At 42.4% G+C, this 263,880-nt stretch overlaps 3 protein-coding genes, 2 long non-coding RNA genes and 2 pseudogenes across 10 annotated transcripts; 4 read left to right on the top strand and 3 right to left on the bottom strand.

Annotated features, from left to right (window-relative positions):
* Positions 1–5,588: 5,588 nt before the first annotated feature.
* On the bottom strand, positions 5,589–9,605 carry LOC118977825 (uncharacterized). The gene is made up of 2 exons (XR_005064617.1): positions 9,478–9,605; positions 5,589–5,965 (listed from the first exon to the last, which is right to left on the bottom strand). It is a non-coding gene; the product is annotated as an uncharacterized LOC118977825 (long non-coding RNA).
* Positions 9,606–9,617: 12 nt separating this feature from the next.
* Positions 9,618–153,410, top strand: MAPRE2 (microtubule associated protein RP/EB family member 2). 6 transcript variants are annotated; one of them, XM_037032908.1, is made up of 8 exons: positions 9,618–9,690; positions 32,397–32,458; positions 92,131–92,258; positions 114,943–115,088; positions 118,312–118,525; positions 143,445–143,584; positions 148,048–148,206; positions 150,470–153,410. In XM_037032908.1, exons 3-8 carry the CDS (start codon positions 92,138–92,140, stop codon positions 150,542–150,544), a joined length of 855 nt encoding a protein of 284 aa, XP_036888803.1. In that variant the 5' UTR covers positions 9,618–9,690; positions 32,397–32,458; positions 92,131–92,137; the 3' UTR covers positions 150,545–153,410. The 6 variants fall into 6 exon arrangements, with proteins under 6 accessions (XP_036888803.1, XP_036888794.1, XP_036888786.1 ...); XM_037032899.1 differs by lacking the exon at positions 9,618–9,690 and adding an exon at positions 10,388–11,176; XM_037032914.1 differs by lacking the exons at positions 9,618–9,690; positions 32,397–32,458 and adding exons at positions 90,211–90,215; positions 91,735–91,737.
* On the bottom strand, positions 12,886–19,216 carry LOC118980014 (60S acidic ribosomal protein P1-like; annotated as a pseudogene).
* Positions 78,563–85,089, top strand: LOC118977831 (uncharacterized). Its single transcript, XR_005064618.1, has 3 exons — positions 78,563–78,615; positions 81,862–81,867; positions 85,072–85,089. It is a non-coding gene; the product is annotated as an uncharacterized LOC118977831 (long non-coding RNA).
* On the bottom strand, positions 104,628–105,309 carry LOC118980019 (60S ribosomal protein L15-like; annotated as a pseudogene).
* Positions 153,411–217,347: 63,937 nt separating the features above from the next.
* Positions 217,348–225,654, top strand: ZNF397 (zinc finger protein 397). Its single transcript, XM_037032970.1, has 4 exons — positions 217,348–217,435; positions 218,688–219,183; positions 219,454–219,592; positions 222,216–225,654. The coding sequence occupies exons 2-4, from the start codon at positions 218,770–218,772 to the stop codon at positions 223,259–223,261; spliced, it is 1,599 nt and encodes a 532-aa protein (XP_036888865.1). The 5' UTR covers positions 217,348–217,435; positions 218,688–218,769; the 3' UTR covers positions 223,262–225,654.
* Positions 225,655–240,396: 14,742 nt separating this feature from the next.
* On the top strand, positions 240,397–256,565 carry LOC118977836 (zinc finger protein 271-like). Its single transcript, XM_037032957.1, is given in 4 exon segments — positions 240,397–240,517; positions 241,181–241,400; positions 253,597–255,194; positions 255,196–256,565. Coding segments are annotated over 3 exon segments (2,052 nt in total). The 5' UTR covers positions 240,397–240,517; positions 241,181–241,300; the 3' UTR covers positions 255,550–256,565.
* Positions 256,566–263,880: the final 7,315 nt, after the last annotated feature.

Consider the following 263,880-nt stretch of genomic DNA (forward strand, 5'->3'; position numbering starts at 1 on the left):
AATTTTTTATATTTTGCACTTGGTTCCACTTGGTGCAGGACAGAGCTCATTATGAATAAACAGCATGCTGCCAATTCAGTCTTCAGCCTCAGTGAGTCTGACCTCGCACCAAAAAATACCACTATTCTGGAGCCAACCATGAAGACCTGTACCCACTGTAAAGGTCTTTGTGGCAGTTATGTGGACTGCTGGACTCTGCTTTTGTCACGATCAGCATTAAGAGCACACATTTGTTTTCAGGTAATATGAAATGTTTGCCACTTGTCCAACATTTGTTTAATCCTATAAGATCCTTACAAGAGTGGGGAAAAAAACAACAAACAAAATAAAATGAGGAAGAGTTAGGAAGGAGAGTATGTGGACCCTCAGTATTCTGCATTCCATATTCACTCATTGACACTCCTAATTATGAGATTAAATTAACTGTGCACTCATGAGCAGTGAACAGAATGGATGTTCTTGGAGAACAAAGAAACACATGGTAGCGTGGCAAACCATGTTAGCATTTCTTCTGAGCACAATTGACTGGGGAGTGTCAGGGCCAGACTTTCCCACCACTGCAGACTCCACTCTCCATCCATTATCTGCGTGCGAGGGAGTCTCATCCAAGTCCCCAGAGCCAATGGGCACTCCCAGCAGCTGGGTTTCTCTGAGATGGTTAAGTGGTCATTTTCCCAGTTACTCTTCTCAATTTTAGATGGGGGAAAAAAATATACCATGAAATGGTGATAATAATGGCAAGAGTTAATTTGGGGATTTGGTTAAGTTCTATTTTAGCAATGCCTTGAAATGTAGCATGTAATTAATGTTCCATTGGTACAGAGAGTCATGGTCTTCAAGAATTTGATTTTTATGTCTCCTGTTCTATTATTTTAATGTATCTTATATTTTTATTTATTCACTTATTTGCCATATTCTAGAGAGAACTTTTGCTTATAAATGCTGAGTTGTATTTTTAAGACTAAACTTAACGTTCCTGCCTACATATTTCTGGGAGACTTGTGTAAGATCTGTTTGTGGCCTTTAGTATATCTGTAAGCTAAAAGATTGAGGGGACTTTTTCTCCTAGTTGCTGAAAGATTGCAACTTTTTGTATGTACCAAAATAACTATCTCACAATGAACTTATATTAAACTGAGTTTTAAAAAATAGATGGAGTTGCTAAGTTACAGTGAAATAATATAATATGGTAAGATTTAAATTTTAAAAAATAGAAAGGAAGATGATTCAAATCCTGACATTTTAGGAGTCTCTTCTGTTCCTTTATTTTCTGTATTCATTCGATCATTTAGAGATACTTATTTATATCACCTATCAGGTTCAGATACAGTTCTACACACTGGAGATAGAACAGTACACAAAATAGACAAAAATGTTTGCCTTCATGGGTCTTCCATTCTAATGGAGAGAAATCCTGCACTAAAATTAATTCCATTTTAATAAAGAAGAAAGTGTATAAGTACTTGATATGACAAATAATACAATGTCATAAAACCATGATAGAAGAAATTACAAGTTTAAATGTCTACTTGGCATTATATAATTATAGTATCCTATTTATGAGATAAATGGTTAAAATTGTATGAAACTTGAAAATTAAACTGGTAAATTATCTACAAATTCTTGGTAGTATAAGGTAAGGAATTGGAGAAAGTGTCATGGTATGAAAGGCATCCTTGCAAGGGGGGAAAACTGGGGCAACTGTAACTGAACAACAATAAGAAATAAGAAAGCCATCCTTATAACTTAGCAAGAACATGCTTTGACAGGTTGTTCAGTGACCAACATGGGAGATTTCGCACCATGGTTTAACAGTGCTCCTGACTCCTGGAGAAGGGATGCACAGCAGAGTTGGAAAACGTTCACAATTTCTCCAGTGTAATAAAAGAAAATAAATGACTGGCTTCAACAAGAAGGTTTAAGGTGTGAAAAGACAGAACACAGCACAGAGAGAGCGTGTATCTTAAACCATAGTCTAGATAACACTTGAAAAATAACAAAATAGTAAATTAGCCTAAAATTAAAATTCAATTAAAATTAAAGTTCAATTAAAATTCTAAAATTGTCTGGTGATGCATGGTAAGCTGATTCTTAATATTTTTATTACATTATGAATAATTTAAATGTGAAACTATTGTGTTAATTTGTCTTTAAATGAAGGGATATTTTTTAAGACCAGCAGTTGTAGAAAGAGCTGCACATCAGGAAATTAAAGCTACTATAATAAAATCGGCATCTCCAAGCTCTCCTGAGCCTCATGTATTGAAAACACCCATTAGTCATCTCCCAGGAATCCCTTGGGCACCTCTGTCTTACATGCCCTAAACTGAACTCTGCTCCTGAGGCCTCATCTCAAGTAACAGTTCCACCATCCACTCAGACTGGCAAGGTACAAAGCTAGGAATCAATTAAAATCAATCCCCCTCTCTCTCTCTCTCTCACACACACACACACACACACCCCACACCCCCTCCCTCTACTGAAAACCAAAGCATGTGTTTTGGTGATCTTTCCTCTCCATCACCAGGTCCTTACTACCTTCCCTCTGAATCAGGTTAGTAGCCACCTGGCTGATCTTTTGCACTCTCATCTCCCATCTCCCACTCCACAGTGCTGTCCAAATCATCTTCTAAAGCACCAAGCTTGATTATAGACACCACTCTAATACCAAGTTTGGCTTCCTTATGCCTCCACACTCCTATAAGTAAAACGTTTCTTTTCTCACACATACTCATTCATGTATAAATTATATAGACTTAAAATGAGTGCATTTATATATATATATATATATATATAAAAGTATACATAAAAATTGAAATTTTAAAAGGTGAGATTGAAATTCACAATTTTATATTCTATTTCTTAATTGTTGACAAAATATTTGTTATCATTAAAGTTATTTAGTGAGAATGATGTTGAATATGCTTCATAATTTCTGAAAGCTTTTATTACCTTCTGATATAGCAGTTTAAAATCTGATTCTAAGTGCAGTTTATTTTGATGTTTTGTTTGATAGAGCTGCAAAATACATGTCACAGAGAACCACAAATACAAAGAGGAAGTCCATCATTGGATGAGTTTATGAAATTATGATACTTATTTTTCAAAATGATCCATGAATTTTGCATGGGGTTATGTGAAAACTCATAATATTTGTATTACTCATGTTAACTCCAACATTTAAAGTCATTTATCCATTTTTGTGAGACTTAGTCAAGTTAGATAATATATATAAGTCCATTTAACCAGTTACCCATAAATTGCTAACAAGCTGCAATTTGCTTTAAGAATAAATAAGGGGATTAGTGACAGGTCCTCAGTGTTGTGGCTCTCAACCCTCCCCTCAGAATTCCGTGTACCTGGTAAGTCCTTCTGTCTGTCTGACACACAGACCAAGAAAGGGCGCCAATGACAGTCCATATGTTACTTATTAGTCAAACCTAAGTACTTTCTCAAATTTTCAGAACTCCGAGTTTTCACACTTTCCCCCTATACTCCAGTGTATCATCTCATATAATGTGTTGAACTCTGAAGTGTTCTCACCCCATTTTGGAGACCACTGTCCAAAGTATTACAGCCAAACGTCTTAGCTGGACACACCCAGGCTTTCTTAGTCCACTCTCAGTGACCTCTCCATTCCACACACCCAGGCCTTCAGCCACATTGAACTTCTCATCATTCTTGAATCTTGAATGATATCTTTGTTTTCAAATTCCCTTTCTGGAATACTGTACCCGCACACTCTGCCTCACCCCAAACCATCCTTACCTGGTACATTCTTCTTCATCCTTTAAGACCCAACATAAACGAGAGCTCTTATGTCCTTCTAGACTGTCCAGTGTTCTCTTAGCATTTTGCTCACATCGTTTAACACCTCTCAAGCCACACTGCACACACCGGCCGTTCCTTGTTCTGTAAGACCCTTGAGACCAAAGAGCATTTGGGTAACTGCCGCACCTAACAAAGTACCCAGTTGAAAGCATCACAAAACCATTTGTTGAATAAATTACATCCTAGGAAGGCTGGTGCGATTGTAAATTTTGAAGAGCCAAACAATAGCAAATGTCTTGTGAAGAATCAAAGACCATTAGAAGATTCTGAAGAGAGACAGGGACTCAGTTACCTAGTATTCTCACACTGGTTGACCAATGACCAACTCATGGATGGGATATAGGGGAACTGCAAAGAAAATGCAATTGGCAAGTAATGTTTAGTAAATCAAGAATACCTTTCAATTAAAAAGTTGGCAGCATTGTCTCCCAGGAGATGCCAAGGTGAGACAGTGGTGATCCCATTGGTCCCTAGAAAGCTCTTTGGGCTTTGGTCTCCATGACATTGTGGTAGAAAACCTTAACGGATTTGATCTCCTGCCCTCAGACACTGACTAGGTAAGTGTGGAGATAGCTTCACTCTTAAAAAAAATAATCAAGAGTATAGTTAAATCTGCTGCCTTCAAAGTGTACTGTGATGAAAATAATGCTGAATACAGAAGTAGATTCTTCTAAAACTATATCTGTTCGATGCAGCATCTATAAATAGTATGTCTAATTTATTTCATGTGATTTATATGTGATTTTTTTCAGTGTGGTATAAAATCATAGACTTATTATCACACAGTGGCTTACCTTAAATGAGCCGAGGTAACATTTTGCTCCTTTCGCTGTACATGGAGTATCCACCAATATATATTATGCAATAAGCATATTCTCACTCTGCTATTCTGTTCCCTTATGGAGGCAGCAGTTGTTGCTCCTGGACATAGTTAGAACTTAGGACTTGGTTGATTCATTTAAGATCTCTTCTTAATTTGATAAAACGTGATATTTTAGGTAAATCACAAATATTTACTTGGAGGAGCTCAAACAATGCTTTGAAGGTGGTAATGTTTTTTTTTATTTCAACATTCACTCCATGATAAGACACTTATCACAAGGCCATGATTCCTGTGAAGTTGTCATCTTATACCACCTTTAATACTCATCTCGGTAAATCCTATTGTGTCTTGGAAATGAACATTTTCATCTCAGTCCTACATGGTATTGACACTACATTCAAAGCTGTCTATTGCAGCATATCTCTTGAGGTTATGATTTATACTTAAGTATAAATCACAGCTTAGGAAGGACTGAGCTAAAAATAAACCAGATAGAATGAAAAATATTTGAGCATACAGTTTAAAATATTAATTGATAAGCTCTGCCTCTTTTTTAATACCTCACATTAGGTATTTGTGGAAATGTATGATTGAAGCTCTCAGAGTATTATCTTTAGGCAGATGCTGATGTTAAGTAAAAATATTTATTTGGGAGCAGTTTTATAAGAGGTAATTGTTTTTAAAAGGAAGTCACTGATGGATGTGGGCAGAGACAACATAAAATTACTGAGATCAAAAGCATTATTCAGTGTCCAGCAACACATTATAATGTCCTATGTTTGTGTGGCATTTTAGAGCATGTATCAGTGCTTTATCTGTTTTAAATGCGTGAAGTGGTGGGAGACGTCAGACACAAGGTTAGTTGACAGAATCTCTACTATTTAAAGAAGAAGCCAAAAAAAACTTGTTGAAAAACATGATTTTATTTTTTCAGATTGACATGAGTACTTTCTTCCCCTTATCTATGGACTGGTTTTTACTCATTAGGCTACATTTCAACATTCCCTTGAAAACAAGAAAATTCTTTGTCAAAAGCATAATTCAAACAATGATGGGGGGAAACACAGGACTTGATCTCATTGAAATATTTCATTCTTCATAGACACACATTCACTCTTCAAGTGGAGAATGACCATCAATGTCAGCAAAATTAGCAAAGTTTCTTGTGTTGATGAAACCTTACTTGTTAGTGGTTGGTGTGTCCTCAGGGTATGATCAAGATGGAAGCTATTCCCCGGCTCCTGTGTCAGAGAAGAGTTAAGATGATCAATGCCTGAAGTCAGCTGACCTTGGCTAAATCATAAGGTGACGCTGACAAGCAGAGAGACAGGCAGAGAGACAGAATTTTTCCCTTTTAAGTGTCCTGCTACATAATATTGTACAATAACAACAAGGACAATGCTTCTCCCAAGACTCCACATACCACTGAGTACCTTCCTCCAACTGGTATTCTATGCTCACCTCCTACTATACCTAGACAGTTTCCAATTTTATTGTATCCCTCACCACCTGCTGTGTCAAATGAATCCCTGTGGTAGACATTACTTATCCTCCCCAAGATTTACACTTTCCCATTCCTTCTGAGTACATACCCCTGAAAGTTAGGTGATGACCATGTGACTTCCTTCGACCAGTGAAATGTGAGGAATGATCTGTGTCATATCTAAATGAAAGCATTTATAGTTTCAAGTGCAGTTTCCCATACCATCCCATTGCCATGGTGTTCATGGAGAGGTCACAGGAATGAAGCAGGCTAAAACAAGCCACCAGAAGAGCTGCCCAGGAGACTTTGCAGGAGCAGGAAATTAACTTTTGTTGTATTAAGTCATTGATGTGTGTTTGCTTTTTTATCCTCACCTGAGGACATTTTCTCATTGCTTTTTTTAGAGAGCGAGGAAGGGAGAGAGAGAAACATCGATGCAAGAGAGAAGCATCAATTGCTTGCCTCCCATGTGTGCTTGGGGGACACAGGATCATACACTCCCAGATCAGGAACCACACCAACAACCTAGGTATGTGCCTCAACTGTGAATTTAATCTGAGGCCCTTTGGTTTACAAGACAATGCTCCAACCTTCCGAGCCATACCAGCCAGGGCAGCCACTGAGATTTTGATGGTATTTGTTACAGCAGCATAATCTAGCCTACCCTGACAGATACAGCCTCACTAGCTCAATTCACACTGATCACCATTTATGCAGCAGCCCACTGCTGCATGTGTGGATGATATACCAGTAAGTTGTTTTTATATATGAGTGAGCTCCTGTCACCGTTGAAGGCAAAGTCTCATCAATATATCTGGTAGCAGCAAGAAGGTAGCAGGGACACTTATGTGTCCTTTCCAAGCCCCTGAAATAGCACTGAAGGTGGACCAATGCAGACAACCATCTTGATTTATTACCAAGAAAATAATGAGTGTTATGGGAGGAGGGTGGAGCTTAATTTAGAGCACACTGAAACTTGGGGACTAGTGGGAAATCCAGTGGAAATGCCTAGCGAATAATTGGTAACACAGAAATGGGGCTTGGAAACAGGTTAAGAATTTAGGTGGGTTCAGAAGGAATCACACACTCAAAAATTAAATATAAGACCTAAATTTCCAAGGAAAATGGTAGAAAATAAGAAAAATAAAAAGCTAAGAAATTATTCTTAAACATTCATACTTGCGGGGAGGGGGTGCAAAAAGAAAAGGGTTGAAGAAGGGAGATATGAGAACTAGGGTGACAATACCCATTCATTTGGAGAGCTAAGAATATCATATCTTCATTAATAAATTCATTGAAATTTAAATTTCAAGGTTTTTAATGAGGATAAAAAATGTACTACTCCTTAACAATTCATTTACTCTCTCAGATATCAAAATAGATTACCCATCTGACAGCCAGCTGGACATTATCTATAATAAAAAGCAAAATTATTTTTTAATTCAATGTCCCAGAACTAATTTATCAGGATTTAAAGTTTTTCAGATGAAACAGGAGAACTCTTTAAAAAAATACTTCAAAGTTCTTTAATAAACACATTTGGGGATTTACTTTCTTTGCAGTTTGTTTGGTGGGATTTCCCTGGTTAAACCTGAAAACCACCGTTAGTTGTTTTACAGATCCAGCACTATAAGCTGACAGGAGAACTTAATGGCAAAAAGAACTGAGAAAAACTCTTTCAGAATGTTCAGATGAAAATAGCTGTCACGTGGTGCTGAGAAAGAAAACCTAGGCTCTTCTGCTTCAAGAATTTTCACATTTTGATCGAAGATGGCTTTTCCAAGCCACTTCCCTCAGGGTAAAAACTATCTATCTAGTTCACTGGAAATCGTGTTCTCACAAACACCTTTCAGTGTTTTCATCTTTTTTCATAAAATTGTTTCCACTGACAAGGGGATCAAGTTCTCCCAGTGCTGAGAGCAGTCAGAGCAGCCCCTGCCTCTCCATCGCCATGACCAAGTGCAGGTCCCTGGTCTTCAAGCAAGCAAGGTCCCTGCTCCAAACAGAACTTTTAAACATATATGATTTGCTCTGCATTACAGTTGTTCAATTACTCAACAAACTTATTCTACACATCTGGTCCCCGCAAGGCCCTATGAGGGTGCAGTTGTCATTCTCGGGTTGGCTGCCTTAGCCCCTGTGCTCAGCACACACACCACTCCCCCTGCAGGTGTCTTGGGGTTTGTGCCGGCTGTCGTGTGAGGACCACCCCAACAACCTCTAAACCCCACGTGTGTGTGCCAGGCACTACCCTCGGTACTTCAGATGAATTTTCTCATTTAATTTTCGAGACTGAGGTGGGTATTAGTAACATCCCTATTTTACAACTTGGGAGGCTTACACATTAAGAAACTTGCCTAAAGTCACAGAGCTATTAAGTGACGCAGTCAGGACTCAGAACAGTTTGACCAATGACAAATTGGGTGCCCTAAGTATTGCCACTTATAGCGTGATCCTCAAGCCAGGAACAATGACGTTACCTGGGAGCATTATGCAGAATCTCAAGTCCAACCCCACACCCACTAAATCAGACTTTAGTTTTACCGAGGCCCCCAGGTGATCCCTCTGCACGTTAAAACACTGGACTAAGTCACCCCGCTATGCAGACTTCGCTTTCATGGACACTGGGGGAGTGAAGACGACCTTTTTCCTGAGTGGCAACTCGGAGGATGCAGGGAGGTATCATGGGCGATGTATTCTCCAAGGGCAAAAAGGAGGATTCGGACTACAGGTTCTTGTGGTTTCAAACGCTGGAGATCAGCAGTTTGGGAGCACTTCCAAAAGCAGCGGATATTGAGCTGCGTCTTGACATTTTTTCAATTCATTTCATTCAAAATAGGTGCTGTTCCCAGTGGAAGGCAACCACATCAATAATCTCTAGTTAACTTATACAGCCTGGATCCCGTTTTCCAAATAGAACCAAATATCCAGAGCACCAAAAAGCAGATATAAAAGCTCAATAAAACCATTTTTATTATCGCCTGGTTAATAATAATCGTATTGTTTAGCTTAGAATTGTCTTGTGTAATTTAAAATGTTCTTGACAAAACTAGTTTGCGCCTCATTATCAGTTGTTCCCCAGGTCTGAGTATAGACAATTGGTGTCAAAAGCCGATGCAAATCCCTTCGTGTGAAGTCCCCAGTTACAGGTACTTAATTCAGCGTGTAATGTCGGCTTTCAAGCCCCTTCTCCCAGCCAGGCCGGCTTCCTCCCTCTCGGGTGTGGCCCAAAAGCCCAGCACGCTTCCCCAGCCAGCACTTTTTATCACCGACTCACCCTACGGTTCTAACCTGCGTGCTACCTTCCAACTGCCCCACCGGTGGGTGACCTTGGACCTACCTGGACCTCTCCTCCGCTGGGGTCTCCACCCCGCACCCCCCCGAAAGGGGTGGCGGCGCTGGCCGCGCTCTCCCGGGGTGGACAAGCCGAGCGGCGGCCGTGGCAGACGGTGAGTCACGTGTGGCGGTGGGGGTGGAGCGGACACGCCGGGTGGGTGGAGAAAACAAAGCCCCCAGCTGTCAGTAGAGGAAGGAGGCCGCGGCGCCGGAGCAGGTGAGTCAAGTGCATTTAAAGCGGTACCGCCCTTCGCACCCCGACACCCCTGCCCTGACGAGGTCCCTCCCATCCCAGGCACTGGCCTGACTTCCTTCTGCTGCCCGGGGACTGCAGTCCGCCGGCGCCTGAGCCAGTGGGACCGGGGGTCTCCGAGCCGAGCAAAAAGTTGTGCAGGGGTCTGCGCCGGGGCCCGGGGGTGCTCCGCCGCACTCCTGCGGGCCACCTCTCCTTGGGGCCCCAACGCTGCACACCCCGGGAAAGGGGAGGGAGTCCAGACTGCCACGCTGGCAGAAGCAAAGTGGACTGTCTCTGGGGTTGAGGGCCGAGGGCAGGAACATTTGGCGCTGGTGAAGAAGCGAATCTAGCGTGTGTGCACCCCCAGCGCACCAACCTAGAGACGCCAGAGTTGGGGCGCAGGGCCTGAGAGCTCGGGGCGCCGGCAGGGGCTGCGCGCTTCGGGACAGACCAGGAAGTGCGGCAGGCTGGCGCCCTCCGCGGGGCAGCACACCCTGGACCCCTACCCCAGCTGCTGCCCCCGGCTCTTCCCCTTCGGCGGAGACCAGCCCCACCACTTCCCACTCAGCTCCGGCTCCCGCCCTCGCTCTGCCCTCGGTCCCCGGAACCCGTTGCCGGGTCGGTGGGAAAGAGTTACTATAAGCCCCAGTGGTTCTTCTGCAGGGAGCAACCGGCGCGCAGGGCGAGGGCTACTCAGCGACTCCCCACTCTGCTTCCGTGGGGAATTCTTCAGCCCACCCTTAGAAGGGCTGTACCGAGATCAGAAGCCCCACAAAGGGCCAGAGGAGGGATGGGCACAGAAAGACCGCCCCCTCTGAACCTGCAGCGCTCGGAAATGCACTTTCGAACCCCGTAAGAGCCAGTAGATTTGGTCACCCCTGAGTCACTCTGCCAGTCCTATGCCAAGGGCCTGCCATCGTAGAGGGCAACGCTGTAACCTCGGAGGAAGGGGCGCTGAAGCCATTTGAGCAGAAGGAGCCTTTGTCTTAACCCCCAGTCCCCTTCTGCTAGTCCTTGCAGGGTCACTAGCGCTTGGAGTAATTAATATTCCCTAACATTAGCCATCCCTTCATCCCGGCACCAGCCGACACTACTGCCTCCTCCCTGCGTGTCTTCTCCATCGCTGGCTCACGTTCTCTTCTCCCCCTCCCCTTTTTGGGACGTGGTCCAGACCCTCTAGGCCAGAGGAGGTCACTAAAACGCGCTATAGTGCAGTCACGAAAAACCAAGGGTTAAGCGTTCGAACCCACACCCGCCCGCCCACGGGGAGAAGATAGAACTTTCTTGATTAGCATAGTATCTGCCCTGGGGCCGCGCTGGGAGGCGGCGGTTCAGTCCCAGCCGAAGTGAAGTGATCCCTTCTTGACTGAGGTTCGGGCGCAGCACCTGCTCCTAATCTGAGAGGACCCAAGGTTTACAACTTTGCTGAACAAGACGTTGTGGAATGAAACAGAACAGAGATCGAAAGGTAATCAAAAGAATGGCACCTTTGCATTGCTTCTCTTGGACGCTAAATCTGTGTTTTTAGCAAGCAAAGGGGCACTGGTCGTTGTCTAAACAGTGTCCCCGCTGGAAATGCCCCCATTGCTTTCCTAACGTTCTATTCTGTTGAATACTGAGGATATCAGGGGCTATGTGTCAGTAGATCTCCAAGAGAGAAGGGTTGGGAGCCCACCAAGTGGTCATTAAGTACGCTAAACCGGTAGGTTTCTCTTGCGTGGGAAGAACACTGCTTCTCTAAAGCAAAGGTTCCCCAACGTTGCTGCCGATTAGAATCACCTGGGAGCTTTAACGAATCCTGATGTCCATCTGCCCTCCAAATCCAGTTAAATCAGACAGTTTGCAGCGGAGAGCCAGCCTTCAGTACTTCATTTTAGTCTCTGGGGATACCATTGTGCAGCAGAGTTTGAGTCACTGATGCAAAGGAAGAATTCAGTGGCCAGCCTTTACAGGCGTTGCAAGACAGGATGCCAGTTTAACTACTAGGGTGGGTGGGGGGTAAAGACGCTGAAACTGGGTGCTGCTGAAGAATGCCCTAGGGTGGGGACTGTCATCTGTCAGCTTTGCTAGCAGTTGACACCTGCCACATCGTTTCTCACCCTCTCTGTCTAGGGTCTGGTTCTTAGTAGAAAGATGCAAGTTCACTGCCAATGCCTGGTTGCTGCACGGTTATTAAGGTTGTTAAGGAGACGGGTAGAAACTTTCGTCCCCGTGCTGCCTCACGTGTAGCAGGCAGTGGGGAAACCCAGCAGAAACTAACTAGGAGTAGTCTGGTGAGTCAGCAGTCGGCTGCACTCCAAGGCGGAGCCGGGGAGTAGGAAGTAATTACATGGAGTAGCTTATTGACACGCACAAAGGCCACTCCTTTGAAAACACATTTGAATATCTGATGAGGATCTGTTGGCTTGTAGGAGCCTCTCCCTTTTCCAGCTCCCCTCCCACCTGCTTCAAATAATCTCTCCTGTTGGAAGGGGAAATACAAAGTCAACTAACTAGATATTTTGTCATCTTTTAGGTGTTGAGGCATATTTTAAAAATTGTTGGAAAAGTGCGAACTAGTTAGAGTAATTTCAATTGTGTGAAATGGGATGAATTTGCAATCCACAAATGTTGAATACAAAACATCAAATACGGTTTGATTACACATTCAAGGGTGGATTAAAGGGTCTATTTAAATAGGAATGGTTATACTAACATTTTACATAAAATTTTATTTTTGCTATTAATGGAAGATTTCTTGCTTTAAAAAAACGTATCCCCACAGGGTCAGCCTAAATAAGATGACCTGTTTAAAGATGTAAACAAAGTTTATTGGATACTTCTTTTTCTCATCTTTCTTACTATTACCTTTAGTTTTGTACCTCTCCTTTCCTCGTTATTTTTTCTATCACCACTACTCTCTCCAGCATTGCCTACAGGCTTTCTCCCCCACTTCATTCCTGAAGGAGGAACACCAGTGCCTGGCAAACTTTCAGTGCTGTTAACTATTGAACCTTGAGCCTCCCCCAGCACTTATTTACCTTGCTTAGTGTTCTGTTGCTTCTTCGGGACCTTATGTCTACAGCCCCATAGCTCAGAGCCTTTTATGTTATCCATGCTGCTTGTTTGTTCTGAACGTTATCAGAAGGTGGGGCGAACACTTGTGAGCAAAGCAGCCTAAGTACATTCAGCTTTATTTTCCAAGACAGACATTCTGAATATGAATGAGCCAAAGTTCTGTTACAATTCTTTCCCCCACACCCCAGAGTTCAGCTTTTGATTGAATGTGTTACAAAGAAGGTTTAGTCAAAATGACCAAAGCCTATATCATCCTCAGATTCCTCAAATTCTTCTTCCTTGGCTTCCAGTTTCTTCTCCTCCGCTGGGGCAGCCCTGGTGGAGGGGCAGGACCTCCTGTTGGTGCCGCAGTAGCTGCAGGGCCAGGTCTGCCAGCCCCTACATTGCAGATGAGGCTCCAGATGTTGACATTGACCAGAGCCTCTGCAAACAAGCCTGGCTGGAAAGGCACAGCTTTTACGCCAGCTGCTTCCCTGAGGTCATTGATCTTATCCTCCGGCACCTTCATCAGCCACCTTCACGGTCGAGCAGACTAAGGGCTGAGTAGATGCAGACTGAGGCCTTGGTGTGGAGGAATGCTGGGCAAGGGCTGCCGGAAGGGGTGCTCACCGCTGGATGAAGTGAGGGCCTCGCACCAACACGGCCTTACCACCCCACCCCCCACCCACCACCCCCCCTCACCCCCGCCAAGAACCAGGCACCTGAACAGCAGCTGGGGAAAGCCTATTATAGTTCTTAAGGGCTATAAAATGGCAGCTCACTTGTTCACTTACATTTTTACACACAACAACAGCATTCTGAGCAGAACCAACAGTTGTTATAATACTTACATCACCAAAGTTAACTCTGTACCCATTATTGTGGGAAAAACACCTATCCAACTATGTGGTTGCCTAAAGGAATTCACTAGCTGGGAGAATTTTTTCAGAGTAGGACAAATAGCAAGTTAATAGTTAAACAGCTTTTATTGTCATCTGCCTACTGCCTTCATTAAAATAGCACAAGTACATTTAAATAGCCAGCATATTTAAAAGTGGGGAGTTGGATGTATTTTCTTTTTTACATATACCACCAAAAATAAATGTTAAGAAGAATTTCTCAAGGCCAAAATGATGTAAATGCATTCATTTTCACTTCTGTGCAGCTTAGAGAAAGGACTGGATGTGCACTTCTGAAATTCCAAACACTTTTTTTCAGAGGTGTAAGATACTGAAAGGCTGAAATATGAACAAGAAAAATGGGACCTAACCCAGGTAGATCAGACAGGCTTCCTCAGAGGATGGTATATACCCAACTCTGGAATGTTTACAAGTAGGACAAAGGGGTCAGGTAGGAAGAAAGGGCATCAACCTCAACTTCAGAAGCTCTGAAGTTTTCAAAAACCCATGAGAACTGTCTTATTTAAGGTAGTCTTATCACCTTAAATCTGTGCAGCCCTTCGGTCTCCTCAGCATATTCAGGGCCTAAGCATAATTGGGTCCATTGTATTCCCACATGCCAAATAACACAAACATGTCCAAAAATTAGCTGATCTTCCAAAATGGCAATGCCAAGGTGAGAAACCTAGGGTACTGATTCCTTTTCCAGTGTCAATTACATCACACTGTTTTTGTCTTGAATAGGTTTTGGTATAATCTTGCCCAGAGGCTTTGATGAGACAAGTTTATTTCTAATTATCTCCTCCCTCCTCTAAGTAGGAGAAACTATTCACATTAAGTCATGCTCTCCCTGCTTTATTCTTAACTAACCTTTGGACTAGGCCAACCCCAAACATTCTGAGCCGTGAGTAGCTTGTTCTAGATAAGCAGAGTAAGTTTTAAAATTCTTGCCCAGGTCATGAGTAGCAAAGCTCTCTTTAGGGCCCTTAAAGGTTAGTTCCGCCAGCCAACAAAAGCTTAAGTGCCCTGTCCAGCATCTGTTCTAGATGGTTCTCTGATTTAACGTTTCCACGTCTCCTTCACAGCAAGTTCCATTCATGGGAAGCTCCCTGCAATATCCGCCAATTGGAGAGCACAAAAATTAAATCCAGCTCTCTTCTATATTCCGTCCTCACATTTAATGTGAATTGACTCTCCTCAGTCAGAGAAATCTGGCTATAGTATTTCAAATCTGTTCATTGCACAAAACTTCTGCTCCAAATCTGTACCCATAAATTTCTAGAAAAGTAAGCAAAATTGTGGTTTGTTACAACAGAGGTTTATAGAATAGAATCATTGGGAAATTTGCCTCCAACCAACATAATCTAATAATCTACATGCTTCAAAATTGACTGCTGATGAACTTTGTCCAGTGGCATTAAGCTCAGGTTGACCTGGAACCCGTGGCTCCAACTGTTTCAGCAATCAGTACACTGTGACATCCGGTCTATTCTTGTACAGCTCAGGAATCAGGGCAGGGTTGGGTTTTATATATCTTTTAATGGTCAAAAACATGTCAAGAGAAAAAAACTATTGGAGACCCTTGAAAATGGCGTGAAATCCAAATTTCAGTGTACAAGATAAAGTCAGGTAGATATAGCCATACCTGCTTACGTCTTGTCTAGGGCTGCCTTTGTGCTCCCTCAGTTGGGTGGACTGTTGACGGAAGATCGCATGGGCCACGGAGCTTTAAATATTGACTGAATATTTACAGACCAAATTTGCAGACCCTTGATTAATTCCATTTTAACATACTTCAGTTTCGAATGTGAATTTGCTCACTTAAAGCCTTAGTCTGTTTTCAGTGTTTTCCGCTGTAGAGAAGGAGGGAAAATTGGTTTCAAACTAATCACTAAAGACAGGTTAGTTTCATACCCCCCCCCTTACGTATATTTACTCTACAAAAGCAGTATCTTTATAAATAATACATAAGTGGATTTTAGTGACACAGTTCATCGTAAAATTCCTGTCCCTGAGTAAGGCCCAGCGGGCAATATTGAGTTACACTGAGTGCTGGCACTCTTTCCACAACTTCAGAAGATGGGGTAACCCACTCTTGCCAACAAAGCCCAGGGTGCCACTTGCCTTAATTCTTTAGCAGTAGCAATTTCCTTGAAGATGTGTGAGGGCGTTTTTGTGCTTATTTGTTTCAGTGTAGGAAGATATACTTTAGGGATTTATTCAGATTTAGAGAATGTCCACTCACTGCCACTTCATACGGCTGCCTTTGGAGATATCACTACTCTTCCAAAGCACATGCTTACGGACATTGCTTGCCCTGATAAAGGCAGTGCTCATTAAATAACAAGTAGATACACATGTAGTCACTTACATCACTAATGGCTGACATTATGCCTTGGACAATTTAGTTTGAAGTTTCCAAATTTAAAAATAGACCAGATTTTGGTCTTCAGATTATTTGCTTTCTGCCCAGGGCTGGACAGATTGCTATCAAGATTCTAAAACGAACATTTGAAAGAACAATAACTACTTCGATAGGAACTTGCCTTAATTTTTTTTGGTAAGGGTTGCCTTTCATAAAATTTCCTTCAGTTAAGAGAACTTCCTCTTTTTCACAACTTGTTAATGCCACAGACCTTTGCAAATGGGTTCCGCTTAGATTAATAGAGCAGTTTTAAGGGTTATATATAAAACTGGTGTCCTCTTCATCTTTCCTGGAATCAGTATACCTGCAATTTGAAGATCAATAAATAAACAGGAAAAAGAGAAGTTGCTTTTTCATTACATCGAATGATGCACTTACATAGTGTAACAAAGTTTGAGGTACTTGAGATCCACTAAATCATTTCTGAAGACAAAGGAAAAACAAGTGTCTTTAAACCCATTCTAGGACTGTAGGTAGTACAGACATGTGGACAACCAACTCCCAAGGTAACAGGACTCAGTCGTGCTCCTGAAAGGGGACAGGGACACAGCTGGAGACATGGTCTAAGTCCTGTGCTGACTGGGTGAGGAACAGTTAAAGTGAAGGTAACTTGCCTCCCTTATCATAACTTAGATTTCACAGTCTTACTAAATATATTTTAATACAGCATGCGGTACATTCAAATGCCACTTGTAGTTCTCTCCACAGTAGTTCCTAAATTAGGAACTAACTGAACTTACTACATTTTCACCAGAGTAGGGAATTCGTAATTGTCAGGTGCTTAAGCAAGGACAAATCTTGGTTCTAACTTAGAATTCATCATAAACACCCTGGCAGAAATGACTATTGGTGCTTGAAGTTGGTGGAAGAAGGGAAAAGAAGTAAGAAAAGGCAACTGCAAAAATGAGACGATTCCTTTTAGTTTTGATATAGTATATGGAACTTTTTACTGGGTGTACACCTACAAGTGAAGTCAGAGCACTGGATTCCACCCTCTCCAAAGGCTGGTCAAGGCTGCTTTCAACACACTGATAAGGAAGAGGTGAGAGCGCCTACAACCATCTTACTTACACTCTCTCCTTTGTTCTTTCCAATATAATCTTAAATCCAATCAACTTGCCCAAAACATATTTTTAAAGATTTTATTTATTTACTTTTAGAGAAAGGGGAAGGAGAAAGAGGGAGAGAAACATTTGTGGTTGCCTCTCATATGCTCCCAACCAGGGACCTGGCCCACAATCCAGGCGTGTGCCCTGACCGAGAATTAATCCGGTGACCCTTTGGTTCACAGGCTGCCACTCAGTCCACGGAGCCACACCAGCCAGAGCAATAACAACATTTAGTGAGTCCTACCGAGGAACTAGTCTCCATTTCCCTACTAAGCTTCTTCAGTTCTACAAAGTGGAAAAGAGAGGGGCATAGAGAAAAACCTTCCTGCCTTGCCTACTTGATCTTTCCGGGGGAAGGAAGCTGTTGATATACGACTCTTGTTAGCTTTACTTCCGGCTAGGCCTCAATCATGAATTTTTTTTTTAAAGTGTGGTCTTCTGGGCTCAAATCTCCCAAAAGGAGTTTCCACAACTCAGAGTGGTAATAATTGAGTGTTCTGCGTGGTACTGGCAAATCCAGAAAGTAATTCTTTGTGCAGCTGGAGTGGTTAAACAACACTTTCAGTGGCTCTGTTCGTGCCCCACCCCAGCATCTGCTCCTCCGGCACATCAAGGTCGGTTGGAATTTGGGGTCTAGGGTTGCCGGATAGAATAGACATCAGATAAATCTTAATTTCAAAACCCAGTGATTTTTTTAAAGTATAAGTATGTCCCATATATTGCATGGGATAGATTCAAACTAAAGAATTAAACTTTTAATCTTTAAATCTGAATTTCAGATGAACAGTAATTTTTAAAACCCATTCAATATATGGGACCTACTTATATTTTAAAAAAACTTAACCTTTTCTCACATTTAATAGGGCATTGCATTATTTTGGTTTGTTTTTAGTTTGAAGAGTTCATTTTTTCTCTCTCTCTCTTTTGCTAAATTTTGTAAACCTACTCTTATCCCATAATAAGTCTCAAAAAGACTATCTTTCCTCATCTGTAAAATATCTGAAACTACATTTCTGAAATAATAAATTAAAAATTCTGAGCTGCCTTTACCTACTAAAGAAAAAAATCAAGCTATTGTAGTTTTCTGCACAAGTTGCTTAATTAAGAGAGCAAATAAAAATTAAAACCAGAACTAGAAAATTAGCAATCTTTTTATTTCCTAGGGTGTTTTCAGGTACTTTCTATCCTTTCAAGATTTCTTAATAGATATGTCAATCTAAGAAACACCCAAACCTGGAAGATTTTTATGAGTTTATTTGACCCAAGCTGATAATTACCAGGAAGTAAAATCTCAAGGGATTGAGAAAATGCTTGGGGAAATGGAAGTTTTGCCACTTACTTTACATGTCAAAACCAAAGGGGAAGTCATAGGGGGTTTACATGAAATTCATGGATGGTAGATTGATTAGGGAGGCAGGAGAAAGCAGAGCAGGAAGATCTCTGGAAGTGGATAAAAAGGAACAAGAGTTGACACAGTTCTTTTAACATAAGCGGGTATAGGTAGGAGAGTTAAGAGTTAACAATTAACAAGATAATAACAATGAGGGGATTTGTGGTATCTTCTATGGTATGGTAATAGTGCTTTGAGCGGTCAGGAAAAAAGAAATTACTTTGATATTCTGAAGCAATGTTATCAGGTTAGTTATCTTAAATGAGAAAAGACGACAGACAGGCACAGTTAAGGTGAAGACTGACCTTTGTTAAAGAAACATACCTCCCCAGGATGGGACTGCCCAGCTTAAACTGCTTTTAGGTAGGGATTGTTTCTTTCAGACCACCGACGTCCTTACCTTAGGTCTCTGAGTTTCTGAGGCCCGCCAGGCAGGCCTCTCCTCAGTTTGTCCGGTGCAGCAGGTGGCCGATTTTTCTTCCAAAGATACCTCAATAGGTAAACAGCTGAAGTGCAGGAACTTGAGGAACCCATCAACTACGTGGATGTTGCTAATGCCTGCAGTTGGTGGGTAATGCTGTAGCAGTTCAATCCCACGGGACCTCAGTGATGCCCTGCTGGTCAAGTGTGGTCCCAGGACCTGCAGCATTAACGTCACCTCCAGGTGCCTCAGAATCAGAATTCCGTGCTGCGCCCCAGAACTTCTCCTCCCCCTTAACGAGGCCCAAAGGTGATTCATTTGTACATTAAATTTTGAGAAGCCCTGAACTAGAAGATTCAGTTTCTCACACAGAAATCAGGCTGTTTGTTTAATACCATGTTCAAATAATCTTTAATAAACTCTAACACCTAAGAAAAAAGTTTCTTTTGATCAAATATCTGCAAGGTATGAAATTCTTGTTTCTATTTTATTCATGAGAAAATCCTAAACAACCATTTCTAATATTGTTTTATATAACAAAATAAGAAAAATATAAATGACTCTCCTAAGCGCTAACTTGACAGCCTATTATAAATAAGAGTCAGTGTTGCTCTTAATAGCCTACAGCTCAGGTGGCACGTACTTCCTGGCCCTGAATTCACCTAGTCTCTTTCGTGTTTCTTCATTTCGTGTTGTAACTTACACAAGAATATTCATGTGCCAACCACACACATTCACATATTTGTATCCCTAGGTTCCTCTGAAACTGAACAAAGGGCATGTGTTTGAGCCTGTGGCAAATTCCAATCTATTCTTGTGAAATTCTAAGTTTTAAAACCTCATTTTTAAAAAGTTTCATAGGCTTGACTTCCTTTTGAGTTAAAAAAACTTCACTTTAAAAAAATTTTTTATTTTATTGTTGTTCAATTACAGTTGTCTGCATTTTCCCCCCACGACTCCCCCCAACCCCAGCCAAATGCACCTCTGTCCCTTGCTTCCACCCTCCCCCTTGGTTTTGTCTATGTGCCCTTTATAGTAGTTCCTGAAAACCCTTCCCCCCACAATTCTCTCCCCCCTCCCCTCTGGTTACTGTCAGATTGTTCTTAATTTCAATGTCTTTGGTTATATTTTGTTTGCTTTTTTCTTTTGTTGATTATGTTCTAGTTAAAGATGAGATCATATGGTATTTGTCTTTCACCACCTGGATTATTTCACTCAGCATAATTCTCTCCAGTTCCATCCATGCTGTCCCAAAGGGTAGGAGCTCCTTCTTTCTTTCTGCTGCATAGAATTCCACTGTGTAAATGTACCATAGTTTTTTGATCCACTCATTTGCTGATGGGTGCTTCTGTTGCTTCCAGCACTTGGTCATTGTAAATTGTGCTGCTATGAACATTGGGGTGCATAGGTTCTTTTGAATTGGTATTTCAGGGTTCTTAGGATATAATCCCAGCAGTGGAATTGCTGGGTCAAAAGGCAGTTTCATTTTTAGTTTTCTGAGGAGATTCCATACTGTTTTTCATGCAGCAACATCTTCACTGATATGTCCCCTAAAGCAAAGGGCATAAAGGAAAGAATAAACAAATGGGACCTCATCAAATTAAAAACCTTCTGCATAGCTAAAGGAAACAGCATTAAAATGAGAAGAGAACCAACTATATGGGAAAACATATTTGCCAATGATACCTCGGACAAAGGTTTGGTCTCCAAAATATATAAAGAACTTACATGACTTCACTCCAGGAAAACAAACAACCCAATTAAAAAATGGGCAAAAGACTTGAACAGACACTTCTCCAAGGAGGACATATAGAGAGCCCAGAGACATATGAAAAGATGCTCAGCATCATTAGCCATCAGAGAGATGCAAATTAAAACCACAGTGAGATGCCACTTCACATCAGTCAGAATGGCCATCATAAACAAATCAACAAACAACAAGTGCTGGAGAGGATGCAGAGAAAAGGGAACCCTAGTGCACTGTTGGTGGGATTGCAGACTGGTGCAGCCACTGTGGAAAACTTCACTTCTTAATGCCAACCTGTCTGTGTTTGTTTTTTGGTTTGTTTGGGGGCTTTTTTTTTGTCTTTGTGTTTTTTTAAAGAAATTACAGTGTTATATCACAGAAAGAATTCTGTGACTGGAGTGAGAACATCAGAAGGCCTGATATTTAAAATTAGTTCTGCTGCTGCTGACTAGCTGGGAGACTTTGGAGGTGTTACTCAACCATCCTTCATCAACATCCTTCCCATGGAGTTTGCTCATCTGTCAGATGGAGACAATAGAGTCTGGCATTGTCTCACCAGATTCTTGTAGGAATCAAATTAGGTAACATGTGTGGGTCTTCGTGATGACTATCACATGCAACAATGATTTGCTTAGTGATCAGCTTTCGACTGGCTGGCAGTTGACTAAATATTATATGATGTGGTTTCCTGCAATGTGCCTAATTTGGAAGAGAGGTGATGTTGATTTCGACAGTTCCATCTATGCACTGGGAACTGAACCAGAGAGTACATGTCATACCAACATCTAGCTGGTGCTGTAAGTCCGAGGCAACCACAGCTTTCCCTCTGCTCCTTAGAAATGTAATGTTGTGGCTGGAGCAGGGATTAGCTCCATGACACCTGGCGATGGATCATTTGCTCTGTGAAGTCAGAAGACACAACGGTTTGTTTGTTTGTTTGTTTGTTTGATTGTTTGTTTTGTCTGCCAGAATTCTACACTATTCCTCCTGCATTTTTCCCAAGGAAAAATTATTAATGGATTACATACTTCTAAATATGTTTAATTACTCAACTCTTTTTATAAAATTACTCCAGTGAAGCCTTGAATATAAAATATTACTCCATCAGCTACTCCTTTGAGAATATGTTTTTATGCAGCCGTCAGAACCGCACCATCACATAACAGTTGTAAGTAGCACTGTATCTTTTCCTATTACATAGTCATTGGAAGAAGCCGCATGGTCATTGTGGTAAAAGTCACCTCAGGGCGGAGAACTGCCCCCAACCAGAACATGGAGGAGAAACTTAATCATGTTTTTGTTGTTGTTTTAATAAATACAAAATAAATTCATTAGTCATAGTCTGAAAAAGATGAGGGCGGGGAATGAGGGGCCGCATTCCTAATCTTACCACCTACACACAATGATTGCAAAAACTGCTTTCAATCTTGTGTAAACCTCTTATTCACATTTAATAATTTCTGCATTCACATTTAAATTAAATGTGAATTACATTAAATGTCTGCATTCACATTTAATAATTTCTTACATAAAGATTTTTCTTAGCATGTTGAATGCTGTTTCCCGTACCCAACAGAATGTTTCTGTTGGGTTGACCAAAAGGTTTTAGTTTTTCCCGTACAGTGGCTCTAGTAGTGCTTTGTTCTTAACTTCATTCGAAACCAGTTTGTTAGATGGTGTGATGACAGCTGTCATATTAGTGTATATTTTAAAAACTTACCAAAATTGGTGATTTTTCGTGCAGTCATGTTAAATATTGAAGACGGAAGAAAATGTGCAATGCTTTTAGTGTATTATGCTTCAGCATTTCAAGAAAGGTAAAAACACAACTGAAATGCGAAAAAAGATTTGTGCAGTATATGGAAAAGGTGCTGTGACTGATCAAATGTATCAAAAGTTGTGTGCGAAGTTTCTTGGTGGTGTTGACATTTTGGCCAATTTTTTTTTTTTTTTTTTTGCTGTGGGGCTGTCTTATGCATTGGAAGATGTTTAGCTGCAGCCCTGGCCTCTAGCCACTAGAAGCCACTAGCAGGAGATAGCTACATACTCAAAATATCCAAATCAATAAAGTTATTAGTGAAAAAGAAAAGCATGTCTTTTATTTTATGGAAAAAACTAAATGAACTTTTTGGTCAGTCCAATACCTTTGGTGTTTTTGCACATTCTTCCACCTGGGATGTTTTTGCCTGGTGAATTTAAGCTTAGCCTTTCTCTTATCTCAGGCATTAATTCCTCTAGGTCCTTGCTGCTCAAACTGTTTTCACGGACCAGTAACATCAGCATCACTGGGAGCATCTTACAAAAGCTCCAGCCCCACCCCAGACATTCTCAATTGGAATATGTACTTTAATAAGATCCACAGGTGTCCATTGTTTTGGGTTAACATTTGAGAAACATTGTTCTGGAAAACCTTCATTGCCCTCCCATCCCCCCACCCCCCCACCCCCATCCCCCCACTCCCTGGCCTTCCCACTGGCCCACCCATTTAGAATAGGTTAGGAGGCTTGTGGTGGTTTGTTTGCCTTTAATGCCCCACACGTGGGCCTCCCCAGCACATAAATTGGTTGGAGGTGGGGTGGAGTTGGTCATTTCCACATCCCCGAGTCTAGCGCGTGTTGACCTGATCACTTTTTAGAACTGTTTCGTTGTTTTCCAACACCACCGCTTTGTAGGTGAAGAGACACAGATGACAGTTTACTTCGGTGCTGGGCAGTGGGGTCCTAAGGTAGGGCTCTCTTGGTCACTGGTCTGCAGTTTTCTTTTGTTGTAGATTTCACTCCTGCAAACAGGGTGGGTTGTGGAGGGATGCTTCTCTCTCTGTAAGTGATTTCTGAAAGCCCAGGCTGAAACTGTGTCCCTTTTGCTTAGACAGTTAATATCTGTTAAACATCAACACCCCTGGGAGGAATTGCATGTTTCACTCTATGTGGACATTGAGAAGCAGGCAGGCTTTGGCAAGCATTTGGGAGACATGCAGAGATAATAGCAGAATGCTGCAAAACAGCTTTTGACAGATGTTACCACGTTTTTTTTTTATATTGAATCATACCATAGGCCATTTTCGCACTAAAATCACATTTCTTATCTATACAATTTCAGGGTGAGACTCCCCCACCCCCATCCTGCCTTTCATCCAGCCCTGTGTTCAAAACAAACTACTGAAAGGGATCCACGTCCCGCCTTCCTTATTTGTTTTAAAATTGTAGACAAAGTGCACTGATGTTTATTCCTATACTGATGTTTCTAAGCCCACATGAAAACTAAACAAGAGCCCAGCTCCCAGGAGCTTTCGGTGAGTTCAGGAACCGCTTGGTCTTTTCCTTGTGGAAGGAATATTTTGGGGATGGAGAAGCAGAGCAGACGGACAAGCTGATGGAGGGGCCTTGGCCAGAGGCTGATGTTTTGAAGCAGCGGGAGATGGATGAGGGCTTTGCAATCAAAATGTGCCCGGAAACAAGCCACTTCTGTCCTGCAGGGCAGTTGTTTGTCTTATGCCAAAGGAGCAAGAGGTTCCTGGTACTGCTTACCAGCAGCCGTTCTCATAATTAGCCACACAGGAGAATGGGTGACTTTGCCCCCCTTTCTGATCTTACACTGTGCTGACTCCTCACCAAGAACACCAGCTCCAGTGGAACTGTGACTCTGGGTTCTTCAGGTTTATCTCCTGTGGAAGCACATATTAGGTTGTCTTTCTGTCCTGAACTGCTTATCCGAGTGTTCATGGTGATGCTATTCGTGGTGATTTGCCCAGACCTGGGGCCTTGGGTGCGGTTTGGTCTCTCGGTTGACACCTTTGGAGTGTGCCTCGTTGAGCAATCTGACGCAGCTGAGCTGTGCAGAGTGGGTAGAACAGCTGCAGTGTTCTACACCCTGGGGCGTCAAGCCTGAATCCCCTGAGTCACCTTTTCCTCTGGGGCTTGTGGCCCATCCCAGCGGAGATTTTTAACAACATCCTGTCAGGTTTAGTGGTGTTTTAAGAGTTGCTCTTGGAATCTGAAAACCACATGCATTTTTTGGTTTATTTTTTTCTTCCCACACTTGGGGCGTTTGTTTTAAATGTTAAATAATGACTAAGCTTGGGCTTTTTTTTTACTACTCTGCTAAATTTGGAGGACTTTGGTAGAGACTTTTACACCTTCCGATTTCTCTCTGAACAACTGCAAATATGTATTATTAATGATCATGAGTAGGAGCTCTAGAGAGTAAAAAATTAAAGGAGCAAGTTGACATTATTCCAGATGTAAAGAGTTAGAGAAATGATAGTCAAAGAGAAAGCAACATCTACCAAAATATTCAAAAGAAAAATTAGCGTGAGTTAAGACAAAGAAAGTTTGTCTTTAATTATGCCCCTTATTCAAACAAGGGTTTTCTCTTCAAATCTCTGCAAGTTAGGCGCACCATCATTCCGCTGTTGTTTTTTTTTAAAGATTTTATTTATTTATCTTTAGAGGGAAAGGGAAGGAGAGAGAAGGAGAGAAATATCAATGTATGGTTGCCTCTCATGAGTCCCCTGCTGGGAACTGGCCTGCAACCCAGGCATATGCCCTGACTGGGAATCAAACCACAATCATGTGGTTCACAGGCCCGCGCTCAATCCACTGAGCCACACCAGCCAGGGCATTCCTCTGGTTCTTATTACACCAACTTAAACTGATTGTCCAGGGGCCTGGTTCTTATCCCAGCTCTGTGGAAGTGCACTCGAGTGCACCTCAGTCCACCTGTGCCCCGGCCGCATTGGTGAGGAGGGTATCTGATCCTCACCTGCCCTTCCCCTGCAGGTTATGTGAGCATTTGGAAAGGTGACTGTTAATCCTTCTTTTTCAGAATAAAATACAGGGTCCAGCACAAGTAATGCCCCCTTTTATTACAAAATCATGAGCATGTAATTCTGTCACATAACAATATCACACTCAAGCACACCATATGACATTTTAGGTGAGTGTTCAAATTAGAACTATAAATCATTACACCCATACTATTACCTACCAACCACACTCAAGCAGGCGTTACTTCTGCCGGATCCTGTATAATAGAAAATGCCATGGAAACTATATTTTTCCTTTGGAGAATCCATAAATTTTTCAAAACATGAAGGAAATAGTTTTGACAGCCCATTGGAATGACTCAGTTAAACTGTAATAAAAAGAGCAATGATAAACTTCCACTTAACGGGTGGAGAATGCTGTGGGAGCTCCTCACAATGTGAATGCAATGTGATTTCTACCAGAGCAGGCACTTTTTTAAAAAGCATTTACTCAGAAACCCCCCTGAGCTCCGTTTTCCCAGTGAGGTTGTGAGTGCCGGATCGTCTCTCCGTCAATAGGCCTGGGCTGGAATGCAACGAGGCATCTCACCCTGTTGCATATGGGAAGATGTGGGGAAAGCAGAGCCATTCACCCCATCTGGTGTGAGCTGTATTGCGCTGCCCCAAATATAGGCAGAGACGAGAAAGGCTGCATCCGATGGTTTCACATAACTACACTGTTACTGACACCCACGTGAGTGGCACTCGCCTGCCTAAGGCACCAGAGCGTGCAAGGACCAGGAGAAAAAATAGGCTTAAAACACAAGAATTACACCCTGGTTACCCATCTGTTGAGGGAGGTCAGGGGAACCCTCTGGGCGCTGTCAGTCTTACTCAGATGTCACATGTTACCCCGTGCACATTTTAAATGTTACTCTGTCCACTTCTTTGGATGGTCAAAGAACTAACAGACCACAAAGACGGGACAAACAGAAAGCATGGCTTCCGCTGTGACCCAAACACTAAAGCTGAACCCTGGACTCTGAAAGTGAACCTGACATTCTCTCTGTGCGGCTTCCTGTTGCGCATGCCCGTTCGCCTGCAGTTCCTTACCCATCACATCGAGGAGGAAGGGAGCCATTCTTCATTCCACTTCTTCATAGTCAAGGACATCTGATTAAAACTAGGTGAAAGCGAAAGTGAAAATAATTAGCATGAACTTCTCGGAATGATAATGCACATGGGCTTTCTCATGTACGTAGTTTGTCTGGTGTTATTTTTCCCTTCAGAACGTTACTTTTGTATATTTAGCACTAGGAATGTTCCCCTCCAGAGTGGAAAGGGCAGTCTCTGACTATGGGAGGTAGCAGATGGATAGAGGAGGATTCTGAGAAGAGGGTGGTTAGCGCAGTTTGAATGAAAGTACTGGATTTCCATCTAATTACAGCCATCACGTTAGATAGTTTCCGAGGATCACTTTATTTTTGTAGATGCCAAATCACAGAACCCTAACTTGATAACGTCATCACTATTCTTAACATATACCACCAAAATCCCATGATCAGCCAGCTAAAATTTTTCAAAAGCCCTTGAATACACAATATGGGTCGTTTGAAAGAAATATTTTATTCCACTCACAGTACTCCAGATTTGGGGTTATTTGACCCTCTTTACTTGCCAGATACTCTCACTGGCTTTTGGTTTCCCTGGTGTGTGCTCAGCTCCGTGCTTCCTGACAGTCCCTGTGTCGTCGTCGTCCCCCCCACCCCCGCCCCCCACTTCCCAAGGGCAAACTCTTGCCCCCACCCCCTCTACTGCCCCTGGGAAGGCCCTGAGCCCAGCCCCCACCCTGAGACCACTAATTGAGGAGGTGCTGGTGGAGGCAGGGCTCTCTGGCAGGCTCTTACCCGGTAAGATCACCCTAAGGATTAATAACCTGTGACCTTCTGTTAATGCTTACAAGCTGCTTTATTCCTAGAAAGCTGTGGGCCCCCCACACTAAAGAATGTAATACACAACCAGGGTGATTCGATATCTCTAAGTAGTGGGGGGAGTTTGGAATTTAGGATACAGTTCATTCTGAAAATCCAAAGATAGCCTAGTCAACTCCAGAGAGGATAAACGGATTTCAGGTCCCAAGGGTGTTCTCTTAGAAAAGCTGGGAGCAGCTGGGGAGGCAGTAATTTCTGTCTCTGTGAGGAGAATGCTTTAACCTCGTGTTGATCAGAAGCTAATTAGCTAGATACATACATAGCTCTAAAGAAAGAGAACTCCCAAATTTTTCAATGGCGTGGCATGACTGCAAATATGTTTACAATCTTTTTTCTTCCTTCTGATATGTCTGTTATGTGCCTGCGGCTTGATGGTTATGCAAAAAGCAGTATTGGGAGGGGATTGGGGGGTGGCTAGAATTACTAGTTTGTTTAAAGAAAGAGGGTTTGCAGTTTCTAGAGGATGGAGGAAAATGAGCTTCTGTAGAAATAAAGAATGTGCTTTGTTAAAGGGTTTGACCGTGTCGTGACTCTTGTCCTAACAAAGATATTTGGTCTTTCCAATGAAAGCAAAGCCAACAAGCCCAGAGACAGCGTCTGGCTTCAGGCTGGTTGTTTCTGAGGAGCCGGCTGGTTAGTGCTCACAGTGAGAAGAGTAAAAGCCAACATGGTCTCTCCTAGCGTGAAGGGAGCTATGCGAACCCCTCAGTATGTGGGAAGTTAAGGTGTGGCCCGGGTTAGACCACAAAACACCTGCCTTCGCACCCATGAAAACCACCAAGGATAAAATTCTGTTCCTGTGCAAATAATAAGATGTAGGAATTTTGGAAATTCAGGGACAGCATACATGGGAAGGTATGAGAGGTCATTTCCAAAATGCAGAGTTATCATGCTGCTATTTAGAAGTCACTTCTGATTTGGGGTGTAGGTATTTATATCAAAATTTTCCATTTTAATGAAGAATTGGGAAGGTAAATATAGGAGAAGGAATATCGGAAGAGAAAATTTCCGGTAAGCAAACTTGGCCAACAGATTGTTGGCAGTGGTTTCTGAATGCTAAAATCAGAGACGAAACTTTTTTACTTTCTTGGATTTGTGCAAAGGGGAGCAAATTCCTGATCCTATCTTGCCCACTGCTTTTCTGGAAAAAAAGAAAAACTAAAAGAAAGGAATTATCTTGTTCAATTCTAATTGCTGTCCAATCTCCTGATTTTTTAAATTAAACTTTTCATTTTGAGACAATTATACATTAACATGAGTTGTAAGAAGCAATACAGAGGTATATCATCTACCCTTTATTCAGCTCCCCACCATAGTAATACCTTGAACATGGGAACTACAGGATTAACCAGGGTATGGACGCCCATGCATGTTCCCGATACAGAATGTTTTCATCTCCGTAAGGATCCCCTGTGTTGCCCTTTTACGACCATACATGCCCTCTTCCCTCCTTAGCCCCTGGCAACCACTAATCTACGTTCCATTTCTATCATTTTCTCATTTCAAGAATGTGAGATAAATGGAATCACACAGTTTATGACCTATGGGATGGGCTTTTTTCACTCAGCATAATTCTCTGGAAATTCACCCAGGTTTTTGTAAATATCAATAGTTGGTTTCTTTTTTATGCCTGAATAATATTCCCTGGTAAGGATGGATGGATGTATCACAGTTTGTTCAACCACTAACCTGTCAAAGGATATCCGAGCTGTCTCCAGTAGTTAACCACTATGGAAAAATCTGCTATAAACATACATTTTAACTTCTCTGGAAAAATTCTTAGGGTACAATTAGTGGGTTGTAAAGTAATTACATGTTTAAGTTTTTGTTTTTAAGTCAAATGTTTTTTGGAGTAGCTGAACCATTGTACATTCTCACCAGCAATATATGGGTGATCTAGGTTCTTCTCATACTTGTCTGTATGTCATGTTGTCACGGTTTATTTTAGCCATTCCGATGAAATGTATAGTGATAGCTCATTATGGTTTTTCATATTCTCTTAGCTATTGGCCAGTGCTGCTGACTGTCAATTCATGTGCTTATTTGTTATCTATACATTCTCCTCAGTTAAGTGTTTCTTCATGCATTTTGCCCATTTTCCAATTGTTTGGGGTTCTTTACGGTTCAGTTTTGGGAGTTTGTAATTCTAGATACTAGTCCTTTGTCAGATACGTAGTTCACAAATATTTTCTCCCAATTTATACCTTCTGTTTACACCTCTTTCTTATGGAGCATTTCTTTTTTTTTTTTTTAAGATTTTATTTATTTATTTATCTTTAGAGGGGAAGGAGAGAGGGAGAGAAACATCAATGTATGGTTGCCTTTTGTGCATCCCCTGCTGGTAGTTAGCCTGCAAGGAACCGGCCTGCAACCCAGGCATGTGCCCTGATTGGGAATCGAACCCCGATCGTCTGGTTCGCAGGCCCACGCTCAATCCACTGAGCTACGCCAACCAGGGCAAAGTTCTACATTTCGATGAAGTGTCCAGTTTATCACTTTGCCCTTTTATGGGTTGTGTTTTGGAGGTCAAGGCTAAGAACTCTTTGCCAAGCCCGAGATTCCAAAGACTTTTCTATTTTTTTCCTAAACATTTCATAGTCCTTACACTTTACATTTAGGTAATGATCCATTCTGAGTTAATCTTCATTTAAAGTGTGAAACTCTTGGGCAGTAACTGTTCTACATCTGCAAAACACCACAGAAAAAACTGTCACCTCCCCTCCCAGACTAGAGGGTACCCTAGATGTCCAGCCTCACCACACTGTCTTATTGAGCAGCTACTATATCCCGGGGCCATAGCTCTCCAGGTGTCTCAAATGAGTGGCAAGGGCCTGCCTTTTCAGGTAGCCTGGTGTGGATGAGAGAGCTGATACTGGAGCCTGTCAGGCTCAGTTAGAATCTGGCTGCGTGATACCGGCCAAACTGCTCCGCCACTCTGAGTTTCAGTTTCTTCCTTTGTACTAAGATGGCTTTGAGGTATTAAATTAGATAAAATATGTGAAATGACTTGTGCAGTGGTGTTCAATAAATGGATCTCATTCTTCTCCAAACAGATCCATTGCAGCTGTTGGAAAATTAGCAATGGGCTGTTGTCAAAGAACAGAAAAAAGCCAATTGTGCACAGCCAGCCCTGACTTTTCTAAGGGCTAATTATCTGGTTTATAGATAAACTAGGAACCATATGCTCTTGCTTCCCAGCTTGGTGGCCAATGTTTCCACTAGTACCCAGCAGCTATGTTACTAGGCAAAGAGCACAAATAAAATATTTATTCTTTTTTTCTCTGTAATCCTCACCTTTATAATATTTTTTTCATTGCTTTTAGAGAGAGGGGGCGGGGGAGAGAAAGAGAGACAGAGAGAGACATCAATGTGAGAGGGAAACATCAATTGGTTGCCTTCTCGTACATGCCCCGACCAGGGATCACACTCACAACCTGGGTATGTGCCCAGACCCAGAATCAAACCTGTGACCTTCATTCTATGGGTCAACACTCCAACCAACTGAGCCACACCACCAAGGCAACTTGATTCTGATTGGAAGATTTAGGGAAAGAAATTGAGAGGATGAGAACAGATTTTCTTTAAACTTGTTTTTTTTTTCATTTTATCGACTTCATTAGATTATGGGGGAAAATGTGAAATAGCCATAATATTAAATCTGCTATCAAACACATAAAGAAATTCTACCTGTTCTATCTAAAGGAAAAAAATGTCAGGTTACCAGAGTGCAGTTCTTGAAACCATTCATGTGGAATTCTCTGGTTTTTAAAGAAGGTAGATTTTACAAATTACTTTTGAGCTCCCTTATCGAATAGTGTAACATTGAAAATTCAGCTGTCACCTTTACTTTTACACTCTCAGCACTTACCATTTTATTTGCAATTTTTTTCTTTTACTATCTCCTCTTTCTCCTATTGAAAAAGTGTAAAATATCGCCTTCCTCACTTTCTTAAAATCTGTCTCCCAGTACATCTCCAGAACTATGTCTGGAATTAATCACATTGTGTTGGATTGGCCACAGATATTTTATTTTTATACAACTGATTTTAAACTAAGCACCAAGGGCACTTTTAAAATGGCCATTTACAGAAAACACAGAGGAGCAATGTGCAGGAGAAGGTGGGGTGGGGTCATTTCTAATTTGTTTCTCGGGGTCCTGGGAAGACTGTTAAGGATCCTGCATGTATGTGTCTTAGCTCCTCCTTAGCAGCATCTGCCTGAGTCTCCCCAGTTTCCATCCACCCGGCCCAACGCTGGACCCTCAGAACCTAGAGAGTACACACATTTCTCAGCCTCTAGAATTGGACCTGCCCTTCACCAGTTTATTGTCTTATCCTTTAGCTACAGCATGTCGTAAAGAGAAGTAGTTTATTTACATAAAGGAAGTGAAATTTTACTTGTGGGTGTACATATTTTGAAGTGTGATCCTGATGTTGTTGCTAATGCTTATCCTGTTAAAATTAAACACAAATCTTTTGACTAAAAGACTAAGTCTGTGTTGATACTATATACAAAACCTGCAAATTAACCTATGTTTGGGGAAGTCAGCATTTTAATTGGTTTTGGCATCTGATACTGCTCAAGAGGCACTGTGTCCTAGGTTATAACATGATTCTCATCACATCAGTCAGGGGGCAAGGGTGGGAAAGTGAAAAACAAATGTCTTCATAGGACTGATATTATACTAAATATTCACAAACCTCAATAAATTGACCTAAGAATAGATGGATAACCCATTTGTTCAGCTAACTTAATCTCTCATGCGATAAAATCAGCTGAATTTGGATATCTTGTGTGCATGTTTTCTTCAATTTGCTTTTGCACCGCTGGCCATGCCCAATGAACTACTTTATAATTCTTTGCTCCTATGTTTTCATCCTATTAAACGCTCACTCTTAATTCATTCTTTCATTTTTACTCTCCCAGCATCCCACCTCCCAGAGGAGCAGTTCATCGCGACAGCCGGGGAGAGAGCCTGCATGCTCAAGGTAAGGTTCGAACCTGAGTTATGCTGTGTGACTTACAGATGAAATTGGAGTACTGTTAATGCCTTTAGACCAAATTTGTTCTCCAATTTGCATTATACAACTAAAGCAAACATTGGAGCAAACACGCTTTGTTAAAACATTATTTTCTGAACTATATTCCATTTCCCACGTGTACTAAGGGCTAATTAACTGTTGTCAACAATTCCTCTAAAAATGGTCAATTAAAGTTTCATTTTAGAGATCTAATTAATGATAAGCAGAGGAAGGGAATATTAAGATATAGTCAGCTGACCTCATGGCATTTCTAACTGTAAGTGATCACTTGATCTTGTTAAAAGTCAAGGCAACTGCTTTGTTGCCTTTTCAGTAGAAATGGGTACCTTGGAAAGGTGATGAAGGCCTGCGATGATGCCTCACGTTTTCAGTTTGGGATTTGTGTTGGAGACCTTCGTTTGACCTTCTGTGACTTCCTGCTGGTACTCTGAGTCTCTGTCTAGTACTGTCTTTGAGGTTCAATTCAGGAGCTCCCTAGAACAAAGGAACAATTAACTAACGTGCCACCAGATGGCAATATTTGGAAAGCCATCCAGGGAGGTTTCAAAGCTATGAGCTATTATCGTTCAGAGAATAGTCTTACAAATCATAACGTCCTAGATTTCATTGAAGGTACTCCAAACATCTTTTGTTTTACTTCTTATTTCCCCACAGCATCAAACTTTTTTACTAGGGGAAGAAAAGGAGTGTGGGTGTGTGCATTGTTTTCTTTCAGTTTTCATTCTGGAATGATCAAATTAGAACTTCACTCTTAAATAATTCTTTAAACTAGTGGTGAATATTAAAAGCTCAGATCAATGGATAATATACCATATTTGCCTTGAGGTTTCTTTGTGATAAATGGTATGGTGGTTGCTCATTTTTAAATTACTTTAGAAAAGAAACCTAAAATTCTTCTCCTAAAGTGAAATATTCAGGTATGAAATTACATGTATTAAATTGAAATAATTTATTTAAGTAAGATGAGTAAACTTTTCCCCTTTTGCTCTATTGCAAAAAGAAATAGTGCCCCATGAGTGGTGTCTTAAGCAACTGGATCTTTCCCAGACCAGAGCTGGCTCTAGGGCAGGGTTGGGACGGAAGGAAGTGGGAAGGCATCTGAGGGCAAGTGAAATAAAAAGACCAAGAAGAGGAGTCACCTAGGCTTACTTTGTGCACAGAAAAGCAGTTCCTGAACAGGAATGTTGAGTGCCCTTTGAAATCCTCTCTGTGTACTAGCCCTTCTGGTGGGGAGCATGCACATCTAGCGTCTGGGGTAGTCCTGGTTTACTGCTGCTGTCCTTGTGTATGGTCCGTTTAGCACCTACTTTCACCCTCAAAATATCTTCGTTTGGATGATAAATTGTAAAATCTCCCTGTCTTCCAGGTTGGCATGTTTGAAAAAAAAGTAATGGAAAAAGGCGGCCCAATACTTAAATTGGTTGTCTGTTTATCATTGTCTCTGTACACCTGAGGCTACAGGACAAATATCTCCTTTTCTGTAAGGAAGCACAGTAAATATGTCCTGCTTTGGGAACTCTCCAGTCTCTGTCACAACATTCAGCTCCTTGGAGTGCGAAAATAGCCGTAAACCGTGCACAAGAGAATGGGCTTGGCTGTATTCCAATAAAACTTTATTTGCAAAAACAGGCCATCGTTTACAGACTCCTGTGAGATAATAGATGATAAGGGGGTAAGAAATGATAGAGGACAAAAGAGAACAAAGAAGGCAGGCATTCTTAATTCCTGTCCTCTTCACAGACCTGCTGGGTTGCAAACTCTTTACTTCACCCTCTCATGAACTAATATTTATCGTTTCTTTGAGGGAGTAATCTCTTCAGCAGTGGTATGGTTTCATGAGATTTCTTTGCTGGGTCTAGCTGCTTGCTTCTCATTCAAGTCCATTTCTGCACCGTGTACAACATGCCTCTGCTGTAGGCCTCATGATACAGAACAGCGTTCCTGTTCAGGTACCACCTGAACCCTCGAATAGCATACTGGAGCTAAAATGACTCAGTAGACAATTTAATGTCATTCTTTGGTCCTCCCTAAATAACTGTCTATAGAAAATACAGCCACATGAAAGAAAGGTTAATGTTGACTATACCAAAATTTCTATACAAAAACAATACACTTAAAGGAAACTTTAGGGGGGAAAAGGAAAATCACCTGTAACACCATCCAAAAGAACTATTTTTATTTTTGCATATTTGGTTTTTCCATAAGTATCCCTGTTTTTCTTCAGTGGGTGCCAGAGTGCACGCAGGCTTTGCATTTTCCTGAGCTGTGCTCACAAGCACCTTTTACACGTCCTCAGGCCTGTCGCTGGAACAGCAGAATAGCATTATGTTCCACCAACATGCCTAACACTTTCTGATTTTTCGCCTAAAAACGCTACACTGATTTTTTCTAGACATTGTTGATTTGGTTAGGTTGGTTTGGTTCGGTTCACCTTGGGGTTTTTGTTTTGTTTTTGTCCCTCTGTTTCCTTAAGATTATTATTAAAGATGTAATCATTGTAATCTAGTTTACTATATTTCCCCCAAAAAGGTTTGGAGTACAACATTTACAGACATTTCTGGTTTGAGGTACTGGTCTCATCACAATTTTATCAGAAACAGCATTTATTTCTGTAATATTTATTGAATGGCTATAAGTAAAGGACTGTGCTAATTGCTTTGATGTGTGTGTGTGTGTGTGTGTGTGTGTGTACACAGAGCAATGTGCTCATTCCACAAAGATTTCCTGAGAACCTGTTGTGAGCTAGGTATTGCAGGATTTCAGCAGCAGGGTTTCAGTGGTCAATAAGGGATAGCTCCTGTCTCATAATGTGACCTTTCGGGGAGCGAAGATCGATACACAAATACCTATAATCAGGTATAGAAAATTAACACTCCACAGGAGAAATACAGGTACAATGTCATGGGAGTTTGGGAAGGGTGGAGGAGGTGCAATGGCGTCCAAGCCAAGCCTTGAAAGTAAGTTGTATTGAAATATTCAGAAGTGGTGACCTTTTCCATTCATTTTATAAACGCTTATTAATTGCTGAATACTAAAAGCTAGAGATAGGAAGGTGCATAAGACAGAGTTCTTAGACTTACTAGCTGGTGAAGTAGAGAGCCTTTAAAAAAATCCTGAGTGTGACAAGTAGGAAGGTTCATCTGGCAGAGGACAGGTGGGGGTAGGGATGAAGTGGGGTTTCCTTTTTTTAAATGTATGAGGGTGACATTGCTTAACAGGGTCACTTAGATTCAATTGTACATTACTGTGACACATGATCTGTGCATTGCATTTTGTACCCGTCACCCGTGGTCAAATCACCTTCTGTCACCATATAATGACCCCTTTACCCTCTACCACCCTCCCCACCCCCTTTCCTCTGGTAACCACAGCACTGTTGTCTGTGTCTCTGAGTTCCAGCTTTATGTCCCACATCTGAGTGAAATCATACAGTTCTTAGCTTATTCTGACTGACTTACTTCACTTACCGTAATATCCTTCAAGGTTCATCCATACTGTTGTAAGTGGCAATATTTCATCTCTTCTTATGGCTGAGTAGCATCCCATAGTGTGTGTGTGTGTGCGCGCGCACTCACGCCACCTCTTCCTTATTCAGTCATCTATTGAAGGACACTTGGTTGTCTCGTGTCCTAGCCACCGTGAATAGTGCTGCAGTGAACGTAGGGGCATGTATATCTTTGCGAGTAAATGTTTGAGAGTTTTCAGGCGGATACCCAGAAGAGGGATTGCTGGGTCATAGGGTAACTCTACTTTTAGTTTTTTGAGGACCGAACCACTAAACTGTTTTCCAAACAGGCAGTAACAGGTGTTGGAGAGGTTGTGGGGGAAAAGGAGCCCTCACTCACTGCCGGTGGAATGTTCATTGGGGTTTCCTTTGATGACAGCTTTTTCATGGCTCTTCTTTTGGGGCAATCTTCACCATTAGTCATTGTCAGAATCTGTGGGAGGGCTGCCTCTGGAAGCCTGAAGGTTATTCTAGTTGAACTGACCGATGTTTCCATTAAAATTGGCCTCCATTTACAATGCGTACCCCCAATAAGTACATGTACTGAGAATGCATGGGACCAGCAAGACCCTCTCTCCTGGCCCTCACCAGCTGAAGACCGTTAGGAATTACAGGGTCTCATTTGTGTTTTGTAATTTAAGCAGCTGAAAAGAACCTGTATAATAATCTAATCCAACTCATTTTATAGATGAACATTCTTGGGTGACAAGAGTCGAGTGACTAGCCTGCCACCAGACATTTGGTGACAAGCCACAGCACCAGAACCCTGGCTTCTGACTTTCACATGCTTGTTCTGTACTTGCTGCTCTGACTTTTCGCTGCCTCATCTCTACTGTAGGGTAATAGGAACCAAAGAGAATCATAAGCATTTCTTGCACACATAAGAACAATGTGTATTTTACCCATCTCAGACCACAGCAAAATACTTAAATTCTTAATTAAAATCTTCTGTCCGTTACCTCATGTAGGATCTGGGCACATAATTTGATCTCACAGAGTTATTACATCTTGATTTTGTTGAGGGACTAATTTGAGGTAATGTAAGTGTTGGGTACATCATAGGCACTCGGGGAATGTTTGTTTCTCCTCCCCCCCTAGAACTACTTGTTTGTCACAGATTTCTGTCTATTGATGAGCTTACCTTCTAAGACTCGTGAGAACTGAGTGATGGAATGAGGGTACATTTTTTAAAGTATCTGGTGCAAAGCCTAATGATCTCATATCTGAATTTCATTTAACAAAAGTGGATATTTAGAGGTTTTCTTTGGCAGCTAATTTTACATGATTTGTGGACATTTTGGTGAGACTTAAAAATTCATTTTTTTTCTACGATTTGCATTTAAATGATTTTTTAAATATAGAAAGATGATAAAGAAAATATGGCTAAATATTAACAATTATTAAATATAGCTGGTGGGAATGAGTGTACATTATACTGTTATGCGATTTTTTCTACTTTTTTGGTTGTTTGAAGTATCCCAGGACAAACTTTTTGTGGAGAATTATGTATTGGATATTAAGCATCTACCATCGCCTCATCAGTGTGCAAAGTGCAGAGGATACATTTTGAGCAAAAAATCAAGGTCTCAGCCCGATGGAGCTATGAGCCACCGTAGGGACCTCAGTGAAGCAGGCACTTCTGATACAAGGGTGCTATGCACTATGGTGGGAGGGCAGGATGCTGTGAGGCCCCAGCAGCAACAGCAAAGCCAGAACTAGTGCAGAGAAATTAGACTATGTTTCCAAGGGATGGTGATGTCTATTCCAAGACCTGAAGGAAAAGGAGGAGCCAGAAGGCATTGGGGAGGGGGACTGCAGAGAAGGGGAATTGTTTAGACAGAAAGAATAACAACTTCAAAGACCTGGAGACAAAATAAAATAAGAGATGCATATGACATATTAGCAAAATTAAGAGAGTTTCGGTAATGAGCTGCCCCATCAAGGAAAGAGTAGGAGATAAGGCTGGATAGACAGGCTGACCCAGAAGGGCCTTGTGAAGCCAATGAAGAACTGCGGTTTGTATCCTGGGAGTGACGGTGGAAGTATTTAAGTGGAGAGGTAAAACCACCATTTTACACTGTCTGAGAAAGGCCACCCCGGGACCTGTGTGGAAAATGATCAGGAGGGGATCAGGTTAGAAATAGACAGAGTAAGTGACGATGAACATCTGGCTCAGGTGGTAACAGCTGGAGTAGAGAGGTGGGTGGATTTGAGGACAATTTAGAAGGCAAAGTAGGCATGATTGGGTAAGGGAGAGGTCAAGGATTCATTCATTTATTTGACACGTGAATTGAGTGCTTGCTTGCTATGTAGTAAAGCACTATTTCAATGCTGAGAAGAAGAGTAAAGTAATGAAAAGCACTATTGGGAATCCAGGGTGAGGTGTTGCTATTTTACCCTGTTTTTGCTGTGTATAATGCACACTTTTTTGCTCACATTGTTAAGGGAAAAAAATGAGGGTGTGCAGTGTATATATATGGGTATATGCTCATATCCCATGGGTATAATAATGCCATCTGTAATGTGCACAGAAACATGGATGTGCATTATACATGGCAAAATGCGGTATATAGAGGTGGGTAATGAACAAGGGTCTTTCACAGGAACACATCTCAGTTTTTAAGGACCCTGCTTCAGGGATATCAAAGGGAGAATTAGTCACCTGGTGAACTTACTGTCCAGTGGGCTCCCTGGAAGCTTGGCCAGTGCTGTGGTTAGTATAGAATGTAATACCCAGGTGCCTTAGAAGGTATAAGTAAGTGGGGAGTTTGGCATTATTATTTACTGAGATAGGCAACGCAAGGTGAGGGAACATTATAAGCAAGAGGGCAAGAATCAGAAGCCCATTATTGAACATGCTGAGTTTTTTAGGGTGACTGTGATGTTCTAGAGCAGGGATGTCCAGCCCTTTGGCATCTCTGGGCCACACATTAAATACATTGCAACACCTAATCACAAAAATCAACTCTCAATGTTTTAAGTAAATTTATCATTTTGTGTTGGGCCACATTCATAGCCAACCTGGGCTGTATGTAGCCTGTGGGCCACAGGTTGGACAATCCCAAAAAACAAAAAAAGTGAACCACAAGTATGCTTTGGGAGTCACTGGCATGCAAGCAGTAGGTAAAATTTCCCAAGAAGATTATAGAATGAGAAAAGGGAGTCCAGAGCAAAACCTTAAAGGTCATTAATATTTAACAGGGATATTAAGAGAGAGAGAGAATACACCCATGCTTATGGAAGCATTATTCACAGTAGCCAAAAAAGTGGAAGCAACCTAAGTGTCCATTGGCACTTTGATGAATAATCAAAGTAGAGTATATACATACAAGTAATGGAATACTCTTCCAATACAAGTAATGGAAGAAGGAAGGAAATTCTGATGTGAATGTACTTAATACCACTGAACTATGCATCTCAGTGGTTAAAATGGTACATTTTTGTGTTATCTGTATTTTACTGGGACAGGGAGTAGTTGATCTTGATGAGAATCATTTCAATGGGATGGTCAAGATGGTACCCCAGAGTGAGGGAGAAATGGAGAAGTGGAGAGAGTAGGTTTAGATAAGCCTTCCTATATTTGGCTATAAAGATGAGAGGAGAAAGAGGGACCTGTGGGAAAGAAGAGTAGATTTAAGGTGGAAGAGACCTGACCCATTCAAATGCTGCTGAGAAGGAGCCAGTAGCAGGGTGTGACCCCTTAAGAACTGAGAGCTGGCCTCGAGAAGGCAGGCGGCAACAGGCCAGGATACATCTCCTCACGCAAGAAGCAGAATAAGATGGCTACCTGTCAGGTGAACATGAGGGTTGGGGCCAAGACACAAATTCCTGTCTAATGGCATGGATGTGCTCTGTGAGATCAGAGGCAAGGCCTTCTGCTGAAAGGACGTAAAGAAACTGGGGAAGCACTGAAGTGCCTGGTGTGTGAGTAACCGCAGGGTGCTGACCAGGAAAGCAGGTAGAGCATCCGGGAGCAGGGACACACCCAGGCAGGTTCGAAGGCCATGAATTTGCAGTTGTACTCATCATCTTCTAGGCAGAGTGCCTCTTTCTCCGAGCAGGGCTCCGCAGAAGCACACGCACCAGAGCAGATGGAAACTTGACAAGCAGATGGAAACATAAAAATTGATCATGAGGAAAATACATTTATTTTAAAGTAGGTTGACACTTTCCTTTCTAAATGTTGCAGGAGCCAAATGACCGGTTTAGGAGCTGCTGACTGTTTATAATGAGTTTGGTATTTGCGTAGGGTTGTAACTAACTCATGAGGGTCCCCTGTTGACAAAATAGATTATTAGAGACCAGCCTTAATTAATATTTGATCTGATTGATAATGAAACTTAGAACAGTTTAATTTGGTGTCCTATGCCCCATGCACAAATTTGCATCGCTTGTCATGAGTCCTTGTGGTACCTTCCTGAGTCCACTGCTTTGTTGACTCAGAAATGAAGCTGCCAACTGCTTAGTAAACCTCTACAGGAGATTTCTGCCTTTTACGTAGAGTGGTAGAATCTGGTTAAGTATTGAATTTGGGCTAGCAAAAATGTCACTGAGGTGGACATATCAAAGTTTGCTTTACAAGTGGCCTGTGGTAAGTGAGGAAAATGCTGTTGATGTCTCCTAGGCTGGTGCCCAGAAACTTGTGTATGTGGAGGCTCCCTAACCAAGAAATGTTTCTTCTACCCCCCTTTCTCTATCCGAGTTTAGTGTTCTGTTCTGAATGTCATTAAAAATAAAGGAATTAATGAACAAAGAAGATGGGCACTAATCCTATGACATTTCTTATTCCCACTGAGAGTCCCAGAACTTCAGAGCAGACTCCTAAAGGCTGTGGACTGATGAGCATGTCGTGTATCTGTGTCATCATGCTTGGTAGCCACTAGCCACATGTGCCCATTGAGTATCTGAAATGTGGCTGTATGATTGAGGAATGTTTTATATGCATTTAAGATTTTATTTAACTTTAATTATAGTTACTTTGGTGTAAATAGCTGCATGTGTCCTGTGGCTACTGTATGGGACCGTCAGCTCTAGAAGCCAGATCAGATAGACCTGAAGCTTTAAGTGCGTCTTACAAATAGGGCCGCCCCCAGGAAACTCACTCTCCGTCTTTGCTGTACGGACCAGTCTGGCCTGGGCTCATCTTGCCAACACGGCTGGTTATAGCCCAGGGATTCTGGTCCTTGAGTGACGGTAACTATAGGGGAGGGAGCGAGATCTGAAAACAAGCTGCAGCCAAGGTGGGCTCGCGTTCATTTCTACACAAACCGTTTCTCTAATACCTGGACACCAGACCCCAGGGTACAAAGGGGAAAAATGTGAGAGAGAGAAAACTTGATTTCATGCCTACTGTGTACAAGTACTCAGCTGGCAACTTCACATACATTGTCTTAATCTTTATATGTCTTCTGTGAAACTTGCTAATGCTTATTATAGATGAGGACATTGGCGTTTCAGAGAGCTCACTGACTAGTTCAAGGCACATAGCTAGTAAGTGGCAGAGGCAAGATTAGACCCAGGCAGGTTTGAATCCAAAGTTATTTTCGTGAGTAGCACTCACATGTTTGGAACTGTTGGTGAAGCAGAACACCTTAAGTAAACATCTCCCAGAGTCCAGCTGCTGCCTGCCTGCCTTTTCAAATGTCTCACCTATGTCAGTTTTCTTCTACTTCTGTAGTGTTTCCAAAGTTTCCATTATTAAAAGTAATAGTGGAAATCACAGAAAGCAGGTAACCTATCTATCATCCAACCCTAACCAATAACTTGTCTTTTTTCCCCCTTGTAGTTCTCCTTCACGCAGTTTTACATAGTTGTAACCATACCTTGTGCATTCTTTGGGTTTTCCACCGTGTTGAAGGGTTTCCCGTGCTGCCACACCATGCGCAGTGGTAGCGTTAAAGTCTGCAGGGTAGTCTATAGAGTTGACATATTATTATTATTATTATTCCAGCCTGGCATTGTTGGATGGGCGAAGCCTCATTCAAACCTAACTTTGGCAGACTTTAAACTAATGGGTCAAACTGGTTAAACGCCACCCCAACTGGCAATCACACCTGTGGCCCCACATCCCCTGGGAATACAGTTGTTATACTATGACCTTCCTGATCAGATATTGTTTGGATTTACATTTTTTCACATGTATAATTTTTAACTTCCAAAACATAATATTCTCAAGAGCAATGTTTGGCGCATTGTATTTTAATTACTCTCCCTCGCACGTTGGACACTCAGTATGTGCTTCTGTAAAAGTCTATAAAACTGGCTTGGCATCATGTTGCCCAGCAACTGGCACTGTGTATGACAGATTTTCAGCATCCCTTTCTTCAAATAACATTCTGCCTAAAATGCATGTATTGACGTGTTTGCCTCTGTTCTAAAGTTAGTCATGTGTCGGTCTTCAAGAAAGCAACTCAAATGAATCACAGATTATCAGGTTAACAGCAAACTGCATTAAGAAGCATGAACAGACCCTGGCTCATGTGGCTCAGTTGGTTGGAGCAACATCCTGAACACTGAAAGGTCATGGGTTTGATTCCTGGTCAGGGCATGTACCTAGGTTATAGGTTCCATTCCTGGTCAGGGCACACAGCTAGGTGGTAGGTTCATCCCTGATCAGGTCACATACTGGAGGAAACCGATCAATGTTTCTCTCTCACATTGATGTCTCTTTTTCTCTCTCCCCACCTTCCTCTTTCTCTAAAAAAAAATATATATATATATATATATATATAATTATTTTTAAGTATTAAGTATTTAAGTACCAAATACTTAAAAAATAAAAGAAACATCCCTGGCTGGTGTAGCTCAGTGGATTAGGCTCGAGCCTGCAAACCAGAGGATCGTGGTTTGATTCTCAGTCAGGGCACATGCCTGGGTTGCAGGCCAGTTCCCAGCAGGGGACACACAAGAGGCAACCATACATTGATGTTTCTCTCCCTCCCTCCTTCCCTTCCCCTCTAAAGATAAATAAATAAAATCTTAAAAAATATAAAAAATAAAAGAAACATGAACATTACAGGTCAAGAGAAACTTCAGAGTGCCTCCCTAAGGGACTAAGTTCTAAGCCGGGAGGGTTTTGTGTTTTCCAATACTTCATACTCCCACTTTGAAGCACAGCGTCAGCCTTCACTGCACCATGGCATTTCAAAATGCTGACATGTGACTCTGTGATGGTTCTTCAAGGCAATGACCACGCTATATAATATCTGCTTGGTAGAGTTTCTCTCATGGGAGTCTTGGCTCTAACATCATCTTCTGCGCTTGGGGAGTGATATGTTTCAGACCTGTGTGAGGTAATGCCGCGCATGCAACATTGTCTTGGCTTATGCTCTGGGCTGAACCATTAGCATCCTTCCCTGGTACCTGGTTTAAAGGAAACTGTGCTTGGTTTTTCAAAGAATATAAATGAGTGCTTGGAACATGGTGTAGTGACCACGTTGTCCCCAACCAGGAGTAAATAACAAGTGTATATAGGTGTCTTGAAATAAGAATATCCAACCACTCTTGCCTCTTGCTCAAGAAAACATCACATCATGATAATTGCCTAACTCCAGCACACTACTATATTTTTTAAAGCTTCATCTCATCAAAAACTTTGATATTTTTTAAAAATATTTTTTATTTATCTTTAGAGGGGAAGGGAAGGAGAGAGGGAGAGAAATATCAACGTATGGTTGCCTCTGGTGTGTCCCCTACCGGGAACTGGCCTGCAACCCAGGCATGTGCCCTGACTGGGAATCGAACCGAGATTATGTGGTTCACAGGCCCACACTCAATCCACTGAGCTACACCAGCCAGGGAAAAAACTTTGATATTTTTATAATGTGGTGAGCTATCAAAACATGAAGCAGTTGCTTTTAAGATTTAATTTCACTGAGGTAAAATTCTTTTGGATGTCAGGTGAAAATGGTAGAAGAGTGTATTGGTTGGAAAATTTGATGTTGCTGGCACAAAGAACAGAATTGTTTGCCTGGATGAAATGTAAATGTTTGTAAATAATATAGACTTTTGACTATCCTAAGATGGTCATAAAGGTTTCAAGAGAGACAGACATTGAGCTGAGCCTTCCTTTGTAAATATGGGTAGATGAAAAAGAGGAAAAAAGGACTTCCGAGCACCAGTCGAAAGAGACGAGGAACAGAGCATAAACCAGCTCCAGTGGGTAAGAGTTGACTGACTCTTCAATGTGAATACTGGAAGATAAAGGGAGAAAGACAAGCAAGCTGGGGTCAAACAGTGCAGAGTCCCAAATACCACATTAAGTTATTTGAACTTTATTTCCTACCATCTGACATATATTGAACATGATGTAAATACTCTCCAGAAAAATCAGTGTTTTATTTTAGAGTGGTATTCTAAATATGGTTTTGGTTCCCTTCTCTCCAGATCTTCAAGTGAAATAATAACAAAATTTTAAAAGAACAAATCTGTGGCAGTTCTAGAATCATAATTGGAAACCAGAAATTGACAAACTTCTAGAAAAAGGAAAGGGGATAGGGTTACATTGCTAGCTAAGTTTTTTTAAGCAAGAGAGAAAAAATATTTTAAAAGAACAAATAATTCAGAGAATTATTATACTACAGATCCAATGGTTCAGAAAACAGAAGAAAATGCCAAAAAAACTAATTCATATTCTTAGTACAAAAAGTACTGCATCTATTAAACTCCACTATTCCCCCCCTCACTCCCAAAAGTTGCTATGGATAAGAGGCAGTTTGAAAACACAGTTCTTACAAATTAAAATTAAAATTGTCAAATTAATAACCAAGAGAAGGATTTACTGGTTGTGTCTAAAGAGTATTCCAGAATATAAAGTAAAAGATGAGGCAATGGAAGCCACGAAAAAAGCATTAGAGATACGGCAGGGTGATCTCCAGGGTGTCCAGCCTGCGGCCTGCGGACCGCCTGTGGCCCAGGATGGCTATGAATGTGGCCCAACACAAAATCATAAATGTATTTAAAACATTATGATATATTTTTGTGATTACATGTGACAATGTATTTAATGTGTGGCCTAAGACAACTCTCTTTCTTCCAGTGTGGCCCAGAGACACCAAAACATTGGATGCCTCTTAATGGTCCACCAGTAAGGGTATCTTTAAGGGAAAAAGGTAGAGACATTGGAGATAAGGAAATAAAAACAGAAACATTCAGATTAAGAGGCCACTGAATTTTGAGTAAGATCAATTTAAAAGCCGAAACCTATCTAGGTCTGGGATCAAAGAGGTCTCAGAGATACGTGGGATGGAAAGTCAAAGTGAGAAGGGATCACCTGAATGGCAGAAGCTTCGAGAAACTGTGCTTGGGGCAGGGTCACAGTGCAGCCTTGCTTTCAGCATCCCCGGGGAACTGATTTTGGAGCTACAGTTCTATACTCAGCCCAACTATCCAAGTATGAGAGCAAATAGGCATTTTTTGACATGAAAAGACTTTAAAAATTTACTCCTTGACTCTCAATAAAATAACTTACAGGTGCTCCAGGACAATGTAGAAGAGGAGAAAAATAAAGGTAACATAGCATCTAAGAAAACGTGAAACTAATGGAAGAGTCCAGTTATAAGAAACATAAACACCAGGATGCCAGGAGTAATAATGAAGATACTGGTCCAAATTAGGTAGTGGGTCCCATGAGGAATATCTTGAAAAAAGTCATGCTATTATATAAAGTTAGACCTAAGATCAGATTGTTTTTAGAATTCCATGGCATGTTTCTTCTGTCAAAGTCAAAAGCCTAGAAAAAACTATATCGATACATAGAGATATAGATACAGATGTCAGCTCTATAGGTATGATAAGATTCAAGTTTAGTCTTAAAATTAAGCATACTTTTGAACAACTAATGGCTTGTGAACACAGAGACTCCATTTGGCCTTGATACTTTCATTGGAATATTATTCTGATTGCAAGATTTAATGAGAATATTATATTTTCTTCTCTAGGAAGGCAATGCTACTTGATTTTGGAGAAAACAAGAAATTACATAATTATAAATGCCATTTACTAGACTTCAGTTTTAGAAGCAATCTATAGTCTAAACAGGGAAGACTTAACTACACTCATAGAACATAATGTAAATATAAGGAATAAAAGAAACATAGTGGTAAAACCACACTATTAAATGCAGAGAAGGTTGAGAAGAAACGTAGTGGACAGTCAATGGATAATATTCCTTGGAATGAGTCAGCAAATAGAATTTTAAGAATGTTATCATTGTAAAGAAAGGTAAGAAATAATAGAAGCTTGTTGAATTTCTCAGTAGAAAATAGATACTACTTTTCTCTATATTATTTTTATATGATGTTGGTAAATTAGTAGAATACATCTGAATCTTTGGAGATTCAACTGCAATCCCAGAACTAAAAAAAGGAATAGTTAAAATAAATGAATGAATGAAAATGAGACTGGGGTAAAATAAAGTAGTAAGAAAAAATGTTTGCCCTTAATATTATGCCTTTTGTAGTCCTGAGAGTCTTAGGACTTCGTGTGTATATTCTAAAAATTAAAATAGTAAATTATTCACATATATAAAATAGGTTGTAAGGAAAAGAGAAAGACAGACTAATGGGCAGTTACTGCAATTGTCTACATCGTTGATGACATGAATTTGGTCAAAACACAATGCAAAATTGAGAGAGGGGACTGGAAAAGAATTGATAGGATTTTGTGGTTGGGTAGATATTTGAACAGGATGGATTTAACAAGAGAGAAAGGGAGAATAAAATGTAGAATCTGAATGGAAACTAACAAAATGATACCCAGGATAATATACTTGTTTTTAAACTTCCTGATGCCTGGATGTTTCCTACCCAGTTATATTTCTCCAGGCTGTCTAAGAAGTGAAAATATGGCCATTTTATTAAGTTACATTGCAAGGTGACCAAATATTTGTCATCATAAGAATGTGATAATCCAGGCCCTGGCCAGGTGTCTCACTTGGTTGGAGTGTCTTTTCTTTCACCAAAAGGTTGCAGGTTCGATCCCTAGTCAGGGCATATATGGGAGGCAACCAATGTTTCTCTCACATTGATGTTTCTCTCTCTTTGTGTCTCTCTCCCCTCCACCCTCTCTCCACCTTCTTCTTTAAAATCGATAAATATATCCTTGAGTGAGGATTTTTTAAAAAGAATTTGATAATCCAAATATGTTTATTTCAGCACAAAGGTCAAATATATTACAGAAAAGAACCATCATAGACCACAGTAAAGAATAAGTTAAGATTTTTTGTCAATCCTTTATATCTAAAAACAAACAGTCGATGCCTTAGGCTAACAGTGTATACTGGCTCTACCAGCCATCTCTCAATGATACGATTTATTGCAGGAGGTGAGTGCCCAGGTTTTATTGCGTGAGCAGCACTCAGAGCTCCAGGGCTGTGAATATTGGGGTTTTCAGTGAGCATCTAATCCTGCGCTGCCACTATGAGTTGGGGTTTTAGCAACTTTCCCATCTTGATCCTATTCACCAAAAGTTTTTAAACTTCTAACTTAAAGCTGGGAGGGACAGAGATCTTTTCGAAGCCCTTTGCAAATTACCAACTCTCCCAATCCCTCTTCTTTTCATTCACAACCTGACACCGTCCCTCATTCACGGAGTAACCCTTGCAATTATTTGCTGAAAGCCTTTGGAGTATAAATGACACTTTTTTCAGACTGTAGTAGAACAAAGCATTTTATACAAATAAACATATTTCAAATCTACTGATAACTATAAAATGTGGTTTTCTCTATCCAGTGGAACCAAGAATGCCAAATTTAATAAAATTTATCAAGATCTGTGGAACAGGATCCAAAAGTTCCCTTACCTCCACTTCCCATTTTGGAGAGAATTATAATTATGCATAAAATCATGCATAAAACTTGGCTCTTGCTTTTGCCTGATTGATATTCAAGGCAAATCAGAAAAAGGGCTTTTCAGTGAGTTTAATATCTTCCTTTCTATGACAGACAGTATTGTGGACTACAAAGTCTCTCATCACTCTAGGGTTTTGTCTCTTGTCAGGTAAGACAGTGTGCAGGAGCTCTGAGAAATCAGGCAGGTGTTTGTGTCGGTTTGTGATTGAGTCTTTTCCTTCATGCTGTGAATGGCTAGAGTGACTGATGAATTTGAAGGATGGGAGTATGTGATTCTTCTGGAGGAGGGTGAGTGGAGAAAATAAAGTAGGGAATGTAATATAGATTAATTATACATCTTGGAAGTGTATCAGTAGGCAACATGAGGGGTCATTCTCCAGTTTCTTTAGTGAAATCATGCTTCACACCTTGATTAGCACCGGCAAAGCCGTATTTCTTCTCTTTATCTGAATGTGGCCTTTATATGGTATTCGCATAATGCATGTCCTAAGCATGGATTTGCAGCTGTTTCATAATCACTGTGAAGTTTACTGGCTTCGCTCCACAGCACTGTGTCCAAACTTCGGAACTCCTCTCAAGTCTGGTGAACGTGGGCGGAGACCACTTACAGAACGATTTACTTCACCCAGAGCCGAGTGTTTTGCATGCAAAATGTGAGGGCTGCTGTTCAGCAGGTCATGTTCAAATGTAAGCAACCAGCCAGAGGAACTTTTCAGGGCCATATCATCCAGTCTCATGACTTAACTCTCTAGGGAACTTAGTATGTTCTGACCAGACAAGCGATACTAAGATTCTGTATTTCTTTTGGGCAATAAGTGCCCATGCATTTTTTAAGCTGATCATTTCATTTGCTGAAACATAGGGATTCTGACTTTAATGATGTAATCTGATTAGTCAGAGCGGTGGCGAAGATGAGATGGCTGGGGCTGGATGTTCTTGGCGCGCTCTCCTCCTCTGGGATGGACAAGGACTGTAAGGGGAGAACAGCTCAGATAGTGTTACATTTACATCACAGTTCATTCGACTAAGCTGCTCTCCTCTTCCTAGCTTTATAATGAAGCCAGCTGAAGTTATTTTCAAGTGGTAGCTTAGACATCTAGCAGGCCCACTGAACATAGTCCGGTACAATAATTGGGTGGAAGAATCTCATTCTACAAAAGCATATGTGAATGTGTCAAATAGTAACACTCACGGGCTCTTTTCTCTGCTCATTACATACGCGGACACCAGGGCACAGAATTACATATGCTGACACAGAACCAGCATTCCAGGTTAAGAGGTCACCATGTTAAATCCAATCCTCACTATATGTGGTGGGAGATATGTTTCTCAGGGTAGTTAGATTGTATAAGGCTTTAAGTGCCAAGAGGAAAACATGCAGTTTTTATATGGACCCTGCGAGAGAACCACTGAAGACTTTTGAAAAATAAGGGAGGAAGATCAATTTCATGTTGGTATGTCAGAAGCATGGAGAAGTAAGAGAGTCAGGAAGCAAGGAAACCTCTCCAGAGAATCTCATGAGCAAGGCATGAGGTGATATGTCCACTGTAGTGTGTTGGGAGTAGGAGAGGAAAGGAAGGGACCTACATGTCCTGTTGTGAAATGGACAGGTATGGTGACCAAATTAGAGACACAGGAGGGGGAGAGTAGTGATTCTGAGGATTCGAAACTGAGCACCAACTCTGGTTCGAGCAGATGTGGAAAATGAGGGAGCCCCGGGGGAGAATTTTCCTCTTGAAATGCACTGTGCATCGTCCCAAACAATGGCACCAACCTAATTTCTGCTTCTGCCTCTGGTCTGCTTTTATTCAGTAAGGGAGAGAATGCAGTGATGCCTATTGACACCACACCATGTTTTTACAAGGTGTTTCTGGGAACAACACAGATTTCTTTTTTTAGTTGTTATGGCGACTCTCCCTCGGAAAAACCAACTGAGTCAGCAGAAGAGGCCTGTTTTCTGCTGATGTTTCTGTCACTACCACATAGGGTCAGGTGTGTCCCACCAGCCTCCTTAGAAACATTTCAGCTCTGCAGAACAATCGGTGTCGCACCAAACCCTTCACCTGCATCTGGCCCCTCCTGTTCCTGTCCAAGGCATAGTGAGTCAAGAACCTCTGTGTGGCTTCACCAGTCCTCAAGGCTCCAGATATAAAATGAAGGACAGGCTCCCTCTACTCTCATATTCCCAAGCCGGCATGGGATGAGGCTGCCCCTACCCCAACAGTCTCCAACGAGTCACATAGTCTCATGGCTTTTAGCGTGAACTGTGCTCATAGCATAAACTTTGTCTTCTGAGTCCTTCCAGGATGGTAAGATTTTGATACTTGAAAATCAGAATTTCCAGACACACAAACTTTTCTTCAGGTTATTTTCTGTGCTGTGGGCTTGAAAGTCTACCTTGAAACAATGCTTGAGTGCTGATTCCTTTCTTCTCTTGCATTCTTGCTCTAATAGCCCCATGCTGAGGGCACGGGGACTCAGAGGTGATGCAGGGTCTGTGGGGGGCACCATGTAGTTTCCAAAGGTGCTTATCACACTAGCACCCCCCATGCGTGACCTTGACATTCTCTTCCCATTTAGCACATCAATGGAGTCAGCAATGCTTCCTCTTAAATCTGGGTGGACTCCTGTGGTTGCCTTGGCCAGCAAAGGGTGACAGAAGTTATAGTCTGTGACTTCCAAGACTAGATTTTAAAACTGCCATGGTCTCATGCCTGCCTTTTAGGGGTGACAGTACTGGGAGCCCAAGCCACTTGGACAGGTCTGTAGAGGTCTAGTTCTGCCAGATCCCCAGCTGAAGTCCCGCCCAAGGTGATGTCAACCACCAGTTGTGAGACTGAGGAAGCCATTAAGATGACTTCGGTAGTTAGCCACCTACTGATTACATCTGGGTGAGAGATAAGTGACAACCCACTAGTTGAGCCCAGTCAGCCTCCAGAGTGAGAGGTAATAAAATGGTTACTGTTGTTTAACCCACTGAGTTTTGGAGTGATTCATTATAGAAAACCAATGAAGTGTCACTGTTATCAATTACTGCCTAACATTTGATCCTCAAACTCATTCACTTAAAAAAACACCATGTTGTTATAGCTCGTAGTTTCGCGGATCAGGAATTTAGCAAGTCCTGGGCTAGGCAATTTGTCTCTGATCCACGTAGTGGTCACCACCCGCCGCGATGGCTGGGTCTGGAGGACACTTCTGCAGTCTTGTGTTTGGAGACCTGGAGCTCTGTGTGGGTTCATGCCTCTTTTGCACCCCTGTCCTCCTGTCCTCTCTACGATCATATCCTCTAGGTCCACTCCGCATGGCTTGTACTTCCCACAGCATGGTGGTCCCAGGGTGGTTCATCTTCTTACAGAGTAGCTGGTTTCCAAGAGATTGTGGCAGAAGCTGCCAGTCATTGTAAGGTCAAGGCTAGGAACTGGCTGGCATAATTCATACCAAAATCTATTGCTCAGAGCTGTCACAGGGCCTGCCCAGGTTCCAGAGCAGGAGAAATAGAGCCAACTTTTGAAAGGGAAGACTATCAAAAATTATGGCTCCAGTGGATAAAGTGGAAATCTAGTTTTTCTTAATCTCAAAATGTTACCTTGTAAATCATAGTGTACCCATTTTTTAGATGAAGACACTGAGGCTAGGAGAAGTAATTGGCCAGGGTTACTTAACTTTGTAAGTACCAGCATCTGGCTTCAAATTCTAATCTATGTTAATCCAGACCATGACCTCTTTCTACTTCTACTATTCTGTTCAAATTATAGTATACACCATACAACATTTTCTTTTTTTATTTGAGATATGATTGACATATTACTTTGAGGTGTACAACATAATGATTAAATATTTGTATATACAGCATAATCATCACAATGAGTCTAATTAAGATCCATCATCACACATAATTATAATTTTTTCTTGTGATGAGAATTTTTAAGATCTTTTAGCAACTTTCATATATAATATAGTATCATTGACTGCAGGTGTCATGCTGTCTATTACATCCCCTGGCTTATTTATTGTATAATTGGAAGTTTATACCTTTTGACCACACCCCCTCACCCCTTTCATTCACCCCCCTCACCTCTGGCAACCACCCTGCTGTTCTCTCTATGAATTTGTTTGTTTTTATACTCAACATATAAGTGAGGTCGTATGTCATTTTTCTTTGATTTATTTCATTTAGCATAATGCCCTCACAGTCCATCCATGTTGTTGTAAGTGGGAAAGTCTCCTTCTTCTTTATGATTGAATCATATTCCATGGTATATGTGTACTACATTTTCTTTATCCATTTATTTCTCTGTGAACATTTAGATTGTTTCCTTGTCTTGGCAATTGTAAATAATGCTGCAATGAACATAAGGTTTCATGTAGCTTTTAGTGTTTTTGTTTCCTTCAGATAAATTCCCAGAAGTGGAATTGATGAATAACATGGTAGTTCTATTTTGAATTTGTTGAGGAACCTCCATAATGGCTGCAACATTTACATTCTCATTAATAATGCACAAGGGTTCCTTTTTCTATACATCCTCACCAACACTTATGTCTTGTCTTTCTGGTAACAGCTATTCTAACAGGTGTAAGGTGATATCTCACTGTGGTTTTGCGTTGCATTTCTGTGATTAGTGATGTGGAACACCTTTTCAAGTACCTGTTGCCCATCTGTACATCTTCTTTGGAAAAATGTCTATTCCGGTGCTCTCCCTGTTTCTTAAATTGGTTTTTTGCTATTGAGTTGTTTGAGTTCTTTATATACTTTAGATATTTAACTCTTGTCAGATATATGACTTGCAAATATTTGTTGCCCATCCGGTATGGTGCCCTTTTCATTTCTTTGATGGTTTCCTTTGCTATTCAGAAGCTTTGCATTTCAATGCGGTCCCACTTTTTCATTTGTGCTTTTGTTGCCTTTGCATTTAGTGGCAAACTTGAAAAATTAGTGCCAAGACCAATGGCAAGGAGCTTACTGCTTATGTCTTTTTCTAGGAGTTTTATAGGTCAGGTCTCACGTTCAAGTCTTCAATCCATTTTGAGTTAATTTTCATGAATAGTGTAAGATAGTGGTCCAGTTTCAATCTTTTGCATGTGGCAGTTCAGATTTCCCAACACCATTTATTGAAGACACTGTCCTTTTCCCAATGTGTATTTTTGGCTCCTTTGTTATGAATTGATTAACCATGTATGTGTAGGTTTATTTCTGGGCCTTCTATTCTGTTCCATTGATCTATCAGTCTATTTTCAGGTCAATGCCATACAGTTTTGATAACTATAGTTTTGTAACAATAGTTTGAAATTGGGACGGTGGATACCTCCACTTCGTTCTTTTAAGATTGCTTTATTTTGCATCTTTTGTGGTTTCATACAAATTTGGGGATTATTATCTGTGAAAAATGTCATTGGAATTTTTATAGGGATCTCATTGCCTCTGTAGATTGCTTTGAGTTGTATGGACATTTTAATACTATTCTTTCAATCCAGGAGCATTGGATATCTAGCTATTTGTGTCTTCTTTAATATCTTTTATCAATGTGTTAAAAGTTTCCAACATGCATGTCTTTCCCTCCTTGGTTAAATTTATTCCTAGGTATTTTATTCTTTTTGATGCAATTATAGTGGCATTGTTTTCTTAATTTATTTTTGATAGTTCATTATTAGTGTATAGAAGAGTAACAGATTTTTGTATATTAATTTTTGTATCCTTCAACTTTATTGAATTTATTAGTTCTAACAGTGTTTTGATGGAGTCTTTGGTTTTTTTAATACACAATATCATGTCAGCTGCAAATAGTGACCGTTTTATTTCTTCCTTTCTGGATTAGATGCCTTATTATTTCTTCTTCTTGCCCAGAACTTTGGACTGTATTTTCTTAATTCCAAACTGCTATCTTCAATAAGGAAGATACTGTCTCCCCCTACACACGTGTACACACACACACACACACACACACACTGCAACTCTAATTTTTAAAAAGGGAAATATTATAAATGACCTGGGAATGGGGCACATGCCTAACTCTGAACCATCCCCTAGTGCCAGGCACATGGAATATTATTATTGTCAAGCTCTACTTGAATCACAGGTTTAAAGGAATAGTTCCCAGGAAAAAAGGAGGGAAAGATAATATAATAACAATTCATACACATCCCACTGCACATCATTACTTCTCATTTATAATGATTGCATTGCATCCTTGAATGCTGATAGCATCTCCTGAAAAAACTGGAATTGGGTGTTTGGGGGTGGATATGAAAGGCAGGCTGTGTAGAGGCATTAATCTCAAGGATTAATCTAGCTGTATTGGCTGACTATTTACTCATTGTGGCTTCCTAGGTGTTGTTAAGACTCAGATCTCTTTGGATTTCCTTCATATGGAAATTAAATAGAAGCCCCTTGAAGGTGACCTGTTATGTTTTCATGTGTCGTACTCTGTAGTTGGATCCCTCATGTCCATGTTCACGTTCATGTTCTATAGATGGTGAATGTGAGTTGAGATCATGAAGATACTTGACATTATAAACTCTTGCGTAAACAAAGTTTAAGCACTAATTAAAACATTTCTAATGGAAACTTAGTCTTACTTCATAATTTCCATTTGCATTCTTTTTTTAATGAAGTAAGCTGCTTTAATTTCTTTTTTAAAATTTTCTTTGGATGAGATCAGAAATGGGTGAATTTCTCTTCCATTACTCACACTGCTTCCCAGCTGCTGGCCTCATGTTCCCTCAACACACTGGGGAGGAACCACCCGTGAGCGCGCTGCTGCCATGCACAGCAGACTCCACGGAGGAGCCCCAGGCTCGGGAAGACCCTTCCTCCCAGGGTTCTTGGTTGCCATTGGTGGCCTGGGTTCTGAGTGGCTCTGAAACTCTGGAGGCCACCCATACCTGTTAGAACTAGTATTGTCCCCACCCCTCCCCCACTGGCTTTGTATTTATATTAAGGAGTATCTTTATTCAATTAGGACTTCTCAGTATCAAAGTCAGAAATAAAGCCCAATGGGTTAGCTGACTTTTGAGAGCTCTGAAGAAATAGTTGCTTGAAAGCTTCTGAGCCTTCTGGAAGATTATTTGTTCATTGATGGTACATAGAGCCTCTCCATTTTCCTTGAAACCCAACTGAGCCTTTTATCTTTTTTTAGTTGCCCTACCAAGTCAGTTCAACAACATGTGTTTTGCTTAAACATAGGAATAAAATAGGGGGAGGAAATAAAGGAATTCCATGAACGTGGGCATGGGCACATTTCAGTGAGAACATTCAGACATGCATGTCTGTAGCAGGATGGTTGAATTGTAGCGGTGTTGGTATAGTGAAAATGAAAGCAGATTTTAGCTTTGAAAATAAATACAAAAAACCCCACCAAAAACCTTGTGGTCTCTCCCCTCCAGAAGATGGGTATCAAAGAAATGGACATTAGTAGTTTAGGCTTACTCAGAAAATAGTTAACCACTGTAAATAAGGGTAAGAAAATTATTTTCTCTCTAATAACATATACTGCTACCCCCAAATCCTGGTATCCCTTCCTCCCCCTTCCTTTTCCTGAACCATAATGTTCAACTAACTTCTTTTCTCCTAATAATTCGCACCCTCCTCGCATTCCCTCTGCCCCCAACGTTTTGCAGGCTTTACCTTTTTGCCCCATAGACTGAATTGCTTTCAGGGCAGCAATTCCCATTCTCTTGCCTCTGTGTCCTTCTGCTGTCTCATGCCTGCTACTCGCCAACTCCGGATTCCACATTCTTTCGCCCAGGTTTTATCAGGCCCTAGAGGAAGGTGGGCTTCAGTGAGTAAGAATGACAGCTTTGACACCTGGCAGGTAAGTTCATGCCCAGCTGGCCACTTCCTGGCTGGTGATCAGGCAAAAGTATTTCAGTAGTTGCCTCCTCTGACAAATGGGATTGAAAATCACCCCTTCCTCATAAGTTTCTGTGAGGATTAAAAGACCTACTCAATTAAAGCATAGTATTTGGCCCATTAAAAAGTATAACATTGCTCTACCCAGCAAAGCTATCATTTAGAATTGAAGGACAGATAAAAAGCTTCCCAGACAAGAAAAAACCAAAGGAGTTCATCATCACCAAACCATTATGATATGAAATGTTAAAGAGACTTATTTAAGAAAAAGATCAAAACTATGAACAATAAAATGGCAAAAATACATATCTGTCAACAGTTGAATATAAGAAACAAACTAAGCAAACAAGAATAGAGACTAAAATCATGGATACAGAGAGCATTTTGATGGTTGCCAAATGGGAAAGGGGGGTGGGGGAATGGGTGCAGAGGTGAGGGGATTAAGAAGTACAAATATGTAGTTACTGAATAGCCATGGGGATGTAAATTACAGTATAGGGAACAGAGTAACCGAAGAACCTATGCACGTGGTCTATGAACATGGACAATGGCGTGGGGGTTGCCTGAGGGAGTGGTGCTTGCTGGATGGGGAAAAAGTGGGACAACTGTGGTAGCATAATCAATAGAATATAATTTTTTTAAAAGTACCCAATAAATAATAGGTATCACTATTGCTATAATTGTTATCAATATTGCTAGAATTCACATCTGTGCCAACATACACCACTAACGCTACTACAAAGTCATGGTGTCTAACTGGTGTTCAGCCAAAGTCTAGAGGCTCTTCAGAGCTCTGCACATCCTGGTCCTTCTGTGATCTTTCCAACCTCACCTCCTAACTCCCCTACACTAGCAACACACACACTTACACACTCAAGTGTAAGTTCTGTGAGGGCAGGAGATTTTGTATGTCATTAGCTTCTATATTTTCAGTGCCTAGAATTATTCCCAGGACATAGGTGTTCAATAAATATTTGTTGAAGGAATGATTGAGCCGTAAATACAAACAAACGTCACGGCCTTCCTTGGTGAAGCTTTTTTTTTCATTTCCCCAGACGTGGTTTCTTTCTTTTCTGTATTCCTGTGATACTCAATACATTCTTCAATTATAACATTTGTCACATTGTATTTTTATGGAAAACATATTTAAAGCTCTTAAATTTAACCAGATGGTATAATTCAAAAGCACATTTTTTATTTAATAGACTGAAACTCCACATTGAACAGATTTGATGGAATGATTACAGAAATCATAATGCTCTGTGAGTGTTTTTAAATTATATTCCATCATGTTCTATGAGTTATTCCACAAAATTAAGTCCAAGCCTGAGAAAATCCAAGAGAAAGTGAATTAAAAAAATAAATTCCGACACAGAGAAATCTTGCACAATGATATGTTCTGTGTTTTGACGTTATGGAAACCTTGCTATTGTACTAGCACGTAGGGAGGATGCTTGCAAGGTGCTTCCTTGTACAGACACCAGCCATAGCTACAAATGTTCAGGTAAATAATCTGCAAAGACAAGAAAATGTTAAAAGTCAGTCCCAGAGGAACGCACCTATTTAGGTTGGCTTTGAAGAGGGTTTCTTCATCAGGGAGAAAACATTATTTACCAGTTTTTCTTAAATGCTACTACTAAATGCCAGCAGACATAAGCCTATCATACAGAAACCATCTGTGCCTTGGGGTTAAGGCAGTGAGTAAGGACCACTGTCAGTTACATTTCTGTGCCACCAGTGTGATTTCAGGGCCAGGGCCTCTGGGTGGCCCACCAATCACACATTTATTCCCTGCTATCATTTTGGGTGTGAAACATACTAATTTAAGCCATGGATTGATAAGCTGTTCTGCCATCCCCTACAGGAAGATGTTCTAGGACATAGGCATGGGAGAAATTTCTTTTCCCAGGACAGCAATGGTGACAGCTAAGTGGGATCTTCTGCCTGCATTCGGGGGTGATGACAATCTAAGGAAGCCCCCATCCAAGATGGTATAATGGCTGAGAGTGCCTTTGACTGTAGTTCGACTGTAGTGCATGTACCAAATGTGGTGAACCACCATGACCCGGAAAAGGCATTCATGATGAGTAGGTGCTTCTGGGATGGGGTCCGGATTAACATGCATCCTGGAGAATAACTTCATATGTCCTCTGCTACTGTATTTTGGATTTTTCAAATTGAATCTCATGTGTTGGAGGAGTAGAGAGACAGTGATGTCTGCCAATACACAATTATCGGTGCTTGCTAGCTGGAGTCTCAAGAGAAATGGGACTGTGCTACAAGCTAAAAACTCTGAAAATGAAAACCTGGGCTGGTTCCCAGTTCCATCCTCCTTGGTCGGATCTTTGTGCCAAGACTGCTGCTGGCTTCCTTTTATGCTGGTTGTTTTCACAGCTCTGGCTCCGTGTCCTCTGGGTCCACCTTAGTAATCTTGCTCTCCCAACATGAGTTTTAAATATTTGTTTGACGTTTTTGAGGGAGGGAAGGAGTCTTGACTCCATTAGAATAGGGCTCAGAGGTAGGGTCAGTTTATCTGGTGCTCACTGGTGCTCATTAGTGAACATAACGACCCCTCTGGTATTGCTAGGACTTTTTAATGCAAATACTTGTTGATTCTAGTTAGTTATTGATACTACAAATGAGTAGATATGACCCTGGATTTAATATTTCTTCTTTGAATATCTGTGCTAGATCAGAATACTGGTAATTTTGCAAAGAATTGCAGCTTTCCCTGCTTGCTAAAGATTTCATTATTCAGATCTGAAATCCACCCTCTTAAAAGTACCCTCAAGAGCACCTTACCAAATGTAGTGAGCTCTCAGCCTCATCTGATTTAACCTTTCTGTGACTTATGGCCCCAGATACACCCCCCTTCCTCCCTGCTTCTCCCCTGGGCCCAGGGAAACTGCTCCCTGTTGTGCTTTGCCTCACCATGCAAAATTCTTCATGGTCTCTTTTTGCAGCTTTATTTTTTAAGTCACTCAGCTTTTAAAGAGTTCCTCCCCAAGGGCTTCTCTTTCTCCCTGAGTGAGGTGTCAACACCCACCGCTTCAGTTATCACCTGTGAGATCATTTCCTCCAAATCCCCAAGTCCTCGTAAGTTCAAAGACCCACATATCCCCTCATTCAACAGATAATGACCACCCACCACGTGTGAGTCCCAGTGTCCCCTCATTGTCACCAGGAGGATGTCCTGTAGGTACTTCTCTGTGTCCAAAACACATTAGGAGAACCTTTCTCCCAGAAGGGCAATTCAATCTGTATTTCCTAGTTGGGTAAGTGACACCATTATCCACGTGGTCACCAAGCCATAAGCCCAGGATTCATTTGAAATGCCTCCTTCTACTTCACTACGGACACTTTACCCCCATTCAATGTCCCTGCCCACATCCAGGTAGTCAGAGAACGCTGAAAGGTTTACTCTCTGTAAATCTCAAATCTGTGCGTTCTTTTTAAACCTTGGCCCAGGTCCTAGCTTAGACCTTCATCACTCTGACTCATTTTAATCTTCTCCAGTATATCTTCCATACCTGTCAGCATCAGACTTCGTTGATGCAAATTTTCACCATTAATATTTCCCTCCCTAAAGCACTTCATGCTTCCAAAACACCTTCAGAATTAAGGTCAACTCCTCAGCTGGGCCATAGCAGCTTTCGGCACCTGGTCCTTGCCCTGTGTCCTGCCACTGTGCACTCCATTCTGAGTCCATACTAAACAACTTGGTATCTCCCGGAGACCTACACCCTCTCGACCTCTGCACCTAAGTGTATCTGCTTGGGGAGTTCTTTGGCTTCCCTCTACACCGCCACACCTGTGTTACATGACAGTGCTACCTAGTGGCTAAGCATGTGCGCGGCTGAGAAAACCTGATATCCAACCCTAAACAAATTGCTTTTCCTCTTAGGGCCTCAATTTCATCATTAGGGTTGTTTTGAGAATCAAATCGGGGTATTTGTTGAATAAGTGAATGAATCACTTATTCATTTAGTGCCTTCTACCTGTCAGGCCCTGTTCTAGGAACTGCAAATGTAGCAGCAAACAAAACAGCGGGAGCCCCTGTCCTAAGGAATCTTACACTCTGTCTGCCACATAGGAAGTAAACGAGTAAGTTAATAATTCTTATTCAGCGGAGGCTTAGATAATAGCTCCTCAGGGTAACTTTGCCAGACCTACTTGCCAGGAATGGGTAATTTCCATTTCTGAATTAGGTGCTCATTTTCTATAGTCCCATATCACCCCATGTGGTACAATTATTACAGCATTATGTTGTATCATGATTGCCAATATTTTTGTCTTGGCCAACAGTAAATTCCTCAAGGACAGAGCCTGAGACTTTTGGGCTCAATACTAGTTTGCTGGCTTCCAATACATGACAAATCCAGTTATAAGTAGCAAGTGAATGAACGAACATTTTAGAATATACCTAACGTATTACCACTGAAGTGGTAGCATCTAACGTACCACTGAAGAGCATTTGCTATATGCCAGACACTGGGTTCACTATTTATATATATTATAGAACTTAATCTTTGCAACAACACTATGAAACCAGTATTATTACACTGACTTCATAGATGAGGAATCCGAACCTTAAGAGATGCAAAGTAACTTGCTAGGGTCAAGCAAGGAGTGAAACCAGGTTGGAACCCCAGGTCAGCCTCCATAGCCCCAACTTTAATCATGGTGCTTGATGAGAGGAGCCATTTCTCCATGGGGCAGTTGGAGATAGAGGACATGGTCCGCATATGCTTTATTACAGGTATACTACGTACAGAAGGCAAAACCTGAATCCACAGTTGATGTACAAAGACATGTTAGCTTGCTCATTTTTTTCTATACTGATCGGAGCAATTCTGCTCACCCTGCTGAGGGCTGGGGTGGCAGAAACAGTTTTAAAAACACCAGTCCACAGTTTTAGGGCCTCTTCCAGCCTTTTAGACTATCTTCAAATAGCTCCATCTCTTGGGTGAATATTTAGTCTTTTAGATACCCTTCCCTCTCCCTTACTCCTAGGTCTGGCCATACCAAGCCACTGGTTTTCGTCTTGACTATTATGAGGCTGCAGTTGTTTGGGGCAGGAGGTGTTAGGGAGATGCTCTTTAAGGTCTGTTCCTGGAGTCCCTAATGGGAAAGGAGACAAAAGAAAATCTTTTGGGTTGAGAACAAAGTCACTACTTCTCCAAAGTCTCCGTTTGGGCGATCCTACTTTCATCTCCTTCTTTCTACACTCAGCTGGGGTTGGAAAGAGTACACTCTTTCCTCCTCCTTCCTACCTGTTCTGTGCTTTCCCTGTATCTTAGCATCTTTCTTCCTGAAGTGGGCTTCGCCCTAGGGCTACACTGGGGAATTGCAGCCAAATCACCTGATTTTTAGGACGAGGAATGAAAACACATCTGTTTAATATTTTCAAATTATTACTCCCATTATTACCCCTGCATCTTGGAAGGTAAACACAGGTCTCTGGAGCTTTCTGGGCCCCTTTATAGTAAGGTGGTTCAAAGCAGTTCTGGAGGAAGGACTCTTAGGTACCTTCTTCCCCTTTTAGCCCATCAACCCAAGTTCTTGGCCATAATAGTCACCTTCTTCACAAGCAGCCTAGAAATGGTGGGACTATTCACTCCACAAAATTAGTTGGTATAATCAATGAATCATGCATTCAAATTCTGACAAATTTAGTCCCTGTGATAACATCAATGATATCTAACATAGTACTTAAATATGGGATTATGAAAATGCAAGCCATAATGAAGAACACAAAATGAGAGAGCATACTCTGAAAACATTGAATACTTGATTTGTGGGCTGTGCCTTTCATCTTCAGACTGTCCCCACCAAAGGGGGAAGTTTTAGTGAAAGAGAACAAATTACTAAGGAAATTGACAACTGTAGGTCCCATACCAAAAATAGTAAGAGGAAGTGGAGCTTTGTAGCAATGTCTACACTCTCAAGCCCCTGATATAGCTCCTTACACCATGTAAGGCTTGCGTGTGTCTCTTTTACTTATACGTATCTGTGTACCTGGTAAAAATCTTAGGTCAGATATGGATCTTTATTATATAAGAAATAATTTTTATGTAAGCTAAGAAATCAGCTTGAATACTGTGAATTCACTGGAGAAGCATCAAATATAATTATAGAATGCTGTCCAAAAGAAGAGTGTAAAGTAGGAGAGAGAATGCCCCCTTGCCTGAGACCATTAATCATTACCACCCAGGTTATAAACAACTTGTTTCTAATTCTAGTAGGTACACACCAGAGATAACTTATTACCAGGGAGACATGCTGGACAACGGTCAGGAGTGACAAGGTTTTTACCTGTTTTTAGTATCTACCACAAAATGATAAAGCTGATGAACCACACAATGGTCTGAACAGATGGGCCATATAGCCTAGTACTCTCTGCCACATATAGTTATATTGTCTTTTATACCCTATTTCTTCTTCCCCTCCTCCTCCTGCCAAAAAAAAGGTCAGAGACCATTTTGATAACCACAGAATCCTTCAAACTCTCTTCTCCTCCCTGGAGGAGAAAGCACTGGACACATCCGGGGTCTGTTCAGAGTTTATAATCTAATCTGTAGACTTTGCACAGTAACAGCAAATCGAATATTCACAGCTATCTTTTCATGGTGGTCACGTTGAGAGTGTACATTAAGTACTTGATTCTTACCTTGGTATACAATATTAATGAGTTCACATTAAGTATAGATCACTATTGTCAATTGTTAAAAGCATGCCATTTTGAAGTTCTAGTACACTACTTTCTAGCTGTATGACCTTGAGCATGTTACTTAATCTCACTAGTTCACTCATCTTTAAAATAGGGATAGTGATAATGGTACCTATCTCATAACCAGTGTATTTGAAAACTGCATTACAGTGATACAGAACAGCTTGAATGCTGAGAGCTTCCACATACTAAATCGAGTGTTCACATAATTCAAATGGAAATGAAATAAATGACAAGGAGTTAGTTATCTGTGTCAGAAGGCAGTAGTATAAGAATTTAAATTTGGAGGTCGTGGGTAACTATGATGTTTCAAAATGGTGGTTATCTCTTTTACAAACCCTCTTTGAGGATTCTTTTGTGCAGAAAATCTCTTAACTTGTCATCTTTAATCTCCACATTATTAAGGTAAAGGCTACGTTGATTAGAAGGAAATACAGCTTCCTCTTACGTTTTCAGGTTTGAGGCTTATTTTTGGGAGGAGGGTGCTTGTGTTTAGAGAATAGGGGAGGAACTGGAAGTTCTAAATCCTTAGTCTGATACATTTTCTGGATGGAAGACATCAGGTCTTAGATTTTCCTGTAACCGAACCGAGTTTAATTTTAAGGGTGCAAGAACTTGGTACTGAACGAGTTAAAGGGTCTCCTACACCCCACGGCCTGAATCGCTCTTTTGTGTACACAGTTGCAGTTGGAGCACGGGTCGGAAAGGAAATGGTTATAGGAAGAGCTGGTTTTCAGACCAGGCGAGTCTGCGAGGGGGGCTGGGGGTGGCCCTCGATTTTACATGCCAGATGTAGGCCCGCCCGGGTGCCTGCCTGGAGCTGCCGGCGTGGTCACGCCACGGCCCTGTGCGAATTGAGGCGAGGTGATGAGTTAGCGAGTTGCTATGGTGACGGGCCTGGGCACGTGACCCGGGTGCTGCTGCCGGCGCTTTGACGTCAGCAGCCAGGAGGGCGGGACTCAGGAGGGCGGGGCGGGAGCCTGAGCTGGGAGAAGGGAGCTCACGAGCAGGCGGCAGGCGAGGTCTGCGAGAGGAGCAGGCGAGCGGGAAGGCAAGACGCAGCCACCTTCCTCACCAGCCAGCCCAGAGCGGTTTGTTCCCTACCTCGGGAGTGCGCCAATGCCTGGTCCGACCCAAACCCTGTCCCCAAATGGCGAGAACAACAACGACATCATCCAGGATAACGGGACCATCATTCCTTTCCGGAAGCACACCGTGCGCGGGGAGCGTTCCTACAGGTAATGGGTCTGGCACCGGAATGGTGCCGGGCGGGGCACCTCGGCGGGGATGCGCGGAAATCCGGCCCGTTATATAATGAAGCAGACACTGGCCCAGACCGGGCGGCAGGCGTGCGTTTGTGAAGGCAGTTGTGATTCTTTGCTATCCTTTTCCATGTGTCATGTTGGGTATGCATGAAGGCTTCACGATTGCAGATGGAAAGCATTTTGTGAATAGGTTCGCTGCCTGCAAGGGGTCTCCCTCCATTTCTTTCCTTCCACGTTGATAAAAAAGGCAAGCAATTTCCCCCCTCTCTAAAGGGAGCATGCTGTAGGGTATTCTTCCCTTATTTCCTTGGAGATTTTTTAAAGGAACCATTAGGTAGGCTGTGCCCAAAGGCAGAGGACAGGAGGATGGAGAGGAAAGCGTTTGCGCTTGCCCTGGTGTCTGTGCAGGAAAGATGGAATCCTCTAGATTAAGCTGCAGTCTGTGATGTTAAACCGCCAGATTGATGGAGCTTTGTAAGAATTCTGCTCGCTGATTGGTGCAAGGATTGACAGGAGAGGTCATGGTGTCAGGCATTCACCAAAATTTCCTTCACGGAACCCAAGGTTCATTAGAAAGAGACTGGACTGCAACAGACCTGAAAAAAAACGGGGCGCTGTTATGCATTTTCTTAGGAGTTTATGGCCTCCGCATGGGTGGGGGAGTCCGCCCTTTTTATTTACAGTAGGAAGGTAATTCCTGGTATTTTGCTGAGGTCTGATTTGAGGATGGGGCTGATCTTGGTCATTGTGCTATGAGCCTTATGATTAATGAGTTGGCCTGTGTGGTTGGCATCATTTTTACATTAGCATATCTGGCAATATGTTCTAGTAGATAAGCTCATTAAAATTGTTTGCATTGTTTGATAAGGATAACAATGTAATGGAGAATGCAGCTAGAGTTTAATGAAGCTCAAGGCCAGACTTGAAGGGAGACAGATCTTCACTCATATTTCCCCTGAAGTTCTTTTGTACTGGGGTAGTTATTTTTAAATGTTACCTTGATAACCGCTAACAATGCTCCTGCTTTGAAGCAGAACACACATACCTCTCGAGTGCATCCTCTCAGCGAGTGAGCAACAGGAAATAACTCTTTTTTTTAGTGCCTTCATCTAAACATTCAGATAGTATTATGGGTAGAATATTCTGTGTGTATGATTGTTTATAAAATAGAACCCAAAGTAGCTCACTTCCTCTGCCTTTGACCAATGAAACACTATTTGCTGAGTCAAAAACAAATGATAAGCAACCTTTGCCCTGTCTTCTCTGGTTGTTACATAAATACTTGCAGTCAGTTTTGGCGGTGCCCGGGAAGTCACCAAAATCTCATGCCTTATGGTTCCAACTAATATGTTGACATGGTATCCTTACAGGTTCCAAGTGCTTGTCATTCTTTTCTTGCAAACCCAGATTGGTCTGCAACTTCTGAGATTCTCCTTTTGGAGACCCAGGCTTGTGACTGGAAAGTTGGGTCCTTCTCTCCCTCACTCCTCCGCCTGTTTCTGAACATTCTAAGGCGGCCTCAAATAGAATTAAAAACAAAAACCTTTAAACCCTTTTTAAACCTCACTCGTTTAAGCTGTTCTTACACATTTAATACATCTTATACCTGTAATGCATTTGAAGCCCTCGTTTCTTAAATGATTTAATCTCTGCTGCGTAGGTAGCTGTTGCTTGTAAGATGGAGTTCGAATTTTACCGTGTGGGTCAAAGGATGTGGCCTAGTTGGGTTTTATTAGTCATGAACTAACTTGAAATGGCAATGGAAAATCACTTGGTGGAAATATTTTTAAATGCTAATTTTGATGATAAATTATTGTTTTAAAATAAAATTTTATTTACCTTCTTAAGTCAGTTCAAGTTAATTCCACTTCCTGAATTATTTGCAGTTTGCTTTCTGAGTCTCCATAATGGTATCTGAAATTATATAAAAAACAAAACTGAATTGGAATAAATGTCTGACCTAAAAAATTCTTAAGTCACGATGGGCATCATTGCATTCATATTTTTTATAATAGGGTTATTGGACACTGTAGTGAGAGATGTCATAGGCTAAATGAGGAAGGAAGCCTCCAAAATTATATATGTACAATATTATACAAAGGATGCACAAAGGGACAGACATGCTTGATGTTATCCTTGGTCTGCTTTTCTTTCAAAGTGGATGACTAGTGTCTCATAACTACCACTTATTTTTCTGTAGGGGTGTAAGGGAAGGAAAAATGTGACACATTTTTTTAAATCCAGGAACTGTTCTGTAATTATTTTGGCGTCCTGAGGCTGGAGTAATATTGCCATCTAATTGCTGAGAAAACTTGGAAGGCGATTTGAAAGCCAGAGTAGAAGTGTAACCAAATAAGTTTTACTTTGGCTGTAGGTTCAGTATAGCCCCCACCAATGAGAAGTGCCTGCGGGTTCTGTCTGAGTCCCGTGGAAGGCCTGAGTAAACCCAGAGCCCTGGGATGTCATAGGGAATTCTCCTTCTGATTCCTTGACTGAATTCTAGATGGGCCTCCTAGCAGGTCCTTTATCTTTATAGTGATATCTACATTTGCTCATTACATATAAGATATCTCACTGCATTCTTGTAAAGTTTTTATAAGGTTAACTTCAAAACGTTTAAAACAAAGACTTTCTTAAAAGAACTATATAAATATAAGAAGATTGTTGTGATTGTGGAGAGAGAGACTCACAGGAGCTCCAGGATGAATACCCCTCACCTGGCAGGTAACACGACTCAGGGGACAAGGCAGTGCTTCCCAGCACTGTCAGTGAGTGGGCAGTCACTTCCCAGCTGGAGACAGCATTGCCGTAACATTTGCACCAGATTGTTTATAAATAAGCCTCAAATATGGTTCATGACCCAGGTATTTTAACCCAGGTATCTCACAGAGCCCATTTCTCCAGCCTGGACGAGAGGGGGTAGTAACTCATTATTGAAACCTGTGCACACTTTGGTTAGAAGAGCAAGTTTCCTTTAGAAAATTACCTCTCCATTGGTCATCTCAGTTGAAAAGAGCAAGTGCAAAAATGGCTCAGCAGACTATGTGGACGTGTTTCCACGGCTCATGTCCACAACCACGTGATGGCCTCCTCGGCCCCAGCTTCCTCATGGCATTTATGAGCACCAGAAATCCATGTATGTTAAGAGCCGCTTAAAATATAAATGCAGTGTGGGCCGTTTGAGGTGACACCGTTTAATTCAGAGTGAGCAAGTTCTGCTCTGGCTGTCCCTGGAGAGGCTGCTCCCTACAGCTGTTTCATGCAGATGCTCGAAGGAAATGAGATTTATTAACTGGCCTTCTGCCCACCGTATCTTTGTTTGCATACTCCAGGCTTTTAAGAATGAATGTATAAGTCCAGAGGACTATTTCCACACTGGTGTTTGAACATGCAACTACAGTAGTGTATGTTTCTGAATACTTTAAAAAAAATTACTTGGCCCCAGGAAATGGACTGTAAAAAAAAATAGCAAGTTTAAACTTCAGCCTGAAACATTGGCTTTGACAACTAACTTTACTAACTTTGAAAAATGAACTCTCATTAAGAAAAACAAAAAGAAAAATCACGCACGTGTTTTTATAAAAGATAGTCATGAAAGCGTGTTCCACTTAATAGAAGCTATTGTAACATGGCTCACTTCAATCAGAATGTAGTTTTCGGGTCATACTCCCCAAAACAGTGACTGCAGACATTAAAAGTCTGGACTCACGTGTCTGTTACGTATGTATCAGTATCATCTGGGTTTACTACTCTCCCGGGTTTTCAAAAATAGTGATTTTTGTTTGTCCTCATTTTTCTTAGTATTTGTAAAAAAAAAAAAAAATCAAAGGATCACCTGACGCTTTGATTCTTTGGTGCCCAAGTGCTGAACTTCTTTTCAGGGTTCTTTGCCAGAGCTTCTGGTAAGGGGGTGATCTTCTAGGCACCCTGGGGGGCTCACCCCTCCTCACCAGCGGCTGTCACTGGTCACATCTGTTTACAGCGCACTATCTTAGTGGAACAGTGGTTTGAGATGGTTCTCTGCATTTAGGTGGTTGTTTTCCATACACCGTGTCTTTTCTGAATTTACAGCAACCCCTTGAAGCTGCAGTGAATAACCCCTAATCTCAATACTCTGGTTTGGAGAATTAACTTAATACTTGAGAGTGTGCTCTGGGCAAACTCTCTGCTGGATGCCCCTTCAAGGACCTTGAGTTCTAGCAAAGTCAGACGTGTGAGCAGCTCATTTTGTAATAGATATACCTTGTGAGTATTTGGCTTGGTATACAGCAGAAGTGGTTTGCATTTCCTGAGCCCACAGTGACTCAAAGTAGAAAAAGATACCCTCAAGACCAGTATACTGCAGGAAGCTGAACCACACTGTGGGAGACCAAACATTTTGGGGAAAAGAATGCAGGCTTTAGAATCAGAATTTTGATTGGCCTTGTGAGGTGCATGTTGGGCAGTAGTGGGAAATGAAGCGGGAGCACTGAAAGGCAGGCAGGGTGGTCAGATGTGAAAATGGAAAGCCGCTGAAAACTCAGTAATCAAAAACCAGCGTTATGTAAACAGAGTGTGTATGCTGGAAGTGATGCCCTCTTTTGAAATGAGAGTTGAAAAGAAAAGGGATTTCTAATGGTGCCCCACTCTGCTGGCTCCAGGAGGACTAGAGAATCCTTAATTCACCAGGAGAGAACTCTCTGAAGCCCAATGTAGGGATCAGGACGAGGTGGACAGATGTTCCCTGGCTCAAGGCACCTTTCCCCTAGTGGAAGCAATAACAGCATCACCCATAACAGGACTGGTACTTGGGTCAGACAGTGGCCTCTGAATTTGCAGAAGCCCACTTTGTGGCTAGCAGCCTAATTTCAAGAAATGGCTAGTCTATACGCTTACACTGTTCTAACCATCCAAAACTCAAAAGCAAGGGGTCTGACACTTCATTGTGAAGGCTCCTCCTGAGTCATTTAATACCCTAAAACGTGCAGACAGGACGCTGATGAAACGGCTCAGGGCCCTCCATGTGACTCAGGCACCAAAGCCTCTGACAGCAGGAGGGTGATTACGTTGATGGCAGGCACTGGAGAAGACAGAACTTAACTAGGACAGTGTGAGTTCGTTGACTTTGGAATTTTGTCAGTTTCACTTTAAAGGAAAAATTGATTTGTTCCTCTCCTGTGAAAACGATCTTTTTCAACAACGAAGTGTGTTAGAATATGCATAGGTATTGGAATACTTTCATTTCCTGACCTTAGGCTATGTTTTGGCTCTGAGCCGCTGCAGTACTAAATTGGATATGCTGTATTCATCTGGTATCTTAACACTATTTCTGCACCCCTTTTTGTTATCACACTCCACATACATCCCATTGGTATCTTATGCATCTTGTTTTGTAGTTTGTTTTAAAATTCTGATTGTTTATCTTCATGTTTTTGGTGCTTGGAATTTATATTATGTTGAGAGAATTCTTTCAAAATGCAAACCTACAGTTCACAGAGGCAAGAACTGAAATTACACAACTTTTGCTTTTCAGCATGAATTGAAGAAATTTCTCCTAAGAAATTGTATGTTTTTGTGAAATGTGTTCCTAAAATGCTCAATTATTTTAGTGAAAATAATCATTAGTGAGCTAAAGATTAAACAGCTTTATTAGGCCACCAAGAAATAATTTCTTAGTGGGGAAAAAAGTGTGTATTTTTAGTGTCCATTCTCTCCAGGCTAATAAGAATTTTTCTCACTTGAACCAGGACAAGCTTTCTTATTTAAAGCATTATATTGTTTTTCCTGAGGGTGTTAACGTATACACAAGATGGCCAAGTTGATGGCTGCTTTTAGTAATGGTGTCCATTTGTGTAATTTATCTAGAATTCAGTCTTCCTGTTATTTCTAGACCCCATTTGGTTTGGCAGGTAAAATGTGCCTGAAGAACCAGATCTGGGCCATGGGGTGGAACAGAAGAGGAATAGGGCATGAGGTTTGAGAGATAAGAGAACGCGTTATAAATAACGTAGTGTGCATTGGGAAGTCTATAAAAAACCTGGGATCCTGCACAAAGAATTGTTCCTGGAGTTTATGGCCAGTGGTTGTCATTGCATAACCCTAAAATGACAGCACTCCTTGTAGGAGGCACACATTAGATTTCTGCGATCCTGTTTTACTTTTCCTAGAAGTAGTGTTTGTTTTTGTGTGTTCTTTAGAGTCATCCTTCCTTGGCAAAAACCCTGAGAGGTATTTGTCAGAACTGCTAGGGGCCTTGACATCACAGGGAGGTGTTCTTATGTTCAGTTTTACTTTGATTATAAACAGTAATATTCCTTCATTTAAGAGCGAGATTCCCTGCAAGGTTTGCATTTGGTGCTCAGCAAATCAGGAGAAAGTGAAGCTACTAAAATGCACCCCCCCCAATCTACTTCCTTTGTATCCATCTAGAATGCCAAAATGTGTTTTCAGATGGTTAACAATAAACAAACTTTTATTTCCACCCTTTTAAATAATGACATAATTATTGTTATATTAAAATTTAAGCCAAAATTTTTGCAGGCTATTAATCTTTCCTTTCCGGAAACTTGAGTTCCTTCTATATGCTAAATTCCATGTTGGGCACTTAGGGCACAAAGGTAAACAGTGCACAGCCCTTCCTTGAAAAGCCTCTTGTATCCAGGACAATAGGCAAGGAGGGAGGAAGCTGAGATGGGAAGATGCTCACATCTGACCCCAGGAAAGCGCTGCTGTACTTATTGTGCTGATCACCTGGCAGGGGCAGACTCTTCACTCCTGTAATTTTCCGAAGCTTTCAGAAATGAACAATGAAAATGAAAACTGTGTTTGTGTGTGCGTCCCCTACCATGACCTCTGTGTGTAAGTTTTAGTACAGCCTAAGCCATAGTTTTGAGCATTGTTGAGTGACGTAGATGGTGGGAAGGTTACTTCTGCCTTGCAAAGAGTCTCTTGAGGACAAAGAAAAAGGCCTCTCTCTTTTGGACCCTGACTTTGATGATATTTGTATTGACCATCACTAGATTAGAAAGAACTATATGGTACCAACTTTTATGTAAAAAAGTGGGAGAAGGGCAGTATGTGTTCATATTTACTTGATGTGCCTGGAGAAACTATAAGGATATAAACTAATAATGGTGGGAACTGGACAGATAAGTCCCTGTGTATCTTTTTATAGAGTCTTGTTTTAACAGTGAGTTTTACCTGCTGAAATATATTGGGGAGCATCTCAGAATATTCATGGACTTACTGAAGTCACATGGATGACATTAAAAGTTTGCCTAATGCAGTTACCACTCTTAATTAAAACAATATCACAAATCACAAATGAAATTTGCTCCTGTAGCATCTGCCCTTTGAGGATTCATACGTCGTTATCCATGTAATCCGTATTTTCTCAGAGTACATTGGATCTGCCTCCTATGGTTTTTTTTTTTTTGTGATGCATTCAGCCTGCTTAGTATGCTCTGTGAATCTTGTACTAACTGCAAAATAATGCTCTGTGAGGATTCTTTTTCCATATCCTTTTTGAATTTTTATTTTTGTCTCATTTTTTTGGCACCTGCTGTGTGTCAGGTACTGTGCGGGGTGGGGGGGGCGGTGTTGCTAAGACAGTGAGCTTATGGGTTATTGCCACATTTTAGCCACTCTAATGCAGCCCTCTGGCGTCCCCCAACTCTTAGCCCAACCTCCCCCACCTCATGGGCATTAGTGAGCAATATCTGGCCTTCACGTGACCCCTGCAGCAGTGCTGCTGTGACACTGGCCAGGAAACAAGCCATCTGCATTCGCCATACTCCCTACTCCAGCCTCCTTGCCCACCAGTCTGCGTTACTCCCCGTGTACCAATTGGAGTCAATTGGTGACCAATTGAGAGCTTTTGAATGTATTATCCCAGCTGCAGGGACCTGCTCACCATCAGTAACCATGAAATAGAAAGCTTGCGGAGCTTAAGAACTGACTCTCCCTGCTAGAACAGGAGGATGCTGATAAGGGGGTGATTGGTGGGTGCAGCCTAGAGGTGGTGGGGTGAGCCCAGCCCCAGCGCAGGGTGAAGCCTTCTTGGGGTAGGTGCTCCAGCCCCTCGCTCCTCCCTTCTGGCTCCCACTTTTCTGTTTCTGGAGACAGTAAATCTGTCCCTGCAACGCTTGTTCTCTAGAGGGAAGGAGAAGAGAGATGAGTCATCAGCCACCCGGGTAGGGGGCTGACCTGTAAATCTTTCCAAAATCTCTTGGTGAGGCTAGCAACACACAATAAATTGAAAAGCAGGATTGGTGTTAGGAAAGCCCATTTTTTCTCTCCCTGGAGTTTCTGACAGGCAGATACCATATTCATACCACTGACTTTAAGATGCCAGGATGCCTGGCCAGGTAGTTCAGTTGGTTGAAGCATCATCCCAAGAAAGGTTGCAGGTTCAATCCCTGGTCAGGGCACATACAAGAATCAACCAATAAAAGCATCAATAAGTGGAACAACAAAATTGATGTTTCTCTCTCTCTCTTTCTCATCAATAAGTAATAAGTAATTTCTTGAAAATTAAATTTCTTAAAAATTAAAAAAAGATGTCAGCATGAATAACTGTGAACATGCTTCCAGCCTGTGTGATGAGTGTGTCACTGCTACCTCAACTCCAGTTCAAAACTTGGTCTGGACTGAAAAGTTGGCCTGGAGTGTCCGGCACCTCTCCGTTCCTACCCCCCATTAAGGCCGATTGGGGTCCCCAAAGTCCAAGATTGCTGCTTGGAGAGGCAGTGCAGTATAGTGGCCAAGCTCAGGCTCTGACCTGACACTTCTCTATTCCATCTGCACCCTTTTTTAACTCTAGGGCAAAATTTTTATCCTCTCCAAGCCCCATTTTTTAGTGTGAAAATGAAAATGATGACATTAACATCATGGAGTTGTTAATGAGATACGGAATGTATGGTATACCAAGCAGTGACTGGTCGAAGTAAATGCTTTTTAAAATGTCAGCTAGTATTGTCGCTGGTAGTTTCAATCTGCTCTTTTACCCTGTCTTTATATTAATTAGTCTATGACTTTTGTGTCCTCAGCAACTGATGCAATACCTAGCAAATAACAGATGTTCATGAAAAGTCCAAATGAATGTGGAAAACATTCAAACATTATAGTATAGTCTTTTCCACTCTTATCAACTTCATTAGAGACTAGTTTATGTAGAGTAGGTTGCATATACTTTAAGTATATGATTCAGCGAGGCTGGGCAGTGTATTTGCCCTTGACGCCATCTCTCCTGAAAGACTCCTGACGCCCTTTGGAGTATTTCCGCTGTCCACCGCCCCAGGCAGCCACCGTTCCCCTTTCTGTCGCCACAGCCTAGATTACGTCTTTGGGAAACGAAACCATGCAGATTGTCCTCTGTAGTGCCTGACTTCGATGACTTAACATAATGATTTGGAGACTCTTCTGGGTTAGGTTTGCCCGCGTTCAGTGTTCTGTATTGCTGAGTAGTGTTCTATCGTATGGCTGTACCCCATTTTATTGCTCAGCAGTTGATGAACTTTGGGGTTTTTTCCAGTTCGTAGCAAAGTCTGTGAATATTCACACGCACGTCTTTGTGGGAACATAGGTTTTCTTTTTTTAAATTATGTTTTCTTGATTATGCTACTATAGTTGTCCTGATTTTTCCCCTGTGCCCCCTTCCACCCAGCACCCCCTGAGGAAATCCCCACACCTTGTGCGTGTCTATGGGAAATGTGTGTGTGTTCTCTGGCTACTCCATTTCCCATACTGCGCTTTACATCCCCACGGCTATTCTGTAACTACCGATTGTTCTTCTTAACCCCCTCGCCACTTCACCCATTCCCGTTCACTGCCTCCCGTCTGGCAACCACCAAAACACTCTTTGTATCCATGATTCTGTCTCTGTTCTTCTTGTTTGCTTAGTTTATTTTTTAGATTCAATTGTTGACAGATATGTATTTTTGCTATTTTATTGTTCAGAGTCTTGATCTTCTTTTTTCTTAAATAAGTCCATTTAACATTATGTGTAGTGATGGTTTTGTAATGATGAACTCCTTTAGCTTTTCCTTGTCTGGGAAGCCTTTTATCTGTCCTTTGGATCTAAATGATAGCATTGCTGGGTAGAGCAGTCTTGGTTGTAGGTCCCTGCTTTTTCCTGGCTTTGAATGTTTCTTGCCAGTCCCTTCTTGCCTGCAGAGTTTCTTTTGAGAAATCAGCCGATAGACTTAATAGGAACACCCCTGTAAGTAACTAACTTCTTTTCTCTTGCTGCTTTTAAGAGTCTCTCTTTATCTTTAACCTTTTGACATTTTAATTACGGTGTGTCATGGGGTGGGCCTCTTTCCATCCATCTTGTTCTGTACTCTTTGTGCTTCCTGGACTTGTATGTCTATTTCCTTCACCAAATTAGGGAAATTTTTAAAAAATAGATTTCTAATTTCTTGAACTTTCTCTTCTCCTTCTGGCACCACTGTGATGTAAATGTTGGACCTCTTGAAGTTGTCCAGAGGGTGCTTATGCTATCCTCATGTTTTTTGGATTCTTTTTTTTTTCTAGTTGTTCTGATTGGTTGTGTTTTTTTTGCTTCCTTGTGTTCCAAATAATTGATTTCATTCTGTTTCATCCACTCTACTGTTGTTTCCCTGTAAATAGTTCTTTATTTCAATTAGTGAATCCTTCATTTCTGACTGAAGCTTTTTTATGCTTCTGAGATCCTAAGTTCCTTGAACATCCTTAAAACCAGTGTTTTGAACTCGGCATCTGATAGATTGCTTGTCTCCATTTCGTTTAGCTCTTTCTGGAGTCTTGATCTGTTCTTTCATTTGGGCCATGTTTCTTTGTCTCCCTGTGTTTGTTTCTATGTATTAGGTAGAAATAATTTGACTCTGTGTCTTCATGGTAGGGTCTAATGGTAGTGGATGCCATGTAGGGTCCAGGTGCACAGCCTCCCCTATCACCCAGGCTGGATACTCAAGGTGTACCCTTCATGTGAGCTGAGTATACCCTACTCTTGTAGTTGACTCTTTGTTGCTTTTGGAAGGTCAATGAGAGGGATTTACCCAGGCCAGTCAGCTGTAAGGATTGGCTTGGACCACTGACCACCAACCTCCACCATCCGAGGAAGATCAGCTGTGCAGAAGCAGGGTGGTGGTGTTCTAGCGTGGTCTAACCCCCCACTGGATGGGCTGACCATGGGGTTTCCCCGGGTGGTATAGGCCAAGGTCAGCCCTCACCTGTGTTTTGCCTGGGACTACCCGTGCTGAGCTATAAAGCAATCTGAGATGGCTGCTACTTGTGCTTGGCTTGGAGATTCCCAGGTGAAGCCAAGCTGTGGATCCAGGCTGTCTGCTGCTAGAAGTGGGCCTGGGGCTCACGGAGGCGAGCTGTTGCTTGTTTGAGAGGATTTAGGAAATTGTGCAGTATGAGTCAAGACCAGCCATTCATATGGAAAAGTAGCTTGGTTGGGCCAGTAAATTGGGTGGGTGGAGTCTCTTGGGATCTTCTAGGTGGGTCAAACAGTGTTAACCAGATTGATGGCATCTCAGATATGGCACCAGCTTATCAGCTCTGTTGGGGAGGGTTTAAAAAAGGGACAGTGGCCTCTGCTTGCCTTGATGCTAGATACTTTGCTTTCTCCTATGTGCCACTGGTGCCTTTCAAGTTGCTACCCCAGTGCTGGAGCTCAGAGGGAATAAGTCTGAATAAGCTCAGAGGGAATAAGTCTGTATGTGGGTTCTTCAAGAGAAACTGTTTGGGGCTCTAACAGTTTCTTCCACTGACTCAATCCCCACTAGTTTTTGCAGCCAGAAGTTGTGGGGACTTATCTTCCTGGCACTGGAACCCTGGGCTGGCGGGCCTGGTGTGGGGCTGGGACTCCTCACTCCCTAGCTATCCCTCCCAGATTTGTATCCACCACGTGTATGTTGGACCAACCCATTCCTCATCTGCACCCCTCCTACCCGTCTGGATGGGTGTGGTTTCTTTAATTCCATCCTTGTCAGACTTCCATTGAACTCTATTTCTGATGGTTCTGAGCAATGGTTGTTCCACATTTCAGTTGTAATTTTGATGTGGTTTTGCAAAGAGGCGAGCCATGTCTGCCCACACTGCCATCTTGACCAGAAGTCTGGGAACGTATGTTTTCATTTCTCTGGAGCAAATCCCTAGGCGTAGGATGATTGTGCCATTTAAGTGGTGTTTAATATATAAAATCATACACCAACTATAATTAAATAAATTAAAATTTTAAAAAATTAACAAAGAAACTTAAGATACTGCAAATAATCATTCAAAGCAGTTGTACCATTTTACAGTCCTACCCACAGAATGTTAAGAGTTCCAGTTGTTTCATATCCTTGGCGACACTTGGTATTGTCAGTCTTAGATTTTGGCTATCCTTACAGATGGGTAGTGATATCTTACTAGGATTTTAATTCTATGTTTTCCTGATGATTAATAATGTTGGGTATTCTTCCATGTGCTTATTGACCTTTGGCTACCTTCTTTAGCGAAGTGTCTGTTCACATCTTTTGCCCCTTTAAAAAAGTTAGGTGGTTTATCTTATTGTTATAAAATACTATATTCTGGATGCTATAATATAGTCTTGACTTAGATTGTAAAGGATATGGGTCTGTTGTTCTCAACTGGAATATAAAGCCCTCAAGAAGAAGGATAGTTGTTTCTCCCTGGTCTTGTCCACAGCATCTTTTCTAGCAATTAGGTCCAGGCCTCAGCAAGTTCATATAAGATGAGTACATTAAAATAGTAATAATATGATTATTTTAGCTCAGGAAAAAACACTAAGCCCACTTTAAAAGTTGGTTTGAAAGAGTTAAAGTTAGGAGGTAGGTTTTCTATGGGATCTTGGTAGATGAGAAGCTTTCTTAATTCTGCAGAGAAGAACCCTATAATTATATAGATACTCTTTTCTTTGTAGTGAGAGTCCCCTTAACACCAGATCACATTTTCCACTGTTACGTTTTGAGGAAAATGTGTATAGAAATGCTCTTTTTAAAAAGTAGCCAGGAACCATTTTCATGTTTTCTGAATCTTGCCCTTGATAATTAAAGCATTAGATATTTTCTCTCTCTCTCTCCCTCCCTCCCTCTCTCTTTCTCTCCCCCACCCCCCCTTAAAATCTGAGGCGAACACCCCCCCCACACACACACACCTCATTTCTGCTCCAGTCATTCAATCTGATGTGGCGATTTGTCGTTGCCAGTTTGACTCCTGACTTCTCTAACCCCTAAGGAGAAATTGCCTTAAGTAGAATTTAGGAACTGGGAAACAAAAGCAAAAGCTCGGGAAGGCCAGGGGAGTACCCAGAAGGGTCTACTGAGGGACTGTGATTGTGAAAGGGTAGGAATGCTTGGCTTCTAGAAACTTTCCAGCTAAAATCCAAATTTCTTAGCCACACATGTTTCAAACTCCAAAGATATTATAACATATGAGGTCACTTATGATTTCACAAATGCCCTAGGCCTGCAAGTAGATTTTATGAGTGTAACTTACTTCATCTATCATTTAGTTTATTGCAAAACCTTCGGGTTGAATTTCAGATGAGTTACTGCTTCCACGATGGCAGTAATCTCTTGCTATCTCCGTTATAGAGGATTACTTTCTATGTTCTAGCTGGGACTGAGCAAGTCACAGCCACTAAAGTATCAGTTAACAGTGTTGTTTTTGGTTTAATTGAGGTTGTTCCGTGAAGGGAAGCCAAATACTGTTAGACAGGACATCCTGTGATTCCCCTAGTTTACGGTGGCCAAGGACATGACTTTTTTTTAAAGAAGATTGCTTGCTTCCTTCTCTATTAACGAGGGGGCCCAGAACCAGTGCTGCTGCCTATTGGGCTTCCAGGACTCTGACTAGCGTGCACACACAAACCTCTCCTCAAAATCACCTAGAGAACTACATAGGACATGGAAGATGTCCGTGTCTTTTTGTGTGAGCCCATATGGTTTGGTCATTGTTAGCATTTAAATGACCACTACTTCTGTTGTCTTGAAAAAATAATTAACTGAAAAACAGGAGAAATGATCAAACCAGTAGTTCCTACAAGCAAGCAGGTTAACATAAAATTCTGGGCTCAAGTGTACTGTGGTACACCTGCACAGAGAAATGTAGTGCAAATATCACATGTGAAAAATATATGAAACACTTTCACAATGTGTTAAGAGAAACAAGTGCAGTACGAAAGTGTGGCTGTGTTGTGTTGGCATCCTAGGACTGCCGTGACAAACCGCAGACTGTCCTCACAGCCGGGGAGGCTATACGTCTGAAATGAGGGTGTCGGCAGGGCTGCGTTTCCTCCAAGAGCTGTAGGAGGGTCGTGCTTAGCTCCCCCCGCCTCTGCTGGCCCCACTCATTCCTTGGCTTGTAGCTACAGCAGCCCAGTCCCTGCCTCCGTTGTCTCATGGCCTTCTTTCTGTGTCTTGCTTTCTTCACGTGGCCTTTTTGTAAGGACACCAGTCATTGGATTTAGGGCCCTAATCTAGTATGACCCTATGTTAGCTAATTACATCTCCAAAGAACCAGTTTCCTAGTAAAAGCACATTTGAGGTTTCCCGGAAACATGAATTCTGGGGAACACTGTTGAGCCCTGTGTGTTTATAAACCCATTTTTATGTGTAAGTATGTGTGTGTAAAATTTAAACACGTGCTGCACACACACACACAAGGTTTTTAATTTTATTTTTATCTTTATTTCTACTTTTCCCATAGTGGAAATGTACTGGTTTTTATATAAAAATATTTCAAAAAATAAGCAGCGCTTTTACATTTTATTTTAAAAGACAGTAAATAGGTTTCTTACTAACATCTGACCTTGAGTTTGTTTTCTTTGCTTCATCAAACTATTCTGAGGTATTTTATCCTTAATTTGAAATAAGAATCCTGCCCTAGCTGGTGTGACTCCGTGGGTTGCATGCCAGCCTCCCAAACCAAAAGGGTCTCAGGTCCCAGTCAAGGCACACGCCTGGGTTGCGGACCAGGCCCCCAGTTGGGGGCTTGAGGGAGGCAACCAGTGGATACATCTCTCACGCGTTGACGCTTCTCTCCCTCTTTCTTCCTCTCTTCCTCCCTCTCTTCCTCCCTCTCTAGAAGTAAATAAATAAAATCTTTTTAAAAAATAAGAGTCCTTAGTTATATACACATAAAAATGAGTCACTTCTTATGATATTGTGAATCATGCTTATTATTATATTAATTATAACAACAGCTAAATTTGAAATAAAGTGAAATAGTTCTTGAGACATTGGTTTAAGTCTGAGGGACCAAAAAAAGTTATAATTATACTCAAGCGCTGAATTAAAAATCTCATCTTTCAATGTTTTAAAAATCTCTAAGTCAAATTAATTCTAGGAACCTAGAAACTAGATGCCGGGGCAGGGTAGTGAGGCGCTTTACCAAATTTTATCAGATCACTCCCATACTGAGTAATTTTTAACACACACATTTACGCTACAGCTAACTTCCTCCACTCACCCTTCTGAAGACTTCTTTGTCTCCAGTTAGTCAAATAGTTTATAAGGTCTTCTCATAATTAATTTTTTTCCCTTAATTATTTGTGACTGCTCACTGCTCAGTTGTTACTTTTCTATCTTTAAATATCCCAAGTTTAACAAAACTTTCTAAATTCAGTAAACTGATATTACATAGTCCTTTGCTCCTGTAAGTCTTCACACCATAGAACTGCAGAATCAAGGGAAAAGGCTGCACTTTAAGAAACTCCTATATTTCCTCTCTTTCCCAAACCCAAGGGTCTTACCATGTATCTGCCCCCGTGTTATTTGTGCACATGGTTCAGTTTGCATCTAACTCAATTCTTACCCACTTTTCACTCGAATGTGCAGTTTTTGCACTTCCCTTTGAGAATTGCAGTTATTACACTGATGCTAGAAATGTATTCAGTTGTGACTTACACAATAAGAGAGCCGAGAGGTACTGCATATGTGTGTGTGTGTGTGTAAACTGATTTTTGTCAGGGGCTATTGAGTGCTTCTGATGTAAACTTCTGATGTCTGTCAGTTCCTTCTTTATTTTTCATTTCAGTAAGTAAATGGTAGGTGAACCTATTGGTTTAAAAACCACCCAACTGAACAACAACAACAACAACAAAAACCATAAGAAAGGACTCTTCTTCTAATTCAGCATACAAGGAAGACAGGACTGGTATCTGGTTGCCAAAACAGGAGTACAGGAAACCAGGGAAGCGAGTAGGAGGACGAGCTCCACTGTGGGGTGGAATTATAGGAAAATACGGGCATCCCTTCTCTGACTTAAATGAATCATTTCAGCTGGGAAAGGAAGTTTTGGGGACAATGGCCTCTGGGGAACTGGTGATGAAATAGTGCTCCTAGTTTAGATAACATTTCCCCACTGCTACACCAGTTTGGCTGAGCATTACTAATCCTAGCTCAGCTGTAACTACAACTGAAATGTCCATTTCCTGTTCTCACCAGGTGCAGCCTCCTTGTATGCAATTTGCAGGATGCTCAGTAGGGTTGGGGTGTCAGTTGGCTGAAAAAGCTGATCAGTACCCTGTCAACTGAAGTTGATACTTAAGAAGTTGAATGTTTCACTGTTACAATTTGAAATTGGCCATTTTGTTTTTTGTGTCAGTCTGCTATGGAAAGAATAAAGAGCAGATGGTACCAACAGGGCTTGGAGGGCGGGAATGCGGGCAGGTATGGGTGTACATTGCCCATTTGGGAGCCAAATTCACTGGAATGAATTTTAACACCCACCTGCACGTCCCTCATCCTTTTAGGCTTAATTTTGTTGGTACTCCAATTTCCATTTCCATTTCACAATGTTCTCATGAGTTTAAAAATGAATTTCACCATAACGTAAAGACAGGCCTTTGGCTCAACACCAATCTCTAAGAGTGGGCCACCAGGAGATTTTCTTCTTAAGAAATATGTTTTTCTAAATACTTAGTCAAGGTACCAATCTGAAGTCTTTAGTTGGTGTTGAAAAAATTATAGGTAGCAATGAACTTGATCTCTGTCCACTTTGACTAACATACCACAATCAGCAAATTGAGAGGCTGAAGTCCAAAATATATAGTAACTGGAAATGTAAAATGTGGCAATTCCTAAAATATTAGCATGGCGTATATGTTACAGCTGGCATGTTTTTGAGCCAAAAATCATTACCAGCAATAGACTGAGTAACTAGTCACCCAAATCTCTACATTTTGGGCTCTTCTTCAGGAAAACTTATGTTTAAAAAAATCATCTTGGTTAAAGTGAAAATGTAAAATGAGGCCATGGTAGAACTAAAAAAACAAAATGGGTTTATTGAAGACCACAATGGCATCCTCATTTGGAGTTCTTTTTCCTTCCCACTTACTTTCGTGACACACACGATAAAGACCAAGAGCAGAAAGGGAGGTGGTTGAAAGCAAGAACCCTAGTGTCAGCCCCAGGTCCAAGTGCCAGCTCCCCAACGTAATACTTGTGACTGGGCAGGTGTCTCTGCATCTTTTCCTACACAATGGGAGAAAAGCAGTAGACGTCACTTAGTGTTGTTACTTAGACTAAACGAGAACATGCACGTTAACTACTTACACCTGTGATGAAAAGGAGATGCCCACAGGTACCAGGCCGGGTTGATGGTAGCCCTGGAACCAGAAGCCAGCGCCCCTGACTGCTAGGTCAGAGGTCTCATAAAGCTGAAGTACAGCTGGGAGTTCTGCATATCAGTGTTGGAGACATGAAGAATGGCATATTTCTCTAGTTTTTTTTTTAGTTATAGGTGACAAAGTCCTTTTAATTCACTCAACCCTGATTTATCTTCTCCTAACTCTCTCACACAGCACTAGAGACACATGCTGGCAGTTGCTTACATGGTATGAGTTCAGGAACCCTGTATATTTCCTCTCCCCACAAAACTCTTCCACACGTGCATCCATTCAGCATCTATTTACTGGGCCTGCTAATGTGCCGGGCACTGCTCTGGACACAGAAGATACGGCAGTAAACAAAATACGTTCTGTAAAATGCCTGCCTTCATAGAGCTTACATTCTGGGGGCAGGAAGTAATAGGCAGACGATAGACAAGATAGTTACAGACTGTGTTAGTATCTCCCACAGGGATGTGGGCGTAACTGGAGGGGACCACTTCAGAGGGTGCGCAGGGAGCGCTTGCCGAGGAGTTGACCTATGAGCCCAACCTGGAGCCTGAGATGCAGTCACTGGTGCCAAGTGCTGGGAACTAAGGATTAACCTTGATGCTGTCATCCTTCATTTGTTTTTTTATAGTGAGAAGGTTTAGAAAAGGTAGACCACTGAAGGTGCTACGTGCCTGAGGATGAACCAGTACTACCAAGAGCACAGAATAGCCCAGAACCAGGAGGTGGGGAGCACTCTCGACAAAATTGCCACCTTCCAGTGTTGCCTGGTGGTGCCATGCTCATCCGGCTGCCACGCTTCTGCTGTAATTCATGCGCCCAGTTTTATGCCGGGTGGGCTGACTGCTGAGTGCGAGCCCTCATTGTGGTGGTGGCAGCACTCCTGCCCTGAGACATTGACCCCGGGTCATGGGGGAGGTCCAGGGGAGGCTCAGGACCTGACTGGAAATGACTTGGGGTCATGGGAGAGAGCTAAGGTCAGGGTGAGAGGGAACAGGGCCGAGTAGGGCTGGGAAAGTAAACAGAAGGCATATGGTCAAGAAGTAGATGTACTGGGAGCCAAGTTGGTGCCCGAGGAGACCAGCCAAGCCCTCTGGCATGGGAATGAGCTCTGGGTCATTGAAATTATTTTCAGAGCATGGATACCAAGCCACTCACTGTTTGAAACAGATGGGCATTTAGGCAAATATAATCAGCTATAATCTGCTGCATTTTTGACCATGCGAAGAAACGTATTCCCATTTTGTATGTGTTCATGTGTTCATGGCCGTAGCCTTTTACTATTTTATTCTATGCAGCTGAGTTTCATTCATATCACTGAACATTATGAATGCCACAAAGAACTTTTTTTAGAATTCCAAAATGTCTCCATTCCTTGGATAAGCTCCAAGTTTCCAAGTCATTTCGGGGCCATGGCTGTTGACTTGTTACCTCTGAGTTTTAAAGAACCAAAACCTACATATGCTGTTTGAAGTTGCATTTCTATGGCATTTATTTACAGTGTTGTGGGTAGTGAAGCTAAGGAGCCACTTGCTTGCTGAATAGTAACCAATGGGTTAACACCGATACTGTCAAGGCTTTTAAAATGGGGGAGGATTTGGAAGGCTGGTTATGGAACCTCCTTTCGCAGGCAGTTGGAGAGATCTGTGTGTTTTAATCATACTCCATTTTAAAAAACAGTGCTTGGAATACTTGGTGATATGGCCAGGAAGAGCTTCATCTCTCCATTTTAGAGAGTAACAGTTAATGGCAAAAGAGATGGGCGCCCTGAAAAAGAGCATTATTTTCTGTTCATTCCCTTGGGGAGGTGGCAGTGACTCGCGGGGGCTAAGACTTCTGACTTCAGACTGAAGTAGAATGTCGTGCCATAATAAAAGCATCATCGTTAAGCAGTGAGTGGTAATGAAGAACACAGTGGTTGCTGCAACAGTAGGCTTCGTAGAACAGCCTGGAGTAAAGAGCAGGCAGCTCTGCCCTCTGATGCCACTCATGCTACTCATGTTCTATCCCGGGTTTCTCTGTGCAGCTTAGTAGTTCTTCACATCGGTTTTCTTTACTAGATCTAAATATGTGAATAGTCTGAGTGAAACATAGCCTAATTTTGGTATCTGTGTTCTAATAAAATACATGTATTTTATACCTGTGGTTCTCTGCCAGCCTTGTCTGAAGTCAGTACTGCACTCAGACCTCTGCCGCCTAGGGACCCGTCCCCTGGTCCCCTGGCTCCCTGGCTGTGGCAGCTCTCCGGGGAGGGCAGCGCCCAGGGGAGTTGGTCTTGGACTGTCTGTCTAGTCCTGTAACAGAGTCATAGGCCCTGTCCAGAGAAAACAGACGTGCGTCTGCCCTGAGCGGCCCAAGTGTGCCTTTGCTGCCTGAAGACAGCAAGTGACTTCTCCCATTCCTATGTCTGCCGCCAGCCACAGACTCCGTGCAGGCACTGGTGTTCCCACGAGGTCAGCGAAAGCCTTAGTGCCCAGTTTTAAATGGAACTCAGTACAGTTTCTATGTCTCTCCAGGGAGATTTCATCTTGTCAAGGTTTGTCTTTCCCAGATACGAACCCTCTTTGACTCCCACTTTGCCCCACCCTATCTCCCTCCTCAAACAGACTCCCTGCTCCCACATTGCAGGTCACCAATAAAGAGAAAGTGATGAATGGAGAATTATCTGGCGATATTCTTTCCTTGATGAGATGTTTAAATCCTGCCCCTCACAGTATTGAGTCTAGAGAATGAATTATGCACAGCTGAAAAGCAGGGAAGTTTCTGGTTCAGGGGACACATTGACACGGCACTCCCTACGGATGCCCAGTTCATTACTGGGGACAACCCAGTGGGGTTCGCGTCAGCCTTTTGTTAGGAGGGAGCCAGGAAGGAGGCATTCGGGCAGAATCTGTTTGTGTTGTTACAGGCTTTTCAGAGGGAAACTCAGCACATTTAAGGGAATGTCTGCTGTGCGACTGAATCTCTCCATCCCCGTCCCCAGGTTGATGACATATATTCTGGTGCAGATGTGGTCTTTGAGAACAACTGCGGGATTTCTTTCTTCGGTTCAGTATTTAATCTGTGGGCATAAACGTAATTTTTTTCTTCAAAATATTTGCAGGTTATTTTAGAAAGAGGTCACTTGTGAGACAAGGAACTGTTATATTAACGATTTGGCTAAATCTCTTTCTAAATGCTTCATCATAATATTTGTGACTATTGAGAAGTGTTTGCAGCATGGCTATTTCTGCTAGAATGGCAAAATTCTGACTAGAAAGCTGTGGTTATGAGTGTGTTTTAAATCATGCATCTCTGTGTAGGAACAGGCTAACCTTGAGAATCCTAAAAACTTGAACCGAAGATTTGCCCTGTGAGATGGGAATTAAAGGTGAGGTCTTAACCTGGACCAAGTGTAAGTTCAATGATTGGTAGGAAAGGGGGCTCCTGAGACACTTTAAAAGGACATGTAGCTCCTGACAGCAAGACATGGCTTCCTATGAAACACTGGTATTTTTAAATGTTCCTCAAGAAACAATATGGGTTATAGATTACTATCAGGGTTACAGAAATCCTTGTGTGCTCAAGGGCAAGAAATAAGTTTTCAGGTGAAAGAAAAATAGCATTATTATTTGTACCTCTTTTTCAGTCTGTCCTTTGTGTTCACTTATTTGAAAGGTGGAAGGTGGATTGCTTTTCCCAGTGATGGAGGAACATGTTGAAAGCAGGCATTGTGCCCTGGCTGGTGTAGCTCAGTGGATTGAGCACGTGCCTGTGAACCAGAGGATCGAGGTTCGATTCCCAGTCAGGGCACATGCCTGGGTTGCAGGCTGGTGTGAGATGTGTAAATGGAGCATGTTGGCATAGAATAGATGGAATTTTCACAATATTTTATATCAGCCATTTTCAACCGGTGTGCTGCAAGAATTTTTAAAACGTGCAATACCTGACTATTTAGTCAGGGATACTGACCTCTTTTCCCTTATATTGTCAAATTAAAAAAATAAAAATAGCCAACACAACAATAGCTGTCCAGTGTAAATGAATCAAAATTATACTTGGGTTTTCTTTTCAGATCCACAAAAATATTTTTTGGTGTGCTGCAGAAGTTTAGTGATTGGTTCATGTGTGCCATGGGTTGAAAAAGGTTGGACGTTCCTGTTTTGTATCAAAGGTGAAATTTCTGGTTGCAGATAGATTCCTTTAGGGAGTAACATAAGGAAGGTAACTCGAGTCAGGAAAGGCTTTTAAAGGTTCAGCTTCAAAATAGGTTTGGGGTAAATCTGAGCCAAACGGAGCTTCCTTGCAGACAGTAGACCACCACTTATGCAGGGCTGTGCTTCTGCAGATGGTCGTGTCTAAACTTGGGAAGCCTGGCAAACTCAGACGCTAGTTGTGAAAAAAAATCAAAATGAAAATAGGTTCCACATGCCTCATTCCCAGAATTAATTTCTCAAGCCCTGCTCCCTACATCCACACACCCAAAACAAGACCGAAGCCAGGATCCTGGGACACCTGGCCTGTCGTGCATGAGCCATGCTGAAAAAATGCTCCATTTTCCTCCAGAAGAGGTGATCAAAGTGTGAAGGGAGGAAATAAGGAAAAGTGGCCTCCTCCCTCCTCAAGCATTCCCCCCCCCTCAAGTATGGCTGTGATCTCTTTGTAAGGGCTAGGGTGGGGCAGAGANTCATTCCCAGAATTAATTTCTCAAGCCCTGCTCCCTACATCCACACACCCAAAACAAGACCGAAGCCAGGATCCTGGGACACCTGGCCTGTCGTGCATGAGCCATGCTGAAAAAATGCTCCATTTTCCTCCAGAAGAGGTGATCAAAGTGTGAAGGGAGGAAATGAGGAAAAGTGGCCTCCTCCCTCCTCAAGCATTCCCCCCCACCCCCAAGTATGGCTGTGATCTCTTTGTAAGGGCTAGGGTGGGGCAGAGAGACGAAATGAATTACATAGGAAATAATTTCATTTAATGGCTGCACATAATGCTAGCTAGGACATTTTACATATTTGTCAGATTCTGAAGAGACATTCTTCTGGAATAATTCACAAACCTTGCAAAATCTGTTCTAGGACAGAGTTATAGATTATTTTGTAATTAATTGGTTGGGGAGCCCATGACTGGAAAGGTGGTGGAATTCATATTCTGCTTTCCACAGTTTGGGGCTTGCCAAGCCTCTATCCAGGCTTTGCACGGTTGATTAACTCAGGTGCCAGTCACTAAAATTCCTTTTGTTTCTGTGGGCCAACACTGGCATGGCTGAGCAGCTGCTGCGAAGCATGGACTTACCATAGCTCTGCCCGCGCCACCTCCAGCAGATTCAACACACTGGCCCTCGGGCTGAGGTTGTCCTTTTTCTAAAGTCACGTGGGTCAGTGGTCACTATCCCCAGAGGTGCCCAAATGGTGACTTGCCTGCGGGAGAGATGAAGAGCTTTTTTTCCTTCTCTTCTGTTTACAAAAAATATGTGTGTTCCCAGCTTTTCAAAAAGGCATTCAAACAGTCACAGAAACAGTGTGTAAATATATTGTGATTACTGGTGTATTTTCAAGTAGGAGCAATGGGTGCAGATTCAGGTTAAAATGAAGTTTGAATGCCCTACCAACATACAGTGACCCACAGACCACGATGCTAGGAAAGTCCCTCATCTGTTACCGTCAGTGCTGCTGTGCTCACCAGGCTTCAAACACTGAGTGAGCGGGGTGAGAAGCTGCCTGAAAGCCACCAACTAGTGGGACCATGCTTCAGCCCCTTTGTGTGCAAGGATGGCACCGAGAGAGATGCCGTGTCCCAGAGGCCACATGGCAGGTTCACCTAAGACTAAACTGTTGTTTTTGTGTAAAAAACATGCAGGAGATCCAAACAAGAGAATAAACCCTGCATGGTGCCCCGGCTCTTCATTCTGGAACATTTGATACTATTTTGCCTTTCTTAAACATTCACTTTTCTTGACTGAATTTTTGTAAATTGCTCAACAAATTAAAAAATTTGACATTTTAAATAATTTTGACTCTTCCCTTCCATCGCACTAGCAGTCCCCATTCGTCAGGAAAGAATATAACTCCTGCCCTGATTCCCTCATGGAATTCTCTCCAGGACCAACATGGGAGCATGGGACCACGTTCGTTGTCAGATGATAGCGAAACTCCTTGTTACTTGCCGCACATTTCTGAAGAATAAACAGGGACTGGTACTTGCTCCTTTACACTGTAAGGTAGATTGGCACCCAGTAAATTATAATGTGAAATACTGGGATTTTAGAGGGTGTCCACAGAAGAGCTTTTAAGGACTTTTAAGGCTATGAAGTACTGTTGACAAGACTAATAAGCACTCTTGTCATCAGCCCTGAGTTTCACATTTGGACAGATACAAAATTTCTTCTGTGAACTGTTTCAGTCACCTGGAGAACTGAGGTTTGACTGCATTGGAATCACACCTGGAGAAAAAGTGGGAGCCGGAGGAACTGAGAAAAGGCGGGATGGAGAGCAGGAATGGAATTCTCTCTCCTTCCCCTTTGGCTGCCACCTGACTTCCTGGCCGTGAGGAAGATCACCTCCCCTTCACAGAGGGGGGATCTGAACCCAGAGCTTTCGCACCCAGAATCCGGAGGCATTGCCCGTAGGGAACTAAGATAGATTATGAGGGTATTCTGATCCGCATAGACGGTAATTAGAAATTAACTGTACTGACTCCATTGCTATTCATTGGAAGTAGGTATGGAAATCTATTTAATGTGGTGTTTTCTTTTAGGAAATATTCCTGGTCCACCCTTCCTCTTGGTCTGTCCTCTATCCTAGTTTTCCCACAGGTCTCTCAGCACGTGGTCGCTCTTACTCCACGTGTCTGGAGACAGCAGCTGTGCTGGTTAGAGGGGTGAGCCTAGTAACTATTGTGCAGGAAAAACTAAGTGGAGTTTTTTTAAAGCAAAAATCAGGCGCTGTTTCATTGTTCATCTTAATGACCTCCAGGAAGGCAGATAGTGCTGTACTTATTATCATTGTGAACTGGAACTCTGCTGAGGTACGGGAGGGTCCTTGCCCTAGGATGAGCGTTATCAGTGCAGACCTGGAGGAGAATGTGACTCAGGGACAGACCTGCGGCGACTGACTCGCTTCCTTGATCAGATGGCTTTTTAAAAAGCCAGCACAACTCCCCTACCTGTCCTTTTTGTACGTCTCTTTCTGCTGGGTAGAAAGAACAGTTTTACTAACCTGTAGATGGCTTAGCTTTAAAACACAGATCGAATTGTCTCTCTCCTGCATTGTCAAAGGTTTTATTTTTAATCACCTGGAGCAAAAAAGTCATCCCAGTCCAGTTTGTTTTCATTTGCACGGTCCTGGGCCTCCGTGCCTTGCCCGGTAGTGCAAATGCTTTCAGCACTGACTGAGGAGGGACCCATTAGAAAAGTGTATCAACTTATGATATACTTATGCCAGTATATGAAAATTACATCAAATTTTACATCTTAAATTTTGAATTATTTTTAAGGTTTTACATAATTTTATATATATATATATATATATATATATATATATATATATAGTAGATTTAAAAAGTGAATGGGTAGTAAAAGTCAATGGCTTTGTTTAAAAAATGATAGACCAAAGAAAACAGTTTAATAACGAAAAAATAAGTAGTATTTAATAGTGTGGGTAAGTGGTAGTTATGGTCNAGTGGAGTTTTTTTAAAGCAAAAATCAGGCGCTGTTTCATTGTTCATCTTAATGACCTCCAGGAAGGCAGATAGTGCTGTACTTATTATCATTGTGAACTGGAACTCTGCTGAGGTACGGGAGGGTCCTTGCCCTAGGATGAGCGTTATCAGTGCAGACCTGGAGGAGAATGTGACTCAGGGACAGACCTGCGGCGACTGACTCGCTTCCTTGATCAGATGGCTTTTTAAAAAGCCAGCACAACTCCCCTACCTGTCCTTTTTGTACGTCTCTTTCTGCTGGGTAGAAAGAACAGTTTTACTAACCTGTAGATGGCTTAGCTTTAAAACACAGATCGAATTGTCTCTCTCCTGCATTGTCAAAGGTTTTATTTTTAATCACCTGGAGCAAAAAAGTCATCCCAGTCCAGTTTGTTTTCATTTGCACGGTCCTGGGCCTCCGTGCCTCATCCGTGCCTTGCCCGGTAGTGCAAACGTTTTCAGCACCTACTGAGGAAGGACCCATTAGAAAAGTATATCAACTTATGATATACTTATGCCACTATATGAAAATTACATCAAAGGTCCAAAACATCTTAAATTTTTAATTATTTTTAAGGTTTTACATAATTTAATATATATATAGTAGATTTAAAAAGTGAATGGGTAGTAAAAGTCAATGGCTTTGTTTAAAAAACGATAGGCCAAAGAAAACAGTTTATTAACCAAAAAATAAGTAGTATTTAATAACATGGGTAAGCGGTAGTTATGGTCACATGATCTGAGATGCAGGGCCAAGAGTGTTTTCAGGTCTGCAGAGGAAGAGAATTTAGAGATGAGGGTGCTTTTAAAGGTGGATGATGGGGTAGATGGACATTTACTTATTTTTATGTTTGTTTGTTTATAAATTAAGTCTTCATTTAGCACTTTAAGTAAAAAGCAGATTTTTATTGCTTTCTTTAGCATTAATAAGAATTCCAGACACAACTGTTTCATAAATATGTAGATGTTTACGCTAAACCTATAACACTGTATAGATTTTTCTGTTATATGTAGTCAGGCTTAAAACTATTATTTACCTCTGAATACCATTTGCCACTAAAAGGAATAATGAGCCTTTAGAGAAATGACTGGTTTTAGGTCTCAGGCAGGAGAGGTACAAGTGGAGCTGGAACACTCTGTCACACCAGAAAGCACAGAGGCTTCCAGGAAGGCTGAAGGCTTCCAGGACTTTGTCAAAAGAACTCAGGAGCCATCCCGAGTAAGCCCCCTGCAGGCTCGTGTCAACTAAGACATAAACTGCAGTGGACTGACACGTATCAAATATGTTTAAATCTACGAGTTCATAATTACACATGAAAAATAAAACCCCCCTTGTCATGTTTGGAAAATATTGAGGAACCACCTCTTCACTCTGAAAACTGGTAAATAAAGGGAAAAAATTAGGTGTCTTTTCTGCCTTTCTTTTATGATTGGTACCTCAGGGGGAGTTTCTCTTTGTATAGTGATTCTAGCTAATAAATCAAGAATAAATAATAGAGTATCACTTTGAAGTCTCTAGAGAATGGTTGGGTCTAGGCAGATGCCACCGATGGCGAATGTATCACAGAAGGAGTCAGTCAGGCCTGAGGGAAGTTCAGACACTGTGTGAAGTAGTCTTTCCACCCCACCCCTCAGTGAGAACTCGAATCAGATCACGACTTTAGATCAAATTAGCTGTGTATAAAATACAAGGGACACGATCACATTGTAAGGTATAAAAATGTTGAATCTTTGTATTGTACACCTGTATACAATACAATATTGTATACCAACTATATTTAAATTTTTTTTAAATAGTAAAAAATAGAAAGAATACAAGGGACAGAAGAATGTGTTAAATCACTCTGATAGGGCATTGTAGAAACTCTGCAAGACAACCAACCCAGTTTCTTCCACAACAATAAAAAAAATTGCAAGGGAAATATTAGAAATGGAGAAGAAGCCTATAAATAAAAGAAATATAAAGTACATATCAAAGAATCTCAGTATATGAACCTTATTTGAATCCAGATTCAAACAAACAAACAAAATTATAAGACATTATAGCACATATTCAGTGATGTTAAGAAACTTTTTATTTTTAGGTATAATAATACTGTTACAGTTTGGCTTTTTAAAATGTACTTATCTTTTAGAGATATGCTGAATTATTTATAGATAAAATGATGGGATGGTTGGCATTTACTTCCAAATAATCCAGCTTGGGGACAGAGGACAGGGGGCAGGGAATGTTTATGGAAGTATAAAGGAAACAAGATCAGCCAAGTATTGAGAAGCGTTAAAGCCAAGAAGTAAACACATCTTATTTGTTGTTCTGTTCTCTCCCCTTTTGCATGTATCAGGAAACTGCTGAAGTAAAAGCACACACACACAGTGCTGTGTGTACATGATGTAGGGTATGACATGCATAGGGCAGAGCTGGGGAGAGGGTAGGAGAAGATACCAGGATTACATTCTCATGAAGCATGTTGAGAACTTTGGATTCTGCTCTGTTGGGTGAGCCCCCATTGGAGGGCTTTGAACTAAGGAGAGGAAGATCTGATTGATGCCACCAGGATCATTGTGCGTGTTGTGGTAACACCCGGTGGTTGCGGGGGAGGCCTTGAGCTGAAGGAGCGTGAAGAGACTTTTGCAAAACACCAGGTTGATGGAAGTTTGGATATCACTCGGAAGGCAGAAGCAGCAGGATTTGCTGGCGGACTGGATGTATCAGTGAGGGGAAGGGAGGAGGCAAAAATGATAGTGTTTTTCGATGAGCAGGTGGCCCTTGGTAAGCAGTGGAAGTGCTATGAAATAATGCACAAAGCTAAAAGACTAGTCTAGTGTGCACTGTCACAGACCTGATAACTTTTTAATACCACACATAGACGTGTAGTGGGACTCCAATAAGGATGAATTAGGAATCCCAGAAATGGCAGAACGTTTGAGTCCAGTTGAGGGAGATGGAAAATGAGGCTGTGTGAACAAGGCATGCAAGTCAGTATGGTGACAAATGTATAGAATAGAGAGAAAGATCAAAAAAGGGCTTAGCCAAAGCAGGACTCTTACATCCCTTCGAGTTTTGCCTGGGGTTTCCACCTTGAATAGGTGTCTGTGTTTCTGAGTTACTTTTTCCTTGTAGACAAACTAACTTGTTTGTTTTTTTGTTTCTAGTTGGGGAATGGCGGTCAATGTGTATTCTACCTCGATAACCCAAGAGACTATGAGCAGACATGACATCATCGCATGGGTTAATGACATAGTATCTTTAAACTACACAAAAGTGGAACAGCTTTGTTCAGGTAAGAGATTATCTTTTAAGTATTTACCTAAATGTTTACTGTCTGTCATGTGGAATGTGATTTTAATGAACCACAGATGATGTATTTAGGGTAGGAAAAATATGCATCAGTATCAATATGTACCTCACAGGGAACCTGTGAGGGTAAAATTAAAGAATGTTTGGGGAAAACCCTTCAAGAACATCTAAGAGCATAGGGCCATCCTGACACGTAATTTGAACAGTCTCACTTGAGCCCTGTGATGCCTCTAACTGGTCTTCCAGCCTCCTCTCCATCATCCCATTAGCCACCACACTTTTTGCTAAAATACAGATTGGGACTTGCACCTCTCATCCTTAAAAGCCTTGAGGGCTCTGCATTGTCTTTCTCTTGAAATAAAACTCAAACTTTTTTGTGTGGTTGGTATGGTCCTTATGGTCTAGCTGCAACCCATCTCCTCAGTTTCATCATCTACGTCTCTCTTCCCTGTGTCTCAGCCCGGCAGAATACTCCTCGCTCCCTGCAGACTCCTTCCCTTTTGCATCCTCTAGCTTTCTCCATGCACCCTTTGCTGAGAAGGTCTTTCTGCTTGCTTTGATTTGTGGTAAAACCCCTCCCATTCACACTTGAAAGTCTGACTCATTCTAGGCCGGCTCCTTCTGTGAAGGGTTCCCTGAAACAACGGGCCTGCCCTTCCAGCACAACCCTTGCCACAGTGTTAGGAGCTCTAACTCCTCCCCTGAGGCACCAAGAGCCCTTGAGGACAAGACTGTACTTGAGTTTTATTTTTTGAATGCCTGCAATGACATCATGCCTTGTGTATCAAGTAGGTCTGTAGGGAATGTATATTGACTAATACTTGTTTAAATAATAAAAAGATTTGACTTCAGTGGTAAAGTAGGGGCATGTTATAAAAACATGCCACTGCTGAAGTAATTCATTCATAGATGTATGTATTTATCGAAGGAATAAATAGTCTTCCTTTGGAAACAGGAAGTATTTTCTTCTTGTGAACTAATTGGTAAGAGATTTCCCCTCTGGCTCTGACATGAAAATGGTATTAGAAAATAGAATGTATTACTGAAGTATATTCATACGCAGTTCCATGAAACGTAATGGGTACAAAGCAGTCATCAGGTTCATCTGGTGCATGCTGTTGGCCGGTTTGCTGTCTTTCCCAGTGTGCTGGGTGTAAAAAGATTTCAGGAGCACAGTCAGAATTTGGAAAATTTCAGAAAGCCCCCTGATATGCCTAAGTGCAGTGCCCACCGGTGAACATTCTCTGTGCTCTGTGCAGGTCTGGATTTGATCCAAACAGACGGAAGGACAGACTTCTGATACTGTCGATACCTCTTCTCTCATGATCATTTTTCCCGCGAGGCAGGCAGTGAGGTTGGCCAGAACCTAGGCACTGCCTCACCCGCCGCTCTGTGCCCAGGCCTCAAACATGAAGTCCTGTGGTTTGTGAGGTCAAGAGTAGGTGCTTGCTGACCAGTTTCTTGCCCCACCCCAGACAGCCTAGAGGAAAGCTGGCCTAGGCTGCGATGATGTAGCAGGTGCATGTTGGCCTAATGAAGTGGCTCGAACAGCTACTGTTCGAGCATATCTTACTCAGCTTCACGTTGCCACTCAGTCAGATTTTTACTGTGCTGTTCTTGCTGTGCATTCTGATACTCTCTCATATTTTATTTTTTTATTTGCTCCAGAAAAAAACACAAGTTTCTCTCTTATTAGCAATCCCTTTGTTGATAGCACATGCTGCTTTATTGTAACTGATGCAATCTTCCCCACAAAGTGGGTGTGTGTATATGTGGATAAGGACATTGGGGGTTGGTTATGAAGAAAAAGAGGCCCAGGGCGGAAGGGGATAAGGAAGAGAGTCATACAGAAAATTCCCAGTCATGGTTCTTAAATGTTAAAAGAATCCATGAGGAGCTTCCTATGCAATACACTTGGAGAGTCTTTGCTAGCAAGTGAAAGCAAATCAGAGGTTTCTTTAGATAAGTGAAATTTTATGAGTAATATACATAATTTCCTTGCAGATCTTTCAAATTTCTTAAGTCATATTCACCAAAGTTTTAAGTAGCACTTGTGAAGGATTCTTAAACCACATTTGTGCAGTTATTTTAAAGTAATCATTGGCATGCATTTTGCAACCGTCCGTAGCTATATTACTAGCAGGTGTGGCTTGACGAACCTGTAGAAACAATTTTGATCAGTGCTAAACAGGGAACTTCCATTGGAGTAACTGACTGGCTACCAAAGATCACAAGATAGACAGTTGAGAAGAATAAAGTTTGGTTTGAAGATAATACCTTTCTATACTCTGGTTTCTCTTCAGATCTTATAAATCTTTCGCCTTTGAAAGATACTACCTTTCTGCTCTGAAATGTGTTTTTTGCTGGGGGAAAATGTTTATTTATGTTAGGCCAGGAGTGTCAAATCCATTTTCACCGGGGGGCCACATCAGCCTCACAGTTGCTTTCGAAGGGCCAAATATAATTTCAGCTCCTTAACAGTTAAGGAGTAGTTACATTTCTACAGTCCTAAAATTACATTCGGCCGTTTGAAGGCAACCGTGAGGCTGATGTGGCCCCTGGTGCAAATGAGTTTGACACCCTTGTATTAGGCAGTAGCTTCCTCAAAGTATAAACCGTGGGTGATATGCATTGATAACCTCCTGAAGAGCTACCTGAAAATGCAGATTCTTAAGGTCCTTGACCTTCTAAGTCAAAATCTCCGGGTGTAAAGCCCAAAATCTGCATCTTAACAGGCACCCCAATGCTTTGTGCTGCCACCAAGAGCTTGCAGTGCATTTTTGAGAAAACCCTAACCACTAAAACTGTGGTTAAATTATCCAAAGCCCTAGCTGGCACAGGTTCCTTATTCATAATTTAGTCTGTGACTTTGGCCTTGTCTTCAGCAATGGCATTTAGCAGGAGAATCCTATCTTTTTATTTATTTATGAATTTATTTATTTATACCTTTCATTGTTCTAGAAGACACTTAAGGCAGCTAGGACAATGCTGTCAGAATAGGAAAAAAACAAGTATTGTTGACCTTAGTGATTTACCCTCATTATACTTAGGAATAGTCAAATTTCTTAGACTGATACATTTTCAACTTTTAATTTTTTTTGAATTGAAATGTCTGACTTTATTTCAGTAGTATGCCATGGGAAAATGTACACAAAATATCTTCATATGTTTCAACTGGTTTTTTGTTGTTGCTGTTCAATATGATTATTTCCTTCTCTCATTCCTAAAGACTTGGCTTTAATTCCGGCATTCCTCCTTTAGTGTGTTTTTTTTCCTGTTTATATTATTTCCCATTTTATTTTTTATTTCCAGCTAAGAGACTTCCTTCCAGCGACTATTAAGACTAATTCAGCTCTTCTTTAGTTCATAAAAAGCTGAAATACTGTTTCACACTTGTGTTTAGAATTTCCTATCTTTATAAAACATCTCGTTTGTTTTTAATGTGAGCATTTTAAAAACTCTTTAAAGGAAAAATGGTGCAAGAAAGCCTAACACTTGGAAATACATTGCAGTAAATTGTAAAACAGTGACTCATTCCTATTTCCCATGATTTTATCCCAAGGATATAACCTTATGAAAATTTTTGAACATTAAATCTGAGTCACATAATCATATATGTATTTGGTTTGCATTCAGTTTCATTTCTTGTGAAAAGCAAGTTCAAGCGAAGAAAACCAGTGGGCCTTATAAACAGAGAGCAGGCTGTCAGTGGGTGTGAATGCCACCTATAGTGCAGCAGCGTATGCTCACCAAAACCTGCTTGAAAATGAGTGATATTTGTAGATTTTCCATGGCTGAATGGGGGGGTTAAACCATGTGCAATATTAGATTGGCTCTGCTTAAAAATATTTTGTGTTAGTTTAATTGTTTATAAAATTTATAGGGCTTTTGGCAGGGTGAAATCTTTTGTTTCTACTTTGGTGCCAGCTCCAGCCAGTTTACTAGATACTTTACAAGGTACTCAAGAGGGAGAATGGGCAGCTGGGTGCTACAACTCCCTGAAAGCAGCTTTAGCAAGTTGAGATGGCTTTGGAGATGATAGAAGAGGTCATGGGTTATGTGTGGGGGAGGAACAAAAAGAAACCGGAACAGGGAAGTGTGAGGGGAATAAAAGAAACATCATTTTCTTTTCCTTTTCACTCTTCATCCCCTAGCCTCACCAACTTCTCTGTGATGGCCCTTTTTCGGCCAGTCCTCCCTCCTAGGCTAGATCTAAGCAGCAGAGGCCAGGTCACTGCCAGTGCTCTGCCGGCTGAGAACCTGACTAGTGATTCCCCCACCCCTCAGAAGGCCGGTGCAGGCTGCCCTTTCTGTCTGAGCACCCGTCCCCTCCTTCCCCGCCCCCACCCCCCGGCCGGGCAGACATCGATGAAGCACACACTGGTGATACAATGCACATGTTGGGTGGGTGCTGCCTGGCTCTGTCACTCTACTGGTTAACTGCTCAGCCATTTTCCTGAGCATGTTAGTATTTTACTAAAGCGTCATTTGAATTAAAACATTTTTTTTTTAGGTGGAAAGTTAGCTTTTTCTCGACTGTCTTAAAAAAAAATAGGAAAAGGGTCAGGATTTGATTCCATTTCAGATTATGCTTCTCCTAATTGTTTCAGGCCTTGTGTGGGATCACATTCCTGGTGTTCTTCTAGAAAAACTTCTGAATCTTGCTGATCATGTTATCATCGTTGTAGTCACATTTACAGTTCTGGGTCCTTGATTGTGCCCCAGCAGGGTCTGGGCTTTACAGGAATGCTGTAAGAGTCACAAAGGGGTGGCTGTCCGTCCTCCATGCCCAGGACTTGTAGCCCAGGCCCGGAGAGCATTCTTTGTGGCCACTTTTGATTGCAGGCTGGGCTTGTTAAATAGGTTGATCCCGTGCTAGTGTGGTGTCCCTTCTGCCTCCTTTCTTCTGTCTGCAGAGACCTCTGTCAGGAGGACAGGTTAGTGAGGAAATCAGCTCAGAGTCTAAATTTAGTGGACCTCTCCTTGGCTCTCTTGAACTGAAACCAAGTAAGGATATTTCATCAGTATCTGTAAGCTCAAGAGCTTACGTACTTAGCTTTGTAAAATCATACATTGTTATTTGCTGCAAGAAAGTTAAGTCATCTTGAATTGTGTTACTATTGTTAGAGATAGAATCATAGTGGAATGATATTGGATTTCATTTGTTTGTGATGTATTATGTAGAGAGGTGGGGAGTTGTGTGTTTGGTTTTTTGCTGATAGTTTTCCTCTAATTTTAAAATAAGTTTACTTGGTCTTAGCATACCAACTAATTGCAGAGCAAGGGGGCAAAAAGTGACTTGGACAAGGCGGGGAGGGAGGGGTCCAGCCTCAGGTTCAGTTATTGTAGTAGGCAGTAGACTCTGGTGTCTCAACTGATGTGCTAATTAAAAGGGAGTTTATCCTTGGCCAGCTGGCTCAGTTGGTTAGAGCATCATCCCACGTACCAAAAAGGTCATGGGTTCGATCCCTAGTCAGGGCACAGAAGCACAGATCTAGGTTGTGGGTTCAGTCCCTGCTGAGGGTGCTAAAGGGAGGCAACCGATGGGTGTTTCCCTCTCACATCAATGTTTCTCTCTGTCCCTTTCTCCCTCTCTAAAATCAATAAACATATCCTTGGGCGAGGGTTTAACAGGGAGGGTTATTTTTGAGCAGTACATAGAATACAGTAACTTTTTCTTCTAAATTTCTTTATTTGCATGTATCTTGATACATTATCGCTAAAACTAAACAAATTGGTGTTTTTATTGTTTTTTAACTGTATTTTTGTAATGCTAAATACCACTGGGGAAGAGTATGTGTGCATTCACTCTCATTTATCAAACCGCCACTAAAAGTTTTTTTACATTCTGTATGTGATGATATATCATTCAAAGCAGTCACATCTTCATCTGTCTCATTACTGTATTCACTTGTGATAATCAATTTAGTTTTAGTTAACACATATTTTGAGGCCTTCTTTGAGCTAGGCCTTGGGGACCCAGATAAATAAGACTGGTTATTGTCCTCTAAGAGCTTATTAACACAGCAGGGTACTCTCCTGCGAAAGACTAGAAACCACACTGTGGGAAGCGCCATTTTGCAAGAACTTTGAGCATACCAAGGGGTGGGGGGCTGGGGACAGGGGAGCCTGCGGAGAAGGACCTTCATTCAGATCCTTGGGAGTGGCCCAGTGCTGCTGGGCTTAGAAGGGCCATAGTTTGGAAAACACCTCAGAATTCCTCCCTTTTGAATCAGATGGGGTGACAGTACTTGGGATGCCACGTATTTTATTAGGTACAGCCCTTAAATGAATGAAGCATGCTGTCTTCACTAAAAGAAATGTAGAGTGTTTCCTGATGATCTCATCATATGACTATGTGGAAATCGTCTTTCCTCTATTTGAAGCCGCAATGCATACATATGGGATATTCTCGGGGAACTGTAGAACTTCTCATTTCGTGGGGGAAATGCAATACACGAGGACATGTTATCAGAAACTTAAACTGATTGTCTTTGAGAATTCTCAATAAGATCACAAAAGTTTAATTGTAGGAATTTGTCCAAAGCAATACCCTTAGTTAAATGCTAGGCTTTCATCTCTTAATTATTTTCCTTTAACTGGAAAAATTCTCAGTCTTTAGGTTTCTTAATAAGTATATTCCTGACTTACAAACTTTCTATCATGCAATTCCTTGGGTTCCGGTTTTTTTTTTTTTTTTATCTACTATAGTAAGACTGATGAGTTTTACCTGCTCAAAAACTGTGAATGGTTTGTAGTTGTGAGTCAAGAGATGAGAACTGTTTCCTCCCATGAGCAGGTCATCAAAACAAGTATAGGGTGGGGCTAGGTGATGAGAGAGATACCAGGGAGTCTGGGGCTTAATGAATGAACTTCCGAAGCCCTAAGGTCAACTCCATCAGCTCTACTGCCTGGGGGCCTGACTGCCTGGGGGCCTGACTGCCTGAGGAAACGGCCCCAGGGAATCCCCGAGAAGGGTGGGGGAGGTGGCCTTGGAGCCCAAGACAGTGGTGTATTTCAGACTCATTTGTAATTCATTGTTCCAGTGTCAGAAACCTTTAGAGCCTCTTCTGATTTCATCTCTAGGTTGAGATGCTTACTTTTAAAGCATATGATGGTATGTTATTTTGAAGTCATTCACCAAGATATGTAGAAACTAGTATCTTCACAAGAAAAAAATGTATATTCCAACATATTGTAAGTTATTTTGGTTTTGTCTAAAGATGTCAGTCACTTTACATGATGGATATGTTCCCAATAAAACATTCTTTTGCATTCATATTGCTATTTTTTCTTTCCCTTTTCCCCTTTTCTGTTTTAATCATCTAAAGACTTTAACCGGAAGAGTATAAAAGTGAGGAGAGATAGTCATTTTCTTTTATAAATGAATTTGTGATTACTTAAGTACCTCCTACGTTTATCTGGGGAAAGGCTTAAGAACTGGAGAAGCCCTCAAATGGTTTTCAATAGATACACTGAAGGATCGAAGGAGTGTGTTCATACCTGTTCTCTGTTAGTGGGAGGCCAAGCACCTCACTTTAGTCTTTGATTCTTTGTCCTTTGAATTAAAATACGCATTTTAGAAATTCCTATTTCATATCTGAAACAATCCTAATAAATCCTATTGAGTTTTAAAGCTCCGGTTATTCGAGCCAGGCGTAATGACGGCGTAATGCCACAACTTTTACATATCTGTCTCTGCCATTTTCAGTGTGCTTTTATACGTGGTATTCATTTAGTTCTTACAACAACCCTGTGCAGAAGATGAATAGGAGCTTGTTATTTCTATGTTATGTGAGGATAAAAGCTCGGAGAACCTAAGTCACAGCTGTCTCTAGAACAGGAATCACCTCGAATCACACCCTATGTCGCCCTTGCTCTGTGTCTGGTAGCTGTGGGTGTGGTAGAGTAGAGGGCACACTGCATGTGTGTGTGTTTCTGATTTTGTCCATGTCCATTTATTAAGAACCCATTAGACATCTCCTCTAGGGATGGAGGTGTCAGAAAAGAAGGTCATATCACCCCTTTGAATTACATTCTAGTTGAAAAAGGGGACATATCTGGTAATTCTGCTAAAAACAAGGGTGTGACCCAATGATACCATCATCATCAAGAACTTCTTTTTTTAAACGAATGGTAGCGAGCCACTAATACAAAAACACAGGCATTCCTTCCAGTCTTACAGAATTCCTCCTGGTTCCACCTAGCCACACCTGGGTGGGGTGGGGAGAGAGCCTCACCTTCTCTGCCTGTTCTCCTTGCCTCCTCTCCTCTCCTAGCTCTCTTTCCCTCCACGAACGACAAGGTGGCTCTGAGATTTCACCACCTGCCTTTTAAAAGCTCTCTCAGAATAATGTCTGGTGAGTGAAGCAAGGTAACATCTCCTTATAATGAATGCACATACACGTATGTGTGCATAATCCCCCATTGGAATGCCAAGAATGTGGCCCTTTCCTCGTGTTGAACCCAGGCTTGCTTTAAAAAACTTGCCCCTGGCAGGACTTCACAACCTCGTTTCCTTCTTTCTGTGCTATTGAGAAAAATAGAACATCTAGAATAGCTTTGTAACAAGCTTGGTCCCCCAGAGGATTTATACCTCAAGATATCACTGTTTTCCATGTATTTAATTTAGTTCGGTAAACCCATATTGCAATAGCTATCCCAAGGGTCTCCATCAGTGCTTCTCCAGCTCTTTAGTGTGAAAGGTTGGTATTTTCTTAGTCTCACATAAAGGGACATGCTAATGGAACATTTAAGACTAGTTGCCCATTTTCCATCCAGTTCTGTCCCCTTATTCCCATATGTGTTTCCCAACTCCAGCCAGGTGGCAGTTTCTAAACTAACTGCCATATAGAAATTTTAGAGCTGCCAGTGGTTCATTGCCACAGTAGACACCGTGCTAGCACAGCAGAAAAATGAATTGGAGACCGTCCCCAGTCCTAAAAAGTTGTTCACGATTCAGCTAAGAGAGTTTCCTTAGCCATTATAGTCATTAATTCTGTGCTAGGAACAGAAAAACTTCATAGAGAAGTTGATATTTAGGCTAAACTTAAAGAATGAGAATCTTTGTCCAAGTGTAAAAGGTGGCAAAGGGACGCATTAGGAAGAAAATGCCTGCTCGAGGCAGAGAGAAGGTGTGTTTTGCACATACATGCATGCGCAAAACTCGGAAACATGTATTAGGATACGGGGCGGCAGAACAGGGACAGTCCTGTTTTAGGTAATAAATGCTGTAGCAGTCAGAGAAAGGGAAGATGATTTCAGTCTAGAAAAGCTCACCTTAGCCTTGTTTGGGTCTTCGGCCAAATGTCCACGCAGATTTAATGGATGGTCAGTAAATACTTTTAATAAAATGGAATTTAATTGAAATGCTCTTCAAACTAAGAGAGGATTCAAGCCAATCAGCGGAAGATGGAAATCTTGAGTAAAGGTACCACATAGTTATTGATTTGATGCTCTAGCAGATTTTATATATTCCTGAGGTTGGCCAGTATTAATATATTGAGTGCCTACAGTTTACTGCCTACATGTGTCAGACAATGGGCTGGGATCTGAGGATACAGCTATTTACAAAAATAATGCAGATCATGCCCAGTTAGGACCCATTCTTCTACTACCGGAGTTCTCCTTGATGCATTTGTATCAGAGTATTCAAGTTTTCCCCCCCTCGGCTCATTCAAGTATAGAGCAAGGGCGGAACCAAGGGCGCTGGATAAAGTAGACATGTAGCCCGCCTCACCACAGACAGCACACAACACTAGCGGGCGCCTCTGCACGGGAATATCTGAAACATGAGTAGGCCTGCGCCACTAAGGTGATAAGCCAAGTATCTGCTCTTCATCAAAGGAAAACATTTGGTTTCTGACTCGTTTCTTTTCTGAGTTGTGTTTTTAAGTTTACAGTTGATCTGCCATGTAGACACTATTAAAAAAAGAAAGTGTCAGAAGTCACTGTCCAGTGCTTGGGCATGTTAGAATCGCAGAGCTGGAAACAGAGGAATGGAACTGCCTGGCAACTCGCTCGGCAGGTTGGGTGTTTCCACCCCGTCACTGTTACGTAATCTGGCGAACTGCAGGTTACCTCCCTTTTTCTTCTCTCCCTTCCAAGGGTTTGTTCTTACCCAAGTATTAACACTCATAAGCTTTTATGACCAAATTATTTGACAGTAAGAAGCTGTAAGTGTGAAACTCATGCCAACACAATTTCCTGCAGTTTCTCAACATTCTCCTTAAGGAGGATCATTTTCCACCTTTTTTTCTTCCCAATTACATTTGGATGACAATTCATGAAAGAACTTGAGAAAACCGAAGAGCCAAATTTTAATGAAAGCATGTATGTCAATTTTAAAATTACACATAATTGTGTTTAAATCCACCGTTTAAAAAAAAAACTCCTGTCCTGCTTTGTTTTTCTTTTTAACTAAAATTAAATTCCATTCTGCTTTTAATTCTCCTGTGGTCATATGATTGAATCCCTGAGGTAAATACTTGTACATTCCGTATGCTAATTTGGGTTCTTCCTATCTAGAATTGTGCTTAGAAAGCAGTGTGTTCTGGGATTAATCTGTGGAACAGAAAGCAATTCACTGTAGAAAAAGGCTCTCTCACCTGTCACAGTCTTCGTGAATGTTTTGTGGTAGTTCCTCCGCAATCGCTGGGGGCTTCCTTTGGTACCAGCCCTGGCCGCCTGGGCTTTCTCTGGCCGCTAGGCCTCTGACGGGGGAGCTATGGGGCCAGAGCGCTCATCCCGGGCAAGGGGAGGATGTCACTGGGATTGGTCAGAGCTGGTGGGCTGGATTTAGGTTGAGAGTGCCGATCAGTAAGGAGCCCTCACCTGTAACCCCTGGAGAGCAGATGAAGTGGCTTAAATCTGGGAAGAACCCTGGAGCCCCCAGTCCCAAAGACAGTGACCTCGGCCACAAAAAGAGCAACCAGAGAGAGTGGCCCATTGTGTACAAGGGGATGGCAGGTTGGTGCTTGTCAATTCATATCATTACGTCTTACACTGTACTGAAAGCCTCTTCATCAGCTACGAAAACCTGGAGTTCCCATAGTGACCTATTGATAGAATGATAGGGGTAATGATTCAGTAGAAGTTCCCTGAGAAATTGGGAGAAGTGTGTAAGTTTTAGGTTTCTTACCCTTAATCTCATTTGCCCTTAAAATAGAATATTCTTAAAATTGGAGTTTAAAAGGGTCATCATTTATTAAGGCACTCTCTCTGTTGACACTTGTACCCAGAAATAAGCGTTGGTTCCCTGATACCTATTAAATTAAGTCTGCCTGCAACCCATCTTTCCAGTACTTAGCCCCATCACTCCCCTCCATCTCCCCAAACTCATCTTTCACCAGGTGTTCTAGTTCTCTGGCTCTGCTTGGAGTGCCTCCACCGAGGGCCAGCCCCAGTGCCACCTGCCACCCTGTTCTTCCTGAGCACCGTCAACAACATGTAAGCTCTCCCACTTCGGGTTTCAGAGCTCTGCAGTCTACAGTCATTGAGTGACCGCAACATGAGAGGTTAAGCTCCTTGAAGACTGGAAATAACCGTGCAGGGTTTACCTGACTCTCTCTGTTCAGTGATATTACTTAACTGTTTCTTGGGTTATTATTAGGCAGAATGTTTGAACTCCTTTAGTGTTTGTGTGTCTTTGCCATATAGTTTAGCACTTAGAGTTGTTTTGTACTTCTGTTGATTTTTCCATGTGTGTTTCTCTGGTCTCAAAGCTAAATTCCTGGGTTAAGACTGAACTCATATTCCTCAATAAATATGTGTTGGTTTATTGGTTTTTCATAGATGAATACAGTAACCTCTTTCTAAAAGACCTCTAGATCGGCATTTCTTTAGCGGTGATCTATAACTACAAAAATTAGAGAGGAAATCTCTTGTCTTTTCAGATTCTTGTCTCCTCCTCCAACTTTTCTGAATTTAAATTTTCCTTCTTACATAGTTAATCATGTAATTTCAACACTTCTCCCCAAATCTTTGTCTATTAAAGTAGAGGGGGTAATACAAACAGCTGTATGAAAATACGTGCGTGCACACAGAGAAAGTATATCTCCTGATATTACAGCTTTCTAGAACTTTCTATTGTGATTACCCTAATAAGAAAACTGACCCTTTCAGAACAGGTTTCATGTGAACCTTTCTAACTTGTTTTTCATTTGTAATAAAGACCTTTTGTGCCTCCTTTTCTTCTCTCTCTGGAATGCCAAATTCCAGTGTAGTCCTGTTCTCAGACTTCAGCCTTTGGGACATCTCTCTGCCAGTTGCAGTTATCAGACTCCCTGGAAGCCAGTGACATTTGTCCTGTACATTGTTCCCACCTGTCCTCCAAGTGCCTGTCCTGTTTCCTTCATTCTTTTTTTTTTTTGACTGTCCTAAATTGTATTTTAGGTAAGAATTTTATAAACATGTCATGTATTAGTGGAGCTGGGAGAGTATCGCACCTTCTCCAAGCCGCACAGCGAGAACCACCAACAGTGTGGTGAAGCTTGTGGCCCTTTCTGAGGCCACAGCTCTAGTGGCCTGCAGACGGCAGCCCTTGCATCTCCTTGAGCTTGTGGACCGGTTTGGTGATCCATTGGGTGTCAGGATTCCTTCTGATAGCCTATGGAATGATCAATGAGGATAACCTCGAAGAATTTGTATGTGGAATCTCCACCAACCCAGTAAGAATTCAGGGCTCTCAGAGCCCCACAGTGGCTCCTGGCTCGCTCCTCTGCAACAGGCTGAAGGCGTCAGGCAAACTTCAGCTGGTTAACCCCGTGATGACAGGCTTGCCATCAGTCGCACCCTTGGGAACAGGGCATTTGCGGCCACCACGGTGCACATATATCTGATTTATGACATAACCTTGCTGGGCCTTGTATCCCAGCCTGCACACTTTATCGGGCCTGGTCCTAACTCTAACCCTAACCCTAACCCTGTGGGATGCAGAAGGCTAGAGGTACCACCAGCAGTGCACCGAGAAGGAAGCGCATCACATCGGACTGCTTCCTCCCCCATAGCTCCTGGGTGTACATGTAAGCACCCATCTTGACTTGTCTGCTGGCTGCAGCCAGATGGAAAGGAAGAACCTTTCTCCCCTGTTTCTTTCATTCTCGATTCTTATGTAGAAGCCATATTTGATGAGTACACTACCCTGAATGAAGGAAATCACTGGTGTTAGAAACTAGAAGTGAAACAAGTGATAACTGGCATTCGGTCATGAATTAGTAAATGGAAAGAAGTCTTCCAGACCAACAAGATAATTCATCACTTGCCATTTCTTTATTTCTTCCATTGGCCGAATCTTTTCTTGTATCTACAGGCAGATTGGTAGTTTTGTGCTTTTTTCCTAAAGCATTAAAATGCAAGATAACAGGTTACAAGGGTGATTATGATTGTGTTGGGTAGAATAATTATAAATAGTACATTTATACTTCAACATTCTCTACGTTGTACTTTTTCAACTCAGAAAGTTATAGTTAATTTCTACAAAAACTATTTTTACAAATACCACTCTTAATGTATCAGCTCTCCTCTGAGTACTGTTCATCTTTATTTGTTATAATCTAGCTGTTTCTCTAAAATTTACTTTTTAATAAAAATATTGATACCTAAATCTTAATCAAGGGCCATTGGTATGCAGGTCTTTACGGTGTTGAAATTTCTTTTTGAAAGATAAGGGGAAATATTCTTCATTCTTTCATGATTTTTTTATGAAGAAGCACTTTTAAATTAACTCAGCACATTGATCTTAATGTCTGATCAATTTTCTCTACGGCAGGTCTCACTTTTAACATTATTCTGCAAGTTTCTTAATAAAAATGTGATTGAAAGGCAACATTACTTTCTAAAAAGTGTTCTTGGTTCTTGAAGTCAGGCTGTGAACAGAGGGCGTTGGTACCTGTAACTACCATTTGCTGCAGCCTTAAAAGATCCTTACAAAGGTTTCACATCCTGTGAATTAGTGAGGACCAGAGGGCACGGGCCAGATGAAGGCCCTCCGTGCAATGTGACAAGGCCTTTTAATGCATTTGCCAATACTCTGAAAAATTCATCTCCCTGGAAAACGACTGCTGGCTTATTTCTTTTTCTGTGAAAGGAGATGGGAATGCCCTTTGACAGCTGACCCTGTGTGTGGAGAAGGGGCGCCTTTCCGCGCTCAGCACAGCTCACAGAGGCCTTCTCTGTCTGTGCCAGCAGGAGTTGCAATCCTCCTGCTGGCTGTTACACTTTCTCCTCTTCCTGGCATCAGTTTGAAATCTGCTTGTCTTTGGGACTTACTTAAAATATGAATTAAAAGTTTCTGACATAACTCCAAGCAGGGTGGAAGAAGCCGGAAGCTCAGCGAGGACCATGGGGATTGCAGGGACCTAGCTCAGTGGAAACCAGATTTCTAAACTCTGGATCTTTCTTTTTGCTTTTGTGACTCAGGGCAGGTGAAGCAAGACAGTCTCCTGAGTTCACTTGAACAGAGCTGAATGATACTGTGGTAACTGAAGCTCTTAAGCTGCTGTTCGGGCCAAGAATGTGAAAGATGCCTATAAAAATAACACCAAGCCACTACTTTTATCTTATTTTTGTTGGATTAGAAAACTGCTGCTGAACTTTGGGATTTTAAGTTCCTTTAAAATATTAATGTTTCAAAGCATTACTTCACAAATGCCATGCAGCTCCTCAAGCCTTGTGTTTGTGTAGGTAAAGAGATTTCTGCTGATGTGTTGGAAACAGGTAACCAGCTGCTTTGCAGCCTCCCTTTGCCTGTTAGGAAGTGCTGATCCCAAAGGGGGTGAGTGTGGCCTTCCACAGGAGGCGCGGAGCGCCGTGGCGACAGATGCATTTCTGTAGCAAAGTCAGTTCAAGGAAAGACAGGGCTGGAAGTACAGATAGAGCCGAAATGATCTTGTGATGAATATGAAAGCTATTTAATATTCAATTAAATTCTGGTGTGAAAGATATTTCCAAAATGAAGGTTACCTCTTAGTAAACTACTGAAGATGGCAGAAACTATGGTTACACCACTGAGTGTATAACTGTCAAGAGCTTAGAGAGGAGTACGTGGAAGACAGGACGTCCAGGCCTGTAGTCTGCAAAGGGCGCGAGCAGGTGGCTGCCCCAGGGAGTCTGTCTGAGTGCAGCTGTGCACTCACGCTCTCACAGCAGCGAGGACAAGAGCTGGTCATGGCTGGGAGCAAGAGCACTGGCAGAAGACTTAGTCATGTGAAGATGAAGCATTATCTCCAAATTAGCAGAAATATCGAGTATCCCTTAAAAGAGGAATTGGTAACAGACTGCGGATTAGAGAAGCATCTAATTTTAGAGCTCAGAGATCTCTCCAGACCTGACGTTCTGCAGACAGAAGTACTCTTGGCTCCAAAGGGTATGATGACATGTCACGGTTCCGTCAGGATGACTAAGGCTTAGGTCCACAGAGCAAAATGGTCCGGTTCTCTGTTCTTCCTGCCCCTCACTGGTGTCCTCACTGATATTATTATATGGAGAGGATGGATTTTTTACAAATTATTTACCTATAGGGATTCCTGTAATGAAAGATATAACTGCATAGCTGTGTCCAGTACATTAAGATCATCATTCTTTTCTTCCAACTCTTCGTCAATAGCAAACAAGATTGTGGGAAGTTGTAACTAGATCCTTCAGTGATATAGGCATTTCTGTATAAAATTCAGAGGGGCCATTCGAGTAGCTGTTTGTGGCAGAACCTGATACACCTCGATGCCCTCTCCAAAGATTATGTCACATTTCTGGAAAAGGGCTATGAGATGTTGATAGCAATTATATTTATATGTGTATGTGTGTGTGTGTGTATATATATATGTATATGTGTAAATCTCTACAGGGGAAGAGGGAGGGAGGGAAGAGATGAAATGCTTATTTTATATATACACACACATTATATATATATGTAAAACGAAGTTCTTAAAGGTATATGCAGTCACAACGTTGGAACAGGTGAACAATCTGTGCATCCAGCCTAAGGTGCTACTGCAGAATGGAAAGAAAAAGCCAGTGCCCCTGACACCAGTGCGAAAGGTTCGGAGATTCTTTTGCAGTTTCCTTTGTAACTCCTTATAATCTAGAAAAAAGTTTCAACTTTAAAACTTTGCTACTTCTAAGAAATAATAAGCTTGAAAATTCATAGAGAAGGGAAATTTCTTAAAAACTGAAGTTTAGATCAGCGTTTAAATCCCACTTCTGTTATGTATTTAGCTGAGTCCCATTCCCAAATCTGTAAAATAGGGGAATAATAAATAACACTTACCTCTCCAGGGTTCAGAATGCTAAAATAGATACGAAAGCTTTCACTGATTTCACACAAGATCGTTTTCATTTCTTGTATCTCTTGGCATAATGTATTCCATAAGTTTATTATTACTAATATTTCTTTTTTGTTACATGAACATTTCCTTTTAAAAATGCTCACTTATTCCAATAGTATTCTTTTGAAGTCCCAAGAGCTGGTAAAAATGAGATTGTCTCCTGCTTTTCATGAGTTCATAGACTTAAATCATAAATCCCCAAATCGTTTGAGGATGGATGTTCATTTTAGAGTTCTGCCTTCACACAGTGCCCCTGTCTGTTCGTTTCGGATTCCCGTCCCCAAACTTTCCAGCTCCATCATGTCGCTGGTGTTGTATAGCAGCCGAAATCATTCTTAGGACTATAGGCGCAGGCATAGCATGGCATGGTGCAAAGACAGAATATTTTCCTTTTTTGTATTTATTTCACAGTCATTTCCAGCATTTGGTTGGTCTTCATAACTGTAGTAGCACTTTGAGCTTATGGGCTCACAACATAGCAGATCATAATTAATCTCTTGGTGAGCACAACATTGTACAATTTGAATCGCTTCTACCTGAATATGTTATGTTCCACCCTTTGAAGTTTATCTTTTACTTTTCTGCAGACTTGGTTTCCAGAGTGGTTCTTGTTTTGGGTGGGTTATATTTTTGGTTGTTTTTAAATATTTATACCCTATCACTTCTTAAAAGAATATATAGCAAGTCTTCAATTAATACTTATTATTCAGAACTTTGGTAACATTAGAATTTTATTATTTGCTAGTCTTTGTGGTTTATCTGCTCTTCCCGGTAGGCCTTCATTCATTAACCTGATATTTACTGAAGCCCATGTTGTGCCAGACACTATTAAAGGCTCAGATAAAGGGGGGACCAGGAGAAATAAGGTACAGGCTGTCTCGAAACCTGCATTCCAGTGAGGGAGGCTAAACCAAACATCAACATATGAATTAACATTAAAATACCATACATAAAACAGAATGAAGTGATAAAAAGTGGCTGGAGAGTCACTTCAGATGGCAAGGTAAGGGAGGGCCTCTCTGAGGTGACATCTAAGCCTTGATCTGAATGGCAGAGAGAATGTGGAGTTCCAGGGGGAAACAGCCTGAGGCAGGAACAGACCTGGAGCATTCTAGGAAAAACAAGAAAGGCCTTGTGAAAGCTCCCGAAGGGAAATTAGGCAAGGGAGAGGTAGACCGAGGACTGGAGGCCAGGGAAGGGGTTAGGATTTCTTAGTAGTTTTATAGGAATCCCCAGTAGTATCCTTAGCAAGGAGGCGTGTTCTGAATAATGGTAGCCTCAGCATAATGTGATGAAAGTGAGATCAATGCAAAATGTAGGTCACATTTTTGCAAGATTAATGAAAGGACCCAAAATCTGACGCCTGCCAGTGAGGAACATCCTAATTTGTGGCTGGCAAGACTTCCAGGACAATGGCAATTACTGCTTGTCTGATGAAGAACGATAATATAGAATTTCAAGAAGGAGGGAATGGGTAACATGGCCAAATATTCAGAGGCCAAGTTGGATGAGGAAAGAAAAGTGATTGTCAGGTGTGATAACAGAGAAGCTATTGAGGGTGAATGAATTGGTTTGAGTGGTAGGTGGAACCAGGGAAATAGGGCCAGTTTTGTCAAGGTTTGCTGGGTATAAGAGGAGACACAGTACGTTACTAAAGAATGATGTGGAATTAGGAAGGCTTTTAATATTTTATTTTGACAAAGGGAGATGATATCAGAGTATGTTTGTGAGAATACTCCATACAGATTTAAACAAACGACATTGTAAGAGAGAGTGAGAGTAGTTGTAGGAGCGACATCAGTGAGAGGTGACAGGAGATGTGGTCCAGAGTACAAATACAGGGTCGAAATTACACCAGAACCAGAATCCAACAGCCTTGTTCAGGTGATGCCTTAATGTGGTTTCCCACCCCAACAAGAACCCTTGGTAATGTTCTTAGTGGCAACATTAACTTCAAGGTATCCTTTTCATGGTGTCTCTTAAGCATTAGCAATCTGGGGAACCAGAAGCTGAAACTGCTCAAATGGACATACCCAGAGGCAATAGCAACAAATCCTCAGCAAGCTCTCACAGTCCAGTAAAATATTTCTGAAAGATCAAGGGCTCCTTTGACTCTAGAAAATATGATTTGATGTTGTACCTAAAAGATCATGTCACATACTATGATCTGGTATGTGATTCATTTGATAGAATTCTATCAAGTGTTTAAAGAAAAGTTAACACCAATCCTCCACAAACTTTTCTAAAAAATAAGAGAAACTTTCCAACTCATTCTATGAGAATAGTAACCCCCTGATACCAAGACAAAATAAGGATATAGGAAAATGACAGACCAACACCTCTTATGAATACAGACACAAAAATCCTCAAGAAAATACCAGCAGAATAAACCTAGAAACAAAAAGGATTATACACCATGATCAACTATAATTAATGCAAGGTTGGTTTAATGTATGAAAAGCAACCAATATAATACACTGTATTAATAGAATAAAGGGCAAGAGCCACATGATAATCTCAGTAGATGCAGAAAAAGCATTTAGCAAAAGTAAATGCCCTTTCATGATGACACTAAGCAAACTAGGAATAGAAAGGAACTTCCTCAGTCTAGTAATGCTGTCTGTGAAAAATCCACAGCCAATGTCATACTAGTCAGTGAAAAACTAAATAATTTCCCCCTAAGACCAGGAATAAGACAAGAGTATCCACTCTCGGCACTTTTATTCAATATTGTACTACAGGTTCTAGCCAGGGTGATTGGACAAGAGGAAGAAATAAGAGGCGTTCAATTTGGAAAGGAAGAAGTAGCAGTGTTTGTCATGACCTTATACATAGAAAAAAATTGTTGTAACTAATAAATGAGTTAAGCAGGGTTGCAGGATACAAGATATATATCTCAAAATTGTTTCTATATATTACCAGTAAACAATCTCAAAATGAAGACTACAATTCTTCTTACCATAGCATTAAAGAGAACAAAATAGTAATCATTAACAAAGAATGAGACATATATATTGGAAACTTTAAAACATCCTTGAAAGAAATTAAATAAGTGGGCCCTGGCTGGTGTGGCTCAGTTGATTGAGTGCCAGCCTGCAAACCAAAGGGTCGCTGGTTCCCAGTCAGGGCACATGCCTAGATTGTAGGCCAAGTCCCCAGTAGGGGGTGCATGAGAGGCAACTACACATTGATGTCTCTCTCTCTCTCTCTCTTCTTCCCTTCCCCTCTCGAAAATAAATAAAATCTTTTTTAAAAAAGAAATAAGTGGAAAGATAGCCCATGTTCATGGATTGGAAGACTTAATATTGTTAAGATCACAATATTCCTCAAATTAATCTCTAGCTTTTAATTTGACTCCTATTAAAATATCAGCTTCTTTTTTACAAAAATGGATCAACTGATTCTAAGATTAATACAGAGACACAAGAGACCTGGAAGAACTGAGACAGTCTTGAAAAGGAAGAACAAAGTTAGAGGACTTCTACCTTTGATTTCAAAACTGACTACAAAGCTAGAGTAATTGAGACCATGTGTTAGTGGCATGAGGACAGCCGCCTGCCTTGTGCCACTGGACTAGGATGGTTAGGAGGCCACAGGGCCACTGTCGCTGTTTCAGTACTCCAGAAGCCACCATTGCCTCCGTGACCACATTCTAATGGTCCCCACATGTTTTTGTCATTCCGTCAAGACCCAGGTACCAAGCAAGCATTCAAATGCAGAACCTGAGTCATGGCTTCCATTTTCACTGCTGGAGGATGGGGGGCAGGGATGTCTGCCCACTTTTGCTACCATGGTGGGACATAGGGCGCTATAGCGTCAACTCAAGTACGAAGCTATGCAAATGCCGGAGAGCCAAAAATGACAGACTTCCACTAACATTTGGAATCACTAAAATTAGAACCATCCTGTATATATCATAGACCAAAATAAATTCCACATGGATTCAGAATGTGAATGTAAATGTGAAGCTTGAGACCATAAAAGCATTTGAAGAAAATACACGTGAATATTTATGTAATCTTGGTTTGGGAAATTGCTAAGCATGATATAAAAATCAGAAAGCCATTAAAAATGTCAGTAGAGAATATTATATGATTCATAAAGGGAATCATGGTCTGTTAAATTTTAAAAAAGTACATACCAGAACATAAACAATGATTTTTCTCTGGATAATGACTGGAGACGAGTGTGCCTTTCTCCTCCCTTCCCCTCACCCCCTCCCTGCTTCCCACCGCCACTCTGTTGAAGTCTGTTGTTGTTTTTCGAGAGCTATTTTTAAATTTTGAAAGTAAGAATACAAAGATACCTGGCTCTCCATAGGTAAATTTTAGGCTAAACTCTGCAAAAGTGAAAATAACCTTTTTTTTTTAGATTCTACTTAATTTTAGAGAGGAAGGAAAGGAGAGAAATGTAAATGTGTGGTTGTCTCTCATGTGCCCCCAACTGGGAACGTGGCCCACAACCCAGGCATGTGTCCCAGGCATGTGGGAATCAAATTGGTAACCCTTTGGTTTGCAGGCCAGCACTCAATCCACTGTGTCACGCCAGCCAAGGTAAAAAGTGAAAATAACTCTTGAAAAAAGCAGATAATGAGACTTTTGGAGTTAGACACCCCCATTTCTCTGAAAGTAATGTTCAAGTAGTGATTGGAATGTACTCCATCTGGTGGCATTTCAAGAGGAAGACCTGAGTAGTTGATGACTACAAGAACACACCCAAGCCCTGGCTGGTGTAGCTCAGTGGATTGAGCACAGGCCTGTGAAGCAAAGGGTCGCTGGTTTGATTCCTAGTCAGGGCACATTACCTTGCTTACAGGCCAGGTCCCCAGTAGGGGGCACATGAGAGGCAACCGCACACTGATGTTTCTCTCCCACTCTTTCTCCTTCCCTTCCCCTCTCTCTAAAAATAAATAAAGGATTTAAAAAAACACATACACACACACACCCAAAATCATGATGTTTCTCTTACCTCCTCTGATTTTTTTTTTTTTTAAAGAATGCATCTGCTGGACTAGAGATGGGCCAGTTAGTATTTAGGGTACTGGCATCTAAGGGGAAAGATCATAGATGTAAAGATTCTGCAGGACATACTTATTTCAGCCTGTATTTCATCACTTTATGCTCTTATCTCCAAACAAGTTGCCGTATCATTTCCTGGTCTAGCAGCCCTTACACTAGCCCTGATTTCTTGTCCCTGCTTATCTTGGATTCCTGTCTCAATATAGGATGCTTCATGTCCGTTTGACACACGAGGCCTAGGGGTTCTTCGTGTGTTGAGGTGAGTCACCCCAATGGAATGAAAGGCTTCTCGCAGAGACTTCAGTACCAGAGGATGAAAGGAGCCCTTCATGTTCCAGATGCACTATTACGGGTGCCTTGCAGAAGCAGACTCAGAGATCTGGAGAAGCAAAGAAGGAAAGAGAGAGCCCAGAAATGGCCACCCTCGACTGCTTTTCCTCCGTGTAGAAGAAAAGTAATCATTCTGTCTTTGACTTTCTTTTTCTGAATGCCTTCAGACTTCACTATAAAGAAGACATGGACCAGTAAACATAATCTGGCAAGAATTTTCTAGTTGAAATTATCAAAATCTAGAGTTCTTCATAAAAAAAATCAAAGACTGCCTAATAAGCCCTTTTGTGTAATGTATTTCCTCGGGGGACTCATTGAATGTTTCTGTTATTTTTATTCCTCAGTCATAAACAGCATGACTCTGCACTGCAGCAGGTTTCAGAGTCTCCATCCTTCATGTTAACACGGGAACCCTGTTGCTCTGGACTGGGATTAAATTGGTATACGACTGTTTTTGGTATTAGACGGCTTCGTTGCAGTTTCACCTAAGCCATTTTATAAAGTGGATGTAGAACAGCTTGGGCATGTGGGTGTTTTTTGAGCTACTCATTTCACGAGAACCTGAGTACTTTCCTCACGTTTAAATTTCTGCTATTTTTGCCTTACATTGATATATTTTGATAACTTGGAGCTAGATGAAAGAAAAAATCGGTTCCTTTTTTCTGGCAGAAGCTAAGAAGAGTTGTTTTAACCCCAATTTCCTTGGCATTACCATGCGGGGCTGTGTTCATTGTTCGTGGCATCTGGTGACTTTGTGGTGAGCACTGTGTCGACCCCACGGTGCTTAGGGATGGGGAAGCAGCAGGAGATAAACTGAGGCACGGCCCTTCTCTTCATGCCCAGACCTGGGGGGTGGGGTGAGGATGTGACGGGTGCAGAGAGGGGCACACGTGGCCAGGAGGGCCCTGCGTGGTGACAGCTCCTTCCTGCCAAGCAGCCCTCAGTGGTACAGGGGGCAGTGAAGACTCACTCCTGCACTTTTCTTGTCTCTTTCCAGGAGCGGCCTATTGCCAATTCATGGACATGCTCTTTCCAGGCTGCATTAGTTTGAAGAAAGTAAAATTTCAAGCAAAATTGGAGCATGAGTATATTCACAACTTTAAACTTCTGCAAGCGTCATTTAAGCGAATGAATGTTGATAAGGTAGGAGACTAACTTGTACCTCCATAAAATGCGTTTTTCTCTTCTCAAAATTTTTCTTGTGTGGAAATGTAAAAACAAAAAAATACCAATGGTGGGATATATCTTGATATCTCAGCAGTAGGTTGAGGGTTTGTACCTAGCATAAGGCATCAAACCCTAACTTCCTACAGTTGTGTGAAGTCTTTATTTAACAAGATTTCTGAATTTCTAGCCATTAGACTAAAAACCCTAACAGGATTTACAAATGTTAAAATGTTGTTACTCTATTTTAGCATTGCAAATAACAAATTTTTGTGTTTGCCAGATGTCCCTGGGGTTCTTTGTGTATTGTGTTGCTTTGGAGAAACACGCAGCTTACAGTGGAAGCAATGTAGGCTTCAATCCCAGCTCCATGGGTTGAGCCAGTTATTTACATTCTGAGTCTCAGTTTACCCATCTGAAAAATAGGACTAAAACCCCTTCCCTATAGTTATAGGAAATTAAAGTGAGGGAATGTACGTGAAAATGTCTAGCATAGTTAATACTCAGATTCTCAGTTAGTGTCCATAAATTGCCCTTTTTTCTCCTTTGGATTTTATAATTTTGTCCTAGAGTGATGCAAATGGAGTTAGCCGGGCATCCCCCTCCCCCACCCCCACCTGGATAAAGGACTGTTGCAGAAGTCCACAGTCTGCCTGTTTCTTGCTCTTTGTGTACATATTCAATTCATATTATTTCTTTAGAATATCTTATGGAGGAAATAGGCTTGGGAAGAAATAATTTTGAATAAGGGCAAAGAAATAAACCAGCAGGGGAGAAATGGAAAACTTTTCTTTGCATAGATAATAGCAATAAATATACTTTGGAAATTAAAAAAAATAAACTCTTAAGTTATTAAGAGATAGAGGTTACATAAAGGAAAAAAGTTTGGGAAACTGTATATTTTAATTGAATGCAGTTTATCCCTTTCTAAATCAAAGCATTCTTATCAAAATTTTATTAAAACACTGGTTTCTCATTTTCTCAGAATTTGTATTTCAAAAAAATATTCTCTTTAACATCTTAACCTTTTGAATTCTTTTCAACTTCATTTTCATTTCCAGTTTGCTCCTTCAGAACCAGAGAGTACGAGTTCCCCTTACTTACTAGCAGCGTCCCTTAAGCCTTTTCCTTCGTTTTTCAATCCATGCTTCTAGCCCGAAAAGAAGATAAGCACCTTCTATAGGTGTGTTGATGGAACATGCTAAGTAACACATTAGGGGCTCCGCGTCTCTCTAGAAGTACCACATGCCCAGTGGATGAGCCATTGTTAGGAGCATCGAAGATAAAGTGCTGGTAGTGGAGGGAGGTTGGCCTTGACGGCCTGCGTTGGCCTCTCTAGCTTAAAATGCTGTGACTCTACCCCAAGGTCTTTGGAGACAAGAGACAAGAGACAGTAGTCCCTGCTTGTGTTTGTCATAGCCTGACAGCATACGGGAAGCTTCTGTGCAAAGATTCACTTGCAAACTCAGGTTTTGAGCTTACGCCCGGAATGTTCATTTTGATAGGGAATATAAGCTTAAGTGAACAGAAGTTAAGTGTCTACTTTGAATGGCTAATGAAGCAATAGCATCTAAATCTCTTTATAAATTTTCATGTTTGGCAGGCATGAAAATATATAGCATGTCAATTAAATGGCATTATGCTCTAAGAAGGCACTTTCTTAAATAATATCAGCATAACCAAGACCTATAAATCGGAAGACAGGAGAATATTTAACAGCACAATGAAAAGCCAATCAGATGCATGTGTGGAAGTTCTTGCATTGGGCAGACCTCCCTGAAATGGGAGAGGAGTAAAAGGGAAAAAGATACCAGCACTTGAATCTCCCTTACTGGAAGAGTCATCTTGAAAAAGGTGGTCTCCTCCAAAAGTTTGCTTCTCTGTATTTTTCTCTGTACTTGAATTAGTTTTGGCTTTAAGGACATAAAAATCATTTTTGAAAAAAATTGATTGCTAATAATTTACTTTAATGGGTGACCTAAAATACTTCAGTTACTTTTTTTCTTTCAAGTTGTCATTGGTATTCAATGTCTTTGTACTTTTTTTAAAGTGGCCCTAATGATCCATCTCAGGATACCCATGGTGTATATCTTCTGAGGTGGTAGAGTCTTGCTGAAAATTTGATGTGTACAATTCCCATTCATTACATTACTCAATGAAGCTGCTTTCTTTCAGCACTGGGTTTCTGGCTGAATCTCACACACACTCACACTCGTATATACACAGTTTGACTCACTCCCTAGCTTTTATAACTCTCATGGCTCACATTCAACTAGTATTCCAGCCCAAGTTTGAGAAAGTAAGAATCAGTAATGGTGCGGTTTGGATAGCGAGGCACCTTTTCATTTTCCCTCAAAATCAGCCGCCACCCACTGAATTTTATAAAGCTAAGCAGTTGCACACATATTTTTCTGAGATAAAATGAAGGTTCCTGTGAGACTCCTGGGGGGAATATTGATTGGCTTTTTAAGTTGCCAATAGGAAGGAAAAAGCTGAGACTCGACTCAGAAGTTGAGGTGAATGCTGTGCTCCTCCTCCTCCAGAGTGCCTTCCATGACTGCCCCAGTCAGCCTCCATTTCTGTCCCTCTGCATTCCCAATGCACTTTAGCTCCTAGGCACCCCAGGGATTACTGGGCCCTTCTTTATTGTGTGGTTGGTTGTTTGGGTGCCTTTCTCTCTACATTGCTAATAAGCTGTGCGAAAGCTCACTTTGAACCATTAGATTGGTATCTATTTGCATTGATTTGAGTCTTACTCACTCACACTCTCTTTAGCTATAATCCTTTTAAGAGTTTATTCTAACACAACTGGACCTAGTTCTATAAAGAAATAAGGAACACTCATCCATCTTGTAGCAGCACAACATCCCAGGCCCATGTTTTGGGGCGCAATGCTTTGGCAAGAAACATACTATAAAGAGAACCAGCCCTTCTTGACAGCTAAGGGTATTCCTTGTTTTGTCTAGTTGCTGAGAATTACTAAGTATTCCAGAGAACCAACTACAAGATCTCAGTGTATTTTTTTAATATGATGAAAAATTATATGAATTCTCGAATACAGCTGGCTAAGAAGCTGGGGGAGAGACCAGTAGTTGTGAATTGCAGGCACGTAGAAGAGGGTTGTATCTAAGGGGCCACTTCGGTCATATTACATCCTGACAAACCCTGTGCTGGCAACTTACACGGCGATTTTGTATTGCAGGTGATTCCAGTGGAGAAGCTAGTGAAAGGGCGTTTCCAGGACAACCTGGACTTCATTCAGTGGTTTAAGAAGTTCTACGACGCCAACTACGATGGGAAGGAGTACGATCCCGTAGAAGCACGACAAGGGCAAGATGCAATCCCTCCCCCCGACCCTGGCGAGCAGATCTTCAACCTGCCAAAGAAGTCCCACCATGCCAACTCCCCCACAGCAGGTGCAGTAGCGGTGACAGCAGGGTCACTTTCATTTTAGAAAATGGCTTGGGCCCTCCTGCGCGTGGCTGCGTCTAGTTGATTCTTCCCAGCGGTCAGCATCTGGATGCCTCTGGACACTTTTTACTGTTGTCTGTTTGAGCACGTTCATCTTCCTCGCGGTGGCCTCTCTGTAATAAGTCTAACAGCCACGATTTAACTATTGGAAAGGCCGAGCTACTCACTTTAAGTCACTGAAGCCGTGTGTTAATACAGTACTTTAGGGGTAGATTTCATTTTTCTCGTATTTTTTTTCCTGAGAAACTTCAAGTCTGTTCACATTTTCACTGAAATATTTTTACTGCTTCATTGCTGGCAGTGCATAGCAGGATATGGACGGATTTATGCTTTTCTAGTATGAATCATCCATAGCCCTTCAAAGATAATTCATGAAATCTACATCCTATCTCTTATAAGGATCGATGCCAATTTTTATGTGATGAAATTCAGCAAGACTCATTTTTGTCCAGCTTTGGCCAAAAGTGAAGTCATTGAGGATACATACCTAGAACTTTAAAGTTTTTTAAACTTTTGTAGATAAAACCTTTCTAAAATACATTAAACATTCTCGCCCAAAGAAACAGACTTCAGCAAGCAAAGTGCTCTCTGAAAATTAGGGTCGTTAACTACAAATCTGAGTTGTGGTACCAGGCAGTTAACAAAATACTCAGAAACCATTTGTTTGGGTCCCCCAGGAACCTTTATTTTGTAAATAATACAAATTCCTTATTTCTGTCCAACCTCCAGTGAGGGTGGGTCGGAAATAGTTATGGCAATGCTAATATTAAACAGTGCATGCGCATGTCTAGAATGCAGAGAAGTACAGGCTAGGGGTAAACGCTTGCGGGGTTTGCATATATCCATGTAGGCGAAGCTGGAAAGGAGCCCTGAGTGAGGAGGGGTGAGGGCCATGAGGAACTCGAGCATTAACGTTTGGGTAGAAAAGGCAGGGCTTGCATAGGAGCAGGGAAGATGCCAGAAAGACTGAGGGAAATGAGGGCATGACATATTGGGGAAGAAGGAAGCGGGCAGAGTGGCCAACGGCATCTAAATCTGCTGAGGAGTCCAGTGCAGTGAGGACTGGGAGAGTCCGCTGGATTTCTAAATGTGGAGGTCACTCCAAGGAATGATGCAGCCAGGAGTGGGTTGAGGAATGAGAGGAAGGAAATTGAGACCGCATAAAAATCCAGCTTTGAAGCCATGGGGAGAATGAACGTATGTGAAATAAACTGAGCACAGACCTTTAGGAATGCATACATTTAAGAGACAAGAGAAAAAAGGGGGCAGCTGAGAAAAAGATGAACACCGGGGGAAAACCAGGTAAGCTCAGCACCAGAGGACGAACAGTAGGATGTTTCTAGAGAGAGCGGACTCAATAGTACCGAATATTAACTGTGGAGAGATCAAATAGGATGAGGCCTGAAAATAGGCCGAAGAAATCTGACTCCTAGGAGGTGATTAATAATCCTTCAGGGAATTGGACTGGTAAAATGCTGACCGCATGCACCTAGATTGCAGTGACTTCACAAGGGCACGACCTGACAAGTGTGAACTTGATGCGGTAAGAGCAGATTCCACCTCCACCACATTCATCAGGGAAAAAAACTGAGAAAAATAAAGACATTTTGTTGATGTCGGTAAAAAGCCGACAGTAGCTTCAGGAAGTACGATTGGAAGGAGAATGGTAATGTCCTTGATCTGTTTTTGTTTGCTTTTAGGACAAAGCACAGGGAGCAGGTGTGTAAGATGGGAAAAAGGTCCATGGAGAAGGAATAACTGAACGTAGGAAAAACGAGGGGAAATTTGTGGAGCATGAACCTGAAGGTGGAGGGGGAGAATGAGGTCAAGGGCATCAGTGGAGGTATAGTGAAGAAAGGGAATATCTTTTTTTTTTTTTTTTTTTTGAGCAAAAGTACTGAGAAGTCAGATAAAAATTAAGCCACAAGATGCTTGGGGAACAAAAATTTATCATGGCCTTGAACTTTTGTCAGCAACTTGCATCAGCCCAGGAGCTGGGAAAGAGGAGTGGTGGGTTTTCTGCAGAGTTAGGGGTTGGGTGGGAGGGCGTGGTGGGAGGGCAGGAAGGTGAGAGAACCGAAGGTGGCTGTTGTTTCTTGTCGTCAGGTCATCTCCTGTAGCTGTTAATGATACTTGAAACTCGGGGGCCACTTTTTCAAGTTTTAAGTAGTGAAATTGGACAGGCCTCAGAATATGTGTCTTCCACAGCCATGATGTGTCCTCAAATGGGCAGCAGCCCCTCGACTCCCTCAAACAGCTGTGCTTAGGCTCCCTGGGCCTTGTCTCCTAGGAACCCCTCATCTGTCTTCACGAAAGCCACAGAGCCACTTGTGCCATTTTGGTAGAAAGAATGTCCATGAACCTGAATGAGACATACTTGTTTCCAGATCTTAAAGCTCAGGAAATTCATTAATGTCAACAGGAAATAAATTTGGTTTTTAATGTTCCAGGAGGCAGTAATTCCTGAGACGTGGGTTCCTGATACCTCGTCCGTGTTTACCTCACTGGCCTTCATCAGGGAGAAAGGGTGTTTGCAGAATCCAAATCGGTCTTACCCTTTTCAACAAAGTATATCGTGACTCTTGGACATTGTGGGGTAGTAAAACTATGGAAAAAATTACAGCAAGGTATACGTTACATGCAGAACATTGTTTTAAAAGCTACACTAGAAAGGGCCCTATAAGTACAGTATGGACCTCATTTTTCTAAAGGTAATATATCTAACTCTCGGGAATATAGTAAAAAAATAAAAAGCCAAAATGTCTTCTATGAGTCAGAATAGGCGTTGTAAAGTCTGCTATAAATCCATGCACTTCACTCCACACACACAAGAGGGTTCCTAGGATATATATCTAGCATCTATTTGCTCTTTCTTAGCTTAGACACACTGGATAATTTTAACAAACATGGGGATGTGGCTTCTCAGAACATAACTCACTGGGGCAAGGAGTATACCGATGTCTACAGAGAGTACACGAAGAGCCACAAATACTTACCAAAGCCTTACTGAGGAGCCCAGAAGCCTGAGCTCTTTATTCCAGTGTCTGATACCTCCGTGCATCTCAGCTGCCCTCAAGGTTCCCTTCCAACTCTTCAGATTCTCTTTATTTTTTTATTTTTATATTTTACATTTAATTTTTTATTTTTTTCTACTTCTTTTCCTTTTTATTGATTATGCCATTACAGTTGTCTCATTCCCCCCCACCCTTATTCCCCTCCACCCTTCACACCCCCTCTCCCACCATTCCCCCGGCTTTAGTTTATGTCCATGTGTCACAAGTTCTTTAGATTCTATATTTCCCATACTATTCTTGCCCCCCCCCGTCTATTTTCTACCTACTGTCTATGCTACTTACTCTGTCTTTCCCCCTCTCTCCTCCTCCCACTCTCCTGTTGCTAACCCTCCATGTGATCTTCATTTCTATGGTTCCACTCCTGATCTAGCTGTCCTCTTGGTTTGCTTTTGTTTTAGGTGTGGTTGTTAATAACTGTAAGTTTGCTGTCCTTTCACTGTTCATATTTTTTATCTTCTTTTTCTTAGGTAAGTCCCTTTAACATTTCATATAATAAGGGCTTGGTGATGATGAACTCCTTTAACTTGACCTTATCTGAGAAGCACTTTATCTGTCCTTCCATTCTAAATGAAAGTTTTGCTGGATAAAGCAATCTTGGCTGTAGGTCTCTGGATTTCATGACTTGGAATACTTCTTTCCAGCCCCTTCTTGCCTGTAAGGTCTCTTGAGAAATCAGCTAACAGTCTGATGGGAACTCCTTTGTAGGTGACTGTCCCCTTATCTCTTGCTGCTTCTAGGATTCTCTCCTTCATTTTAATCTTGGCTAATGTAATTCTGATGTGCCTTGGTGTGTTCCTTCTTGGGTCCCACTTCTTTGGGACTCTCTGAGCTTCCTGGATTTCCTGGAAGTCTGTTTCCTTCACCAGAGTGGGGAAGTTTTCCTTCATTATTTGTTCAAATAAGTTTTCAATTTCTTGCTATTGTTCTTCTCCTTCTGGCGCCCCTATGATTCAGATATTGGAACATTTCAGGTTGTCCCAGAGGTTTATAAGACTCTTCACTTTTTAAAATTCTTGTTTCTTCATTTTGATCTGGATGGATGTTTATATTTTCCTTTTGTTCCAAATTGTTGCTTTGAGTCCTGGTTTCCTTCCTGTCACTGTTGGTTCCCTGAACATTCTGCCTTATTTCACTTTGGGTATCCTTCATTCATTTTTTTCATTTTTCAACCAAGCTCAATCAGTTCTGTGAGCATTTTGATTACCAGGGCTTTAAATTCTCCATCAGATAGGTTGGCGATCTTCTCCTCATTTAGCTCTCTTTCTGAGGCTCCACTCTGTTCTTTTATTTAGGCCATATTTCTTTGTCTTGGTGCTGCTGATAGGTTGTAAGGGGGTGAAGCCTTAGGAACTCGCCTGGGCAGGGCAGCCCTCTTGGCCTGCTGCAGGGCTGCCCGTGGAGGAGGGGCCAGAGAGGGAGCAATGCAGCTCTCCTGCTTGTCTCTAGAGCACTTTTCCACCAACTCTCCTGTAAGACGTGTAGAAACTCCCACTTAGGCAACCCCAGCAGAAGCCCACAGTCAGCTCTGAGTTCCCTTTCTGAGTTCTCAGAAATCCGCTGACAGTCTGATGGGTACTCCTTTGTAGGTGACTGTCCCCTTATCTCTTGCTGCTTCTAGGATTCTCTCCTTCATTTTAATCTTGGCTAATGTAATTATGATGTGCCTTGGTGTGTTCCTTCTTGGGTTCAACTTCTTTGGGACTCTCTGAGCTTCCTGGATTTCCTGGAAGTCTATTTCCTTTGCCAGAGTGGGGAAGTTCTCCTTTATTATTTGTTCAAATAAGTTTTCCAGTCATGACTGTTCCTTTTCCCCTTCTGGTACCCCTGTAATTCAGATGTTGGAACGTTTAAAGATGTTCTGGAGGTTACTAAACCTCTCCTTGTTTTTTTGAATTCTTTTTTCTTCATTCTTTTCTGTTTGGTCATTTTTTTCTTCCTTCTGGTCCATTCCATTGATTTGAGTCCCAGTTTCCTTTCCATCACTATTGGTTCCCTGTGCATTTCTCTTCATTTCAATTAGTTTAGCCTTCATTTGTTCCTCTAATTTGTGACTAAAATCAACCAGTTCTGTGAGCATGCTGATCACCAGTATTTTGAACTGTGTATCTGATAGGTTGGCTATTTCTTGGTCATTTAGTTATCAGCTCTGGGGCTTTGAGTTCTTCTTGAGCCATAATGTTTTGGTCTGTTCTCGCCTGTTAGGTATGAGGGGCAGAGCCTAGGTGATCACCAGGGTGGGGCAACCCAGGTCACTGGGTTGTGACGCTGTATGTAGGGGTGGGATCAGAGGGGTAATGGCGTTTGTTCCGCTCTCTCTCAGATTTCTGTCCACTCTGCTGCTTTCCGCCAGCAAACCAGGCCCCCCTGGTGGTGGCTCCCAGGTGTGTGGGCCTGTGCACCCTCCAAGACCCTGTGGGTCTCTCCAACAAACTCTGTGAGCCTGGGAGCTTCTCCCAGCACCTCGACCGTGGAAGTTTTTCCAATTGGTGCTGTTAGGCTTTAATTCCCGTCGCTGGGGCCCTAATTTGCACGGTCTGTCTCACTGTTTGTTTTTTTGCCTGGTTTATCTGCTTGTGAATGTGTGACCACGGTCAGCCAGTCACCATACGCCCTCACTGGGTGCACCCGTTGCCACCCAATGCCTGGGATCCGCCAACTACCACTTGCATGCCTGGGTCTGTCTGGTTGCTTTTTCCTGCCAGGATCCCTCTCTACCAGCCGCCGACTCCGCCCCTCTTACCTGTCTGGCTGGATAGTTTGTTGTTGTTGGACTTCTATACAGTTCAATTTTCTGTGTTTTGGTTGCATTTTTGTTACTAAAACTCTGTTGTCTTTAAGCTTGGTTGTGCGAGGAGGCACAGTGTTTCCACCTACACCTCCATCTTGGCCAGAAGTCCCAGATTCTCTTTAATTTCTGTATGTAACCATCTCCCCCGTGAACTACTTCACAGTCTCTGAACTGGCCTCCCGGCCTCTGGTCTGAAATCATCCAAGGCCATCCTCGTCATACACAGTGTGATCTTGTCCATCCAAAATTTAGGGCAAATGAAAGTGGTGGACAAGAGTGGGGGTCAGCTGTCTGGAGAACCCACATCGGCCTGTCCCTGTTCTCTCACAGTGGTGCCGGTCAGTAGCATCCAGCAGGAATTTCTGTTCCCACCTCTGAGCTTGGTCATCCCTGAATTACCTCCATTAGTGGAAACAAGCAATGGTTGGTATAATCAAAAGTGGGAGAAAAGATGGTCTTTAATTATTTTTCTTTATTTTGGAATACTTGATTCATTTTGCAGTGGATTTCTCTCTCCCAAGATACTTCCTTAGGTTAATATTAAAATTAACTTGCCTAGGTGGAAGCTCCAGAACATCAGTGGCAAAGGGACTGTATTAAAGTGAAAAAGTGATCGTGGACTGCGTGATCCATGTGTTAATCGTTAAGAAGGGACCATCTGCATTGGCAAGGAAACACTGTTTATGACATACAGACTCAACATGTATAGCCATACACCCCAGGTCATTTGCGTGTGCATAAAATCACATTCCACATATTCAGTGCATTCTGGTTTGCGACAATGTGCTAGATTTTTCTGCCATTTCCGTACAGACCCTGGATGTTCTTTGGATTCAGAGAATCTGTAGAGTCCACGTGGTGTTTGTGTGTGGTCAAGTGACTTCCCTAGACTGGAGCAACTTCAGCAGGACTAGGGGCTGTCATGTAAATGTGCAGAGCTGCCTGGCAAGTCTTATCCTATCTACGTTTGCAGGAATGCGTCTTGAATTGGTTTTGATATACCAACAAGGAATATGTATTAAAATATACATTTTCATAATGATAGATATCTAGTAAGTGCATATATCATTGCGAGTCATAGTGTTTGTAGATGTATTAGTCTGAGCCATATTTGCAACTTGAGATAGCTGTTAGGGGATCAGTTTTTATGTGTGAGCACTTAACTAAACCTAAAAGGAAATTTGAAGGTGCAGTTTCTATGGCAACCACAGCTTAGACACATTGCAAATTCACATATATTAATGTATTTAAATCAAACTCCCATATACAAATATAGTGTGATGGATTTAGAGTTGCCATGGAAATTGAGCCTAAGCTTTGTCTTTCCCTTAGGGACTTCAGTGTTCCAGATTTAAAACCAGTTTAATAGAAACACTAGAAAAATGGTTTCCAAAAGGAAGCAACCTAAGAAATATAATAGAATAAGGTATTTGGACAATCATAATTAAACTCATAAATATAGATTTAAATAAATCCTGCATTTTCAAAAACTGTATTGAATATTGAATACTTTCATTTCCAGTTTTCTCTATTTTATGGTTCCCTGAGGCTGTTCATACAACCTGAGCAGGGTGTCCGGGAGTATTGATTTATCCGTCAGCGTTGTTTGAGCATTTTTGAGCACCTGTAATTGAAGTAAGCATCACCTGTCAACCTCTATAGGGAAAGAAGGATTGCTTTTACTTTCCCAAAAAGTTTTGTTTTGTTTTTTAGGAGAGGCAGTGAAATGTAGCAATTTATAGTGGTTCTTCTCCCTGTTCTGATCTTCAGTTTATGGCCCAGAATATGGTCTTTCTTGGTCAGCGTACCACACGTTCTTGAAAATATGGATTCTGCTGTTGTTGGTTGTGCAGTATTTTAGAAATACCAGGTCAAGGTAGTGGATAGTGTTATCAGATCCTGTGTTTTTACAGGTCTTTTTGTTGTCGGGTTCTGCCAATTGCTGAGAAGACAGTGTTAGCATTGATTGTGGAATTGTCTGTTTCTCCCTTGATGCGCAAAATTTGTTTCCTGTATTTAAGGCTCTGTTAAGTGCACGTGTGTGTATGATTATTAAGTCATCCTGATGAGTTGACCTTTGCATTTATGGAGTTCCTCTTTATCTTTGGTAATACTCTTTGTCTTGAAGTTCAGTCTACCTGGTTGACTGAACTTCCTGCTTTCTCATGCTTACTGTCTGTGTGGTGTATCTTTCTCCATGACAGGTTAGTTTTTACCTTAATATTTAAAGTATGTCTCTTGCAAACAGCCAATAATTGGGTCTGGCATCTTTATTCATTCTGATAATCTCTGGACATTAGAGTATCCAGTCCATTCCAACTTAATGTAATTATTGATTTGGTTGGACTTAGGTCTGCCATATTATCATTTGGTTTCAGCTTGTTCTGCCTGTGTTTTTCTGTTTCTCCTTTCCTGTTGTCCTCTGAATTTTTAAGATATTTTAGCATTCCATCTTAATTTATCTGTTGTCTTTTTTAACTATGCTTCTTTGCATAGAGTCAGTCTTGTCTTTTCACATTCTACTTAAAATTAATATACTGCTTCATGTAAAATGTGGAATCCTGGCAACCCTCCCCTTCACTGCCCTCTGTTATGTATACATATTACATCTACATGCATTATAAGCCATAAGAAAATGTTAAAGCCTTTGTTTTAAATCGGTGCTGTTTAATAGAGTGGTTTTGGACCCTTTAAATGGGCCTATTCTGTCGAAATGTGCTATATGTACAAAATTCATGCTGGTTTTATAAGACTGAGTGTGAAAAAATATAAAACATCTAATAATTTTTATGTTGATTACATGTAGAAATTATACTTTGTATAGTTTGCATATGTTAAAATTAATATCTTAAAATTTGTAAGTTGCTACTAAAATATTTTAAATATCATGGTTTACATTATATTTCTATTAAGCAGTACTGCTGTATACAATCATCTGTGTTTTAATGAAATTAAGAGAAAAATGGTTTATTTTTTATATTTTTATTTCCAGTGTTCTTCATTCCTGAACATCTGAGTTCTCTGCTGATTTTATTTCTCTTCCGACGGAATGATTTTCCTTAGCGTTCCTTATGGAGCGGGTCCGGTGGCAACAGCTCCTGTTAGTTTTCCTTTTCCTGGAAAGACCTGTTCATCCCCTCCATCCTTGGGAACCCTTTCCCCAGACAAAGAGTACAGGCTGGTCTTTTCCTTCTTTCTTTGCCTCTTTCTTCAGCGTTTCCAAGCTGTTGCTCCACTCTCTGCGGCCTCCACCAGTAAGAAGCTCGCGCTAACCGTCCTGCCTCTTCACAGAAGATGTTGTTCTGCTCTGACCTCAAGGTTCTCTCTCTTTGATTTTCAGGAGAGTGGCTGTGATGTGCCTAATCATGGTTTTTGTTGAATTTATCTTGTTTTGGGGTTTATTAAGCATCTTAAATCTGTAAGTTTATATGTCTTACCATATTTAGATTTCCAGCCATTATTCTTTCAAGTATTTTTATCAGCCTCACCCTCTTAATGCTGTCCTTCTGGGCTTCCTTTTATCTGTACGGTAGAGCCTTTGAAATTGTCCCACAGATCCCTTAGGTGCTTTTCTAGTTCTCTCTGTCTCTTTTCAATTACTGTCTACATTCAATAGTATTTTATATTAGTTTCAGGTGTACAACAGAGGGGTTAGATAGTCATATACTTTACAAAGTGTCCCCCACAATATTTCCAGCACCTACCTGGCACTGAGCACAGTTATTACAATATTACTGACTGCATTCCCTGTGCTGTACTGTACATACAACACACTCATACAACTCAACACGGAAGAAACAGTGTAATTAAAAAGTGGACAGAGAACCTGAACAGATGCCTCTCCAAAGAGAGCATTCAGATGGCCAATAAACATGAAAAGATGCTCAGTGCCACTAGTCATCAGAAATGCATGAAATGCATTAAAGGCACAGCATCACCTCATACCCTTAAAACGGCTAGTATCAATCAATCAACAAATAAGTGCTGGCAAGGATGTGGAGAAACGGGAACCCTAGTGCACTGTTGGTGGCGATGCAGATTGTTGCAGCCACTGTGGAAACAGTATGGAGTTACCTCAAACAATTAAAAATACAACTATCTTATGACCCAGCAATTCCACTTCTGGGTATATAGCTCAAAAAAAAACCCAAAACACTAATTCGAAAGGATATATGCTCCCCTGTGTTCATTGCAATGTTATTTACAAATACCCAGATGTGGGAGCAACCCAAGTGCCCACCCACAGATGAGTGGATAAAAGAGCTGCAGTACAAATGCACAAAGGGATATTCCTCAGCCATAAAAAGAATGAAATCTTAACCTTTTGCAAAAGCATGGAGGGACCTAGAAGGTATTATGCTGAGTGAAATAAGTCAGAGAAAGATAAATACCAAATGATTTCACTTACACATGGAATCTAAGGAAAATAAGGAAGCAAAATAGAAAGACTCGCAGATACAGAGAACAGGCTGATGGCTGCCAGAGAGGGGAAGGTTGGAGAACTTGGCTAAAAAAGGCGAAGGAATTAAGTACAGATTGGTAGTTCTCTCTCTTCCGTAAATTAAATGGTTTTTATTAATAGAGCTTCAGGCTTACCCTCTTTTTCTCCATTATCTCCATTTTACTATTGAACTTTTAAAAAATTCCAACTATTGTATTTTTTCAGTTGTAAATTTTCCATTTTTTTCCTGCTGAGATTGCTCCTCACTTACCATAAGCATATTCCACTCCCCTGGGCATGGTTATGATAGCTGCTTTGATGTGCCTGTCTGCTAATCCCACCTCTGACCATCTCACAGTTGGCATCGGTAGGTCATCTTTTCCTTTGAGAACAAATGACATTTTCCTGGCTCTTCGTATGTTGAGTAATTTTGGCTTGCATCCTAGACATTGTGATGTCATGTTGTGGAAACTCTGGATTTTGTTACGTTGCTCCAAAAAGTGTTGATGTTTTTGATTTCACAGATACTTAACTCAGTTAGAGTGCAGGTAAAAGTATGCAAGAAGTTAAATTCCACTCAAGCCTGTGCCTTTAGGCAGAACTTCCTTTTCCTTCTTATTGTCGAAAAGCAGAGTCATAGGCACCTTCTTGTTCCTTCATGGTCTTCCAATCAAAATGCGTCATGCCTGTGTATTCTTACAGCTCCCCAGTGTGTACCTGTGTGACGCTGCTCTCTCACAGTCCCCAGCCACCTAACCACGTACTGGATTACCCACATACCTGCTCACTCCTTTAAGATCAGATGTTGATTTTAAGAGACCGTGTAGTGACAGCTCAAAACAAAGATGTAATTTTCTTACCCAGTCCCATAATTAGCAAGACATGTTTTTAAATAGAGGCTAGCACTTCTCCTTAACGTGTGAACCGTGTTTCTATCTTTCACTCCATCCCTGCCCTATATCAGCATCGCATCCCCTTGGCCTGCTCATGTTAAGAAACCATCCCACTGCTAAGCTGCATACCAATTGTTGGCTGCTCTCGTAGCTACATTTAGACCTGGAGAAAATGGGAAAGAAACACTTATAAAGGCCTAATTACATTCTCAGGGGACATCCCCTACCCCATAGAAGGAGAGGGGTATTGGTGGTTTTGTTTCCCCAGTTGCACATCTACCATATGTAAGATAGATAAGGTACATTGCTAGGTACTGGGATACTTTTCTCCATAAAGAATAATTGAAACTGCATTTCCCTACCTATAATGGTGAAACCACAGCACAAAATGTATGTAAGAAGTGCTCTGCCTTGCCAGGACGCTAACTACCTACGGGTTTGGAATGTTAGGCACAGACAGGAGCAGAGTCATGAAGAATTCAGGAGCTTCAGATAGGAATCTTCTGGCACTGTCTGTGCAGAAGCCCAGGGGCTTCTTCCCAGGAAGAGCCATGCATTTTTCATTTCTGCCCCATTTCATTTGCTTTCTGAGACCGCATCCTTGACAGATGACTTACTAATTCAATTTGACAGATGATTTACTAATTCAACCCAAGATCTGAAACTTGACTGTGTGACTCAGTCTTGTTTTATGTTCTTTTCTCCTCTCCACACTGTACCAAGCCACAGTGAATTTTCACAAACCAAATTCAAATTGCATGGTGTACAGAGCACACGAGAGGCTCTGCAGTGTTGGAAAGGCTAAAAGCAGGACACGTGCTCTTGTCTTTGGATGGCGTCTATTTTTTAAAATAGTAATAACGTTTAAAAGTTGAAAAACATTTTCATTCATCCTTGCTACAGGCTCTTGGGGGGAGTTATTATATTTTATTAACATTTATAAATGCAGCAAGAATAAAGCTGCTTGTCCCAGGCCTCTTAACATCTCCAAAACAGAAATGTGTATGAAGCCCAGAATACTGAGCCCTAGATTAGCAGGACTGCTAAACTCTGATTTCTTAATCCTTCAAATCAAGTAATTGTCTGAGTGGGTGGTCTGGGTGATGTCAGAGTAAAGAGTAAGCCCCTCAGACAAAGCTGGCGTGTATGTAAGCATGCCACACTCTGTCCCCACACACAGGACCTTGCAGATAAGGGCGGATGGCCCTCACTGTCGTCGGGCCTGTACCTGGGAAGCAAACCCTCTGTGCCCTTTTTAAACAACCCTGGACCCTTTTATAACCACACTCTGTCATCCTCATAGAGCTGCTCACTTTCTATCATGTTGGCCAAAAAGTCCATATGGTTTTTTTCCGTAAAATAAAAGACACATTTTTTTCATTTTCACCAGTCACTTTATTGATTTGGATATTTTTGAGTGTGCCAGCTTCTGTGTGGTAGAACGTTGATTGTTCCCAGTTAATGTCTCCACCGCTGTCAACTTCAGCTGGTCTGCCCAACCCTGCAGCATTGTCCAGCGAGAAATCTCCAGCACAAAGCTTCGCAAACCACTTATGACACATTCCATCAGTCACAGCCACCTTCTCCATAGGCTGCATAAATATTTTAATTTTTTGTGTTTAAGTTGTGTTTTTACCTTTCTCAAAATAGTGACGTGTAATATGTTTAAAATATTGCATATTTTCTTCCATCCTCAATACTAAAATGGCTACACAAAAATTCACCAATTTTAGTAAGTTTTTTTTTAAAGATTTTATTTATTTTTAGAGAGAGGTGAAGGGAGGGAGAAAGAGAGAAATATCAGTGTGGTATTGCCTCTCATGTGGCATCCATTGGGGACTGGCCCGCAACCCAGGCATGTACCCTGACTGGGAATCCAACTGTCGACCCTTTGGTTCACACCCCACGCTCCATCTACTGAGCTACACCAGCCAGGGCAATTTTGGTAAGGTTTTTGAGTGCATGCTGATATTACAGGTGTCACCGTACAATCTAACCAAATTGTTTCGAATGAAGTTCAAGACAATGAAGTGCTACTAGAGCCATGGTATGGAACAGACCAAAGGGATTTTTGGCCAACCCAGTATGTTGAAATACCATTTGGTTCTGCAACTAAACGCCACACATTACTGTGATGGATCATCTCTTTTGTCCTCATAGGTATATAACTTGATGTTTGGCCTCTCAGCCTCACAATAAAACTTGTCAGGCATCAAAAGGAAGTGACTTAGGCCCTGGCCAGGTGACTTGGTGGATTGGAATGTTGTCCTGTATATCAATAAAAGGTTGTAGGTTCAATTCCTGGTCAGGGAATATGCCTCGGTTCCAGGTTTGATCCCACTCAGGGTGCATATGGGAGGCAGCCAATCAATGTCTCTGTCTCTGTGTGTGTGTCTCTCTCTCTCTGTCTCTGTCTCTGTCTCTGTCTCTCTCAAATCAATAAACTTATCCTTGGGAGAATTTGAAAAAAAGGGGGGGGGCAGTTACTTAGCATTATTGTTTCTATGAGCAGAATATCAGATCACCAGTGAATCTATGCTTATTATTGGTGCCTTTCTTTGTTGCTGGGAACAGAAAACAGTTTTGACTTGAAGAATTTTCTAGATTCCTTTGAACTGGGTGAGTTCAACTATCCACCAATTCCATTTCGTTCAGTCATTGCTTCCCAACGGCCTGCCTACTTAGTACTTGTTGAATTGATTGAAGTTGAACTGCTGCGTGTCCTTTCGGATCCAGATGTGCTTAAGCCAACACATGGATGTTTTCGGAGTTCTCGCCAGTATCTCCGTCCCCTGAGGGGCCCCTTGCACCGGAGTAGTTCGGAAACCACAGGTCACATTTACGGGATTCCTTGCTTTTTTGTGAAAGCTTGACTTGAATTCTCATTCATTTAGCATTTCAACAAATAATTATTAAGGCACAGGAGGAGGTTTTGGAGAAACTGATTCAGGGAAGTTTAAGCCTGGGAGGAAACCTGACAGTAAATAGACAATAACAATAAAGTAAGTGTAGGAAGACCACCTAAAGCTGGTCTTGTTTGTGTATTCTAGAAAGGTTTTTTTTGGCGGGGGGGGGGGGGTGTTGTTTGCTTTTGTTTCTGTTTTTGAAAAACTGAGGTTTCACCAAGACTTGTTGAGTAGAAGTTAGCCAGGTGAATGGTATGGAAAAGACCATTGCAAACAGAGGAACAGAATGTTGAAGCTGAGAGAGAATATGCTGTTTTCAATGCAGGGCATTCTGTTCTGTGTGACTGTTGAGACGTGCGGCTGCAGAGGCAGGCAGAGCCCTGGATAAAGGGTTAAGAGGTCACATTCCTATTCTGTTGCTGCAGAAACTATTACTACAAATTTGGCAGCTTAAAAGAGCACACACGGGTTGTCCACAGCTTCTAATGTCCCAGCACAGCTTAGCTATGTTCTCTGCTTTCGGGCCACACCAGGCTGCCACCCAGTATCTGCTGGGGCCATGTTCTAATCAGAGGCTCAAGCGGGGGAAGGTCCTTTAAGTTGTTGGCAGTTTTCTTACGGCTGCAGGATTGAGGCTTCTGTTTCTTACGGGCTGATCTCAATTCTAGAGGCCACCTAAAGTTCGTGCCGTGTGAGTTTTTTCCCAACATGGGTACTTAGTACATGGCAGCTTGCTTCTTTGAGGACTGCAGGGAGAGGCTCTCCAGTGCGTGTGCCAGCAAACCATCGTGTATAAAGTTCCATAACTACAGGTGTGACATCCCATCGCCTTTGCCAGATTCTGTTGGTTAAAAGCAAGTCACAGGTCCCATTCACACTATAGGAGGGGGCCACAAAAGGTGGGAGCACCAGGAGGTAGAGCTTCCCTCCTGGTCATATCTGTGGGATGTGTTGGGGGGCAGGTCACCATGGGATCTGTCGGTCACACTGTCTAATGAGGACCATGTGGAGTCATTGAAAGGCTTCAAACCCAGATTTGCACTGTGGTATAGAGAACACCTGGAAGGGGTACAGTTATGACCCAGAAGATTAGTTAAGAAGCTGTTGCAGCAAATATGTAGGAGAGGAGGGTGGCCTAAACAGGTGTGGTCACGTGTGTTACAGAGATGTTACAGACGTACAGCTCCCCAAACTGACAGTGATTTCATAGGAGAGTAAAGGAGGGGGAAGCCGAGGACAAATGCTGTACCAGTTTCCGGCACAGTACTTGGGTGGTGGAGGCTGACACCTCTGGAGCAGGAGCCGCCCCAAGCAGAGGAAAGTAGATGATTCTGGTGCGGTTTTGCTCGGCTGTCACTTGGCCTGAGCCCCAACCTGCTCTGTGACCTCATACCACGTCTGTCTTTGCGAGGGAGTCTGGGTAAGATTGTGTGTTAATGGAGGACAGCAGACTTAACAACTATCAGAAAGATGACCTAGAGCTCTGGTCTTGCCAGTGATAAGTCAGTAGGGACTCTGAACAGTATAAAGTAACTAAGGACTTGTAGTCCCCAAAATGAGCACCTTAGTTTGTAAGCTATTTGCCTGAATGACTGTCGCATGCCAGGAGCACAGTGATATCCAGGTGTCGTTGTCATGGTTACACCTGTGGGCTTTGCTCAGTGCTGCAGTAAACCGGCAAGGGGGTGCTCCCCCAAATCATTGTTGGGATTCTGCCATGTGTTGTTCTCATGGGGCTGAGGGAACCCAACCACTTCTAGAAAGAAATTGCTCTGAGAATAATTTAAAAACAAAAAGTTTTGAACTAAGGTGATTGGTTGACACCTAACATGTTTTAAAGCACACTTAATTTTCTACCAAAACATGAGAGGTGTGAAGTCAGAAGTTTATCGACAGAAATTCACACCATGCTCATATCACTGTTTAAAAGTTAGAATTTTTAATACTTGAGCCATTTCAAGATGAGGAGTTTTTTCCTGTATTTCCCTCTATGAAAAATACTGGAAACCAGAGTGACTCAAGCAGAGCCTGGAAAATACTGGAGAATCACATGATGGCTAAAAATAAGCACTCGTCTCCGGCAGGGATAGTAACCAGGGCAGAAGTAACTCAGTCCGTGAAAGCTCACGCTGGCTGGAGTGCTCAGCGGGGTCAGGCCCTCTTGCCCGTCACAGGGGCAGCGGCCGCCACACCCTCGCTGGACCCCTGACTTCCAGTGTAGCCAACGCACTGGCTTGCTGTCCCAGGCAGAGCTAGTTATCGTATTGTGTCCTGACACCAGCTGACTCGTGGTCTGGTCACTGCCAGCTTTTCCTTCAGTCCTCTCCTTGGAATCAGTAGCTGTTGCTGTTGGCCACAGAAGGTCTTTGTTGCTGTTGAGGTTACAAAATGTAGCTTGTGTAAAATGGCTGGACATTTGGTGCCTGCCAAATAGGGTGTATAATAGAGATTTCCAAACTGCGCTCTACCAGAAACAAAACTGACTCGAGTGCTTGCCACTCATACCCAGGGGGCTGGCTGCAGGGCCTCCGAACTGGGGGTGGCGCCTGTCCTCACCTGCCCTGTAGTCTGCTCCCACACAGCAGGTACAGCTGAAGTCAGATCGTGTCCCCCTCTGCTCAGGCCCCTGGGGCACCTTCCCTTTCCCCTGGGAATAAGAGCCCGCCTCCTGCCAGTGGCCACAGCCGCAGGCCCCCAAGTGGGCAAGGAGGTCATTTACACCGACAGTTAGCCCTCCCTCTGCCTGGAACATCACCTCTGGCTGCCTGTCAGGCCAGCCTCCCCTCCTCCCTCAGGTCTTTGCTCAAATCTAACTTTCTCAATGAGGCCTTGAAAAAGAGAAGCCACTCCGACAGCTGACCCATCCCCCGTGGGCACCCTGTAGAGTGTAACTGTGGAGTGGTTGAGATGCTGGTTGGCTTTCATGTGGTTGAACCTTTGAGCCAAGGTGGCCTCACACGTGCCTGGTGTGGATCTCGCCATCTTGCGTTTGGGCTGGACTCCCCACCTGGAGGACTCGGTGTTCCTGACCCCTGTCCTTCTGAGGGGCTGGGGCTGGGGCCTTGGGAGTCCTGTGGGTCTCAGGGAGGAGCAGAAGCTAGAAATGTGACCCACAGTGGTCACTCAGACCTTTCCTAAAGTTCCAATTTAAAACTGCCACCTACCCACCCCTACCTGGCACTCCTTACCCTTGCCCTCCTTTTCTTCCTTCCACAGCATTTGCTTTCTAGCTTACTAGGTCACTTGGTAATTTATTATGCTATTGCTTAGTATTTAATTCCCCCCTTTAGAATGGAAACTCCACAGGGACAGGCATCTCCTGTGTTTCCTTCATTGTTTTATCCAAGTGCCCATAGCTTGCCCAATATGCAAGGGGTTCAGGAAGTATTTGCTGTGTGGATGGATGAATGGGGTTGTTTAAGAAGCAGCGGAGAGACCTGGGCTGTGGCATACTGGTTTCAGGAGAGAGGGTGCACAGACAGGGGACCCTGTGCCCTGCGGACCACTGATAGGTTGCCAGTTAACACTTTTTTAAAATGAGACAATAGTCTCCTTTTCTTATTATTTCAGGAGTTTAGTTTTTATTTTGCTAGTGTCTAGGAAATAGGGAATCTGTATCCTTTCTCATCATTAGTAGAGTTAGATCTCATTTGCTGAGTAATAATAATATAAGTCAACATTTATTGAGTGCTTGCCATATGCCAAGCTCTCATGTAAGAGCCATCCATTATCCACTCGTGTGCTCTGCCCAAGTCTGGGAGGTGGGCTCTGCTCTTCCTCCTGAACACAAATCCAGGTGGCTGCCAAAGTCTCACCACCCAGCCAGTAGCAGAGCCAGGGTTCCCAGGAAGGGACACCGACATAGCAAAAAGGAAGTTCCAAACTCTGTCACTGGTTACGGTAGCGGGGCAGAGCCCTGAGGGCCGCGAACTAATTTCATCATAAAAGAGCGAGCCTCTTAATGGTCTCATGAAGCAGGGCACCATGGAATCCCATTCAAGTTCCATTTGGGCTGGCCACCAGGTACTCCCCCCACCCCGCCCCGCCCCCACACAGTGAAGGAGCGGTGCAGTTCGGTGGCAGTTCCGATGGAAAGGATTGAATCTTGACTTCCCAGCGGTCAGCACAGTGTGGGAGCTGTCGGGCATGTTGCGGCACGGCGGCTCTGGTGCCCTGTGGTCACTCGGGAGACCCCCTTCCCGTGGGCATTCTCCCTTCCCGCTAGTCCAGCCGTGCACCCTTTCCCTGATGCTGGCTTTTTATACTTCTTTATTCAACAGTGCTCATTATCTCAGCTAAAAAAATAAAATCTACTTGCCAAGGTAAAAAGGACAAGGAATTAATGTCAGATCTATCCACACACAGCTAATCAAATGTGAGGCATTTTCTGCCACACTTCAGTTGATCTGTGGGGTTTTGTTTTTATTGAGATATAATTGACACATAACATATTTCAGGTGTGCTATTCGATGATTTGGTATTTGTATGTGCTGCAAACTGATCATCACAGTAAGTCTAATTAACTCCCATCACCACGCATAGCTACAATTTTTTTCTCGTAACGAGTACTTCTAAGATCTACTTTCAGATCTGCAATATAGTGTTACTCACTCCAGTCACCGTGCTGTATGATAATACATACCCAGGGCTTATTTCATGACTTGAAGTTTGTACCTTCCTTGCCTTCTGCCATTCTGCTCACACGCTGCCTCCCTGGGGCTTTGAACTGAGTGAAGACCCAAGGGTGAAGGGAATATTCTCTCCGAGGACGGTATGATTAACAGAGTGTGTGTTTGCTTCCTGAGTGTGTGTGTGTGTGTGTGTATACGTGCAAATGTTTTTAATGGCTCTGTGGTTCTTGTCAACAGTATTAATGTCATATTTTTAGCTCTTCTGTTTACGATGTTGGCAGACAGAATACAGCAGATTATGTGAGAAGAATTTCTGAGTTCCATCAGAGCCTTGGCCACAAAGGATAAGCCAAATAGAGTGCTTTTATTTGCTTCATTCTGAATTCATTGGGCCTCATATGCCCAAAACGTTGTAGCATTTTCCATAGACATTACGCAAGCTACTAATTATTGACATTAGACACAGCGATGCTCTGGCTTCACTAAGGCAATGAATCAGGCCACTCTTTGTTTTTTACTACAGTTAAAATGGCTTAGAATCTCATATTTATACCCAAATCGTAAAGGCTTTAATTAAGACACAGCACTCAAAGACTAGCATTATAAATCATGTCCATATCCAGTGGGTAAAGTCAGAGAATTACAGGGACTTGTGCAGAATTTATGTCTGTTTTCCTGCTTCTGAAACTTGTTTTGAAAGGAAAGATTCGAGAGAGAGAGAAAAGCTTCAGGGAGAAGGGATTCTTGTAAAACAGTGTTACCATTAATTATGTTTTCAGGGCATCATCAAATGCAGCTTGAAAAAAATTGAAATTTTTGATGGCTGCAAGAAAAAAATCTGTGTCTGTGTTGTAGCCAAAGTAGCTGCACTGTCTGTAAAAGGCATCATGCAAATGTGTTTCCCATCGGCATCACTGAGCCGAGAGGCATGGGAAGGCACAGAGTGAAGTCACAGATGGACTTGGGGGCACTTCAGGAAGCAGAAAGGCACTTTTGAGGACCCTGGTGTCTAACACCAGGATCAAGGACATTATTGGGTCAGTTTACAAATTACAATGCACATGGTAGCTTCCATAAAAGTGTTGTCTTGTATCAGTGTTGAAAATACTGATATTGATCACTGCCCAGTTTTCTGGTAATATCCTGAATACAGTGGCCCAGGAAAGTGGGAAAGGAATATTTGGCAGCCCCCAAAGCTGGGTGCACTTTGGAGAATGGTGGTTTGAAAAAGAGACAATAAGATTTTTTAAGCAAATAAATAAAAACATAGTTCTTGACTGTCTAATGAGGGTGATATATTGCAGGGTATTTTCTATTATTTATTCTAAAAAACCATGCAGTTATTAAACATAATGAAGAAATTATTTCATCTTTATTTTTATAAATGTCAGTATTTAGTATTTATTCCTGTTAGTCACATTCTAGCTATGGGGGGTGAGTTACTTCCACACCAAGGTACAGCTAGCTGGTGATGGTGTGAAGAGCTCACTTTACATTCTTTTGAAAATAAGGTTTTTAGTTTAACCCTTAATTGCATGTTTTTTAAAGCTCTAAACTTCTGAAGATACTAAGATCAACCCCATGTCTTTTCTGTTCTTTAATTTCTTTTCATTTATTCGTTAGAAAGGTACAAATGCACCGTTTCTAGTGCCGATCTCGCGTATCCTCATTCATCAGATGTTTCTTTCCCTGGTATAGGTTTCTTTCCAAACAACTTAATCAGAATTTCAAAACCCCTCTAATCTTAAACCTCAAATGCTAACTATTTAATGGATCTATTATTACATTTTCCAGACTTGTTTTCTGCTCCTTACTTTCCTCGGCCTGCACTGCACCCCAGTCAGGAACTGTGTGGGGCGAGGCAGAAGGTGGTCTCTGACCCCTCGGGCAGGGGCAGCAAGTACAGTCTTCTCCACCAGCCCTGCCCTGCCCTGCCCACAGCAGAGGACGCCAAGTCCCCCGCTCATGGCCCTCACCTCTCCCATCTCAGGCTGATCTGCAGCTGCCTGGGGTGCACCAGGGTGGAAGAGCCGGCTCGGAGCCCCAGCTGTCACAGAATCCGTGGAACAGGCAAAACAGACCTCCACGGGCATCTTTAAGCTGGGCTCTGTCGGTAGCAAGGGATGTTGTTTACTCAGGGGAGAAACAGGTCATCTGTGAGGCTGCACACGTTTGGAACTGGGGCAGAGGCAAGTGCTGTCATTACTGCAGCAGCTCCAGCCTCCGCTGTGAGGCTCGGAGCGCGCCTCCCGTCCAGGCCCTCCGTTGCTCTCCCAGCCAGCTTCCTCTGCTTATTTATGGTTTTCCTCCCCTGATAACTGGCCTTGCACAGGGCTTCGGCTTGCCTTGACCCCTTCTGCTTTCACTTCTTATCAGGCATTTCAGCTTTTTTTTTTTTCCAAGTCACATTTGATGGCGTCCTGAAAATATGACTCGTGGTAGTCCTGTTTTACAAGTAATCAGCTTCTGTTCCTTAAATGTTTTTCTTACGGTCTACATGAGGCTGGATCAGGCAGGAAGTGTAAGAACAGGGGTATGTCTGGTGAACCTGGCTGTGCTGTTACAACCAGCCAGCTCACAGCTGCTGATGTTCTGGGGGCGGAAGGCCCCAGGTTGTGGGGAGTCACATGCTCCCAAGGGAAGTCCCTTCTGCAGGGCTGTTTCCTTCAGAAAAGACCATGAACATGGCAGAGACTTGGACAGCCTGGCCCAAACCACCTTGCTCTTCCTACTCAGAGTTAACCATTTACTGGCTGAATTTACCCACTTGAACTCTTGTGCTGATTCCATAGCTAAAGGGCATAAGTAATAATGAAAGGTGATCTTGAAAGGAAGCCAAGTGAGAGAGATCTCTCTCTCTAAGAGGCTGATGATTACTGCTTGGTTTCCTGTGTGTATTGCTGGCTCTTCTGGCAGAGACTTTGATGTTGGCGTCAGCTCCTCCAGCACCCCCTGGAAGCCTTACCCTGGGTAGATGCCTCTCCTAGGAGCTGTTTCGTGAATTATAACAGCTTTTCTTAAGTGTCTCCTCTGGGTCAGGCACTGTGATTGGCATGGGAACATAAAGCAGTAAACAAAACAGATGCAATTCCAACCTCATAGAGTTTGCCTAACAGGAGAAGTAGGCATTGAACAAATAACTAAAGTGGTCCCTCTCATCTGGGGATACATTCCAGGACCCCCAGAGGGTACTGAATCCCGTGTATACGGTGTCTCTTCTATCTGCATACCAGTGGTGAAGTTTAATTCCCAGATTAGGCACAGTAAGAATTAATAACTAATTATAAAATAAAACAATTAATATACTGTGGTAAAAGTTGACTCTTGGTAAAATGACTGTGGCATTATTAAGTAAAACAAGGGTTTCTTGAACGTAAGTCCCACAACAATCTGTCTGATAACCAAGGTGGCCACTGAGTGACTCTGGGGTGGAAAGTGGATACAGCGTGGAGATACTACACAAAGGAATGAGTCACATCCCCGGGGGGACGGGAGGGATGGCAGAAGACTTCATCATGCTACTTAGCATGCAATTTAAAGCTTACTCGTTGTTTGTTTCTGGGATTTTTCTATTTAATATTTCCGACAGCAGTTGACTGTGGGTACCTGAAAGTACAGCAAGCCAAGGCAGTACTGTACACTGTGGCTTCCCAGAGCAGTGGTGTCTGAGGTCCGGGGGGAGACTTAGTCACTCAGAGGAGGGGAGGAGGGCAGGCAAAATGTAACCCGAGTTGCATGCTCTGGTCATGCAGTGTAGAACACTTCTTGTTCCTGAGAACACTGACCAGCGCCATGGCTGCTTAGATGCCTTAACCTCCTATAAGGCCCCGAGCCCCTGGAGAGCAGGCATCTCCAAGTCCATGGCGTGGCTCATGGCACTTCATTAGTATCTTTAGTAAATGAGACGCGTTGATCATAGACAGCCTTTGATCTGCTTTCTGTGAGGCGTTCTTATACTAAAGTATGACATATTGCTTATAGAAAGGTCTGAAGTAACTTGATTTTTCAAAGGTGGCTCCCCGAGGAGAAGGCCCTTTGCCAGGTCAGTGTGTTCTCGCCCTGCCTCTCTCGCCCGCTCCACACTGTCTCCTCCCCTGGTTGGCTTGCCCTTTACTTGGAGACATCGCTGGTCTGGAGATATCCGTGGTCCTGGACATATCGCTCCAGCAGCGTTTTCCACGGGCTTCTACAGAGACAGAGGACCCCGTACATGAATCACAAAGCAGAACAGCGCCTCTCTAGAGGCCTCAGGAATGTTCTCGTGCAAGGGTGAGACAGGTGCTCCCTCCACGGAACAGTTAGTTACCCTCTGAACTCGAAACGGTTTTAAGTCGCTCCCAATTTAATCGTTCTTATTTCAAAATATATCAGGGTAGGATGCTGTCGATGCTCCTGGAGGGTATGTATGACTTTGCTCCTATAACTCATGACTCCGGGCACCACGCAGACACACAAGTCTACACTTTACAGTCTTCCTGTTTCCTACATTGTAATTAAGAGCGTTTGAAATTTGAGCAGTGCTGTCAGCACACTTAGCCTTTATAACACTTGCCTCTTTCTAATTTGTGGGTACTGATAAACTGCAAAGTTGGAAATAAACTGCAAAATCGTAAACCATCTAACCAAGGTTTTATTTACATGCTCATGTATTTAATCAAACAGTTGTTCCTTCAACAAATACATGTTCAGCCAAACGCTGTGGTCAGCACTGGTGATGCAGAGCTGGACGGGCCGTGTTCCTTGCCCTCCAAGAGCCTTGTGGGGGGGCGGGGCCACTGGGAGCGCCCGGGGGAGCAGCTGCACCAGACGGAGGTGCCACCTGGTCAGAGCTGTGTTCAGAATCAAGATGGAATGGGTGGGCCCCAAGAGTGACCCTGAATTTGTTCATCTGCGAAGTGCATCAGCTTCACTGCATATACCTTGTCCCTTCTGTTCTGGCGCTGAGGTCATTTCCTGTGTCTGTGCCATGTCCTAGATACCGAGAGAGCTTATCATGAGCCAAGCTCCAGGTAGGTGAGGTTGTACCTGAAATCAGTGGCTTTAAAAAACAAAAAACAAAAAAACTTACAGCATTATTAGCAATGCTGTTGAACCACTAGGTTAGGGTGCTCATCCCCAGATCTCCCCATTGTAAATGAGTATCTTTTTCCCTTTATAATAAGTAACTTACAGGGTAATACCTTGACACATGAATTTCTTAGTTCCCAGAAACATCTCAATGTTGGAGGGTCCATCGATAAACCTTCCCAAGTCAGAGTGTTGCAGAATTGTGGTTTTTCTAGTTCTAACATTTCTTTTAATTTCAGCATTCTATAGCGATCTTTATACCTGTCCCTTCCCCCTCCCCAGTAATTACGGACTACACTTTTAATCGGTGCCTCACACTACGTTACAGCCTTTTTTCTTTTTTGGTGTGCAAACCTTCCAAGGTGTGGATAGTCAGGCGCCCCTTCAAACTAGCCCCTGTGTCCTTTGACACCAATCCTTAAGCACACCCTTGCTTTCACACACAATGTTCCAGGCTGACCTTGCACTTTCCCTGCCCCACCCCTGGAATCAGCCGTTCCTCAAGTAACCCTTTTATTGCAGGATAAGATGTAGAAGCCAGGACTTGGGCACCAGGAGTGCTCACAGCTATGGAGAAGTCGTTCCCAGGCTCTTTCAGTGATTAAAGCCAGGAAATATATTTAAAAATAAAAACCATGTATTCGTATTAACATTTCTTCTAAAGTATTAATCTAGCATAAGATGTTTTTTCTTGTCCATTAGAAATTGAACTGTGGTGCTGCTTTAAGCTAACCTAAAAATCCTTTCCTTTTAGGAAAAACTTAAAATTCCTTTGTGCCTGTTACTCTTCTCTCTCTGGAGGAAGAAAGGACAACTGCATTAATCTCATGTTACTTGAAGGGGAAAAAAGACTGCTCAGAGAGATTAAATAAATTCCCCAGAATGACACCGGCATTTTGTCATGTGCTCTTTCTGCGTGTACTTCCACTTCTGAGATGGGAAGGGACCGCTGGCCGTCTCTCTCATACACTTTAGCGGACCCCTTCTGCACCCTCGATTTGCTCTGTGTCTAAAAAGCATTTCTAGTATTGCCATTATTTATAATCTATCCTGTCTACTTTCAGGTGCAGCTAAATCAAGCCCAGCAGCTAAACCAGGATCCACACCTTCTCGTCCATCATCAGCCAAAAGGGCTTCATCCAGCAGTTCAGCATCCAAATCTGATAAAGATTTGGAAACACAGGTCATACAGCTTAATGAACAGGTAACTCCTCGCCCCAGCCCTGTGTCTGGGAGCAGTGACAGGGGTGAGAGGAGAGGGAGCAAACCCTGGAGGCCCGGGATAATTCTGGGGGGGAAGGCGAAGCAGAATCAGTGGTTGCAAGGAAGTACGAATATAAGGAATCGTTCAAGCAGGTGAAGTCAGTGGCTCATTATGAATGAAGATGTTAGTCACAAATCTCAAAGCTACATTAAGACAGAAAAACAAATGACTCTGCCCCAGGTAAATGCAGGCTTGCAGGCCAGCCTCCCCTCCACACACCTGAGAGCCTGTATAGTGAGCTACAGTCTGGACTGTGGCCTGTCGGTCCACTTCTGGCCAGTCTAGATGGTGTTAAAGACTTTAAGTTAAAGTCTCCCTTCCTCCTTTCTTTTTTTCAGTTGTTAGGCTTGTTCTTTGTGACAGCCTGGGCTTGATGCTAATCACATAATGGTAGCAAGAAAGAGACCTCCCCTCCCCTCAGGATTTTCAGACAGCAGTTGTGCAGGGTAGGTGATGACGCAATCAAAAGCAAAAGCCCTAACACTTCCCACAAGAGCCGAAATTTGTTACCACAGAGGCCCTGCACCCAGTACTGGGGTGATTAGAGAGTCCACAGTGTCTGAGTAGAACTTGCTTTCTGTCTACCATATTTTGCTGTGTAATGTGCACACACATTTTTTGCCCAAACTTTCAGGGGAAAAAATCTTTCCTATTTATTTATTTACTTACTTATTTATTTATATTTAGATACTTGTTTTCTGTATTACAAAGGAATTTTAGCATTTATCTTTTAATATGTTATCATATAAGAAATTTTAAAAAGAGTTAACAACATTTAGATAGATATGGAGTTAGTACTACCCATGCATAATGTGCATCCTTATTCTTACCTCAAAAATTTGGACAAAAAAGTAGGCATTATACAGAGCAAAATACAGTAATACTCATGATTGCAGTAAATCTAGCTGTATTGCCTTTGAAATTTTCGATATAAAAGCTTAGCTATGCTTTCTAGCTAACAATAGTTAATTTTGCCTATATTAAGTCACACAAAAACTATAGGTAGGTTTTTTTTCCTGTTAGGTAGGGGTTAGAACTTTATTTCAAATAAAATATTTTTCCCATATTCAGACAGACATTTAAATGGTTGCTAGGCCTGAGCTGAGGTCAGGAAATTGAGAGCTCTCGAGTTTGGGTGTTAAACAGTTTAAAAGTGAAAACATAATTGGTAGGGAAGGGCCTGCTGCAGAAGCCTTGCACCCCACGCCTGAGTTGGGAGGAGGGTCTTTCATTTTGGCTCCTCCCACCACTGGGAGCAGAGCCTTTATTGGAGGTCCCCAGGCTGTTCCCAGCAGGTCGCTGGGCCGTTCCCAGTGATTAATCTGATTCTTGATGAGCCAGCAAGAGTCTGGAAATGGTTTTTGAGGTAATTGTATATCTGCAAACACGAACCTAGTTTAAAGCAGGCAGTTGCTTGAGTAGGGTGTTCCTTTACAATTCTGATCACTTTGATGAAAAAGGCTAAACTGCAAGTCATCAGTGGACTGGACTTTGATTTAGAAACTGTGGAATGTTCACCTTACCTGCTGAGTCCCAGTTTGAGCCCATAGCAAATCTCCAGTAATGCTTCTCATTCTGGGATGAAAGGCAATTCTGAAAGCCACAGCGAGCCTTGGGCCACCTGCTTCGGCTGCAGGCAAATGGGGCTGGACACACAGGGCGTGGGGCTGTAGATTTTACAGCTCTTTTATCCTTAGGAACTCCCATTCTTTTAATATCTTGATTATCTCATCCTCCACCACACCCAGGTTCCCAGCCCTCCAACCCAAAGTGTGACCACATGAAAACCCCTCCTCCTTCCTGCCCCCTCTCCCTTACATCCTTAGCCAGCCGGCCCCACTGCCCTCTAGTCAAAGAGCCCCACATCCTTTGGGGACCCAGGCCTTGCCCTGCCATCCGAAATGCCACTCTAGAGAAGACAGAGTGAGAAAAGAGAGGAACACCCCAGTGGTCTTCCTCCTCCTTTCGGTAACTCTTTCCTTACTGCCAAAGGATTCACTCCTGCGCCTGCCCCCTGACTCATTAAGTCAGAGGAGGAGTGTGCCTGGGACCCCCCACCAAGGTCATACATACCCTGAATTTCAAGGCTTCATTCAACATCTACTCAGTGAGCTCTTTCTCCGGGCGTTTCTGTGGTTAACTGTTACTGTTCCCTCCACATTCTGTCCTTGAAGCCTGCAGGGTACCCCCTGAAACTGGTCGGGAGCCACACAGGCATGGCTCGCTGTGTGAGAAGTGAGGACACCAGGACAAAGAATGGTGGAGTGAAAACGCCCAGACTGAGGAGGGAATTACAGTAGTAACAGAGAAAGTGACAAGTGCCATCAACTTTAAGAATTCTTGTTGACTTGGCCCGTGCCTTCATTCAGGCAGTCTCCCACGGCAGACTATAAAGTAGCGCTGTGCTAGACAATTCCACTGATAGAAATAAATCAAAAGGCACCACTAGAGTAAGTAGGGGCCGTTTCTGGAGAATGAGCTAGCAAATAGGCGGTGGGGTGGAGTCCCTGCTGTGTTCAGGGGACTTGGCCCCTTGGTGAGGGGTTGTGGGAAAAGAGCTTTTCCTTCTCTCTCCCCCTTCGACTTTCTCGAGGCTCCATCCCCAGCACCCCTCTACTACCGAGGCTTCCGCTGTGACATGTAAGGGGGCAGAGAGGCATCATGCTTTATGAGTGGGACTGTGAGCACGGACTTCGGTTGCCAATTGATCTTTCATCATATAATTTAGCTCCTGTTGGTTTTTACTAGGGAATGTTTATAGCTGTGCATCTATTACCTAATGCGTCTGGAATACCACCAAAGGCTGGCTTGGGTTGGGTCTATACAAAAGCCTCAGCTCTTTGCTCATCCTGCAGCTGAAGCAAGAGACAGACAAACCTCATTTACGTGCACATGTATCCAGAGACCCTGCCTGCCTGCGGAGGGGGACCGGGCAGACACCTAAACTGCTGCGGATCCGCCCGCTGGCACCACTGCAGGCCTCGCATGGCTTCTGTGGCCAAGCCTGGGGAGGGGGTAGTTTGTGTGAAAGCAAGAAAGGATTTCTAGAATAAAGGCAGGTTTCTTTTTCCTGGAATTGAGGCTGCTGGTTGCCTTCAGTTTTTACCAACATCCAAGCAATAGTATTATGAGAGATGAGTTAAACATTAGTGAACGGACACACTGCTACTTACTCAGCAAGCAGCTCTGTGGGCATCAGTGAGGGGAACTCCCTGCCCCGCGTCTTACAGGTCGGGCACAGGTCTGCCAGGTGTGTGAGAATGGATGCATCCTGCCTGTGCTCAGTACTGATTCCAGGCTGATACACAGCAGGTACAAAGGCCCACAGTTACTGGGAAAAGAAGAAAATTTTCCACCCCCAAAGTAATTCTTGGAAATTCTGTTACAGGGTGTTTTTTCATATACTGAAAAAGATTTCACTTGCAGAGGGCCATGAAGGACTTAATTTACCTTTTAAAGAATAGTCTTTGCATAAAGTACATAAAGGGCCAAAGAAAAATTGCAGGAGTCTCAGAGCAGGAACCGGTGATCACTGGGGCCTGCCTGTCGCTGCCTGGGAGCCGAGCCCAGGTGTCTCCACCCCCTTCAGTGTCCTTCCACCCAGGTGATGGCACCGTCGGGCTCTGCCTCACCGTCGCCTCCCTCCCTCTGCTGCACTGTGTCTGTGACCACGGGGAGAGGCTGCACGGCCTCAAACCTGCAACCCCGGGCCAGGAACGGGGCAGAGGGCTATTTTGCTGTGGGAATGGAGCTTCCACCTCTTCTTGCCTTTCCAGTGAGAATCTTCCACAGAGCCAGACCTGGAAAAACTAAGGGCGGCTCAGCCAGGCTTTTCGTCTCCCCCCGTTTTCCTTATGTAGACAGGATCCAGTTTCGCGGCAAACAGCATGTGTCCAGTTTGGCTCAGCAACATCTCTGAAGGGGTCCGAAACTAAGGGTGACTCAGTGCAGGCGATGTGGAGCCAGAAGTGCCCTCAAAACACATCTGAAGTAACCACAGGGACAGCCTCTCTCCTTTCCCTGCGACCCCTCCTCTCAGGCCACCAGCTCCCCTCCCTGCGGAGGACGGGCCGGCCGGGAGGAAGATGGGTCTGGCCCATGTGAGCAGGAGAGGGAAGCTCACTCAGCCCGATGCACGGCATCCAGCAGAACAGTCCCTCTGACCCCGGTTAATAAACACGCAGTCGGCTGAAGGGAAAGACCAGTGTGCTGCTGAGGCTGGACGTTTGGCCCAGGCTCAAGCTCCAAACAACAGCCCCTTGTTGCTCCCTGGGACTTGCACATCGGTCACATTTCGCATGTCTGTCTTTTCATGTTTGGGTCTTTCTGCACAGGCGTAGTTGGTTGCTTGTTTCTTACACTGTATCTGGGGGTTTTTCTTCTCCCCCCTCACCCCCTTACAGGTACATTCGTTAAAACTTGCCCTCGAGGGCGTGGAGAAGGAGAGGGATTTCTACTTCGGAAAGTTGAGAGAGATTGAGCTGCTCTGCCAAGAGCAGGGGCAGGAGAACGATGACCTCGTGCAGCGACTCATGGAAGTCCTCTATGCCTCAGACGAACACGTAAGTGTGAGGAGCCCTCCATGTGACTCTCGCGGTCACAGTGCCCTGACCCGTGTGCCCTAGGACACTGACCTGTGACCTCAGTGAGAATGACAACTCAGCCAGGGCCTTTGAGATTCCTGGCGGGAGGAGCAGCACTGTCATCACGATCCACTGGCCTCGTGTCTCTGGGACACGCACCATAAATCAGTCTGGGAAGGGCTGGGTGGGCTGGGTGGTGCAGAAAAATAGGCTTATGCAGCCAAATCTGGAGTGATTGTCAGTAGTCCCAGCAGAGGAGCGGTAAGAATGTGTGTAAGGGTTCGGTCTTCACACAGGATCAGAGGGAGTGCGGTTAAAGGAGGAATTGGTCCAGGTGCTGTTTTCATCTCCACAAGCCTCTCAGTGGTCTGTTTTTATTTCATAGCTGGTTGTCTTGGTTTCTTACTGCCGGTGTGGACCAGCTCTGTGGGGCACCCCTGTGTTGCAGAGTACTTCTGGAAAGCCTGCTCTGTGGGGAGGGCCTGCCCACCAGCAGCAAGTGTGCGGGAGGAGATGCAGATGTGAGGCTCAGTGGAGGCACAAGAAAAGCAAGGAGGGGAAGGGACGGGTGAAATCGCAGAGACCGAGGCAGGTCGCCCCAAGTCTGCAGGAGTGGGAGCCTGCGGGGCCTCACTCTCCGTGGCAGGCACCCGCTGCACTGTAGAAGCCAAGAGGGCAGGTGGGGTTTCGGGCTTCTCCTCCTGCCAGCCTGGGGAGGAAGGGCTGCGGATGCTCTGAGGGCTCTGCGGTTGAGTTGCATGTGTGTTGGTATTTCCACAGAATGGAACAAGCCACTGGCAAGTTTACTTTCTGTCTTACTCCAGCTGACTCCAGCCAAATGTTTACTCCATGCAAGATTAAAATCCTAGCTACAAAATTTTCCTGAACTATAAGAAACTGTCTGGGGTTTGGGGATGCTCCGCCACTTTTTTCAGTTTCCCCAGATGTTCTTTTTAAACTTCTCTTGGTCATCCTCATCTAGACTGGGAAGCCCTGAGAGTCTGCCGGCCAGGGCCCAGAGACAGCGCCGGCCTCACAGCACCCGGCGCGCAGAGTGCTCAGCGCGCTTCGCAGGGTGTCTGCACCAGCCCGAGTGGGGCGGGCACTGTGGTCTGTGTGTGCAGGGCGCTTTGTAGTCTGTCGAGCACTAGGTGAGTTGTGGTTATTCTTTTCACCAGTGTGTTCCACATGAAAGCCAGTGAGGTGCAGGCAGCTCTGTGAGTCTGAGGGTGTGGCTGCTGTCTGTCTGTGACCGTGCGGGTACCAGTCGCCAGGGACTAAGACGGCCTGCCTGCCCAAGCAGAAGGAAAAGCCTGATTCTAACTTTGAGCCACATCTTGTCCCCATAGGGAGTCCTTATATGAGGAACACTGTCAGGTGATCTCCAAAGTCAGGGTTGATGTGGGCCACCGAATTCCTAGCTACTGGCAGGCAGGACGGCCGTAGCTAAGAGCTCTTGGCTCCTGGGCTGCCTTCACGGGGGTCTGCCCAGACGACCACACTCCTTTCCTCATCACCAGGCCCCCATATCAGCACCCTGCAACTTGCTGCCCTTCTCTCTGTGCAGGCGACAAGGGCAGACACCTGAGCAGCCAGGATACTTGAAAGCATCATCAGTCATGAAGACTGAGTAGTGGCTTTAGCAGTCTTTTCCTGAGACACTCGGTGTCCTCTCCTTGCCTTATCTCTCTCACAGCTGCTGCTCTCGCGCCTGCGCCTGTCCCAGATGAGTAACAAGTTATAACCAGGGGTCTGCTTCCGAGCAGGCATGCCACCAGGTGGGAAGAATGGCTGCAGGCCAGAAGCTCCATGCCGCGGGCCCCTGGTGTCAGGGCGACCCCCCGCAGGGGCCTGGGGCTCTGCTGGGTCCCAGCAGATTCACTTGTGGGTCTTGTGATGCTCTTTAGTTGCTGCGTTTGGTTTTCTCTTTTAGCGAAGGTAGGAAAATGTGTAGTAGGTTCTGTGAAGATTTCTTTCCAAAACAGAGGGAAAAGTTTGGCACGTAAAGCCTGCTGACTGTGCCCGGGATGATCCGTCCTCTGATGGGGCGGGGAAGCGAAGGCATCCATCCCTCTGCGTGTGCTGGCTCCTGAGAGTAGGGCGGCCCCTGCCTGGAGTGGTTCCTAAGCCCGCGTTCTCCACGGTCTGGGGATGCCGTGCTGTGCAGGGATGACGGGCCTGGGGCGCCACAGGGCCTCGACACAGTGAACTTCCTCAGCTAACGCGTGTCCGTGCCCTGCAGGAGGGCCACCCGGAGGAGCCCGAGGCGGAGGAACAAGTGCACGAACAGCAGCCCCAGCAGCAAGAGGAGTACTGACCTGCCCCGGCAGCTCTTGACCCTTCCATTTTACGTGGGAACTGTTCTTCTGGAGAATTGGAACACGTGTGGCCTCAAGCTCAACAGAAACCAGGTGTTCCCAGTCTGCCGGTAACATCAACGCACTGTTGCATACATACGCCAGCCACTGCACTCGGTCCCATTTCCTTTGCCAAGACACATAGCAGTTGGCCTTTTGGTGGCCTACCTGAGAGATCCTGGGGTCACATACCTTCAACTTCACCACTTGGCTGCGTGAAATTGGTTCTGCTCTTTTCATTTCTTCCCAGAGCAACTCTCCCCACCCCACTACCACCACCAACACCCCCTTTTTAATCCTGGTGTGAAACAATGGTAATTTGATATATGGTATTTATATTGACATTTCTCAACCCAGTGTCACTAGATGTCACATACATTTGTGGTGCTTTGATGTTTGCAAGTTTAACCTTTTGAACATAAATTTGGTAAAATAATAAATTGGAACAAAGGGAAAGAGATACTTGATATGAAAGCCATAATGACAGTGACTTGTTTTGTAGGGGAAAACACGGAGTCAGTTTCTGCCTGTACTCACAACTTAAAGGGAAACAAAGAATCAAAACTAAGACATCAGGGCCCGGCAGTGTTCACACATCAGCATGTCAGACAGCCACACAGTGTGTTGTTGGTATTTTCCTTGAGTGAATGTCTTCAAAAACTATCTCAACTCAGCCCTCTAACTGCTTGTCCCCCGACCCGCACCCAGGTTCTCATGCTGTTTTCTTTCTCAGGGTCCTCTTTGGTGGGCAGCCCCTCTCCCCAAGAAGCTGTCTTCAGTTACCTGCAGTCCAGAGGGGTCTGCATAGGTCCAGGTGCCCCTGCCTCCAGGGTGGGTTTCAGTCCCGTCACCACTCTGGGCGGCTCCAACTAGAATGACTGCAGGGTGTGCAGCTGAGGGGTGGGGTCCGCATCCGGCTGCACACCTGCTGGGAGGGACGGCCTGATGCGTCGGAGGCCGATTCCGAGGTCTAGTGTTGACACTGGAATGACAGCACAGCATATTCTGTGACCCCGAGTACCTTCTGGAATGGAGCATTTCCCCTCTTCAGTACGGCGACCTTCCTTGTCATTGACCTTTGCTAGGCCTTGGCAGTTCATAAACCAAGGATACACGGATGAATTAAAAGCATTCCTTTTTTTTTCTTAAATAAGATTTGCACATTTGCTTAGTATCTTTCCAAATCTTTCCCTCTTTATTCTTTTTCCCCCCTGCAACGGATGGTATCCCCTCCCAGAACATTCATTTCACTTGGTTTCTGACTTTAGATTCACCTTCAACTTGTTACTTGACTTAGCAGGTGCAACAAAAACAAAGAAGTGTGCCCACCCCACTTCCCTCTTAACTGAAAAGCTTAAAATAAATTTCTGAATTATGTATCATAAAGCTTTGACATTTCTTTATTAATTGATGAAATACTAATTCTAAACCCTCACACTGAAGCTTTCCACCAAAAGAAGTCTCGAAATAAACCTTTTGCCGCAAAGTGGTATTTATTGAGTTACATGTAAAAAAGATGGCTCATACTTTGAGGTGATCACAACACACTGGGCAGGATCGGACGGCCCTTCCGTGGAGTTGGTTTCCCTTCCCTCTCTCTCCTGCTCGCTCTGTGCCTCAGCAGCTCCCTGCCCTCGGGCGGAAGCCAGCTCTCAGCAGTGACTTCCCCTGGCTGCAGGTGGCGGTTGTGCTGTCCACAGCGTCCTGCTGAGCGGCGTGTTCCCCCCAAGCCTCTTGCACTCACTGACTTTCCTTGTTCTAAATAGCTGTTATGAGGCACCATAAAGATTATACGTCAGTGGGTCCTACTCAGTTTGGTGCCAGCCTGAGCCAGCTGAGGAAAACCCAGTGCTGGGCACCCAGGATCCCTACATAATTACAGAAGCCTCACCTCACCACTGACACCCACCCACTCCGCTGCTCCCTAAATCCCCAGCCTTGTCAGCTATAAAGATACTGGACAGATAATTTGCAAAGATAATATCCCCCAGTCATCATACTTAATTCTCCTACCCAGAGTCTTGGAGCATACTATTCGTTTGTTTAGAGAAGAGCTATAGATGCCACTTCCTGTCCCTGTCTGAAACATCTGCCACTGTGTTGCTTCACACGGGACAGCACTGAGACCTTGGGGAACATGTAACAGCACCCCAGCTTCTGTGCAGGCCCATCTCACTTGCCAGACCTCCTCCTTTCTCCCCAATGGCTGTACCCCATCATCCCCCCATCTCGGCATCCAGGGTTCACCTTCCTCCATGGCCTGGTCATGCATCGTCATGCTGGGCCAAGAGGCGACCTTCAGTGTATGCCCTGCTCCTCCCTCTCAGAAGCCGACTTCACTCGTAGCCTCCCCTCACACCTGCTGTGGCATTCATGGTGCCCACGGCTCGTGTCCGATAGGAAGTGATGGAAGCAGGGGCAGAGAGAGCCCGTCTTCTAAGCAGAAAAGCAGAAAGAGAAAAGGCAAACACCCTGTTGACCTGAGAGAAGTAAACTCCAGGAGGGAACCGAGAATAACTCCCTTCCCTGGTGAGTATCTATCTCCATTATTCCGTTAAGGTTTAATATGCATTCAAATTACTTTTACTAAATAGTACACCATAAAGCTTTTGTTATATATTACTTGTAAACTGAAAGGAATGTAAACATATGTATTGTTAATTATAAATATAGATAAGTAATGACATAGATGAAAAGGTCTTATTCAGATGTATCACATTCGTTTTACATTACCCACCAGTTGTCGCATGGTAGAATAGCTTTTTGTCTCTGAATATGTGAATAACTTGACTTGCGGTTATCTTTTTACATATTTAATAAAAAAAAGTATATGTTAAAACCGGCTTGCATCCATAGGTTTCCTTTTGAGTGAACATGTGTGTATGGCTATCTGTGTGGATTCACATTTTATTACAATTACACAGGGAGAGTGGTCTGTTTTTTACTGATAACAAACATGTTAACTGGAATTACAGATCAGCATTTGATATCAAATATAGCAGCTATAATGCCTTTTAAAAATATTTGCCAAAAACAGACAGAGAAACCCTTCCCTTAGGGAAGGTTCCACCGCCGAGCCGAGCTCCTGCAGGCCCAGCCTGCTCCATTGGACGAGACAGAGGCGCAGAGGGGACTGCGCAGAGGCAGGCAGACGGGTCAAGGTGGAGCTCTGCGGCAAAACAGCCTGTGGTTGGCAGAAGCCCTTCGATCAAGTGTATTTCCCTCCTCTGGTTTGTTGACTTTAACTGGAATGATTTATAGACATAAACAGAATATAAAGCCTAAAAATTCCCATATATGTATTCAGAGTTTTAAGCTAACCCAAATTCACCACTCGTTTGTAGCACACTCTCTTCTGGTTGTTACATTGCTTACATAGATGAAGTGTGACCTCCTGCCAGTGGAACTATTTTTTTTTACCAGCTTGGAAGTTTTTTCAAGGCAGAGGAATACGTGAGGGCAGGCAGGAGGGAAGGAATGTACTAGGATTGGCCCTGTGAGCCACCTGCAGAGATGCAGGTAAGCAGGTAAACCCTCAGTCTGTCAGGGTCACTGAGGTTCAGCTGGTACCTGGTCACCCTGAGGATGCCGACTTCCCTAAACTGCTTTTAGCACCACCTAGAGGCCAGTTTTGTTTCTGTCCTGCTTCAGGCGCCTGTTTTCCATTCACTTGCCTTCGCCCCCTTCTTTCAAGGGCAGAGAAGTGGGAAAAAACAGAATGCAAAGGTGCTACCACTCTTCTCCAGCTACACTCACCTCCCCACTGGGCACGCTTGTGCGAAAGTCTGTGCCATTACCCGGGTGTGAAATGTTGCACTCAGAGTACGTTTCCGTTGAATTCACCAACCAGGGTTTTGAACACCGGTCTTCCACTTAGACATTTGTACACAGTCGGGAGCACGTGTGATTCACATCACTAGTGGTCCAGAAGTGGTAATGACATGCTTGCTTCATTTTATTAAATCGGGGATCATCTCTTAAAATAGTATGCATCCCTGCTGCCATTAGGGGTAGGCCTGACTCGGGGGAGGGGGCAATATAATCCCATGAAATTTGGGTTATAAAATGACAGTTCTCTAAAATTAAACATACAACTTCTTTCTGACCTTCCATATTCTTCCTCCTAACTGCCAGCACGCAGTGACTGATCAGTACAGCTGCTGTCCCCCGGTAACATTCACTCACCCAGCTTCTCAGCACTAACACGCGTTGCCGAACAGCTCAAGGGTGAGAGCAGAGCACCTCCGTGGCTGTCTGACAACTCCTGTTGTGCTGAACTGGGGACTCAGACAGGCCAGGGAGTGCCCTGGAAGAGCTCTGGCTTCCGTGCCTAATGGAAGGCAGAGCTTAACATCCACTGAGTCCTGGAGAACTCCACAGGGCACCAGGATGGCAGATCACAGGACCACCCCAGGGCAGACCGCCTTTCCCAAGCTCCTGCCTGGGCCCCATGCCTGGTGGGAGTGAGGTTTATGCAGAAGGTGCGTCTGCTAATAAGTAAGGCCTTGCCGCCTCCTGTGTTCAGTTTAGGGTTGTAACCAAAAGGCAAGGTCTAGCTAGAGCTAATGTGTTGAATGCCTTTTCCTCTGAAAGAAAATGCTGAACCCTTTTATGAAATTAACAACAAGTTTTAATTTCTTAAATAGGTTATGTGTATTTTGTCAGGACTGGGTGTAAATTGTCTTTAAAAGGTAATATACTAATGTACTTTTGAATTTATAATATTCAGTAGGAACTAGCCGAGTACCTAAATGTTTTTTCAGAGATTAAAAAGTACACATTTCCTTTTGTGTAGTAAATGCCCTTCATATTTTTACACTGTGGTATTTCTTTAGATCTTGAAGGTTATGTGTACAATATAACCTCTTAAAGTTGTTTTTAAAATTGTTTTAAGATATATATATATATATCTTATTCACTAAAATGTTTTGTTCAAATTGGCTGCTCTAGTGCCTTAATTTCTAACCTTTTGAAATTAGAGAAGTAATGAAAAGTTCCCATAGATGTACTGAGTTTTAATCTAATGCAAATTCACAGCTTTCTACTGGGATACTCCTCTGATCTGATTTATTGATTATATGGATGACATGTAGCTCCTACCAAGAGGAAACAGTTTTTTTAACCAGCATAAAAGTTTTTTAAGAGAAAGACCACAGGATATCACTTTAAAGGTTAGTCTCTTATTAGCTGTCTCAAAGATAGCCAGAAGGTTCAGGGACCTTCCTGTAGAAACAGGCACCTTCTGTCACCTGAGCTTCAAGGAGGGTGGGGGGAACAGAGAAGGAGAATGATTTTACCCCAGAACATTTTCAGTTTTTCTTGAGAGAACGGTTTGGAGATTAAGATCACAAGGTGCCGACTAGTCATACCTAAGACATCACCACAACACTCAGGGTTTCTAGCTTTCCTTTCTTTTCTTTTTAAAATTCTGATACCATTTACTTAGGGATGAAAAGCATGCTCCTTTGAAAGATTTAATAAGCACAGAGTGAACAGTTGTTGTATTTGTCCTACTTACAGTGTATCTAAAAGCGCTTAAATGTAATCCTTTCTCTTCTGAGAACATAATGTTTGAAACTGACAGACATGTTACACCTCCTATGGTTGTTTTTGTTTTAGCAAAGACTTTCTTTCCAGGGTAGGTAATCCCTAGTTAAAACACACAATTGTGTTAGCCACCAAGTATTTAAAAGAAACCCCAAACATGCTTAATTTGACAACATTCATAGTAACCAGTTTCCATACAAGTGTAAAATGGCACCGTGGACCGCACTGCTATACATTCAACACAGGACACCATGAAATAACCCCATTTAACTCCATCTGAGCCGAATGAATGACTGCCGTCATCTCGCACACCCCCCTGGGGTACTGTTACCCAGCTGGTCTCCAGACGGCTGTGAAGTATCTCTCCCACTGTCTTATGTGACTGTGCTGAATTCCACGTACAAACAAGGGGGTGACTTTATGTGTGGAAGTGTCCACAAGCCCAATATGGGTGCTTTTGGGCCAAATGTAGTATGGGCTTTTGAAAACCTAGAGAGAAGACTCCTGAACAGCCATGCCCATCCAGGCTGTGCCTGAAGGGGCTTCCGGCTCCCTTGAAACTCGCCTCGTCCCCCTGCTTCAGTGGGTACCCCACTACATATTCTCCTACTGAGGGAAGGAGAGGGGACGCCTGAGCAGGGAGACGAAGCTATGTGAGCCCCCTTGCCTTCTAAGATGTCTGAAGAATAGTCATGGGTCCTTCAAGAAACCTGTCCCTGTTTTGAAAATAGCATGGTAGGGGACTTGATGGTGTCCTCAGCCCAGGAGCCATGTGCCCACTTCCCAGGACGGGAAGGTGAGACCCCAGGCCCTGGGTGGAGGGGGATGACAGCCGGCAGAGGCTGGCCTGAGGGAAGAGGCTGCAGGAGGGCCTCACTGAGGCCGCAGCTTCGGCACAACTCCAGCTCCGAGTATCTGGCCCAGGGAAGGCCGTTTGTCCCTTGGCCCATTAACGTTGCTCCTCTGGAGCAACCGTATCCTGGAAACCAGAGAGGGAACTGGCTGCTGCTTCACGGACAGGGTGTGTATTCCTGGTCACACTTATTTACGGAAAAGATGTGTCGGTTCAATTGCTGGTGCTCCACACCAACAATTGGGGTAGAGGGTAAATTACCAAATGTAACCACTCTTTAAATTTAAAGCATACAAGCAAGAAAGCTGCTAACACCAACTCAGAAAAAGCCAAAAGAAATTTCTAAACTAAAAAAAAAAAAAGAGGCAGTGGGGTGAGGGGAGAATGTTTTTGGTTTTGCCTCTAATTTGTTTTCCAAAGCAGAGCACTAACCATGGACAAAACACAACAGTCGGTAGTGACTTTCTCCTCCTAAAATATCATGTCATGCTCCCTCAATTACTTTAAGGGACTCTAAAGAAAGAGGCATCCTGAATCCATACGTGCACCAGCTGAAAAAAAGTAAAGTGAAGCCATTTACATATTTTGTTAAAGCAGTACGGTACACGTACGCGAGGCTACCAGAGTGCAGGGGAGAGAAGGAAGCAGGGGAAAGTGGAGCCGGAAGGACAGTCAGGACCCTCACATGTGCACTGAGGTCGGTCTCTGGGCTTTCCCAGGACCAAGGGGGAAAACTGCCTCCGAGTGACCTCGGGGCCAGCACTCTAGAGAGGGAGGAAATCATCGTTTGATCTAGGGAGCCTGACCTCAAGCATCTCACAGTGAGTACAGTGACAGACAGGCCTGTCCCTGTCAGCCATCAGGGCCATCCCTGACGACATGGTGCTTAGTACAGGTCGGTAAAAGCCAATCTCCCAGAGACCAAAACTGTGCATGGGAAGAGTGCCTGCAGCTTTGTCCCGGGATAAAACAGGATATCCAGAGGCAAGGGCAGCACTGCTCATTGCAGCAGGCGTCAGGTCAGCACTGCAGGACAGAGGAGGCGACCTTCCACTCACTGCTGCTGCTGCTGCTGCTGCTTCTAGAGGGCAGACACGGAGTGTGGCTGACCCAGGCCCAGTCCCTGTCCTCACAGACACGAGGAGCCTGGTCAGGACACACGCCCCTTCCTCGTGCAGATGGGAGGAGACCTACAGGCAGGGTCACAGTTTCCCCAGAAGCATGTGAGGGTCAGAGGTGTTTTCATTTTTTCAATTATCCTTGGCCATTTACTGCTAGGGCCATCTTCAGTGCACGCTACAAATATGAGACCACTGGCTGGGAAGCCCTCCCATAACCCTCAAAATTACCCTGGAGATGGGAGGCATTGCACTTGTCAGTGGACTAAGTCCAAACATAAGTCTGCAGGAGAAACAGGATAATAAAAAATAAAAATCTTACTACATCTGTAAAACTCTTCTTAGGTCACAAAATGGTTCCACAAATAACCATGTAGAAGAGGAAGAGAACACACTTTGAAAATGCTGTGCCCTGGAGTCAAACCCCAGCCAGCCCACTTCCAGACACGTGACCACAAACAAATCACATCACTTCCTAGCCCCCGTTTCTTCGTTTCAATCTGTACACTAAACCTTTCTTGAAGAGTTGTTTCAAAGAGTAAATGAGATAATGTCTGTAAAGTACCTTGGACATAGTAGATAGCTGATAAAATAGAAGCTATTATTACTAATTTTACTTTTGGTGGTCCCGTGATTCTCAACAAACAACACACACACACACACACACACACACACGGCATGACCCCAAAGGGAGAGTTCCCTGAACAAAGTGAGGCATCCATGTGAAACTGGATATAGGAAATGAAAAAGAAGTAAGAGTCAAAGACTGAAAGGCTTTTTAGTCTAGGCAGCTGATAGTCGAGAAGAGCCAGGTGGGAGCCTGGAGAGAAGGTGTCAGACAGCAGGTCCTGAGGTGGACAGGCCCCGCACCGTCTCAATCTTGGGATGGTGGCCATGGAGCCAGTGGTCAGAACCAGTGATAAGGAGGCGTGGCCCTCTCTAGGAGCAGATGGCATCCCAAGAGTGAATCGGCCCATGAGGAAAGGGAGCTGTCAAGGCAGAACCTGGAGCGAGGGGCTGCTATTTGGAGGAATTAAAGAGAAGCCAAGGAGATGTTGGGAAAGGTCCGTGCAGAGACCAGAGCAATGCAGGTCTGAGTGGATGGCATCTTGGCCAATGGATGAGTGGGAAAATGAACGGAAGGACAAAAAAGTAAGGGAAAAACAACCAGAGGAAACAGCTTCAGGGAAGATTGGTCGACAGTATCAAAGCCGCAGAGGAGGCACAGAGGATACGTTCTGAAAGCTGGTGGAGTTGACAAGAACCGGGTCACTGCCAGCTTCAAACGAAAATTTTCGGTAGAGTAGTGGGCTCAGAGCGATACATGGAAACTGCATGGGAAAAAGTCTAAAAGCAGAAAGGAGGAAATAAAAAGGATGAGAGAGAGAAAAAGGAACAAAATCCAGCAAAGACTTGGAGTACTTAAGCCAGGACCACTTCTGTACAACCATGGCGGAAGCACCCAATGAAAAGCAAAGAGAAAACAGTGAGCATCTTCAAACCACCCACTCGGGACTGTTCCCGACCCGTCAAAATAGAACCCGAGAAATCCTGTAGTTCGGAGGTCAAAAAAAATTAGGGTAATGAGGTGAACATTAAAAGACCTATTCTGCTCAGATATTACTTTAAAGGAAATGTTTAAATTTGAATAGATCTTGACTTGCTAAGAAGTACAAATAATAATAATGTCAGAGTTTAATAGATTTTTTAAAACAAGAATTTCTATGACAACCACAACTCGGCCTCCACAGAATACATAAATAGGCTCCAGAATGAGGAAAATTATAGAGAAATGTGACTTTTTCTGATTTGGAAACTATTTCAACTACTTTAATGTTTTGCTCATTTGGCTCTAATATGAGAACATGAAAACATTCCTCTATTTCAATAGCTTCTTTGTGTTACAAATTAAAATGAGCAGACCATCATTTGATGGAAGAAAACTGGAAACAAGACCGATTAATGACTTGCTCTGCGAAGATGCCCCTGGCCCATCTAACATGGAAAGGACCACCCAGAAAGAAAACCCCAGGCCTGTGTTAAATGCATCATACGGCAGGCCAAATAGTAAAAGCAGATAACAGGGAATGTGGAATCAATACAACTGAGCTGCCGGAGCATAAAGCTTCAAACCAATTTTAAAGGGACCAAAGTGTCCCACCTCTTCTCCAGCATGGTCCTTTAACCACAATTCCCGAGACCTGCCAGGAGGTTTGCTATGAATCTGACTGGTGAGGGAAGGTAGGGTAGGGCAAGTTCAGACATCCGCAGCATCTCTTGGGATAACCTATCACTTTCAGGAACTCTAGAAACCAGAACAACCAGATAGGCAAGCCCAGGGACCCTAAGGATTCAAGGTTAGAGTATGCAGTGATCGGATCTCTCACACAGTGCGTTTGCTTTAAGACATGTTTATTGCAATGTAAGTAAGCTGGTTACACAGAGCTCCCCAATTAGCTGGGCCGTCTGACCCTGCCCAGGGACCAGTAGTCTTCACCTGCCCTTGCATCCTCACTTCCTCCACCTACTGGCCTAGCTTCATGCCCACTTTTTCTCTCTGCTCTGGCTTGCTCCTTCCTCTCTTCTGGCCCCCACTCGAGCCTTGGCCTGGAGGTGGTCATTCACTCTCTCTGCCCTGCAGCCCAAGGGCCAGGCCAGCCTTGCCCTTCCCCAGCTCCAGAAACCCCCATCTGCTGCAACTCTGGGCCACTTGCCTGTCAAATGGAGTGGTTTGAGCATAGATGGATGAGTTCAAACTGCAGGTGTTCTCCAATAGCACTGAGATTCCTCCCCCGTTACCCAAGGTCAACATCTTCCCAAAGAAAAGTAAAGCTATTCAACGATTTGGTGTGCCTGACAAAAATAATCACATATATGGAAGTTTATATGTTTCTTTTGAACTGTAAGGCTTATCATCCCCTGTATAAATGAAGCTAATTAAAATGTCAGTCATACCATGGTAAATTAATTATAAGAACATTAATGTTACCAAATTCAGTATATTTTGCTATCTTGTCCATAAGTAAACTTACATAACAATTTATAATCATTAGGCATAAATGTCAAAACATAAGTCACCCAGTTTACATTCAAGTTCTTTGTATCCAGGGACCTTCTATATGCAGACCCATACAAACCCCAGGTCTTTATATAGGATCAGCAAATACAGGAAGGGCATCCTGAAATAAATTTGCCATCCCCAGCTCTCAACATACACTCTGGCTAGACTGAGCAGAGCAAGCTTGGTTCAAGGACTCACACCTGCACTTGGAAGAGCCTCTGCCAGGGAAGCAGCAGCAGGGAGGTGTGGAGACCCCTCCAGGCACACTGGGAAAGCAGCACCAGCTTGTAATGCAAACAGCCTGGTTGGCCTGGTCAACAAGTCACTTGGAGTAAGGCCGTCCAGAGAGCAAGGAGGGAAAACGAGGCAGGAGATGCCAAGGGAGCCACGCTTCACAAAAAACAATTTCTCTCTAGGATGTTCTTCAGACTCCCTATAAAGAAAGGCATACAAATACCTAATAGAAAATGTTGCAGTCGCCACAACAACTCTTTGAAATCTAATACTCTTTCACCTTGGACACACAGAAGCATTTGAGCTAAATACTACCTTGCAAGAACATCAAAATCCTCACCATCCGAGATGCTGCGGATTGTCTGGTCTCACTGCCTGACTGTGCTTTCCCCCCAACATGGAGTCTCCTACCAACCAACGGACAAGGTATAAGCCAACGATGCAGACAAGAAAAGGGCGGGAGGACATCCAATGCTGCCTCTCTCCCTCCATCCTGCTCCTTGTTCCTGCGAATGCCCAGGCCCAGCAGCGAACAACCCTGACTCCTCTCTCTGCACACGGCACCTGCCTCAGACAGAATGTCAGGAGTCCTGGGATCTCGTTCCAAGGAATCTAAGAGGAAGTTGGAAACTAAGCAACACAGTGAATTTCACAGCTGAGTTTTGAACCCAAATCAGTCTGAACCAACAGCTCCTAACTCTGGCCTCTAGTGCCTCTTTGGTTACCTTTGTAGATTTAAACTTACATATATAATAACTGTTATGCAAAGTCTGGGAAGGCAGGAAACATGGGACAGGGTGGGGAGGCGGGAACAGACATTTATAAAGAAAATGTGTTCTCGTTCCACAATGACAAGGTGTACCACAGTGGTAACAGTAGAAACACCTTACACTTGTATTAGAAAATGATATAGTCCTTGACCAAATGTGCCAGATTGCTGCCTGTCACAGTGGTAAAATCACTAAGATGATCATTGCTGACTTATAGTCTTATATAGCGATTATTTTAGAAGTGCCAGCTCACACAGGTTGTTTGGTTTTTTTTCAACCACATGCCCAGCCTTCCCAATTAACACATGATAGAAAATGTAAATTTGAAAGAAAATGTCAATGCCCAAATAATAAGTGATTTTAAATGCGCCCCCCCCCCCCCCCGCACACACACAGAATGCTGATTCTCCTGCCACGGCCATGTGTACACATGTAACTATTAGCAGGTTCACAGGCACACAATGGACCAGATGTGAACATGACTCCAAGCTGCTCATGTAATAAGCAAGCGCTCCAGACACTGTCAGCCCTGAAAGCACTGAGTCAAATGCCCAGATCAAAGCCTCTAAGCGTGAGAAGGGGCCGCGGAAGTCATTATACCAGCTGCTCATCCAGTGCGTGCGTCTCCTCATAAGATCCCCGCCATGTAGTCACCTGGCCGCATGCCAGAACCTGCCCGTCACACCTGGCAATGCCGACTGCGAGCTCGCTGCATCCTGGGGGAGGGCACCATTCCGTCTTTGGACGGCTGTTTCATAATCAGTTGTAACTACCAGGTTAAACAAATCAGTGGTTCATCTGAGGACATGGGCATGTGTTTGTTTTCCTCTGTAATGCAAGTCAACAAAGTCTGTAACTGAGTTAATCATGAAAGGGTTCATAGTAATAGTGACATATGTTTAGACTCACTGAAGTAGACCAAGTCACTAGACTAGTGAAAAAAATGGGGCCAGAGCCATATAATAAGCTTGCATTATACGTCCACGAAATGCGGTGCTTTTTAACTTGAATAACTTGCTGCTGACCTGAAAACATTTTCAGATTGCTGGTTTCAGGACTGACAGGTAAATGCAGCAATTTGGCCAGGGGACCGGGGTTCCATTGCTCGTACCACAGACTCACTGGACATGTTGCCCCAGAGTGGGTACAGGCAGCCTGGAGCCGAAACAGTGATCCCAAAGTTGTTGAAGTGTTCAGATGGTTTGTGCAATTCTCTGTAATTGCACAGTTTAGAGCTAGATTCTAGAGAGAACATTTAGACTTTGTAAATTTAGAATGTGCGGGGTTAGAGAGTGACCTCTCCCCGTGTTACAGGCTGCCCAGGTAATGAACCAATGACTCTTATTCCAGTGAAAAGAGAGCATTTAAGAGGGCTAGTTTTTTTTTATTCTTCATCTAATACTTTTTGAATCTTTAATATTTTTGTATGTTTTCTGGTGTCTTTTCTTCTTTCTGTTTTTTTTCTGGGGGGGGGGTGGAATGTTTTCCCTCAAATAGTGAAACAATTCAAGGGTGTACAATCTAAGTAAATAGCCTAAATATATTTTCTCTCCACATACATTCTCAAGATTACAACTTGGATTCTCTGAGTTTAATGAGGACAAGACTGTTTCCCATTAAAAGGAGAAAAGAGTAAGACAGAAATTCAATCAGTGTTCAAGTAAAATATAGCCATCCAAACATCTGTATTATATTAGAGGAGACACAAGACAAAACATTGACTCTTGAGGTTAAATCTAAATTTCCTGCTGCAGTTCTGAAAGAGTTTGAGAGTTTAGATCAAAAAAGCAACAAAGAAAACAGGACTGAACATGAAGCAAGACTTTCAAAGACTGCTAAATGCCAACACTTAGTTATTTCTTCGAAGCATCAATATAGCCGCAGACGAAATTCAGTAAAACCTCTGCACCATCCCAACTCTTTTTCCGAGTTAGGGTTGATATACCTGGTAGCCGCGTGTCACAGGAGGTGCCAGAACCCCACCTCTGACTCCTCACCTCTCTTGGGGGATGTTGTTGTATTTCCAAAGGTAGTGGTTAAGCCTCCTTTGGAATCTACTGCTCTTTAGTTTCATATTGCAAAAAGAAAGCCCAAACTCCTGAGTCAAAGGTCAACAAAGCAAGACAAATTATCTCAGCAAAAACCAGAGAGAATGGGGCCAGAACCAGGATTCTGAAAACCCTATCTGTAAGAGTTCGTCATCACCAAGCCCTTATTATATGAAATGTTAAAGGGACTTATCTAAGAAAAAGAAGATGGAAAATATGAACAGTGAAAGGACAGCAAACTCACAGTTATCAACAACCACACCTAAAACAAAAGCAAACCAAGAGGACAGCTAGATCAGGAGTGGAACCATAGAAATGAAGAACACATGGAGGGTTAGCAACAGGGGAGTGGGAGGAGGAGAAGGGGGGAGAAGGTACAGAAAATAGCATAGACAGTAGGTAGAAAATAGATAGGGGGGAGGGCAAGAATAGTAGGGGAAATATAGAATATAAAGAACTTGAGTCATGTCATAAACTAAAGGGGGGGAATGGTGGGGGAGGGGGTGTGCAGGGTGGAGGAGAATGAAGGGGGGAATAGAACAACTGTAATGGTATAATCAATAAAATACATTTTAAAAAAGAAAATAAATAAAAATTAAAATTAAAAAATTAAAATTAAAAAAAAAGACTGCCTTTCAAACCTACAACCCCTCCTTTATCAGGCCACTGAGTAGAATTATGTTTTAAGAAAGTAATGCTGACCAACCAGTTTTGGTGGCTCTGTGGGAGCGTCTCTGAAATGCCATTAATCACAGATGAATTTGTCATGTTGGACTCAGAATAAAACAGCCTCTCTGACCAAATCTATGAAAGAGGGGCACATCTCTGAACCTTGCACATGACAAGTTTTTTTCAACCGTGAAGGTTTTTATTGGGCCTACTCAGGAGAAATTTATCATTAAATGATCTTAGATCTTATATCAAGATCTAGGAAATGATATCTAGGAAATGCAGGCTGTATGCTCAATCTTCAAGACCTTTTACCAATATATCCCTTGTCCTGTCTCAACAGATTATTAACCCTCAGCCATAGCCAAAGAAGTCCCGTTGCTGTTTTTTTCTGAATCACTGGTTACTCCTCTTCGGTCTCCTGTTCTTGTTTGTCCCTTCATGTCAGAAGGTCCCAGAGTCAGTCCTTGGTTCTCTTGTCTGTTACCAGTCACACCCTTGGAGAGCTCATCCAATCTACATATTCCAGTGATTCTCAAATGTGTATTTTCAGCTCAAACCCTTCTGCTAAGCCCCAAACTTAGATACACAGCTACCTGTATGGTAGTTCCATGTGGATGTCTAACAAACATTTCACACGGACATGGCCCGCACCAAACTCCCGATTTTGCCCTGCTCCATCCCACAAATGCGCTGCACTACAAGGCTTCCTGTTCCTCAGCTCCTGGCACCACCATCCCTCCAGTTGCCCAAGACAGGTCTTCATGTCACACCTGACTCGCTGACGGCATTCAGTCCATCCAATTATCCTATTGGCTACAAGGAATCCATCAAGAAAACTGGATAACACTCCAGTCCATTCCCTCAACACTCTCATATCTGCTGCCCTGGTCCAAGCTCCATTATTTCTTACCTAGGCTCCCCAATGGCCTCCTCAATGGTCTATCTGCCTCTAACCGGCCTCCTAGAGAGCCAAGGAGAACCTCTGGAAACATCAGTCACGTCTCCCACTCCTCTGCTTCAGCTCCGCACAGACTACCCATTCCACTCGATAAAACCAAAGTCTGCACCTGGACTTGTTTCCTACTTCTCTGGCCTGCTCAACCCGCTTCAATTATAATGGCTGCCTGGCTGTTCCTTGCGCATCTCAGGTGCTTTCTTCCCATAGGTCCTTTGCACTGGTGCTCCTGTCTAGAAGGCTCTTCCCTCAGATAGCCACAGGGCTCCCTCACATTCTTTAAGTCTGTGCTCCACTGCGTCCTTTGTGAGGCTTGCTCTGAATACTTGTTTAAACTGCAAACACGCCCCCTCCCCTGCTTGTGCTCCCAGCTGTCTTCCCCTGCCTACATTTTTTATTCTCTAACGTACTTGCCACTTTATATTTACTCCTTTTCTGTTTCCTCCCACCACACACACACAGAATGTAAGCTCCATGAGGGCAGTGATTTTCACGTTTTGTTCACTGAGTCCAAGGGCCTAGAATGCAGGCACACAGTCCACCGCCTACCGATTGTCCCTCCTACTCTCTGCGGTTTTATTTGTGGCCTGTTTCCTTTTTAAACTGACTTTCCCTTACCTCTCTGTGATGTAAATACCATTTTTCCTCCCTTCAAATTCCAATTTTAAAACTTGTCCTCAAGTGTTTTCTACATCAGTGCTACTCTACTGACCATGGATGTTTTTACATACTTAGCCAACAAAATGTTGCATTAATGTCCTTGTTTGCTGACTCTAAGCCTCAAGTCATGCATGGGTACAACTAAACTCCCATCTCTTTAGCTTACAATAGATTTTGGTTTTTGACTGATTTGGTGCCTTTTTAAGACATGACACTATCATTTAAATAATGGGCATAGTGTACAAGTTCAGTTACTTCTCTACACAGATTATAAAACAAAGTAAGTATGAAATGTCGAGGACAGCCTTGGCTCGTGTGGCTCTGGATTGAGTGCCAGCCTGAGAACCTAAGGGTCACTGGTTCGATTCCCAGTCAGGGCACATGGCTGGGTTGCTGGCCAGGTCCCCAGTAGAGGGTATGTGAGAGGCAACCACTCAATGCATCTCTCACACAAAATGTTTCTCTCTTTCTCGCTCCCTTCCCCTCTCTCTAAAAATAAACAAAATCTTATTGAAAGGAGGAGAAATGTCAAGGACATTCTCAAACTTCTTAGGAGAACTATAGCCACTGGAATTGTAAATGTTTCATGCCTTTATGAGTTGCACTGGTAAGGAGAAAGATTATCAGAGATTTCCTTGGTCATATAAAGAATAAATACTAACAAGTTCACAAGCCTCCTTTGGTGTGAAACGCAAACTTATTGTGTCTCCCAAGAAGGAGATGTTGAATTCCTAACCCCTCAGTACCTCAAAATGTAACCCTTTCTTAAGAAGCATGGTCTTTCCTGGGGAAAGCTAAAACCATCCTTGCAGTGGGCCCAGCCCAATGTAACTGCTGTCCCTATAAAGGGGGGAATTTTGACACAGAAACTGACACGCAAAGGGAAGACGTTGTGAAGACACAGGGAAAACTCCAGGTGAGGACAGAGAACTGGAATGATGGATCTGTGAGCCAGACTGCCGTGGCTACCGGCTACCGGGACTTGGGGAGAGGCCTGGGGCAATCCTGTCCTGGAGCCTTCAGAGAGCACAGTCCCGCCAGTGCTTTAACTTCAGACTTCTGGCCTCCAGAGCTGTGGGACAGTGGACTCTGTCGCTTAAAGCCACCCAGTGTGCGGTACCTTGCTACTGCAGCCTGGTACACCCATTACCTAGGTGCGGTGGATTGAGCCGAGCCCTAGTTAGATAGCCACATTTTCGCGTTATTCAGGTTGCAACACACGCCCCGAAACTGAACTTTCTCCACTGGCCGTCTCAATTCCAGAGTGACTTTGTAATTATTGCTTCACAGTTATTGTACTGATAAAATACTTAACCGGGGATGGGGGAACAGGCTTCTGCTGCAGTATCAGAAAGATCCTCTCTTGTTAGTACAAGTGAGGATCAGTCAATGCCCTTACAGTTTCTACAGGCAAGTCTAAAAACATTCTGCACTGTTAATTGCCAATTATTGATATATGTTTGGATTGGATCGACACAAGGGAAAACAATGTGGAAAACTGTCCAAATTGCATGACTACATTTAATTTCATTGGTTCAGATTTTAGAAAAACGTCTGGTCTGAGTTGCCTGGACCAACTGTCCACAGCGCCGTGCTTGCTGGCCCAATAAACAACAAACCGTTTAGTCCTGGCAGCAGGTTCCACACCACATTCTAAAAGGGAAAAAAAATAAGAGCCATTCTTTTAAAGTTTATACTTCAGGTATAAACTCAGCTCAGTTCCCTTGCAGGCAGAGTCGCTTCTAGGCCTTCCCTGGGCGTGAGGGTGAGAACTGAGCCTGCTGCCCACAGGAGCCCAGCCGCCTTGGAGCTGTGCCCCGCACTGTGCCTTCGGATCAGCTGGCCTCTGCCCAGCCTCGCTTCCTCCTTGACCCCAACCAAAGGTCAAGACCCCACCTTTTCCATCGCTATAATGCTAGCAGGTCTAGACAGATAATAATTAAAGTTTAAACATTCCTGTCAGTTACTGGATATTTTTCAGTAAATGAAGAATCACAATCAGCAAATTGGGCACAGAAAAGATTTTCGAATACTGTTCACTACAATAACAATCCTAACACCTATTGAGCAATTTTACTAAAGTGCCAGATGTTTTCTATGCATTACCTCTAATCATCACAAAAACCACGCAAGGAGGATGCTATCTGCCATTTTATTAAGAGGAAAATGAAGCCCAAAAGGCCTCAGTGGCAGAATTAGGGTTTATAGCCAGATCTTCCCACTGCAAACTCAACCACTGAAGAAGCAGTTTTACGAAGATCCCAGTACGTTCCAGAACCTCACTTGTATTATCTTGAACTTTTGGAATAGCCCTCACAGACAGGCAATGCTGTGATCACCATGTCACACCCGAGGGGGCTGGCACTCAGGAAGGTTAGGTGGCTTGTCCATTACCCGGCAGCAGGCGAGCTGTGGAACTAGATTTAACTCTGCAAGCCTCTCCTCATAATGAGTAACCTCCCTGTATTGAGGTCTGTCCTACGCTATGTATAGCCATTGTAAACCACCCTAAAGGCAGAGGGGTATTCACCTCACTCTCCATACGAGGAAGGTAGGTTCAGAGAAGTGACTTGGCTTTTTATGTCACTAAGCTATCACGTGGCAGAGGTGGGATCCAAAGCCCTCGCTCCTGCCACCGTGTCAGGCTGCCTCCCCTCGGTCCTTTCAGTAATTACGCCACTGTGTTGCAGGGTATTTGGTCCTGTCCAAAACGCACCCAGAGACACTTGGTCCATGATTTGTTACAGATACGAACATTGAACCTCATCCAAATTGTAGGGACATTATTCTTTTGTAATTCATGAGGAATCTTGAATTGGAACTCATTCGTGTTCTTTCTCATCCAAAAGCTCAGCAGGGTTACTCAGAGTCAATAGCAATTGCTCTCCAGTCTCTGTCGACCTAATATGGGCTTTCTATCTATTCTACCTGCAAACCATTTCAGGGACACAGATTTGAGTCTACAGTTACCACTGTGAGGTTGGCAGCTATGCTTGAGCGGCACCACCAAGAACCTGGGTAATGAGCCCTGGCTGGTGTAGCTCAGTGGATTGAGTGCAGGCTGTGAACCAAAAGGTCACCAGTTCAATTCCCAGTCAGGGCACACGCCTGGGTTACAGGCCAGGTTCCCACTGGGGGCCACGTGAGAGGCAACCACACATTGATGTTTCTCTAACTCTCTTTCTCCTTCCCTTCCCCTCTCTCTAAAAATAAATAAATTTAAAAAATATTTTTTTTTAAAAAGAGCCTGGGTGATGAGTTGTTCATGGCTCTGCCATTCAGCCTCTCACACTTCAAGGCCCTCAGCATGAACCAAATGTCTCTGTGGACACTTTGGGACAGGACCAGATACCAAGGACCATTCTGCGGGGACCAAAAACGTCCCTATGGATGTTTTGGACGGGACCACGTGTCCCCTTGTCGAGCCATGTCACCGAAGCCCCCAGTTCACGTCCACGGGCCCATTACAGCAGAGGGGAGCATGTGGGAGAGCACAGAGGATTAGGTTAAGACATTTGACGATGTAGGAACAGGAGAGAAAATATGATTGGGGGTCCCAGCAGCCAAATCTGCCTCATCAGTGCCCAGAGCGACAAGCATTCTCTATTTCCCAAACAATTGCACTCACTTTGATTTACAAAAAGGAAATAAAGAAATTCGCATAAGTGGTAACCCCGGCAGGAGGAAGGAAGGAAACATGGGCAGGAATGAGCCAGGTATCAAATAAGAAAGACCAAAATAGGGGACTTCTATGTGTCTTAGTCACTTTACTTCATGTTTAAAGGTTCACCCTTGCCTGTATTCTCCCCACTGCTTTCGGCGACAGCATTTCCTTGCCTCACCAAACCATGGGTTTGGCAGGAAAGGAGGACCTTTGAACTCAGACTATTGCCCTGTGGTGAAAACTCTTGGATCAGAACCATGAGTTTACAAACAACATCATTCTACAACATGTTAGTGTTACAAAATCCTTCCACTCACTTGCCCTCACCTGATCCTCATATCAGCCCCAGGAGGTGGACAGAGTCTACATCACAACCATATTTTACTGACAGCAAAACTAAAATTCAGCTTAGTGACTTGTTCAAGATCACACACCCAGTAAAACCCAGGCCAGAAGCTAGGTATCCTGTTACGGAATTTCAGGTTCTTTCCACAATAGTGTCATGTTCTAGAGTACTTAAGAAATATATATATTTTACTGTACAATGCTGAATATCTCTATTGTAGTTACCATATGACAAATTTTTATTATTTTTGATTGGCTTTATTTTTAGATCAGTTTTAAGTTCACAACAAAATAGAAAGTACAGAGAGTCCCCATACACTCTCTGTCCCCCCAAATGTGCAGTGCCCCCTCCAGACACCCACCACCAGAGTAACACAACTATTACAATTCATCAGCACTTTGAACTACAAAGAATCATCAAGTGATAACTCTGCTAGCATGTTCTAACTAAATAAAATAGGAAGATATGCATAGATAATGTATAACTCTTTTCGGGTGCATTAGGGAACATACTGGGTACTTGCCTATTTGGGGACATTTCATTCTCACAACTCTAAGGAAACAATTGCTATTTTTATGTTTATATCTTACGCAACTGAGGCTCAAGGAGGCTCAATGACACCTACACTGGCACATGGGAAGCCAGGACTCAAAATATTCTGAAGTCCATGATATTTCTGAGGTACTGGGCCTCAGGAGAAAGAGCTGTCTCACACTGCAGTTAAGGGAATTAATCACTCCAAGAACAATCGCAGGCCTCCTGGCTTCCTTAGGAACCACCCCACCTTTGACTGCCCCCAGTCAGTCAGTCGTCCACTACCTAAACACAGGAAAGAAGAGCGAAATGCAAGGTGCTGCTCAACAAGTGAATAACTGAAATGAACTGAAAAGCCACATCAGCATTAACTCGAGGAAGCAGCATGAGGCTCACCTTCCACCGTGCGGGCAGTGATGCACTCTGCACCCCTCAGAGTCCTGTCACCCCCAACCTCTAGCCCCTATTCCTCATGAGATGACAGTCATAAGGTTGAGTACCAAGAAGGATAAGGGGAGGGGGAGGAGAAAGAGAGGAGACAAAGGGAGGCAAGAGGGAAAGAGGGAGAAGGAGGGGAAAGTTAACTCCCAGTATTTTGGGAACCAACAGCTACCAGGGCCCCACCCACCACCACCACATACACTTACCACCAGCCTCTCCATCTTGTCCTTCGGGGAGCACATGCAAGACCTCTAAGGGGGCCTCCCAGTCTCTCTATTTGTCTAAACTCTCCCAAAACATCATCCATGGTTTCAACCAGGCCTGAGTGACCAGGGAAATAGAGGAACATTTCTAACAGGCCTTTAACCTTTAGAGTCTCGTAATAATTACTACTACTACACTACTCCAACATAACACTAACAATACTGATGCAATGAATAACAATGGTGATAATAATGTATTGAGTTCCTATCACCTTTCAGGTGCTTTGCATATGTATTCCTCTCTTAAACCTTATGATAAACAGTCCACAATTCTAAAATACAAAAGTTCTGAAAACCTAAATGTTTTTTCCTAAGTATACAGAGAACTCTTTTGGTGGCAAAACCTAATTTGAACCAACACTGGGTTTTAATATTTTTTAATAGTCTTTATTTATCCTCTTAATGCAGACAGTCATATATTTTGGTGTCGATAGCTTNCCTTTCAGGTGCTTTGCATATTTATTCCTCTCTTAAACCTTATGATAAACAGTCCACAATTCTAAAATACAAAAGTTCTGAAAACCTAAATGTTTTTTCCTAAGTATACAGAGAACTCTTTTGGTGGCAAAACCTAATCTGAACCAACACTGGGTTTTAATATTTTTTAATAGTCTTTATTTATCCTCTTAATGCAGACAGTCATATATTTTGGTGTCGAGAGCTTAACACGCTGGATTCTGGGGCACTGTCGCCAGCTCTCCCGGGACGTGACATGCTAAGTAACACAGAATGTATGCATGTTTTTCTTTCAAAAAATCCAAAAATATCTAAGTTCCAAAACACACCCAGCCATAAGGATCTCAGATATCTCCACTTTTCTGATGAAAAACAGATTAAAAAAGAATTCAATTTTATTACATATTTCCTCTAGCTCATCAGAGCCCATTTACTAATAATCAATGCTTAATTTTTGTTTTACAATTCAGAAAAGTACAGCTATTATGTGTGCACATAGTCTAACAGTGGTATTTAAGTGGATAAATCCATTGTACAACCTCCTCCAAACTATTTCAAGTGCTACTGGCCTGTGGCTGATCAGAGAGGGCCAATCTTGCATTTATCATCTGTCATTACCTTGTCCAGTCTCCCACAAAGAAAATTCAGTAACATCTCTAAGGACAATGATGTACTATGTACCACTCATACTGCTCTAAGCGCTTTACATGACATCACATTTAAAGCTCAGAACAGCACGTTGAGATGGGCACTGTTAGTCCTACTTTACGAACGATGGGTCCGAGGCACAGAGAAGTTAATTCTAGCTAGTAGGGCTAACAAATCTAGGGTCTGAATCTCAGCAGAAATCGAACAGACCAAAGTCCTGTTCTTCACAGCACCTATGGGGAAGAGGCGGGGCAGAAGATGAAAAAAGAAATAACCAAATTATATAGTATATCAAAAGGTCCACAAGTCCTGTGAAGGGAACACAACCTGAGCTAAAGCTGCTGCACTACACTGTCTCTGAGCGAAGGCAATGCTAGGGCTGTGTCTGAAGGGTGGAAGAGAAGAGGAATTTTAGGACAAATAAACTGAATAATAGTGAACTCCATAACTAAAGCAATGCCTGTAAATGATTTTTTTTAGTTTTTTAAAGATTTTATTTATTTATCTTTAGAGGATAGATATCTTCTATCCCTTTAGAAGGGAAGGAGAGAGGGAGAGAAACATCAGTGTGTGGTTGCCTCTCTTCCACCCCCTGCTGGGAACTGGCCTGCAACCCAGGCATGTGCCCTGACTGGGAATTGAACCGTGATCCTTTGGTTCGCAGGCCCACACTCAATCCACTGAGCTAAACCAGCCAGGTATAAATGAATTTTTTAAGAATACATAAGAACTCCTAGCTCCAAGCATCCTTGAGTAATGAGAATTATATTTACCCTTTTGCCTGAAGCTTTCAAAAACAAAAGCAAAAAGGCAAAATATATGAAAAAGTGGTTTTCAAGATACTGGATGTCAGACAGGGAGGAGAGTTATTTCTGAGACACAGAGAATAAACACGGTGAGCCCTAAGCGCTGCCTAACTTACTGACTTGAGAGAAACCTCAGGACATGGTGCAGGGAGGGGAAACTGAGGCAGAGTCCCTTTGTGGGTGCCCCCACAGCAGTATTTATGGAGGAAATATACAGCTCTAACTGCCTCAAAAAGAAAAGGAGAAAGTCCCAAATCAATGACTTCAGGCTTTGCCTTAAGGAACTAAAAAAAACAAAAAGTAAATGAACCCCCAAAGTAAGCTGAATAAAGGAAATAATAGGCACTGGCTGGTGAAGCTCAGTGGATTAAGCACGGGCCTGCGAACCAAACAACTACAGTTTGATTCCTTGTCAGGGCACATGCCTGGGTTGCAAGCCAGTTCCCAGCGGGGGATGCACAAGAGGCAACCATACATTGATGTTTCTCTCCCTCTCTCCTTCCCCTCCCCTCTAAAAGATAAGTAAATAAAATCTTTAAAATAAATAAATATCAGAGCTGAAATTAATAAAATATAAAATGGAATAATAGTAAAGAAAATCAATGAAACCAAAACCTGGCTCTTTGAAAAGATTAATAAAATTGATAGCTCTTTAGCTAGGCTGATCAGAAAAAAAAAGAGAGAGGAATCAAATTACTGGTATCAGGAGTGAGAGAAGGAACATCACTAGAGTCTATATATATTTATAGGGTAATAAAGGAATGTTTTGAACAGCTTTGTGCCAATAAATTTGGCAACTTGGATGAAATGGAAATACTGCTTGAAAAACACAAACTACCAAAGCTCACTAAAAAGAAAATATACCTATACATATATGGAGAGAGAGAGAGAGAGAGAGAGAGAACAAGAATGTGAATAGCCCTATCACTACCAAAGAAACTGAATTTGTACTTTAAAACCACTGGAGAACAATAACAAACCTCCAAATCCAGGTGGCCTCACTGACGAATTCCACCAAACATTTAAGGAAGAAATAATGTCCAGTTCTACGCAAACCCTTCCAAAAAATTCAAGAGGAAGGAATACTTTCCAACTCATTACACGGGACCACCATTATCCTGATACAAAAAACAGATGAAGGCAATAAAATAAAATAAAAATACAGAATGAATATCTCTCATGAGCAGAGATACAAAAAATCTTTTAAAAAAATTTTAGCAAGTTAAATCCAACAAAATATTAAATGGATAACACATCATGACTAAGTGAGGACTCACCCAGACTGCTAGGTTGTTTAATATTTTAAAAAACCAATCAATGTAATGCACCATTGAGCAAACAAAAAAAGAAAAACCATATGATCAGCTAACATTGATTCCTGATAAAACCTCTCAGTAAATTAAGAATAGAAGGGAACTTTCTCATTCCAATAAAGGACATCTGTTACAACTCTACTGCTAACCTCATCCTTAGAGGTAAAAGACTGAACACGTTTCCCCGAAATTCGAGAATGAGACAAGGATCTCCACTCCCACCATTTCTATTCAGCATTATACAGCAGATGCTGGCCAGTTCAATAAGGCAAGAAAAAGAGAAAAAGGCATCTGGATTTAAAAGCAACAAATAAAACTGTCTTCATTTGTATATGACAGATTGTCTACATAGAAAATCCTACAGAACAGTTTTAAAAACTACTAGAACTGATAAGTGAATTTAATAAGTTTGCAGGATACAAGCAATACACATGGTCAATCATATTTCTATATACATATGCACTAGTGATAATTAGAAATTGAAATAAAATATTTACAATAGCATCAAAAATATGAAAAACCTAACAAAAAATATACAAGAATGGACAATGAAACTAGAAGACATTGCTGAAAAATATTAAAGACTACTTAAATAACTGGAGATTATTGCTTATGAGTTAAAAGTCTCAATGCTTAAGATGGCAGTTCTCCCCAAACTGATCTATAGGTTCAGCATAATCCCTATCAAAATCCCAGCTAGCTTTTTGTAGAAAAATCAAGCCGAGTCTAAAATTCATCTGGAACTGCAAAGGACCCAGAATAACAAAAGAAAACCATTTTTAAAAGAACAAAGTTAAAGGGCTAAAACTGCCCGATTTTGAGATCTGTTATGAAGTTACAGTAATCAAGACAGTGTGGGATTGTCATGAAGACAGGCACATGCATCAGTAGAAATTATTTGAGTTTATAAATAGACCCACACATACAAGGACAGCTGATTTTTAAAGATGCAAAGGCAATTCAGTGGAGAAAGGGCAACCCTTTTAAACAAATGAAGCTGGAATACACATAAAAGTGAACTAGATGATATTTCACACAGTACAAAGATTCATTTAAAATGTATCACAGACCTGAATGTAAAGCCTAAAACCATTAAACTCCTGGAGCAAAGTATTGATGAAAATTTTTATGACCTTTCATTAGGCAAAGACTTCTTAGCCACAACATCAAAAGCATGATAGATAAAAGGACAAATTCATAAATTAGACTTCCTGAAAACTAACTACTGTTAAGAGATTAAAGACAAGCCCAGACTGGGAGAAACTATCTGATAAGCATATATCTTATTAAACATTTATATCCAGAATACATAAATAATTCTCAATTCTGAAATGAGGACAGCAATAATCCAACAAGTGTATGGGCAAAAGATGTGAACAGATGCCATCAAAGAAGATATATGAGTGGCAAATAAGTACATGAAAGGATGCTCAGCATCAGTAATAATTAGGGGAATACAAATTAATATAACAATGAGATATCACTACACACCTATTAGAAAGGCTAAAATTACAAAGATTCAGAGTAGCAAATGCTGGTATTGAACAGCTTTAGTTCTCATACACTGCTGGTGAGAATGAAAAATGATACACTCACTTTGAAAAACAGTTTGTTAGTTTCCTAGAAAGTAAAATATATACTTGCCATTGAATCTAGTTATTCCACATGAGACTTGTACACAAATGTTCATAGCAGCTCTATTTTTCATAAAGAATGGAAACAACCCAGATGCCTATTAACAGGAATTGAACGAATTGTGATATATCCATACGATGGAATATTCCTGAGCAATAAGAAAGAATGCAGTAATGATGCACATAACAACAAGGAGAAATCTTAAAATGATAATGCTGAATGGAAAAAAATACAACAAAAAAAGAATATGGACTATAGTCCCGGCCATGTGGCTCTGTTGAATGGAGCATCTACCTGCACACCAAAAGGCTGTAGGTTCGATCCCTGGTCAGGGCACACACCTAGGTTGCAGGTTTGACCCCAGGTTGGGAAGCACATAGGAGGCAGCCCATCAATCGATGTTTCTCTCTCCCGTCACAATGTCTGTCTGTCTCTCTCTCCCCTGCCCTGCCTCCCTCCCTCCCACTGCCTCTAAAAATCAATAAATATATCCTTGGGTGAGGATTAAAAGCAGAATGTGTGCTATAAATGACTCCATTTGTATGAAGCCCTAGAGAACACACCTAGTCTGTAGTGGCAGAAGGCAGCTTGATGGGGTTGCCGCGGGTCGGATGGGTGGCGTGGGAGGGCCAGGAGGAAGAGACTACAAAGGAGCACAGGAAACTCTGGGCGGTGATGAACATGTTGGCGATCTTGTGCTGATGGTTTTTCCAGTGTACACACAAGTCAAATACAGCAACACTACCTGCACATACTTTAAACGTGTAGTTTATTGTAGGTCAATTATACCTCAGTAAAGTTGTTTTTAAAAAACAATATACATAAGAAATTAGAGACTGAACTGCTGCTCAAATCTACTGATATTATTATATTACTTTTACAGACGGGCATAACTAATTGCAAATAAACAAGTCAGTCCAGTACAAAAGCTAAAAAGCATTTAGTTCCTCAAAATAATGTTTTAAATGAGTATGATTCATAGATGATCAACCAATTTTAGTCCACAAAGGTAAGGTTTTGCTATCTTTCTTTGCCTTCCTTATGCAAAAATCAAGGTTTCAAATGTCTTATGACTTTTGATACAATCAGGAATTTTGCTTATTTTGTGCTCTGATGAGCTATTTTTACATCAAAACGACTGCAACAGTCAATGTCGTAAATGCAGCTTGGGCAGAAGTCAGCAGCCACAGCCCATCTCTGCCTCATCCAGCCGTCTCCGGTGGGGCGAAGGTGGAGGGGCGCAAGCATCTGAAGGCTCATGAAGTCACAAGCCTGGTGGTTGAGGTCAGCTGTCAGCTGGGACCCTAGCTGGGCTACGGCACACACAACACAAGCCCACTGGGCTTCCTCGTAACGTGGCTGACTCCCACATGCTGACATGCAAGAGAGAGAGCCAGCCAGAAGATGTATTACCTCTTCTAGCCTTTTAAGTCACACACTATTATTCTGGCACATTCTAGTCTCTAAAATAACAAAGGAAAGTCCATATGCAAAGAGGGCAGAATTAGAGTCTACCTTTTGATGGGAGAAATACGAAAGAACTTGCAAATGTGCTTTAAAACCACCATACTATTCTGATGGAAAATTCTTCACCATTTCTCTCAAACACATGGCCAGAAGCTCTCCTGGAAGGAGCACTCCTTGTGACTCTGGGGCACTGAATTCAAATGCTGAAACAGGTTTCAGACTATTGCATGGGAGCTAATTTTTCATGGTAAGACTTGGAACAGAGGAAATCCAAGTGGGACAAGAGACAGAGAGGGAAGGGAGGCAGGCTGAACACTGCAAGTATTTATCAGAGAAAGGCAGTGAGCCACCAGGCAAAATATAGTACAGTATTCACACTCCAAAAAGAATGCTTAAAGCCACCAATGGCTCAATCCCGTAAGAACAAAGTGGAGAATGGTGAGCAGGCCAGCAGCTACTAACAAGGAAATCTCACAGCAGGCTGCAAGTGGCTTTAGGGCAGGGATTGGGTTTTGGTGCCCCTTTTGTGGGCAGACCTGTACTTCCTCCGGACAGCGAACACTCTGCTGTGACTGCATTAAATCATACAGACCCAGCATTGCATGCTTATACCACCAGTTTTCCTGCTAAACTAATAAGCTCTTTAAGGGCAGGGGGCATGTTTAATTTATTTTTTTAATCTTAACACCTTGCATGGTACCTTTGGTGCCTGGGACTCAGCTCATGTTTATGAATAAATTGAACTAAACTATTGAAGTCAAAGCAGGGATTCAGCCTTCAGGGAATAAAAGTCAAGGGCAGGGTACTAGGACAGCATTTAGAACCGAGAAAAATGAAGGCCCAGTTTGTTAAATTGTGTGGTGGCCTAGGTCCTAGGAAGATGATCCATCCATGTTGAGGCTCTGGGTATGACTGGCCACAAGGCTGTCCTGCCTGAGCTCTCAAAAAAGGGTCCCTTACATTCCCCCAAAGATTAAGCCTAAAGCCTGGGCTGTAAGCTCACGGGGAGGGAACAAGTGGCAGGAACAGAAAGATCTACGGCTGTCCCAGGTGCAAGAGAGCACCAGGCAGTTGGTGAGATTCTGTTCACAGCAGGGAGATGCCTCTGAACATGATGCATTGTGGACAACATGCCCAGGAATCTCCCACTGTACCCTGGGGCTTCACCAGGCCAGACCTCTCTGTCAGCTCCTTTATCCAGCTGCCCCAGGCTTCCACAGGCACCAAACAGAGCTCATCACCATGCCCAAACCACCGTGTTCCTCCTGCATTTCCTGACTCCATGCAACAAAACCAGCACCGCACGGCTCACACTTGTCTGGGATGCCTCGCCTCAGTCATCCCCAACTTGCGGTCAAGTCCTGTGAGTTCCAACTCTTCATTATCACTCAGAACTCTCTCCTCTTCCAAGAAACCCTTCCCTGACTCTAAGGAGTTGAAATGCCCCTCTCCCATCTTCCCTGGCACACCTTAATCAGACCATGCCAGATGTGTGCTGCCCACTAGACCTTAAATAACTTCAGATCCTGGGCTGTGTCTTATTGCTGGTGGTAGAAATCATGTTCTTTCACGGGATCTCCAGGAAATCATTCCAAGAATCCCACACATGGGAGTTTATGGTGTGATAAGATTAGAAGGCTGTCCCCGGGTACCCGATGTCTCGTTTCTATCCATCCCACCATGGGAAAAGTCCAGCCTTATCTTCATCATGGCCAAAACAAAGGCCAGTGTCCAAAGATTCTGTGCTGTTGGTCCAGCACCAGCAGTCCCCGCCCCTATCCAGATAGCTCAGCACCGTTCCTGGCTGCAGTTCATTGCTGTGCAGCTGCACCCAAACTCCCATGTGGAGCCTGTGTTTGGAATCCACAGGCTGCTGGCCGGTGGCACAGCCTCTAGGGCCACGTGGTTATTATGGAGAGAGAACACACGAACAAACAGGGAGCACGTGTAACCGAGCAAGTGAGAAAGGGGTTTGTCTTTGCTAGCCTCAGGGTATATTATCTCGGGCTTGGGAAGGAACGGGTGCTCTTTAAAAAATAACCAATCAACTTCCCAAGCTTTCTTGGGCTTCTGATGGGTCCAACCCTTAACCAGTTCATTCCCTTCTCCCAGGCTAGACTGACAGGCCTGCGTGATGGCCATCTTGGCTCCTACTGCGCATATGCTTACTACCCCCTTTATTGTTCTATCCCTTCCCGCATTGATCTATGGGGAACGGATCAGTGATTCCCTGGGGAGTATGACAGACTGTAGCTTTGTAGAGAAGCAAGCTTATGCTCCCCAGTTGATTATACTTAATAATGTCTGATTCCTTTTGCTCTCTTCCTTTATTAATCTCTAGCTACCTACACTAACATTACTACACTGCCCAGATGACATTGTTATTCAACACATGTTTGTGGAATAAATGAACAAACAAACTAAATATACCCACAGTCATTTTAAACTGTGCCCTCCTCCCAGCACTGCCTAACCCATTCCCCTTTGTTTCCTGGCTGGGAATCAGACCCAAAACTCTTCAATTACAGGACAGTGCTCCGACCAACTGAGCCACATTGGCCAGGGCACTCCATAGCCCTTGTTACCTTTAATGTGCTATCAATTTATTTATTTTATTTACGTATCTCTTTGTCCTCAACAACCACCCCACCACCAAATGTAGCTTTCCTGACAAAAGCGAGTTTTGACTGCTGGTTTACCCCTGAATCTCAAGTGGGTGGAATAGTGCCCATTAGGCACTTAAGAAACACAAGCAAACGACAAGCCTCTGCGGCTTCGCTGGGTCAGACGGCCATTGTCTAGGCAGTGATCCTCCCAGGTTCCCGGGCAGTCCCGCCTCCCCGAGGGGCACCCTCTGTCCACGACAGCACCTTGCCTCATAGGCTGCAAAGCAGCTTATCTGAGGGCAGCTCCTGCTGCAGCAGAACCAGCCACCAAAGGAAACGCTTCCCATCCAACAGCTGGCAAACTCACAAAGCTTTCAGCCCCCGTGTGCTGACAAAAGCAGCCTTTTACACAGTAGCTGTAATTATAAACCATTATTTTCAAAGTGCATTTAACAAGGAACTAGTTGGTATGTTTATGAAAATTTAACATTTAAAAAACTTACTTCCAGGAAATACTAAATTGGGGTTATTTTTCTAAGTCAGTGGTAAAGAAAACCATCTTTATCTTTATAATAAAAAAATCAAAATTAGGAGGGATATTATGTTGCTACCTTTATAATAATAAGATCAAGGTTAGTCAGAAAAATTGTGTTACCTTTTATAAAAAAATTCAGATGGAGTTTTGTAAAGGTGACTAAACTGATTTATTCATGATTGTCTGCATAGGAATGCTAATGTTTTCAGCACTTACCATGTGGCAGACACTTTAGCTGTGTCATGCTGTTTAATTCTCCATGACTCTGGAATATGGATATGATTAGATCCATCTCAGAGTAGAAGAAACAAATTCAGAGAATTTAAGTATTTGCTATAACATTTTGCTCCTTAACAAAAAGAAAGAGATCTGAAATTAATACAGCAAAATGCTTACACTTGACAAAGTTAAATGGTGGGTAAATAGTTCTTGTATCTACTTCATTGTGAACTTGAGATATTTCATAATAAAAATAAATCAAATGATAGCAATAATTTCACTAGGTTACAGTGCTAACTAAGGGCAGAGCCCAGATTTAAATTTACGTCTGTTTGACACAAAGTCCATGTTTTTCCCCCACAATGCTGTGCTGCCTCTCCTAAATGGAAACTGTTACATTTGCTTGAACAGTAACTCATCATTAAATAGTTATTATTAGCAGGAATAATGATGCAATATACTACCTCTTTTTCCCAAATGCCTTTGAGATGGCTCAGTAACGCTAGACCAGGAGACTGTGAAAATTACCCCCTATTCCCAAATAGCATCTTAGGATATAACCCACGAGCTCAGAACCAGCCTCTCTTTTTTACAGTCTAACATAATTAAAAATAAGGAGCATTAGACTCAACGAATATTATGAACAAAGGAAGAAAATTGGGTAAACTAAACAGAGTCGGCGGGTAGGAGGTTACTGCGAGTAACTGCTGGAAGAGGGCCGGGAGAGAGTCCTGAGACTCAGGACACGGGTCGGGGAGAAATGATCACACAAAGAAAGGAGGCATAAAAAGAGGCAGATGCAGTGGAACCTAGAGATGGAGAAAGACAAGAGTTAAAGGAAATAAGGGGAGTATAAAACAAGAAAAACTAGAAATTAGAGAAAAGAGAGGGACAAAGAAATGGTAGATAAAATGAATGAGATAAAGAAGAAGGCAGATGCAGCCTCCAGTGACTTCACAAACCGCTTCCACGTCCCGCCGTGTGGGCTTCCCCCTCCCTTTCCGACAGGAACAGGATCAGCAACTTGGAGTGATAGATTTTGCAGTCGCAGGGTAATGAATTGAAAGCATCAGTGAGCAAACGGACCCCTCGCCAGGAAAATTAAGCACCGAGCAATGCAAATGAAACACCGATACGAGACAATACTTAGAAATATGGCACGTGGCACAGAAATGCAATGTTGTGGAACCATCTTCAATTCTGCAGCAAGCCTTAGTCCACCTCGCTGTAGACAGGAACCCGACTCCATCTTTACCACGACAAGCAGGAGGAACCTTCGTGAACATGCCCCGCACCCACGCTCACATGTGCCGGCACCTTCAACCACAACAGCACGGGCCGAGTGGCAGCAGCCGTGACATGCCAGCCCAGCACGAAGATGTGCTGTTCGGAATGATTTCTCTTTTCTCCTTTCCAGGGAGTTCATAACAGGCAAGCAACGTCAGAGCCTTTTGAACCCTGCGGCTGTGATCAACTTTTCTTCCACATTCAGCAGATAAAGATTTCTTTCTAAAAAGATATAGGTTAAAACGCATAAAGCTCTAAAGGGAGATTTAGTGAAAAACGCTAGCTTAGATTGCCCAGTTAAGCTCTCGTTCTTCTTCAAATGGAGGTTAGTTGTTTTAAATAGGTATTCTGTAGCCATTTCATCTGTTTATAGTGAAGGTTTAAGTTAAGTCCAGTTAGATTAATTCCATAAGGACTTAGGCTGAACCCTTAACAAATGTCTATGTAGGTCAAGGCACTATGGGCCTAATCCACACATTCTAGTTAGAACATCAACCACATGTTAGATGATCTATCAAAGTAAAAGTCTCCTTTATGTAGAGGCAGTTCCTAAGGAAAGGTGACCCAAATGTATTAACAGCGATCGGAACTCACCCACTCTGCCATTATTTCAACCTTCTACTGCTGAGGACCACCAGCCGCCAGCTCCCTCCACGGGTGGGAACTACCTAAGCCGTGCTAGCACCCGAGCCCTTGGTGTTCCCCCCCACCGTCCGTCTCCTCCCCTCTGCTGCCCCATCAGCACTGCGGTCTCCTTCTCAGGTCCCACCTCCTCTAGGACTGACCCAGCAGCCTGCCCGCATGGGGTCCCCTGGGGTGCAAGCCCTGAGGGCTGCCTTACTGCCACCATGTCAAGGGAGGAGCAGACACCGGTCTCAGACTCAGAAGAGCTGGGTTTGAGTCCCAAGTCCTCTGCTCACTAATCGTGTGACAATGGACAACTTATTTAACCTCTCAGAGCGTCTGTGTCTTTACCCTTAAAATGTGGAGAGGATCTGCTCTGCCATCTTCACGGGACGACCGTGAGACTCCGTGAGCCTCCTCAGTGGTAAAGCATACTTAAGTTCTACCGTGACATACACTTATTTAGAAGGAACCTTTTTACCAGCAATATAAGGTGGTAGACAGTGGTCCAATTTTAGAAATTATAGTACACTGGAAAGTCAGCCTGAAGTTCGGGAGACAGGGCTCTGGCTCTGCTGGGCTACCCTAAACAAGTCACTTAACTTCTCCGAGCCTTGTATGATTTGCTGCTTTCACTGACCCTCAGATACTAGTAATCTGAGAGTCTAGAGCAGCATCGTTCAATTACGCATGTGCTAAATAAGCTTAAAGGGGCAAGCGTGGGGACAGTACTAACACTATAACGTTGCTTGTGTGGAAAAATAAGTTCTGAAAGATGACAACTCCCTTACAAGTGAACTTTTGGAACAAAATCAATTCATCACAATTTGGAGATTGAATCACTGCTATAGATTTCCATTATCAAAGCGTCTTTGGTGAAGCCAGCAAATACCTCCCATGCTCTTCTGGAGCTGGTTTCCCATGACCTCTGTGCTGTGATGCTGGCTGCGATCTGGGGTGTACACAGGTTTTGAGCTAAGCCAACGACCACCGTTTCTAAGGTGGGCAGCTGATTTGCCCTTTGGCACCTGGTGTGTGTGCGGCTGTGTGTGTGTGTGTGTGTGTGTGCTTGAGGGGTGAGAGAACATGATTGACAGGGATTTGATTTAAAATGTGATATTATATGAAATTATTACACGTGATGATAGTGTTCTGAATTCTTAGAAAAAGAAATCTGCGATATCAACAGACACTTCCATTTTAACCTTTTTTTTCTTCCTCACATCAGTCTGACGTTAACTATCTAAAAAAGGAAAAGGCAGTATATCCCTTCGACAGTTCTAAGAAAGGCAGCTGGATAACTAGTACTCTCTGGAACTAAAAAATAGAATAAAATAAAATGAAAAGACTTTTCCCTTAATTGCCCTCCCCAAAGCGGAGAAGCCATGGAGACATTAACCCTGAGTGACATATGTTATAGTCACCTTTTGATGATAGAAGGGAGTGTGAAGAGACCATGGGATATTCTTGCCATGGATGTTTGGGGTTAAACAAGAACTTTACTCTGAATGGAGAACAGCTCAGATGGCAGCAGAACCAACGGCCCAGAAACCTGACATTAAAACCCAACACAGTATGTTCACTGGCTGTGGTTTCTGTGTATGGTTGTTATAATAAAATAACACAGTCCAAGAAACCATAATCATAAAGACAGGTTACTGTAAGAAATCCCAACACACACCTTCCTCCTGTGATGAAGTAGGCTGTGTACACTGTCGGGAAGGTAGTCTGTAGGTTGGAACATTCCGCTAGATGAGGACAGCGTGCGTGTGTGTGTGTGTGTGTTCACAGACACAAGCAGTCCTGGAAGAGCCCCGGTCCCTGTGTCTCAGCCAGAAGTGCTGTCCCTATACTCTACACACAGGGACTATAATGAGACTCCAACACTGCAGCTTGGAATGCAATGTCTCTCGAAAGTAATCTTACAGAATCACAATGTCACAGTTAGGAAGGACCTTAGAGATAACATGATGTCCAGCACCATCATTTCCCACATGAGCCAAGGCACCAGGACAAGAAACCTTGGAGTCCACGAGGCGCCCTGTCACTCCCCCAGGCGCTGCCTCCTGTGTCCAGCACCTTCCATTCTGGCTAGTCCTCAGACCCCCACAGAGACTGACAGACCGCACAAAGGCTCCGAGTACCTTGTCACACAGCGATGTTTCATTCAACGACCGACCGCAGACACAGCCCCGTAAGACTATAATGCAGCTAAAAATCCCCATCACCAAGTGATGTCAGAGCTGTTGTACCGACCTAGCACAACGCGTTCCTCACATTTGTGGTGATGCTGGCATAACCACACCTGCGCTGCCGGGCACATACAAGTAAACTCACACAATCCAGTACAGCACATAATACTTGGTAGTGATACTAAATGACTATGTTACTGGCTTATGTATTCACTATATTATACTTCTAAATTGTTATTTTAGAGTATACTCTTTCTACTTACTAAAAAATGTTTGCTGTAGCCCTGGCTGGTGTGGCTCAGTGGACTGAGCACAGGCTGGGAACCAAAGGGTAGCTGGTTCGATTCCCGGTCATGGCACATGCCTGGGTTGCAGGCCAGGTTCCTAGGGAGGGGTGCATGAGAGGCAACCACACATTGATGTTTCTCTCTCTCTCTTCCTCCTGTCTTTCCTTTCTGTCTTAAAATAAGTAAGTAAAGTCTTTTTTTTTTAAGTTTGCTGTAAAAGTGTGCCATGTTACACCTACAGCAGCCTCGTACATCTTGTGTTTATATCGTCTTTTGAAGACAGTATTTTCTCCTGTGCCTGATTGGATTTTGTATTGTTTTGTACAGTAACCTGCTGTACAGGCTTGTAGCCTCAGAGCATAGGTGATGCTGCGTGTGCTGTCCGGCCTAGGCGTGCGGGAGGCTGCACCACTGAGGTTCGTTAAGTGCACCCTATGATGTTCGCAGGACGAAGCTGCCTAACGGTGCATTTCTCAACACGCAGCCCTGTCATTAAGCAGGGCATGACTGTAAATGCTTATTAAGCCTAATAAATTATAAGCAGTTTGACTTATTATTAAATATTTTACAAGATTCTTAATGACTGCCTCGCCTTTTGGCTTCTGGATGTGCCGTGACTAATTCACCAGCGCCCTCTGCTCTATTCATCTCCTCTTCACCCTGGTGATGAGAGACGGAAATCTGCCCTGGGGTATGGAGACGGCTGGACACATGACAGCCAGACACAGGACAGCCAACTTGGGACAGATTAGACTGACCACCATTTATTAGTCACATACACTCGCCGTCCAGGGGGGACAATGCACGCTGCACAGGGCCACACAAGGGTTGTGCCTGCAAACAGAGGGAATGAACAGCAGGGTCTGTGGATGGCAGGTTTCGTAGCAACACGAGGGGAGGGGACCTCCGGTGCCTGTGGCAGGCTGGGGTTGGCTTGTCTGAACAACCGTGCAGGCTGGCAGGGCCCCAAACCCTGCTCCTCGGGGATAAGCAGCACTGCGCCTGGTCCCTGTGAGGGGGAGGGTTTCTGACCAGGGTGCCTTGCCCACAGGAGAATGGGGAAGGGAGCTGGCAGTGAAGCTACTCAAGCCCTACCCCCCACCCCCAAGTTCAAGTGTCAAGGCAGCACATACTATGGAACCCTACTCCCAAGTCTCTACGCCACACCCTGTTTTTTAATTCCCAACACTATATTCTCATAAACAAAGCTACAAGGGGCACCTCTGAATGTCTATCATTTTACCTATGTCTTGCTATTTTCTAAGGAAAAATTCCTCAACACTGAACTTAAACGGGAGAAAGCAACAATAAAAAAAAAACACTAATCTATATGTAGGGACATTGTTGGGGGCTATAGTCCATCCCATACCTGTCAAGTAATATTTGTATTCTAGGCAGAATTTTATATACCCTCTAGTTTAACTAGATGCTGAATCATTATAAAACCTAAAATTTCTTGCAGAAAATATTCAAACAATACAAAGTGGTACATAATAAAAAACAGAAGTCTCCCTCACCTACACTCGAACCCTGCCACCACGCCCCTCCCCAAAAGCAAACAAAAAAGGTTCATGGATACACATGCATATCATTTTAAACATTTGTTTTAGTCTAACAAACTGGTGAATACTACACCCTGTGCTGAAATTGCGTGGAAGCCCATTAGGTGGCTGCTGTGTCAGTTTGCTGGGGCTCACATCGAAACGCTACAGACTGGGGGCTTAATCCAGAGATATATTTTCTCACAGTTCTAAAGGCCAGAAGTCCAAGGTCAAGACGTCACCAGGTTTGGTTCTCCTGAGGCCCCTCTCCTTGGCTTGCAGACAGCAACTTTCTCAACATGTCCTCACTCGACTTTCCCTCTGGGTGCCGGCCCCCCTGCCCCGTATCTCTTCCACTTCTGATACGAACACCAGTCCGACTGGATTAGAGCCCCACCTTTATGACCGCATTTAAATGTAAATGTAATCACCTTTTTAAAGTCTCCAAATACAGTCATATTCCAGAATACTGGAGGTTAGAGCTTCAACATACGGATTGGGGTAGGGGTTTGCGGGGGGACACAGTTCAGTCTGTAGCAAATGCATTTGATTTTGCTGTTTCCAGCTTTTTACTATCATAACAATGCTACAATGAACACTACTGTGTGTTTGTACAGTGAGTATATCCATAGCATACACTCCTAGAATTAGAATTGCCGAGTCAAAAGAATAAATTTTCATATATATTGTCAAATTGCCCTCCAAAAACATTTGTCAAATTTAAACTTCCACCATCGATGTGTGAGAGTAACTTCCCCTCACAGACCACAGCATGTTATCACACTTTCCTCATCTTTGCCAATCTGTAACTTAAAAATGAACTCTTCTTTTAGTCTGCTTCTTTTAATTATCAGGGAGAGTTTATACAGCATGCATTTTTATAATGACTACTGTCCTTTTTCATGCATGGTATTATATTTACAGCGATTAAATGCTTGCATTATACATATGTGTGTGTGTGTCTGTCTGTGTATATATATAATTTTAGGGAATTAAAATAGCTAAAATGTCTATATTCAAATCTGCAGTCATGTCATTGGAACATTAGTTCCAATACCTCTAATCCAATTTTTAAAAGTATAGCCACATATGTTTTGCATAGTCAGTTCTAAATAAGTACCTGCCGAATGAAACTGATTGCTGATGGCATCTGTTATCTATCATCAACAGTGATAACGCCAGCCCCTCGTTATCAATGCATTGCTGAGTGGTTGTGTATCTCTCAATAACTTGGAATTAATTGGAAAACATTTTCCACTACCAATTCTTCTTCAGTTGATATATATGCCTGGTGTTTTCCAATTGCATTGAAAAAGAAAGTTTGTTTTTACTTTTAAAATGACCTAAATACACTCCGTAAATCAATCTCATTTTAATGTGGGACGTGCGCAGGCTTAACTTCTCTCACACATTTTGGTGCTCTTGGAGCCTCAGGAAGACACGGCCCCAGGACAGCCTTAGGAAGGGAGCTCACACCAGGATGAGCAGGCAGTGTGAGCAAAGACAGATTCAAATGAAGAGGCAAGACACTGGGAAAGGATGAGTATGCTTGATGTGAAACATAAGATTTCAAAAAGAAAAACTGCCACTATCCAAAATATGGAAAGAACTCACACAACTCAACACCAAATAAACAATGTGATTAAAAAATGGGTGGAGGGCCTGATCAGACACTTTTCCCAAGAAGACATACAAATAGCCAACAGATATATGAAAAGAAGCTCAACTTCACTAGCCATTAGGGAAATGCAAATGAAAACTACAATGAGACACCACATTACACCTGTTAGAATGGCTACTATCAACCAGGCAGGTAATAACAAGTGTTGGAGAGGTTATGGAGAAAAAGGAACCTTCATTCACTGCTGGTGGGAATGTAAACTGGCTAATGAATGTTTTCGTTAGCCACTAACGAAAACAGTAAGGAGGTTCCTCAAAAAATGAAAAATAGAGCCACCATGTGATCCAGCAATCCCTTTTCTGGTTATCTACCCAAAATTTTGAAAACATTTATTCACAAAGATACACTCATCCTTATGTTCATTGCAGCATTATTCATGGTGGCCAAGACATGGAGACAACCCTTTGATAGATGGTTAGATAAAGACGATATGGTACCAAAAAATATGGTATGTACACACACACACACAATGGAATACTACTCAGCCATAAGAAAAGATGAAATCCTGCCATCTGCGACAGCATGAATAGACCTGGAGGATATTACGCCAAGCAAAATATGTCAGTCAAAAAAAGCTAAAAGCCACATGATTTTGCTCATGTGGGACATAAAACTGAAACTCCTAGACACAGACAGAAGTACGGTGGTTACCACATGGGAGAGGGGAGGGAGGCAGTAAAGGGTAAAGGAGGCCAAACATACGGTGACAGAAGATGATTTGACGGTGGGTGGTGGGCACACAGTGCAATATACAGATCACGTACCATAGAGTTGTACACTTGAAACCTATATAATCTTATTAACCAGTGTCAACCCATTGAATTTAATTTTTAAAAATTGGCAGTAGGACATTGGTATGAGTGTGCTTGTTGGGAGAGGGCCCAAGAGCGAGGGAAGGAACCATTTTCATATTTAATAGAACTATCTACGTTTCCTAAGTGCCTCCTCAGAGCTGCAGAAATATTTATGAACAGATATGTTAGTCAACTCTGTTTGCCACATGGAAGTCTAAACGTGCATATTAAGTTTGCCATGTTTCAGGATTTCATCATCTTTTTGGCAAGAGTGTTTACACATAAGGAGACCTTTTGTTAAACCACATAACTCTGATCTTGTTTATGAGCTCTAAAATTAAATTGTCTCACATAAATACTCAGAAGGTAATTTTCATATTAGTCTCAATGGTCCACAGTACCACCACAAAAGATCCAGTCACAATTCATTCTGTGACACGGGTGGCCTGTGGGCTCGGTGCTACGTGCTGCTTCGTGGGAGTTTCATGACCTGCAGACTCTCACGCGTTTGGAGAGGGAGTGTAGCTGGGAGCGCTTTGGCTGGATCTGTGGTAAAAGCATTTACTGTGGAATAAAGGAAGTATACTAATGCAAAAGAATGTAGACTGCAGTTCAGAGCCTGCAAACTGTCTCTGTAAAGAGCTAAACAATAACTATTTTAGGTCTTGTAGGCGACTACTAAGCTCTGCTGCCATGTCACGGAAGCAGCCACAGACAACGTGTAAATGAACAGGGGTAGCAGGGCTCCAGGAAAACGACTTACAAAACACACATGGCAGGCCAGGTTCGGCCTATGGGCCAGGGTTGACCAGTCCCTGCTCTAGACTATAATACCCTTCTCTGGCATTTTCTTTTTCTAATATGCACAGTTACTAGGCATCAGGTCCCATTCAGCTTTTTAAAAATTAATGTATTTAATTCTTAAAACAACTCTACTAGCTTACCTTCCCACTTCATAGATGGAAAAACTAAGGCACAGAGAGGCTGAGTGACTTCCCCAGGGTTGTCTAATTGGTAAATGAACTAGAACTGGAACCCAGGGCAATCTGACCGCAGAGCCCATAGCTTGCCACCCACTCCTGTTATGTTTTGAACATGCTAAGAGCTTTCAAGAATCCATCTATCCTTCCAAGGACTTCCGAAGCTCTCCAAGGCCACTTCTACCCAAAGAAGATTACCTTGGCTGCTATTTGTCTAAGTGCATACCCAGATTTGTTCTAGTTCCACATTGGACTTCTAACAAGGGACATGCAGGGGGGTCTCAAATCCAGCCTGCCACTTGGGGGTCCTCAAATACCTTATTAAGGTCTCTAGAGCCTTAGCCAGCATTCCCGCCCACCCCACCCCCACCCCCGCCCCGCAGTTTTACTGCAGGCTGAGAAGTTACTGTGTCCCCTAAGGAATAATTTGGGACAAAACTGTGCTACCAAAGTATGCTACTTAAGAAACAAGAGAAGACATTAGAAAATCACCATAGTTTATGTAAAATTAATGACTAGAGAAATAAAAATTTAGCTCAAAGTTCTCCTATAACACAACATCATGGGCCATCAGGATGAGGGGAGATGACGATTGTCACTGTAAGTAACAGGATGTACTATCACGGGGTTGGAATTTTCCTCCTGTAGGTCTGAGCAAAGTAAGCAAACCCAGCCTGCCAGTGTTCTGGCAGCACCAAGGACAGGAGTTCAAATTTAAGTTGTTGCTTGTCTAATGTTCTGCAGGATTTGATCTGCGCTCCTCATCCCATCATGCTCTCTAGATTTTTCTTTTGATCAACACTTATCTCTTTTGCCCTGGCTGGTATGGCTCAGTGGAGCACCAGCCTGCAAACCAAGGGGTTACAGGTTCGATTCCCAGTCATGGCACATGCCTGGGTTGCAGGTCAGGTCCCCAGTTGGGGGTGCACAATAGGCAAGCACACATTGATGTTTCTCTCCCTCTCTTTCTCCTTCCCTTCCCCCCTCTAAAAATAAATAAAATCTTAAAAAAAAAAGAACTTACCTCTTTTGATAGGGTTAAACCACCAACCCATCTAATTAAAGAAGAAAGTAAACTGAACATTCCTTTTTGGAACATGGAAACTTCCTGCAGTTGCCAAAAAGAACTTGAACTGCTTTAAGACTGAGAGTATATATTTGGTCAAATCAGCAATTATAAATTAACGGCGTTGTGCAAGGATTTAGAATGAAAGTAGAATGAGAAAAGAAGCTATTCTCTGAAATAGCCTCTGGCAAAGGGAAGTGGGTGTTTTCACATCCCATTCACAGAAGCCAAGGGTGAGTCCACAAACGTTCCTATGGCCTTTCTTTACTGCCGAGAATAGAAAAACCACTGTTCCTATGTGCTAAACGGCTTCAGCTTTCATGTCCTGGGAGAACAGGGAATGCTTGGCTCTGAAAAGGAAGGATAATTTCGTAAGCTTAAAAAAAAGACATTTTATCATATAAATGTGTCTTGCCACTCACGAGGAGCCACCACTATGGAACTGTGACTGGGGTCTCTCAGGAGCTCAGTAGTTTTCACTGAACAGCAAAGACATGAAGGACAGAGGAATAAAAAACATGCGAGGCCTACTATGTGCCAGGTCCCATGCTGGGAACTTTAACATATTAACATTAAACAACTACCTAATTTAAAATGTCAGTGTCTGCCTTCCAGTTTTGAAGACTGTTGATTATCATTTCAAAGATTTTCTCATATTGGTAACTACATGTAGTGATGGATGTTCACCAGACATCCATCTTTGGTGATCATTTTGCAATACAGTTGACCCTTGGGCAACGCAGGTTTGAACTGCACAGGTCCAGTTATACGCAGATTTTCTTTCAATAAATGTACAACTGGTCCTCCATATTTCTGGGGTTTGTATCTGCAGGTTCAACCAATTGCAAGCCAAAAACAATATTTTCGATTTGTAGTTGAGAAGCCAAGGATGTGGAGGGCCAACTGTATGCACTGCTTTATAGCAGTAATTTTCAACCTTTTTCATCTCAACTGTATATACAAATATCACACCGTTACATTGTACACTTGATACTAATATAATGTTATATATAAATTATATTTCAATACAAAAAAGAATAAAAGAATATTTTTTGTTTTTTCAATTGCTGTTTGGAACATTTTAATTTTATAATGAAAATATTCTTTCTTTTACACTAACACCTTCATCTAAAATAGGCCAAGGTAAGACTCACCCACAAAGAAGTCTCTGTCCTGCTTGAAGTGAAGGATCGTGCCTGCCGACCTGGACCTGTCCTGAGAGCAATGGAAGCTCTGCAGCATTTCGTTTTCCAGCCCTTCCCTTCCACCTCCCACACCCCATTATAAGTGAATATATTTTTCAATATGAGGACCCGTGTGTGTTCACAAGGGCAATAAATGAGGCATGCCTATGCCAGCAGCTGGAATACATCCCCTCAAGGAGTCGTCTGCATCATTAAACTCTGGAGCATCTGAACATGGTACACGGTGTGACTCACTCCTGCCCCTGAGGTGACCCCAAAGCAGCATCACCCACTTCCTGCAACTGCCTGATCTGATCACTCCTCCGCCGGACCTTCCCGTGGTAATCTGGGCGCTGCTTCAAACACCAGGAATACTGCTCTCACACTGCCTGCCTCACTTTTGCTAAAATTCCTCCTTGACTTAAACTAATTTTGTCTTTCGGTCACATTTTCGGTGTGTCCTGGACATTGGCTAGATTAGCTTAGCTGTTTTAAATTCTAAAATAAAGGCTATGGGGCTCTGACTAAAATCACTTACTGAATCCCTATAAACCCAGTGTCACAATGTTTGCTGTATTTAGATCATTTATATCTCTCTACCCGGATAATTCAAATTTCCTCGTACAATCTCCATAACAACCCAGTGAGGAAAATATCACTATCCCCATTTTACATAAGAGGAAGGGAAGCCTCACAAGTCAGAAATGGATAAGGGCAGCGATAATGATTCACACCCAATTACTGATTTCCGGAACCTACTGTTCTTAACCTCCAGGCGATACTGCCCATAGAAGTTCTCTTTATCTGGAGGGGTTCCCATAAAACCACACATAATTACATCCTCAGAGATTATCTTCAACTATATTTTTAAAATCATTTTCTGTAAGGCTAAATTTAGATCGACTGGTTCTTAAATCATTTTGGTTGTGGATGCCACAGAGAGTTTGGCAATGCTGTGGACCCCCTCTGCAGTGGAAAAGCAGGCCCCACACATGCGGCCGTCTGGATGGCTGCCAGCTTGCAGGATGTCTCCACTAACAATTCCACTCCTTCTCAGTCACAGGCTGATGTTGCCAGGTCGTCTCTCTGCAGATATTACCAATGAGCCCTCCCATTCTTTGCCTTTATTTTCTATTGAAGTGAAATGTACCATTTCCACCACTACAGTCTGGCCATGGCATACAGAAATGACTCAGAATGGACTTTTCACATAGCTAAATCCCCGTCTTCAACAATGATGTTCAAGATCATGTGACCTTTCTACCCGATGGGCCTTAGCAATGTAGTGTTATTTTGCTACTGTCAGCACATTTTCCCTATTAAAATAGCCTTGACTTGTATTTTTTATTTAATTCTTGTTCAAGTACAGTTTTCTGTTTGACTTGTATTTTAAAGATGTATTTATTTACTTTTAGAGAGAGGGGTAGAGAAAGTGAAAGACAGGGAGAGAACATTGATGTGTGAGAGACACATTGATTGGCTGCCTCTCACATACCCTCAACTGCAGACCTGGCCCAAAACCCAGGCATGTGCCCTGACTGGGAATCGAACCAGCACATTTTGGTTCACAGGTCGGTGCTTAATCCATTGACCATAGCAGCCAGGGCTTACTTGTATTTTGAAACACACATAATGACAAGGCACAATTCATTTTTCTACCATGAAATCATTCAGAGAAAAAGGATTTAACTACAGGGCATAAGTAAAATACTTAGGAGAAGCTAGATATAAAAGGTAATCTAGAGTCACATGGAGGTTAAGAGCCCAAGCTTTGGAGTCAGGCAGGTAAGTAAGATGATATACGTTCGAGTCTGGGTTCTGCCACTTACTTCCCATCTGACCTTGAGCCATTTACTTAATTTCTCTGACTTTCTTAATCTGTGAAATGAGGATAATATTATACATACTGCATGGTTCAAGTTAAGATTATGTGTTGCCAATGGAATTCTATGCTGCAGAAAGGAAGAAGGAGCTCCTACCTTTTGCAACATCATGGATGGAACTAGAGAACATAATGTTGAGTAAAATAAGCCAGGCGGTGAAAGACAAATACCATATGATCTCACCTTTAACAGGACTCTAAACAACAAAACAAACAAGCAAGCAAAATATGACCAATGACACTCAAATATGGAGCAGACTGACAGGGTCCAGAGAGGAGAGGGGAGAGAATCAGGGGAAAAGGGGAGGGACTCACATGAATAAGTATAAAGGACACATGGACAATAATTAAGGTGGGGGGGAGGAAACGGGAGGGAGGTAGGGAGCACTGGGGGGGGGCAGGGCAGGGAATATAAAACAGAAAACTGTATTTGAATAAGAATTAAATTTTAAAAAATTGAAAAAAAAGATTATGTGTTGCAATTAGATGAGAAACACAGTTTGGCACAGAGTAGGCACTGGATAATGGGTAGCATTATTATATTATTCTTAGTAATTGTCAACAAACTGGTTATCTGGCATGGTTATTAAAATGATATTCTGGTCAATAGACAGTGTATCTGTATTGATATCAATATCAATATATCTATACTGTGTCTATACAGATACAGATATATCACTATTAAAAGTAACATGTAGAGCCCTGGCATATATGGCTCAGTTGGCTGGAGCATTGTCCCATAGACCAAAAGGTCCTGGGTTCAATTCCCGGTCAGGGTACATGCCCAGGTTGTAGGTTTGATCCCCAGTTGGACTCATGTTTCCCTCTCTTTCTCTCTGCCCCTTTCTCTAAAAGCAATGAAAATATGTCCTTGAGTGAGGATTGTTTAAAGTAATATGAACAATTAAACTATAGACTTTTTGCCTATATACAAAAGAAAATTTAATCAATTGCAGTACTGATTTTTAAGAAATTAGATCATAAAAATGCTTAAAGGTGAAATCACATAACTTATTCTATCTTTAATCATTTGGAAGGATCCTCTGGGCTCAAGATTATACTAATAAATATTAATCATCATTATATAATAAGTATGCAAAAAAGAGAGTAAGAGGTTTCTAGATGGCAAAATATCATTTATTCTTTTATTACAGAATATTCTATGATGTATCCTTTTATTAAGAAGTCATCTGGATGACATATTTTTAAGATATTGAGAATAAAGTTGGTAGTTGATGAATGCTTATTAAATTAAAGGCCAAATGGAAAACCACAGATGCCACACCTTTATGTATTCTCTCTGATGTTTCACCAGTCCCTAGCAAGACAAAGATGGTATGTCTACTTTACATTGGAAGCAACTGTGTGTTAGAAAGCTTAATTTGCCACTGTACACATTTAGTAAGTTGTGTAAGGTAACTAGTGATTAGTACATCAGCATTCCAATCTTGGCCTGACTTCAAAACTCATTTTGTTTTTAATCCTATTCTACTGACTGCCAAATTTTACAATAAAAAAATGTAATTTCCAAACCAGTCAGGGAACTCTGCTTATAAAATGTCTTACTTTCTCCATTTTCAATCTTATAACCTAGGGAGGGGGAGGATGTTTACAGAATAAATATACAGAATGTTCTGACTCTTAAATAGATTTCAAAAATCAAAAAAAGTGGAAGGTAAAAAATGCAATGTAACTTTGATCTGCAACAACAATTCCATTAAAAAAATACAGCACCTTTTTTCCAGCACATTATGTTGGTTCACACGAATGAGCTGCATCCCAAACTAATTAGGACATCGGTTGCAAGCATAACTTGGCAATTGATTACTTCCTAATTTGAATAAAGCAGTGGAAAGGGCACATGCACACTGTATGCATAAATCAAGAGAATTTCTCCAACTTTAATGAATCATATCTTTTAGGAGATAAGCCACTGTTAAAAGTTAGTTTATATGCCAATTGAGGAAGCTGTAATCAAACAATTTGCCTGTGCCTGGAGTAAAATTTAATCAATCTAGGATCATTTCCTTTTTATCTGTGAAAAAAAGTAGTAACTTATTTATATAATTATTACCAATAACTTTTTTAAATGAAAAGTATTAGAACTCAAAGACTAGAGTAGAAATTCAACATGGCAGGCAACCTAACATGGATTAAGAATTCAGGCACTTCCACGTGTGTTGCTAAATAAGACATAGGTACTAGCTTAGCCCTTGAAATGTCACCTGTATAGCCCTGCAGGGCCAATGCAAGAAAAGACTTCAGAGTTTGCTAAATCTCCCCAAATACAGAGAATGAAGAAACAGTAAATTTCACTTTTTATCATCTCAATACCCCACCTTCCCAAAACAGCTGAGATTAGTTGTACTAGTTATCTGCCTTAATTTTTCTATCAAAACAAACTGTTATCAAGAGTCAGAAGCATAAGTACAAAAGAAAGCACAATGTGTAAAGATAAAATAATGCAGAATTAAGGTTCGGTTGAAAAGGGCCCCCCACACATAAAAGCATCCAGGTGCCTTGTTTTATTCATGAGACTGTGCCAGAAAGCACTGACAGAAAAGAACCAGTGAGCCCTGGCTGCTGTGACTTAGTCGGTTGAAGCATTGTCTGGTAAACCAAAAGGCCACAGGTTCAATTCCTGGTCAGGGCACATGGCTAGGTTGTGGGTTCAGTGCCCAGTTGGACATCAGTGTTTTTCTCTCCCCTCCTCTCTTTTCATCCCTTTATGTCTCTATGAAATCAATTTTTAAAAAAAGCAGTGAGGAAATCTCAACCAAGGCCAAAGATTTCTCTGGAAGTCAGCTCTCTTTCTTGAGTGTAGCTATATCAGGCAACCCAATAAAGAAGTTCGGGAACCACACTTTTCATCATTGTATAATGCACACATGCTCAAAGTTCAAATGAGTGTATTAATAGAAACCAAATCACAACACCCCACCTCTGAACCTAACAGGGCAATGAAGACACGAGAGGGATAGGTTTCTACTTCGTGTCAAAATTCAACGGCACAGGAAGAGGTGATTACATCTCAAGGCACCTCCTTTCATGGCTGCTTAGGATTCACTTATTTCCTTAGTCTTCCTTTTAAAGTTACATAAGTACTAAAGAATGTTTTGAAAATAAAGAAAAATCATTACCCATATCCCCGCCATCTTAAAATGACAATCTTACAAACACAGGGTCCAGCAGAAGTAACACCTGCTGGAGTGTGGTCGGTAGGGTCATAATATGGGTGTGATAATTCACAGTTTGACCATTTCACCTAAAGTGTCATATGGTGTGCTTGAGTGTGATGTTGTTATGTGACAGAATTACATGCTTATGATTTCGTAATAAAAAGAGGTGTTATCTGTGCCAAACTCTATATTATTTGTAATATTCCCACCTAGTCTTGTTTTTTTCATGCATACAAAATCCTTTATTTTACATCAGTGGGAACATATAGGGTGAGCCAAAAGGTTTACAGTTGTGATTACATGAAACACAGTTTATTCTTGTATTATTAGTAATTACTGTATTATGTCCCATACAAACAACTGTACTCTTACTTCTGCCTCGCCCTATATCATATGCACCTTCCTTTTTTGCCCACCTAAAATGTTTCTTGGCAATGGTTCCGTAGTGGTATTTAGAGCTGAATCATTCTTTTTTAACTTGTTTACTCTATAGAATACCAAATAACTTGTTTGCAATTCTTTGTTATTACAAATAATGCCGCAGCAAGCCTTCTGGTACTCATATCTTTATGCAGCTACACAAGTATCTTGGAGGAATAAATTCCTAGAAGTAAATCTTCCTTAGCTGATGTTTTAAGTAGTGAAAGTCACAGTGTCTACTGAACTTTTCAGCCTAAATATTTCACACTGAATACTGCACAGAGCAAACATGTTCCATGTTCTACATAACCTCCAAAATTAAAATTTTAGTGGTTTACAGTTTTTTAATTAAGGGAATATATTCAATCTTTTCTCACATGTTAGGCAGTTCAACATTATTGAACAAAATAACTATTTTCTTCAACAAAAATGCAAGGTCCACCCTCCTACACTGGGCCCCACTCTGATCCTCCTCTCACTGCATTCCTCTTTACATAAAGGCATCCCCACTCTGGGCCCTGAGTAGATGGCTCAGTTGGATGGAGCATCGTCCTGTACACCAAAAGGCTGAGGGTTCAATTCCTGGTCAGGGCACATACCTAGGTTGTGGGTTTGATCCCCATTCGGGACGCATACAGGAGGCAGCCAATTGATGTTTCTCTCTCACATCGATGTTTCCCTCTCTCTCCCCCCGACTCCCCACTTTCCTCTCTCTAAAATCAAAAACATATCCTTGGGCGAGGATCAAAAAAAGCAAAGGGCATCTCTACTCTAGAACATGCTCCAGGTCCCTATGACCCTGGGATTCCTCACTTAAATGGCATTATACATGCTGCAACATGGATGGACCTCCAAAACATTACGCTTAGTGAAATAAACAATTGTTTGGGAGGTATTTTAAAATTTCTCAAACAGGTTATTGTCTTCAGAAAGTCTAAACTTTTAATATAACACTAAGCATCTGGGTTTTCCATCTTGCTGAAGCAGCTCCCTCCATCACCCCCACATTCCACCCTACCACATCGCAGAAATATTTCCCCCTGTCTTTATTCGCTACGGTTAGGTCTTCAGCCCATTCCAAGGAAGTGTGTCTGTACAAACAGCAACAGGATGCATACCAAATTGTTAGTACTGGTTATCCAGTGCCTTTCCTTTAATTTGAATATATATGTATTATTTCATAAAGAAAGAAACAACATATTCTCTAGCTCTAAAAAAAAAGAAAAGGAAAGGAAAGGAAAAAACAGTAAATATAAAACATTGCCATCTTCACCGCCAAGCTGAGAAAAGGAATAAAATAGAAGTTCATTTGGTAGTATTCAAATGTACTCAGCAAAAGCCAAACATCAACCCTGATTCTGAATAACTTCTCTTTATAAACTTTAGAACAACAAAACAATTTTCCCAAATGGAAGAGTAAATAAACCCATATTCCATCAGGATAAAATGAACCTGCGGTTCACCTGAAGGTCAAGCTTAGGCTAATTAGTAAAAGGGGCCAGACCAGAGGATAACCAACCCAAAGGAAAAAAGCAGCACGTGACTGAGCAAGCAGATGGCCGCATGTAATTTAATGAACAGACGCTTTTCGATTTGGATGAATAGCCCAACCAGGTAGGGGAGGTCTGCAGCTTAAGATCTTCCCTTGAGAGCCCTGGATGGCTAGACCCTCGTGATTTGTTCAAGTTATGGCCCTTCTCCTGCCGAAGTGGCTTCCGTAATTCATGAAAAGCCTAATGTTTATATCAAGTAAGCACAGACCAGCGGTCCACACTCCTTCAAGACTGCATGCTAACCAGCTCTTTACTTCCAGCCTCAAATAAGCGGACTAGAAGAGGAAAAATGCTTTTTATTCTCCAAAGATCCTATTTAAAGGGCAAAAAAAGATTGGCAGGAACCAAACCTTACTAAAATCATTTTTTACATATACCTTAAGCCAAAGTTCACGAAAATTTGTTAACAGCCATTTGAAAGTAGAATCAGGCCTCAGGACAGGGCCCAGGAGTGGAAGGGGCAAACTCAGTAAAGAAAAAACAGGAAGGAGCCAATAGCATGCTTCTGTGTATTTCTCTATTTTGCTTAGAACAAGCAAATCCTTTACCACTCACAATCAGTTCTAAAGGGCCTTCCCTAGTGTGAACTGTCCCTGCAAATCAAAAAGTATCTGCCTATTACATTGCAAATGGCCACCATGCAAGACAGAAAGAGATCTCAAAGAAAACCATGGACATTTCTGACAAGGTCTAAGTAGAATGTGTACATCTTTAAGCATTTTCTTTTTCATGGAAACATCTATAAAAACAAGGTGAAAAAACAGATGTGGCCCAGCTTTGAATTTTTCAAGGAGTCACAGCTCAAAAAATACTTAAAAACTGGTGGTTTTTAATATCAGTTTGAAATCACTGCTATTATCTCTTGGGGTTTATTTTTGTTTTATGTTATCCTTTCTAGCTAAAATATATTTATCTATTTATTTATTTATTTTTCTGTATTAATCCCTTTACCAACGAAAGTTTTCTAATCACCATTTCTCCCAGATTCAGCACCCTCTTCGTTAGCAGAAATTTACTTTGCATTAAATTAAAGGTTTATGGCCCTGGCTGATGTGGCTCAGGAGTCACCAGGCTGGTGTGACTCCACTCAGTGGAGTGGCTCAACTCAGCCAAAGAGTTGCCAGTTCAATTTCCAGGCAGGGAACATGCCTGGGTTGTGGGCCAGGTCCCAGTTAGGGGTGCACAAGAGGCAACCTCACATTGATGTTTCTCTCCCTCTCTTTCTCCATCCCTTCCCCTCTCTCTAAAAATAAATTGAAGATTTACATTTAAATCTTTAAATTTAAAATTTTAAGACTAAAAATAAAATAACATCTTTTTAAAAATAAATAAATTGATTTATGGAGGTAGATGAAAAGGGTATGGGGGGATAAGTGGTGATGGAAGAAGACTTGATTTTGGGGATGACCATATAATACAGTGTACAGATGATGTTTTGTGAAATTGTGCACCTGAAACCTGTATAATTTGGTTAACCAATGTCACCCCAATAAATTCAATAAAAAAGAAAAAGATGAAGGCTTACAGCTTAAAATATTTTCCCCAAAATAACTTCACAAATATGTTAAACAGGAAAAGGAAGTTGAAATTAGGAATTGGAGGCTATAAGAATTTTTTTGTTTCTAGAGGATTGGCTGTGACTGCCAACAATTTCGTGGTTTTAGCTGCTTTCCAAAGGAGGAATGTGATAATAGCTCCTGGGTGAAATAATTTTGGCTGGACTTGATTAAATCTAAGCTTAAAACTTACAGAGAACAGCTTGGACTGCATTAAAAAAAAAAACAGCTATGCATTTTATCTTGCTGTGGCCTTGCCAGACTCAGGGCCTTTGGGGATTCTGGCACTAGATTAGACACTAACAAAGCAAGCTATAATGCCGTGGGTAACTTGAGTTACACAACTCCAATCAACACTAATGAGTGTGTGTCTCATAAAACCTTGCAGGTGTAATTTTGGAAAGAAATCCTAAATGATTCTAAGTTTCTTTCTTTGCACAAAGGGCTATTTCATTAAGCTCCCAGAAAGCGATCGGTCCAAAAGAGGATGGGCGACAAACACTGGACATGTTCAGCTGGCGTTTTTATTCGCATTCTGTCTTTTTCTTTTGGGAAATAAAGCATTTTGCACTCCACAGAAATGTGCATCTAGATTTTGCATCCAGTGCAATATCTTAAGCTGTGTTCTTGACACTGTAATTGGGTGACTTCAGGACATACGATCTTAATACCACCGATGTGATTCTAGAATACTTGAAAAAAACCGACAACACACTGGTGAACTTCTATAATCTCCATTTTCCAAATGTGAATACAAATAATATTAAATATTAAAAACTGCTCCATGGGTTTCTGGTTCCAGGACAAGATGGCATAACCATGCTTCTCCCTATGCCTCCTGCTAAGCACAGCTGAAATCACTGAAATTATCCATGAAACACACATAAGATGACTTTGGATGTCTTTCAAGTGCTGACAGGAACAAAAAAAATATTCTATCTCCACTGTAAATATTCAAGAATGAAGGAGAAATCAGACATTCTCAGAAGAAAGAAAGGTAAGAGAATTTGTTGCCACCAGACCTTCCCTAAAAGCATGGCTAAAAAAAGTTCTTGAATCAGAAAGAAAATGATAAAAGAAGGAATCTTGAAACATCAGAATGAAAGAACAAAAAGAGTAAGAATTTAGGTAAATACAATAAATTTGCTTGATGGTTGAAGCAAAAAAACCCACATTATTTGATGTGATTCTTAATGTATGCAGAAAAATATTTAAGACAATTACATTATAAGTCAGGGTGAGGGAGTAAAGGGAACCAAAAAGAGGTAAGGTTTCTATACTTTACTCAGACTGGCAAGTGTCAAACCAGTATGTTCACTGACTTTAGAGAGAGAGGAAGGGAGGGGGAGGGAGGAAGGGAAAGAGAAGAAAGAACAACTATGTCAGACAGAAACATCAATCATATATGATGTGTCCTGACTGGGAATAAAACCTGCAACCTTTTTTCAACCAGCCTGGTTGAAACTAACCAGTCCTCCTGTACACCAGGTTGGTCCAACCAGTCAAGACACCTAGCCAGGGCTCGGGTCCTTTTTTATCTTTAATTATTTACATGATCCAGTTCATGTCCAAATCGTACTCTGGGAGCCTGAATGACTAATAAGGCCACTCAGCACCTCTCTAACACGTCTAAGAAGATGCTGGCCTGCAGGATGAACGCAAAAGGACTAGACACTGAGCACATGAAGGTACCCAGCTCTACCATCTGACTTTATGTACACCTTACCTTGAGAATCCAAATATGCCTCCCAAAGCACCGGATGTTTACAACCCCATATTATTCATTGAGCAAAAGCCATATTACTGTTTAATAAATCAAAAGCCAATTAGGAAAACTAACACATGGACAGCCAGACAAACTCAGAGGGGCAGGATAAGAAGCCAAGAAACAAATCAAATACATATGGGTATTTTGCATATGAAAACAGTATTATTTGAAATTAGTTGGTAAAAGATGGACTATTCAATAAGTTGTGTTGTAACAAGTAGATAGCAACCTGGAACAAATGAATTTCAGACCCATACTCTTCAAATTCTAAATGGATCAAAGACTTAAATGTGAAAACAAAGCAATAAAAGTACTAGAAGAAAGCAAAAATTTCTTTTATAACTTTGAAGTAAACAAGGCTTTTATAACCATGGTACAAAATGAAGAAACCACAGAAGAAATAATTGACAAAATCAACTACATAAAAATCAAAAACATCTGCATAGAAAAATAAACCAAAAAGAAAATCCAGACGCCCCCCCAAAAAATTGAGTAAAAAATATTCACAGAAAATAAAAAAAGCAATATCCTATTTTTAAATGTATATGGTTAATCGTGGTTGCATTGTTAATAGCAATAAAAACTTGAAAACAACCTAAATATACATCAGTATGAAGCTGATTATTGAATATTATGATTTAACAAATTTTACATGATAGGATATTATACAGAGAAAGCTCTTAAATAACATGGAAAGATATCTAGGTATGACATTAGTTTTTTAAGTGAAAACAGTATATAGTATGCTACCTTTTGACTAAAGGGGAAAAAAGAAAATATATTTAATATGCTTATATACGCACAAGGAAATTCTGGAATAATACATAATAAACCACTTATACTGGTTATAGAGAAGGTGAGCAGTGGCTAGAAGTTACTAAATAAAAACTTTTCATTTTATACCTATTTTTTTAAAACTTTCAAAAATGTATCTGTTAGAAAAAGAAGACCATGTGAAAACACAGAAAGAAGACAGCCATGTACAAGCCAAGGAGAGAGTCCTCAAAAGGAACCAAAGTTGCTGACACCTTGATCTTGGACTTCCAGCCTCCAGAACCATGAGACAATAAATTTCTGTTGTTGAAACCAAAAAATAAAAATCATCTGTTAAAAAAGTGGGGTTAAAAACAACTTTTAAGGAGATAAGTAAAAGGTTATTGTACTCATTTTAACCTCTTTTAAAAGACATCCCAAGCAATTTTTTAGACAGAACATATTCTGGTGAACACCTTCTAATCAGAGGCTGGGAGCTTTCAGATGTTACAAAGAGCCCCTGGGTCAAAATGCTGAAAGCTGACATCCCATTCAATGGTCTAAGAAATTAGTTAAGATAGGAACGATGATCAAAAATTTTAGCAAATTTTAAAGAATCTAATGAAATTCTGAGATCTAGAAATGCCACGCTACTTTAAAGGGACATAAAATGTAAGAAAATGGTAACAATGAAAGCAGGCAATTGGCAGAGAAGGGACAGGGCTTGGCTGTAGGAAGGTTTACAGTTTATCACCGCCTAACAGAATGCTGGAGAGAAAGACTCCAGCAGCTCCTTGTCTGTGTTCACATGTCCCGTGGGTGTGCTGTGTGTTTATTTCTTCAACTTACAGACTCACTTATGTGTTTATTTATTTCATTCATTCATTTGTTCCAGGCTGGCAACTTTCCCGTTCATTTTAAGCAAAATAAATTTAAAAGTGGAAGGGAATTATATTCTCAAAATGCACAGACCTAAAGAAGTGAAAATCAATTCTAAAAAGCAGTTCTTTACAGAATATTTACCTAAATAATAAGATGGGGGCAGCATGTTTATAGTATTGGTAAGTGATTATGAAAATCAAAAGCGATCATTTCTAAGACACTGAATATTAAACCCAGAAAAATTGTAAATATACACACTTTTGTAGACTTGTCGTTTCTGAGCTTCAGTTATAAACTACTTACATCTTAACTATGGAAACACTATACAATTTTTCTTAATTTAAGTATTTTTCCTTGGGAGAAAGAAAGGGGGGAAATTATAATGAATAATATTTATAATGAATAGAGAAATCTAATGATAAAACTGGAGTTGAAGTATTTGTTATGGGAAGCAATTTTAGCCTGTTCTCATCTGCTGAAAACTGGTGTGCCTATTAAATAATATTTGTTAATACGCTTTGTCTTTTATTTTCCATAATCCAAGTTGGGGTTTGAAGTTTCTCCTTCATATTCCCAAAGCACTCAGTATACAGCACCATATTCTATTGTTCCACAAATCTATCGACATCTCCACGTCACCTTCTACAACACACAGGTTTCCAGGGGTCAGGAGAACCCACGTGTTTTACTTAGTGCAGTAGTCACAGAACCTAGCAGAGTGCTAGGCTCAGAGGGGCTTAACATTATTTATTTAATTAAATATCAAAATAATTAGGCATTACAGCACACATTTTATAAATCAATGACATTTTAATTATTCAACTTTTTCATTTAGGCCAAAGTTATTTAATTTTTATGTATACTATCACTTTTAAAAAGCAATGACAGCCCTGGCTGGTGTAGCTCAGTGGATTGAGCGCAGGCCTGTGAAGCAAAAGATCATGGTTCGATGCCCAGTCAGGGCACATGCCTGGGTTGCAGGCCAGTTCCCAGTGGGAGACACATGAGAGGCAACCACACATTGATATTTCTCTCCCTCTCTCCTTTCCTTCCCCTCTTTCTGAAAATAAATAAATAAAATATTTTTAAAAATAATAGAAAGCAATGACAAATTTATAAAACTGAATACGCATAAGAGAAATTGAGCTTTGAGAGTTTCACTATAAAACTGTCCAAGGTTAATTTTCTATTTACACAAGTAATAGCATCTTTTTACAGCATCTTTGTCTTCACGTAACTCTGTGGATAGTATTCCAGACTATTTGGTTGTTTAGTCTGTTTTATGATTTTTCTTTTTAATTCAAATATTTCATGAATCCTTTAGATGCTGAAGGCCCAAACTTTGTGTTCAGAAAGTGCCACATGTTAGTGGGAGTGAGAAATCGCACCGCAGACTCCACTGGGGTCCTGCTGCAGCTGCCCTGCTTCATCTGGACAACAGGTGGCAGCACGGTCCAGGGAAACAGCTCAACAACCCAGGGACTTTTTCCCATGAGAGTGCCCCAACTGCCCAAGAACGGCCTTGCTGTGGAACACAGGTAAACAGTAGTCTGTGCAATCTAATGATTCTAGCCAAACTGTACTTCCAAAGCATTATAGGTCATTGTATGGTTTCAACCATCTTACAACTAGATCCAGTGTCACCGCTGTTACTAATTACCACCTGCTTGTTAATTCACAAGGATAACAACACAACCTAGCAAGGTTCCTGCCAAGTCAGAAAGGAGAGAGGAAAGGACCAATGGGAACTTGAGAAAGAACTTGAAAATTGCTTGAGTAATCTGGAACATCTCTCATATGGGCATTTGATAACCTTTCAATACAATGAGCATGATTATTATATGATATACGTTTACTGTGCATAATACTAATGCTTCATATACAACTATATTATTAATATACATGCTACAAATAATACAATCTAACTATAAAAACTAGTGATTTTAAAGTCGATTAATTTACTCATTGTTTGTACAAATAAATGCTTCAGTAAAAATAGAAGAATGTATCGATGGCATGTGTACTTCTGTTCAGAGTGACATTCAACATCTTGACATATTTTTTGCAAAGATTTTATTTATTTATTTATTTATTTATAGAGAGATGGGAAAGGAGGGATAAAGACAGGGAGAGAAACATCAATGTGTGGTTGCCCCTCGTGCACCCCCTACTGGGGACCTGGACCACAACCCAGGCATGTGCCCTGACTGGGAATCGAACCAGAAACCCTTTGGTTTTCAGGCCAGTGCTCAATCCACTGAGCCACACTAGCCAGGAAAACATCTTGACATATTTTATTACCCCTGTAGGCTGTTTCTAGTATGTAATCCTTTCATAAACTAATACAATTATGATAAAATGTTGGGCATGTTAGAGTTAAAAATAAAGAATTACTTTGAGTTTATTTCATTTGGTTAGATTCAGTCATTAGCAGAATGCATTCACTTGTGTGTTTTTCTAATTTTACTTTATTCTGCTATTTTGCCATACTTACACAAACTGTTAATTAATGGTATCTTTGATTTAAAAAAGCTTATGAGGTTCTGACATGCTATTTAAGGGGTTATTATTTGTAACTTCAGTTTCCACACAATTTCCTAGTAGACTAAGAAATCGCTTGCTATTTAAACACAAATAGCTGGTGTGGCTCAGTGAGTTGGGCATCATCCCACAAACTGAAAAGTCACAGGTTCAATTCCCACTCAGGGCATATGCCTAGGCTGCGGGTTCAGTTCCTGGGCAGCAGCAGGTAGCCAATTGATGTTTCTCACATTGATTTCCTCTCCCTATCCCCTGACTTCCCTTCCCCTCCCCTCTCCCTAACAGCACTGAAAGAATGTCCCCAGGAAAGGATAAAAAAAATTTTTAAAAAACTGGGCTTGGTAGATGTTATATTGTGATTTAATAAGAAATATATATTTGGCCTTTGTCCCTGGTCTCTAACGCAGGGAGTCTGTGGAGTCCAGGTCTGGGCCCACTCTGGGGGGTTGATGTCAGAACTAAATTGAATTGCAGGACACCCTGTTGGTGTCTGCAGAGAACTGGAGAAGTGCTTGCTGAAGCACTTCTCATATCACATATTTGATGTCAAAAGTGCTATGAGCAGAGAAATAACTTTTCCTCTAGGACCCAGGTGGCAAACACAAGGCCCTTGGGCCAAATCTGGCCCTCCACCTTGTTTCATCCGGCCCTCCACCTTCTTTCTACCCAGCGGCAGCACCAAGCTCTCACTTAACTGTTACAGAGTAATTACATTTACACAGTCCTAAAATTACATTCAGCCCTTTGAAGGCAACCATGAGGCTGATGTGGCCCCCGATGAAAATGAGTTTGACACCCCTGCATCTAGTAGACAATTCGGGTGTGGAAACGTGAATTTGGGCATCATGTATGTATGAGTAGCAAGGGACATCACCCCCTGAGAAAAAGCGTACATGGAGAAGAGTGTTAAAAATGAGCTCAGCCAGAGCCTGTGGAAGGAAGTAGGTAGTAAACAGGAGCCAGCTGGGCAAAGTGAAAAGGGGGTGGTAAAGAAAAAATAGTGTCCCAGAAACTAAATTTTTAAAAAACTCATAGGGTGTCAACAGTGAAAAATGCTAGAGTTCACAAAAGATAAGGATTGAGAAGAGGCCATTGGATTTGGCAACAAGGTCACTATCTTCAAAGGTTCAACTTCGGTGGAATGGTAAGAAGAAACCTGATTGCATCAGGGTGAGTAATAAGTAGTGACGATGTAGCCTTATCTCCATACTTTAATAATTTCCAAAAATTGTACTTTAGCATAAAAGTAAATTCTAGTGCCCTGGCCAGGTGCTCAGTTGGTTGGAGTGTTGTCCTGATATGCCAAGGTCATGGGCTCGATCCCTGGTCAGGACACATACAAGCAGCAACCAATGAATGCATAAATGGGTGGAACAACAAATCAATGTCTGTCTGTCTGTCTTTCTCTGTCTGTCTCCCTTCCTCTCTCTAAAATCAGATTTTTAAAAAAGAAGTACATTATACCATTTTTTCATTAGACTCTCAACAGGGATGGTAGTGTGCTGCACATTTAGAATGTGCAAAAATGTGGACACTCTGTCTCTTAAAGAGGCAAGCATCAGCTGTCTAAAATATCACTATAAGGAACACCTCATTTCCCCAACAACATTGTCAAAATATAGTTTCATCTCAATGTCTGTTTATACTGTACTTAAAGCGTAACCGCAAAAGTAAAGAGGACAGTAAACCACTACAGCCAGTGGGAAATAAATCCAGAATCTATAAATCACATGATAAAAACGGAACACTCAAGAGATCCAGAGAAAACAGTATTTTACATTTAATGTGTATTTTTTTTCAGAATTAAATGGCATTCCTACATCACACTTAACCCTAGTGCTTTTTGATTCATTTACCAAAAACACAAAATAAACAGAGTTGCCTAGAAGCAGATGGGACACTGGTTATGTTAAACTGAACTCCAGTTCAAACCACTGTCAAACACTTTTCGGCGCCCCTGACAAGACAGCAACAAAACCATTTCAAAGGTAATACATCCCCTTACATGTCAACGAAGTGAAGCCATCAACATCGTGAAAATATTCCTCTGTTTGATCCTACCTTCCTGGGGGCAGAGAAGACTAAAATTCAGCTGCCATAATTTCCCTTTTGAAGGGTAATTTTGATGGAATTTGTCAAAACCACCTAGTAGGCTTGACAACTAGACGATCAGACAAAAACGGAAACCCAACACGCAGGGAAACAATCTGGTCACACTCACGTGCCTGGGGTCAAGTTGGCTCAGTGGCCCATTTACAGGTAAAACATTTGGACATCACCACCACCGCCACCCACCAGCCCCGCCACTGTTCCTCTGTTCTAAGTCGCTTCGCTTAATAGCAACATCAAGCCTCTGGGTGACTGAGGATTTCCCTCCTCAACATGAGAGCTACGGCTTGTAGTTTCTGCTTCATTTTTTCTTTAATGAACCCCTACTACTTTTATGGCAAGGAAAAAAACACTTTTTTGTTTAAACAGTTCATTCAAGGAGGCCCCAGTTTGAATCCCAGTAGATATAAGGTCTGTAAGCACAAAGATGAGATTTTTGTTGGTTTTGGACTCTGCTGAATGTCCAGCACTTGAAACCATCCCTGGTACATGTGGACATCGGGACATAATCATTTAAAGAGTGAATCCGAATACATATCTGTTAGACTCAGAAGTCTATACTCTATTCTCACATCCCAGTCTCCCAAACTAACTTGACAAGAATCATTTCATGTATTTGTCAAAAATATAAATTTCTAGAATTCTTTAGGTGTTCTGCTTGAAGCTCTAGAAATGTGTTTTTAACAAAGACCCTAAATAATTCTGACAAATCCAGATCTGTGGAAATGTTCCCCCTCCCAGCCTCCCCACTCTCAACAACTCAGTTCTTCCTCCACTGAACACTGGCAACACACACACATTAAGCACCGCCCTAAACAGATTAATTCACGAGATGCTCCTAACAAACTGACATGGTAGGTACTACAACCATCCTCATTGTTTCAAACAAGGAGGCCGAGGCATAGAAAATTTTAAAAATATGCATAAGTTTACAGAGCTAATAATTGAGGTCAGGGGACTGAGCCCAGTCTTGCTCCAGAACCTGAATAATCAATACATTATTTTGCCCATATCCACTTGTCCCATTTGTCTCCAAAGTGCTGGCACCAAATGTACCCTTGGGGTACTCATCTCCACTCCTGGTAATGAAAGTCAGCTTGCAGTCTCTGTATACACGAGCACGAAATTTAAAGTGCTTCATTATATAAATAGAGGAGGTACCACCAAAAGGTATTCAATGGAATCTTTTTAACATAGCCAAAAGAATTAGCCATTTATAAAGAATATGCTATTACCCATAGAATAATCTCAGTCATAAGAATGTGATGGGAAATAATAAATTTTTAAAAGCAAAAAAAAATCCAGATAAGCTAAGCAAATTAAGCTGTACCTCCTGGAAAACAGTTAAAATAAAAGTATACAGTATTTGACATTCAAGAAGTCTGAACATTGGGTAGAGTATAAATTAGTCATTTACCACCATGCTACCTAACAAGACTAAAAATATTTTTTATTAGACACTGTTGACAAGAATAAGTTTTCAATAAATTAACTTTTGTGTATAAAAATTCAATTGAAACCTAAATCTTCTACATTGCTACAACAAAAGAATGTAGGCAAATAACACAAGCTCAAGACAACCAGATTAGCTGTTTAAACTTGTCCTGTTCATCACAAATAGTAGATATAACGAAATGAGGTGAGTGACTTTTAGCACTCAGGCCCTATAGCTCCTTTTAAAACACTTTCTCTCCAGGCTCTCATGTTTCCTACCCACAAAACCATTAGAAAATGTTTCATTCAGTTTCTTTAACCCAGTTGTTCTTTTCATTATTCACACTCCGTGCATTAAGAAACACATCGCCTTTTCCCTAATCTTAGAACAAATGTTTGTTGAATCACCCCTCGGGCAGAATAGAATCCTAGTGGAATAGCTTTCAGAAACGGCTGACAGGATTAAGAGCAAGGACGGGACTCAGCATTGTGCTTATCCTGAAAAGAGAGGGAAGAAGTACAACAGTACGGGCCCACCTGTAGTTTTAACTCTGTTCTAGGCCTGATGAATGCAAAAGTGCACCTTTATGAGCAACCGCAGGGGCTTGGACACCAAAGCAATGAGAAACAGCTTCTTAGTAAACATGGCCTTCGTTTACTGTCTTGGATACTACAAATAAGCATTGTCTCATTCTTTTCCTATATCTATTATCTGTCTCTAACAAATAAAAAGCTAAGCTGGTGACAACAGGATAACAGTAATGGAATATAATAGCACAATAACTATTCTTGATAATCTTTAATTGATGACTTTCATCTTGAAGTCACTGGGCCACACTAACAGCTCAAGGTTTGTTCCTTCCTTCCTTCTTCCTTTTTTTTTCTTTACTTTTTTTTACAAACACCTCTACCACTAAGCACTTGGAAATCTTATCCACAAACCCTCCAACCACAAGCCTCAACTGTGTGTTTTGCTTCTTGCTCAATAGGGGATGTCTCCACCTGCCTACTTCCTAGCACGGTAATGGTCCAGGGTTTAGTCCCAGTTATCTCACCCCTCTCTGCTTCTCCTGAGGGACCCCGTATGACCCTATGTAGTGTATGGTGCTTCTCACCTCCTGGGGAACTCCTTTCAAAGGCAGTTGTCTCTGTGTCTGTCATCTTACTATACCAATTAAAATAAATCCTAGGTTAAAATAAATACTCTCAGCATATTATTCAAAATGTGTGGACTTTTTGGATTGGCCAAAAAGTCCATTATGTTTTTTCTGTACAATGGCTCTAGTAGTGCTTAGTTGTCTTTAACTTCATTTGAAACAATTTTGTTAGATTGTATTGTGACAACAGTCATATCAGCATTTATTTTCAAAAACTCAAAGTTGGTGAATTTTGTGCATTTTAATACCAAAGATCGAAGAACATACACATTTTCAACATATTATGCTTAATTGTTTCAAGAAAGGTAAAAGCACAATTGAAATGCAAAAAAAGATTTGTGCAGTATATTGAGAAGGTGCTGTGAGTGATTGAATATGTCAAAAGTAATTTGCAAATTTTCTTGGTGTTATTGACATTTGGCCAAATAATTCTTTGCTGTGGGGCTGTCTGATGCAGTGGAAGGTGTTTAGCAGCAGCCCTGGCCAAAGCCAACAGGGGGAGATGGCTGACATACTCAAAATATCCACATCAATAAAGTTATTGGTGAAAATGAAAAATATGTCTTTTACTTTACAGAAAAAAACCTAAACAGACTTTTTGGCCAATCTAATATTTTACAATACTCCACTTCTTTGAATCCTTCAAATATTTAAAATCACTTGTTTTACCACTGCTAAAAGATAAACTGGGGCACGTGAAAATTTTGAAGTGTTTATTTGAGCAAACATCTACGGGAATCAGGCAACACCAAACTGAAAACGGCTACAGGCATCCACCCAGCAGAAACTACGACAATGAAAGGCTTTGTAGAGCAGAGCAAGGAAAAATCGTGGCTTGGCTATAGTTTGAGCGGTTGCCGATTTGAGAAAGCCTGGTGATTTGTGATTAGTTGTCCTTAAGTTTTGACTTCTTAACCTGAGGCATTTACTGGTATCATCTCTGGCTTGGGTGTGGTTTGCTTATGTGGGCTGCAAGTGTCCGAGCCACCTTTTAAAATTACTGTAACAGCTCAGTGCTCCCCCGTACGTGTGTATTCTGGGCCATACTGGAGAGAGAACACTGGACAAGCAAAACCCCTGCCCTTCTGGAATTTATACTCTAGTTGCAAGTGGTAAGTAAAGGAAGGAAGCTCATCTTTGGTTCCATTGGAATCCCTCACTTCTCATACCAGTGTTTCATGTATACTAATGGTCAATACTATTTGCTGAATGAGAGAATGACCCATTTCCCTTAAGTATCAGAAGCCATTTTCTCCATGCTTTATTACTGAATAGTGGCCTATGGTTAAGAGACTGTCAGTAAGATTATCTCACTTGATGCAGACCAGGAAGCAGAGCACCATTGAATGATACAGTAATTCAAGCAGCTGAACTTCACTGAATGAACAGTGGTACTCACCAGTCACCAGTTTATGAACCAGCAAGTGGGCCCTCGCCAGACACTGAATCTGCCGGTGCCTTGATCACGAGCTTCTCAGCCTCCAGAACTGCAAGAAATAAGTTTCCATTGTTTACGAGCCACTAAGTCTATGGCATTTTTTTTTTCAGTAGCCCAAAAGGATGAAGACACCATGTAAGTAGAAATTGTTGGTCCCTCTTAAAAGGAAATTAGTTGCTATTCTATTGGGAATTTCAATCAAGTCCTAGAAACTAACTCTCAATCTTCAGTCTCTTGCAACTAAGTAAATGATTTACATTTTACATATACTATGTACCACCTTATAAGGAATGATAGGCATTTGAACTTTTCCTACTGTGTCACTTTCTTACCTATATAAATAAGAAATGAGATGATCTATTGAGGTAAGTGCTACTATTACCCAGTCCACATTCATCCATCTACCCTCTTTTTCTGTCCTTAACTTTTCTTCCTTGTTAACATAACCGTATGCTGGGAAAACCTCCTAAGTGAACTAAAACCAACCTCTAAAGAGCTGACGGACTGAAGGAAGAGACTGACGGTTCTAGAATTAAAGTTCATTTGGAAAACTTACAGACAGAAGCAGAGACCTGTGCAGCAGCAAGATAGTGCATTTTCCTCTCCAAAAGGGGACGCAGCTTTATAGAGGCCCCCGGAACTCAGGTGACTTGTAGCCAAGCGCCACGTGTTCATTAGCAGGTGGTTTGTAGCCAAGTAACACGTGCTCGTTAAGCAGATGGCAGGCAGCCAGATGGCACCTGCCTGATAAGCACTGTATATTCAAAGCAACAAACAACATTAACTGGCCTACTTTTCTATGTAAGAACATTCTTTTCAGGTAATATGGGCCCATGCCTCCCAGGGTGAACTGGCAATCACTGAGAACTGGCTTCTCACAGTGGCATCAGTCAGGTCAAGCACTAGAAACCAATATTCCTAACATACTTATTTGGTTCACCTTCCCCTGATTGTCAGTGTCCTTCAGGAGAGAGTGGCCTCTCCTCGGCTCTGGGGTGTGACGCTCAGTTGGCGTGCGTCCATTATGGAGGCCTCAACCCCACTACCACCCCTCACTCCCTGTTGGTGACACGCATGAACAGTTGAAGCAGCTTAACCTAATAAGAGAGGAGGGAAAATCTGCTGGGCTAAGAGGTCTTCCTTAGTCTGAGAAGGGGGACGATAAAGGTGCTCCCTTTTGCTGCAACTGGATATCACCTGTAATTCGAACTGAGACAGCTGTGTCAGGACCATAAGGGAAGCAAAAATGGGGAAGGATCTGGTTCCTAGACGATATCAACAAGTCATGGTAATTAACCAACCTTGGGAATGGCCTTACCTTCGTACCCCTAGCTGTGTGGGATAATAAAAAAGCTTAAACCATAAGGACATTTGGTAAGGGTTTTTACTCCCGCAGTTGAAACTATTCCTTCTCCCTCTCAACAGTTCCACTCCTAAGTACTAGGCTTCTCGATATAATAAAAGGTATAGTAGATTGGAAACAAAGAAAACTGCTAATTTTTTCCTATGTTCAAGTTGCTCCTCCTTGTTAAAAAATGGAGTCTATTTCCCTTTCCTATGAATCTACTCCTTCTGCCGATAGAATTCAGAAAAGTAGTTCAATGCCAGTTCCAGGCCTAATCCTTAAGAGAACCAAGAGAACCAGTATCTTCTTTCCCCTCCTCCTTCATTCTGTTGGGAGTCGACCACGTAAGAAAGCTTAGGCCAGGGGTGTCAAACTCATTTTCCCTGAGTTTGACCACATCAGCCTCGAGGTTGCCTTCAAAGGGCCAAATATCATTTTAGGGCTGCATAAATGTAACTACCCTTTAACAGTTAAACGAGAGCTCAGCGCTGCCGCAAGGTAGAAACAAGGTGCCAGGCTGGATAAAACAAGGTGGAGGGCCAGATAGACCCTGTGGGCCTTGTGTTTGCTACCTATGGCTTAGGCTAAACTCCTGAATGATGTGAGACCTTATGGAGAAGAATCCGGTAACTCCAGATGAAAGGCAGCACCAAGAGCACAGCGATGGGAGTGAAGCCACACTAGCTGACACCTGATAAAGTGAGCACTAGTCACCTCTAGTAAGCCCTGCCCGCATGCTTGACCATAGAATCAGATGCAATAGAACGAACACCTGCTCTTGTTAGTAAGTCCAGTTTGGTCACTACACAGCAACAGATAACTGAAACACAAGGTGATACTATTTCTTCTCTTGCTTTGTAAAATTGCTGTAGTTATTTTACAATGATTAAGAATGATGTAGTAAGTCACAAATAGCTCTGCATGCTAATAAATTTTTCTCCAAATATGTTTTTCATTGTCTTCACAAAGGAGAACTTGTTTTTATTTATGTTACCTATACTAACATTTAAAAAATAATTACATAGAAATAAAAATGGAAATGTTTGCAACAAATGAATCAAGATCCTTAGCAGGTAAAAAAAAAACTCTTGGAAATATTCTCTGGCTGCTGTGGCTCAGTGGACTGAGCACTGGCCTGTGAACCAAGGGGTCACTGATTCAATTCTCAGTCAGTGCACTTGCCTGGGTTGCAAACCAGGTCCTCAGTACCAGTGTGTGAGAGACAGCCACACACCGATGTTTCTCTCCCCTCTCTAAAAGTAAAATCTTTTTTGTTTTTTTTATATTTTATTTACTTATCTTTAGAGGGTAAGGGAAAGAGAGAGGGAGAGAAATATCAATGTATGGTTGCCTCTCATGTGTCCGCTGCTGGGAACTGGCCTGCAACCCAGGCATGTGACCTGACTGGGAATCAAACCACAGTCCTTTGGTTCCCAGGCCCCTGCTCAATCCACTGAGCTACACCAGCCAGGGCTAAAAGTAAAATCTTTTTTAAAAAAACCTTTAAAAGATTCTGGCACATATAAAAGAAAAGTAGTGACACCTCATTTTTAAAACTGGGAAGAACCATTTCTTTGAAGAATGATAAATGGTCAACAAACATGAGAGGGAAATGCCCTACCCTCAAGCTAATTAGTTTAAAACAACAGGACATCATTTTTCACCTACTACATGGCCAAAAGGAAATTTAAATACCAAGACTTCGTGCCAGCTAGGATCTAATGAAAAATGGGAAAATCCCACTTTAAGGTGCAGAGTCTGGGAAACCAGTGACTTGGAACGGCAGGGACTCCAGCCTCTGTGTTCACAAGCTTCTTGACTTCGGACAGCACCTGTGGCTGTGACATAAGAATAATATAGCTACTGCACAAAGCTGTTAAACAGAACAGCAATGTACATGGTTGTTACTTTTTGTTCAACCTGTTTACCCACGTGTTTACTTTTGTCACCGATACTGGAAAAGCATCAGAAAAACAAAACATATACGAATACTTTTCTAAAACATGGGCGGCAGAATGGATCGGGAGTGATGGGGCACCGAGTCGTCGCGGAAGGAGAAGATGGGTAGGAAGCAGCCAGCGTGTGCAGGAGGTACCTCTCCCAAGGACCCCCTCCTCTCTGCGCACCCGCGTCGGGGCTTCCTTGCTCGGTGGCGGCCCGCGGCCACAGAGGGAAGGCGGTGGGAAAAGTAGGATCCATGGCGCCGATTGGCTGCCTGTGAGCGCGGGGCGGGGCTAATGGAGATTGCCGGAATCTCGAGCGGAAAGCTGCAGGGGTGAACTTCCGGTCTTTGTGGCTGGCCGCTCCGGGTCGGCGGCTTGCGCCCTGGCCGCTCGTGGTTTTTGCGGTGAGGGATGTGGGCCCCGAAGCGGAGGGAGGGGTGGGAGGTCGTGCAGCCCGGATGGCGGGCGCGAGGTGGAAGGACCGCGCTTTCGTCCTGCCCAACCCCAGGTCGCGGCCCCTTGACGGGGCGGTGTCTGCTCGGGTCTTGGGGACTCAGATGAGGCCCGCGCTCAAGCACCCGCTTTCCAGTGGAAAGGGCACCTACTAACCTGCCGTCCAGATTTTGCAAATGCTGTGATTTAACCTAGGTATAAAAGTAGAAAAACGAGCGCCGCCGAGCTGGTTAGTAAACCATAGTTTTGAGGCGTCAGTATACTAATTTCTAAAGTTGATGGTAGTGTTAGGGTTAAATTTTACTGTCCTGCCGATTCAGGGGCATACCCTCCTATCACTATTCCCCCGTCCTAAAATCAGATCCTGTTTAATTTACATCAGAAAACTTAATACATACTTGTTGACATATTTGACTTTTTAAAAATGTTTACTCCATTATATTCTAAGCTTTTGAGAGCTCAGATTGACCATTTCACTTCTGTGTCTATATATGACATGGTTTTGAACACATGGAAGCATTTAACAAATACTTCTTGGTTATTCCTGGGTAGACTCATTTATTCAGGAGCAAAAACCTTTGTATGCTAATACCCAGCTCATGACAGCCCACAGTAAGGTCCTTAGTGTTCACTGATGAAATTCAGTGATTGAATTTTCTCATTGATCAAACCAAATGGCAACTATCCAACAATATTTTCATTTTAATCAACTAATGTTTAATATGCATTTCTAAAAACATTTTATTGCTACCTTAAATGAGTCAACATTATTTGCCATGGTTACATTACTAAACGTTAATTTTTTAAAAATCAACATTATTAAGTCCTACCTAGATACTGTTACCCTTGGAAGTCTAAAACGTTAAAGAGGGAGTTCTGCACGTTTTACATACATGTTAAAGACAGATTTTACTCCTCGATGAGAATTGAAAGAGAATCAAAAAGGAAATTTCTCAGTATGTGACTCATGTTAATATTTCATTATTTTGCTTCTAAAGTAATTACCTACAGAATTAGTGGTAGAAATTCTACAAAATAAGAGACAGTGAATGACATGAACAATGTTTAGTTTGCCACTTATTTATTTACAACCTCAACCCTGCTTCCTTTCCATATGCTACTGGGATGGCTGGCATTTCTTCTTATAAGTTCTTAGAGATTTTTTTCACTGCTATAAGTTAACAGTGCTTTTGTGTCCTTCAGGAAAGAAGAGATTACTCCAAGACTTTCTGAAGTAGCATACCCAGTTGCAGTGAGCTCTTTTGAACAGTTCTTTCAGGCCAGAATGGCTGTGGAATCCAGAGCAGTTTCAACCCTGGTACCTCAGAGTCCTCAGGAACAAGAACTGATCCTAGTGAAAGTAGAAGAAAGCCTTTCCTGGGGTCAGAAATTAAAGCAGAATGGGAGTACCCGATCCTGCCAAGAATTGTTTCGCCAGCAATTCAGAAAGTTTTGCTACCAGGAGACACCTGGGCCCCGGGAGGCTCTGGGCCGCCTCCAGGAGCTTTGCTATCAGTGGCTCATGCCAGAGTTGCACACGAAGGAGCAGATCCTAGAACTGCTGGTGCTGGAGCAGTTCCTGAGCATCCTGCCTGAGGAGCTGCAGGTCTGGGTTCAGCAACATAGTCCAAAAAGCGGCGAGGAAGCTGTGACTCTGTTGGAGGATTTGGAGAGGGAATTTGATGATCCGGGGCAGCAGGTGGGAACAGGCAGATGCAATATGTTGTGGGAAAAGGAATTTACAAACTGGAGCATGTGGCATCATCATAACAGTAGGATGAAAAGTTGTCTCTGTTGAACCATAACCCTGACGTGTCTACTAGGGCCATGCCCATCTCCCCATCTCTTAAATTGTTCTTCTTCCCCTATTCCTCAGCTATGGAGCTGTCTTTCTTGACCTCTAAGATTTTTTACTAAGCATTTTCCCAGGGATTTTCTCACAGTGCTAACCATATTTTACTGATTTCAGGTCCCAACTAGTCCACAAGCACCAGCAGTACCATGGAAGGATTTGACAGGTCTTGGAGCATCCCAAGAGTTAAACATCCAAATCCAGCCTTTAAAGACACAGCTGAAACCTTGGGACCCTTGCATTTCCCCTCAAAGTGGTAAGAAATAGAAAATCACCTGAGAACCGTTATCAGTTAGGCCTCTGGCTTTGATAATACAGAATAAATTGCATTTCACAGATTGTCACATGGGAGCCTCACTTCTATTATTGTAGACCAGGGTGCTCATTTTAGGAGCTTTGTGTTCAGCACCTCTCACCAATTGCAATCAGACCTCCTTGTGTCAGTTTCCCTGGCATTTATTTACTTATTCTTTCATTATGTATCTTAACTGGGTACTAATGCATGCCTGGTAAGATGACAGGCGCTGGGTCTTTGTGTTCAAGAACTTTCAGGTCTGGATGGGTTAGTGGATGAGCAAAAAAGGCAATTTTAGTGTAGTGTAGTATAGACTAAAAGTAGGCAGTGGGTACTCTGGGGGCACATGTAAAGGCACCTGGCCCAAGAGGTTCAAGGTATAACTTCTTGAAGGAAAAGACATCTATGCTAAGACTTAAACTACAAGGAGGAAAAAGCAAGGTAAATAGGTGGGAAGAGGAGTATCCCAAGCTAAAAGGAAAACCATTTCTCAACACTTCTGACACCGAATGTATGGGGTTTTCCCTCACATTAAGCAGTTCTGACAATAACTCCCCAGAATCATTGCAGACCCGCAGGTTAAGGTTTTAGTCCCATAAGACTGGCCCCTACTTCGGATGCCAACTGCAGGTAGTGAGTCCCACGCTACCCACCGTTCTGATTTCCCGTAAATTGGCAGTTCCATGAACCCCTCCTCATATTTCATAATTTGCTGTAGTGGCTCGAAGAACTCAGGGAAATACCTTATTTACGATTACTGCTTTATTACAAAGGGTACAAATGAATCAGCATACATACGGTGAAGTCCTGAAGGGTCCTGACTACAGGAGCTTCTGTAGCCGTGAAGTTTGGGGTGCCATTCTCCTGGCACTTGGATGCATTCACCATCCTGGAAGCTCTCAGAACCCCTTCGTTTAAGGTTTTTATGGAGGTTTTATTACATGGACACAGATGACTAAGTCATTGGCCATTGGTGATTAGCTAACTCAACTTCCAGCCCTTCTCCCAGAAGGTCAGAAGATGGGGCTGAAAGTTCCAACTCTTTAATCACTTGGTTGGTACCTGTAGCATAAACCCAGATGTGGTTGGTAGGGGCTTATTATGAATAACAGAAGATACTTGCTCACTTAGGAGATTTCAAGGGTTTTAAAAACTGTGCCAGAAACTGGGGGTGAAGAACAAATATATATTTCCTGTACTACAATATCACATAAACAAAGGCCACAAATTCCTGAAGGTGAGAGAATATAGCCCATTCTGGGAACTGCAGATAATTTAATTTAACTTGCATAGGGGAGAGGTGGTGAGAGAAACTGCAGAGAAAAGGGGGACCCGGATTGTGAAAACTTGTATGTCATTCTAACTAGTTTAGACAGTGGGGGACAGTGGAAGGGTATCGTACAAGGGAATGACATGACAGGATATGCATTTAAAAATTTAGTTGCAAGTGGGGAACCCATTTGAAAGCAAGAGTAGAGCCCTGTTAGAGACTGTTGTAAGCCAGTGGCCACAATGAGTAAATCAAGATGTACCACGGTGAGAGGTGAGAGGTGGGGAAGACCAAAGCTGACTTCTGCTTCTCGGTATTGAAATTACATTGCCATAGCTGGGTGTTCCTAAAAGTGCAGCATGTGGACAGGAGTTGAGGTTGATGCTCAGGTTTCAGTCTTAAACAGCTTAGTTAATAGTGGTGCTATTCATATAAATGGAAAACATCAAGGAAAAACATGTTGATGATGTGTTTAGTTCAGGACATTTTGGTGTTTGTGAAATAGTCACAAGTATTATGCCCAATTAGCATTAGATATGAGAGTCTAGAGCTTAACAGAGAAAACTGGGATAGAATTGGGAATCTGATTAGCTTATAACGTAAGTACTTTAGTCATTGAAGTCTAGGAAGCAGACAGTTTGTAGAGTGAGGATACACGAGAGCCCAGGACAAAATTTGAAAGAACTCACGTTTGAATGATCAGCCTTGAATCTGAGAAGGAACAGCCATAGAAATTAGGCTAACATAGCAGTTTCTAGTAGGATGGTGGTGTCCACAGTGTCAGTGTTTCAGAGAGGCCAACTAAGTGAGACATTAGATTAAGCAGCCATGAAGTTGGGGATCTTGATGAGAGGGGATGGGGATGGGGGTGGGGGGTGTGGGTAAGGCAGAAACCAGATTACAGAATGGAGTACAGACAACCCTTTCAAGAAGCTTTACTCTGAATGGGAACGAGGTTTCATGAGGGAGATGTATAGGCCAGGAGCTTGATTTACAAGATGAGCGAGACTTGAGCTTCCTCAAGTGCTGATAACAGGAAGGAGTCGGTAGAGAAAGAGATTGAAAATATTGGGAAAGGAATCGGAGGTAACTGACCCTTCGAAGTCGCAGGCATGAAAGGGTAACCTGCCACGTGTAGGTGTGCGCCCTAGCATTAGAGAGGAGGAAGGGCCCTATCCGACCGGCTGAAGAACAGCTGCGTGTGGACAGTGACATCTTTTAGGGGTAGGAGCATCTGTTTTCACTCCCACAGAAAGTGAGTGCTGAGAGTGACTGGAGAAATTAAAAATCTGTTTTCTGCTATTATCATTTCAGATTGTGAAAACAGTGAATCGACAACAAAGAAGGACATTTCGGGCAAAAAAGCAGGACTTTGCCAGGAACTTTCATTCGGAGGATTTAGTGAACACGAAAGCAGTTCAGAGTGGCAGCAGGGAAGTGCTTCGGGGGAGAGATTAGGAAGATCCCCTGTCCAAGGAGGCGGTTTCAGTCACGTGATCTTCACACACAAGTCTCTAGGAAAGATAGACCATCGTGAGCCTCAAAGAAGCTTGATTCTAAGTACAAACTCTGTAACGTATCAGAAAGTTCCCACAGAAGAGAGGCCTTATAGATGTGATGTATGTGGGCACAGCTTTAAACAGCATTCCTCTCTAACACAACATCAGAGAATCCATACTGGAGAAAAGCCCTACAAATGTAACCAGTGTGGGAAGGCCTTTAGTTTGAGGTCCTATCTTATTATTCATCAGAGAATACATAGTGGTGAGAAAGCGTATGAATGTAGCGAATGTGGGAAAGCCTTCAATCAGAGCTCAGCCCTCATTAGACATCGGAAAATTCACACTGGTGAGAAAGCTTGCAAGTGTAACGAGTGTGGCAAAGCGTTCAGCCAAAGTTCATATCTCATTATCCATCAAAGAATTCATACTGGTGAGAAACCCTATGAGTGTAATGAGTGTGGGAAAACCTTCAGCCAAAGCTCAAAGCTTATAAGACACCAGCGAATTCATACAGGAGAGAGACCTTACGAATGTAACGAGTGTGGAAAAGCTTTTAGGCAGAGCTCAGAGCTGATAACCCACCAGAGAATACATAGTGGAGAGAAGCCCTATGAATGTAATGAGTGTGGAAAAGCATTCAGTTTGAGCTCAAACCTCATCAGACATCAGAGAATTCATAGTGGAGAGGAACCTTACCAGTGTAGTGAATGTGGCAAAACATTCAAAAGGAGCTCAGCCCTTGTTCAGCATCAGAGAGTCCACTCGGGGGATGAAGCTTACATATGTAACGAGTGCGGGAAGGCTTTCCGCCACAGGTCGGTCCTTCTGCGCCATCAGAGGGTCCACACTATAAAGTAACTTGTGAATACAATGACGATTGTAAATACTTCAGTCCGATTTCTATCTCCATTAGGCAAAAGGGTTTACTTTGAGCCAGATCCCACGCAGCTTGTCAAGCACTAGGTTTCGAGTCGGTCCGACTCCATGCAGCACTTCCGGCGCACAGGATGTTGTCTCCCGAACGCTTTTCCTGTGCCTAGTCAGAACAGCAGAGGGAAGAATCGTCGTTTCCAGCTTTCCTCTTCCATTAGGACGACTCAGGAAGTGGGGAAAATGGGACTACTACATTGAAACCTCATTTTCCATGAGAATGTCACAAAGAGAGTAGAGCAAGCCAGGCTCTGTCACTGCATCCGACTGCTGGTGTGCCAGACGTGGAGGATGGTGTGGACAGGTGAGGGACATTTTTTGTTTCATGAATGCAAAAATTGTACTGATCAGTTAACAACTGACAGGACAGCAAGCCGGGTGGGGAGGGAGTTTCATCAATGACTTAAGGAGCCCAGGGCAGGACAGAAATGAGGTACAGGAATACAAATTCATTTATCCAGCAGGTATTTTTGAGCACCTGTTTTGTGCCAGGAACTAGGTATGGTAGAAAATAGAGACAATCTCTACAGTTCAGTGGACAGGGCACACAGGCAATGATGCTGGTTTGATCAGTGCTACGTGACATTAAGGAGTACCTGACCCAACCTTGGGTCAAGGAAGGCTTCTGGGAAAAATGATCTGAAGGATGAGTGGGAGGTAGGCAGGCCAGGGAACAATAGACAAAGGTCAGAAAGGAAATCCGGTACATGGGAGAAGTAAAGGCCACTTTACTTACTTTAAAAGGCCACTTCCTGTGGCATTCCTTTTGAAGGGGAGTCAGGTCTATAAGAGAAGTATGGATGGAGCCAGAGTCTCTTAAGCCATGCCTGTGAAGTCTCTTAATAGACAAAACCTGGAGGTCTTCGACCACAGGGTGGTGAAGAGTTTGTCTTTGTCTGGGGTGACCCAGAGAAAGGGTGATTGTAGAGTTTTCTTGCCCTACCTGTAGGCTAGGTTAGACCCTTCATGCAGGTGGGGTTAGGGAGTCAGAAGGAGCCTGGCATAGAGGGTGAGTCCATTAAGACTTGTAAATGCCCCTCTCTTAGACATAAGGACATCTTTGGTTCTTAAGACTAAGAGAGCTACTGTCAGCTTCCTCCCGGTTTTCAAAGCTCTGGTCAAGCTGCTGTGGGCATGGGTACCATATCATTTGTTTCTGGGGCTATTGCCCCACCATTCTAGTGGACTCCATTGGGCTCAGGTGCTAAAAAATATTTTGTCAATTGCTGGGTCTGTGACTTACTCTCCAGGCACCTCGTGCGTGTTCAGTTGTGTTTTACATGAGCAGTGTTCACAGTCTTTCATGAATTTTGTTAAAGACAATGCTACAGGGAAGTGACAACAGAAAGAAACAGTCCTGGTCCGTCCAGAGACCACCTTCTTCTGAAGGACCCAGCGGGAAAAGTATCCCAAGACTGGTACTTCTCAGTGCAGTGTGGAAAGGTGTGTAGGCTAGTCAGCAACAGGAAAACATGTTATTCAAAATACCTAATAGATTGGAGCTGTAGCACACCTTACCAAAAATAAATGTGTGGGAACCCAGAGTCCTGTGTGTGGGAAAAGAGCTATCCGTGAGGATGGATAGAGAAGTAGTGCTCCAGGCACTCGCCAGCAGGAATGGCAGGAGGGCTACGTGCCCACGCTTAGAGAGGATGTGGAAGAAGAAAAGGAAAGCATCATTTGGAAAAGATGGTAAAATATAACAAAGTAGTAAGAGCTATTTGACTTTTGTTTTCTTCCACAGAGAAAGACACAAAAGAAAAAGGACAAACTAGGAATGATACAACATATTACAAAAAGGAGATAGTCTTTTGATAGGCAGTTATTACACATACCAACAGGAAATGTGATAGGTACTCAATCAGGGCTTTGTATAAATGTACTAGTTATTTCTCAGCCCATAGTTCACAGAGGAGGAAGTGAAGGCTTAGGACTGTGGTTTACCCAGTAACATACTCTAAAAAGTGAGCTTAGACTTGGAGCTCAGGCAGCAGGGACCCAGAACTCTTCCATGGAGCCATTTCTCTACACTGTCTCCCAGGAAAAAGTTGTAGCAGAAAAAAATGTGTCTTAAATAGGCAAGTCACGAAAGAATAAATGCCAATGAATACTAAGTGTTCAGCCTCGCTAGAATTAAAAATGTACTATGTTAAAGCAAGAGTTGAGATGGCAATTTTTGGGTCCCTAATAAAACTAACAAAAATTTAGGGAAATTGGGACTTGAATGTTGCAAGTGCAATATGAGGAGATCCTGTCTTAGGCAATCCATACCAGAAGCCTTAAGCATTGCCTTTTGACTTTAAAGTTCTACCTGTAAATGTATGCCTCAAAAACCATCATGAATGTATACAAAGTCTTAAAAGCTGTTAAAAGTGATGCTGATTAATATTAAATGACAAAGCATTCATATCTTAAGTAAAAGTAAAAGTCCATTATGTACACTCTGGTTCCATGTAAAAAATGTATTTATGTATTAAAAATAGTGGAAGTACTGTCCACTTAAAAGTGCTGCACTGGTGATATTCGGGTGGTAAGGTTATAGGTGATTTAATTTTTTTCTTGTGCTTTCTGGGTCTTCTAAATTTTTTTTAAATATTTTATTTATTTATCTTTAGAGAGGAAGGGAAGGAGAGAAGGAGAGAAATATCAATGTATGATTGTCTCTCATGAGTCCCCTGCGGGGAACTGGCCTGCAACCCAGGCATGTGCCCTGACTGGGAATTGAACCGCGATCGTGTGGTTCGTAGGCCCGCGCTCAACCCACTGAGCTACACCAGCCAGGGCCCAAATTTTTTCAATAAATATCGAAAACTAAAATTAGAGGGAAAAGGTATAAAAGAAAGCGGAAGCCCAGGATAGTTGAGAAATGTTGAGAAAAGCACATGGTTTCCATAGCATCTCTGTCCCAAGTCAGGGAGATGAGCTTACTCGTTACCTGATGTCTGACCCCCCTCATTGGTGAATGGTAATGGCAGACATAACCACCTCACACTAATGTATAATTAATGTCTTCTGCAAATTACAAACCTGCAAATCGGAGCTGTTTGCATGAAGATTTATAGTTGAGAAAGGGAATAGCCTTGAAGTGGAGACCTTTGTTCTTGCTAATTCTTGTTCATTAATTCTGCATCTGTAAACAATTTACCTCACAATTCTGAACCCTCAGTTTAAAGGAGCTGAAGTAAGTGATCTCTTACAGTTAAAGCTTCAGCATTCTATGTATGAAACAGGGACATCAGTGTAAGGTAGACGTCAAAGGTAATTGTTTTTTCCTTCACCAGCTTTGCTGGAGGAGAGGGGTCAAGGATTCATGCCCTTCCCTTCTGCTCAGGGCCTTGTTTGGTATATAGGCAGTCCAGGAAGGGGGGTGGGGGGACAGTGTTCACCTTAAATGAATCTTGCACAACAGGTTCACAGGTTTAAAAAGATAATGTGCAGTTTAGGCAAGGTGCTTACTATCCAGTTCCCTACCTCTTCCCTTCTCCATCCTCATGTTCAGAGGCTTCAATTAACACTGTCCAGCGAGAGGACTGGAAATTAAGCAAATCTGACCTTGGTGTCTCCCAGATCCCCTGTGAACATCTTTGCTTCCCTTGCTTCCGTAAAGTGAATCCTCGGGCAAAGAGGGGTTGCCAGGTACATTAATTTCCCTTGTAGGAGGACTAATCTGGAGAGCATTTCTGCAAAGTCGAGGAAAGGTGAGCCCCGTGGGCAGGATCCGCTTACAGCCACCCACCCCCTGCTTTGGATGGGCCTGAACCAGATGTTGCTACTCAAACTGTCACTGGCAGCTGTCTTGGTTGACACAATGATCATGCATCTAAAGGGCCATGGGTCTTTTTTTCCTGCACAAGCATTTCCACTGAGGACTTGCTGAGAGAGGAGGGGAAGGCCGTGGCAGTCACCCAGGCTCTTGCTCTCAAAGGTGGGGAATCGTCCTGATTCTGGTGGGCCCAGGTAGGGGTGGGTGGGTGGGTGTGTGTGTGTGTGTGTTTCAAGAGGCTACTTGTGACTTTACCTGGTGAACTGGTGCCCTGGGGACTGTCAGTTTGCAGACACTTTTTGGCCCAGGGAATAAAAGCCAAGAACACCAATTCCCTGGCTTCTTCCCCCAACTCCTCCCCTAATTCTCCCAGCACACCTCCATTCATGTTATTGTGCTCCCTACTCCTGAACGAATAATTTCAAAGCAAAACTTAAAGTCAAACTTTATTATAATACACCTTGCATTATGATGTAATGCTAAACAGTTGAACTATAAATGTTAAAATCAGTTACTAAAATTGATTTACTAAACAAGATGTTACCAAAAAACATTAGGTTGGGATAAAAAAGAAAAAAATTAATAGAGTTCCAAAATGATAACAGTGTTCCTGTGGGCAGTGAGTGGGATTGTGGGTGATCTATACTTTCTCATTTTCTGTATTATCAACATTTACAATTAATTCACAATAAGAAAAGACCTATTAAATGATATTAAGAACATGAAATCATGTGATCATCATTTATAAGAAAAGGCAACCCTGTATCCATATGAAGCCTTCAGACTTCTGCTTGCCCTCACTCAGTAATAACCCCATGACCTTTGGACACAAGACCCCCCCAAGTTCACCCCTCCTCTTACCCACAGCAGCTTTGATCACCAAGTCTTCAGAAGCAGCAGTGTCTGGAAGGGAAATCGGGACGTCTTAGCAGAGGACTCAAACTTCCTCGGGTGTCAGTTGTACCCTCCTGCAGGTCTGTTCCCTCCTGGAGCGCTCTGCCTCAGCCCTAGAGGCTCCCTCTACACAGTACTCCTGTATTCGCTAGAGGTTTTTTTGTCCCTTAGTAATCAATCCCTTATGATAGTTAATAATTCTTAATACCACATTTTGTCTGTTTAAGGTGTGGTTTCTGTGACTGACACACTATTTGTCTCCATGCCAGTGGGGCCATAAGAGTAAAAGAACAGAATGTTGGTCTTTAAATATGATGGATGTTAGAGAATTTTATCAGAGACCTTAATTCTTAACCCAAAGTGAGAAATTACACGGGAATTTCAGAGTCTTGGCAGAAACAATGGAAGAATATTTTTAGTCAAGGGGGGACTTTCCACAATACTCGCTGATCATGGCAAGTGAAATGAACCATGTCACAGATGTGAGCCCTCACCTCCATCCTCACCTCTCCCACAGAAAGCCTGGGGCTCCTGGGTCTCACTCTTGCACTGACACTAATCCTCCAAGGGCTGGAGCTGAGTACTCAGCGACTTCAGTGCTCCCAAGGATGTGTTTCCTTTTGGATCATTCCTTGGCTATGAGCTGTGTCCTAGGAGCAATCGAGGACCAGCACTATGATTCAAAGGGTGTGTAAGAGGAAAACCCCTAGAAGAACAGGGCAGGGTGGCTGGAGTCAGAGACTCATTCAGATGATCAGACAGAACACAACAGGACGAAAAGCCCTGCTGACCTGATCCCGGGGGACAAATAATAATCCAAAAGACAAAAATTATACGATTCTCTGATAACCAAGTCAAGGCCAGTCACATTGGCCTCCCCATTAACTTGCAACGAGTAAAACAAGCAAACAAAAACACCTACTTCTTACCCGCTCTGCTGGCCCATCAAACTCTTTCTCCAGCTCCTCCAGCAGAGTCACAACTTCCTCTCCGTTCTCCGGTCAGTGCTCTCGCAGCCAGGCCTGCAGCTCCTCAGGCAGGATGGCCAGGAACTGCTCCAGCACCAGCAGCTCCAGGATCTGCTTCTTCGTGTACACCTCCGGCCTCAGCCACAGACCGCAAAGCTCCCGGAGCCTGTTCAGAGTTTCCCGGGGCCCAGAAGAGTCAGAGTAACCGAACTGCCTGACCACTAGCAGGATTCCCTGAAGGTTGAAGACCTGCCCCAAACATACATCTCTCCTCAACCTTCACAATTGTAAGTCCTCGTTCTTTCGGAGCATGTTAGGCCAAAGCTGCAGCGTGTCCTGACACCAGGCAGAGACAGCCTGGAAAGGGTTCGAAGTTGACCTAGGGAGGGGATGGAGATCTGCGACTGAGAGATTCCTGCCCAATTCCAGTTCTTCAGGGAGCTCCTGAGGGGAGCAATGCTAATGTGACACAGGGGGAAATGTGCTTAGAATATAAATACAGGTTTTGAAGACTGGTTGCCAGGGAGTGTAGCGCTGTAAAGAAAACTGACTGAAAGGAAGCTTCTGTATAAACAACACACTTACAGATGATGCAGGATTTTTTTCAAGACAGAAAATTTAAGTATCACCAAAACCAATTCAATCCGTAGAAAATAGTGTTAGGGACAACCATAGGGGATAATCAGTAGTGCTTATAGACCATAGAAAGCAGAAAAAACACTGTAGTATATTATTACTTCTCAGAATAATTATCGCCACTTTATTAAGCACTTACTGGACACCAAGCAGTAGCTGGATACCTAACATAAATCTTACCATTTCCCTAACAATTGAATAAGGAAAATTATAACTATGCCCATTTCCCCAGTGAGGCTACTGAGAATCAGGACCTGGCCAGAGCTGCCCAGCCAAAGAGCAGCAGAACCGGGCTCTGCAACCAGAGTGTTCAGCTCTTTCTGTCCCCCATGGCATCGCTCCGAAGAAGGGGATCTGCCCTTAATAAACACCTCCTACCTTCCAGGCATTTTACAAACGCTATTCTATTTGGGCTAGACAGTAATACTATACAGCAGATATTATCTTCTCCATTTTACAGGTGAGGAAACTGAGGTTTAGTAACTTACTAAGTAATTTGCCAAAGGCCCCAATCCGGTAAAGAGCAAAGTCAAGTCATGAACCTGAGGTTGCCCAGCTCTAAAGCACTTGCCTTTATTGTTACAGAATAGGTTAATGCCATCACGGAGAAAAGCCAGGGGGGTGTACAAACAAGGAAGAAACATTCTTGACTTTAAGTCAAGGTTCTGAGACAGCACAAAGAAGAGAGGAATGGATTCCTACATCCATTATTTCAACAAATACTTGAGCTATGTGCTAGGCAGTGTACTGACAGGACTCATAGGATTAAAAGGCCTGTCCTCGCTCTGGCTAGGTGGTTCGGTTGATTAGCACGTCATCCCATGCACCAAAAAGTTGCGGGTTCAATCCCTGGTTACAGCATATAATTAGGTTCAAGTTCAATCCTCAGTCAGGGCACATATGGGAGGCAACCGATCAATGTTTCTCTCGCACATTGATATCTGTCTCTTTCTCTCTCCCTCTCTCTTTCCTATTGCTCTAAAATCAATAAATATATCCTCAGGTGATAGCCTGTCCCCAAAGACTCCTAGTTTATTTAGTATGGGAAGTGACAGGTAAATGGTGTGATAAATCAAGGATGGAGGAAAGCAAAAAGGTAGCACAGAGAAAGACAACTAAGACCAAGGAGAGCTGCCTACCTGGGGAAGACGAGCCAGGTGAAGACGTAGAAGACCAGTCAGGCAGAGAAGAATAGGTGAGAGGATGTGACCCACTGAGGACACTGCAGATGGTTTGGAGAGGCCAGACTAGTGGTCCTCACCCCTGGCGATGGCTCAGAGTCAGGCACGCAGCATGAACCCCACAACGGATTTAGTGAGTCGGACTCTCCATGGGCGGGGCTTCAGCAACTGCCACACATGCTTCTGTTTGAACAGCCAGGTTTAAAGAAAAAACAAAATGAAACAAAAACCCTGGGCCGCAGCTGGGGACAGACTTAGGGAATGGTGAGAGGACAAACCTACAGAGGAAGAGCCAGGCCGCCAAGGCTCTGAGACATTGTAGTGCAGTTTGCGCTTGGTCCCCAAGGCCACAGGACGGCTGGAGGGTCTGTCTACCTACCTGGAGAGTGGTGTGGGGCACAGACAGGGAAGGACTCTGTAGCAAGCTTTTGGGCAATGAGGACCAGAGCTATGTGAGCCAAAAGATATAAAAATGGGAGATTTGACAAGACTTAGAGACACACAGGGTGATGTTGGGAGCCCACCAGCAGCCATCCCTTGACACAGTGGGGATGGATGAGATGCATCTGCACAGCACAGGCAACTGTGGCTGCACTTCCTGTCTATTTCTCCCTTGCATGTTTGTTTTTGCAATTAATAGGCAGTGGGATTTTTAGACACCTGTATTTCAGGCCCAATTATCTGCATAATTCCAATGAAGATGTACAAAATAGTTTTTTGGCCGGAGAACAAACTCCCCCCTAATGAAGTAGCCCCTGAATATCTAATAGTTGATGGAGTAACAGCCTCTCCTCTACCTTGGACAGGAATAGAATTAGACAGATAAGAAAAGCAGGACATCTAAAGCTCTATTCATACAGCTAGCTCTAATTGTCTGACTTATGACTCTCCTGGTCAAAATCACCTTTGTTTAACATAACTTCATGCCATGCACCTGCTCCTTTAATGTTATGTATCAATCTCTATAAAAAATAAAGCTTAAATCAAACTCTGAGAGTTCGGTCAGACCCACAGAGGCTGGCTCTTCTCCTGCATCCAACCAGGTGTCTGACTCTTTATTCGTCACCTGTGCTGTCCATCTTTGGGGGACTATGAACCCTGCCGAGGCTGGACCCCGACCGGGTGAGGATTTGGAAGAGAGGGGAAACAAAGACTCAGGTTTCTGGCTGGCTCTGGTGGCTGAAAAGATGGTGGTATTTACTGAGCATATGAAGAAGAGTTTTGAGATGCCTACTAAACAGTATTTCCTTAACTGTGCTTTGCTAGATTTAAGAGATGCTCCATACACACCTAAATGCAGAGAAACTCAGGTCAATTTTCTTACATTTTTTAGTATAAGAAAAATACTAAATACATTTTTTAGTTATTATTACGTGACAACTGACATTCAAGAAGCCCCATGACAAGGCATCATCAGACCTGTGCGTCCATGGGTACGTGGCACTTGCCAGTTTGCATCACATTGGTGTGTATCTTTTACTTAGCAATCACTGGCCTATGTTGTGTATGTTGCCTTTTAATTTCAATAGGTTTGTGATATTATTCCAGTTTTATTATACGTTTTATGCCTCATCAACTTGTCCTCCATGGTGTGTGTGGCTGAGGGAAGCTTCCAACATACAGCATTGTCTGTTCCTTCTCTTTCACTGGTCCACCTTTCTGCACATCAGAGCTCCCTAGGTTAGTCCAAAATCCACCAGGCTTATCGGGGGGCGTAAGTGGACATCTTTGGACCAGAAGTCTGCATTTCAGTGTGAGTTGTTTATGGAACCCAGCTGGCTAACACTCAGAGGCCAGAAGGCACTGAGCTTGCAGACAGCCTTCCTGGTCCCAGCTAGCAACTCAGAGGGTCCCTCCAGGGCACTTTTGAACAACGCTGCTTGCTGCAACACAGTCATCATCAAAAATGTATCTGCATTGTTTGCTTACTTAATTGTAACAAAAACACTAATAGATCTTCTATTATACAGTCAAGCACTGTCTACCTGCTTTAAGCGTCTTCATTTCATTGTCACAGTTCTTTGTTGTCTATCTCCAGTGTTTTACCCAAGAGAAACAGAGAAGTTATGCAATTTGCACCAGGTCGTATGGCTTGTAAGTGATGTAGTCGGGACAATTTTGAAACCAAAAGGCGTGACTCCAGAGTCCATACTTTTAGATGTGTACTCCTAACTGCCTTTTCTCGTCTGCCTTCTCCACGAAACCAAGGGTCGTTTCGAAGAGGGCCTGTTTTTCACACATTTAACAGTATTTATTGAGTGCCTAGTTTGTGCAGGCGCTATGCTAGACGCTGAGGGGAGCTGTAAATGAGACAGTGGCCTTGCCATTACAGACTTAAAAAATAGTTAGGAAAGCGGGTCGTTAAAGAGAAAGCAGAGGTTAATTTCCAAATGTATTCGTGATTAGAACTACAAAGCGTAAAGTACTCAGTGATAAATCATTTAAGCTAGACTAGGAAGTCAAGACGGGGGGCCTGACTCAGGAGCGAGCTTAGGCTGCTTGAGAAGACTCCATCCGTGCACCTCCGATTCCTTCGCCTGTGGTTTAGCACACAGAAAGCGCCGGCAAGTGCTTTAAGTGTCAGTGGGCGCAAGGGCGGGTGGATGGACGGGCAAAAGGCCAAATGCAAGAAAGGATGGACCGACGGACTGATGGGCTGGCGGGTAAGTAGCGTCCAAGAAAGGAGGCTACCTGGTGCAGCTGCAGGCTCTGCCGGAGACAGAGGCAGCAGACACCAGGCGGCGGGGAGGGTGACACCACACAGTGGCGGTTTGTAAAGCTCCAAGAGCCGCACTGCTAGGCAGCCGCACTGACCTTCGCTCCGTGGGAGGTGGGAACCGAACCCAGGGCTGAAGCAAGCCGGACCGCCCGCAAGCGCCGCCAGAAGGGCGGGGGTGGAGGGGTGGGGCCGGCGCTCGGAAAGAGGACGGAGGGTTGGAAAGAACCAGCGAGTTTCTGGGTGGGACCTGGTGGGGACAGCTCCAAGTTAAAACTGTTGATGGTCGACTGAAAGAGGAAATTTTTAAAGAAACAGAGGGTGCTGGAGCTTGAAATAGCATCAAGGACATAATGGGGGGGGGGGGCGGGACCGTAGGCAAAGCTGGAGGTCAGAATAATTTTTTCGTAGAATGCTCTCCTCCAGCTGAGCCCTGATGGATGACTGAAATGGCGATTTAAGGAAGCTCAAAGTTTTCCACGTGGGGAGTGGCAGGAACATCAGCCCAGCATCTTGGTTGGCAGAAACTTAGGCTAAGGGATAGATTGGGGTCAGGTTTAGAGTTTCAAATGCCAGGCTCAGAAGTTAGGAATGCAGTTAGTAATCAGTGCAAAACATTACATGACCAGAAGTGTACTTAGGTGCATTATCGGACAGTACTTCATAGAGAAGACTGAAGGGCAAAAGAGATGAGACCAAGCACGGGCAATTAGAAATGTGAATGAAGCAAGATTTGATACACCTGAAAGTCAGGTCGCAGATGGGGAAGGGGATGACATCGCCAAGGGAGGTCCTGTGGGAAATAAACAGAATTGTGAGATACTGGTGCTTGAGGGTGTGAAGAGCTGATAGAGGAGATGCTCAGAGAAGGAGAGCCAAGATAGTTCAGACATAAAAGCCAGGAGAGCATTTTAGGAGAGGGACCCAGTGATGGATAGTAGATGAGACAGAGAGCTAGAGGAGGGAGGGTGAGAACTAAGGTGAATTGGAATTAGGGGGAGGGGCAGAAGGGCCAGGGGGAGATGTTACCTGTGGAATGACAGTGTATGGTAAGGCACCAGGAATACCTAATAATTACTTTTGGAGAAATGTGGTCATGGAAGAAGCAGGGCACTGATTGGCCTAGCTAGTACAATTAAGAGGTGTTCGTTTTTATAAGGATAGTGGAGGCCTAAGTATATTTGTAGAAAGGGATAAAGTGTGAGTGGGGAGAGAAATTGAAGATAGAAGGAAACAGAAATAGCAGATGGGGAGACAATGGGATGGGCTACGCAGAGGAATTGTCTCAGAAAATAACATGAACCGTTGTAAGAAAATATGGTGCATTTTGGCCCTGTTGTGATGCTTTGAATGAAGAATAGACAAATAGTTTCAGTTAGTAATGCTGATTTTACAAGTAAATAAGCGCACATGCAGTTTGTGAAATTTTCACAAACTGAGCATACTTACGTTACTAATGACTGGTCTGCAGCCCCCACTGCTCAGGCCACTGAATGGGTGGGGACAGACACTGAGTGAATGGTCCAAAGCTGTTCCTTTACAAACTCTTAAACAGAATGGAAATAAGGCTGATGGAAAATAAGAGTTTCTAAACCATTAACTTCTTTTTGGATGTTAAACCAATCTATATTACTAGGAAAAATTCCATTTGGTCGAGGTGTGTAATCCTTTTTCATGTCTTAATACATTTAATTTGCTATTATTTTAATGAGTATTTTTGTCTATATTGTTAAAGATATTTGTCTGTAGTTTTCTTTTCCTGTGATGTCTTCCTTTGGCTCTGGTTCAGAGTCATTACTGGCCCCCTCTCTATTTTCCAGAAGAAACTGTGAAGAATTAGTATTATTCTTAAATGTTTGCTAAAACTCACTAGCAAAGTCATCTAGGCCCATGCCTTTCCTTGTTAGAAAAAAATATACTAACTCAACTTCTTGAGCTATATACTTTTCATATATCTACTCATAGTTTCTATTGCTTTTTCAGGTGGTTTTAGAATGTAATTTGTATTGTGTCCAGTAATTTGTCCATTTCACTTGCATTGTACAATGTGCTAGGATAAAGATGTTCATAGTATTTCCTTATACCCTTAAGTTTCTATGGCGTTGGTAGTGATGTCCCCCCTTCTCTGCTTTTGGCAATCTCAGTCTCTCTGTCTCTGTCTCTGTCTCGCTCTCTCTCTCACTTGCTCAGTCTATTAAGGTTTGTCAATTTTTGTTGGTATTTGCAAAGAACCAAATTTTATTTCCCTATCATTTTTATTCTATTTCATTCATTACAATTCTAATCATTATTACTTCCTTCCTTCTGCTTTTTGTTGTTAAGTTTGCTTTCCTTTTTCAAGTTTCTTGAGGTGGAAGTTCAGGTTACTGGTATGAGATTTTCTTTTCTGTTCTATATAAGCATTTTAAAGCTACAGATTTTCCTCTAAGCCCTTCTTTAGCTGCATTCCATAAAGTTTTATGTTGCATTCATTGTCATTCAGTTAAAAATATTTAATTTGCTTGTAATTTCTTCTTTGAATCATAGGTTAGATATATGTTATTTAATTTCCAGATATTTCTAAAGTTCCAAAATTATTCTCTGGCTCCCTCTGCCTTGTGGGCCAGTGGAAGCACCATCAGCCCCAGCTTCTGGGTCCACAGACACCCAATCAACTCCAATGTCTAGGCCACACAGGCCCCCCTGGCCCTTGAGCCCCTCTCAGCTGAGGTGGCTCTGATCTCCCAGCCCTCAGCAGTGGCGCCACATGTCCTGTGTGTAGATGCCAGGAGCTTGACAGCCTTCCTTTGTTTCTTCCCGTCTCTGTCCAATCCAGTCTAAGCTGGCAGTGTTTCTGGTGAAACAACTTTCTCAAAGCCACGTTGGTCTTCCACGGGTATCAAGGGGGGATCCACAGAATTAGTTGCAAGGGTTCTCCACAGCTCCCCTGTGGATAACCCAATTTCTATTCCTGCTTTCTGCCGAATTGTCTGTTAGATCTATGAATCCCATACCTAATCTTGTCACCGAAAGGTTGTCCAGCCACCCTGATGGCCTTGTCTCCAGAGAATACTGTTTGCATGAACTGAGAATTTTCCAAACCACTAAGTGCTCACTTCTGTTTGCTTAATAGTCCCTTCCTTGATTTATTTCTTTCCTCTCACTTCTTACTATAACCAGCAAAGGAAAATGAGGCCACACTTTGCTTAGAAATCTCCTTAGCTAAATATCCACCTTCACATTTACAAACTGTCTTTTCCGCCTACCAGCAGATTATGATGCAGCCAGTTTCTGCTTATTTATAAACAGGACCACCATTTCTCCAGTTTCCAATAATATTTTCTTTTTTTCTGTCTGAGTCCTCACCAAAATATCTTTAATCCTCATTCTTTCTAGCAACATTCTGTTCATGACACTATATGTACTCTCTACAGTGAGAGAACATTTCTCAAAGTCCTTTTCACTTCTTTCTCAGCATTTGCCAGAATCACCTTTAGTGTTCATATTTCTACTAACAATCTCATCCTAGGTTTTTTCCATCATGAGCCTTAAAACTCTTCCAGCCTTTAGCCATTACCCAATTCCAAATACACATCAACATTTTTAGGTGTTTCTTACAGCAGCACCCCACTTCTGGTACCACGGAGTGGCTTAGTACAGCAGAAATTTATTCTCACGGTTCTGAAAGTTAGAAATTTATTCTCACAGCACCAAAATAAAGGTGATGGGAGCATGGCCTTGCCGGCCATAACCTCTGTCCATGCCTGTCCCTAACTTCTGGTGGGTGCTGGCAATCTTTGGTGTTCTCTGCCTTATTGTTGCAGCCCTTTAGTTTCTGCCTTCATGCTCATGGGGCACCTCGCTCTGAGACTCCGAGGTCTGAATTTCCCTCTTCTTTTAAGGACACCAGCCATTGGATTAGGCCCACCTTAATCCAGTATGACCTTACTCCAGTAGGACCTCATCTTAACTTGACTACATCTGCGAAGAACCTATTTCCAAATAAAGGCGCATTTGTAGGTACCAGAGGTGAGCACTCGAACATATTTTTATCCGGGGACACAGTTCAACTTACAGCATGTGGTAAGTACAAACCAAGAGTTGTTTTGAAGACTTCTCATACTGATGTCAATGACCTCATTGATTGAAGACAGAGGAAATGATCTGATCTGAATTCAACTTTAAATGTCTTGGGGAAGTCTGGTGTTTCTTGACATAAGAATACCCATCTCTCCTAAAGTGAATTTTGGAAACTCTCATTATAGTGGCCAGTATTTCCTACTCTGAATCTGATTTTTCAGCACTGGTTCTGTTTTTAAAAAGCCAGTCAGTTGGACATGCCCATTAACATGTCAAAAATGTCATATTGTCCATTATGTAGATGTCTTGTTCGAAACAAATAGCAGCAGCCCACTTGTTAACATTGATTTGATCAAAAGGAAAGTTCATTTTTTACGTGGCTTCAAAATTTGGATTTATGCCCCTTTTTTACTTGGAACTGGAAATTGATATTTACATTGAAATTCATCCTTTATAAAGATTGCTTACATAATTTTGGTATCAAATGAAATTGATATCCAATACAAAATAATACCTGATAAGCAAAAGTTCACATGCGGATCTTTGTGTTCAACTTTCTGAGGAAAAGGCTCAGAGGTTTCATCATAATCTCAAAAAAGTTAAGAACCACTTCCCTAGAATGTGTGCCTAAATCAGATATATGTTAATTTGGCCTAGTTTTCCCCAGGAGGAAATGGAAGAGGAGAGAGAATCAGGAAGTCTACTGGTAGGTGGCCTCTCTGTTTCATTCCTGAGAATCTCGTATCATTTCCTGGTTTCTCTGAAAACCTCTGAATTCCTTACTGTCCTGAGGGCGACCTCTTCAGTTGTCAGCTGGTGTGGAGCAAAGCTGGCTGTAGGTTTGTTTTGGCCAATGCAACAAACTGTTCCCAACTGATTTCTGACACTCACACACAGAATGTACTATCTCTGATAAAACTCTGGACAGCAAGAAATCTAGCATAATCTGAAAGAACAGTTTGGTTTCCTTGGTTAAACACCCAGAAGGTCTATGTTCACTTTTGAATAAAGGTCAACAAAACCCTTTACCTTTTTGTATGTGATAATTAATCTTTGATTAACTTTCCCATTCTGTTTTACTGGAAACCTGTTAAAAGTGGTATGTCAACTATGGCGTTCTCATACACTGCTGGTGTGAACGTATATGGTTCAGCCACTCTGAAAACAGTGTGGCAGTCTCTGAAAATGCGAAACATACACCTACCATGTGATAAAAAAATGTCCATATAAAGACTTATACATGACTGTTCAAAGCAGCTTCATTTGTAATGGCAAAAAAACTGAAATAAACCAATGTCCATCTGCTTGGTAAATAGATAAATAAGTTGTGGTATATACATCCAATGGAAAGAAGTTTGACCGAAAAAGAGTACATTCGGTACTATTCCATTTAATTAAACCTCTAGAAAATTTAAACTAATGGATAGTAACTGAAAGCAGAACACTGGTAGGGGGTTGTGGGAGGCAGGGAGGGATTACCAAGGGAAGGAGAAAACTTTTGGGGTTGCTGGATGTGTTCACTATTTTGATTGTGGTGATATGGCTGTATACATATGACAAAACTTGTCAAATTGTATACTTTATTTTTTAAATATTTTATTTATTTATCTTTAGAGGGAAGGGAAGGAGAGAGGAAGAGAAACATCAATGTATGGTTGCTTCTTGTGCCTCTCCTGCTGGGAACTGGCCTGCAACCCAGGCATGTGCCCTGACTGGGAATCAAACCGGGATCGTCTGGTTCGCAGGCCCGCGCTCAATCCACTGAGCTACACCAGCCAGGGATTTCAAGTTGTATACTTTAAAGATTTGCTGATAACTGAATGTCTTTTATACCTTAGTGAAGTTGTTTTTTTAAAAAAGTAACTGCACTGCAACTTGTGAGGGCTGGACCCAAACAAGTCCTCACGGATAACATTAGGGTCTCATTCGCACGACCTGAAGACTTCAAATATCGCCAGAGGGTTTTGGGCTGGAACAGGAAGCCCTCCTCCTCCACCTTAACCATCACTTCAGCCGGCTGCCACTTTCTCATACTTGCACCTCTTCTCCCAAGCGTCTAATCCAAAGTCGCAGGTCTCACCTGTCTCAGGTCTTCTCCCAATTCCCCCATTTACTTCCCAAGATATTTCTGAGAACACAGTAATATCCTTTCCTACCCTGATGCTCTGCTGTCCACCCCACCCACCCCCATGTCAGGTCCTTCTGCCTACCCTTATCCTTTAGTCCAAATAAGGACTGCAAAGGCAAGAAGCAAACTTCTTAGAAAGAGACCCCCTGTCCTTTCTCGACGGCAGAATAGACAAAAACCAGCTTCCCAGCAATTCAGGGATTAATTTGATGAGCACTACTTATTTTTTACGGCAGTGGTATTCAAAGTATGTTCCCAGAATCAGCAGCAACAGGATCACCTGAGAACCTGGGCTCGCACCCCAGACCTGCTGCTGAGTGGGTGGGGCCCAGCAATCAGTATTTCGACAAGGCCTGCAGGGGATTGAGAGGCATCCCAATGTTCGGGGGAAACACCAGAGGACAGACAGGATGGAAGCACACCAGCGAATCTAATGAGAGAGGGAGGTGGGGCGGGGTGGTGGTGGGTAGATAAAAGAGGTAACATAACTAAGGAAGAACTCCATCTGTAGTCAGAAGACCTACCCTGCTCCAGGGAGCTTTCCGGAAAGATATTTTGCGACATTCAAATCAAGAACGGGCTGATAGGGCAAGGGATCTGGCGCAGGCTCACGGTGTCCCTTGCTGCGACCCCGCTGGGGACAGGCCCGCGAGCGCTCGGGTGTTGAATCTCTGCCACCCCGGTTCCCCGCTTCGGCCGCGGCCGCCCCGCCGCGCATGCGCACCTCCGCAGCCCCGCTCCCCGGAGCTGAGCAAACCCTCCCAGGTTCCTAGAGCGGACTTGGCGATGGCGGGCTCGCCGCGGGCGAAGCTTGACAGCGGTCGGGAGAGCTCCTCGAGGTATGGCTGAGGTCGGCCCCGGAGAGGCGGAGGAACTCGGGTGATCTCTCTGCTGGAGCGTCCCCGCAGCGCTGCCAGGGCACCGTGTGCGGTTTCCTGGGGCCATGGAGAGTCAAGGCCACCGGGGTCGTCGCCCTTGCGCGCGGTTCCTGGGCTGGGCGCTGAGCTGGTTCGGTTCTTGGCCCAGCGTGGGGTCGGTATCCGGTCAGCCCTTGCTCGCCCCTGGGTTCCATCGAATGAACGCCGGAAACTGGGGGTGGTGGGATCACGAGTGTAGACCACGGAACCGGCCCACCGTGCCTGGAAAGAGCAACCTGAGTTGTGTGAGTGTTGGGGGAAGGGAAGGAGGAAAAACAGGTCGTGATGATGGATCAGAAGTGTCACCGGGTGTAGAAGGGGAAGCGAATAACGTGGTGTTAACCGCTGGGGCAGAATTCTAAGATTACCTCTCCTGCCTGTCTTTCTAGTTATACCCTTATTTTGCTAGCATTAACGCCCGATGATGCTTGAAGATCTCTAGACTTGGAAGGGAGAATTACTGACCAAAAGGGGTAAAGCCTGATTCCGCAATGATGAGAGGAAGGAAGCTTAATAAATTCTGAGAGAAAACCACTTGGAAATTAAGTGAGATTTTGTTTTCTCCTTTGCTTCTTTGATATCTAGAGGATGTTTCTGGTGGTCTAGGGCCAGAAATTGTATGTCCAGGCTCCGCAATGACTCCCTTCCAAGCCCAGTGGTGCCCACTGGCCTCCGGGTCTCAGACAAGAAAAGCTTACAGAGGACATGGTAATTCCCCAGTTGCTCCCTGAGATGTCGAGCGTCCAGTTGCAGCCCATGGAGATACGGTCCATTTATGAAGCTCAAGACCAACACCTTCTGTCAGGTGAGAAGCAGTGTATTATGTCTTTCTCAGTGGTGTGTGGGGGGAGGGGAGGGGTAACCTCGGCTCCCTTAGCACCTCCGGGTGCTGTTGCTTCTCTTCCTTGCCTTCCCCTCCTTCTGTTGCGCAGTAACATCTCTTCTGCGCTACAGACACAGTCACAGGACTTCGTCGTGACTTCTGGCAGTCCTTCTCAAGGAATGTCTTGCTGTCCTTTCAGTCTCCCAAAGCATCCTTTTCTTCTTGTTGCAAACACTTCACCACCAATCTGCCAGTGGCTGGTATTTTCCCCCTTTAAAATCTTTTCAAATCGTCTTTCTCATTTACTGGAAGGCAGGAGTTCAAAATTTTGGATTCAGACAACCTGGATTCAAATACTAGCTTTGTCATTTACTGGCTTCAGTAAGTTACTTTTCCTTATGATTCTGTTTCCTCGTCTTGTGTCTACTAATTAGTATCTTGGAGGCTATTTTGAGGTTTGTGTCTATCTACTACTCCATAAAAAAGGACCCCAAAACAAAGTGACCTAAAACTTCAGGCATTTTCTTTTTTCTTTTTTCTTTTTTTAGGCATTTTCAAACCATGTTATTTTCTTACAGTTCTGTAGGTCGTCAGCTTGGACGGTTCAGCTGGACAGAGTTTTTCTTCTGGTCTTGCCTGGGATAACTCAAGTACTTGTCTATTGGCTCCCCTAGGGCAGGGGCCAAGACAGTTTCAATTACATAAGCCTGGCTGTGGGTGCTTTCTATGGCTTGGGTCGCTTATCTCTAGCAGACCAGGCCAGACTTATTCACAGGGCAGCTAGTTTCCAGAATCAGACAGACAGCAAACCCTGGCATGCAAAACACTTTTCTTTTTTTATTTTTTTAAATTACATTTTATCATGGATTGAGCGCGGGCCTGTGAACCAGACGATCGCGGTTCGATTCCCAGTCAGGGCACATGCTTGGGTTGCAGGCCAGTTTCCAGCAGCGGTCAGTTCCCTGCAGAGGATGCACCAGAAGCAACCATACATTGATGTTTCCTTCCTCTCTCCTTCCCTTCCCCTCTAAAGATAAATAAATAAAATATTTAACAAAAAAATTACATTTTATCAATGATGCTATTACAGTTGTCCCAATTTTCCCCTTTGCCCCACTCCACCCAGCACCCCCTACTCCTGCAGGCAACCCCGACCCCTTTGTTTATGTCCATGGGTCATGCATATAAGTTCTTTGGGCACTCCGTTTCCTGTACTGTACTTTACATTCCCATGGCTATTCTGTAACTTCCAACTTTGCTTTTTAATCCCTTCACCTTTTCATATTCCTCCAACCCTCCCTCCCATCTGGCTGCCATCAAACCATTCTCTCTACGTATGATTTGTTTCTGTTCTGCTTGTTTGCTTAGTTTGATTTTTAGATTCAACTGTTGATAAATATGTATTTATTGCCATTTTATTGTTCATCATTCTGATCTTCTTTTTCTTAAATAAGGCTCTTTAACATTTCATATAATAAGGGCTTGGTGATGATGAACTCCTTTAGCTTTTTCTTGTCTGAGAAGCTCTTTACCTGCCCTTCGATTCTAAATGATAGCTTTGCTGGATAGAGTAATCTTGGTTTTAAGTCCTTGCTTTTCATCACTTTGAATATTCCTTGCCAATCTCTTCTTGTCTGAAAAATTTCTTTTGAGAAATCCGCTGACAGTCTTATGAGAACTCCCTTGTAGGTAACTACCTGCTTTTTTCTTGCTGCTTTTAAGATTCTTTATCTTTAACCTTTGGCATTTTGATTATGATGTGTCTTGGAGTGGGCCCATTGGCATCCATCTCATTTGGGACCCTGTGCTTCCTGGACTTGCATGTCCATTTCCTTCACCAACTGAAGGAAGTTTTATTCCATTATTTTTTCAAATAGATTTCCAATTTCTTGCTTTTTCTCTTCTCCTTCTGGCACTCCTATGATGTGAATGTTGGTATGCTTGAAGTGGTCTCAGAGGATGCTTATAAACTATCCTTGTTTCATTGGATTCTTTTTTCTTCCTCCTGTTCTGGTTGGTTGTTTTTTGCTTCCTTTTGTTACAAATCATTGATTTGATTCTCAGCTTCATCCTCTCTACTGTTGATTCCCTGTAAATTGTTCTTTATTTCAATCAGTGTATCCTTCGTTTCTGACTGGATCTTTTTTATGTTATTGAGGTCCTCACTAAGTTCCTTGAGCATCCTTATAACCAGTGTTTTGAACTCTGCATCTGAGAGATTGCTTATCTCCATTTTGTTTAGTTATTTTTCTGAAGTTTTGTCTGTTGTTTCATTTGGGCCATGTGTCTTTGTCTCCTCGTTTTGGCAGCCTCTCTGTGTTTGTTTCTATGTATTAGGTAGAGCTGCTATGACTCTCTATAGTGTGGCCTCATGTAGTAGGTGTCTTGTGTGGTCCAGTGGCCAAAACTTCCCTTATCACCCAAGCTGGGCACTTGAGGTGCACCTTCCATGTGGGCTGAGTATGCCCTTCTTTAGTAGTTGAGCCTTGATTGTTGTTGGCAGGTTAATGGGAGGGATTTACCCAGGCCAGTCAGCTGCAAGGACTGGGTGTGACCACTGGCCACCAACCTCCACCCTCTGCGAAGGATCAGCTGTTCAGGGGCTCACTCCACAGAGCAGGACTTCCCTCAGCAGAGCTCTGGTGCCCACTTGTGTTCTGTCTGGGGCCACTTGGCGTAAGCTATAAAGCAGTCTGCAGCTGGCTGCTTCTTGTGCTGGGCTTAGAGGTACCCTAGCAAGGCCAGGCTGTGAATCAAGGCCAGCTGCTGCTAGTGCTGAGCCTGGGGCCACTTAGCACACCAGCTGTTGTTTGTTTGAGGGGATTTAGAAAGGTCAGAAGCATGTGCCAAGAGATGTCAATCATTTGGAAAAGCTACTGTTAACTGCTTGGGTGGGCCCATAAGTTGGGTGAGATGGAGCCTCAGGGAATCACCAGGGTGGAGCAAACAGTATTAGGCAGGTTGATGGAGTCTCAGATCCAGTACCCGCTATACTCTGCAGCTCTGGTGGCTAAGGGCTCAGAAGAGGAGCAATGGCCTCTGCCAGCAGTTCTGTCTTAGAGAAAGCTGTCCCCCATCTCTCGCCCTGATGCCAGACACTTCAGATCCTCCCTGGTGCCACTGGTGCCATTCAAGCTGCTGCCCTGGCACTGGAGCTCAGTGGGAGTGAGTAAGTCCATGCGTGGACCCTTTAGGAGGAACTGATGAGGAATTGAGCAGTTTCTTCCACCAACTCCATCTCCACTGGTTTTTACAGCCAAAAGCCATGGAGACTTACTTTCTTGGCACTGGAATCCTGGGCTGGGAGGCCTGGTGTGGGGCTGGGACTCCTTGGTCCTGGGATACCCCTCCCACTGTTTATCTGCCACACATGAGTGTGGGACAAGCCTGTTCCATGTCTCCACATCTCTGTCCCTCCTACCAGTCTGGATGGATGTGGTGGCTTCTTCAATTCTGTGGTTGCACCATCTCCATTCAACCTGATTTCTGCCAGTTTTGAGTGGTGGTTATTCTGTAGTTTAGTTGTAATTTTGATGGGATTGTGCAAGGAGGCGAGCCGTGTTTACCTAGGCTGCCATCTTGGAGATCTCTCCCTGCAAAAAACACTTTTCCAACCGGTTTGTGTTAATTTTGTTAATATGTCATTCACCAAAATAAGTCACATAACCAGTTTCAGAGTCACGTGGGTGAGAATTATACAAGGATGTAGATTTGGGGAGGTAGGATTCAGTGGGGTCCATTACTACTGTAACAAACACCACACACACTAAATGAGATCCTGTATAGAAAACTCTGAGGACAGAACTGGCTGGTAGTAAATTCTATATAAATAGTAGCCACTATAATTTTGACCCCAACTTTGTTCAGATGTTTTACAGGGTCTCCCTTCTACATCATATTTTGCTACTTTTTAATTTTTGTTTGTTCTATGAAATTCAACTTCTATGTTTTCTTTCTTTTACTCTAGATTCTCTGCATGTTTTTTAGTTTTGGAGCATTTTTATTTTTATTTTATATTTTATCTTATTTTTTATTTTCAGTTTTTTAAAATTTCTTCTGTACATATTTAGAATTTGTCTTTCTTTAAGAATCTGTTTCAAAGCGTCTAACTCTCATCTTAGAAGCCCTGCAGAGTTGGGCCTTCTTTCAGTTTTACATAAATTGACATACATATTGCATCTGTTTGTTTCTCTTAGACTGTGTATAAATAGCATTTTTAATCATAGAATGATATAATTATATCAAAGTGCATTCACAAAATGCAGAAAGGCATCAAAGAGAAAGTTTAAATAACTTGCAACTCCACCGTTGAAAGACAGTCACTGCTAATGTTTCTGTATCCTTCAAATCATATTTTTTAAATTTTATTTATTTATTTTAGACAGGGGGAAGGAGGGAGAAAGAGAAAGAGAGAAACATCAATGTGAGGTTGACTCTCATGTGCCCCTTGTTGGGGACCTAGCCTGCAAGCCAGGCATGTGCCCACAACTGGGAGTTGAACCAGTGACCCCTTGGTTTGCAGGCCAGTGCTGAAACCACTGAGCTACACCAGCCAGGGCTCCTTCAAATCATTTAACTAACTATTCAACAAATACTTATTGTTGATAAATTGTTATTAGTAAGATCATAGCTTAATTATTATTGAGCATAAAATATTTTTATTAGTTAGTGAGGGTTTGTTCTGTGCCAGGCACTGCTCTAAGTGTGGAGGATGTAGCAGTGAACAGAACAGATAAGACCTTGCCCTCAAGGAGCTTACATTCCAATGGGGAAAACAGGAAATAAATAAATATGCAAGATAGTATCAGGTGGTAATCGTGGTTGAGGAAAAAATAAACCAGAATATATCAGTATTCTAGCAGAAAACAGATGGCTCATTCAGTTGGGATAATTCAAAGTTTCGTGAAAAAGATGGGCAGGATTACAGAAATCAACCAGGGATGGAGAACAGTCTGGCAACAAACAATGGTGAGGAGCAGTTACTACCTTTAGGCCTTATGTTATATGGAAAGAACTTGAGTCCAAGATCCTAGAGCAGGTAGCTGGCTGTAGGACCGAGCCTCCCAATAGGAGCTGTGGCCTTTGCTAAAAGAACTACAATTACTTCCAACTCCTGACCCAGGAAGAGGGAAGCCAAGATGTAGGGTAACCAACCCCTCCCAGTTTGCCTGAGAGTTAGCACTGACCATCCCACATGCTGAGAAGCCCCTCTGTTTTGGGCAAACCAGGACAGCTGGTCACTCTACAGTTCTCCTCCGACTTGTGGCCAAATCTAATTGTAAGCCAGAGGGCATGGAACCCCAAGTGATACAGTCCATAAACTAATAGCTCCCTGAGACACAGAGCAGCATGAACAATAGCTCTATGGGGGTAAAAGGAGAATGTCCATTACAGTCCACCCCTCTTAACCTATAACATCCACTTTTGTCCTTCCTTTGGATTGTGTTCCCAACGCAGCAGAAAAACAAAGTCTCTTAAGCTACCGTTTTATTGCAGGTAGACATAGCATTAAATCATACTTCCGCCTGAAACTTAAAACTTCCCTGCCAGCAGTGCTCCCCATCTAAGGTAGTGAGGAAAAGGGGGAAAAGACATAATTAACAAAATGTAACTGCTTCGGTTCTTGCTATTCGCAAAGCCTCAGATGATCATCGTGACTATCTTCCTCTATCACCCATTCCACATTAGTTTTACTCTCTGCTGGATTCTCAGTGACACAGTTTTTTACCTAGTTAAGTGCCACAAACCTTCTTTCCTGGATGATCTGAGCCTTTGGGTTACTTTAGGGTACCATTGACTGGGTCTGTTAGACATGAGAGAACTAAGAGGCAACCCAGTGGGTCCTCTGAGTTCCAGACATATTCTTCCTCACCGCTGTTACCTGGCAGCAACCAATTCCCCCTTGGTAATTATCATCAGTCATCCTGGCCAGTAGAGGGACCCCTTTTCTGCTTGTTGGTTCAGTAGACAGTCTCAGCTTCAGATTTAACAATATCATGACCTTGTTCCATGGTAGAAGTATTTCTCCTTTGAGAACCAGAACCTCAAACCCACCAAGCCCAAGACTATGGGGATAGGAAACAAAAGTAATTTAAGTGGATTATTAGGTATGTAGTAAGAGAAGACATTCTTACTATTCCTTCACCCTTGGCTCTTATACCCAAGTATTCTGGCCATGGGGAAGACAGTACTCTGTGTTTTCCTCTGGTTTCCAGTGTAGTGCATCCTGTACAACAGCACCCCAAACTTGGTGTTGTTGCCTAGCTAATACCAAAACTGAACCTTCAGCAAATCATTCCACCATTGTCTCGATCCATGTCTGGATGATAAGGCCTGTAGGAAGACCCATGAATTTCATAGGTGTGAGCTCACCACCGTACTTCTTTCTCTATAAAATGACTCCTTTGGAGACAATATTGAGTAGAATACCAGGGTAATAAATATAGTCATGGAATTCTTAAATCAATGCAAACTATGTATTTAGGCTTTTGAAAACAAATTGTTGCCCTGACTGGTATGGCTCAATTGTTTGGGCATCATCCTACAAAGCAAAATATTGCCCTGTCAAGTCCTGGTCAGGGCACATACCTGGGTTGCGAGTTCAGTCCTAGGTCAGTGAACGTAGGAGGCAACCCTTTCTTCCTCCCTTCCCCTCTCTCTAAAAAAATTAATTTTAAAAAAATTTAAAAAGAAAGTAAATTGCTGCCCTCTCTGTGAAAGGAGGGGTTGAGTGTAATGAATCTGCCCCAAGCAGCTGGCTGGTTCCTCTCTAGGGAATGGTGTCTTCTGAGGAACTTAGTGTTGGCTCTTGTGGTTGGATGCTTGGGCACATGGCGATGGTTATAGGCTTATTAGCCTTGATAAGCAGAGGTCCGTATGGTCGATCCCACGCATAGCCTTCATCCCTCCTGCCATGACCACTGTACATGAGTTCATTGGGCAAGGGTTGGTAAAAAGGCTGATTGACATTCATAGTGGGAATCGTCATGGCTGTCTTATTATTCGGAGGCGTTCCCACAGGGGATGCCCTTTGGTGAGCATTCACATGGGACAGAAACATATTCATTCTTTGCTTATTCCAGGCCCGTCCTCATACTTTTCCTCCAGAATCCTTATTTCTAGTCTTCAAGTCTTATTCTTACCTGGTGCCTAATTAATAAGATAACCCATTAGTCAATATAGGCCTATAATTTCAGCTATGTTGCCTTCCATGGAAAGCATACACCTAGGTGTGTACCTGAAATTCTGCCCACTAGAAACATTTGCCTTCACTGGTGTTTGAGACCACAGCTGGGTGTAAGTGAAAGCTGTTCACTTTCAGCTTGTGCCCACACACAGGCAGACTCATCTGTGAGTTAGTTCTGGACTTTCTCATCTCTGTTAACTGGTCAGAGGGAACTCCCATCAGACCATGAATATAGGCTGAGGGATAGAGATAGTGGAAACAGGAACAGGCACTGTGACAATCCGAGTCATCGGCACATAGAATTTACTGTCTTCCAGACTTGCTTTTACAATGGAATGCAGGTTTGAATGTCCAGTTTTATGATTTGCTGGATTACATAACAACTGGTACACAATGGGCAGTTTCTAATAGTCATCTGGCACTCTGTGGTCGAGTATTAAGTCTCTAATAGTGCCCAAGTGCGAACTGGGATCTGCTTTCGTATCTGTTGCCTCAAAATTCAGGGCTCACCAAGCGTTGTACCTCTCTGAAATGGTAAAAAGTGGTTGGAGATATAAATGAAGTCAGAGAACAAGCCATTGACTATTTGAGAGAAGATTGTTCCACGCAGAGGGAATGGCAGATACAGGAGTTGTATCAGGAACAGAGTGAGCCTGGGTCCGACAGGTAATATGGGTGGTAGAATGAAGTGAAGGCAGATAAGGACCTGATCATAGGAGCTTTTAAGCCATAGGAAGAATTTGGAATTTATTCCCAGCGTAATGGGAAGCCACTGGAACTCTTTAAATAAGATAATAGCATGTAAACATCACTCTGACTGTTGTATGGAGAATAGGATAAGGGTAAGTTAACAAGAAAGGAAACTACAATGTTAAATAAATCAAGAATAAGATTGGGGGAAATGGGGGACATCTGTAATACTGGCAGCAATAAACAGTAATTAATTAATTAAATTTTTAAAGGATAAGCCCTGACTGATGTGGCTTAGGTGGTTCGGTGTCATCCCGCAAGGTGAAGAGTGTCTGGTTCAATTCCCGGTCAGGGCACACGCCTGGGTTGTGGGTTTGGTCCCAGCTCGGGGTACGTATGAGAGGCAAGTGATCAATGTTTCTCTCTCACATCAATATTTCTCTCCCTCTCTTTTTCCCTCTCTTCCCCTCTCTCTAAAAATAAAAAAAATTTAAAAAGGAGAATAGATCAATAATTGACCATCAAATTTGTCAGGACAGAACCTGTTAGGGACTTTAATAACTGTAGTTTCAATGTAGCTATAGAGATAAGAGTCTGATACAATGGGTAAAAGAAAAGATCCTTAATGTTAGTTAGAAGAGAGAGCAATGTTAACTCTTATATGCTCCTGATGGAAGTGTGAATTGGTTTGACCACTTTGGAAATATCTGGTTGAAGACCTAGCAGTTCTGATCCTCAGTTTTATAACCTGGAGAAACACCTGCATGCACGCACTGAGTTAGATGTCCTAGCATATTCATATTGGCACTGTTTGTAACAGCAACATGTTATTGTCTGTGGAGGAAATGGGTAAATAAATTGTGGTATATGTCACACTATAGTAGTGAGTGTGAATGTACTGCAGCTATACACATGAATATGGATGAATCTTCCAAACATAATGTTGAACAAAAGAAAGCAAGTCACAAAATACATGGGGTTAACTCCCTACATGTATAAATTTTAAAAACATACCATATTTGTCTGCTAGTGCTGCCATAACAAAATATCTCAGACTGGGTTGCTTAAACAACTCAAATTTATTTTCTAAAGTTCTGTGCATTAATTTTTGTTATCTATGCTTTATTCTAGGAGTTGTATAGCTTTAGCTTTCATGTTTAGGTTTATGTTACATTTCTAGTTAATTTTTGTGTAGAGCATGAGGAAAGCATTGGAGTTGACTTTGGTCATTGTGATATCCAGTTCTAGGACGTTTTCCTGAAGAGAGACCATCCCTTCACCACTGACTTATCTCGTAACTATGTTGAAGATCAGTCGTGCATATGTGTTTGGATCTATTTATTTACTCTCTGTTCTATTCCATTAGTGGGTATGTATATCCTTATGTCATTACCACACTGCCTTCGTCACTGTGGCTTTATAGTAAAGCCTGCATCAAATAGTGTAACCTCTCCGATGTTGTTCTTTTTCAAAATTGTTCAGACACTTTGTGCCTTTGTACATAAAGTTTAGAATCAGTTTCTTGCTCTCTACAAAAAATGCTTACTGAGATTTTTGATTGGGGTTGCACTCAATCTACAGATCATTTTGCAGAGAATTCTACCATCTTAACAATATTAAATCTGTCTATTCATAAATGATGGCATATATTTCTAGTTATTAGTTCTTCAATTTCAGCAATGTTTTATAGTTTTCATTATACAAATATCGCATGTACTTTGTTGAATTTGTCTTTAAGTATTTTTGATACAACTAATAAAAGTGTTTTACATTTTCATTCTAATTGTTCATTGCTGTATACAGAAATACAATGAGTTTTTGTATATTGCTTTAATAAACTCATTTACCAGTTTTAACAGCTTTTGTGAGACACTTCAGGATTTTGTATCTATGTAGTGGTGTGTAGTGTATGAGTAAAGGCAGTTTGACTTTTCTTTCTTATTTGTGTGTTTCAGTTATTTGTTTATGTCTCATTGAATTGGCTAGGAATATTGAATAGAAGTTGTACAATGTTGAAAAGAAGTGGAAAGGGAGGGCATCCTCGTTCTGCTCCCTTGTCCCTAGAAGAAAAGCATTCATGGTTTAGCCATGAACTATGATCTTAGCTGCTGGTTTTTCTTTGCTTTTTATTGGAGTAGTAAATTTACATATAACATAGCTGGTCCTTGGATTTAAATGTACCATCCATTTGTTTTTATTTATCCTATGTTTTATTTCTTTTGTCTCTTTTTTTAGCCTTTGTGTTATCAGGGTTTCTGTTTTAATTTTTTCTATTAATTTATTATTTATACATTCTTTTATTGTTATTTAGTGGTTACTTCATAGCAGCCTTTCTCAGATGTGATTCTGTGAGAGAATTAAGCCAAAGTCTAAGGCATCCATGGTAAATAATGTGTTACTATCTCTTCTATACATTGATTGTGGTACTGGCTATATTTCATTTCTTGGAATAATTAAGAAAAAAGTCACTCAAATCATTTTCTAATTTATTTTCTCATGGAACCTGGCTGGAAAAAGCTGCCTTAGGAATTACAACATACACATTGAATTTATTACAGTTTATCTTAATTTACTACTTCTAGGATAACCCAAAGTCCTTGTAATATTTTAGTTCTATTTACCTAGTTCCCATTGTACTATTTTTGCTGTGCATTTTAATTCTACATATACTGTAAATTCCATAAGACTTGAGATATTGCATAAGTCAGTCACACACATTTAGATTTACCCAGACACTTGGAGGCTTAGGATTTGGACTTTTGCCTTTAAAACTCGTCTGTGTCATGGTTTCAGCTCTCTAAACCATTTGCAGCTTGACAATTGTAGGCTTAAGAGTGGGCTGACAATCAAGAAATTCAATGGAGCACTTGGACCTGTGAGGGGCAGTTGGTTGGATGCTGTCCCCAAAGAGAAAGGTCACTGGTTCGATTCCCAGTCAGGGCACATGCCTTGGTATAGGTTGAGTCCCTCATCAGAATGCGTGGGAGAGGCAACCGATTGATGTTTCTCTCTCACATCCATGTTTCTCTCCCTCCCACTCTCTAAAAATAAATAAATAAAATCTTGAAAAAAGTACATTCAAAGGAGCTCTCATGCTCCTTACCATCACAGGCATCTGATATTGTTGAGCATAGGAATAGCCTCTTCAAAAATCAACTCAAAGGAGATTTCTGACCACACCTCTGTAATCTTTTTTTTAAAATTTTAACCTTAATTAATGAAGACTCTAGACCTAACTTTTTTTAAAGATTTTATTTATTTATTTTTAGAGGGGAAGGGAAGGAGAAGAGAGAAATATCAATGTATGGTTGCCTCTCGTGAGTCCCCTGCTGGGAACTGGCCTGCTACCCAGGCATGTGCCCTGACTGGGAATCGAACCGCGATCGTGTGGTTCACAGGCCCGCGCTCAATCCACTGAGCTACACCAGCCAGGGCTCTTTTCTTAATTTACATACTTCGGTAAAGAAGTTTCGTCAATGAATTTGGATGTTTTAAAAAGAGGGATCATGCATTCTTGGCCACTTTCTTGGTGATAATCAGGACAAAAGAGATGGAGGATTATCTATAAACTTTTTTTTTAAATTTAGAATTCTGTCTTGACCATTCCTGGGCCCGATGCTTCTTTCTTTGCCCCATTGGCAGCCTCTGGCCAGCCCGGTGGTACACCCTCCCAGTGACAGCCCGGGCGCTGCTGCCTCCTCCCACTTCCCACTTCCCCTCCACCCACACCCACTCTCACACTGGGTGCCTTACAAATGTTCGTAAGTTGCTTACGTATCAGCTCTACTGTAGTCCAACTTTCCTAATCACTACGATAGGTTTCAGTGTTCCCAGATCCCTGTGAGAAACATATCCAGACCAAATCTGGCAAGCCACTTCTCTAAACAGTTATTGTGACCTGTGGTTTATTGAGTCTCCCTAGTTTCCCTCTCAGAGGATAATTTTTTGTTTTGTAGCACTCCCATATTGTGGTAATGTTTTTATAAAGATTTTATTTATTTATTTTTAGAGAGAGGGGGAGGAAGAAAGAGAGGGAGTAAAACATCAACGTGCAAAAGAAATATTAATCAGTTGCCTCTCACATGTGCCCATCCTGGGACCTGGCCCACATCCTAGGCATGTACCCTGACCAGGAAGTGAACCGGCAACCCTTCAGTTCATAGGCTAGCTAGCGTTCAATGCACTGAGCCACACCAGCCAGGGCTGTGATAACATTCTATAGGTAAATACTGATCTGTTTTATCTGAAACTTTCCTATGGTTTGGAGAGCACATTCCGTTTGAATTTTGTTTATTGTTCTAGACGGTGAGATTAAGAACAAGCTTGGGGAGCTGGCTTCAGAGGAGGAAGTTACAGCAAAAACTGAACTACTGACTGAAGAGTCTGACAACCCCAGAGACGATGTTCTCCAGGAAGCTGAATGCAGAGAATTCTGTGAATTTGGGGATCAATTAAATGAAAAGGATCAGAACCACTTTAAAAGAAGACAACATAACTGTGGTGAATGTGGACAAAGCTTTGCTTGGAGTACAGGCCTTATTCGGCATCAAAGAACCCACTGGGAGAAACCCTATGAATGTGACAAGTGTGGAAAGGCCTTTAGTGTGAGCTCGGCCCTGGTTCTGCATCAGAGAATTCATACTGGGGAGAAGCCCTATCCTTGCAGTTGGTGTATTAAAAGTTTCACTCGGAGCTCAGACCTTATTAAACATCAAAGAGTCCACACTGGTGAAAAACCATATAAATGTGATGAATGTGGGAAAGCCTTCAGTCAGAGCTCAGACCTTATTATACATCAGAGAATCCACACAGGAGAAAGACCCTATCAGTGCAGCCACTGCAGTAAAAGTTTTAGCCAGCGCTCAGACCTGGTTAAACATCAGAGAATCCACACTGGAGAGAAGCCTTATACGTGTAACCAGTGTAACAAGCATTTCAGTCAGAGTTCTGATGTTATAAAACATCAAAGAGTCCACACTGGTGAAAAACCATATAAATGCGATGTGTGTGGAAAAGCCTTCAGCCAGAGCTCAGACCTTATCCTACATCAGAGAATCCACACCGGGGAGAAGCCATATCCGTGCGATCAGTGTAGCAAAAGTTTCAGTCAGAACTCAGACCTTATTAAACATCGAAGGATCCACACTGGAGAGAAACCGTATACATGTAATGAATGTGGGAAGGCTTTTAATCAGAGCTCAGTCCTCATTCTGCACCAGAGGATTCACACTGGAGAGAAGCCCTACCCGTGTGACCAGTGTAGCAAAACCTTCAGCCGACTTTCCGATCTTGTCAATCACCAGCGGACTCACACTGGAGAGAAGCCTTACCCATGCAACCAGTGCAGTAAAATGTTCAGCCGAAGGTCAGATCTCGTTAAACACCAGAGGGTGCACACGGGCGAGAAACCCTATGAATGTGAGGAGTGTGGGAAGACCTTTAGTCAGAGCTCCAACCTTATTCTACATCAGAGGATCCACACCGGAGAGAAGCCCTACCCGTGCACTGATTGTACTAAAAGTTTTAGTCGTCGGTCGGACCTTATCAAACATCAGAGAATACATACTGGAGAGAAACCGTATGCATGTAATCAGTGCAATAAAAGCTTTAGTCAAAGCTCAGACCTCACCAAACATCAGAGAGTGCACTCTGGGGAAAAGCCCTACCACTGTGGCAGTTGTGAGAAAGCCTTCAGTCAGAGTTCGGACCTTATTCTTCACCAGAGAATTCACACTGGAGAGAAACCGTACCCGTGCACACAGTGCAGCAAAAGTTTCAGTCAGAACTCAGACCGTATCAAACACCAGAGAGTCCACACCGGGGAAAAGCCATACAAATGTAGTGAGTGTGGGAAGGCTTTCAGTCAGTGCTCAGCTCTTCTCCTACATCAGAGGGTCCACCCTGGACCCTGGGGAGAAACCAAACCCATGCGATCAGTGTGGCAAAAGCTCTAGTTGGCTCTTTGACCTCACTGATCATCAAAGAATCCACTCTGGCAAAAAGCCGTACAAGCGTGACACATGTGGGAAAGCCTTCAGCACGTGCACCGATCTCAATGAACATCAGAGAAGCCACACTGGGGAGAAACCCCGCAGGGCTCTTCATTGCAGAAGTTTTACTCAGCTCTCTGAACGTACCGACCATGGCCGAGACAGTGCACATGCGACGAATGTGGGAAAACCTTTAGTGTATACACCAACTGTATTCAGTACGAGAGACACTACACCAGAAAGAAAATCTTATGAGTGCTATTGATGATTATGAAAAAGGTTTTAATCAATGCTCAACTCTTGGGCTACATTAAAAAAAATACCCCACAGGGGATAGAAGACATTGACTCAATTTTTATAATGAAGTTTAACGTAGAGCTCAAACATTACTGAACTTCAGAAATTCTGAGGAGGAATCTTGTATGTTGTGGGAAAATGTTCAATGTGAATAAAAATCTTAGTGGATACCAACAACAATGGAAAGAACTTTGAATCGGCCATAATGTAAGACAAGCTCTAGTCTTATTCAATGCAGTCCACAAGAGGACAGTTTTATCATTGCAAGAAATGTGTTAGCAGTATTAAGAACCTTATCAGATATTGTAAAAATCAGTCTTGTGGGGTGTGCAATCAGAATTTAGAAATACAATCGTACTATAATCTCAAACATTTAGTGAGCCCAAATTACCGATGATATATCAGAGAAATGATTAGGTAATGTAGGGAAAACTTAAGTACCTTCCACAATTTAATTGGCATTCACTCTGATTTCACACATATCTGCTGACAGCAGGAGAGTTCTAGCTTAGGCTAATGCTAGTTATCATTAAAGCCCCTGTGTGTGAACATACTGTGCTATTCTGGTATTATATTTATTAACTACATAAATCCAGTGCCCTACTTTCTCAAAAAAAAAATTTGGCCTAGTTTTGGTTTTTCTAATGAGAAGTTTTTAGCTTCCTGTGATGTTCACAGCAAATATGGATTAATTTTGCTCTCAATCATGACACCTATAAACTTTAGCAGTTTGTGATCATTTCTTCAATACTACCATTTAATTACAGCTTCTAAATATGTGGAACAATTTAAAAAAAGAATTCTGGGTGTCAAAGTGTAATGATTTCTCTACTACTCTATTTATCTTACCATCTATAGACTAAACAAAATGATAGCTAAAGTAATACCCCCATGATTTGTGTAGCATAATCTATTTTAAAGTAACAAGATCTGCCCTGGCTGGTGTGGCTCAGTGGATTGAGGGCCTTCGAACCAAAGGGTTGTTGGTTTGATTCTAGGTCAGGGCACATTCCTGGGTTGTGGGCCAGGTCCCCAGTTGGGGGTATGTGGGAAGCAACTGATCAATGTTCCTTTCTGTTTCTCCCTCTCTCTAGAAGTAAATAAAATCTTTAAAATTTGTACTTAAAAAATAAAAGGACGTACTGATTTTTTAAGTGGCAACATTCATCAGACTTTTTGTTTATTGATTTCNTTCACAGCAAATACGGATTGATTTTGCTCTCAATAATGAAACCTATAAACTTTAGCAGTTTGTGATCATTTCTTCAATACTACCATTTAATTACAGCTTCTAAATATGTGGAACAATTTAAAAAAAGAATTCTGGGTGTCAAAGTGTAATGATTTCTCTACTACTCTATTTATCTTACCATCTATAGACTAAACAAAATGATAGCTAAAGTAATACCCCCATGATTTGTGTAGCATAATCTATTTTAAAGTAACAAGATCTGCCCTGGCTGGTGTGGCTCAGTGGATCGAGGGCCTTCGAACCAAAGGGTTGTTGGTTTGATTCTAGGTCAGGGCACATTCCTGGGTTGTGGGCCAGGTCCCCAGTTGGGGGTATGTGGGAAGCAACTGATCAATGTTTCTTTCTGTTTCTCCCTCTCTCTAGAAGTAAATAAAATCTTTAAAATTTGTACTTAAAAAATAAAAGGACGTACTGATTTTTTTAAGTAGCAACATTCATCAGAATTTTTGTTTATTGATTTCTGATATATATATATATATATATATATATATATATATATTATAGGCTACATATATGTAAAGTTTTCTACTGGAAAATAAAGTTTTTTTTTTAATATTTCAAATTGTCTTTTTGGTATTAACCATTTTTAAAAATTCTGCTACTGTCATTTACTTTGAATATCTCCCATAATTATCCAATTATTTCAATCCAACAGACCTTGCTAAACTACTATGCTCAAGGCATTCTTTAAGGTTTTATAGGTACACAAAGTTTGCATACAAAACAGTTTGTATACTGTCCCAACAAAGCCTATGTTGTATGCTGATAAAGACTGATGTATACAGAAAACACATAGCTCAATATAATCATACAGGTAGACAAGATACAAGAGCTCAGAGGAAGTACGGTTCGATTCTGACTGGAAAGAAAGTGGTAAGCTTTGTGCAGCCGCCAACATTTGAGTTCTGAAGGATGAGGTAGCAGCATAAAGGCAGGGAGGGAATAGTCCAAAAAGGCACAGAAGCAAGGAAGTATTAGCAATGATGTGGAGTGTGGTGCTTAGTCATTTTTTCATTCAATAAATACTCAGTGTCAGGCACTGTACTAAGTGCTGCAAAAGAAAAAAAGTTCCTGCCCTCAGGCTTAAGTGTTATGAAAGTATGACCGGAACAGAAATTTAGTAAGAATAAGGTGGAAATAAAACTTGAAGTAAAAGACAGCTGAGGAGTGTGACAGTAAAAAAAAATTGGCACTTCAACTTTCTGGGGTTTAGTGTCACCTATAAAAACAGTACTAGGTGTGGTGAGAGTAGACATACTGCGTTTTGCTCTCAAGATAATGGGAAGCCATTAGGGTCTGAACCAGGGAATGGCACGTTCATCTCCCTGCTTTATGAAGAGGCTAAGATTAAAAGGAGGAAAGAGACAGCAGGAAGGAACTATTGGGAAGTCTGGAAATAAAATCATGAGGTCCAGAAGTAGAGGAGTTTGAAGACATTGATATGATGATAGGTTCAGAAGTGAGTAGGGAGAAAAGTGTACAATCAACTATTGTCTATTCTTTGGGGAATTTAAAAAGTGAAAAAAATAGGATGATCAAATTTATATCTGAAGTGTAGCCATCTCTCCTGAGAATAAATTTTCAGAGCTAACTGCTTACTACACGTTTTTTTCCTGTGTCCTAAAGATAAACTCAAATTCACGAACTTAACATACACCCATGCTATCTTCCTCCTCAATTCCCTATCCTGGCAAATTGCTCCACTAAACATCTTGCTCTCCAGATAAAATAACATAGTGATCCTACACTCTCCAGTTTTCTAAGTCCAATTGCTCACTAGAACTTGAAAATGAATTATGAAAGTAACGCTACAAACTCTAAAATTCAAACAATAATGAAATGCACCGAGTGAAAAGGGAAGGGAGTATTGGGCCTCATATTTAATGCCAGCTGATTTTTCCCAAGCATTCTTCAACTGGCAAAGTCAAAGACCGAGGAATCTAGCCCGACAGTAAAGGAAGGGAAAGTGGAACTCTCCGAGAACTCACGGTGATAGGGAGTAAAAATTGGAGCACAGAACATGCCAAGTAGGAGGTGCTCTTGTAACCCACCGCACAATTCAGTGTGAACATTGAAAGGCTATATTCTAGGAATAAGAGGAAACCAGTGTGGCCCGAGCCTAAAAAAAGTCTGAAACAGTCTCAAGTCAGGTCCAACTTTTAGTAAATTAAGTGACCTGTTCCTATCTAGCTGCCAGTTAGAAGACAAGGTGAATCCTCTCTGGAGGACTCCTATCCAGAGACCATAACTCTTCATGTATAATATTCAGTGTTCAATCAAAAATGATCAGAATAATTAGAGCCACAGATACCAGTATGAACTCTCACACACACACGCAGATGGATAGACACAGAAACAACTATAAAACGTGTATACATGGATTAGTATATATTTACCTAGCTGTGTTCTGAGAGGACCTAGAAATAATGACACTCCAGTGTCAATGAGCACACCCAGATCATGGTTTGTAAATAGCTTTCTGCCAATAAAAGGGGATCACGGTTCCTTTGAGAAATGGCTGACTCTAGGGCTAGGGCAGGAAAAACACAAGATGAGCCAGGAGCATCTCATAGGAAGAGTTCACAAAACAATACAATGGGGGCATGTCCATGGAACACAGGAATCAACTTGAGAGAGCTTCCAACGCCAAATAAATATACATGAGTCCACACTGATGTGAATAAACATGGAAGAGACTAATCTTCTTATGGAAGAATTACAAATAATATAGATAGATTCCCCATCCTCCAAGATGTGAAGTTTAATCCCAACCCAGCAAAACTACTCTCAGTCTACACTGGCTAGCTACCTCAGTTGGATAGAGCATCCCAATACGCCAAGGTTGTGGGTTCAATCTTTGCCCAGGGCACATACAAAAAGCATCAGTGAATGTATAAATAAATGGAACTACAAATCGGTGTTTCTCTTTCTTGTCCTGTCTCTAAAATCAATTTTAAAAAATTAATAACTATAATACTTTAAGACTTCTCAACCTCAGCACCATTCAATTCACATTTGGGGCCAGATATCTGGCGATCTACCCAGATGTGTACGTTTCTATATATCAGTAATACTCATGCCATTTTTTTTTCAGGTATATTTAAAAGTTGCAGAAACAATGCCCCTCTGACTTTTCAATAGAGCGAGAAGAGGATTTTGAGCAGGGAAGTCAAGTAATGTGACATATGTCTGGCTGCTGTGTTGAGAACTGAGTGAAGTAGGGCAAACAGGAAAGTGGGGAGGCTACTGGCCCGAGCAACTTTCCCAGCTGAGGACAATTCTAAGAACATTTTTGGGGAGAAATTGTTTGTTTTGGGACACGGACACTATAGACTTGAGATGCCAAATCAGTCATTGTAGCGAGCTTTGTCTATAAACTTCCTCCTATTTGCAGGACCAGGGGTTCTGGTTTATCATATTGACGAGCCCCTACGATTGCCTGCACCATCCACCTTTGAGGTTGCAGGCCCGGGAGGCTGTGGGGAGAGGGAGCAACAGACTCCCAACCGATCTCAGGCCTGCCACTCCTCCAGTGTTGGTGGTGGTGTGTTGGAGCCTGACTTCCTAGTGGTTGTTGCTGGAGAGGCTAAGTGGTACCACCTAGAAGTGTGGAGGAATGGATGCTCTGTGGTGGAAACTGACCGGGGCGGGGGTGGGGGGGAGGGGGGTGTCTGNATCTCAGGCCTGCCACTCCTCCAGTGTTGGTGGTGGTGTGTTGGAGCCTGACTTCCTAGTGGTTGTTGCTGGAGAGGCTAAGTGGTACCACCTAGAAGTGTGGAGGAATGGATGCTCTGTGGTGGAAATTGACAGGGGCGGGGGTGGGGGGGAGGGGGGTGTCTGACGGCTTCTCCCTCCTGCTTCAGGGGAAGGTGAAGATGAGGTAATTCACACACTTGCACTCTGAAGACATTGAGACTAAGCAAACCAATGTGCTTGTTTAGAAGCTATAGCCAACTCAGTGACAACTACTTGCATTTGTTCTCTCCTTACCCTCAGGGGATCTTCCCTGGGATTACATCACCCCAATACATCTTTAGCAGTAAGCTCTAATCTTAGGCTCTGTTTTCTTAAGAACCCAGTATAAAGCAGGTGTCAAAATGGAGATGTCTGGTAGGCAAAAGCGGAACACAAATTTGTACTGCAGAGAAGAGGTCTAGGCTGAAACACAGATTTTGGAGTTGAAAATAGTATTTAAAGACATAGGACCTTCTGCATGGCTAAAGAAAATATCAGCAAAACAAGAAGGGAGCCAGCCGTCTGGGAAAACATATTTGCCAATGATACCTCAAACAAGGGTTTGATCTCCAAAATATATAAAGAACTCACATGACTCCACGCCAGGAAGGCAAACAATCCAATTAAAAAATGGGCAAATGACCTGAACAAACATTCTACAAGTAGGACATACCGAGGGCCCAGAGACATATGAAAGCATACTCAGCATCACTAGCCATCGGAGAGATGCAAATTAAAGCCACAGTAAGATACCACTTGACACCTCAGAATGGCCATCATAAATCAACAAACAAGTGCTGGTGAGGTTGTGGAGAAAAGGGAACCCTAGTGCACTGCTGGTGGGAATGCAGACTGGTGCAGCCACTGTGGAAAATGGTATGGAATTTCTTCAAAAAACTAAAACTGGAACTCCCATTTGATCCAGGGATACCACTGCTACGATTATACTCTAAGTATCCCGAAACACGAATTCAAAAGAACTTATATACCTATGTTTGTAGCAGCCTTATTTACAATAGCCAAGTGCCGGAAACAGCCTAAGTGCCCAACAGTAAATGAGTGGGTCACACAACTGTGGTACATTTACACAATGGAATACTACACAGCTGAAAGAAAGAACTCCTACCCTTTGCAACAACATAAATGGAACTGGAGAGCATTATGCTAAGTGAAGTAAGTCAAGCAGTGAAAGACAAATACCATAGATCTCACCTATAAGTGGAACCTAATAAACAAATGAGAAAAAAACCCCCGAGACATGGAAATAAAGAACAAACTGACAGTGAGCATAGGGGAGGGAAAGGGAGGGAAACAGGGGAAAGAAGGGGAACATGTATAAAGGACCCATGGATAAGGACAATCATCAGGTGGGAATTGTTTTGGGGAAAAGGGGTTGGACAGAGCAGGGAAGAGCAATGGGACAGAGGGGAAGGGGACAACTGGAACCGAATGATAAAATTTTTTTTCAAAGACATAGGGCCAGATAAGATCGCCTAGGAAGTGAAGCAAGTAGAAAAAAGATTTGGTGCCCCGGCTGGTGTAGCTCAGTGGATTGAGTGCGGGCCTGCGAACTAAGGGATCGCGGTTCGATTCCCAGTCAGGGCACATGCCTGGGTTGCAGACCAGTTCCCAGTGGGGGACACACGAGAGGCAACCATACACTGATATTTCTCTCCCTCTCTCCTTCCCTTCCCCTCTAAAGATAAATGAATAAAATCTTAAAAAAAGAAAGATTTGAACACCAAGCCCTTAGGCTTTTCAACATGTAAGTCCATAAAATTGAGAAAATGCCAGCATTGAGACTGAGAAGCACCCAAGAGGTAAGAGAAAACCCACGTGTTGTTCTTCAAGCCAAATGAAAATGTCTATTATGCAAAATATTGCTGATGGCTCAAGCAATGTCTAGTAAATGAGTATTGGACTCAGGATGATTAATAAATTTCACTAGAACTCAAAAAGAAATTTATGTAGGCCCTGGCTGGTATAGCTCAGTGGATGGAGCACAGGCCTATGAAGCAAAGGGTCACAGATTCAATTCCCAGTCAGGGCACGTGCCTGGGTTGCAAGCCAGGTCCCCAGTAGGGGAAACGTGAGAGGCAACCACACATTGATGTTTCTCTCCCACTCTCCTTCCCTTCCGCTCTCTCTAAAAATAAATAAATAAAATATTTTTTAAAAAGATTTATGTATTTTTTTTAGAAAGGGGAAAAGGAGAAAGTGAGAGGAACACTGATGCAAAACAGAAACATCCATCAGTTGCCTCTTGCACGTGCCCCAACCAGGGACCAGACCCACAACTTAGGCATGTGCCCTGAGCAGAAATCGAACTGGTGACCTTTGCAGGGTAACACCCAACCAAGCCACATGGGTTGGAGTTTGACCACAACAAGAGTTTGTATGATGTAATGTCACACCTCTCATTTCCGAATAACTTTTATCTTCTATTGTCCTGATCAGTCTGGTTAAAAGTTTATTAATCTTTTTAAGTTATTTATTTCTAAATTTTCCCACTACTGCCTTCATAAATCAAGCATGTAAAAAATATTTGTGAGGCTTTAAAAAAACAAGATAGCTGGACATTTTGTTCTATTCTCAACAACTAGTCGTTTATCTCATTGAAAGTATAAGTCAAAGTCCCACCAATGGCTAACCAGGTCTTCCACGATCAGGCCCTGCCCACAACCTTCACACCACATCTCACCCTGGCCTCGTCTTTCCTCCATGATCATTCTGCTGGAGACACACTAGCTCCTTTGTTTCTTGAACAAATGAGGCATTGTTCCCACACCCAGTTTTTCATACTTGTGTTCACATGCCTGGAACATCTTTCCTCCAGTCTCCGCTTGCTTATACCCCTTCGTCTTTCACCAAACCTTTCTCAGTGAACCTTCCCTGAACAACCTATCATCTAAACCACAATGAGTTTCCTCCCCTTTTTTTAAAAATCTCTTCTTTCCTGCTTTATTTTCTCGCTATTCACCATGACATGCGTTTCCTCCACCACTACCACACCCATGAGCAACAGATGTAAACCCCAGATCTTGGGCTGGGGCAATTTCCAATCCACAGAGCTGAGCAGAAAATGAGGACACTGAAGAACCATGGAAGGGAAGGAAGGAGAATGGAGGTCATGGGGAGGGACTCCAAGGATCACACACAGGAGATGCTTGAGGGAAATGCAAGAGCAGTGGCTGGAAGTCTACGGGTGCAGCAGACTCACGAGCACAATCCCCAGTCTCGGAGTCCTAGTAATGAAGGATAGGAAGAAAAACGCCTGAGGACTTGATTATGTGGAAAGCTTTTCATCCACAG

This window comes from Sturnira hondurensis, unplaced genomic scaffold, assembly GCF_014824575.4.
Source record: "Sturnira hondurensis isolate 20B ecotype Veracruz unplaced genomic scaffold, ASM1482457v3 Scaffold0001872, whole genome shotgun sequence".
Taxonomy (NCBI): Eukaryota; Metazoa; Chordata; class Mammalia; order Chiroptera; family Phyllostomidae; genus Sturnira; species Sturnira hondurensis.

Bases quoted from the DNA above. Each gene is read 5' to 3' on its own strand.
- ZNF397 (XM_037032970.1), top strand. From the start codon at position 218,770: ATGGCTGTGGAATCCAGAGCAGTTTCAACCCTGGTACCTCAGAGTCCT. The intron at 219,184-219,453 runs GTGGGAACAGGC...TACTGATTTCAG, and splicing joins TTGATGATCCGGGGCAGCAG to GTCCCAACTAGTCCACAAGC. The intron at 219,593-222,215 runs GTAAGAAATAGA...TTATCATTTCAG, and splicing joins TTGCATTTCCCCTCAAAGTG to ATTGTGAAAACAGTGAATCG.
- MAPRE2 (XM_037032891.1), top strand. From the start codon at position 63,565: ATGCCTGGTCCGACCCAAACCCTGTCCCCAAATGGCGAGAACAACAAC. The intron at 115,089-118,311 runs GTAGGAGACTAA...TTTGTATTGCAG, and splicing joins AGCGAATGAATGTTGATAAG to GTGATTCCAGTGGAGAAGCT. The intron at 143,585-148,047 runs GTAACTCCTCGC...ACCCCCTTACAG, and splicing joins TCATACAGCTTAATGAACAG to GTACATTCGTTAAAACTTGC.